General features: G+C 36.8%; 1 protein-coding gene and 1 pseudogene across 1 annotated transcript; one reads left to right on the top strand and one right to left on the bottom strand.

The window, feature by feature from the left end:
- The first annotated feature begins 24,067 nt into the window (after positions 1-24,067).
- Positions 24,068-24,725, top strand: LOC115513087 (annotated as a pseudogene).
- A 42,293-nt stretch (positions 24,726-67,018) lies between these two features.
- ARAP2 (ArfGAP with RhoGAP domain, ankyrin repeat and PH domain 2) lies at positions 67,019-283,431 on the bottom strand. Its single transcript, XM_032593080.1, is given in 49 exon segments — positions 67,019-69,239; positions 75,706-75,840; positions 81,131-81,194; positions 83,138-83,173; positions 84,248-84,330; positions 94,402-94,541; positions 108,384-108,512; positions 117,736-117,853; positions 120,635-120,709; positions 123,246-123,314; positions 124,811-124,958; positions 130,563-130,668; positions 133,933-134,145; positions 138,287-138,450; positions 159,813-159,876; positions 160,065-160,137; positions 160,139-160,240; positions 160,242-160,265; positions 160,924-160,949; positions 160,952-160,978; positions 160,981-161,024; positions 163,062-163,103; positions 163,105-163,200; positions 164,098-164,101; positions 176,046-176,180; positions 176,643-176,823; positions 182,063-182,158; positions 182,161-182,192; positions 182,195-182,240; positions 182,996-183,081; positions 185,206-185,279; positions 186,350-186,533; positions 186,536-186,549; positions 189,607-189,722; positions 201,187-201,216; positions 201,218-201,244; positions 201,246-201,317; positions 201,320-201,369; positions 210,094-210,133; positions 210,135-210,211; positions 217,441-217,474; positions 217,476-217,515; positions 233,705-234,058; positions 235,725-235,816; positions 236,544-236,620; positions 237,730-237,788; positions 246,623-247,682; positions 276,740-276,833; positions 283,306-283,431. Coding segments are annotated over 47 exon segments (5,190 nt in total). The 5' UTR covers positions 247,531-247,682; positions 276,740-276,833; positions 283,306-283,431; the 3' UTR covers positions 67,019-68,855.
- Positions 283,432-288,358: the final 4,927 nt, after the last annotated feature.

Here is a 288,358-nt window from a genome sequence, read left to right as displayed (position 1 = left end):
GACCAGAGTTTTCCAGCTGCCATGAATTGGGGAAAACCAAGGGCAGGAAAAGTAAAATGTCACTTGGGTATCTTTTGAGTGTGATGGAACGGATGAGCCGAATCATTTAGTTGTGAGGCAGCAGTAATTACAGACATTTGTAACAGTGTATAACAATGAGGTTTTCCATCATGTCATATCAACAGTTAGGTCTTGAAAAGGAAGCAAATTATTGCTGATCATCTGCATCTTGTTGATATGCAGCGGGGGGTTAATGCTCAGACTCCCCTTCATATGTTGAGAACATCTGTAGAAAAGGCAGCTGGCAGTATGGCAGACCACAGAGAAGTGCAATAAAGTTTTAGTTTCAACCCAAGCGAAATTAGAGATGTCAACCAAATGTTTGCTATTAATCTATATAGCCTGATTTGCATCTTACTGTACCACATGTTAGTGTTTCTCCCAATTGGCATAGGCTGATGGTGATAATTTGAAATTTACTGAACATCAGCAGTGAACTCAGCAACATGCAGAACATAATGATGGAGAAATTGCATGAGCAGAGACTTTAGACAGTGCTGAAAAGTAAGCATAAAAGTAGGGACAAAAGTTGATACAAAACATTCAACTGGGAACGATTCCTTTTATTATCCTGCAATGAACTTGAAGAAGTAATATTAAAACAAGGAAAAGTGGCTTCAAGAAGACTTTAAAGGTTAAAAAAAAAATAGGATAAAAAGCTTCTCATTCTGTCAAGACAGAAGGCACATTGTCCTGGAGCAGCCACTATGGGCCACAGTGTTGGGCATGACTATAATTATTTTTAGTGAGTGCAGGCACATTGAGACATGTATACGTTTAAAGAATTAACTTGGTACTTAAATGAGAACTCTTATTCATATGAGTTAGAAACTTCAGAAGAATGGAAAATTAATATCATATTAAAATTTCCACTTAAACCAGTCTCATTTTCTCTAGCAACCATGGGGTGAACAGCGTAAAAATCAGATGATCTTTTTGTTTCAAAAAGTGTCTCAAAGATGGGTGAATAAATGATATATTTATTCAAAATTACATTGGATACATATGTAAATCATTCCTCATCGGCACCATGTCATTAGAGCATGAGGTGGACACAATAACTTATTTTTCCACATAACTGAAATGCATTACATGTATGTTGAAAGAAGTACAAGAAAAGCATTTGAATGGGTAATGCATTCCAGAAACAATGATAAGTATTTCATAGAGCTTACAATAATCTGACTGGTTGGATTTTAACGAAGAAAAAATGGAGCCAAAGATGAGTTGGGACACATTAGGTTGGTAAAACGAAGAGCCAGCTTTTGAATCAAGTTCTGCGAGGACTAACACTCACACACTTTCTATTACACCACCACCTCCCAACTCAAATAATAAAAACCCAAAGCAAATATTTTGGTAAATAGTTGGTTTAAGGAATGCAGCTTCGTCCATATGGGAGGTAAGAACATTGTCCTACGTGCATAATCAACTGTAGAGTTTCATGGCATGTTCAGTGTACATGTAGACTGTTCACCTCTAAATAAAATGTTTACAAAACTCTATCTCTGAATGGAACTGTAATTACAAAACCATGGCAAAGTTGGGTCTCCTTTAATTCCAGGCAATATTAACTTCATGTTAATCAGCAAAGACCACTTTCCTGTCATCTGTAAGGTACTGACATTTTCACCAGTGTCATTGTATTTATAAGAGTCCACCACAGGGAGCTTACAAACCCCTTCAACAATGAGGGCTTTGTAAGATTTACTTATCAGTTAGCTACTCAATCCATGAGGATTGGGGATATCAGAGATAATTTCATGGACAGAAAGAATTATTAAATGGCAAGCAGCTATTTTTTTGGCTACTCCATTCTGGGAGTTATTGGGGATTTTCTGTTTACATGAGTTACACTTTTTAAAAAGTGGCATAGGAGTATTTTTAAATTTATTAGTGATAAAGAAGGAAAACAGCTATTGACAAGTGGGGATAAGCACTCACCATATGGATTCTAACATTTTAATTATTTTGTTCTTTTTCTTTTTAAAGCAACTCTTAGTGGTAATAATTTTTCCACTAATTAAAGACCAGCTGCTACTTAGCAAGCTAGACACCCAATTAGGAATCGAAAACCCACTGAACAACCTTTGCTGCCAGCCAGCTAGCTGAATCACCTCCTGTCACTGGCATGGAATTGATTATTTTTTGTTTTGTTAAATGCATGTTGTTGTCACACAAAATGGATCTCCAGAATGTTTTTCTCACAGAAGAGTTGACCAATCTGACACTCCATTCAATCTCATTTTTGAACAAGTTTGAGATCTATAACAAGGTCTTTCATCTATCTTTGTAAATATAATTATGGAATAGCTATGGGGAATTATATTTTGCAGGAAAAAAGAAATATTGAAATACAGAAGGTAACCACTCACCACAGCTCAATATTCCTTAGCGACAATGACATAATGGTATTATATAAAATGGTTTTTATATATTCAGAAAAAAAAATTACCCCCCAAAAAAGATAGTTATATTTCTACGTATAATGAAGAAGCTTGGTTTTAAATATCAATGACTTTTTTTTTGCCTAAGAACGTATTAAATAATGGAATTAATGATGCCATCATTGATTCATAATGGATGAATGATGGTTATATTATAGACAAAATTTCAAAATGCAATTTTACTGTATACATCATGTTTTCCCTGAGGGTTCAAACAGTTTATATTGCAAAACGAAGTCTCCCAAATTGCTGAAAGAAATAATGATATTATTCAAAGTTTTAAAATAAAATATAACACTCAAAAAAATGTTTCTCACTGTTTTAAATAGTTTCTGGTCAAAACTATGAGTATATAAATCAAATTGAAATTCAGATAACTGATCATTCGTGACAAGTTAACATTCTTTGATTCATAAAGAGAGTTCTGAACACATTCTCAGGCTTGTCCAATGCCTAGTGATCCCCCAGCTGTTAGACACCTTAAAATTGGCAGAAGGTAAGTTTATGAGTCACAGGTTGAGTTGTGTTAAATAATTCTTAATGCCTAGAAAAGCTAATGCTATTGACAGGGGTGTCAGACACTACACAAGAGGTGCTACCATCTCCCACTGTTTCTTTGCTGTGGCAGCTTTTTGTAGCCCTATTCCTGTGCTCTAAACACAGTGGGTGCTCAATAAACATTGTTTACTGGCTGCCATTACATCTGCTGTGAATGAAGCATCCAAGGATCCTCTGGCAGCAATAGCAAATGGTGAGGACATCAACCGGGCATCATGGGACTGGAAGTGTTAAAGCTCTCAGCAGGTTCTAGTTCTGACTCCACAAGCCTGGAGTTGATTTGGTAGAGATATCATGAGGAGTGGAAACCTAGAGCATATTCTGACTCTTTCTTGGGTGTAGGGTGTAAGTGGTGTTTAGGATATGAATTATAGTTGAGCCTTCAGCAGGGTGCCTCCCGGGACAGATGCTGTGGCCAGAAGGCACTTTCTTGAGCTAAGAATTTATCTGCTCAATGTTGACTATTGCTTACACTAGAAATTGAAATTGTCTTTGTCAGATTAGCCAGGAGGGAGAGCAATGGTAACTGGAAGTCAACTTTTATTCCACAATTCTTCAGATCTCTATAAAGCTGTTATAGCAATTTTCCAGAAGGCAGGTCAGATCATGTCACAATTGTGCTTAAACACTTTAATTACCTTCCATTACCTTCAAGATCACATTAAGGGTCTTTAGCATGGCAGACTAACCCTCTGAACTGGCCCTTGCCTACTTCTTTGAAATTTCTTGTCTGACCCAGATTTCCTTGGATAATAATATATTACCTATTAAAGCATGTACAATTTGCTAGATGTTCAGCTATGCACTTTGCATACATAAACTCACTAATTCTTAAAATAACCCTACAAATACTATAATTAGAACTTTTTGAAGATAAAGAAAGTAAGACAAAGAGGTGAGGTGATTTGCCCAAGGTCATGAAGCCAGTGGAGGTGAGATTCTTACCCAAATCCATGCTCCTGGACACCATGCTCCCATAAATGCCCCATGATTGCAAACCTCCTTACCTTTTTCATTTGCTATTCACTCCATCTTGTTCATGACGGACTGGGCTCAGCCTTAGCCTTCAAGAATCAGCTAAATAATTCCTTTCCTTATAAAGTATCTCTGATACTTCAAATCAAAGTTGCCTACTCTCTCATTTTTACTGATACTAGACCCTGGTAAGAATGAATGAATGAATGAATGAATGAATGAATGAATGAATAAATAAAAATAGCCACAAAGAATAACTACCACCACCACCAAAACAAGAGCAGCAATAGTTACCAGGCATCTATCTCTTACTATGGCACTTATTATGCACTTACCATTTTCCTATACCACCTTCAATTCCTACCATAGCACAGGACAATAGCACGGTATAGACAGGCTAAGTGGCTTGCCCAAAGATAAGTAGATAATGGGTGACAGAGAACCAGGATCCAAATCCAGATATGCCTATGCCAAATATGGGACCCCTCGTGAAGAAGTTAATTTCAACATGGCCACAGCAGAGCCTGAAACCAAGCATGAGTACCTGTGTGAATGCACTGGAGGTCTACCCAATTAAGTCATCCCTGGCAGGAACCACTGGAAACACCACTAAGAAGTTACACATCAAATTACTGTATGTTACTGATGTTGTGACTGAAGTATACAAATGACTATGCTAATATTGAACTATTCTTGCATTTCCAAAATAAATTTCACTGGTTTATAATGTAATTATTATTTTTAAGATGGTACTGGATTTTACTTGTTAATGTCTCATTTGTAATTTTAAATCTACATACCTACATGCTATTATTATAAATATGGATATTAAATTTATATGCTTCATTAAAAGCATTTAAAAAAAATTTCCCCCTCTGGAAAAAACATAAGTAGCCTTATGATTATGATTATCTAGTTTCCACAAAGTAAGAATCCCTCCATGAAAGGATCTAGATGCGATGGTATGTTGAGTATTCTTTAATAAATGTTCTTTCTTTCATGGTAATAGCTTGAATTAACCATTTTATCTCCACTCTAGCAAAATTTAGTAAATTTTATTTTCAGTGTATATTTTCCCTTTATCTACATTTTCAAGTATATTTGTATGGGTCCATACAGTAATCTCTCATAATTTTTCTAGAATTATCTGTTTCAATGGTTATTTTCCTTTATCATTTATCAGTTTATAAATTTGTACTTTCTCCTTTTCTATTTTTATTAGGTTACCTAGTGTTTTTGTTTATTTTATTTTTTCTTTCCCGTAATTAGTCTATTGACTTACTTACTAATGCAAATTTTTTCCTGTTTTATCTGTCACTAACCCTGTACTTATTTTTTTCCTTAAATCTTTGCATTTACTTTTAATTTATTTTTCTCACACTAGCTTTTAAGTTTGGGTGTATTTAGTGCTTTATTTTATCTCCTTGATTTTTTCATTTTATAAATTTTACAATTTTGATTTCTGGTTTATCTTTACCCCAGATGGAAGGACTACTGTTTTCTTATTAATTCTAGTTTCATTATATTATGATCAAAGGATATTATTTGCATTATTTCTACTTTAAGGAAGTTGATAAGGCATTCTTTATCACTTAATATATAACCAATTTTTGTGACAATTAAATGAGTGCTTTAATAAGATATCACTATTTCATTAAGATATAAATGAGATATATTTTATATTATAAACATGTAAAGTGTCTCCTTTTTTGTTTTTTTTAAGTCTTTATTTTAATTCCAGTCAGTGAACATAATGTCACACTAGATTCAAGTGTACCACATAGTGAGTCAACAATCCCATACATCACCCGGAGTTCATCGCAAGTGCTCTCTTTAATCCCTATCACCTATTTCCCCCATTGCCATCCCCACTGCCTCTCTGGTAACCATCAGTTTGTTCTCTATAATTAAGACACTGTCTCTTGATTTATCTCTCTCTCTTTCCCTTTGTTTTGTTCCATAACTTCCCATATGTGTGAAATCATATGGCATTTGTCTTTCTCTGACTTATTTCTCTCAGATTTATACTCTTTGGTTCTATATATGTCACTGCGAATGGCGAGATTTTATTTTTTATGGCTGAATAATATTCCATTGTATGGATCTTCTTTATCCATCCATCAATCGATGGGCACCTGGGCTGCTTCCATTTCTTGGCTGTTTAAATAATGCTCTTATATACATTTTTTTAATGTTTGTTTATTTTTGAGAGAGAGAGAGAGAGAGCGAGCGCGTGCGCACCAGTGGGGGAAGGGCAGAGACAGAGAGGGAGACACAGAATCTGAAACAGGCTTCAGGCTCTGTAGCTGTCAGCACAGAGCCCGACAAGGGGCTTGAGCTCACAAACCGCGAGATCATGACCTGAGTCAAAGGCACTTAACCAACCAAGCCACCCAGGTGCCCCTTACATTATTTTAACAGTTATTTATTTGTGAGAGACATAGAGATAGAGCATAATGGGGGAGGGGCAGAGAGAGAGGGAAACACAGAATCTGAAGCAGGCTCTAGGCTCTGAGCTGTCAGCACAGAGCCCGAAGTGGAGCTTGAACCCACGAACTTGAGATTATGCCCTGAACCCAAAGTCAGATGGTTAACTGACTGAGCCACCCAGGTACCCCTAAATAATGCTGCCATAAACATAGGGAGTGAATGTATCCCTTTGAATCAGTGTTTTTGTATTCTTTGGGTAAATACCCAGTAGCATACTTGCTGGATCATAGGATGGTTCTATTTTTAACTTTTTGAGGAGTCTCAATACTGTTTTCCAGAGTGGCTGCAGCAGCAGTTTGCATTCCCACAAATAGTGCACAACTGTTCGTTTTACCTCACATCCTCACCAACACCTATTGTTCCTTGTGTTGTTGATTTTAGCCATTTTGATAGGTGTGAGGAGATACTAAACATGAAAAGATTCAGATACAAACACATACTATACTATTGGTCTACTACATCCTTACTTATTTTTGTTTGCTTGGCCTTTTTTGGGCTAAACATAGTGTTAAAGGTTAAAGTCTTTTGTGTGATTCTGTTTATCTCTCCTTGTACCACTTACACCTTCTGCTTTATGTAATTACTATGTTATTTGCTGCATAGATATTCATAATTTATATCAACATACATTTTGTTCTATAATATTTTGAGATGTTCACTGGCTTTATTTTTTTAATATTTATTTTGTGTGTGTGTGTGTGTGAGAGAGAGAGAGAGAGAGAGAGAGCGCATGAGCAGGGGAGGACAGAGAAAAAAGGAGAGAGAATCCCAAGCAGGCTTCCCTCTGTCAGCATGGAGCCCCACATGGGGCTCAAACTCATGAACCATGAGATCATGACCTCAGCCGAAATTGAATCAGATGCCCAACCGGCTGGCCACCCACGTGCCCTCCCATCATTGACATTTTTAGTGCTTTTTGGCCTGAATTCCACCTCATCTTGTATTAGGATTAAAACCCCTGGTTTCTAGTTAGCTTCACTCTGTTGTGTACATTTGTCCCATATATACTTGCCAATCCCTCTATTTTTAGTTTTATTGAATAACTTTATCTTAGTGTGTTGATTTTTGGTTAACAAGACAATTTAAAATGCTGTGTCTTTTAATAGATGAATTGAGTACATTTGATTGATATAGTTGAGATGTTTGTTCTTAACTGGGTATAGTATTTATGTATACTTTAGCTTTCTGAATGTCTTTTCTCTTTTTCAGTTTATTCTGTTATTTATGAAAGTTTGAGGTTTTCTTCCAGATATTACCTTTTAAATAACATCTTGAATAATACCCTTAGTCCTCTACCCCTTACTTAGGTCTCTAGTTCTTGATTTACCAGCTTATAACTATAGCCACTGACTCCGCCTATTATTGAAGTGACCACTGCTGAGTTCATTCTAATTCTTTTTTTATCTTCTCGTTCTCATTTTCATAGCATTATTACTTTTTAATGTCAAGACAAACAACAACTCTATCCCTTCACCTCTTTCTTTCTTAGATATACAATTAGATCTATCCAATGGTACCTCTAATTATTATTTTTTTTTTATTTTTTGGCCAAAAATTTCATAATCCACTCCTGGCCATATGACACCCATTTTCTTTTTTTGTATCTCACTCAGAAAGGGCTTTTGGATATATATTCCCTGAGTTTTGGTGTATTTAAATCTGTGTTTCTATACCGCTAATACTTGAAAAACAGCTTAGCTAGAGTTGCAATACTTGGATCACCTATTTCTTTCCTCGAAGTTTTTTTTTGTTTGTTTAAGTTATTATGGTGCTATCTTCATTTGTATATTATTGTCAACAATTCTGAGGTCAAAATGATTTTACTATGTCAGTGACTTTTGTTTTGTATTTTATTGACGTTCTAGGGAAATTTGTTATCTTTGAAATCAATACTTTTAGTATGTCTTTGAGATGACAAATCTGAATCAACTTTCCCAGGTACCTTAGGTAGTCTTTTATATGTCATTGTGAGTCTTTTATTTACATAGAGTTTCTTGGAGAATAGTTTTAAATATTAATTCTATTGCATTGTGTTTTCTTCTGTGCAGAATTCAAGTGTGTCTATGTTGGATGTTGTTTCCTTTCTTCATTAAAAATCACTATTCTGATTCTTTTTAGCTATTTAAGATTTTGTTTTCTTCTTCTTTATTGTCATTCGTATATTCATACCTTGCCTAAATTCCTTTATTATACTATTATATACAGTTGAATCCATACTACTCTGACTTCTAATTTAGTCTTAATTGCTAAGATTACTTTGTCTCTTCCTTAAATTTTTTCTTGAGGGAGGAGCCAAGATGGCAGAACAGCATGGAAGCTTTTTGTGTCTCACGTCCATAAAATATCGCCAGACCAACACTAAACCATCCTACACCCCTAGAAAACTGCCTGGAGGATTAACACAACAATCTGCACAGGCTGAACCACAGAATTCAGCAGGTACTCGACACGAAGAGCTGAACTTGGGGAGTTAGAAGCCGTGAAAAGTAGGGAACCGCTTTTGCAGGTGGAGCGAGGGCGGAGACTGAGGAGGGGGGAGCATACAGGAAAAGCACCCTTCCCCAAAAGCAGCTGGAGAGAAAGTGGAAAATTGGAAACAGCCGCAGGAACTAAACTAAAAAGGGAGATGGGAGAAAGGAGAGGGTTTAAATTCCATTAAGACTGTAAACAAGGGGAGCGCAAAGGCTGCAACTTCGCAGCTCGATACCTGGCGGAGCTCTGGTGGGAAGGGCGAATCCCCAGGAACAGAGTGGGGTCCGGAAGGTTCTCAGGCCACACAGGGTAAAGCAGTTCCACTGCTGGAAGGACATTCAGTAGAGACTGTTGAAGACACCCGGTCCCAGCAGATCCCAGAAAACGGCCACATTCGCTGGTGCTGGGGCAAGGTCGTTGAGGGTGAAGCCTGGTGCCAGAGGTGTGTGATTTTTCCATAAACGCTGCTGCTACACTGTCTCGTGAACTTTTTCTGGGGCGGGTTGGCACCTGGCCGCAGTCTCGGGGCACCAGCAACAGCAGGGTCCAGCAAGCGTTCCTGGGTGCAGCTGACATTCGGCCATTGTTTGGTGAGACCCTCCCCCAGAGGGGTAGAACAAGTCAAAGCCGCAGTCCTTCGGAAGTAAGGGGCGGGGAAAACAGACGCATCTGAGACAAAACTTGGGAGAGAGGTACTGCCTGGGGCCTGGTCACGGAGAGTGAATAAGCGGAGAGTGGAGGAAAGCTGAAGACAGAGGATGGGTGCGCAATTGCTAATCCGGGAGAACAGACTGGGTGGCTGGGTGACGCCTTTTTTCATTGCTCCCACGCATGCGCATAGGCACATATGAGCCCGGCAACAATCCACCCCAGTAGGCTAGCAGCGCCATCTATTGGAGAGCGGAGCTGTTACACTGAGCCCCACCCAACTGGGCCAACTTCCCTCTTCAAGAACACAAGCCTCACCACCAGCTTAATTTATGGACTATAAAGAGCTACATAGACTGACTTCTAGGGGAAAACGAAGCAATTTCAGTCCTACTTCAATCTGTTAGTAGGTTCATCTATTCAAGTTTTTTTTTCTTTTTTTTCCTTTTTCCTTTTTCTCATTTACATTTCTTTTTCTTGAATACAGAAGGAGAAAAAAATTCATTTGTGTTTTCAATTTTGTTAAAAATATTTTTATTTAATTTTTATTACTATATTTTTTACTTTTGTGTAATTTTTTTCAAATTCTACTTTACTTCCATCATTTCATTTTAGTCTATTTCAGTGTACTCACCTATTCAAATTTTCAAACAATTTCCTTTTTTTCTCTCTTTTTCTTTTTTCTCTTTTTCATTTCTTTTCTGTTTGAAGGTAGAAAGAGAAAAACTTCATTTTTACTTTCAATTTCTTTATAAAATATTTTTATTTAATTTTTATTACTATATTTTTTGCTTTTATGTAAATCTTTTCAAATTCTATCTTACTCCCATTATTTTATTTTAGTCTACTACAGTGTATTCTTTTTTCTTTTCTTTTTTCTTTTTTCTTTTTTTCTCTTTTTAATTTCTTTTTTCTTAAATACAGAAAACGAAAAAATTCATACCTATTTTTAATTTTTCTTAAAAGCATTTTTCTTTATTTTTTTCTACTATATTCTTTACTTTTGTGTATATTTTTTTCAAATTCTGTTTTACCCCGATTATTTCATTTTAGTCTACTTCAGTGTATTCATCTTTTCAAATTCTGAAACAATTTCCTTTTATTTTTCTACCCCCCCCCCTTTTTTTTCCTCTTATCTGTCACACTACTTTCAACACCCAGACCAAAACACACCTAGGATCTAGCATCATCCATTCTATTTGTGTGTGTGTGTGTGTGTGTGTGTGTGTGTGTGTGTGTTTAATTTCCTTTTCTCCCTTCAAAATGAAAAAATGAAGGAAAGCACACCAGAAGAAAGAGCATGAAGAAACGACAGCCTGGGATTTAACCAACACAGATACAAGCAAGATGTCTGAACCAGAATTTAGAATCACAATAATAAGAATACTAGCTGGAGTCAAAAATAGATTACAATCCCTTTCTGCAGATATAAAAGAGTAAAAAAATAGCCAGAATGAAATTTAAAATGCTATAACTGAGCTGCAATCACGGATGGATGCAGCAGCGGCAAGGATGGACAAGGCAGAACAGAGAATCAGCAATAGAGAGGACAAACTTAAGAGAATAACAAAGCAGGAAAAAAGAGGGAGATTAAGGCAAAAGAGCACGATTTAAGAATTAGAGAAATAAGTGACTCATTAAAAAGAAACAACATCAGAATCGTAGGGGTCCCAGAAGAGAAAGAGAGAGAAATAGCCCTAGAAGGGTTATGTGAGCAAATCATAGCAGAAAACTTTCATAACCTGGGGAAAGACACAGACATCAAAATCCAGGAAGCACAGAGGACCCCCGTTAGATTCAACAAAAACCGACCATCAACAAGGCATATCATAGTCAAATTCACAAAATACTCAGGCAAGGAGAGAATCATGAAAGCAGCAAGGGGAAGAAAGTCCCTAACCTATAAGGGAATACAGATCAAGTTTGCAGCAGACCTATCCACAGTAACTTGACAGGCCAGAAAGGGATGGCAGGATATATTCAGTGTGCTGAATAAGAAAAATATGCAGCCAAGAATTCTTTAACCGACAAGGCTGTCATTCAAAATAGAAGGAGAGATCAAATGTTTCCCCCCCCAAAAAAAAAAAAAAAAAAAAAATAAAGCAGTTTGTGACCACTAAACCATCACTGTAAGAATTTTAAGGGGGACTTTCTCATGGGAGAAAAGATGAAAGAAAAAAAAAAAACCCAAATAAATAAAGACCAAAAAAAAAACAAAAAACAAAAAAAAAAAAAAAAAAAAAAAAGTAGAAAGGACCAGAGTACACCACCAGAAACTCCAACTCTACAAGCATCATAATGGCAATAAATTCATATATTTCAGTACTCACTTTAAACATCAATGGACTCAATGCTCCAATCAAAAGACATAGGGTAACAGAATGGATAAGAAAACAAGATCCATCTATATGTTGTTTACAAGAGACCCACTTTAGACCTAAAGACACCTTTATATTGAAAGTAAGAGGATGGAGAACAATATATCATGCTAATGGTCAACAAAAGAAAGCTGGAGTAGTCATACTTATATCAGACAATCTAGACTTTAAAATAGACTGTATCAAGAGATGCAGAAAGGCATTATATCATAACCAAGGTGTCTATAGACCAAGAAGACCTAACAATTGTAAACATTTATGTTCCAAATGTGAAAGCACCCAAATATACAAATCAATTAATCACAAACATAAAGAAACTCATGGATAGTAATACCATAATAGTAGGAGACTTCAACACCCCACTCACAGCAATGGACAGATAATGTAATAAAAAAATCAACAAGGAAACAATGGCTTTGAATGACACATTGGACCAGATGGCCTTAACAGATATATTCAGAACATTTCATCCTAAAGCAGTGGAATATACATTCTTCTCCAGTGCACATGAAACGTTCTCCAGAATAGACCATATATTGGGACACAAATCAGCCCTAAGTACAAAAAGATCGAGATCATACCATGCATATTTTCAGACCACAACACTATAAAACTCAAAATCAACCACAAGAAAAGATTTGGAAAGGTAACAAATACTTGGAGACTGAAGAACATCCTACCAAATAATGAATGGGCTAACCAAACAGTTAAAGAGGAAATTAAAAAGTATATGGAAGTCAATGAAAATGATAACATCACAACCCGAAACCTCTGGGACACAGCAACAGCTGTCATAAGAGGAAAGTATATGGCAATCCAGGCCTTCCTAAAGAAGGAAGAAAGATCTCAGATACACAACCTAACCTTACACCTTAAGGAGGTGGAAAAAGAACAGCAAATAAAACCCCAAAACAACAGAAGATAGGAAATAAGAAAGATTAGAGCAGAAATTAATGCTTTCCAAACAAACAAACAAACAAAAAAAAAACACAGTAGAACAGATCAATAAAACCAGAAGCTGGTTCTTTGAAAGAATTAACAAAATTGATAAACCACTAGTTTGATCAAAAAGAAAAAGGAGGGGCGCCTGGGTGGCGCAGTCTGTTAAGCGTCCGACTTCAGCCAGGTCACGATCTTGCGGTCCGTGAGTTCGAGCCCCGCGTCGGGCTCTGGGCTGATGGCTCAGAGCCTGGAGCCTGTTTCCGATTCTGTGTCTCCCTCTCTCTGCCCCTCCCCCGTTCATGCTCTGTCTCTCTCTGTCCCAAAGATAAATAAACGTTGAAAAAAAAATTTAAAAAAAAAAAAAAAGAAAGAAAAAGGAAAGGACCCAAATAAATAAAATCAAGGATGAAAGAGGAGAGATCACAACCAACACAACAGAAATAAAAAGAACAATAAGAGAATATTATGAGCAATTATATACCAATAAAATGGGCAATCTGGAAGAATGGACAAATTCCTAGAAACATATACACTACCAAAACTGAAACAGGAAGAAATAGAAAATTTGAACAGACCCATAACCAGTAAGGAAATCGAATTAGTAGTCAAAAATCTGCCAAAAAACAAGAGTCCAGGGCCAGATGGCTTTCCAGGGGAATTTTACCAAACATTTAAGGAAGAGTTAACACCTATTTTCTTGAAGTTGTTCCAAAAAATAGAAATGGATGGAAAACTTCCAAACTCTTTCTATGAAGACAGCATTACCTTGATTCCAAAACCGGACAGAGACCCCGCTAAAAAGGAGAACTATAGACCAATTTACCTGATGAACATGGATGCAAAAATCTTCAACAAGATATTAGCTAACCGGATTCAACAATACATTAAAAAAATTATTCACCACAACCAAGTGGGATTTATACCCACGATGCAGGGCTGGTTCAGTATCTCCAAAACAATTAATATGATTCATCATATCAATAAAAGAAGGGACAAGAACCATATCCTCTCAATAGATGCAGAGAAAGTATTTGACAAAATACAGCATCCTTTCTTGATAAAAACCCACAAGAGAGTAGGGATAGAAGGAGCATACCTCGAGATCATAAAAGCCATATACGAGTGACCCAACGCTAATAACATCCTCAATGGGGAAAGACTGAGAGCTTCCCCCTAAGGTCAGGAACAAGACAGGGATGTCCACTGTCACCACTGTTATTCAACATGGTATTGGAAATCTTAGCCTCTGCAATCAGACAACACAAAGAAATAAAAGGCATCCAAATCGGCCCAGGAGGAGGTCAGACTTCCACTCTTCACAGATGACATGATACTCTATATGGAAAACCCTAAAGATTCCACAAAAAAACCTGCTAGAACTGATTCATGAATTCTGCAAAGTTGCAGGATATAAAATCAATGCACAGAAATCGGTTGCATTCTTATACACCAACAATGAAGCAACAGAAAGAGAAATCAAGGAATCGATCCCATTTACAGTTGCACAAAAAGCCATAAAATACCTAGGAATAAATCTAACCAGAGGTGAAAATTCTATAGACTGAAAACTATAGAAAGCTTATAGTTTCTATAAGCTTGTGTGTGTCCAGAAGACACACACACAAAAAATGGAAAAAGATTCCATGCACCTGGATAGGAAGAACAAATATTGTTAAAATGTCAATACTACCCAAAGCAATGTACATATTCAATGCAATCCCTATCAAAATAACACCAGCATTCTTCACAGAGCTAGAACAAATAATCCTAAAATTTGTATGGAACCAGAAAAAACTCCAAATAGCCAAAGTAATCTTGAAAAAGAAAACCAAAGCAGGAGGCATCACAATCCCAGACTTCAAACTCTACTACAAAGCTGTAATCATCAAGACAGTATGGTACTGGCACAAGAACAGACACTCAAATCAATGAAACAGAATAGAGAGACCAGAAACGGACCCACAAACATATGGCCAACTAACTTTGACAAAGCAGGGAAGAATATCCAATGGAATAAAGACAGTCTCTTCAGCAAGTGGTGCTGGGAAAACTCGACAGCAACATGCAAAAGAATGAACCTGGACCACGTTATTACACCATACACAAAACTAAACTCAAAATGGATGAAAGACCTCAATGTAAGACAGGAAGCCATCAAAATCCTCAAGGAGAAAGCAGGCAAAAACCTCTTTGATCTTGCCCACAGCAACTTCTTACTCAACACGTCTCCGGAAGCAAGGGAAACAAAAGCAAAAATGAACTACTGGGACCTCATCAAAATAAAAAGCTTCTGCACAGTGAAGGAAACCATCAGCAAAACTAAAAGGCAACTGACAGAATGGGAGAAGATATTTGCAAACGACATATCAGATAAAGGGTTAGTATCCAAAATTGATAAAGAACTTATCAAACTCAACACCAAAAAACAAATAATCCAGTGAAGAAATGGGCAAAAGACATGACACTTCTCCAAGGAAGACATCCAGGTGGCCAAGCGACACATGAAAAAATGCTCAACCTCATTCATCATCAGGGAAATACATAACAAAACCACAATGAGATACCACCTTACACCTGTCAGAATGGCTAACATTAACAACTCAGGCAACAACAGATGTTGGCGAGGATGTGTAGAGAGAGGATCTCTTTTGCATTGTTTGTGGCAATGCAAGCTGGTGCAGCCACTCTGGAAAACATTATGAAGTTTCCAAAAACTAAAAACTAAAAATAGAACTACCCTATGACCCAGCAATTGCACTACTAGGCATTTATCCACGGGATACAGGTGTGCTGTTTCGAAGGGACACATGCACCCCATGTTTATAGCCGCACTATCAACAATAGCCAAAGTGTGGAAAGAGCCCGAATGTCCATCAATGGATAAATTGGATAAATGGCTAAAGAAGATGTGGCATATATATATATATATATATATATATATATATATATATATATATATATATAAAATGAAGCATTACTCACCAATCAAAAAGAATGAAATCTTGCCATTTGCAACTATGTGGATGGAACTAGAGGGTATTATGCTAAGTGAAATTGGTCAGTCAGAGAAAGACAAAAATCATTTGACCAGCTCATATGAGGACTTTAAGAGACAAAACAGATGAACATAAGGGATGAGAAACAAAAATAATATAAAAACAGGGAGGGGGACAAAACAGAAGAGACTCATAAATATGGAGAACAAACTGAGGGTGGCTGGAGGGGTTGTGGGAGGAGGGATGGGCCAAATGGGTAAGGGGCATTAAGGAATCTACTCCTGAAATCATTGTTTCACTATATGCTAACTAATTTGGATGTACATTTTAAAAAATAAAAGATAAAATTAAAAAAAATTTTTCTTACGTCCATTATACTCTTATTTGTCATTTCCCACTTTGCCATTTCCCAGGTTTTTGTTTTGGTTTGGTTTGCTTCTTTACTTATTTCTATTCTCCACCCCCTTCACCCTACATGCTCTGGATGAGAGCCGTGCACCTTGAACCCTGCCTTTCTTTCTGTAGACTCCATCCCCAGTTGCAGTCACCCACCCTGTCTCTGATCCAGATCCTAAACTGAAAATTTCAACCTGGATCCCAGTTCCACTTGGGAGACAAGGGATTTCATGAGTCCTTCTCTTCACAATACCAATGGAATGAACAAAACATGGAATTGAACTTGAGGACTCCCCGGTTCTGCTATTGGCCAGGGCTTGGATAGGACCCAAATATATATAGAGAGGCCAACAGACAGGAAGGGAGCTCAGCTTCCTGATGACCTAGGATCTGTCACCCTTCTCATACCCTTTCCCCAAAATTATTGTCTGGAGGGTCATTAACCATACGGTAAACTTGTGGATAAAAGAATCAGTAGAGTGAAATCCTGCTGTCAGTATTCTTGGGCTGTGTGAGCAGAGCCCCATTATTTAATGTTCCTGGGCCTTGGTTCACTTCTTGTGAGATTGCAGCTGATGCTTCTTAACCTCAGCAACCACTTGTTGGGTGATGTGAATATATAACATATAAGGTAAACAATTTAGATATATTGTGTCTCTTATACCTGTTTATCTACCTTTCTTAAGTTTATAAAAAGGTATTTTACTTCTGTTTTGTGAAGATCCCAGTTTCACAAATCTTTCTCATGAACAACTTTTATCAGCTACGTACACATGTACAACCTTATTTTCACTTTTCTAACAATGACTGAAATAACTAGTATAACAATAACTAGTATTGCAGGCTCTTGTGTAATATTGCTTACCCATGGAGAATAGAAGCTTTGTGAGAACTTAGGTGTCTGCTGGGTCACTAAAGGGCCCCCATTATCTTTGCTGGGGTAGAAATAAATATTTGCAGCTGGGGACAGGGTTGGTTCAGAACTACCACTTGTGTGTTAAACCCCAGACAGAGGGTCACAGCTAGGACTCACAGGCATGGGGCATCTAACCAACCTTTATCGATGGCCAGGGCTAGAGCACCACCACCCAGGCTCAGAGTCCCTCCATCTATCCCTGGAGCAATGTCCTCTGTCCAGTAAACCCCTATAAAGAGCTTTAGTCTGAACACCAAAAACAGTATATTTGGGGTTGCCCCTGAGGATGCTATTGCTATTGTCCATGGCAAAGACCCTTAATGAAAGAATGGTTTTGATACCAGAGTGAAGAAAACTCAGCTAATTCCACTGTTTTATAGAGACTGGGGTTTCAGCACTTCCTGTTTAACTGGAAGCTCTTAGAAGCTTCCAGTTAAATGCAAAGAAAAGTCAGAAGTCAAGAATGTGCATTTGCACAAATGAGACAATCTTTTATTTAGTTGAGAGTATGGGGCCAAGAATGCTTTGAATTCCTGCACTTCTAGTTGAAGTCAAACACACCCTCTCCCAGTTATCCACTCAAACATTAGTTTAGGAATAGCTGAAGGGATTTGGCATATCCAATCAAAGTCCCAATCCTTGAATTAATCTAAAGGGCTGTTGTCCAGAATTAGTTGGTTTACCCATCCCCCACCCCCTCCCACTTTTCAGTGGAAGATACCAAGATTCAAATAGAAGATAGGATGTGTGTCCAGGATCACAGATCAAGTGAGGATGCTGGGACATAGTACTTATATTAAAAACCAGGGCCTTGATGTCCAGCATCCACTCTGGGTGGTGGCCAGTTCCTAGGCATTAGGGCCAGTTTCTGCTCCTGGAGCCTCCAATTCCCTCTATACCGATATACTCACTGCCAAGAAATGTGTCAATCACTCCTCTGTTCTCCACTCTCCTATCTTACCCTCTCCATCAGTATTTCCTCTCAGTTTGGCTAAGAGTGTCATAAACTGTCCCAATATGGCATTTTCTCTCTACTCCAAACTCATGTTTCCTGAAGCCTTGATGTTCTCCCTAAAATATTGCTACTAAAAAGCCTGTAGTGATTCCCTATTATCTACGGACACAGCACTACTAGTTCTAGGGTTTAGCAGAAATTCCCCCTTGGATCCCATTCATACCCATGATTTTGGACTTTTCCTCAAACCTCTTTTTTGTTGATGGCTATTCCCACCCAGGAACACTGATGTCATTACATACACACAGAAACCTTAATCACTCTTACCCACATTCCTCCATTCCTTCTAGATTCCCTTTCATCCCAAAAATATTGCCTGCGCGCATTTTCCTAAGTTTTATTGCATGTTGGTAACGAAAAAAAAAAAAAAAAAAGCTTTAAAGTTGGTGATTTGCTATCGCTTACAAGTTTCCTTTCACATCTTCAAAAATGCAAGCAGCTCTAAATCATGGTGAAATGCACTTCCCTTTACAAGACTAATATTTTATACCCTTGAGGAGGAAAGTCATAGACAAGGGTGAACAGCTTTGCTCATTTTTAATGGAAAGGCCTCTCTTGAAATCTGATCAGTTAAACACTCTCTTCCTCTCCCCCTCCCCCCCGCCCTCCTGGGAGCATGCACACTGATTGTCTTCAGCCTGGGAAGGTGGCTCCTCTTACAGTGAGAATCACTGTGTGTGTTTGTCTTTACGGCTATGTCTCCCCTGGCTTCTCTGCTTTTCATGATACTTTTTGGTAGAAACTTCCATAGTTTCTCTCCAACGTTTCTCCTTGCTCAGTCTCTCTTATTTCATAATACTTAATTGTCTTTATTTTTTCTTTTGTCACTCAGAAAGCTGGAAAGACTCCATTTTCACCTTGGAAAATAAAATACTTCTTAGTCACTTCCTTGGCACATCAGAAATTACCACCAACCCTTGCAGTCACCCATATTTTTGACCTGTGAATTTCCTTCACACAAGAACATCCAGTATCACTTTACACTTCCATCAACTTCAAAAACTTTTCCTCCCAAGATTCTACCCTATTTCCCTTCTCATTTCAAAATTTATCCAACAGATTTTACAGATTGTTTGACAAAGAAACATTGAACGTTTCCCCTAAATTAGAAGATTTCCCCTAAGATTTAAAACTTAATACTCAATTTCCTCATCTTTAGAAAGACAAACAGCCCTAAAATTGTGTGAAATTACTTTCTTTAAATCCGCATGCCCCTCTTGAATAGAACCCAAATCTCAGGAAGGCTTTCTTAGATCAGGCCCCAGTCGCTTATCCTAGGCCCCAAGAGATTCTTGAGAACTACTATCCTTTTGTCAGGAAGCAAAAGAAAGTCTCCTGCCCATGAGACCTTTTTTAAGAGGAGTGTCTCCACTTTGGTCACGTATTAGAAACATTCAGTACTCCTGATGATTCGTTCCCAAACTATATCCTCAAGTGAAAATCTCTGGAAAACTGCAGGTACCAGGATAGTCAAAACAGTCTTCAGGCAGTTCTAATCTGTAGCCTGGGTGTGGCTCACAGTGACAACAGTCTCCACCTGCCTGGAGCATAGTGAGGTGGCGATGGACAGAGGAGGCCCCTGCAGTCAGGTAGAGCTCATGGCAAAGTACACACTGTTCCTCTAAGGCAGCAGATCTCAACCCAGGCTGCATGTTGGAATCATGGAAGGAGTTTTTCGAAACACAAATGCCTGGGACCCAACCCAAAATTATTAAATCTGAATCACTGGGGTTGGCCTTTGAAATAAATGCCTTCCAGCTGATTCCTTTGTAGAATCAGAGCTGGGAAGCTGTTTTACAGCTGAATTCACTTGTAGGCAAGCTCCGTGATTTTGCTGAGTTTATAAACTAGTGGGGGAGCTACACTTTACTAAGTTATATTGACCTGTAGAAAGTGTTAGTGAAGGTTGAAGACAGAATAACAGGGAGGCACCTCTTTGAGATGTTGCTGTTTGGGAAGGTCTCTATGAATCGGTGACTCCCAGAGACTGGGTGAGGAATATGAGCCAGCCTGATGAGAGTGCTAGTAGGGGGTAGCGGAGGAGCAATCACATCCATTAGCTTTAAGAGTGGCCGCACCTCCCATCAGCTTCAAAGACTGCTAGAAGCACAGAAGTGTGAGCAAATTTCAACACTCCGGGACCTCCTGACTCTTCTGAACTCCTGCAGGCCCTTTGGCTACAGAGAAAACTCAAGAATAAAAATGGAGGTGAGTTGAGAGGGAGCCTGCTTTCTGGGTGTTCATGGGAGGAAAGCTAGGTTATTTGTCTTCATTTTATTTCATAAACATTTTTATAGCCATTAAAGTTTGTGCCTTGCAAAGTCCTCTGTTCTTGACAAATAAGAACTATTTTCACCCTCATAGCAAGCCTGATGGAAAGTGTTATTACTATACTCATTTTACAGAGAAGGAAACTGAGGCATGGCATGTTAATTACCTTGAACAGGGATCCACAAGTGTCATTTCAGAGCTGGTAATAGAAACCCGGCACTGTGGCTCCTGAGTTGATGACTTTAACAGCTATCCTATGTCACTTCTCAACAAATTCCTGATTTTAAGGGAATTATATATCTGCTTTGATATTTAAGTGTGTCTTCCTATTATCTCCTTATGCTACTTCCTTTTATGTTTGACCATAGCGAGTCTGCTTCTCTGGCCTGTTTTTAAGTCCTATACCAATTCTACCCTCATCTAGGGGGCGGGGGAGGGAGATGTCTATTGGTTGATTTCCCTGCTAGTGGTGAATTGCATTTCTGTTCCATTGCGTACCTGGTAACTCTAGGTAGGAGACCAGCACTGTGTATTTTAAATTGTCGACTGCTGAGCATTTTGTGTTCCTTTAAATAAAGTTGGGCTTTGTTCTTTGATGTCATTACTTGGGATATTCATGCTTAGGAAGATTGTTTTGAATATGTGCTAATTGGGACTGGAACAGGCTTCAGTCTGTATAGAATTTGGCCCCATTGCTGAGGCAATACCCTGTGAGGGCTCTATCTCAATCCCTTTGCACATGGGGTCTTTGTAGTCTAACTGCCTGGGACATAGATTCTTTCTGGCCTTGAGTGACCCCAAGGAACCCTTTATATTCTAAGTATTTGAATGTCTGCGTCAAGGTTTTTTTTGTCTGCATGACGGTTGATTTTGAGGACAAATTTTCACCTGAAATAATTTCTCATCTTACAAATTCTTGTATCCTTTGTATAGATGTTGTCTGCCATTTTCTGTTCATTTAAAAATATCCTATATTCAGGGCACCTGCGTGGCTCAGTCAGTTAAGCATCTGACTCCTGACCTAAGCTCAGGTCATGTTCTTGCGGTTTGTGGGTTCAAACCCTGCATCAGGCTCTGTGCTGGCAGTGCAGAGCCTGCTTGGGATTCTGTCTCCCTCTCTTTGTCCCTCTCCTGCTTGCTCTCTTTCTCTTTCTCAAATGAAAATAAACTTAAAAAAAAACAAAAATATCCTATTTTCCTTGCGTACAACCCTTCCAACAATAAATTAGTTACCACAGATAAACGAAATTGCACTTTACTTATACCAGTAGAAGGCTTTCTTGTACTAAAAAGTCCAGTAATCAATCCAAATCCCTCACTCCTCCTATAATTTGAGGAAAGAGGATATTTCTTTTCTTTTCTTTTTTTTTCTTTCAAGGGAAATTTTCAAAGTTTTGAAAATTTGCCCAAGGTCACATAGTTAACATAGCCAGTACCTAAACCAAGTTTCTTAACCAATATGCTAAATGAGCTCTCACATTTGGTAAATAGAAAGGAATGTGACATACATTAAAGATAACGGTTTCTTAACCTGTCTTCAGAGAGATGTAAAACCAAGATTTTGTATGGCTTATTATTATTGTTTTCTTAAAAGTTAAAAACTATTCTGACATTTGTTAACAGTACAGGAGATTTTATTCAAGACTGTTGCAGTAGGAGTAGAAAGATTGAACTCCAAATAAAAGTAAAAGCAGGGGGTGACGATATCAAGAGTAGGGGATAATGAACTTGACTGTATATTAAGGGTAGGTAATTCTTACTAAACTGATTCAGCAGTATTCTTGGTAAAGGCAAGCCAAAGTCAAGGCTCCCTTGAGAAAAAAACTCAAAGGAACCTAATTAAAGTTTGGTTAAGTAGACAAACAAGTAAAAAGATATGGATTCTAAGAATTAATATTGTTCAAATGTCCATACTATACAAAGCCATTTATGGATTCAGTGCACTCTCTGTCAAAATTCCAATGACATTTTTTATATAAGTAGGAAAACAATCATAAATTTTTCATGGAACCACAAAAGACCCCAAATAGCCAAAACAATCTAGAGAGAAGATCAAAGCTAGAGGTGTAACACTTCTTGATTTCAAACCATACTACAAGGCTGTGGTAATGAAAACAGTATGGTATCATCATAAAAATAGACACATAGACCAATGGAATAGAATTGAGAGGCTAGAAATAAACCCTTGCATATGTGATCAAATAATCTTTGAAAAGGGAGCCAAGAATACTTAATGAGGAAAAGATAGTCTTTTCAATAAATGATGTTGAGAAAATTGGATAACCACATGCAGAAGAATTAAATGGGCCATTATCTTATATCACTCACAAAAATTCACTCAAGATGGATTGAAGACCTAAAAATAAAAACTGAAACTGTAAATCTTCTAGAGGACCTAATGAAAAAGGTTCTTGACCTTGGTCTTGGTAATGATTTATTATGATCCCAAAAGCAAAATAAATAAGTGGGATTATATCAATTGAAAAAGCTTCTGCATAGCAAATGAAAGTATCTACACAATGAACCTACAAAGTTCTAAATCATATATCTGATAAGGGGATAATATACCAAATAAATAAAGAAGTCCTATAATTCAACAACAAAGAAAATACCATTAAAAAAAAATAGGCAGAGAAATTTAATACACGTTTTTCCAAAGACCTGCAAATGGGCAACAGGTACACGAAAAGGTACAACATTACTAGTCATCAGAAAAATGCAAATAAAAACCACACTGAGATATCACATCTGTTAGAATTGTATTATCAAAAAGACGAGAGAACAAGTGTTGGCAAGAATGTGAAGAAAAGAGAACCCTTGCGCACTATTTATGGGAATATAAATTGATGCAGCAACTATAGACAATAGTATGGAGTTTTCTCAAAATAATTAGAACTAGAAATACTATATTATTTAGCAATCCTACTTCTCAACACTTACCCAAAGTAAGTGAAAACAGGTTCTTGAAGAGATATCTGCTTTCCCATGGTCATTGCAGTATTATTCACAATACCCAAGATATGGAAATAACCTGAGTGTCCATCAATAGATGAATGGATGGAGATGTGGGGAATGGGTGTGTGTATATATAACATTCCATTGTACATATGTGGACTCACAGGCATGGGCAGATCTAACCCACTTCACCCATGGCCAGGACTGGAGCACCATCACCCAGGCTCAGGGTCCCTCCATCTATCCCCAGAGCAATGTCCTCTGTCCAGTAAACTCCTATAAAGAGCTTTAGTCTGAATACCAAAAACAATATATGTGGGGTTGTGGGGTTAAGACACAAGTGGTAGTTCTGAACAAACCCTGCCCCCATGGGATCAATGGAATGTTATTCAGCCATGAGAAAAAAGGAAATCCTGTCATTTGTAACAACATGGTGAAACTTGAGGGCATGATGTTAAGTGAAATGTCAGAGAAAGACAAATATAGTGTGACGTCACTTACACATGAAATCTAAAAAAGCCAAACCTCTCTTGTGCAATGCCACCAAAATGATGTTCAAGTGTTTTATAGAGGTTGGCCAGGTGGCCTACATTTCCTTTGGCCTTCATGCCGGGAGGATGGTCCAGATTATAGATGCTATTGACCAGAAGGGGGCTTTGGTTGATGGACCTTGCATTCAGGTAAGGAGATATATTATGCCTTTCAAATTCATGGAGCTCACTGACTTCATCCTCAAGTTCCCACACAGTGCCCGCCCAAAGTACGTCGGACAAGCCTGGCAGAAGGCAGACACCAGTAGGAAATGCGCGGCCATGGGATGGGTCAAGAAGATTAAAGCCAGAGAAAGGAAAGCCAAGATGACAGATTTTGATCACTATAAAGTCATGAAGGCAAAGAAAAGGAGGAAAAGAATAATCAAGCTTGAAGTTAGAAAGCTACCAAAAGCAGCTGTCCTGGAATCTTCTCCTAGAAATGTACCCACTGCTAAGGGTGCAGCTGGAGAAGTTGCTGCAAAGTTTCCAGCAAAAAAAGTTTGCCGCCACAGGCAAGAAGGCTGCAGTCCAGAAGATTTCTGCCCCATAAGCTGCAGGCCAGAAGGCAGCGCCTCCAAAAGCTGGGAAGGGTCAGAAATCTCAAGCCCAGAAAGCTCCTGTTCCAAGGCATCTGGCAAGAAAGCAGAAAAGCAGAAGAGGAGATTATAAATAACTAATAAAGGTTCTTTTTGACACATGCACACACAAAGACACACACAAGCCAAACTCCTAAAATGGTATAAACTTCTGGTTATAAAAAGAAATAAGCTTGGGGGAATCTAATGCACAGCATGATGATTATAGTTAATAGTACTGTATTATATACTTGAAAGTTGCTGAGGGAATAGATTGTAAATGGCTGACAGCAAAAAGAAATAGTAGTTACTTGACATGATGGAGGTGTTAGCTAATGCTATGATGGTAATCATTTTGTAATATATGTGTATGAAATCAACATGTACACTTTAAAACTTTTTTTAACATTCATTTTTGAGAGACAGTAACAGGGCATGAATGGGGGGGAGACAGTAACAGAGCAGAGAGAGAGGGAGACACAGAATCAGAAGCAGGCTCCAGGCTCTGAGCTGTCAGCACAGAGCCCGAAGCGGGACTTGAACCCACGAACCATGAAGTCATGACCTGAGCTGAGGTCAGATGCTTAACCAACTGAGCCACCCAGGCGGCCCTCAACATGTACACTTTAAATTTATACAATATTATATGTCAATTATATCTCAAAGCTGAAAAATAAATGTTTGATGGAGGTAGTCTATCAAATCCATCAAAAAACTTAATTTCTATTCTTAATGACAATGTCACTTTTCATTGATGGTAGACAACAAATTGCAGAAAAAAGATGCTGTAGGTAAATGAGATCTTAATGAATGCATATTTAAAGTAAAAATAGAGGGGTGCCTGGGTGGCTCAGTTGGTTGAGCGTCCAACTTCGGCTCAGGTCATGATCTCACAGTTTGTGGGTTTGATCCCTGCATCAGGCTCTGTGGTGACTGCTTGCTCAGAGCCTGGAGCCTGCTTCAGATTCTGTCTCCCTCTCTCTCTGCCCCTCCCCCGCTCACACTCTGTTTCTCTGTGTCTCTCAAAAATAAATAAACGTTAAAAAAAACTAAAATAAATAAATAAAAGTTATGTATTTACTCAGAACACAGATGTAAAGTATTTTATATGACTTAAAAAATGCTTTACTATGCTATCTTTCCCCATAAATGTATACATTTAACTGAATTTGACTAAAATGTTGGCAAATAGTTGTTAGCAGTATTTCCTTGTGTTTTAAATTCCTTTTTATTATTTATCATTTAAAAATTATTATATATCTTTTATTTTCCTAGGTATACCACTAAAAGTGTGCCTTTTTGATATTGTTTCATAAGACAAGTTTTTAGATTTTTTTATTCCTCCATACGGGACATTTATTTTGTCTTTTGTTTACACTCCGATTTTTACTATATATTTCTTTTAATCTCTTTGGATTTATTTTGTTTTTCAAACTTCAGATGGATCCTATGCATTAGTTTTAAACCTTGTCTCTTTCTCTAAATATTTGGTATAAAATAATTTTCTCTAAATATAACTTTTCCTGAAAATATGTAGGGCTGAAAATTTCCATGGAAGCACCACTTCAGTTGAAACCCATAGGTTGTTCATTACCCTTTAGTTCTAAGTGCTTTTAAACTTCTATTATGATTTTTTAAACTGTGAATTATATACCAATGTATTTTTGAATTTTTAATACTTATAGGTTTTTTCTTGGCTGTTTTTTAAAATAACTGTATTTCTTAACTGTACTGTCAAAAAACCATGATGACTGATACCTTCTCTTTCTGATATGTTGAGGATAACTTTCAGCCTAATGCAGGATACATTTTTAAATGATCGTGTGTGCATAAGAAGAATATGTATTTCTTAACTTTGACAAGTGGAATTTAATATACTGCACTAAGTAAAACCTCTTCAGATCTTGCATGTTCTTATACAGAGGTGGAAATCAAGTGCATGTCTATACCCCGACAAACATAGTCAATGTAAATGTAATTTAAAACATAATATTTAAAATAGTGTTAGAAAATAGTAGGTAAATGTAAAATTTTTGTGTAAATGTATTTTTCTTTTTTATAGTTTTGAACTATTGGATTATAATAAACATACAGAAATGTGCACCTATCATAAGTAAACAGTTCAAATATTGAACATTCCTTAGCACACAGATTGAAAAAACCAAAGCAATTATCTTGATTTCTCTTGAACCCCTTCCAGTCACCAACCTCCACGAAGTATAATCAGTCACCTGAATTTTAATAGCATATACAAGTGTGATCTATTTTTTTCATTGTTTGAATGATATCCTACAGTACATATTTTGTCAAGCTGTTGTCACTCCACATTATTTGCAAGATGCACCCATATTGATGCTTATAATTATGGAATGTCCTTTCTCATTAATGTATGTCAATGTAAGAATACATTTATCAGTTCTATTGTTGATGGATAATAGTATATTTTCAGTTTTTAGCTATTACAAACAGTAATGCTATAAATGTTCTAGTACATGTCCTTGCATTTTTATTGAATATATACATAGGAGTAAAATTGTTGGGTCAGTTTTCCAAGGTGCTTGTGGATGTTTACACTCCCACCAGAATCTTGAGAGTTCTTACTTCTTCATAGCCTTACCAGCACTCGGTATTGTTTACCCCAGGATGCTGATGTTATTCTGTCTCGTCCTACTGTTTTTCCTTTCCTGTTCTTACTGGAGTCTACTGTGTGTGTGTGTGTGTGTGTGTGTGTGTGTGTGTGTGTGTGTGTGTGTGTGTGTTGGCAAGGTGGGTGTCTGGTATGAGGCAGGTGTCGAGATTTTTTCCCATATGGATCTCCAATTGAAACAATTATTGAAAAGCCAATTCTTGGGGCACCTGTGTGGATCAGTCCGTTAAGTGTCAGATTTCCACTCAGATCATGGTCTTGGGATTTGTGGGTTCGAGCCCTGCATTGGGCTCAGTGCTGACAGCTCAGAGCCTGGAGCCTGCTTCAGATTCTATGTCTCCCTCTCTCTCTGCCCCTCCTCTGCTCATGCTCTGTCTCTCTCAAAAAATAAATAAAAATTTAAGAAAAAATAAAGAAAAGTCAATTCTTTCCAAACTATTATGCAATATCACCCTTGTCACAGAGTGACAGGTCTGTATGAGACTATTTCTACAATGTCCATTTCTATTTCTGACTGTTATTCTTGTTACAAAACCACACTGTATTAATTACTATTGTTTTAGAATAGTTTTGCTATATTTTAAAGTAAAATTTTCACCTTTTACTTATCTCTAAAATTGTGGCTTTTTCTTTGTATGTTTCCATTAAAAATTATAGAATCAGTTTGTCAACACACACATACACATACACATGCTCACACACAATACACACCTTAGAAATACTGAAATTTATATTGTGATTGGAATGATTCTACAGATTATTTTAAGGAGAACTGACACATTTACTAGTTTGAATATTCCAATCCATGAACATGGCATATTCCTCCATGTATTCAGATAGTCATTAACTTGCCTCCATAACATTTATAGCTGTCACTGTAGAGGTTTTTTTGCATGATTTTCTATAAATTTATTCCTACATATTTGTTGGTTTTTGATGTTGCAATGATGGCTTGCTTGTACTTATTATTCAAAACAAAAAAAAATATTTTGGGGGCATCTGGGTGGCTCAGTCAGTTAAGCATCCCACTTCGGCTTAGGTCATGTTCTCATAGTTCATGAGTTTGAGCCCCGTGTCAGGCTCTGTGCTGGTAGCTCTGTGTTGGCAGCTAAGAGCCTGGGACCTGCTTTGGATTTGGATTCTCTCTCCCTGTCTCCCTCTCTCCCTCCCCCCCTTTCTCTCTGTCCCCCCACTCACATTCTGTCTCTATCTCAAAATAAATAGACATTAAAAATTTTTTTAAAAGAAATATTTTAGTCACTATGTCATGAAGGAAAGATAATGATTAATATAAATCCGTGAAAATAGGCTTAAAAATATTACCTTATAAATAAAATGAATTCTCCCATATACCACACTACAAATATATTTCAATAGTTTACATTCAGACCTTCAATTATATCTCTAAGTGTGAAAAATTTTAGAAAATGAGGTTTTAAAGTGACTAGAAAAAAGTATCTTTTCCCAAGTGTCTCTTCTTCAATTTCCCTCTCAAGTTACTATTGTACAGCTTTTGCTAGAATAGCTACAAAATCAGAAAATTCATTTTCTCTTGAGATAACTCCTTCAAATATTAAAGACTCCTTGAACATCATCCAAAAATATCTCTCCATATAATTTGCACTCTTTGGTTCATATTTTATCCAGTGTCAATATAGAGCTCTACCTTTTTCCGTATGATAACTCTTGAGATCATAAGGGCAGTGTCTGTGCCCTTACTCTCCTCCCCTTCCTTTCTGTGGGCTCAGTGTTTTCCCTAATTCATAAAACATGGTTTCCAACCTTTCCACCACTTTGCTGGTCACTCTTCTCTGAATGCATCCACGATTTTTATGCACTCTTCATACTTTTCAGTGTGTTGCCCATTATTTCAGGTGTGGCCTCAAAAACAAGGATACCTTTTCACTTTGAGTTAAGTTCCCTACTTCTCTCAGTGCACTGAAGTCGTGGTGTCATCAGAGAAGCGGCCTGGCTTGGCATTTAGAAGCCTTCCAAATTGACACTTACATTGATTTCATCATTTTCATACCATAGTTTTGCCTGGCTGGGGACTTTGGTAGAAGTAAGGACTTCTAAGTCAGGGATGTAATCACACTAAGCTTGAAAGGGAAGATTATCCTTCCATGCATTCTAGCTGGCCTTCTGTCCCTGAAAGAAAACCACCTCTTGCAAAACAAAATTACAATCATAAAATTGATTTGTGACCATAAGAATTAGAGCAAGGGGTTTTAGTTCAGCCGTGCAATATTTATGTCAGCGTTCTGATAGTTAGATCCCTCATCAGAATAGAGAGATGCCTCCCACCAGAACCACGCAGGGTGAATCTTTTATCGATGTGCTTTCTCCCCACAGCAAGGCTGGAGGGAGGGAATACTGTCATTGATTGCTGAATGGTCTTGCTTTTCTATATTTTATGCTGATTATTCCCCGTTTCTAATAAATAAATCTTTTTAGATTCCTTAACATCTTTTGTCTTGCTCTATTCAGGAGGCCAACTTGTCTTTTCAAGGTGACTTTGATTTTCTCTTATCATTTTAGGTGGTTTTTATAACTTAATTCTTAGAGATGATTCTTATTTCTATTTACCAAATTCCAAGAAAGGTCCTTACTATCACCCACGTGAGTTTACATGACTAAGTAGTTGTAAAAACTATGGCCACGTAGCCACATACAAAGATAAGACCTTTGTGCTTTTCCTGCCTCCTCCCCCTGTAGCATCTACAGGGAGGAGGAGTGTATCTTGGGCAGTTTGACGATGGCAGTTACTGATTAACATTAGCCCTTTGGATATCAATCGTCCTGGCATATCTCAGAGGGCCACTGATATCTCTGATTAGACACCCCCTTGAGTGCACAGCTTTACAATGAAGGTAAGAGATCTGATCTGCCCAACTTCCCACTTGTTTTCTATTTTTTCTAAGGCATATCCAATTACAGTTAAAATCACGTGGCTTCCTCCAAAGACTATGAAGAATCAGGGAATAATTAAGGTCAGAAAAGCAGCTTTAAAATCCTCCTATTTACCATAAGTATCCAAAGAGAAATTCCTTTGAATATCTTCACGTCTGTGTAAGGTAGTATGTCTATTTCTGGAGTGCCTTCAGATTCTTAGAAGACCTGAACAATACACCTTGACCTCACACCAAAGATGTAACTTTCGTGTCCCAGGCAACAGTTATCAGTATTCTAACGTCTTTACAGAGTTTCTCAACACAGCTACATAAGTAAATGTGGAAGGGGTAATCTTTTTTATACAGCCACTTTGAAGATATGAATACAAATTGAGGAGGAAGGTGAAGATGAGAAGCAATGCCATAAGGAAAATGTGTATCTTTGTAAAAGTTAATTGTAATGATAATTACTTTCTGCTTTGGAAGCACATAGATGATGTTGGCTCTTACAATGGAATTTGTTCAAAGAAATAAAATAGATTGGGCTATTCAACAGTGACTGAATTGTTCATTATGTTAAGAATGGAAAGCAATCTTGTAAAATGTCATCTTTTGCATTTATTTTCATTTTCTGAGGACATTTATGCCAACTAAATGTAAAATTTCCCCAATATCACTCCTACCTCATTAAAGGAGGAAAATAATATGGCTAAATGCCTTTGACAAATAGTTCTATTATTTAAATAATTATCACTGTCTTTGTCACCAAAGATACAGACAAGGAAAAAGCAGGTGAAGGCACAAAAGGGAGATTCAAGATATTTCTCAATAATAGGAAGAGGAGGAAGTAGTTCAGTGAGAAATTCACCTGCTGCTGCAAACAGCAGTCCCTGCAGAGATCTAGCTGTCCTAGAAGCATTGCACACCTTATACCCCTTAGTCACATGCACACTCCCTCTCACACACACTCAGAAAAGTGACTAAAACAATGGCAAAGAATAAACCATTTTCTGTTTTGGAGGTACCAGCTCACAATCCTGCAAATCGGTATTTCTGGTCATCCATTTTAAGTTCAGCTTGAACGCTAGGTAGTGCCTGTGTTATTGGATGGTTTCTGCTTATGCCTTCCTTCCCATCGTGGGCCTCTGGAGATTAACCTCTCTGTGTCTGGGCAACATCGGCCTATACAACCTTCACCAACCTGTGTTTGTGTACCCTGATTGGTTTGCACTTGCAGAAGGAATCCCTGGCCTGAATGTTGAGCCTGAAAATCCTTCTTCTATTTCCAGGCTGGCCTCATACCCATACTCCTTTTTTTTTCCCCCTCATTGAAGTATAACTGACATTACATTATATTAGTTATAGAGTGCATAATGTCCTGATTGGATATTTGTATATATTGCAAAATGAGGACCTCAATAAGTCAATTAACATCCGTCAACATACGTCGTTATAATTTTTTCTTGTGATGAGAATTTTCAAGATCTACTCTCCTAGCTACTTTAACATGCAATACGTGCATGCAATATGTTATTAACAGTAGTCACCATGCTATGCACTATATCCCCATGACTTCCTATGTAACTGGAAATATGTATCTTTTGAACTCCTTCACCCATTTTGCCCAATCCCTACCTCCAGCAACCACCAGTCTGTGCTCTGTATCCAGGACCTCCAGTTTTTTGTTTTGTTTTTGTTTTGAAGTAGTTGAGACATAAGGTTACGTTAGTTTTAAGCGGACAACATAGTGTTTCTATAAGTCTATACATTGTTGCTATGCTCGCCAGAAGTGTAGCTCCCATCTAACAGCATACAATGCTATCACAATACTCTTAACTATACGCCCTATGCTGTACCTTTTTTTTTCATGACTTATTTATTCCATAATTGGAAACCTGTATCTCCCACTCCCCTTTACCAATTTTGCACACTCCCCCATACCCTTCCTCTCTGGCAACCATCATGTGTTCTCTGTGAGTCTGTTTCTGCTTTGTTTTTTCATCTGTTTCATTTTTTTACTCCACATATAAATGAAATCCTGTGGTATTTCCCTTTGTCTCACTGACACAATACCCTCCAGGTTCATCCATGCTGTTGCAAATGGCAAGATCTCATTCTTTTTAATGGCTGATTAGTCGCTGTTGTATTTACAGACAACCCAACTTCTTTATCCACTCATCCATCAATGGACACTTGGGTTGCTTACATGTCTTGCCTATTGAGCATAATGCTGCTAGAAGCATGGTGGTGCATTTGTCTTTTCCAATTAGTATTGTTATTTACTGGGGAAATGCACAGTAGCAGAATTACTGAACCATATTATAGTTCTATTTTTATTTTGGGGAGCAACTCATACTATTTTGGGTAGAAAACATACTGCTTCCACAGTAGCTGCACCAATTGACTTTCTCACCAATAGTGCAGGAGGGTTTCTTTTTCTCCACATTTCCACCAACACTTGATATTTCTTATCTTTTTTTATTTTAGCCATTCTGACAGGTATAAGGTGATACCTAGTGGTTTTGGTTTGCATTTCCCTCATAATGAATGATGTCGAGTATCTTTCCACGTGTCTGTTGGAAATCTGTATGTCTCCTTTGGAAAAAATATTCAGGTCCTCGGCCCATTTTTTAATAGGATTATTTATTAGTATGGAGTTATATATGATCTTTATATATTTTAGATATTAATCTCTTGTTGGATATATCATTTGTAGACATCTTCTCCCATTCAGTGGATCACCTTTTTGTTTTATTGATGGTTTTCTTTGCTATGAAAAAGCTTTTTATTTTGGGGTAGTCCCAATAGTTTATTTTGTTTTTGTTTCCCTTGCCTAAGCAGGCATATCTATAAAAATGCTAGGGTTGATCTCAAAATGATTACTGTCAGTTTTCTTCTAGGGGTTTTATGTGGTTTCAGGTCTCACATGTAGGTCTTTAATCCATTTTGAGTTTATTTTTGTGTATGGTGTTAGAAAGTGGTCCAGTTTCATTCTTCACATAGCTGCCCGGTTTTCCTAGCACCATTTATTGAGGAGACTGTCTTTTCACCATTGTATATTCTTGATTCCTTTGTTGTACATTCATTGACCAAATAAGCATAGTTTTATTCATGAGCTTTGTTCTGTTCCATTGATCTGTATGTCTATTTTTGTGCCAGCACTAGCTGTTTTGATTATTATAGCTTTGGAGTGTATCTTGAAAATCTCAGATTATGATATCTCCAGCTTTGTTCTTTCTTAAGGTTGCACTGGCTATTCAAGCTCTTTTGAGGTTCCATACACATTTTAGGAATGTTTGTTCTAGTTCTGTGGAAAATGCTAATATTTTTTTTAAATGCTGTTGTTATTTTGATAAGAATTGCATTGAATCTGTAGATTGCTTTGGGTAGTATGGACATTTGGACAATATTCTAATTCATAAGCATGGAAAATCTTTCCATTTCTTTGTGTTGTTTTCAGTTTATTTTATCAGTGTTTTATAGTGTTTAGAGTATAGGTCTTTCACCTCCATGGTTAAATTTTTTCTTGGTATTTTATCCTGTTTTGTGCAATTGTAAATGGAATTGTTTTCTTAATTTTTCTTTTTTGCTACTTCATTATTGGTGTATTGAAATGCAGCTGATTTCTGGTATTAATTTTGTATCTTGCAACTTTACTAAGTCTGTTTATTATAAGAGTTTTTTAGTGAAGTTCTTAGGGTTTTCTATGTATAAAACGATGTCTTCAGCAAATAGTGAAACTTTGCTTTCTTACCAATTTGGATGCCTTTTATTTTTTGTCTGATAGCTGTGGTTAGGACTTTCGGTACTATTTTGAATAAAGTGGGAAGAGTGGACATCTTTGTTTTATTCCTGACCTTAGAGGAAAGGCTCTGCTTTTCACCATTGAGTATGATATTAGCTGTGGGCTTCTCATGTACAGTCTTTATTTTGTTGAGGTTTGTTCCAAGTCAACCTTGTGGAGATTTTTTTATCATGAAGAGATACTCTATTTTGTCAAATGATGGTTCTGTATTTATTGAGATAATCTTATGATGTTTATCCTTTTTGTTGTTGATATCATATATATCATATATATGATACACCATATATCAACTTGATTGATTTGTAAAAATATGATGGGGAAAGATAGGATAAAAAAGGCAGGGAGGGCAATGTTAGGACTGGTGGGAAATGTTAGGACCTGAAGAAAAAACACATTTTGGAACAATGCTGGGAGCATCTGACCACAGCAAATCCCCTCAGGCATAAGATTCCTCTAAATAATATAACAGATACCACCTACTCCCCATCACTTCCCCGTCAGGAATTTGAAAAAAGACCTAACTAAAATAAGTAGTAGACCATAAAATGTATGACCCACAAGGAATGGTATGGCTATAGGCCACCCCTCATACAATGGGATCAAGACAATCAGTAATGGGCAAACCAGTACCTAGAGTTATCAAGCCAATAAAGGTAGGACCTGAGAAGGAACCAGGGGTAAGGGAAGTCAGGGCTGACCAGAACCTTATAAACAAGAGCCCTTGCCTGTAGTCATGGGTATTCACCTTCGAATGCCCCCTCCCAGTAAAGAGAGCTTTTACACTTTTCTTACTTTTCTTAACTCATACTCCAATAGACCTTGGCCTGCTGCACATTTTGTGTCCACCTCTTTAGTCTTCAAAATGGTGAGACAACAAACCCCAGGTATTGAGGTAAAAAATCCTGCAACAAAAATCGAACCATTCTTACATCCCCAGAATAAATCCCACTTGACTGTGGTGAATGCTCCTTTTAATGTATTGTTGAATGTGGTTTGCTAATATTTTGCTGAGGAATTTTAAATTTGTTCATCAAGAATGTTGTCTGTAGTTTTCTCTTTTTTTTTATGTAGTGTTTTTGTCTGGTTTTGGTATCAGGGTAATGCTGGATGGTCTAATGTATCAATCAAAGACATTGTTTCCTCATTGATTTTCTGCCTAGATGATTTATCCATTGATGTAAGTGGGGTGTTGGCATTCCCTACTATTATTGTATTGGTCAATTTCTCCTTTTATGTCTGTTAATATTTGCTTTATATATTTAGGTATGTCAGTGATGGATGCAAATATACTTATAATTGTTATATCATCTTGTTGGATTGAGCCTTTTATCCTTCTTTTATCCTTCTTTGTCTCTTGTTACAGTCTTTGTTCATTCTAATGGATGTAAGTAATGCTATTTTGTTTGTTTTCTCTCTCTCTCTCTCTCTCTTTTTTTTCCTTCCATTTGCATGGAATGTCTTTTTCCATGTTTTCACTTTCAGTCTGTATGTGTCTTTAGGTCTGAAGTATGTCTCTTGTAGGGATCATATGAATAGCCTTATTCTTTAATATATCTCATCACCCTATGTCTTTTGACTGGAGCATTTAGACCATGTACATTTAAAGTAATTATTGATGGGTATATACACAGATCTATTCACCATCCCTCAGTACTATCCCTCTCAACTTCAGTTCACAGCAATGGAGGTGTGGATTCCCTTTTACTATGTTTCTGTCTCTCTTGCTGTTTTCTCTGTGGCCTATTCTTTGCTGTGCAAAAGCTGTTCAGACAGCTTTCAGTTCATCTGGAATTGCTCTATATATACAGGTGTAGATTTGGTATGTCTATGGAAGAAGTGAGTTCAGGGTCTATCTATGTTGGCATCTTGGGCCAGAACCTTGCTGGGTTTTTTTGTTGTTTGTTTTTTGTCGTTGCTGTTGTTGTTTTGTTTTGTTTTTTAGATTTCACATATAAAATCATGTGGTATTTCTTTTTCTCTGACTTATTTCACTGAGTATAATGCCTTCAACGTCCATCCATGTTGTTGCATATGGCAAGAATTAAATTTTTATTACTGAATATCGTATAATATACACCGTATCTTTCTGCATTCACTCATTGATAGGCACTTAGGTTGTTTCCATAACTTGGTTTTTATAAATAATGCTGCAGTGAACATAGGGGTGAATATATATTTTCAAATTAGTGTTTTTGTTTTTATTGAGTAGATACCCAGAAGCAAAATGCCAGTTCTAGTTTTAATTTTTTAAGGAACTTCCATAATGTTTCCATAATGGCTACACCATTCTGATCAATTATGCACAGCATTCTCTTTTCTTCACATTATATTTTTGATAATAGAGATTCTAACAGATGTGAGATTATACCTTTTTATGGTTTTGATTTGCATTTCCCTGATGATTAATAGAAAATCAGTAAGGAAACATTGGACTAAAATTATATCCTAGACCAGATGAACTTAAGAGATATACACAGAACATTACATTCAAAGTCAACAGAATACAGTAGACAATATGGTGGTTAAGGCCACTGATCTCCACACTCCAAGCAGTCAAAATTTTATGTAAAACTTTTTACTCTCCAAAAATTTAACTACAAGTAGCCTACTGTTGACTGAAGCTTCACTGATAACAGTCTATTAACACTCATTTTGTGTGTCATGTATTATATAGTGTATTATTAGAAGAAAGTAAGCTAGAGAAAAGAAAATATCAAGAATATCATGAGGAAGATAAAATGTGTTTTTAGCATCATACTGTGTTTATCAGGCAAAAGATAATCACATATCTGTGTACCTGTGTAGTTGAAAGCCATGTTCAAGAGTCAATTATATATTTACTGTTCTTTTGCTGGGTGCGTAAATATTTACAAATGTTATATCTTCTTGTTGGATTGACCCTCTTATCATTATCTAATGCCCTTTTCATCTCCTACTGTCTTTGTATTAAAGACTATTTTGTGTTATAAGTATGGCTACTCGAACTTTCTTTTGGTTTTCCTTTGGAAGGGTTTTTTACCCTTTCACTTTTAGTCTATATGTGTCTTTAGTTCTGAAGTGAGCCTCTTGTAGGCAGCATGGTTTTTAACTTTTTTTTAAGGTTTATTTATTTTTGAGAGAGAGAGAGAGAGACAGAGTGAGTGGGGGAGGGCACAGAGAGAGGGAGACGCAGAATCCAAAGCAGGCTCCAGGTTCTGAGTCATCAACACAGAGCCTGACACAGAGCTCAAACTCACACCATGAGATCATGATCTGAGCCAAAGTCAGACGCTCAACCGCTCAACCAACTGAGCCACCCAGGTGCCCAGGTTCTTAACTTTTTTTTTTTTTAAATCCATTCAGCCACTCTGTCCTTTGGTTAAATAATTTATTCCATTTATATTTAAAGTAATTGCTGATAGGTATGTACTTATTACCATTTTGAAAATTGTTTTCTGACTGTTTTTAAGTTACTCCCTATTCCTTTCTCCTCTTGTTAACTTTTGTGGTTTGATAACTTTCATTACTGATATGCCTAGATTTCTTTATCTTCTGTGTATGTACTATAGGTTTTTGCTTTGTGGTTACCATGAGGCTTATTTATGTACAACAACTTGTTTTTATAGCAGTCTATTTTAGTTGATAACAACTTAAGTTTGAATATTCTAAGGCTCTATATTTTACTTCCCACCTCTAACATTTTATTTTTTATGTCCCATTTTACATATTTGTATATTCTGTATCACTTAACTAATTATTGTAATTGTATTTATTTTTCCTATTTTTGTATCTGACCTTTTATACTAGGTTTATAAATGATTAGCCCACTACCTTTATACATTTATCTTTACCAGTAAGATTTATACTTCCAAATGTTCTCTTGCTACTAATTAGTGTTTTGTTCCTTTATTTTTTGTGTAACTCGTGTTGTTTTGTTTTGTTTTTAGCTTAACAAAGTCCCTTTTAACATTTCTTCTGAGGCTGGTTTGGTGATAACTTCTTTTAACTTTAGCTTATATGGAAAACTCATTACCTCTCTCTCAATTCTGAAATATAATTTTGTTGATAAAATATTTTCGGTTGAAAGTTGTTTTGTTTCAGCACTTTAAATGTATATTGTGGCACTCCCTTGTAGCCTGCAAAATTTCTGCTGAAAACATGCTGATGGTGTCAGAGGGGTTCCTGTACATAATAAGTTTTTCTATTGCTGCTTTTAAGATTCTTTCATTGTCTTTAACTCTTAACATTTTAATTGTAACATGTGTTAATGTGGGTCTTTTTGAGTTAATCTTATTTGGAACTCTCTGTGCTCCTTATCTGGATGTCTGCGTCTTTCCCTACGTTAGAAAGGCTTTCAGCCATTGTTCTTTCAAATAAGTTTTCTGTCCCTTTCTTTTTCTTTTCTCCTTTGGGATTTCTGTAATGTGAGTCTATGTTCAATTTATATTGTCCTATGTATCCTTTAAGCTGTCTTCACTTTTTTTTTTTCTTTTTTTTCTTTTTGCTGCTGTTATTTGGGTGAGTTCCACTTCCATCTCACATTACCTGATCCTTTTATTCTGTTTCATCTAGTCAGCTTTTGAAACCCTGTTGTGTATTTTTTTAGCTTAGTTTTTGTATTCCTCAGCTCAGGGACTTATGTTGGGTACTATCTTATATTTTCTATCCCTTTTTTGAAGTTCTCACTGTGTTTATCCCCGTTCTTCTGAATCCTGTGAGCATCTTTATTACCATTACTTTGAACTCTTTATCAAATAAATTATTTATCTCCATTTCATTAAGGTTTGTTTGTTTGTTTGCTTGCTTGTTTTCCTGATGTTTTCTCTTGTACATTTGTTTGGAACATATTGCTCTGTTCCTTCATTTTGCTTGACTCTTGTGTTGGTTGCTTTTTTATTTAGTTGAGTGTAGTTGACATGCAATGTTATGTTAGTTTCAGGTGTACAACAAATCACATTAGTGATTTGACAAACTTATACATTATGCTATGATCACTACAAGTATAGTTACCATCTGTCCCATTGCAATACTATTAAAATATCATTGACTCTCATGCTGTGCCTTTTAATTTTGTGACTTACTTATTCCATAATTGGAAGCCTGTATCTCCATCTCCCCTTCACTCATTTTGCCCATCCCTCAATCCTCCTTCCCTCTGGAAACCATCAGTTTGTTCTCTGTACCTGTGAGTCTGATTCTGTTTTTTGCTTGTTCATTCATTTTTTATTTTCCTCTTATGAATGGAATTATGGTATCTGCCTTTCTCAGTTCTGACTTTTTTCACTCGGCGTGATAACATCTAGGTCTAGCTTAATGTTGCAAATGGCAATATCTCATCTTTATGGTGGCATAATATTCCATTTTGTGTGTGTGTACTACATTTTCCTTATCCATTTGCCTATTAAGGGATACTTATGTCTACTCCATTTTTTGCATATTGTAAATAATGCAGTAAACATAAGGGTGTATATATATCCTTTTGAATTAGTGTTTTCATTGCATTTGGGTAAATACCCAATAATGAAGTTATTGGATCATATGGTATTTCTGTTTTTAATTTTTTGAGGAATGTCCATACTGTTTTGCACCGTGGCTGTACCAGTTTACATTCCCACCAACAGAGGAATGTGCACAGGGTTTTCTTTTCTCCACAGCCTCACCAATACTTGTTATTTCCTATCTTTTGGATACTAGCAATTTGGACTGGTGTAAGGTGCTGTCTCATTGTGGTTTTGATGGTCATTTCCCTGATAATTTTTGATGCTGAGCATCTTTTCATGTGTCTGTTGGACATCTGTATGTCTTCTTTGGAAAAATATTCAGGTCCTCTGGCCATTTTTTAATCATTATTTTGGTCTTGAGTAATAGAAGTTTGTGAGGAATAAGTTTAGGAATTCCCTGAGATTGCACCAGTGGGTTAAGGGTTTAGGACTATAGCGTCCAAGATTAGGTAAACAGGGTGAAAGTGCCCCCAGCATAGAACAAAAGCATAGGAATGGGAAGCCATGGGGCAAAAGCACCATCAGCATAGGACCAAAGTAGAAAGCTGCTTTCACAGGACTGAAGCACCCAGAATAGGTAAACAGGTAAACAGGGTGATAGAGTGGGAAAGCAGGGTGAATTTACCTGGAGTGGAGCTAATTAGCAAAATAAAGGTGTCTTGTTGACCCTGAGGTAGCATGCTCTATCTGTCTTATCCCCTAGGCAAGTGAAGATAAACAGACAGGGCACCTGGTGACTGCCATAAACAGCCATCTGCTCAGGTGCTACGATTTTGTTTTGTATTGACCCAAACCCACATATCTTCGAAACCCCCTTTCTCTCACATAAATGAATTAATGTTCACTGTTTCATTGTCTCTTTCTGCATGTCCATCGTGTTTGTAAGCCTTCTGATCCTAATAAATATGGAGCAAGGATCCTTACTGAGGGCTCTTGTCTCCTCCTGGTCATAAGCCTCTCTCACATTTAATTCTGCATCTGCTCTCTTGCTGAACAAAAGAGGACTCCAGACATATGTATGGAACCACAGAGTACCCTGGATAACCAAAGCATTCTTGAGAAAGGAGAACAAAACTGGAGGTAACACAGATTTCAAAATATACTCCAAATTTGTAGTAATCAAAACATTATAGTGCCTGCACAAAAATAGACACAGAGATCAATGGAATAAGATAGAGAGCCCAGAAATAAACCTGCAATTATATGGTTAATTAATCTATAAGAAAAGACGCAAGAATATACAATGGGGAAAAGACAGTATTTGTTTTAGTTCTTTAAGAATTTCTGTTTGTGTTGTGATAGGGACTGCATTAAATCTGTACATTGCTTTGGGTAGTATGGACAATTTAATATTCTTCCAATCTATGAGCATGACATGACTTTACATGTGTTTGTGTCCTCTTCAATTTCTTTCATTAGTGTTTTATAGTTTTTAGAGTACAGGTCTTTTACCTCCTTGGTTAAGTTTATTCCTAGGTATTTTATTATTTCTTGGTGCAATGGTATATATTTTTTTAAATTTCTCTTTCTTCCATTTCATTATTAGTGTATAGAAACACTAGTGATTTCCAAGTATTAATTTTGTGTCCTGCCAATTTACTGAACTTGATTATTACTTCTAGTAGTTTTTTGGTGGAGTCTTTAGGATTTTCTATGTATAGTATAATGTCATACATAAATAGTGACAGTTTAACTTCTTCTTTACCAATACAAATGCCTCTTATTTCCTTTTTTTCCAATTGCTGTGGCAAGGATTTCCAGTACTATGTTGAATAAAAGTGGTGAGAGTGGACATCCTTATCTTTTTCCTGAATTTAGAGGGAAATCTCTGTTTTTCACCATTGCATATTATATTAGCTGTAGGTTTTTCACATATGGCCTTTATTATGTTGAGTTATGTTTCCTTTAACCCCAATTTGTTGATTTTTTATCATGAATAGATGTTGAATCTTGTTAAATGCTTTTCTATATCTATTGAGATCATATAACTTTTATCCTTCATTTTGTTGATATGGTGTATGACATTGATTGATTTGTAAATATTGAACCATCCTTGCATCCCCAGAATAAATCCAATCTGATCATGGTGAATGGCCTTTTAAATGTATTATTGGATTCAGTTTGTGAATATTTCATTGAGGATTTTTACATCTATGTTCATCAGGGATATTGATCTGTTCTTTTCTTCTTTTGTCTTATCCATATCTGATTTTAGTATTGGAGTAATGCTAGACTTGTATGATGTATTTGGAAGCTTTCATTTGTCTTCTATTTTTTTGGAATAGTTTGAGAAGAATAGGTATTAACTTTCTTAAATGTCTAGTAGGATGTGCCTGTGGATTCATCTGGTCCTAGACTTTTATTTTTGGTAGTTTTTTTAATTCCTAATTTTGTCATTACTTGTAATCCATGTACTCAGATTTTCTCTTTCTTCCTTGTTCAGTTTTTTTTTATTTTTTTTTATTTATTTATTTTTTTAATTTTTTTTTTCAACGTTTATTTACTTTTGGGACAGACAGAGACAGAGCATGAACGGGGGAGGGGCAGAGAGAGAGGGAGACACAGAATCGGAAACAGGCTCCAGGCTCTGAGCCATCAGCCCAGAGCCCGACGCGGGGCTCGAACTCACGGAGCGCGAGATCGTGACCTGGCTGAAGTCCGACGCTTAACCGACTGCGCCACCCAGGCGCCCCTTCCTTGTTCAGTTTTAAAAGACTGTATGTTTCTAGGAATTTATTCTAGGTTGTACAGTTTGTTGGCATATAATTTTTCATAGTATTCTCTTATAATCCTTGGTATTTCTGTCATGTCTGTTGCTACTTCTCTCTTCTTTCTAATTTTTTCTCTCTTTTTCTTGATGAGTCTGGCTAAGTGTTTGCCAATTATGTCAAATATTTTTCAAAGAATCTGCTCTTGGTTTCATTTATTTTTCTCTATGATTTTTTTTAGTGTCTATGTCATTTATTTCTGTTCTCATCCTTTGTATTTCCTTTCTTCTACTCATTTTGATATGTTTTCCTTCTTTAGTTCCTTTAAGTGTAAAGTTATTTTTTTTTTTAATTTTAGCCTTTTCTTGTTTTCTGAGGTAGGCTTGTAGTACTATGTACTTCCCTCTTAGAACTGCTTTTGCTATGTCCCAAAGACGTTAGACCATTGTGTTTACATTTTTATTTGTTTACATTTTTTTTAATTTTTCCTTTGCTTCTTTGTTGAACCATTGGTTGTTTAGTATCATGTTGTTTAGTGTTTACATGTTTGTGTTTTTTCCAGTTTTTTGTGTGAGTTATTTCTAGTTTTATACTATTGTGATTGGAAAATATGCATGGTATGATTTCAATCCTCTCAAATTTATTGAGGCTTGTTTCTATGGACTAATATGTGATCTATTCTGGAGAATGTTCCATGTGCACTTGGAAAGAATGTGTATTCTGTTTTGGATGGATGGAATGTTCTGTATATATTGGTTATGTCAACCTGGTCCAATGTGTCACTCAAAGACTTTGTTTCCTCATTGATTTTTCTGTCTGGATAATCTGCTGATATAAAGGTGTTAAAGACCCCTGTTATTGTATTGCCATCAATTTCTCTCTTTATGTCTGTTAATATCAGCTTTATGTGTTTAAGCATTCCAGTGTTAGGTGCATAAATCTTTACAATTATTATATGTTCTGTTGAATGGACAGCTTTATCATAATGTAATGCCCATTTTTGTCTCTTCTTACAGCCTTTGTTTTAAAGTCTATTTTGTCTAATATAAGTATTGCTCCTCTGTTTTTTGTTTGTTTTTTTTTTTTGTTTTTGTTTTTTTTTACTTCCATTAGCATGGTGAACATTTTTCCACCTCTTCACTACCAGACTGTATGTGTCTTCAGGTCTGAGGTGAATCTCTTGCAGGCAGCATATATATGGGTTATTGAGGTTTTTTTTTTTGTTTTTTTAATCCATTCTGCCATGCCATGTCTTTCAATTAGAGCATTTAGACCATTTATGTTTAAAGGGATTACTAATAAGTATACGCTAATTGCCATTGAAAAAAATATATTCTCTGGGCTTTTTTGTTGTTATTCTTTGTTCCTTTTTTACTCTCTTGCTCTGTTTCTTTGTGAGTGATGAGTTTCTATAGTGTTATATTTGGCTTTCTGTCTATTTTTTTTCTGTATCTATAATAGGTTTTGGGTTTGTGGTTAGGAGGTCCATATATAACATCCTAAGAAAGTAGTAGTCTGTATTAATTTGATGATCATTTAAGTTCAAACACATTCTTTAAATAAAAAGAAAGAAAGAAAAAGTTATTCCCTCTTTACTTCCTTCTCCATGTTTTATGTATATGTTATCATATTTTTCATCTTTTTATTCATAATTTTGTTATATCTAATTATGGCCATGTTTTTTCCCTTCAACATTTCTTTTATTTAGTGGTGATAAATTCCCTTAATTTTTATTTGTCCAGGAATCTCTTTATCTCTCTTTCAAATCTGAACAATAACCTTGCCAGTTAGTGTATTCTTGGTTGTAGTTTTTCTTGTTTGTTTGTTTGCTTGTTTGTTTAATATATCATGCCACTCCCTCTGACCTGCAACGTTTCTGCTGAAAACTCAGCTCATAATTTATAGGCTTTCTTCATATGTAACTTTTTGTTTCTCTCTTGTTGCTTTTAAGATTCCCCCTTTATCTTTAACCTTTGGTATTTTGATATGATATGCCTTGCTGTGGACCTCCTTGGGGTTCATCTCATTTGGAACTCTCTGTGATTCTTGGACTGAGATGTCTATTTCCTTCCCTAGGTTAGGGAAGTTTCAGTAATTATTTCTTCAAATAAATTTTCTACACCTTTCTTTTCTTCTTCTCTGGGACCTCTGTGATGTGAATGTTTATTCACTTGGTGTCCAAGATATCTCTTAAAATACCTCATTTTTAAAATTCTTTTCTCTTTTTGCTGTTCAGCTAGTGTGCCTTCCATTTCCTGTCTTCCAGATCACCTATACATTGTTCCGCATCCTTTGAACTACGTTGATTCCTTTCAGTGTGTTTATTTCAGTTATTTTAGTCTTCAACTCTCATTTGGTTCTTTTTCGTATTTTATATCTTTTTATTGAAGGTCTCCCTGAAATCTTCTTCTCTTTCCTCCAGCCCAGTGAGTATCTTTATGATCATTATTTAATTTTTTTTTAAATCAGGCATATTGCTTATTTATGTTTCATTTAGTTTTTTTCTGACTTTTTCTCTTGTTCCTTCTTTTGGAGCATATTCATCTATCTCCTCATTTTGCTTTATTTTTTCGTGTTTGTTTCTATGGATTAGGCAGAAAGCCTACTTTTCCTAAACTTGAAGGAGCAGTCTTTGGTATGGTGTCCCTTATGTAGACTATGTGTGCTTGGTGACTTTTGCTGGCTTCCTGGAACTGTGGCTGTACTTGCTAGGTATTCTTTTAAACCATAGATTTTTACAAAAAAAGAAGAAAATAATAAATAAAAGAAAAAGAAAAAAATAGAATTAAAAAAGAATAAAGATAAAAAGGAAAAAGAATTTTAAAAAGAACAAAAATTAAGAAAAGACAAAGCAGAAAAACAAAAAATAAAATAAATAAAAATGAAATTTAAAAATTACCCGCCGACCTAAGAAAATATTTAAAAAATCCTGTGTCTTATAATCCGTGCTCCACCACCACAGAGGCTGGTGTGGGTTTGCGAGCCCTGGGCTCACGGAGGTCACAAACTCTCTGTGACGACCTGACCTACCTATTATGGTATCCAGACCTGTCCTGGTCTGGGCTTTTAAGATGGAGCAGAAAAGAGCATTCCCGCAGCTCCCTCCTTTTTTCCCTAATTTTTTAAAGTTTATTGAAGTAACTTACACACCCAACGTGGGGCTCAAACTCATGACCCGAAGATCAAGAACCACTAGCTCTTCCATCTAGGCCAGTCAGGTGCCCCTCTGCTTGGCCCATTTAAACCTCAGCCTTTTTTTCTGTGTCCCAGCATGACCAGGGCCAGTATAGGCTTCTGGACCTTGGACTCACTGAGGTCGAAAGCTTGCTGTGATGATGAGACTTGACCATTATGATATCAAGACCCTGCTCTCATCTAGGCTTTCTAGATGTGGTGGGAATGTAAACTGTGTTGTTTTCCAGTTAGCTCTTTTATATATTAGTTGCTGTTTTAAACTGTGGCCTTTTTTCTGTGCTCAAGGAAAGATGGATCTATTCCCAGTTCCTTGATGCTATCCCTCCCCATTGCCATTTGCAGTGTGGGGTTTGGGCGTTTTCTTTGTGACCATGTCTCCATCTCTCTTGTTCTCTTATCATTATACCTTGGTTGTTCAGGTTGTTCATAAGCCCCTAGTTCTTCTTCGGGAAGAATTGTTCTATTAATAGGTATAATTTGGTGTGTTCTGTGGAGGAGGTGAATTCAGTCTTTCAACATTGCCATCTTAGACTGGAATATTCTCTGTTGGTTTCTTTGCGTTAGATAAAACAACCATCTTTTCCCGTCTCGAATGAGGGGCCTCATGTAGGAAATGAGCCTTATTTTTCAACCTTGCTCTAGTCATTCATTGTTATTCTCCCAAAACTTTGTGATTGTCCAAGCAGCCTGTTTTGTTTTTAATGGCTCCCTGCAGTTGAGGACATGCCAGAACCTACCAATGTCCCAAAGGGAAGGATTTCCATCAGCACCTAGGCCCAACCTGATTGGAATCCAGATCCTCAGGCAGAAGCTTTTAAAGAATGCAGATGTGTACAGTCTTATAGGGCCACGAGCATAAGCCCTTCTGGCCACCAGTGGCAGGTATTCTGGAGGTGTCCCCTGGATAGCAGTCACACAACTTGAGGCACTAGGCAAGAGTATAAGCTCATCTCTGGGAGATAGCCACGAGCAGAGTAGATTGTGTCTGCTGGCCTCTGTTCCCTGAGAGTACTTCCTGAGGGCCTCTAGTTATATGTGAAACCAGAAGACTGGCCCTAAAGTAAAAGCTCATGGGCAAATAAGCCTCTTTCACAGAAAGTATGTTTCAGTCTGCTGTAGTTGCAGAGCCCTGGGGGTAGTAGCCTGACAAGAACTCTCTCTCCAATTGTTGTTACACTGTCTTGGGACCCAGGAACACAAGCCCCCCTGGCTACCAGATCCAGTTGATCAAGAGGCACACCTGGGTGATAAGCACAAAAACTGGGACAGCAGAAAAAAAAAAAGCAAAACTGGTGCGCCAGGTGTGTGTAAAACTTCCCCTCCAGGTAACACTGGTGCTCTGGAGCATGGCCAGCAAAGAGCCTGAAGATAATACCTGCCCTCCAAGGTCTCTTGAAAGAATTAAAATCAGCCTTCTGATGTGTGTATAAGTAGAAGCTGCCCCTTGGGCTTCCGGCTATGATGACAAGCTACTAGTCCACTTTCAGAGAAAGACTGAGCTCCTGGGTCTGTTGCCTCTTGCTGTGACGAAGAGGTCAGAGAGTATATCCCCTGGGCAGCAGGGTCAAACATGTGTAAAAGCTCCCCTCCGGGAAATGCTGGTGCTCTGGAGCTGGCAGAGGGAGAGCACAAAGATGGTACCCACTAACTGGAACAAGCCAGAGAGAGAACACATGGATGGAACCATAGAAACGAGATAGATGGATAGATAGATAAGAAACCTACTGGCTAGACTGAGTCAGAGGGAGAACAGAAAGGGGCCAGCAGACCCCTAGATGTGTGTGAAATTAGATGCCTGACCCTCAGGCCAATGCTTTAAATTAGTAAATCTTTATTCACAAAGTCTGGCACTTCTCAATCAGTTGTTTCTTTGCTGGTCCCTAGGGCAAGTGAGTCCAAAAGTGTGAGGCCTTTAAGAGCCATTTCTCAGGCCGCTTTAGCCTGTGGGTCTCATGGATGTGGGCCCCATTGGTTTTCAGAGCCAGATGTGGTTCATTTTTCAGGTGGAAGTCTTGAAAGTTGGAGTGTCCAGTGTGGGGTTCAAACCCTTCTCTCCTCACTAAGCCTGGGATGGTGTTTATGGCAAGCTCGTCCTTCCTATTTTGATGTGAACTTTTACTTGTTTGCTGACTGTTGATGAGTTGCTGAGCAATTTTTAGGTTTCTGTTGTTGTTGTTTTCAGACAAAGGTACTCTATAAGTAGTTGCAGATTCAGTGTGTCTGTGGGAGGTGGTGAGCCCAGGAGCCTCCTATGTTGCCATTCTGAGCCAGAACCCTCTCCCCCATACTCTTAACCTTCATTTCCACACTTTGTGACCACTCTTTGCCCTCTTGCCCTTCAAACAAGTTCCTTTTACAACATGAGTTCCATGTCTGAGGCCTTTGGAATTAAATTATTCTGAGTCTTCCCAAAAGCTCTTGACTCAGCAAGTGTCTGTGTTAAAAAGGATCAGCACACCTTGAGAGAGGTGCCTTAGGGAATGGCATGAAGACCGTGTAGGTGATAAGGATGAAACTGTTGTGAGGACAAGCTTTATAGCCTAAAACTAGTAACTCAGGAGAAGTTTGTGTGGGAGGCAAACTAGGCTACCAACAGATGAACACCAAGGAAGAAAACTGTGAGTTGTGAAGGAGGTAATAGACTTTCTCAGTTTAGGGAAAGTTGTGTAAGAAAATGCTATTTTAGCAGAAGTTGTAAACTTGTAAGAGAAAGATTTGTTAAGAAAAAGCAGATAAGGCAAAATGTACAAATGTACTTCTATGATTACCCTCAAAGAAAGTTTTTAGCTAATATTGGTGAGTAATTTTAGCATTTGTAAGTTGAATCATATAATATAATATAATATAATATAATATAATATAATATAACTATATATATAACTAATATATATAATATATTAGTTTATATATATTAGGGACATGTAAAGAGGTGTCCATCAGAGTAGGGGAGATGAGAGAATGAACAGAAGAACATATTGTGTCTGCATTGATACAATACCCATACCCTGCCAATATCTGTGCAACAATGCTGACCAAGATCTTGGGAGATTCCAAAGTAAGAACGTAGTACTAGGTAGTTTATATTTTTCCAACATGTAGCATATGACAGTAAAACATTTGCAAGGCTCTTTTACATGTACATTAATTATATAAAATTAGCAGCTCTAAGAGGGGGCCATTAAGTGTTGGTTAGACAATGACATTATGAGTTCTGGCAACATCAGTAATAGGGAACTAAGTTTACTTCCAAAGGGAGGAGAGATCATTAAAATTTTAATTTCTTTCTCAACAGTTCAATTATAACATGCCTAATGTGCCAGACATGAACCTTAAGGGACTTAACACAATTATGGGACTGCTCCAATGCACCTTGCTCTCTTGCATTTATTTTCTCAAAAGATTAGGTGTTTGTAAGTGTTTTAGATCATTCTTGCCTCTCATATACTCCATAATGTCTCTCTTCTACTTCCTACACTCTTTCTATTTCTTAGATGCTTGGGTAGATTACTTCAAATGCAATGAGAATTGGTTATCTTGCTAGGGACAGGGAGGGAAAAGCAGTTTAAGTATGCCTTTTAAATATAGTTTAGTAGATGTCTCCTTTGTGGATATCATGCTAATGGTTCCCTGTGATCAACAGTCCATTGACCGTTCACTTACTCAATAATAAATACATTGTCTTCAGTGCATCCTTTTTTCCAAAATATTTTTATGGACTGCCATGTGCTGACATCGTCCCTTCCTGATGTTGCAGTCTTGTCATACTCATAACTGAAACCCACTGAAGGACAGAGGAGCCCTGTCACACCTTTAAGTTTTAGGTCTCTGCATTCAATAAAATCATGAATTTTAACAAATAATTCTTGCTCATATGAAAAAAGCTACAGGAAACTTTGAGAATTCCATAAGTTTTAACCAGAGTCTTTTGCTGAAAAGTTCAGTATATAGGAACTTTATTTTGGATATCAGGGCCAACATTCCCAGAAGGCTAATTAGGCAACTGTATTTGGACTTTGGAGTGCAAGTAACAAAAACCATTTTAGAAATTTATAATAAGAACACATATACACATCCCAGAACCTAAAGGCATGTAATTCAAAGAGGAAAAGAAATTGTCTGAGATACAAATTTGTAATAATTGGTGAATGCATGGTATTTAAGGCCATGATACTAGATAAAATAACTCAGGAAAGGAGTACCAATATAAAAGAGAAGAGGTAAAAGGACTAAGCCCTTTAGCACTTTGAGTTTTCTATGTTTGTTCATTTAGAATGTGGTATCCCATTTACGGAGTGAGGAAGGCTTTGAAAAGGGAATGATGAACTGTGTCAAAAGCCACTGATTAAGTGAGTTATCTACAGTGTAAGAAACAAGTTACTTGGCAAATGTATAGGTCATTCATCATCTTGACTAGTAGTAGGTTTGGAGGTTTGTTTTTTGTCAGAAAGTAGTAGGGAGTGTTGGTGGGGAGAAGAGCCTGATTAGAGAGATTTCAAGAGAGAATGGTAGTAAACAGATCACCTGTAAAGAGGATCTTTTAAGATGGCTATCTATCAGGTTATTTGGAGAGAGCAGAAAAAGACAAAGACAAAACATTTCTTTTTCCTATTAAAAAGTTAAAATGGAAGCTCTTATAAGATATGTGTATGCTGGTGGCAATAGCAGTGCGGAGACAGGAAACTCAGGAAGCAGGAAAGAGCAATTCACCAGTGAGGAAATTGACACATGAAGCATTGAGAAGTTTGCCCAGGTTCTACTGTTAGCAAGTTGGAGACCTGGAACAACATCTCTGATGTCTCACTCCAGAGACTGTATTCTTCAATTCTATTCTGTGCTCCTTCTGAGTAGAGGAGGGGAATAATTAATCAGCTCACTGTGAACTGGGTGTGTGGCCCCAAATATATTCATTCTAGCAGCCTAAAGGTAAGAGAGTTTCTATAATTCCCTGCTCCAGGTTAACCCTGGTGAGTACAGAATTCCTGTGTGGGTGTTAGAAAACATTCTCATGCAACCCACAGAAAGAATCTCTTTTGAAGATTTGTGGAAAAGTATAGGTCATGATTTCCCAAAGATGGACCGCAGACCAGGCCCGCAGGCATAAGAAAAAACACTCATTAACCACAGTAATACACAAAAAGAAAATTGAGAAGTTTGTTTCTCTCTTCTTTATAGGCCAAAGCAAAACTAATCCACCAAGATCGGTAAAAATCTACAAACAGTGATACCACGGCACGTAGTTAACAATCTCGTTAGGTCAAGAAGATGATTTCGTGAGACAGAAATATTTGAACATCTGTTCTGACTTTATTAACCTGAATAACTCTACTCAATACAATTTTTCACTCGTACCTGAATAGCCTAGAAGAAGATCATTTAGGAGGCCCCTTCTCTAGGGATCCTGTCCAAGCTGGCAGCACTTTGAGTCCCAGATGACTTCAGAGATGAGTGCTGGGGATCTCATGCCTTATAGTAAAGTGCATCTATAGGATTTGAGTTCCTTGTGCTAAGTCTTCATCTCCTCTACACCAGGTTTCCTTCCACCAGAGTGTCTGCCCACCAGATCAGGTAGAGAGCAAGTCTTTAGCTGTTTTCCTGCAAGGTGTGCAAAGCGCCCCAGGGTCTAGACAACCAATGCAGGGTTCCACCAGGAGGCAAGATGTCTGCCACCCAAGAGAATCTGAGGCTTCTGAGAAGATGCAGTCTCTTCTGCCATAGCTTCCACTTTATAAACCTCAACTCAATCTAGGGGCCAAACTAAAGCCAATAAAGCTGAGAAGTTTTCCATCCTCCTAGCTTTTGGTTATCTAGTGTCCTCAATACAAACATCCTTCTGGGTGCCAGTGTGAGGTTTATCTTTTCTCCTCTTGTCCATGTGCTTATTGAATTTTCCACTGTTCTGTCAGAGACTTCAGTTCTATAATTAACTCTTTTCCTTAATGTACATTGACTCTTTCTTTCCCCATTGGCACAACTAAAATCCATCTCATTCTTAAAGATACTACTTTCTCTCCATCCTCCTCAGGTGAACACTGCTCATTTTCTCATTAAAATGTATCTTAAAATCCAAATAATAACAAAAATTACTGCTTTTTAAACAAATTTAATATTCATGTTTAAAAATTTTTTTAATAAATGTAAACATTTATTTTTGAGAGGGAGGGAGAGAGAGACAGAGACAGACAGACAGACAGAAAGGGAGACATAGAATCCAAAGCAGGCTCCAGGCTCTGAGCTGTCAGCACAGAGCCCAATGCGGGGCTTGAACCCACAAACTGTGAGATCATCACCTGAGTCAAAGTCACACGCTTAACTGGCTGAGCCACCCAGATGCCCCAAAAATTGATGTTTAATGAATACTTAAGATTATGACCTTTATGTGTATTTCTTCATGTGATCGTTATTATTACATAGCATTTTTCAGGTGAGATCATGGAAGCACTGAGATCAAGTAAATTCATGAAATCCACACATTTAGTCAGATATAGCACCAAAGTCTCAAAGAGCCCAACCAAGTCCAATCATGGTGTGCAGTCACAATCTTCTTCTTGCCAACGTGACCTTCCGTTAATAGACAGACAATGTTGGGATATGCATTGCAGAAGAGATGGCACTGAGAATCCTCAGTGCAAAGAGAATCAAATGGTGGATTCTTCTGGACAGTGCTGCATCTCTTTGATACACATAACATATATGACAGCAGATTGTAATCAATGGTTACTAGATGAAAATGAATTAAGGACAAGGCTTATGTATCTATTAAAAGCTTAAAAATATCGGGGTGTCTGGGTGGCTCAGTTGGTTAGGTGACTGACTTCGGATCAGGTCATGATCTCCCAGTTTGTGAGTTCGAGCTCTGTCACGTCAGGCTCTGTGCTGACAGCTCAGAGCCGGGAGCCTGCTTCAGATTCTGTGTCTCCCCCTCTCTCTACTCCTCCCCTGCTCATGCTCTGTGTCTCTGTGTCTCTATTTCTCAATAATAAATAAATGTTAAGAAAGATTTTAAGCTTAAAAATATCATACTAGTAAAGCATCCATTTTTCAAAATAGGAGTTAGATTCTTGAGCCAGGTACTGCCTCTCCTCTTTTCTCTACTTCCATGACAGGCTAATCCCTACTTGGACTCACACATTATTTGTTAGACATATGATACAGTTTTCTCGTATCACAAAGCCAGCCAAATCTACTTCTAAAATATATCTCTAATCGCATTAATTTTTCCGGCTCCACGGCTATCAGTCTAATCCAAGTCTGCATCATGTCTTTCCTGATTCCCATGTTCCTTTTACTTTGCTCTTGTCTCTATCCTATCCTGTCTGCATCTAGTAGCTTCAGGATGTTCAGAAATGGGGTGCTCTAAATCCTTCATTGTTGTCTGTTTGAAAAAGGGAAAAAAATTCAAGAGCTTTAATTCTGTATATCAGGACACTGCATTATCTAGACACTGTCTACCTGACCCTCAACTTTTACCCCATCATTATTGTTTACCATTCATCAGACACCTTGATCTTTTAGGTTCTCTAATGAAATAATTTTGATTTCAGGATGCATTAATCTTTGGGATGTGCCACCTAATATATTGTATGTGAAAAGAAAACATTAGAATCATAGTTTTATGTCCTCCTTGATTGCTATTTTTGTTGAAATGTAATCCTATGTTTCATAATATAGATAATACGTATATAGGAAACAAACATAATAGTTGGTTAGATTTTGGCACAGCATGTTCAAAGTTTTTACTAATAAAGAAAATTTTCTTGAAAGGCACTATCCTAATGCTGCAAACTATTTCCTACTGTGAGATTTCAAATATGTTACTCTATGCCTGAAACATTTTTGCCCAAATTTTCATCAGGTCACCTAATTGCTCATGATTTATGTAGTGTCATTCACAGAAAATGGAAGTGACTCCCCAATAAGGTTCGGTTCCCTTGTTACATGCTTTTTGTACCTTTTCTTGAAAGTATTAGAGAATGCAAATCAATATATTTATTAGGCAGTAGTATTTAATATGATTCTTACTAAGCAGTACATTTCTTGAGAATTAAAATAATCTATGTTGCTTGCCACTGAATTGCAACCACCTAAATAGAACCTTGTTTCGTCAGTTATTTGACCCAGGTGCTGTGAATGATTCTCTGTCCCTTTAAGATTCATTTATCTTTTCTCTGATTATGTATTAATTTCATAATTTAACTCTTGAAAGTTCTATCTCAATCCTATCCAGGTTCCCGTGAGCTATCTCATTGACTCTCCAAACATTGAAAAAGTTGCAGAATAAACTATCTACACTGTAAGATTATAGTGCTTTATAGTTTCAGAGTATAGGTATTTTATGTCCTTAAGTTTATTCCTAAGTATTTTATTATTTTTGGTGCAATTGTAAATGGGGTTGCTTTCTTAATTTCTCTTTCTGTTGCTTCATTATTAGTATATACAAATGCAACAGATTGCTGTGTATTAACTTTTTATCCTGTGACTTTCCTGAATTTATTTATGAGTTTTAGTAGTTTTTTGGTGGAGTCTTTAGAGTTTTCTATATGTAATATTATGTTACCTGCAAATAGTGAAAGTTTGACTTCTTCCTTACCAATCTGGATGTCTTTTATTTCTTTTTATTGTCTGATTGCTGTGGCTACGACTTCCAGTACTATGTTGAGTAAAAGTGGTGAGACTAGACATCCTTGTCTTGTTCTTGATCTTAGAGGAAAAGCTTTTGGTCTTTCACAGTTGAGTATCATGGTAGCTATGGGTTTTTCATAAACAGTCTTTATATTGAGGTATGTTCCCTCTAAACCTACTTTGTTGAGGGTTTTATCATGAGTGGATGTTGTGCTTCATGAAATGCTTTCTCTTTATATACTGAGATGGTCATATGGTTATTATCCTTTCTCTTATGAATGTAATGGATCATATTGATTTGCAAATATTGAACCACCCTTGCATCCCTGGAAAAAATCCCACTTGATCATTTTTGCATTGAAATTCATCAGAAATATTCGCCTTTTTTTTTTTTTTTTTTTGTAGTGTCTTTGGTGTTTTGGTATCCGTTAATGCTAGCCTTTGGTATCCGTTAATGCTAGAATGAATTTGGAAATTTTCCTTCCTCTTCTATTTTTGGAAAGTTTGAGAAGAATAGGTATTAGCTCTTTAAATTCATCTGTGAAATTATATGGCCTTGGAATTTGGTTTGTTGGGAATTATTTTTATGACTGATTCAATTTTATTGCTCATAATTCCTCTGTTCAAATTTTCTATTTCTTCCTGCTTCAAATTTGAATGGTTATATGTTTTAGGAATTTGTCCTTTTCTCTTGGCTGTCTCATTTGTTGGCATTTAATTTTTCATAATATTCTTTTCATATCCTTTGCATTTCTGTGGTGTCAGTGTTCTTTCTTTTTCTGATTTTGAGTTCTCTTTTCTTGATGTATCTCACTAAAGTTTTAGCAATTTTGTTTATTTTTTCATAAAATAGCTACTGATTTCATTAATGTTTTTCTTCTATTCTTTTATTTATTTCTGCTCTTATTATTTCTTTCCTTCTTCTGGCTTTTGGCTGTTTTCTTTTTTCTTCTCCTTTAGGTATAAGGTTATAAGCAGTTATATTTAAGTAGGTATTTTAAGAAAATATTTATTTTATTGAAGATATTATTGAAAATCTTTTTTTTCCTCCTATACATTTCTTTAGAGGATCATCAAAAAGTAGTTCTTTATGTATTTCATTACTGATGTGAAATCTAGAAAGTATCATAAGTTTGGATATACTTGAGATATGGATATTTTCATCCAGTTGAATTCCATACCTTCCACAATGCACTTGTTTATATCTTCTGGCAATTTAGGGTTTTTGTTTTTAATTAAATGCAGTATGTTTGTTTTTCACATGGTACTCCATGTGATATGACAGGAAGAACAATTCTTTGTTACATTCTTTTTGGCTATTATGTCTTCCACTCAAAAAGACTTCTAAACATTTGTTTATGTTAATAAAATTTTGTAAAGTTGAATATTGAGCATCAAATTACTTTACCCACCCCAAAAATTTGCAGAGACTTGTTTAGAAAAATCCTCCTTGTTTAGAAAAATCTCACTCATGAAGCCTTCATGCCATCATTATTAGTTAACATTTTAAGAAATGAACATTTCTAGGTTCATAAATTGCTTTCTTAATTTCTCTTTCTGTTGCTTCATTATCAGTGTATAGAAATGCAACAATTTCTTTAGTGGGTATAATTTTCAAATATTTTTGATAACTATAATTTTAGGTGACTTTTGGTCATATTACCTTAGAGCATCTATGTTTGCTCCAAGAGGATGCTGTGAAGTGCTTCGGTTATTTATGTGATCAAGAAGGTAAGAGAAAAGGACAAAACCAACTTAAGTTCACATCAATATGACTTCCATTCCACAGTTTGTTTTCTCCTTCTTTGCCTACCCTTCTAGAAATCTTTTAAACAAAGTGTCCTTTTCTAAGGAACTTGGAAACTTTCTTAGAAACTTTTCTAAGTTTATTTAGTGAAAATAAGTAAATATTATAAATCCACTTAAATAGTCATGTATGAACTATAATATAATGCAATGAGCTTAACTGTTAACTCTCCCCTACTGCAAAACTCACTCTTTCTTCAGGAAATTCAGATACTGCTTGTGATATGTGACAGAGGGAAACCAAGTGAACATGTCCTTGGTCAATCTATATATTCAATATTAATAAAGTTTTTAACAGAAATAAATTCAGATAGCTTTCTGCACTCTTTTTATACCTTCAGTGAATCTAGCCATTTTCTGGACCCCTACCCTAGTGCTTTCTAAAAATTCATACTGAAAAATAGGGCATGTTATATTTATAAATTCTAAAATTTTCTTTGAGTTAAATGTTGAACATCCAAATAGAGCCATTAAACTCTTAAATAGAAATAACAAACAATAAAATCTGACATTTATTAGGAAAAATATACATTTCAGTGAATGCAATTTGAATGTGAATATAAAAATAAAATCTCCAGGAAACAGAATCATTAATAGCTTTTAATTTGTACACATTGGAAAGGAAGTTGGAATGAAAGCAGCAAGTTATTGAACTTATTCATAAGGAGCAAACACTAATTTATTCTAGTTGTTAGTGTTAATATAGTCTGCAGCAGTGGACAAATCAATGTTAATTGAGTTCTAAAAGGAACACATGCAGGAAATAGCTTTCACTATTATGAATAGTGGGTACATATGAAAAGACAGCATTGATATTAAATACAGTTTAATTAAGTTCTGAATACTTTTATTAACATCAGAAATGCTAGACAGAGTGAATAAATTATATACACACTTAAGGTTGTATTCTTTTTTCCCCAACACTTTATTATGCAAACATTTGAACATGCAGCAAAACTGGAAAAACTTTTTAGTGAATAACCTAAACTCCATCACCTAGATTCTACCATTAACATTTTACTATAGTTCTCATTCATACTATCTATCTTTCTGTCTATTCATCCATGAATTCATCTTATTTTTTAATCATTTAAATTGCAAACATCTCACCAACTTCCTCAAATACTTTAGCATACAGTTCTTTACTAAAATTTATGTAAAATAAAGCACATATATTTTTAGTGTACATTCTCTGAGTTTTGATGAATGCATATATCTGTATAGCCCAAACCTCTATCAAGATACAGAACATAATTCTCCACTCTAGAGTTACCTCCTTATCATTCCAGTCAGCCCCCATTTCCAACCAAGACCATTATTGTAATATTGTGACTTATAATATATATATATATATATATATATATATATATATATATATATATAGTCTTTATCCCTATATCTGGCAAAGAGCTCCTAAAACCCTTGGCATTTCCTCTAATGGCAGTGATAAGGCTTGCCTTTTCTTATGTGAATGAGGTGGCTTTTGGACACCACCTAAGAATGGTGTCTGGTCATCAGTATAGCCAACCAGGTGATGAGACAGTTGGAACTTTCAGTCTTCCCTCCTGACATCCAGGGCAGGGAGAGGGGCCAAAGAATTGATTTCAGTCACAAATGTCCAATGATTTAATCAAACATACCTATGTGGGACACATGGGTAGCTCAGTCAGTTAAGCATCCGACTCAGTTTCGGCACAGGTCGTGATCTTATGGTTCATGGTTTTGAGCTCTGCATTGGACCTCTCCCACTTGCTCTCCTCTCTCTCTCTCAAAGTAAATGAGTAAGCTTAAATAAAAGCATACCTATGTAATAAAGCTTCCATGAAAACATGAAAGGAGAGCTTCCAGGTTGGTGATCATGTGGAGATTTGAGGAGAGTGGAAGTTCCTGCATCTCTTCTTTCTGGTTCTTCCTGAGTGTTATCCTTTTGTAATAAACCATAATCTAGTAAGTAAAATGTTTCTGAGTTCTGAGCCACTCTAGCAAATTAGTTGAACTCAGGGAAGGGGGTTGTTGGGACCTCCAATTGTCATCCGATAGGCCAGAAGCACATGAAAAACCTGGAGCTTTGGTATCTGAAAGAGGGAGAGCAGCCCAGAAGTACTGAAACTTTAACTTGTGCAATCTGATACTGTCTTTAGGTAGATAATGTTGTAATTAGGTTGAATTACAGGATACCCAGCTGGTGTTGGAACATTGCTTGGTGGTGTGGGAAAACTCCCCCGCCGCCCAACACATACACTGAAAATTGGTGCTTAGGTTCAACTTGTTGAACTACTATGATTTTCCACTACAATGCTGCATGTTTCTAAAAGTGATCAACTAAAGAAATTACCACCTATTCAACTGCTGGGCTTTGATTTTCCAAAGACATTGGTAATACTTTCTCTCATTAAAAGAAAAATATTTCAAAGTGTACTTGTGAAATACTTCTGTGAGTAAAGACTGGAGTTGTTAAAGTAAATATTTATTTAAAGGGATGTTATGTTTACTTGAAGATAGGAGCATTAGGCCACCTCCATCAAATCTCAGCTAGTTATCTTCATTATGGATGAACCATGGTCATCTACTTGATTATCTCACAAATTTAGATTCTGTTTTGAAATTTCTGGCTAACTCAATACCAACCATACAGTAGGTACACAATAAATATCTGTTAAATGGAATAAAAGAGTGACTAAAACAACAGAAAGAATGAGGAGGGAACTAACATTTACTAAGGGTTTAGAAATGTGACTAGCATTATGCTACATGTTTTTTTTTTTTTTAATTTTTTTTTTCAACGTTTATTTATTTTTGGGACAGAGAGAGACAGAGCATGAATGGGGGAGGGGCAGAGAGAGAGGGAGACACAGAATCGGAAACAGGCTCCAGGTTCTGAGCCATCAGCCCAGAGCCCGACGCGGGGCTCGAACTCCCGGACCGCGAGATCGTGACCTGGCTGAAGTCGGACGCTTAACCGACTGCGCCACCCAGGCGCCCCCATTATGCTACATGTTTTTAAAATATCATCTTGCTTTTCTTTAAAGAAAAATCCTGCAAGTTAGGTACACTTTGTGAATGCTTTGTACATGATAAATGCTCAATATATCACAATAACCTAACTAAATGAATCACTATAACTGCTGAACTGTGCAGGCTGTAATTTACTCAAAGGTTTTAACCCCCAAGAACATCAGAGAAGCAATTGGATTACTCATGTGCAATAGGCTTAACACTAACCTTTTTATATCCGCAAATTTTGACTGGACTAGAAAAGAGTAGTTCTAGAAACTTTTTAAAAACATATAAACCATCGGCATTTGATGATACTGCTCTCTCCTAAAAAACAAAAAATAGCAACTTTATTTCAGGGTCAGAATTTTTCCTACTATAATTGGTAAGTTAAAAGAGCTACACAATTTCCGATGAGCATACATTTCTAGTATTCCATACCAAAAGCAATTCAATTTTAATATAACTATTTCAGAACTGCAATGGGAATTTATAAGGACATGCATTTTCAAGACCAAGCTGGAAAATTAATTTTAATCAGAATTGAGGGAGACCAGAACTGGACATCCACGATAAAATGATGTTTTTATACAACAAGTGAAAGAATCTCAATTTTCTATTTAAATGCTATTAACAAAGAGGGAAAAAAGCAAATTAAAAGGGCAAAATGAACAAATGAGTATACAAGATAACACTAAACAAAAAAAATACTACACCATTACCACAAACTGCCAGATAAATATTTATCAAAATCTGGAAATAATTTTCACTGAGTGTAAGGCTGATGTCTGCTCATATTCATGCAGTCATCCAAGAAATATTTATTAAGCACCTTGTCCTGTGGCATAATAGGAAATTCCTTAAGGGCCTTTCGGTTACTTATAATACATTTTATAATGATTGTTGATTACAAATGAGGCCAGGAATTTGTTTTGCAGTAATAATTTAAAATGTGTATTGCCAGAAATTTATTGTCCAAGCTTAATGACTGATTGGCAAATTATATCTTTAAAAATATGTAACAACTCCTGGTGTTGATTTTGTCAGTTGAATAGTCAACTGTTAGAAATGATTTAAATGTTTCTAGTGTTTGAGTTGTACTGGTTGTTTAAGAGCACGTTTACAATATTTAAAAAGTGATTGAATCCATTTACAGATGTGAGTACATCTGTCACTAAATTAGGTTTGTTATTCTAAAATTCTATAAAGAAGCCTCAATTATAGTAATTTTATAAGATGATTAAAAGTCTTAGACAAAGTTTGATTTATCTGGAATGAGTGTAAGGTATTCTTTGCCTATTTGCGCACACTATTCTTCTTCATGAGATGTTTCCCACAGTGGCTGCACCATTTTGCATTCGCACCAACAATGCACAAGACTTCCCTTTTCTCCAAGTCCTCGCCAACACTTGTCATTTGGATACCAGCCATTCTGACAGGTATAAGGTATTATCTCATTGTAGTTATGATTTGCAATTTTATGATGATTAGAGATGTTCAGCATCTTTTCATGTGTCTTTCTGATATCTGCAGGACTTCGTTGGAAAAAGTGTCTATTCAGGTCTCTGCCCATTTTGTAATTGTGATCATTTGTTTCTTTGATGTTGAGTTGTAGAAGTTCTTTATATATTTTGGATATTAACTCCTTATTGGATATGTAATTTGTGAATATCTTCTCCCATTCAGTAGGTTGCCTTTTCATTTTATTTCTTTAATTGTGCAGAACTTTTACTTTGGTATAGTCCCACTAGTTTAATTTTACTTTTGTTTCCCTTCCCTTGGGAGACAAATCCAGAAAAATACTAAGGCTTATCTCAAAGAGATTACTATCTATATTTTCTTCTAGGAGTTTCATGGTTTCAGTTCTCACATTTAGGTCTTTAATTCATTTTGAGTTTATGTTTGTGTATGGTATAAGAAAGTCATCCAGTTTCATTGTTTTGCATGTAGATGTCCAGTGCTCCCAGCAACACTTATTGAGTAGATTTTTTCCCCCACTGTATATTCTTGCCTCCTGTGTCATAGATTAATTGACCATATAAGCATGTTTATAAATTATTTTTATATTATACGTTTTGTAGTATATCTTTAAATCCGGAATTGTGATACTATCAGTTTTTGTTCTTTCTCAAGATCGTTGTGGCTCTTCAAGCTCTTTGGTGGTTCCAGACAAATTTTGGTATTATTTGTTCTAGTTCTATAAAAAATGCTATTGGTATTTTGATAGGAATTGTACTGAATATCTTTTATGTAGTATGGATATTTTAACGATATTAGTCTTATATAAGCATGCTATAATTTTCCACTTGTGTCATCATCATTTTTTTTTTAATCAATGTCTTACGGCTTTCAGAGTACTTGGTTAAATTTATTCCTAGGTATTTTATCACTTTGGTATAATTGGAAATAGGGTTTTTTCCTTGGTTTTCTTTCTGCTACTTTATTATTTCTGTATAGAATTGCAACAGATTTCTATACATTAGTTTTATATCTTTCTAACATTACTGAATTAATTTATCAGGTGTAATAGTTTTTTTGGTGGTATTTAGGATTTTCTGCAATATAGAATTTCAGGTCTCTAGTCAAAATTTTACCTTTCTCACCAATTTGTAAGTCTTTTATTTCTTGTCTGATTGCTGTGGCTAGGACTTCTAGTACTATGTTGAGTAAAAGTGCTAAGAGTGGACATCCTTGTCTTGTTCCTGATTTTAAAGGAAAAGCTCTCAGTTTTTCACCATTGAGCATCATGGTAGGTGTGGGTTTCTTATATATGGTTTTGTTATGTTGAGATATGTTCTCCTTAAACCTTTGTTGAAAGCTTTTATTATGAATGGATTTGTATTTTGTCAGATGTGTTTTCTGCATCTATTGATAGGGTCATGTGGTTTTATTCTTTCTTTTATGAATGTGATGTACTACATTGATTAATTTGGGTATATCGAACCACCCTGGTATTTCTCCAATAAATACCCCTTGATCATGATGAATGATTTTTTAAATGTATTGTTAAATTTGGTTTGCAGTGGATTTCTGTACATTGTTTTTGTATCCTGCAACTTAATTCATTTCTCAATTGCCAAATTTTTTTTTGGTAGAGTCTTGAGGTTTTTTATGTACAGTATCATGTCATCTGCAAATAGTAAACGTTTTACTTCTTTGTTACCAATTTGAATGACTTTTATTCTTTTTTCTTTTTTGATTCCTGTGGCTAGGACTTCCAGTACTGTGTTCAATAAAAGTGCTGAATGGATATTATTGCCTTGTTCCTGATCTTAGGAGAAAGTTCTCAGTTTTTTACAAGTGCATATAATGTCAGCTGTGGGTTTTTCTTATATTGCTTTTATTATGTTGAGTATGTTCCCTCTAAACCTATTTTGTTGAGGGTTTTTAGCATGAATGGATATTTTACTTTGTCAAATGCTTTTTCTTCATCTGTTGAAATGATCATATGGTTTTGATCCTTTGTCTTACTGATATGATGTATCATGTTGATTGATTTGTGAATATAGAACCATCCTTACTTCCTAGAAATAAATCCCACTTAATCATAGTGAATGATTCTTTAATGTATTGTTGGATTCAGTTTGCTATTTTGTTGAGGGTTTCTTCATCTGTGTTCATCAGGGATATTGGCCTGTAGTTTGTTTTTTTTTTTTGTTTTTTTTTTTTTTGGAGTGTCTTTATCTGGTTTTAGTATCAGAAGGGTGGATGCCTTTTATTTTATGCCAGATAGTGAAAAGATTTTTTGAAGCTCTACATAATATTATATTTCTTCAGAGAGCATTTATGTTTTCCTCTTTTAGTAGAGGAAGATGGTAATCTTGACCCAATCAGGGTCTAAACTGAATTGAGTTCATGAGGCAGTTTTGACCATGTTCTGTTAAGATTCCAATTCATACCTGCTCTGACCATATGGATCTCTCAGGATTCCAACTGGAGCTTGTATGTTCACAAGGGAACCTCTCCATGATAGTAAATAAACTTGAATCTTTGACTTCTTAGTACTAGAAGCCTACAAAAAACTCAACTCTGCTATAGAAGACTTCCCACTGAGCTTATTAGCCTACTGCCATAGGCATCATTATTTCAGTAAGTTGTCTTAAAAGCGGAAACCAGCTATAGTCAGTTTTTATTTTTCCCTTCCTGGGATTTTTGTCCCTTGAGTCTCCAAATTTGTCTCCTTAGCTATACAAGAGTCCAAAATCTCTGCTGATTTATCTCTCTGTGAAAAGCATCTCTCAACTTGATCAAAGACCAGATTATTTTCAACTTATTTCCTTATGCATAGATTCTGTGAATAGCCCCAGAAAAAGAGAAGCTGTACAATATCAGCTCACATCTTGAATGTTCCTACTTCCTGAGAATATTGGCACATTTATTCCTACTGCTTTCAGCAATAGACTTTATAAAATTTTTTTAATCCATTGTTCCTAGCTCTTGGTGGGATGACTTTTCTTCTTCAAACTATTTCCTTATGCCATGACTTCATTTATTTACTGTATATTTCACTAGTGACTATAGACTATGGTACAGGCACTGTTTTGGGTGCTGGGAATATAGTGATGACCTAAGATTCTACACTGACAGATTCTAGTGTAAATAATTAGACACTTAAAATATATACTAATAAATATGTACATTGTTAGATGGTGATGAATTCCTATGTTAAGAAGATACAGGGATAGAAAGTGATGATGCCATTTTATATGGGATGTTTAGAGAAGGTCTGTCTGGTAAGGAGCTATTTGATGACATAAATGAATGTAAGACGTGTATGTCTGGACTGTGTGCTACTGACAGGGAATAGTTCCTGCAAAGCTAAAGCATTTTCATGTTTGGTGATTTTGAGGAACAAGTATGCTTGTAGCAAAGTGAGGGAGGTGAGGATTGGTGAGATGACAGAAGTAGCAGTTGCCACATTGAAACCAATTATTCCAGGGCTTCCATTTATAGATTACATTCCATTTAACAGAAATAGAAACCTATTCAGGGGTTGGTAGGAGAGACTATTTTATATTTAAGAAGATTAATTTGGCTTTTCTTATATTTAAAAAGATTAGTCTGTGATTTGTTCCACATAGTACAAGTAAGAAAAGTTGAATCTTTTGTAATCTTTCAGGTGAGATAGGTCAGTGGCCTGAACAATCTAATGCAGAGTGGAGAAGTGTGGACTTTTGAGCTAGACTGACTGCATTCAAATGCCAACTTTGCTTATCATTACCTGAATAATCTGCTTAATCTGTCTGTACCTGAGTCCTGGGAAGGGCAGACGAGGGTAGAATGGAAAGGATAAAGAGATTTAGATATAGTGTATTTGAGATGACAGCTGGACACTCAGTGGAAATGTAAATTACAGTCAGAAGCTCAGTGGGTAGGTCCAGGCTGGAACTAAATGTATGGGATAGACACGAATATGTACTATATTTGAAGCTATGAGATTATATGGGTTCCTGTAGGAATTCATTTATATAGAGATGAGTATCCATTAGGGGATCCAAGACTGACTATTGAAGAAGAAGAAAAACACATGACAGAAATATCATGGGGACCAATGCTAGAATATGTTTCACAAAGGTGGGATGACCAACTGTGTCAAATGCTACAGATGGTGAAAGGTCAGGTACGATGACTGAAATGACTGAAAAGTGACCATTTGAATTAGCAGTGAGGTTGTTTTGACCTTACCGGGAGCAGTTATGGTAAATGGCAGGGAACAGAAGCCTGAATGAAGAGGGTTCAGAGAGAAAATGGGAGGGGATGAAAAAGGTGGTAAGTGAGACAGTTTGCTGGAAGGGAAGATGAGATCCCCTCTAATGATATACACATGTCACTTTGATTTGATGAAGGTTAATTTTGATCCAGTCTCAGGCAGGATTATGGTTTGGCTTATCTGTGTTGATTGACATGACTTTATGTCTCTACCTAGTCTAGTGAATACTCCCGTTATTGAACTCAAGATCTGAGTTGTTCGTTGAAAGGATTCACAGTATTCTTTCAAGTATGTGAAGGGTTGGCATCTTCTCTGCAGGAAGAGTGTTCTTGATGTCATAGAATTTGAATCTTTACAAGCAGGCCCAAGCTATAAATTTGCTGGGCAAAATTTCAATGGTTTATGCTGTATTACTTCAGCATTTAAGTTACCTTGCTAGCTGACTTCTAAGCAGTTACATCTCCACATGGTCTCTCATCCTCCATTAATCATTATGATAGCTATAATATTACATTGTATTGATTACACTGATGTCATGTTACCAAGATATTCTGAGATGTGGGGGAACAAGAGTGTAAGAACCAATACTTGTAAGTATTCTGTTTATCTGACATCTTTATTTAACATAAAAGTGTGCTAGGGCTTTCACTAACAAAATATGACAGACTGGGTAGCTTAAACAATAGGACTTTTTCTTACAGTGCTAGAGGCTAGAAGTCTAAGACCAAGATGTTAAAGAGTTTGGTTTTGTCTGAGGCCTCTCTCCTTGGCTTGCGGAAAGCCGGCCTCTTGTCGTGTCTTCACCCAGTCTTTCTTCTGTGCACATACATCCCCTGGTGTTTCTTCATGTGTCCAAATTTCCTTTTTTAAGGACACCAGTCAGATTTGATCAGGGCCCATACTAATAATCAACTCTTTAAAGGCCTCATCTCTAAATACTCCATATTCTGGGGTACTGGGGATTAGGGATTCAATATATGGAGTTTGGAGGAACACAATTCAGCCCACGACCTATGGTAATCTGTTGTATTAGTGCATATTTTAAAAGAGAAGGGAAAAAAAAAAAAACATTGATAGAGGCAATTTGAAACCAGTAGGAAGCCTCAGAACTTGAACCAAATGACAGCTAGAAAAACTAATACGTTAATAAGTAATATTTATTAAACCTCTATGCAATAGATGTGTGTATGTCTATACACACATACACATATAAATATATAAATATATATATATATATACATATATATATATATATATATTTATAAAATTAGTCATCACAAAATGCCTACCAGATAGGTATTATTCCCAGTTCTCAGATAAGGACATTTAGATTCTGAACACGAATCCTATAATTCATAAAAGGTCTTAAATCTATAGAGTTATCTGAATTATTGTTTACATTCAACATATGATACCATAGCAGAGAGGATAGGAACACACAATACTAGCTTAGAACATTTGCAATAAAAATAACTGAGATATAAAACAGATAAACTTTCGTTACCTGTAATATTCATTTCTGTGCTTTGCATTTCCAAGTGATTAGAGATAAACGTACACATGACAGAAAACTGTTCGCGTTATAAACTTAATTCTTCTTGTTTTAATGTTTGTGGGGGGGGGGAGGAGGGGAGGGGAGGGGAGGGGAGGGGCAGAGTGAGGTGGAGACATAGAATCTGAAGCAGGCTCCAGGCTCTGAGCTGTCAACACAGAACCCGACACGGTGCTTGGACTCATGAAACACAAGATCATGACCTGAGCTGAAGTCAGATGCTTAACTGACTTAGCCACCCAGGTGCCCCTAATTCTATCTTTTGACGAGTGAATGATAATTATCAAAGTTTTGGTGCAGTTTTAAGATAGTAAAGTTTTTTTTTTTTTTTGGTTTGTTTTTTTTTGTTTTTTTTTTTACTGTAATCTCTATACACAATGTGGGGCTCACACTTCACAACCCTGAGATCAAGAGTAGTATGCTCTACCAGGGTGTCTCATAAGATGGTAAAAGTTTAATCATCTTTTCTCCAGAGGAATTATCAAAAGTTTGAGCAAACATGAAAATATCTGAACAGTACAATCTCTTCAAATAAATTTGATGCATTTTCAAAAATATTTCCTTTTGCAGTATATAGTTATGTGTATTTTAGAATTATAAATTGTCCTCTAAACAACACAAACTGGCAGCTATTAATGTACACAAGTCATATTTTGCTTCAATTACTTGTGCTTAGTTCTGAATTCTCAATGCCATCTGGATAAATCATCAGGTAGTGATTTGTTTAGAGGTCAAATATTTAAAATCCATGCCTCGTAATTAATCTTAGGGCTATAGAAATGAAAGAGGACCATCAATATGTTTGTGTCACATCTGTGTATATTAATCATTTAAAATAATAGAATATTCATAATGATGTTTGGAAAAAATGAAAGCTTGTTTGAAGTATATATAATAAATTCAAATGATTAAAAAAGAGAAAAGGTAAGATAATCAGATTTATTTCTAAATAACCTTTAACTTCAGAAAATAATCACATTCAAGTGAACTTGTAAAACAACTGAATTTTTATTCAAAATATGAGATGTCATCGTTAGCCCTTATCTTACTCTTGAAAAATGGAGACAAACATACAGGAAAGGAAGGGAAACAGAACTATTTGATTCTAAGCTCAAGTTTCAAAAATCTTCAGAGAAGGCAGGTAAAAAACTCCAGATACTTTCCCATGGTCAATTATAGTCCATATGCCTCATCCCATAAATATTATAATTTATTAGGGATAATAGTTTTAGGTTTTTTTCCTAAGTACCATCATTTCTTGCTTTACATGAAGGCTCCCCAGCGCTGCCACCTATTTCATAAACTGACCTGCAGTTTCTTTAAAAAAAAAAAAAATTCTAATCAGTACAGATTTAAAGAATAAATATCACACCTCCATGGTAAACTATTTTATCACCACCAAATAGAAGTGATCAGTATTTTACAAGGAAGAAATTCAGAGTATTTAAGAGTACATTCCTATACAATGACCGGACTCACAAAAGTATGGGCTTTCGTATAACAGATTCTGAAGAAGACCCTGAAAAGGGGGGGTAAAATAAGTGGCTGAAATAAGACCTAGCTATATAAGATAATTTTAATCAAAACTCATCAGACCTAATAAAATTCTTAGGAAATGGATGAAAAGCGCTGTCCCTAAAGTGAACTATACTTAGACAGTATCGTCTGTTGGAGGAAAACCACCAACTCAGTAGCTGACCCTAATGTGGAGGCAAAAAACAGAGGGCTTTATCATTTATTAGGCACAGGAGGAGACTACTTTTTTTTTTTTTAAAGAGACCTGATTAAATGTGAACTGGTAGCTGCCAAAAGTGGGGTAAACTATCCCCCACTCTAAAATGGCCATATGTTGTATACTTCCAGTTAATTACGACGTTGTGGAGAAAGAGATCACAACCTTACTTAAAATAACAAGAAATGAAATACAAGGTAAAGCAATGACAAAAAAATTAAAACACAGTAACAAAACCCTGTGATAATGAATTTGTACAAAATCCATAGTAAGGAATTTTAAAAAAATGTACACAGCAACAGTCAGTGCAAATGGCAACCATGCCAGGTCTTCAATGCAGTGTTAAGTTTCTTCTCAGCAGCCACCTGCGAAGAACTGGAGAGTAGTGAATGCACACCGTGGATGGTTCCCTAACACCATAAGTAAGTGTGGCCAGTGCCATGATTCGTGTTTGTTGGCTGAACATTACCTTGGGAAGCAGTCACTAGACTTTTTTTCTTAACAGGCAGTTCCTCATTAATAAGTTCTGGTCCATAGTGAACTAGAATGAATCTTAATGGACCTCCTTGGTTTTTTGTTAACTCTTGCTTCATCTGAAAACTCCAATGTTTGACAGGCAGCCACTAAAATAAATCCTTCCTCTTTACAACTTCCCTTTCTTTTCCATATGGTGGACCCTATGTAAACCTAAAAACATATGGTAACTTAATATACAAGGTTTCTCAAAGTGCAAAATGTGATACATATAATTTCATAGGCTTCAGTTAAAACATTTTATACAATATAGTACAGTTTGAGATTTCTGCTCATAAATTACACCATTCAACAGACAACTACTGTAAAAGCCTGGCTGACTCACAGTAACCCAATGCCTTCTTACACAAGGTTAATACACTTAAACGGTACAAATTTTGTTCAGGCCAAAAAAACCATAATCTTACACTTATCACATATGTACATATACATTTTAAAATGCTATTTAAATGCTTATGTATAGCTAGACAAATCTCACAAACCATGAATTACTGTTTGGTTTCTGGTTTGCACGCAAACACTGTATACAATATTACAAAAAATTAATCTGCAAAACTACTTTATCTCTTTCTGCAAGACCTGCTCATCCTGTAAGTCTTTTGGAAGGGCTCTTGTCCGTTGCAGAACCAGGCTAAGTTCTTCAATAACCTTTGATGGTAACTTACTATCAGAGTCTAAAACAGCTTTGCCATTGCTGTCCTCGGGTTTCCTCCATGTCTTGAGGGCTTTCTGGCTTTTCTGTTGCCCGTGAAGGACCTCAGCCTCTGTGTCCTCCAGACAGTTGAAACTCCGATGTTTTCTGGTTCTAGTTCGAAGTTTCTCGTCCTTGTGCTCCAGGCACTGGGCCACCATGGAGGCTCTCTCCCTTAAGCTCCCATCCCCAAGCTCTTGGTCACGCTTTTCACTGAGCCTCAGCCGTTCCAGCTCTGCTCTCGCACTCTGAAAATAAAATACAACATCTCAGGAGAAAGCAGGATTCGGTACAATTTACATTGAAAACACATTCCACAGAAATGTGCATGCTTCTTATTTTGAGCTTATTTCTGTGACTTAGGTTCTAACTTTGACACAAGTGGCATGTCAGAATTCACTGACCAAGAGATCAATACAGTCATCTTACAGGTATAAAATCAAATGAAAGGCAGACCATGGAAATTCATTTTAACATACACTTAAATTACAGCTTCAAAGAGGTCTCTCAGGTTATTCAGATTGACTCTCATCGCCTTTTTAAAAAAATTTATTTAAATCCAAGTTAGTTAAATAGTGTAACAATGGTTTCAGAAATAGCAGTTAGTGACTCATCACTTACATAAAACACCCGGTGCTCATCCCAACAAGTGCCCTCCTTAATGCCAACTGCCTATTTAACCCATCCCCCGACCCAACACCCCTCCAGCAACTCTGTTTGGCCTCTGTATTTAAGTCTCTTATGGTTTGCCTCCCTAGTTTCACCTTATTTTTCCTTCCCTCCCCCTATGTTCATCTGTCTTGTTTCTTAAATTCCACATATGAGTGAAATCATGTAATATTTATCTTTCTCTGACATTTTGCTTAGTATAATACATTCTAGTTCCATCCACATTGTTGTAAATGGCAAGATTTCATTCTTTTTGTTGGCCAATATTCCATTGTATATATGTATGTATGGGTATATACCACCTCTTCTTTATTCATCAGTCAATGGACATTTGGGCTCTTTCCGTAATTTGGCTATTGTCAATAGTGCTGCTATAAACATTGGGGTGCATGTGCCCCTCTGAGTCAGCATTTTTGTATCCTTTGGATAAATACCTAGTAAAGCAATTACTGGGTTGCAGGGTAGTTGTATTTTTAATTTTTTGAGAAACCTCCATACCGTTCTCCAGAGTGGCTGTACCAGTTTGTATTCCCACCAGCAGTGCAAAAGAATTCTTTCTCCGCATCCTTGCCAACATTTGTTGTTTCCTGATTTGTTAATGTTAGCCATTCTGACAGGTGTGAGGTGGTATCTCATTATGGTTTTGATTTGTATTTCCTGATGATGAGTGATGCTGAGCAACTGTTCCTGTGTCTGTTAGCCATCTGGATGTCTTCTTTGGAAAAGTGTCCATATCTTTTGCCCATTTCTTCACTAGACTGTTTTTTGGGTGCTGAGTTTAAGTTCTTTATAAATTTTGGATAGGAACCCTTTTTCTGATATGTCATTTGCAAGTATCTTCTCCCATTCTGTCAGTTGCCTTTTAGTTTTGTTGTTTCCTTCGTTGTGCAGAACCCTTTTATTTTCATGAGGTCCCAATAGTTCATTTTTGGTTTTGTTTCCCTGGCCTCTGGAGACAAGTCTAGTAAGAATTGCTGTGGCCGAGGTATTGACTTTCATTTCAAACTTGCCTCTTACAATTCATTTCTGCTTAAATGTGTCATATGTTGGTATATGTGTAATTCCTACAGTGTCATATACGTGGCTATAGGATTTGGGGATACACCCTATACTTGTACTACAGCCCCCTCTTTGAGACTCACAGTACATATTAGTATATTAAAGATGTTGAGAAGGTCTATCGCAGAGAAATATGTTTGACTTCTTTTTCTGCTCTTTTCCTCCTCCTCTAATACCCGACCAGTGAAATCCTTCCTCCCACACAATATCTTTTAGAATCCTGCAGATCCAGTATTTCTGAAAATACTGAAATTAATGTGTATTAATATATAACTTAAATATATTCCTATTAAATATAAATATTTTTTTTCAACGCTTTTTATTTATTTTTGGGACAAAGAGAGACAGAGCATGAATGGGGGAGGGGCAGAGAGAGAGGGAGACACAGAATCGGAAACAGGCTCCAGGCTCCGAGCCATCAGCCCAGAGCCTGACGCGGGGCTCGAACTCCCGGACCGCGAGATCATGACCTGGCTGAAGTCGGACGCTTAACCGACTGCGCCACCCAGGCGCCCCATAAATATAAATATTATTAAATATAAATTGATATTATTAAATAAATATATATTTATGTATTAAAACTCACTTTTGGATCCGAGAATTAGAGCACACATAGAGGCGTGCTTTCTTAACTAGTGTTCAGGATGTCTTGTGACTGGGCAATTTCTGGCATACAGAACTCTCATCAGATCATCAAAGAGTTGGGGGATATAGCTCAGGGGTAGAGCATCTGACTTTAGATTATCAGAGCACAACAACTGAATAAAGTGTAAGACAGAGGAACAAACAACAGACAATCAAGCATATGGCAGTGTGGAGCCACTGAACAAGGAAGGATACCCAACAAACTGGATCAGAGTGTAGGTGGAGTAGAAAAAAAGTTATTTTTCTTTTCACAAGAAGAATTGAAGAAATGTCTTTGAAAGTTCCCTGGTAAAAGGTGCAAAACCTAGAAAGCAAATATCTGAAGGAGAATTTGAGTTATGAATGTTGAAACAAGATGAAATTTTAATCTGGTATTATGTGTGACACTGAGTAGCATAAATGGAAGAGACACTCAATATAATTATGTTTAAAAGTTTTCTCTGCAGTGCTTACTCGTGTGATTATCCGAATGCCCTGCTACCAAGTTGACTCAATGCAAGCAGGGGGTTTTGATTTGTTCACTGAATGTGAACCCAGTATAGTCCTATACTTAGGATATGATTGCTAACTTTTCGAATATTGAATAAAGGTTTAAAATTTTTCAAATATATAACACAGTTTTTTATTTTCTTAAATTCCATTCAATCCAGACATGAAATTAAAACATACAAAGTCAGGCTGAATATAAATATTTTCACAAATATATTTTATAACTTGGAATTTTGTGAAAAAAAATTATGCTTATATATCTCAGGGAAATACATTTCATCTGCTCTAAAAACTGATGAAATATTTAGTACCTAGCTTAATTCCAAAGTTTCATTAGACCACGTTAAAATATGGAGACAGCTGTGAAGTTTGCACCATGTGAATGTAATTAATGCCACTGAACTACACTTAAATAGGATTAAAATGAACAGTTTTATGTTACGTACATTTTACCAAAACAAAATACCCCTTCCCCAAGATGAAAGATGAATGAGAATGATGGCTAACCAGCATAGGGATACAACTGGGAGTTTATAAATAAATATTAACCACGGTAAGACTTACTTGGCATCTATTACCCAGGGAAAATTAAGGAGCAATATAGACTTTTTTCTTATTGAAGTATAGTTGACACACAATGTTACATTAGTTTCAGGTGTACAACATAGTGATCTGACAAGTCTATGTTATGCTGTGCTCACCCCAAGTGTAGCTACTATCTGTCATCCTACAACACTATTACACTATCACTGACTATATTCCCTGTGCTGTGCTTTTACTCCCATGATCTATTAATTCCATAACTGGAAGCCTGTATCTCCCTCTCCCCTTTATCCATTTTGCTCATTCCCAACCCTCCTCCTTTCTGGAAACCATCAGTTTGTTCTCTGTATTTATGGATAGGTTTCCGTGTTTTGTTTTTTAGACTCCACATAGAAGTGAAATCACATGGCATTTGTCTTTCTCTGACTTGTTTCATTTAGCACCATATCTTCTATGTCTATCCATGTTGTTGCAAATGGAAGATTTCATTTTTTTATGGCTGAATAATATTCCACTGTATACATACATAACACTTCATCTATTTATGGACACTTGGGCTGCTTCCATAATTTGGCTATTATAAACAATGCTTCAATAAACACGGGGGCATTTATCTTTTTGAATTAATGTTTTCATTTTCTTTGGATAAATACACATTAGAATTACTAGATAGTATGGAAGTTCCTCAGAAAATTAGACATACTGTTTTCCATGGTGGCTGCACCAATTTACATTCCCACCAACAGGGGAGTGTGCACCAGGGTTCTTTTGTTTCCACAGTCTCACCAACACTTGTTATTTGGGTACTAGCCATTCTGACTGGTGTAAGGGGTTATTTTATTGTGGCTCTGATTGGCCTTTCTCTGAAAGTTAGTGATGCTGAGCATCTTTTCATGTGTCTGTTAGCAATCTGCAAGTCTTCCCTGGAAAAATATCTATATAGAAGTGTTTAATGGGTAAGATTCTAGATCACCATTTCCTGCTTGAACTGCTCATCATTCTTCATTGCTCATTATTTTACAAATATTCTTAAAAAAATTTTTTTTGAAACAATTATCCCATATTGTCTTCCAAGTTCCTTATTCTTTTGATTCAAATGTTAACTATGTAGTGGGCATTATTCTAATAAATTCTCAACTATGATATCATTGAATCCTCACAATAGCCATATGAGGTAGAGCCTTTTATTATCCCTACATGCTTGCAGATAAAGAGGCTGAGTACAATGAACTCTGGAGGTAGCCAAATCACAGGTAGGATCTAGTATGTGCATTTTTTTTTAATGTTTATTTCTGAGAGAGAGAGAATCCAAAGCAGGCTCCAGGCTCTGAGCTGTGAACACAGAGCCATGAGATCATGACCTGAGCAGAAGTAGGATGCTCAACTGACTGAGTCACCCAGGGGCCCCTCTGGTATGTGCATTCTTAAGTACCATGTTTGGCACTCGTGTGTGATCTCCTTTGGCCCATTTCTTTCTCTGGCTTATTCAGCTAGCTCACTACTAATTCACTCAATTAATTTTGGAAGTGGATTTTTCCAGGATGACTGCCTGCCTGAGTGAGGTATTCTCCTACAACTTTCAATAGAACCTCATGAAACCAAGACATGGAATGGGGCATTACCAAATGGCCAAAGCACCAAATTTGCCAATCTGCCAACACCTTGTTTGAAAAACAATTCTTGAATACATCCATGGATGTGACTATGAATATATCCTATTTAGCAGTATTTTAAGCCATTTTCCATTTTTAAAACAAAGGACCAAAAGTGATTATTTTATAAATGTATTTTCTTAAATATTTACATAAATCTAATTCTGTAACAAACATTTTAATGGTTCATATGCAATTTTCAATTTCTATTAATAGTGTTTTAATGCTTTTTAAACTTCCAATGTTTTCCCAACACTAGAGCATTTAAAATCTTTCTCTGCCAAATTTGTTGAATCACCCCATGTGCAAAATTTATAAAAAGGTTAATTTAGCTTAATTGTTCATAAATTTTCTAGCAGTTAATATTTCATGGAATTATTTTAAGAGCTTATCACAAGGTCTTTATAGTTTGGAGTTTATCAGTTTTCTGATCTCAAGTATGATGAAAAAGAAAAAAAAATTGTCTCTGAAATTCTGGATTTGAGAATAGTTAACAAATTATTATACTATATATTTAGTCATCATCCTAATCCTATACTGGATACTGGTTAATGTCTTTTGATTTGCTTTGCTCCATAACTCATCCCAAGGCAATGTCAGAAGAAGCTGGGGTAACAGGTTTGTCTTGTTTGTTTAAACTGTTTCCTAATGTGAGTTCCTGGGAAATGGGACTCTTAGAAGTTTGAAATTCTAGATTATTTTGGGAACCCATAATTGTGCAGAACGCTTAAAAAAATTTTTTTAATGTAAGTGCAGAAGGAAATAAACCGTTATTTCAAAGCTTTTATCTTTTAGTGAAGAGGAATATTACATTGGGATAAATGTTCAAGGAAAGATATACATAGAAAAAAATTTTAAATCTGATCACTAAGTTAAAATAGCTTTAGTCTTTTAAAATTTAAGAGAGAGATTCAAACCACTCAGTCCCAAACCTAGGCTTGAAGAATTTTTTTTTTTTTTTTTTGCTTGGAGGGGCTCAACTAAAGCACTGAAACATGCATTATTCCCAAAGCATCTAATGAGGTTTAAGTGCAAACAGCTCATGTCCTTTCCTGAAGAGACTAAACTTCAAGTGAAGATTGATGCTACTTATGTTCTCCCTTCCCCTGCCCCTCAAGGTGAGAAGGAGAACAAAGCCGCTGTCCTGAAAGATGCCACATCATTTTTACTGATGCTCAGGGGTCATCTTGCAGTTCCTTAAATTAACTGCGACACCGCATCAGTTCCCAAACCACTGGGATTTGACTGTGTTAGTAGAAAGTATAGTTACTATGGATCCAGACATAATTGGCCCTGGGCTCATCCTAAACGTGTTAGAAGTGAACTTGTATGACTAATTTGAGACTGTAATTTTACCATGTGGACCTCTGAATACATATTTAAAGTTGCCTATGTTACAGATAATAAGTGGTATTATGCATATTTAATTGCCCTGCCAATGACATTATTAAAACTCTTTAACTTAAGATCTAAAACTTAAAGAGGAGCATAGGGTTATTCATACATAATGTTTTCTTGCAGGATATGATTTGTATACCATGCTTTCCAAAGATTACTGTTGAGTTTTTGAAGCCAAAGAAATAATGTACTTAATCATTTTACGACATAAGAAAACCAAAGTTATAATTAATATAAAACAAATAAAATCTGAACCTACCTCAATATTTTTCCTGGCTTGGGTTGCACTTCTCTCATGCTGGATTGGAATTAGAGGCAAACCTCCGATTTTGGGATTTTTGGTTATAGAACGTTTTCGTTCCTTTCCAGCTGGTGGCAATATGTCGTTTTCATGCTGTGGAAACACAATTTCTCGCTGTTGGTGTGTTATTTTATTATGTAGTAGATCATGTTACAGTTACTTGGCTCCTTTTCCATATTTCCAAATCAAATGATCTGCTTTCCATGAGAATGCCATTTGTAACTATGATGTTGACTCTGGTAGCAGCATCGCTTGAGGATGTAAAACTCTTAAGTGAACAGAACTTTGAGGTCTCCATTCAAAGTTTCAAATACATGGCTTATGTACTACTTATCAAATCAAAAGGAGGAAGATATTTGATGAAATTGGCAAATCTCTTTGTGGGAGAAAAATAACACACTTGTCTATTTTTCTAGGCCCTGTAATCAAAGTAACTACGCACATATTTTCTCCCTCTACTAAAGACAATTTTAGTGTAAAAACAATTTGACCTTATAGACCTCAAATCAACCTAAGGCATGGCCATCAGAAACATCAGCCTCATTTTATGACCTTTTGAAAAATGTTACTTTTTCATCTGATTGAATTCCAAAGAAATTACCTTGCACACAGACATTTATACTGAAAATCATTGTACAACCGAGTATGGCACATTTGTTTTCAAATTATTGACTACATATTCTGGCCAACTGAGCAATTATAGATATGACTGGAGAAAATTTAACTTTGCATTGGGGAGAAATATCCACAGGTAAAAATATAAGCTCTTGAGTGATAAATCCATCAGATATGCATATAAAAGAAAAATATTTAAAGAATTTTTCTACTCCTCAGGGTAGATTAACTTTCCAGAAGTTGGCAAAAGGAAATTGATTTTCAGACAACAATCTATGAAAGAACTACAGAATACCAATTATAAAATGATAAGCTTTAAGGATGTTCTGTTGAAATGAAAGCCTTTTGGTAAACTGTCTAGCTAAAACCTATTCTTTTTTTCTCTCTCTATTAAGATTCAGCACATTCCTGCCTTTTATTTCAATTAGTATTTTAATGTATTTTATAGCAAAGGATTCAACAAGTATTTGCTGTGTACCCATATATAATGGCAAGATTATATTGAGGGACATACACCAGACTTTGTGATTATCAGTGTATATAATCTCACAACATATATACTACATATAAATAAAATCTCATTTAATCTTCAATGATCCTACAGTGCAGATCTTTATTATGAGACTGAGCGTATATGCATCAGATCTACCCTTGAGTTTTAGTGAAGTGTTTATTTTGGCTCAGCAAATCTATAATGGTAGATTATAAAATATTTCAGAAAGAAAGTTACAAGCTTCATAATGCTATTTTTATGTCAAAGCCCTAAACTTGGTAAAAATAATTTTGATATTATATAATTGGGATGTTCCCAACATGTAAAGCTAAAAGAAAACTGGCTGGAAAGGAATTCACTAACCCTATGGATTATGCTTACACTTTATATAGTACATGTGTTAAATGATAGAGAAATCAAAGAGCAAACACAGTCTTGCTTTTTCTGACGTGATATACACAGTGTTCTGTGTACTGGCTAACTAGTTCTTATCAGATGGATCCAAGAGGTATTTTCCCCAACAGTACAAAACACTGTATCTGAGTAATATATTATGACATTCATAGTTTTCTATAAATGCTCTTAAAGGTCCTACACTTTATGGATCACATGGCTGAGGATCATACTTTCATTATTATAACCAGTGATCACACCCCAAAATCTTCAGTTCTGTCTCCCGCTATTTTTTCCCCATCCTTCCAGCCTTGAGGTATAACTGACAAAACTGTGAGATATTGAAAATGTACAATGTGACAATTTGATATATGTATACATTGTGAAAGAATTCCCCCCAATTAAGTTAATTAATACATCTATCACCTCACTTTTTTTTTTTTTTGGTGAAAACATTCAAGTTCTATTCTTAGCAAATTTCATTTATACAATACAGTATTAACTGTATCAACAGTGACCATTTTTTCTATTTGATCTTCAAACCTTATTCATCTTATAGCTGAAAGTGTGTAAACCTTCACCTATTCTCCCTACCCACCCAGCAACCACTTTGTTGTGTCTATGAGTTAAACTTTCATTTTTAAATTCCACACGTAAGTGATACTTGCAGTCTCTGTCTGGCTTATTTCACTCAGCATAATGTCCTCCAAATTCATCCATGTTGTCAAAAATGACAAGACTTCTTTCTTGTTTGAGGGTGAATAATATCTGAATGTGTGTGGGGGAGCATATACATACACACACGGATCCATTCGTCCTTAGACACGTAGGTCATTTACGTACCTTGGCAACTGTGAGTAATGCTGCAATGAACGTGAGGTGAGCCTGCCTCTCTCTCTTTCTGACCCTGACCTCTTACAACTTAATTCAGCTTCATTCACCCCTTTAGACTCCTTAAGACATCCAAATCCATTCTCTTACTTCTCTACTGTCTCTACCATCATTCTACTTTCCACATTACCCTCCACTTCCTTCAGAGTCCGTCTTAGATTTCACAGTCTATAAGGATACTCACCTCCTTATAAATATCTCCACATCCTGTGCTGCTTCCTTTCATCATTCCTGCCTGGCAAGGCCCCCAAACTGGTTAAACCGAATTCTACTTGCTTTATGAGAGAGCCTACCAACTCTTATAGATTCATCTCACTTCAGATTTAACCTTAAATTTCAAGTAAGCACTCAGCATTAAGTTGAAGTTCTACTTTGGGCAATTGGCTTCCTCACTCTCTGAAGATTATTTCTCACCTTTCCTCTATATTGACCATATAGTATGGCACACTGAGTACTTATGACTAAAGAAAAGTTCTTAGTAATCAGAAGAAATAGTTGGAAGAGAAGGGAGCCTCACTTATGTGGCTGTAAGATGCAGGGAGGGTGGTAGATTTCCTAGTAGAAAAATGAAATTCTTTAATGATTACTAGTAATTTTTAAAATCAGTGAACTGATCATCAGTGAGTTAGGGAGGGGATATTGGAAGTGTAGTGGTAGAGGAAATTCATAAACTGGGACTATATGATCTGCTTATTACCTTCCTCATCTTTTATATCTTTCTTCACACAGCCCTTCATGATGTTCATGGAACAAAGATTAAGACCACATCTCAGGACCTTGCACCTGCTGGCCCCTATACTAGAACACTCTCCCCACTCCTGCATACCTGCATTACCTGCTCCCTAATTTCAGACAGGTGTCAGCATACCTGTCACCTGTTTAGAAAGGCATTTTCCTGAGAACATTTCCTAGTTAGTGCCCTTCTTTAACCCAGTCACATCCTCTCCTTTCTGTTGATTATTTTATTATTGTATCACACTAATATCTATTTGAAATTTTGTCAAATTATGTTCTCTCCCTGTCTTATTTTAGAAATACTACCTAAGCATGTATTTTGTAAATAGGATTGGGTTCTATGGTGCAAGTATACATCTAGGTCTAATAAGACTGACAGAGCCTTTCTTGTCATCAAGTGTACATTTTAGTCGGAGAGGCAGACATGAAAAATCTAATTACACAGTACTTTCTAATTAGTGCTACCACTGAAGTAAAGAATGCTAAGGGTTCCTCTAGCCTGAGATCTGACTGGTCTGAAGATCAGGGAGAGTTTCTCTGAGAATGACACATCAGGTGAAATCTAAAGGACTTTTGAAGCAAGAGTGAAAATGGGAATGGATATTATAAAAGTATTCTGCACACCAGTAAGAATTCATTGTAAGAAGCACTTAACTGTTGGTGTGTGTGTTAACATATATGTGTGTACACACACACACACACACACACACACACACACACACACATATAAAACAACATTTGCTAGTTTTCTGCCTCCCTGTGGAGGTGAGCCATTAAATCTTTAAATCCAAGAAGGCCTTTTTGTTTACCTTAATCCTAAGCACTGAAAAGAACAGAGGAAAAGTAATTGGGCTGAATCCCTAAGGCCAGGAAAAGGAAGGATAGCTGAGGCAGGGGGGAATAAGCTGTCCATGAGAGCAACCTCTGCTTTCTGGCTATTTATACCTTGATTTTCAACCACAGAGTCTAGTGACTTCAATCATAAAAACAAATCAGAGTAGTTGTACCACAGACACTGTAATACTTTTGACTCTATGGTTCCAATTTTACTAAAACACTTCAAATCTAGTTTACATTTTTTTTTAAGGATTTAATATCTGAATTTCTAAAAAGGCACAAAAAAGAGGAAAAATCTCTAAAAAGTTAAGTCTTTTCCTGCCTATGTGTTTTCAGGTAGTAACCTCAGCGTCAGACTGAGAAGAGCAGTGTTTATTAACCACTGGTAAGGTTAATAAATTAAATGAACACAGAAAATGGTTTTCAAAACAACTAAGGGCCAGATTTGGGGGTGAATTAACTTCCCACTTATAAGAGAAACAGAGAAGTGCGTCCTCAGTAATAAAGAGTGGCAACTTAATCGTTACCAGTGAATTTCAATGCTCTTATGGGAAGCACTGCTGGGAATTCAGCCAGACAAGGTAGTGGGGAGAAAACCAATCCTATTAATGAGACTATTAACCCTTCTCACAAAGACGGAGTCCTCCTCTAGAGAGGAGACTAAATGGGGAACTGAGTATAGGTATTAGCTTCTGGCACTCCTGGGTCTGAACTACTAAACTGTATGGTGCTAAGCAAACATCTATAAGCAACGTCATGCATGGTTTGTTACAAAGAATACAAGAGTTAGCTCTTCTGCAGTATCCAGCACAGAGTAAGTATTAAAGAAATGTGGGCTCCTGTCCTTGTTTCTGGAAAGGCTAGAGTGGGGGGAGTAGGTGGGCCATGGGGAGAACAAGAAGAAAGAGGCACGCTTTTCTAAATGAAGATGAATGTGGGACTCTGGAAAACAGGTCTCTCTTTCTTACACTACCATCTTGAAGCAATACACCTCTCCAAAGGTAAGGAGTTGCTGGAGCGCCAAAAAAGCCTCTAGAAAGAGAGTAACTCTCTTTCAAAGGGTAATGGATCAATTTGGATTCTCATATGTTTGAAAAACCATATGAGGGCCGCCCGGGTGGTTCGCTTGGTTATGCATCTGACTGCGGCTCAGGTCACGATCTCATGGCTCCTTAAGTTCAAACACCACATCAGGCTCTGTGCTGACAGCTCAGAGCCTGGAGCCTGCTTCGGATTCTGTGTCTCCCTCTCTGTCTCTGCCCCTCCCCTTCAAAATAAGCATTAAAAAAAATAAACCATATGAATGAGAAAATAAAAGTATACATATAAGACTCTTATTAAAAATGCTTTGGAAATCCCACTAACATTTCCTACAAGCAGTCGTTCTACTTGGCTGGAGAGCTGAGATAGATTTCGTACCTGGGCGATAAAGACACTGGCCATCCACTCCGTCTGAGTTTGTAAGTTATCACAACAAATGTGCCTGTAAAACAAGGTTTATAAAATACATAATTCATAAAGCCAGAAGACTGTTCTCCAGTGTGTTTGTTTGGTTATTAAATGATCAGAAGCCTCTGTGGGTTTCTCCTGATTCATGACTTAATACAATCAAAATGGGAGTATTTCAGTATAAGTTGCTTCAGGCTTCTGTTAAATGTGCAATATCAAAATAATAGTATAAATATGCTAGTTTAAACAAAATACAGCTACAGGCTTTGGTAACTGCTGAAGAATGATCGGCAATATTTCTGGAAAGGCAGAAAGGTCACTGTCATTTACTTTTTCATGTACATGATGTTAAACACATCTTTTCCCCCAGAAACTCTGAGTGTAAGACAAAAAATATGTGCACTTTTTCTTAAGAGCATACTTTGTAAAAAGGCTTAGACTGTCTCCATCATTAGGATTATAAACATTTAATACCCGCAAGACTCGTGAAAAATGAACCAAATGAAAAACTACTACTGCATGTCCAATAACACTGACTCAGTAACCTTTTATTGAAAACCTGTATAAAACAGAGATCTTGCCCTCAAGGTTCACACATTCTATTAGAGGAGCTAGGCACGTAAACAAATAAATTACAGCAGAGTGAGAAAAAGAGAAAGTATTGTTGACACAAATACAGAAAGAGCACACCTGGGGATGCGATAAAGTTTTCTTAGAAAATTTTCTTTTTATAAGCGTTGTTAAAATGACCTGGATATTTCAATGTAATTACATACTCTTTATATTCCTGTCTGAAAAACAATTTGGGAAAAAACGTCAACATGAAATTTGTAAAAATTTCATGCTTCCTTCATTAGATTCTCATATAAAGACATTGTCCCTTTCCATTACCATGTCCAAAAAACGGTCCTCTCTATAATTCTGCACCCATGTGTGCAAAATACTATTGATGCCAAGAAGAAATAAGTAATGATTAGAGGGGAGAGTTATCAGACTTTTGGGGCATCTGAGCTGTAATCTGAAAGAATGGCGGTTGTGTCTACCACATTAGCAGGAAGGGGATGGGAGTGGGAGGTATGGGAGCAGCATATAGTGTGAAGAAGGCTCAGTAAGGGGGCTATCTACACTGAACATGTAGAGATGAAGGACGAAGGGATGTATGGTGAATCACAGATTACTGCTTTATCAGTAAGTAAAAAAGGGAAAGCCTTGGGAGATGAAGCTCATGGAACGCTGTGCCAACAATCCTGCACGCTATCCTTTAGCTATAGGATTCATTGAAGAGCTTTAATGCAGGAAAGAAACACAACACATTTAGAAAGCCTCTTTGGTGGTTGGGTAGAGAATATTCTAGAAAACAAAAATAAAATTAGAGGTATGAAGAACACTTAGGATGACTAGAATAAAACCATGCAGATGAATGAAGGTGTGGCCTGATAAGGGAGATAATTAGGAGGCAGATCCAGTTTGGCTTAGGGATTGATCAGACACAGCTAGGGCTGAAGAAAGAGACATCCAGTACAGTCTCTAGGGAGACTGGCTAGATCCTATGAGATCAATGGAAAAATGTACATATATGGAAAGAAATGGTTTGAGGCCAAGATTTTTTTTTTATACTCAGTTTTGGCTAGTTCTTTTCCTTCATATGAAACTGAATTCCGCCTGCTTATCCCATAAAAGCTGGGATTCCACACTCATAAAAGAACTAGGAAGAAATCAGATATATTTTCTCTTAAGAGGCACTGGCAGGTAGGACACATAGGATTGAAATGGACCTAAAGCTTGAAGCAAATCTATTTTCTTCTTCTCAGACTAAAAATACTTAAAACAAAAACAAAACAAATAAAACAAACAAAAAAAAAACAACCTAATTTCACTTAGGTGAAACATTTCCTATCTGTAGATCTACCTGCCAATAACATTGTTTAGTAAAGTTATCAATATCTCAAATCCCAAAACTGCCAGCAGTTAACTTACCAGTGATGTTTTTCGGAATATGCTGTCAATCCCCAACTAAATCACATGGGAAAAAACACAGAAACATACATATTAAAAAAGATCAACTGTACAAAACTAAAAGAAGGATTAGATGTTAAGGAGGTGATATTTAATGGTGGCAATGTGTAATACAGAACAGATACCCACGAGGGATGATTCAGTGGGTATGACTGACGTAGAGGTGAATGATCAATGAGGGGTTCAGCTACAAATTTAAATATGCTGAAGGGAGACAGAGGGAAGGAGTCTTATATGATGTTCTGGGAAGGTGGGGAAATCTCTCAGAAGACACTCTTGGCTGAGGAAGGACAGATGTCTAGGAAAATGGCCAAAATAAGAGGATCTATACATTGTCTTATTGATATTGCGAGAAATTAAGAAAATGTCAACTGAAATACAGGTGTATGTTCTGGGTTTAGAATTAAGCATGTAGGCAAAAGTGAGAAAATTTTCAGAAACAGAATCCCAAACTAAGCACATAACAGTTCATTAAAATGTTTCATAAGAAAAGTATTCTTGCAAATGTAATTAGCAATTCAAATTAAACTATGATAGGAAGTATTGGAATAAACCAAATGCTGGCATGATTCAAATGTTGAAGAGGGGGACACTGTATAAGTGGGGTCCACTCGCTCTCAGCTACCTATGTGCTGTGGGTTTACTACCAAATTTGGCAAAATGAAAAGGGCAAACTACATAGCGAGGCATCAAGAGGCTGTTTTCCTGAGTGTAGAATTTCCTGGAACATTCCTTATGTCCCCAGGTTGGGAGACTGATCAAGAAACAGAATGTGGAGAAAAACTGATGTGTTTTTCAGTAGACAGGACCTTCTGGGGATTTCCTGCTTTATGTAGCAGAGATGCAATCACCAAGGGGTTTGACTGCAGTGGAAACAGGCTTTTTTTATCTGCCCACATAATTTCCCTTGATCTGCAACAGGCCCCCTGCCATGTCTGTGACAGCTCAAAGATTTTGTCTAAAGCTTAACTTATAAAAAGCTTGATTAACACCTCTGATCTCCAAATCCTTAAATAGACAAATAGTCCTATAGCTTTTACTCTTCAAAAACCTTTCCCTTTCAAACTTTACCTTGTTGGAGGCTTCATTTTCTTTTTCACTCCAAGATAAAACTTCATTGAACTGAGGGAAAACATTTTCTCATATTTACTACTCTGTAAGGAAAACAAAGTAAGTTGTAATTAAATGGATTTTCAAAACACCTTTATATTTTCCTGGAGTATTAATGACTGGATTTAGAACTGTTTAGTTTCTCCAATGTTTTACGGATGTAATACCAAGTTTTTACTGAATGAAGATTGTTCTGATTACAATGTTATAGATTTAAATAGAAAACTTTGGATATACATGTACATTTACAGAAGTGTATATATGCATACACAAAAACAATTTTTGATTCAAAATATCTGGGACCAGATATATATCAGAATTGATTACTTTTCAATTTTTTTTTTTTTTAATTTTAAAACAACAACATGCATTATATGGTATAATTCCATCAGTGTTACCTGGGGCAGTGTCCTGTATTCATATAACTAAGGCAACTACTTTCATGTTAGGTTTTGCCACCAAATGCATTATGACCTTCTGTACTTTTTGGATTTAAGAATGAAGGAAAACATACTGTGAACCCTGATGGGTACATATTGATCAAGTATCCATATTAATAGAATTTTTCACAATTCAAGAAAGCAGACTATTAAAATAATTTGCATCCACCCAATCAATTATTCTCCACATACATCCTAACATACTTATTATCTGTAACCACCATTTTTCAAAAATCCTGAACACAGACCATCGTAACTTCTATCAAACCACACCCACTTTATTACTCATCCTTGGATAACCTGAAATAGCTTTCATAAAGGTAACAGCCACAGGAATAATTATTAACACATGCTTTCCCCATATCCTAAAAATTCTGAAGGCAATCTCTTATTTTAAACTGTTAGGCATATAGCATTTATAGCTAAGAGCAAGGGGTTTGAGATCATAGAAACCTGGGTGCAAATCTGGCTTGCTACTTAGTTTGTGACCTCACATTACTTTTCTCTACTCTTTTGTTTGTAAAGAGGGACAATAAAAATAGTGAGTATTTCATAGGGTTATTATTGACTAAGGAAAGGGTTATTGTGAAGGATAATTCTACAGATTAAATAAGACAAATGCCTATAAACTGTTTAGTCCAGTAATCATCATTAAAAAAAAGTGTGCAATAAATTATAGCTGCTGTTATTATGGACATAGAACATATTGCCTCAGAAACACAGCAATATATGGCACAAAAACAGACACACAGACCAATGGAATACACAATGGAATACTATGTGGCAATGAGAAAAAATGAAATATGGCCCTTTGTAGCAACGTGGATGGAACTGGAGAGTGTAATGCTAAGTGAAATAAGCCATACAGAGAAAGACAGATACCATATGGTTTCACTCTTATGTGGATCCTGAGAAACTTAACAGGAACCCATGGGGGAGGGGAAGGAAAAAAAAAAAAAAAAAAAGAGGTTAGAGTGGGAGAGAGCCAAAGCATAAGAGACTGTTAAAAACTGAGAACAAACTGAGGGTTGATGGGGGGTGGGAGGGAGGGGAGGGTGGGTGATGGGTATTGAGGAGGGCACCTTTTGGGATGAGCACTGGGTGTTGTATGGAAACCAATTTGTCAATAAATTTCATAAAAAATAAATAAATAAATAAATAAATAAACAAACAAAAAAAAAACAGTTCCAATTAAAAAAAAAAAAGAATAGAAACCCCAGAACTAGACCCACAAACGTACGGCCAACTCATCTTTGACAAAGCAGGAAAGAACATCCAATGGAAAAAAGACAGCCTCTTTAACAAATGGTGCTGGGAGAACTGGACAGCAACATGCAGAAAGTTGAAACTAGACCACTTTCTCACACCATTTACAAAAATAAACTCAAAATGGATAAAGGACCTAAATGTGAGACAGGAAACCATCAGAACCTTAGAGGAGAAAGCAGGAAAAGACCTCTCTGACCTCAGCTGTAGCAATCTCTTACTCGACACATCCCCAAAGGCAAGGGAATTAAAAGCAAAAGTGAATTACTGGGACCTTATGAAGATAAAAAGCTTCTGCACAGCAAAGGAAACAACCAACAAAACTAAAAGGCAACCAACGGAATGGGAAAAGATATTTGCAAATGACATATCGGACAAAGGGCTAGTATCTAAAATCTATAAAGAGCTCACCAAACTCCACACCCGAAAAACAAATAACCCAGTGAAGAAATGGGCAGAAAACATGAATAGACACTTCTCTAAAGAAGACATCCAGATGGCCAACAGGCACATGAAAAGATGTTCAGCGTCGCTCCTTATCAGGGAAATACAAATCAAAACCACACTCAGGTATCACCTCACGCCAGTCAGAGTGGCCAAAATGAACGAATCAGGAGACTATAGATGCTGGAGAGGATGTGGAGAAACGGGAACCCTCTTGCACTGTTGGTGGGAATGCAAATTGGTGCAGCCGCTCTGGAAAGCAGTGTGGAGGTTCCTCAGAAAATTAAAAATAGACCTACCCTATGACCCAGCAATAGCACTGCTAGGAATTTATCCAAGGGATACAGGAGTACTGATGCATAGGGGCACTTGTACCCCAATGTTCATAGCAGCACTCTCAACAATAGCCAAATTATGGAAAGAGCCTAAATGTCCATCAACTGATGAATGGATAAAGAAATTGTGGTATATATACACAATGGAATACTACGTGGCAATGAGAAAAAATGAAATATGGCCTTTTGTAGCAACGTGGATGGAACTGGAGAGTGTAATGCTAAGTGAAATAAGCCATACAGAGAAAGACAGATACCATATGGTTTCACTGTTATGTGGATCCTGAGAAACTTAACAGGAACCCATGGGGGAGGGGAAGGAAAAAAAAAAAAAGAAGTTAGAGTGGGAGAGAGCCAAAGCATAAGAGACTGTTAAAAACTGAGAACAAACTGAGGGTTGATGGGGGGGTGGGAGGGAGGGGAGGGTGGGTGATGGGTATTGAGGAGGGCACCTTTTGGGATGAGCACTGGGTGTTGTATGGAAACCAATTTGTCAATAAATTTCATATATATATATATATATATATATATATATAAAAAAATAAAACATTTTTTTTTTAAATTTTTTTTTTTCAACGTTTATTTATTTTTGGGACAGAGAGAGACAGAGCATGAACGGGGGAGGGGCAGAGAGAGAGGGAGACACAGAATCGGAAACAGGCTCCAGGCTCTGAGCCATCAGCCCAGAGCCTGACGCGGGGCTCGAACTCACGGACCGCGAGATCGTGACCTGGCTGAAGTCGGACGCTTAACCGACTGCGCCACCCAGGCGCCCCAAAAAAATAAAACATTTTAAGCGACATTAAAAAAAAAAAAGAAACACAGCAATATAGACAAACTGTAAGAATTCTAAGACAGTACACAAAAGCCCATTTAGCAAATATTGGCTGAAATTTAGTACAAAGTACATTTAGCTGAAATTAGTACTAGGTTCTATACAAGTTAACATATTACTATGAAGTCTTCATGAAAGCAGTCGAATCTGAAAAGTAAAGGATGGAAAATATGTTTATAAAATTACAAACCACCTTCCCTAGAGACAACAGGACAGGAGAATACAGAAAAAGCATAAAGGAAAAACAAGCAAGAAGATTATCAGGAAGAATGCTTGGGTGGCTAGTGGTCTGGTAGTGATAAGGCCATGATGAATTTACTCCTAGTCACTATGATCAATGTTTGCTATTATCATCATGGTAGATAATTTAAAAAACTATATATTTGTGGATATATAGATATATATATATATTTTTTTTTAATTTTTTTTTTCAACATTTATTTATTTTTGGGACAGAGAGAGAGAGACAGAGCATGAACGGGGGAGGGGCAGAGAGAGGGAGACACAGAATCGGAAACAGGCTCCAGGCTCCGAGCCATCAGCCCAGAGCCTGACGCGGGGCTCGAACCCACGGACCGCGAGATCGTGACCTGGCTGAAGTCGGACGCTTAACCGACTGCGCCACCCAGGCGCCCCTATATATATATTTTTATGGCGCAGTTTCTAAAAATGAAATCACTGGGTCAAAGGCTAAGAACAGGAGTAAGATTCTGGTCAAACTGATAGGGTACATTTACTTCAAATTAAACACACACTCGTATGTACATTCATTAGCAATTTTTACTTTTGATTTGGTCAACAATTTATCTATCTTTACATATTTGTTTGAATTACTTCTCTATATGTGAAAGAAAAAAAACTGCCTTATCTTTTTAAATGGAATATTCTACACAAATTGTTTTCAATAATTTTGCTTGATGTTTACGGTTATTATTATGAGTCAAGTATACGGTTTTTTCCTTTTGAACTTTCTTAACTATATCTCAACTTGAAAGCTGACAAATACTAACTTGCATGGCCATGTAATGAGAAGCACTGCTATTTTTAAAGTTAATTCTTTTGTTAATCTAGAATATATATTTTATATACAGTATAGACAAGAATTTAAATTAAAAAAATTTAACAATTATCCCAGCCCTACTTATTTAAACAAACCAATCTGTAGATATGCATTTATGATGGTGTATTTAAAAAAAATAATATTTAATTTTTTTTTAAGGTTTAGTTATTTGAGAGAGAGAGACAGACAGAGAGAGAGGTGAGAGGGAAGGGACCGAGAGAGGGAGACACAGAATCCGAGGCAGGCTCCAGGCTCTGAGCTGTCAGCACAGAGCCCAACGTGGGGCTAGAACTTATGAACCGCAAGATCATGACCTGAGTTGAAGCTGGACGCTTAACCGACTGAGCCATCCAGGCGCCCCCCAAAACTAATTCTTAATTACCCGACTTTATGATACTACTGCTATCTCTGTTCATTTTTATGCCAGGATCATATTATCTAAGTTATTTTAGTTTTATTGTAGACCATGACAGTTGGATGCAAAATACTACACTATTTTGTTTCTTATCAACAAAATGTTTACAAATATTCTTATCTGTTTACACTTTGAGGTGATTATTGTATCATTTTAGTCAAGTTTCTAAAAATAATTCCTTTGAGACTTTGAAAACAAGTACATTAAACCTATAGATAAAGATCAGACTTTACACACATTTTATTTCTATCAGTGAAGTTCTGTAGTTTCCTTCATAAAAACCTGACTTCTTGTTGAGGTCATTTTCTAGTAGTTTATGTATTTTGTCTTTTAATTCTGACTGAGGACTGGTTTTGGGGTACTTTTTTGTAGTGTGCTACTTTACTGAACGCTAAGGTGTAACACTGAAGTCTAATAAAGAGCAGTGAGGTAGCTTTCTAAAGCAGTAACTGTTTCATGTCGGAAAGAGTCAAAGCAAAGAGAATTTAGGAATTATATATAGTAGTGGAGCTTCCTGGCCACCTCTGTCAGAGACTACATTAGATTGCAACTGAGCTGAATGTCCCTCGTCATAGTTGAGAGACTCCTGTTCCCTTGGACTCTGTCTCAACGGAAGCGGCCAGGTAGGGTGAGAGGCAGTAATTCCAGGAGTATGGGGAAAATGGGAGTTGCACAGTTGAGATCAATGTTCGCTATTATCATCTGATGAAGCAGGTAGTCTTAGTTTATACAGGACATCAGTAGGGCCAGGACTGCCTACATTTTGAAGTATTTTTGGCAATAGAGAGTCTGAAGTCATACAACTGATTCTCAAGCCACTCCTGACATGCAAGCTCATTACTTTATGCCACTAATGACAGAATTTGTGTGGAAGTCAGCAATGGTGGAAAGAAGTTTTAGTTTCAGTCTTTAAACTAAATATACATAAAGTGGAACTGCAAGGATACTAACGGAAAGTTCTATAAAAAGAAATCTCAGTTGGCAATGTAACTTTACTGTTGGTTTATTACAATTCTCTTTTTTGGTATGTGGATTTTCTGGAGAATTTCTTCAAAAAGCTCAATATACTAGGCTGTAAGGAAGTCTCTAATGTGTTACTCAGGCACTATAATTCAAAACAAAGTTTTTAACTAAGCCAATTAAATTAGTGTGTTTAAGAAATTATTCTTGCACTAAAAGGAGTTTGCTTATTAGTGCATGAAACTTTTAATGGCCCCCTCCCCCACTTGTTTTTTTTTTCACACCATTAACAGTATAATGGTAATATTCTTTGAAACTTATCACCTTTTATGTAAATCAAGTCTGAAAACATTTTAATTAACATTTTCTGTGCAGAGCAAACTCTCAAAACAAAATATATCTTCCCCTGTGTATTACCCTAATTTGTTGTTAATGAGCATTCATAAATTATCTCTAATTAACACATAGTCTTTTTAAATACACTTTTCAATTTGTAACTTCTACCTCCTTCTCAGTAAATCATTTTCTAAGTATATACAAGCATACACATATTAATGGTAAAACTGTCAAAACCAGAGCCAAATGTTTATTCAAATAAGTTAGGAGATTTGCACTATTGCTTATTTACTGTAAAATAACTTGAAATGTTAACATTGCCAATGACTCTACCATCAATATTAAAAGGGACAGACCAGCAACATGAAAAAATAACCAGCCACACAAAATCATGTGTTGAAAACAATGATAGTTTAAGGAAAACTGTAAGTCGGGTCCCCTCTACTTGCCTGAATGTGCAAATTAAAAGTATCAGCTGCATTAATTTATTCCAACAGATGTACAAACACATCTTTTAAGCACAGTAATTATAATTCCATAACCCAAGGTCACTGTTATAAAAACAAAATGTGTTCAGTGTCCTTAAAGTTCAGTGTCTTTCTGACAAATAGTGTGTCTCACTATAGGTAGAATCTAAAAAAGTCAAAATCGTAGCATAAAGTAGAATGGTTGTTTCCAGGGGCTGGGGGAAATGCAGAGACAGTGGTCAAAGGGTATAAAGTTTCAGTTATGCAAAATGAACATTCTGGAGATCTAATATATGTGTGGTGACCATAGTTAATACTCCTGTACCACATACTTGAAATTTGATAAAAGAGTACATCTTAAAATGTTCTCAACACACATATACACATACACACACACACACACACACACACACACACACACACACACAGCAGCAGATAACTATGTGAGGTAATGGATATGTTAATTAGCTTGATTACAGTAATCACTGTATCAAAACATCACCGTGTACAAGATAAATATACACAATTTTTGTCAATTTATAAAAGCTTGAAAAATGAGAAATATCTCAAAATTATGTCAACCCCCCCTCACTCTTTTAGACAAACTTGATACTGTCACTCTCTACCAATTTATATGAATTATCTTAGACTGAGAAGGTTGATCCTTTCAAAAAGATATAAATTCTTCTTTTTTTTTTTTTAATTTTTTTTTTTTCAACGTGTATATATTTTTGGGACAGAGAGAGACAGAGCATGAACAGGGGAGGGGCAGAGAGAGAGGGAGACACAGTATCAGAAACAGGCTCCAGGCTCTGAGCCATCAGCCCAGAGCCCGACGCGGGGCTCGAACTCACAGACCGCGAGATCGTGACCTGGCTGAAGTCGGACGCTTAACCGACTGCGCCACCCAGGCGCCCCAATATATAAATTCTTAAAACGCATTCTGTTAAACAATAGGAGATTATCTCACAAAACCAATGTCTGGAAAAAAAAAAAATCACTTGTCCACGAACAAGCTTCCTGTGGCAGGTTTTTAAATTGATATCAGCTTGGGGGAAAACGCTATAAAAAGCCAAACTGTATTGATTGTCATACTTAGGAATATTTGGTACTGTAAAATGAAAGAGACTTATCCTCTTTAAATAAAAGTCTGTCAGCAAAACCACCGAGCTAAAATAATGGAAAATTTGTATTTGTTTGGTAAGTCCCCTTACACGGAGGCTTTGGAGTCAGACAGTTGGGAATGCATTCTGAGTCTGTTGCTTACTGGTTACGTGATGTTGGGCAAGTTATGTAATACCTTAGTAGGATCCATTTCTTTATCTGTAAAGTGGGAATAATTACAGTACTAATTTCACAGGGTTATTATAAAGATAAAATTAGATAATGAAAGTGAAATGTATAGAACTCTGCTTTTTATAAAGTAACCACCTGAATGTTAGTCACTGCCATTATGATTGCACTGCTGTTACTATTAACAACTACTAGCTGTTTCTAGCAATGTCCCATTGCTACACAATGGAACTGTTGGTTCCTTAATGGGACTAAAACGTTCAGGTTCATTTTTAAATACCCTAAGCAGGACACTTAAGAGTGACACTTAACCAACATATGTACATAGAAGGGCAAAGATTAAGAAAGTCAGTCTAATGAAGATCAAAGTGGGTGACCCACTGAAGAAAACCAAAGAAAATTTAATCAGAATCAGTTCTAGACAGCTAGAATAATCAGCTGTGAAGTCCTGAATTTACTTTCACGAACATAAATCTAAAGTTCATGAACCTTGAAATCTGATGTCTTCAGTTCACATAACCCCAAATTCTTCTGTGCCTTACTTCTGCAGACTCCACTCTTCCTCTACTAGAAAAACCGAAGGATGATAATAGATAATAACCATTTGATACCCACACAGGCTCCCTGCTGGGTCTATGAGATGGCATAATAAGGTGGGAGAGTTCAAGTACAGTATGTATTACAGCTCTCTGAATAGAGAGGGGTGAGGGAAGCCCCCCCCCCCCCCGCCTGGACAATCCACTGTCCTAATCAAAGGAGGAATGCTACTCAGATTTATTTTGCCCACATGGAGCCCTCCCTGCTGGAGGAACATGCAGGGAAAGTGGTCAAAGCATGTGGGGAGCTCAACAGAAGCCATAATAAAATGAGATCACAGAGGTTTGGAAAGCTGCCTAAGAATCCTTTCTTCGTAACTATTAACAGATGTTACTCGTCTGGTCTGTCTTTATACATCTCTACAACACATCACAGGGAATCACCAAACTCCTAAAGCATGCAAGCGATATGAACCCAAGGGAATTTGATAATTCAATATAAAAAAGTGCCTTTAGATCCTGCTGTCATTCTACATTTAAAAGAATTGCATAGGTGTGTTACCTGAATCTCAAGGAAGTAGAGATGTTACTATATACATTCTTATAACCGCCCACATTGGATAGAGAATATTTATTTATATCACCCTAGAAAGATCCCTCCTGTCTCCATCATCTTGCTTCTGCAACAACCTTTCTCCACACCTCAGGTAGACACTTTCTGACTTCTATCATCATGAATGATTTTGCCTGTTCTTAGACTTCTTGTGTACAGACTCATATGGTACGATTTTGTATCAAGCTGCTTTTGCTAAACAAGGATTTAAAGATTCATCTGTGTTGTTATATTCATTACTTTTCATTAATTTTTACTGCCAAATAATATTCTATTGTATGAATGTATCATTCTTTTATTGATGATGAAACATTTGGAATGTTTCCAGGTTTTGGTTTTATGAGTAAAGCTGCTTATGAACATTCTTGAACAAATGCTTTTGTGAACATAATGCCTAGGAATAGAGTGGCTGGATCGTGGGTAGCTGTATGAATATTTTTAAAAAAATTCCAAACAGTTTTATATAGTAACTGTGTGATCTTACCCTTCCACTAGCAATTTATGAGGGATTTAATTAATCAACATCCTCAGTCATACCAATCGGTGAAAAAAATGTTGCACGGTTTTAATTTGCATGCCCCCGGTGACTATTATGTTGAGCACTTTCATTACAATGGTTTATTGACCATTCCTACATGTTCTTTCACATAGTATCTATTCACCACTTCACTCCACTTTTTATTGGGTAGTCTTTTTATTGTTGATTTGGAGTTCTTCATATTCGGAAAATGAGCTCTTTCTCAGATGTATGTACTATGAATATATTTTTCTCTATCTGGGACTTGCCTATTAATATTCTTAGTGAAGTCTTTGATGAGCATGCTGCTATATATATATAATATTACATATGATATATATTATATATAATATATATATTCAGGACTCCTCTGCACTAAAATAATGGGAAGTGCTCAGAAAGGTCATATGAAGTTCTTCACAGTGTTACTCAGTGTATTAATACCATATCCCAGAGGCTGCAAGAAATCATCAGCTTACTATGTGTTCTGTTTCCCACAGGGCTTGACTGCCAAGAGAGGACTGAGAGAGACATAAAATGAGAATGTTAATACCCACACAAAAACACACATGGGTTCAAATACTAAATATACAACTACCTTTGAATCCTTGTAGAGAAAGAGATACCCATCTCGTAAAACAAAATACCGGTCTTGAAACTTATTTCCAGACAGTATTTTAGATGGTTCTTCTTTAATTTTCAAGACTCCTTCTTTGATACTTTCCAGGGCCCTCCTCTCTGTAAAGTACAACATTACTTTTGTAAGTTAGGTATATTTTCATTTATTTGGAGTATAATACAAAACAATCTGTATTTTCAGTTTTGATAATACAAACTAACAATTTGTTTCTGACCATTAAGAAACCTACAGTTAATTTCTGGGAACACGATGTTTCAGGGTATTTACATCTATTTATAATATACAGGCCTGCCTATGCTGTTCAATTGGCTACTGGCTAATAAGCACTTGAAATGTGGTTAATCTCAACTGAAATGTGCTATAAGTATAAAATACAGGCCATATTTTAAAGTTTTAGTACCAAAAAAGGTAAAAATATCATAATTTTATAATACTGATGACATGATAAAATATTTTAGATAATGTGAGTTTAAATAAACTGTATTAGTAAAAATTAATTTCACCTGGTTTTTTTTATTTTTTTAATTATTTAATTATTTACTTATTTATTAACATTTATTCATTTTTGAGAGTGAGAGAGACAGAGCATGAGCAGGGGAGGAGCAGAGAGAGAGAGAGGGAGACACAGAATCCGAAGCAGGCTCCGGGCTCTGAGCTGTCAGCGCAGGGCCCAACACGGGGCTTGAACTCACGAACTGTGAGATCATGACCTGAGCTGAAGTCAGACGCTTAACTGACAGCCACCCAGGCGCCCCACACCTGTTTTTTTATATCTTTTAATGTGGCTACTAGATAATTTAAAATTACACAATTGGCTTGCATTGTATTTCTTCTGAACAGCTCTCGAAAAACCATGCAATACATAGGTTAAAATGGAAGCCTCTCCCAGGATTCTGATTCAGGAACCCAAGAATTCTCAGGGCACTAAAGAAAATTCTGTACTTATGAACCAAGTAAGTGGGGGAAAAAAAGCGCTAAGGCAGAACATTTATCAACAACTATGTTTCACATGCAATACTGCCAGAGTCCCACATTTGAAAATCATTTCAACTAATTCTATAAATTTTTTTTTCTGGTAAGAATACCAAATTTGTATTTGGATAAATTTATCATGTATACATGTATCAATACATCTCCAGTCTAAGACTTTCTCCTTGAATTCTAGACAATATTCAACTGCCTACTTGAGAACTAAAGAGCAGTGGGAAAAAAAAAAACAAAAAAAACCCTTAAGCCAAACACCATATGGTCATTATGGTGTCAACTTCTGCTTTTCCTGGAAAATAAGAGTAATGACACATATCCTGCAGATTACTGTGGGCCTTGTATTAGATAAAGACCCGCAAAAAAATGTTGGGTGGGACGTATCAGACTAGGACCTTTAGCAATTTTCTGCTAGTCAGGTGATACAATTTTTAAATAATCATGCATGGTTCCTAAAACGTACAAAATAAACTGAATGGTTTTAGAAAACAGAACTCTTGGTCTTAAATCGAACAATTCCTTGGTTTAAAGAAAACGTGTACTTACAGAGCAAATAATACACAGTGGCTCACAACTATAATTGGCATAAGAAAACAGAAGTAAAAAAACCAGAAATAGGTCCTTGTAATTATACTCAAACATAAGTATGGCATGCATATCTGGAAGTAGAAATCCCCAAGACTAATCACATCACTGATGCTGCAAACAAATGTAATTAACAAACCCCAACAGTTTTCATGACACATTTACTGGCCACATAGAACATTCTTTGAATCATACTATCATACTAAAACAGGTTCTTTTTTGGTAGTTTGAGACTTTAAGGTAATTTCTGAACAACACTGCTAAATTTTGTTTTTTCACACAATCAATATTCACTTCCATAAAAATATTTCAAATGATAGAACTTTTCCAATTAAAAGACTTGAAAGAACATCTATTATAATACAACTGGAAGGTCAAGAAAAAAGTAAACATATAAAATAAATATTCAGTGAAATTCATATTATATCAAAGCATTCATTTCTTCATGAAGTATTAAGGGTCTGGTATGCACTTGGTCCTAGTAATATACAACCTTGGAAACAAATGAATTAAATATGGGCTAGCAAATAACGCTGTGTCTACTGACAGAAGTGAGCAATTCAAAAAACATTCAGTAGGCTTAGTGATTCAGCTCATTTAGAACAGGAAAGTTGAGAATGGTATTCATAATACTGTTAGTTTAGAAATAGGTAAATCTTTTTAAAAGTTTAAATTATAATCAAGTTGTGAGATATAGATATTATATATTGCTTAAGCCAAACAAATTCCATTTATACTTTTTTTTTTTTTTTTTTTCCCTCCATGGAGAGAGAAAATCTTAAGCAGACTCCACACTCAGTGGGAAGCCCGACCCAGGGCTCGATCCCATGACCCTGGGATCATGACCTGAGCCAAAATCAAGAGTCATACGTTCGACTGAGCCACCCAGTGGCCCCTCCATTTACACCTTCTAATTGTACTTTTTCATTTAGATTTTTGTCCAAATGAATAAGCCTTTCAAGTTTTACCAGTGACCATATGTCCAGTGCCTAAGTAAACCATTTGCAGGTCCAAGAGAAAACAAGCTTAGGGAAAAAATATTGTTGCTATGTTTGGGTTCATACTTGTTAAAATTTATTTTAATAATAATTACATAATTGAGTATATTAGTTATATCTTGCAACATACTTTAAGGGACTCAGGAGGAGGGCTTTGAGAGAAATAAATGTGAAAGATGAGGAAAGAATGAAAGACTCTGAAATAAAGAAGTTCGGTAACTATCAAGGACTTTAAAGAATTTTTAAAGGCTCTCACAACAAAATTCTGGATGCTCTCAAAACGTTAAAACGGAGAAAAATTACCCACTATGTAAATGACAAAATGAAACTACAGACTTTGGGGGCCATCGTGTGTGACTCAGCACATAGTAAAACTCAGGTTACGAATTAAATGGCTTCCAATCCTTCACTTTTCCAAACCTTTCCAGTACTGCTTGGTCCCGTAACAGTGGGGTACTTCACTCTCAGGTTTTCACTGCCCCCCTCTTCACCCCAGGCAGAAAGCTTACTAGGGTCCTCTGCTTCAGAGGAGTCTCATTCAGTACAAAGTTCATGCCAGCTGTATCCACTGTACCTGCTTCCCAGACCCCATCCAGGTTTGAATTCAACTCTAGTTTGTCAGAAATGTAAGTTTTATGCTCTGCATGTCTCTCCTGAGCTAGAGTTCAAACTTCTGCTATTCAGATCTTTGCAGTGGGCTTTCTGCTTCATAATTCTTGAGATTCTGGCCAGTACTCCTGTCTCCCTGCTATAGTTTGCCTTCATAATTCTGTGAGATCTTGCTATCTCCATCGTCCCTCACAGCACAGTGATTTTTCTAGATGTCATTTTTTTTTTTAGCTTCAAACTTCAGAGCACTAGTATTTCTAAAGCCACATAGGCAGTCTTTCTGGCTATACCCCCTCCTATACTTATTCAATATACACTGAATCCCTCTGATCCAATCAAAACAATGATTTCACACGTCATATGGTCCACAATATCAATCTTAGCCATGCTGTAAGTTAATAAGCACAGAATATTTCTATGTAATATGAATTTAAAAAAGAAAAAAGGAAAGAAAAACATAGGACACACCATGTAAATCTGCTTTCAATGGAAAAAGAAACCAGCTAAAGCAAATGAATCATGCACTAAAAGATTTGGGAAAATCATCTAATGTATTTGCAAATATAACACATGTGAAGATTTAATGCACTCCTCTAAGCACCTAATTCCTTCAGAGAAACATTCTGGGATGTACCCTAATGGGTACAATTTCCTTTACTACCTTTGTCTTTCATTCCAACAGAATTCCGGCATTCTGTTATATCTAGAGAATCATAAATGCCTTTCCCCTTCTTGTTGATTACTAGGACATGGAAGGAACAAGTGAAGTTAAACAATGGGTCTTTCGAGTTAACACTGGAGATAAGGAAAATAAGAGCCAGTATTCTTGATTGTGCTATAATTTTGTTATTAGTTATAAAGGCCCTTAAAAGTCTCATGTATGAAACAAAACAGAACAGCCAAATTTATTTAAATAGACTATCATATTACTGGGACGATGAAACTGATAACAATAAAAAAAGTTTTTCCAAACCATTTGAAAACCACAAGTTCTTACACAAATGAACAATCCCTAACTAGTGGTCCCTAATCCCCAAAAAAGAACAGACTGTAGAGGAGGTGGAAGGATCCTGGGAAGGAGAGGTAGAGACAGAGAGAGAGGGAGGGAAAAACATAAATCCAGGAATGGTACTTCCAAATTATATACTCCTCCTTTTTCCTTCATGTCCAGTCAGCTAGCAAGTCAGCCATTGTTCTTTGAGAATTTCTCTTTGGGGTTCAATTCTATTTTATTCCCAATGCCATTACTCTAACCCCTGCCTTTTCTACCTACTACCTGGGGATTCCAGGATTTTATAACTCCATGCCCTTTGTTCTAATGGCTCCAGCAAATAATTCCAGATTTGTGTTATGCAAATGCTATTTTAACATGTTAATCCCCCCCATCCCACCCCATCTAAAGCCTTGTTTTTCTATTTAATGCTTTACTTTTTTATCATTAAAAAAAAAGTCTAAACTCCTTTTCCTGACATTTAAAGGGCTAAATTAACAAATTTCTCCTACCCATCTCTATAAAATATTAAATAAAAATATATTTATAGTTCACTTGATCATAATATACTGTTTGGAAAACTAATCATCTCTACACCATGTCTCAAGTTGATTACCTGAATAAACTTGAGAGAAATTCCATTCTTCTTGCTTCTATACAAATTCTATCCCACTTCTGTACCCACTTCTGTACTTATCCGCAGAGATTTTTCTAACAATTCTAGTTCGTATTTATTATTTATATCCCTACACTCTAAGATATAATCCAGTTCCTTCCTGGGTGTATAAATCCTATTTGCTTAATAATTTACCTCTTAGGTACATGATAATTTCATATTTGCTTTTTAAAACAATGTGTGCTTTGGACTTTCCTCCCCAACCTACGAGAGCTGACATAGCAACAGTGACTAAGGGCACACTCTGATGCTGGGTTTAAATGACAGCCACATCGACAGGGGCACCTGGGTGGCTCAGTTGGTTCAGCGTCAGACTTTGGCTCAGGTCATGATCTCACTGTTCTGGAGTTCAAGCCGTGTTGAGCCCTGGGTCAGGTTCTGTGCTGACATCTCAGGGCCTGGAGCCTGCTTCAGATTCTGTGTCTTCCTCTCTCTCTGTCCCTCCTCCCCCCCTAGCAAAAGTAAATAAACATAAGAAAAAATGACAACCACATCCTCCACTCACTCTCAGGTAGTCATCTCTGAATCTCAGTTTCTTCACCTGAAAAATGGGGATACATATAATACTCACCCCATGTATTTGGTGGGTGAAGTGCTTAGAACAGTACTTGGCACAGAGCAAGCAGGGTGTACTTTTCTCTGTACTACAAAGAAAAGAAAAAAGAGAAAGAACTACACTTCCAAGGGCCTGATGATTTATAGATTGAGTTTATAAGAATTAAAAAACTACTGATTTATCCTTGATATCAGTCTAGTTGGTAGGTTAGGACAGACTATATGGACTGGATTTGGAGACATCTTTATTCAAATGCTTGCTCTGCACTTACAAGCAAGTGGCCCTGATGGAGTTATGTATTGTCTCCATGCCCTCATTTCTCCATGTGTAGAGGCCTGGTTAAGACTAACTAGGCAGAAGAAATGAGATGGTGAATGGAAAAGCATTCAACCCAGCATGTGGCACAGAGTAAAATGCACAGTAACTAAAATGAACTGTTATTTTTTATATTTCTTATATATGTTCTGAGCTAGACAAGAGAATATGAAAAAAAAAAAGCCCATTTTTTTCATGGTCTCTATGTGTCTCCCTTCTTTGGATGGCAAAGATTATTTCTTCAGGGCTGTCCATTATTCTTCAGGGCTGAAAAATTCCTTGTTATTCCACCTCTGCCGTGAACTTTGTAAAAGAGACAAATGGGCAGTTTCCAGGAGAGATACCCTCTTTAAAATATGCCATGACCAAGTAATAGTTGGCAGTATTCGCTGCCTAACGATTTCTTACAAATTAAAAATTAGGCAAGTTTTCCTTTGATGCTGATTATATAGAATCATGTATATTCCCTTGTTTGTTTTTTAGTATGGTTGACACACAATGTTCCATTAGTTTCAGGCATACAACTTAGTGATTTGACAAGTTTATGCTATGTTCACCACAAGTATAGCTACCATCTACCCCATTATACTATTACAGTATCACTGACTATATTCCCTATGCTGTGCCTTTTATTCCCATGTCTGTTCTTTCTGTAATTAGAAGCCTGTATCTCTATCTCCCCTCCCCCCATTTTGCTCAATCCCCCATCCTCTTCCCTCCCCTCAGGCAAACACCAGTTCTCTGTATTTATAGGTCTGATTCTGTCTATTTATTCGTCTTTTTTTTTTAATTTTTGAAGGACCTTGAGGGTATTATGCTAAGTGAAATAAGTCAGACTGAGAAAGACAAATAACCAGAAAAACGTGTGTATTCTTTTCAACTGGAAGGAAGCAGAATTTCTGATATATTGCAATCATTGTATGACATTCCCTCAAAATTCATTTTAGTAAAATTTAGTTCTACAACTGAGTAGAAACCAAACTGGATAATAGCTACTTAAAAGTAATCTAATGTTTTTTTTTTTGTTTTGTTTTGTTTTTAATGTGTCAGGCACAGGCCTATCATTCTTTTTTTTTTTTTTTTGTAAATTTTTATTTACTTTTGAGAGAGAGAGAGAGAGAGAGAGAGAGTGTGTGTGTGTGTAAAGGGGAGAGGCAGAGAGAGAGGGAGATACAGAATCTCAAGTAGGTTCCAGGCTCTGAGTTGTTAGCACAGAGCCTGATGTGGGGCTCGACCTCACAAACCGTTAAGAGAATGACCTGGGCTGAAGTCAGACACTTAACCGACTGAGCCACCCAGTCTCCCCAAATGGTACATTGAAAGTAATCTATTTTTTAGGAAAACCCAAATATGTCCCCTGACTCATTCCTAGTCTATTTTCCTCTGTGTTACTTGTACTGAAGAAGTAATGCTTAATAGAACTAGTAGCATGTTGACATCTTCCTACAATTAGAGTCCCCATAAATAAGAAAACTGTAGATATAATTACCATTGAAGGACTGACTAGAAAAGTGCCAGAAATTCCATGCCATTTTACTGACAATGCAGCAAATTACAGATAGTAGAAAACACTTTTCTATTCTATTTTTATCCTGAATTATAATAAAATTTTAGAAATAAAATTTAGCATCATAGTGTTGTATTTAGGATACTCTTAACACATAGATAGTATTTTAGACTTTCCAAAGTGTTCATGTATTTTATCTTATTGCTCCTCATGCAATTTTTAAAAAAATACTTTATTTATTTTTTAATAATTTCTACACACAATGTGGGGTTTGAAGTTAGAATCCCAAGATCAAGAGTCACATGTTCTACCGACTGGGCCAGCCAGGTGCCCCTCATGCAACTTTCTATTCTAAAGTAGGAAGTAGAGGTATTATGATCTCATCTTGTAAGGGAGAAGACTATGGTTCACAAAGGTTTTGTTACAGAACTAGGGAGCAAATGTCCTAGAATTACAATTCAGGTCTCTTAACATCTAACAAAGAATTCTTTTTATACTGAGATGCTTGTAAGTAATGGTCATTGTTCATCATGATCACTACAATACTAATAAATGTTTGGGGGCCTTTCTTGACCTTGCGTACCATACTGCATTGTTAAACACACTGTTCCCTGAAGGGCAATCCTTTGATGATTCCACACATTGCTCTTTGTTTTCTGACAGCCTTTCCGATTGTTCCTTCACAAGCAGGGCTCCCTTAATAGACCTGGGCCTCACGTGCTGGTAATTCTACGCTCAGTTCTTTAATGTTCTTATTTTAACATTACAACTGCATGATCTTGCACTCTCCAAAGGCTAAAATCATGCCCCACATAACGTGCTCCCTAGTGATGAGTACTCAGATCCCTTCCAGACATACACCATTGGACACCTGACAGAAAACTAAAAACTACAGACATCCAAAGCCGAATTCAGTGACCCCAACCCTATTTCATCCCGAATAGTGGCCTCTTCTATTCTCCCCATCTTAATGTCTCACAAAGTATTCAAATCAAGAAACTGAGGACCATATGCCATTTTCTCAACACTAATACAATGCTAATTTCCTAGGGAAAGCATTCCCTCACTATCTAGATAAAAGCTTAAGAATTTGCACTGCTATGAAATTCTGCCAGTACCTGCTCAGTTACAAAGTGTTACTCGTTTATATTTTAAAAAGTTTACTTAACATGTACTTTTAGTGAGTAAAAGAATAAGATAGTCTTGTTAGGACAACAGATGTAAGAAAAACTAAACAAGCAATGATATTTTGTTGAATGAGATACATTCAGTGTTAGAAGAGATGTCAGTGATCAACTAACTGAACGATTTTTCTGTGCTTGAAAGCTCTCCATAAACTTCCTGGCTAATAGCAGTCATGTACTGCATGCTGTATTTGTAGCCTTATAATTTAAATAGATGTAATACATTTAAATTTTCTCTTCCTGTGGGTAAAGATAATGCTTAACAATCCTTTAATTTTCCATAGTAGATTCCTAATAGAAACTTACCAGTTGGTTTTCTCACTATAGAATTTTAACATTAAAAGAAGCCGGGACATTCATGCTTCATGGTGAATATCAAAGACTATCATCAGTTTTCAAGAAGATACTTATATTTGAAGTGGACGAGGCGTACCTTCAACTGTTACACACATTTGGATTTAAAAAGATTTGATGGGGAGTGGAAAGTAAATTCTTGCAGTGAGACTATGATTTATGGCCTCATACTATTTTTGCTGGAATTTTCTTGTATTTTCTTAAGTTAGTTGATAGTGGATGGTTCAGCTTTCCAGGTCTGTATTTGCCAGAAGCAGTTGCATTTTTAACTATTCTATTCTAATGCAAATTTAATTCCAAAGCATCTGTCATATGTAGCAATCTAAATTTAGAAACCCACAGGGATCTGCATTTGAGTTACATCTTATATCTTAAAAGTATTTCTTCCCCATTTAGATCATTAAAACTTGATGCCAATGTATCACATTCGATTGGGGTTAACTTTAAAGATCTTTAACGCTTAAAATAAGACTTCAGCAACATAAAATTATTTACTCTGGAACCTTACAGAAGGTATACATTTATGGTTTACTTGTGATAGAGATGCTGAAGCTTAACTCAATACAAGAGATAATGATAAAAGACAGTCTAATGAGATTAGCTATGACAAAGTCTAAAATGGCAATTTAAATGAAGTTTTATTCCTCCTATCATAATGTCTCAGTCATAATCTATGGGGTAGAAAAGAAATTTGAGGACTATTATCTTTCTTTTCAAGTTAGTTAACTCCTCATTACAATAATGGCAATGACACAAAATGTTTCCAAGAAATAAAATGCTGCTTTTGAAGAACACGGAATTGATTTCTAAGTAGAGGCAACAAAATTTATTTACTGTCATAGACTTCTATAAAAGTAAAGTATGCTACCTCATTACCTTAAATGAATGAGCACAAATTAAGTGTCGGATGATTCTAAATCTATTCCTGCTTGTGTTGTCGACATTTTAAGTTGTTCAGGTAAAGTGAGAAAATTAAGGAAATGAAAACCCCTAAACTACCCTAAACCCTTAAACCTGTTATTTAATAAAATTCTTGATTTAGCAAGTAGGTGTTGAAAACCTAATGTCAAGCAAAAGTATATGCTTATAATTTGTTACATAAATCAGAAAAATTATCACACAATTTATGAAATGGAAGTCATGTAATAGACACACACATATACATGTATATTTGTACGTGTAGATCCAGAAATAGAAACAGTGATAGGTAGGGAGATGGTAAAATCTGTGGCCAGGAGGCATGGAGTATGGAAGAACAGAGTGCAAAGGATGAGGCAATGCTACTTTATATGTTAACAAAATATTAAATTAGCTATTTGTTAGTGAGAAAAAATGTGGTTGCTACCAACTACCCTTGTTTCAAATTCTGCTAATTTCCACATGGCTCCCAGGGTAGAATAAGAAAATCTCGAGAAAGGAAAAGAAATCCTTCACAGTGTTCCCTTTCTGCCATAAAGAGCAATGTCTTTCTGAGATGATTCCAGTTTTTCTGCTAACAAATTGACAGGGAAATCACATTTGATTTACTTTCGTTACTTTCCTTTTAGATCCCAATTTTAAGTAGTAGATGTAATGAACAGAGCAATAATTCTGGAGTAGGTGGTCACTGTGATTGATTTAAGAGACATTTTCCAAGACAGAGACAAGGTAGATTGAATGTCTAACCAACCTAAAATCTATCACAAAATATATCCCCCTAAGAAGTATTTACAAGCTCTAGGTTGCTACAAGACACAATTATAGGAAAAAATCATGACTTAAGAAATTGATTTAAAAAATGAACAACAGGCCAGAGTTGTTTTAAAATGACAATCCTAAATTCACACAGATGTAGAACCAACCATAATGAAAGAGATTATTCTGCTTTGACAATCTTAATATAAATCAAGCTCTAATTAAAAACATTTATAAAAATTTTATTGGATAGAAAACAACACAAAACAAACTTTTTAAAATATTTACTGCATAGATACTATTTATGACCAAAAATACATAACTACTAATATGAAACGGTCCAATTAATGTATTTGCTAATGCTGTTACTCTAAAACCTTTTTTTTTTTTTTTTTCCCATGCAGAGAGAAATCATTTCCTGGTAGAAGGAACTATAGATATTATAATAACAAGCTGTATACTGGTTTGGAAACCAGAGGTAGGGATAGTGCAGGGGACAGGCATGTGTTTTATGGCTCCCACTCCATTACAGGCATGAAGGAGATGTGAGAGTCACAAAAACATTTGCTGACGTTTTACCCTAGAGAATGTTTCATGCTTGGGTTCTCCAGTTCTTATGCAGATGTTTTGTCTAGACCTTATAGAAGCTTGATGCTTTCACACCACAAGGACACACTCACAACACCATACAGAGCACACACAGGAGTGTATGAAGCATCGTTATAACACAGAATCTCCTGGCCCAGTTGTGGATACAGCCAGTGCACAGTATGCTACTCTACCATTTCTTTGTGTCCTTAAACAACTTTAAAGATTTCTACTCAGATGTCATTGCTCTCAACCAGCTCAATATGATGCTGTTTTCTTTTTTTCTTTAAACATCAACAGCACTTAAGGGTATACTTGTGTTGGTTATCCCTCATCTCCACCTGCACAAAACTTTCTTTTTTATCACAGCCTTTAATGGGGCGCCTGGGTGGCGCAGTTGGTTAAGCGTCCGACTTCAGCCAGGTCACGATCTCGCGGTCTGTGAGTTCGAGCCCCGCGTCGGGCTCTGGGCTGATGGCTCAGAGCCTGGAGCCTGCTTCCGATTCTGTGTCTCCCTCTCTCTCTGCCCCTCCCCCGTTCATGCTCTGTCTCTCTCTGTCCCAAAAATAAATAAACGTTGAAAAAAAAAATTATCACAGCCTTTAAGACCTTATTCTTGTCTGTTCTTATTCACCTAACCAATCCACTAGCATTCAAACAAGACTGAAGGTATCATGTCTAGGTACGGATTTCAAGTTTTTGTTTTGTTTTGTTTGTTTGTTTGTTTGACAATACAGTGAACTAGAGACATTTTGGAGGGATACTGGAAAAAGGAAAAGGAAATTCTCACCAGAAAAATAAAAAAAAAATTGCCTGAAAAGATGATTTTCTAAAAGGAAAGAAGCCATGAGGACTTATTATATATATATTTCATAATGCTGACAGGACTTGGTTTATAAGCTCAATGTTTTTTCTTTATCTCAGTGTCAAAATGAAAGAATAACAGAATTTAAGAGCCAGAACAGATTTTACAGATTATCTAAATCAGATATTCTCAACACAGGCACCACTGACATTTTGAGCCAAATACTTCCTTGTGAAGAGCTGTCCTGTGTTTTATAGGAAGATTACCAGCATCTCCCATCTCTACTCACTAAATACCAGAAACACCACCCCATCTAGTTGAGTCAGAAGTGCCTGCAGACATTGCCAATGTCCCCTGGGGAACAAAACTGCATCCACCTGAGAACCACTGCCCTACAACATCATAGAGTCATGTTTGTATGAGAAAATTTCTGTTGCAATCCTTAAGAGGTGTAGGTATGTAGTCAAAAACATATGCAGTTATGATAAAGGGATTTAAAATAAGATAAAGGTTTCTAAAAGGTTAAATGTCTACAGCAAGAAGAATAACACCTGTTTGGTTTTTTGAGATGCCCGTAAGATGAGAATGACATAGAAGTAAAGTAGTTCAACTGTTTGCCTTTTGGAAAAATGCTTTCATGTAAATATAACACACAAAGGACAGACACATAAGACGTAAAAGACATGTTATGGTCAATGTCTGTGCCCCCCGAAATTCAAACCCTACCTCCTGATGTGATGGTACTAGGAGGTAGGGTCTTTGGGCAGTAATTAAGATTAGATGAATTCAGAGGGTGAGCCCTCGTGATAGAACGTGTCCTAATAGATCACAACAGAGCTTGCTTCCTCTCTTACTCTCCACTCTGTGAAGACATGAGAAGAACAAAGTCTGCAACCTGGAAGGAAGTTCTCACCAGAACTGGACCATGCTGCAACCTTCATCTCAGACTTCCAGTCTCCAGACTGTGAAAAATAAATTTCTGCTGTTTATAAGCCACCAGTCTATCATAGTTACAGCTGCCACAATAGACTAGGACATTATCATGAAATCAGAAATTTATCAGATTAGCTGTGGTACAATTAAGCACTTACAGATCTATGGCCATTAGCTGAAAATCCTGAAATCCTTCTAAGAAGGTTTCCAGCATGTAAGAGCTGTACATATATATAAAATTAGACCACAGACCAATCTGTTCTCAAATCCAATATTTAGTAACTGTCTGATCTGGGGCAAATTACTTCATTTTTCTGTACTTCTGTTTCCCCATTTGGAAAATTCAAATCACAATTTGGAAAGTTTAAAGAAATTTAAATGAGCTTCAGTAGGTACGGAGCTTGATTAATAATATGTGATTAATAAATAGTAACAGCTACTATTAATATCAATCATAAAAGTTGTAGTAAAGTTTATCTTCTAAAACTTAAATGATTTCAGAGTTGGTTTATGTACAGTGCCGGCAGTAAATCTTTTTCTAATTTGTCAGCTGATGACAATATAACAGATGAATCAGTTTCAAAATAAAAGTTTTCTGATACCTCACAAAGGTTCAGAGACTGTCCTGCATGTTTGCCTTGTGCTAACTTTTTCTACCTCACGTGCGTACGTGTCTTCTCCCAGATGGATGGCAAGTATCCTTATTAGGAGCATATCATTTTGTACTTCCTTTTCTTTCCCCCAGTACCACCCCCAAAATAAGTGAGAATTACAAATACTCAGTCTCAGAGTTTCTATAACTTGCACTTGAATGCCCAGAGAACTTTCAAATGGGAACATAATTCAGGAAGAAGAGTCACCATCTATTTAAAAATTAGAAAGACACAAAAGTGTTGCAAAAAAAAAGTCCTTTTAAAAAAATATAAACCACTCCTTCCCAAAACCTTAACCTGGGACATCAAATTAGCCAGTATTAGCAGTGTGCTACTTTCCAGGAAAATTTGACTTGGGCATGTGGTATTCTGTCTCTATATTCTTCTTCCTATTCTACAATACTGTGTCAAGTAGATTTGTATGCAGCTTCTCATTTTTTTACATTATCAAATAATCCTTGAGCCATAATAATTATCCTTTAGCCACTTGAATTTTCTATTGTAGTTGCAAGGTGAAATAACACCTACCATTATAGTGATTGACTGTGTCAATGGTTAAGAATCTCTTCACCACAAGATAAGCAGAACCAGGTTCAGCTAGTGAACTCCACCGAAGCACCTGTTCCAACACATTTTCTGTGTAGTGAAGTGGGCGTTCTACAAAAAAAAAAAAAAATATTGAGTCAAACTGAAAAAAATAGTAAGTTATCAGCTTTTATACATTAAAAAAAAATCCTTTAAGAAAGATGTATATGCAACAAAAAATATGACCATATCTTATGTTACACAATAATAATGCTAGGGCTACATATAAGAGACCCTAACACCTAGAACACCATTAAACATATGATGACATTTACTGTATAAATGAATCAATGTGGGGACATTTGTTACCCAGCTATTAAAAAAAAAAATTCAGAGGTGCTATCCTCTAGATAAAATCTCAGAAATAATGCTATCCTTTTCTAAGAGAAATCAGTTTCTTCCTCTGTTTTTAATTCAGATAATATTCTGGCTTGCTTTTGGAAAGCTATATGAATATGCATGTAATTAATTGTAAAAGGACTAGCAAAGTTAATTTTGCTCAGTAGTAAGTAATAACCTTTGTTTATCCTGACATTAGCATGTTATAATATCGGATCAATACCAGTGAACAATTTTTAGCTGATACTATCATAGTCAATTAATATGAAATTATAAAATATGCCTAAGAGGGGCGCCTGGGTGGCGCAGTCGGTTAAGCGTCCGACTTCAGCCAGGTCACGATCTCGCGGTCCGTGAGTTCGAGCCCCGCGTCAGGCTCTGGGCTGATGGCTCAGAGCCTGGAGCCTGTTTCCGATTCTGTGTCTCCCTCTCTCTCTGCCCCTCTCCCGTTCATGCTCTGTCTCTCTCTCTGTCCCAAAAATAAATAAACGTTGAAAAAAAAAAAATTTAAAATATGCCTAAGAGGCACCTGGATGGCTCAGTCAGTTAGGCGTCTGACTTTGGCTCAAGTCATGATCTCACGGTTCATGGGTTCGAGCCATGCATCTGGCTCTCTGCTGTCAGCACAGAGCCCACTGGGGAGAATCCTCTGTCCCCCTCTCTCTCTGCCCCTCCCCTGCTCTTGCTCTATCAAAAGTAAATAAACATTTTTAAAAAAAATATGCCTTCAACAGAGAACAGATGAAAATAATCAAAATACTACTACGTCATTTATATCTATTAGTGAGATACTATGTGGCAATATTATGTATTAACTGTTGATACAATAGGCCAAAAGCAAGAAGTTAATGACATCTTAAACATTTCTCCTTGATAAATACTCATTCATATGTTTTGTTTTAGGCAATCATACTTTTAAATGTGTTACAAATTCTTAGCACAGAATTAAAAAACAACAACAACAACAACAAACTGGTCTTAGACTCACAATCAAAGCTTTATAGTAAATTTTTTTTCCAGATCAAAATATGACAATCAGTTAATAAAATGTTAGAACCGAACATAGGCTGGAATAAAAGAAATTCAAACCTTTTCACAGTACCCTGAAAATGGCACAATTGAAGTAGCAAGAGCATCAGCTCTAGCGTAAACATGCTGATGCAGCTTTCTCAGGGTCACAGTCGAATATAAGTCAATTCAACCCTTTCATCCCCTCCTAAATACAAAGAGCACAGCATTCTGGCTTTTCACCTTCAAGTAAAGTAAAAACACTAATGACAAATAAAGAGCATGTCAAAAGCATCATACATAGGAACCATGATATTTTAATTGGTGACACAATCATAAGTAAAAAGAACAAATGTATTACATCTCCTTAATACTCCTCTCCCCCTGCTGTGACCTCAGCATTCCAGAATGTATCAATAATCCCCAGTCCACAGAAGAAAAAAAAACAAATTTTTCTGCTGCCATTGTAAAGAACCAGATTTTTGCTTTACTATTCAGTATTTATTAGAGCAAGCCTACTCATTATGACAATGGCAATTAAAAAATAAAAAAAAAAAGCAACTAGGCCATACATTTTAAAGACAAATCTACCTCTTGTGTACATATATATACCCCTTAGTACACAGCAGACTGCTAAGTACTTAACAGGTTTTTTTTTTAATGTTTATTTATTTTTGAGAGAGAGAGAGAGAGAGAGAGAGAGAGAGAGAGAGAGAGAGAGAGAGAGAGAGAGAGAGCGTATGAGTGGGGGGCGGGCAGTGAGAGGTAAGACACAGGATCCACAGCAGGCTCCAGGCTCAGCTGTCAGAACAGAGCCCGATGCGGGACTTGAATGCACCAACCATGAGATCATGACCTGAGCTGAAGTCGGACGCTAAACTGAACCACCCAGGCGCCCCCTTACTAGACGTTTCTATGGTGGACTATAATTAACAGAAAATATTTGGTAATGAATCAGCAGACAAAATTCTGCCAAATTTCAAAGTCAGCCAAAATCTTCTATGCTCTGTCACTCCCATTTTTCTTCAAGTAATTTTCTAAAAGTTTTGACAAAGGTCATAACTTCCTATAAATTGTCAAAGTTATAAATTCAATTGTTGATTAATCCATTAATTAATCCTTCTATTAATGGAGGTTATAATTAGAATTAACTATATTTCTTAAAAAACTAATTATAGAATAAGTACTCTCTTTACATTTGGCATAATGTTTGTAATTATTGGTTCCACTACTTGCAATGGTACTGATACCATTAACAGTTGTCATTTCTGGAATAACCATGTATCAGAATTGTCTGTACCAGATACACAGGTTATCACTTTTAATCCTCACGGCACTCTTCATTAGGTATCATTCATATTTTACATATAAAGAAAAACAAGGATTAGAGGGATGACTTGCCTAAGGCCAAAGAGCTGGTTCGAGAGAAGAACAAAGATGTGAACCTCATATCCACCTGACTTTAAAACCCAGTATTTTTAAACACCAACTTAAGTTTTATTTTGGGCAAGTATGTGAACTCTCACATAATTATTTTCTTACATGTAATTTGGAGAAAAAAGTATCAACTCACCAAGATTTTTCTGAGGACCAAACATAAGTAAAAAAACAATGTCAATTCATACTTCCCTCTTCACTTTCCTATCCTTGGTGACAAGATGGTAAGGAAATAATACCAAGAGACTTTCAACATCCTGCACTTAAGGAAACTGATGAGCCCACAGTCGGCTTAGAGGTAAGAATTATATTCCCAACTGGAAAACAGTATCTGGATTAAAATAAAATCTCACTTTTCTTTATTATCAAATTAAATTGGTAATGAAACTTCCAAGTATTAGAACATTTGCATTAAAGAGGGTCCCTATTGTAAGTAGATAGATACTACAGTGGTAGCTCTTAACCGTTCTTAGTGATATTACAATCACAGTATAACTGACACCACAGATACAGAAATACAGATTTGCAAAAAAATTTGCTAAGTATGTTTTTCACATCAGTATCATATTATGACATGCTTTAGGACAGTGAAAATCCTGAATATCCAAGTTCCTGCATAAAAACAGAGCTGAAACATGGGATGAAAAGGTTACATATTTATTAGACTACCAATGCTATGTTTATAAAATGGCATTAAAATCCACCTTAAGAGATAATAGGCAGGGGAAATTGAGACATCAAACGTTGCTAGAATATAAATTCCTACCAATAAACAAGTTCTTATTTACAGTTCCATTTGCAGCCATCTGTCATGATAGATTATATGGTATGTACATCATCTGGCATTAGGGCATTACTAGAAATAAATAACTCAGTTGCTATCTATAGCATAAAAATTGCTGAGAATTCAGTATAGTTATTTGAGAAGAAAAGGTTATGGAGGAGGTTATTTAGTTACATAAATCACATTATCATTATCTTTTTTTAATTTTTTTTTTTTTTTTTTTGAGAAAGAGAAAGAGTTGAGAGCACGAGTGGGGGGAGGAACAGAGAGAGGTGGAGACAGAGAGAATCTCAAGCAGGCTCCACACTGTCAGCACAATGCCCCAGTGTGGGGCTCGAACTAACAAATTGTGAAATATTGACCTGAGCCAACATCAAGAGTCAGATACTTAACCGACCGAACACCTCATAACCAGGCACCCCTCATTTTCCATATCTTAAAATCATGTCCACAGAATAAACCTGGTCTGCCTTGTTAAAAAGAGAGAGAGCTATCCAATTTCCACTGTAGTTAACAGGTGTTGTCCTTAAATTTTTGGCAGTAATGACACAGGATTTCCTCAATCAATCATGATTACCCCAATAGTTAAATTCTTAGCGCCAAACTAAGAGCTATGCAAGTTTTCTCAGTCCTGTCCACACAATCAGAGGGTGAAATAATTTCTGTGTCATCAGAAGAAGGGCTGGAAAGAATCCTGATGAAAAAATGAACAGCTCTTCCATATCACAGTAACTATGAGGAAGAAACAAGAAAATGTTCTGATACTCCTTCAGAGAAAGCAACTGCTTCAAAAAACTTGAACCGCTCAGTGAAGAAGCCCACTTAAATGAGGCCCCTTGGGTGTTTTTCTTTTTTTTTTTTTTTCTTCTTCCTCCTCTTCCAGCATGTGAAGGCCTTTCCGTTTGAAGTTGAAGCATTAAGATAAGAGCACACTTCAGAAGATTAGCTCTGGATGAAGGTGGTACCCTCTCCCAGGGTAGGTTTCAGCTTGTCTTAATGACTGGCAGCAGTGGGTGAAGGTTACTTAGCATCTTTCAATGAATAAGACAAGAATGACTGTTTCTCTACCCAGTACAAATTTCAAATGTCCCACCAGACCTTCACTTAGAGGGGAAACCAACTCAGAAATTAGCTGAGCCTAGAATTTAACTCAGCTTTACATACACATTCTCAAAGTATTTATATGGTTTTAATAGGTCATATTTTTCCATCAATCTGACTACCATATAAGCAAAATAAAAGTTGCCCACCATTTGCTATGGTCTGAATGTTTGTCCTCCTCAAATTCATATGGTGATACCTAATCCCCAATGTGATGGTATTAGGGGGTAGGGCCTTTCAGAGAGGTCTTGAATGCAGAGCACTCATGCATGTGATTAGTGCCCTTGTAAGAGAGACCCCAAAGAGCTCCCTTCCATCATGTGGGAACACAGGGAAAAGACAGCCCTCTATGAAGCTGAAAACAGGCCATCACCAGACACTGAATCTGCTGGCACCCTGATCTTGTGAAACTTCCCAGCCTCCAGAACTGTGAAAAATAATTTCTACTATTTATAAGCTCCCATCTATGGAATTCCACTATGGCAGCCTGAATGGACTAGGACACAATTTCACCAATGACAGCAGTGATGCTAATGATATATGAGTCACAAATTGACATGCTTCTATCAGTCTGCTTTGGTACTTGTCATACCCATGGCAATTCCATTTATAGGTTTAAGAATCTATTTTCATTATCCTCAACCATATAGGGGTTTCTGGGCATTTATATAACATATTTTCCTCTTATTTTTATATAACTAGGGTATTATTTTTTAAAAAAACTAAATATAATAGAGTATCTCAGAAGAGTAAAGGAAACGTTACAAAATACTTATTATAAAAAGGGCATTGGATATGATAGGGTAGAAAATTTAGTGACACCTAAAACAAAATCCAGCACTTCTGGTTCACTTACTTACCCCTCTACCTCTCTATCTCTCAGACTATTTTTGGTTACTTGGGGGATTTATAATTGCATTTGAAAAAGCAGCAATTCTCTACTGACATTCTTCCTATCAACTACAATCTTGTGACTACCAACGCCTTCACTTTTAGCTTCTTTTTATATTTTACTTTATCTTCCCTGCATGCTACTAGAAATAAAGCTTTTAACATTTCAGCAGGTCAGGTGGAACACACAGGTTCCATCTGCTTCAGTAAAGCACAATCACTGGCCCCTCTGCTGCTCTCCTAGCACTGCTCCCTTAGAGGCAGTAAAAATGATCTTAGCTTTCTCTTCTGGAGAATTCTACTTAAAGGGTTGACCAGATATTAAAACCATGCCAAATGTGAATTCTTAACTCCATCAAATGTATTCTTTCTTGGTGTACACGGGGTGTTCCTTTGATTATCTCATAAGTGTTTTTATATTTTCATCAAGGTAACTTTTTTATTATTAAATTTTTTTAATGTTTATTTATTTTTGAGAGAGACAGAATGCAAGTGGGTTAGGGGCAGAGAGAGAGGGAGACACAGAATCCGAAGCAGGCTCCAGGCTCTGAGCTGTCAGCACAGAGCCTGACGCAGGGCTCGAACTCATGAGCTGTGAGATCATGACCTGAGCCGAAGTCGGACGCTCATCAGACTGAGCCACCCAGGCACCTCTTTTTATTATTATTTTAAAGTTTATTTATTTGAAAGAGACAGAGACAGCATGAGTGGGGGAGGAGCAGAGAAAGAGGAAGAGAAAGAATCCTAAGCAGACTCTGCACTGTCAGGACAGAGCCAGATGTGGGGCTTGAACTCACGAAACCATGAGATTGTGACCTGAACTGAAACCTAGGGTTGGACGTTTAACCGAGTCACCCAGGAACCCCAAGATAACTTTTTTGTTTTTGAGTTAGAAAGAAACCAAAAGACAACAACAACAAAACAAAAACAAAACAAAAAACCCAACTCACTCTAATCTTACAATTTGTGAAGTACTAATTGTCATATGCAAGTTAATAACCAGCCATTTTCAGAGTAAGCAGCCTTTCATTTTCCAAGATGAAATCTAGTAACAGTGTTGCCAGATATACTGCAACCTCTCTTCTAGCTATAAATAATTACTTCCTGTCTTCACTCATTCCGCTTGTTCTTCTCAGTCAGGAGGACCAATGCCCAAAGGCATAGAGCTCCAATGATGTGACACTGGGATATGCTTTAAATCAGTCCTTGAGAGAATAAGGGCAGTGGGAGAGAATGTCTATCCCCAAATCCATGATTCATTATTTTGCTGTGGATGTCCTCATAAATTCAACAGAAATAGAAGCACATGGGAAACAATCAGCTGTCTAAGAGCTAAGCAGGGCCTTGAAATCTCCTAGTGATTCCTAATCTGTAAACAGGAATTACTTTTCATGTACCTTCTACTTGGATACATCTAATCCAAAGAGCAACAGAATGCATGTATTTTTTATTCCACTTCAGTTAGTAAGATATTTTTAGGGTCTATTCTATATCACTGCACTACACTAGAGGTAGTGACAGATAGCAAGGTCTAAAAAATAATGGCAAATGTCCTGAAAAACTAATATTCTGGGGCAGAGGCAGATACACGATACTATTCTACAAGTCAGATAATATGCAGTATTATGGATCTATAATCAAATAATCAGAAAAGCTCAGTGGGAACTATGTTTGTCTAAACATCATCATGGAAGAAGGACCATCTAAACTGGATCTTGAAGGACAGGCAATAAGCACCTAACGAAAGGGTTTTAAACAGTGGAACAATATGATCCTATTTGTGAGTTAGAAAGATAACTTTGGCAGTAATACTGAGAGTTACCTTCACTTACAATTACAATGAAGCTAGTAACCTAACCCTTTCCTTAAAATTAAACAACAAAAAAAATCAAAAGACTGTACCACCTATATACCATATAGTAATGAAAAACTGTGCTTTACTTATTTAGATTTTAACTGTATGGCAACTATGTGTAAGGCATTATGCCAGACACTAGAGACAGAAAAAAGAAAGTTCCTCCTTCCTTCCAAGGAGCTCTCCTCAAGAGACACAAAGTTCAATGGAACCCTTAGTATGGGTTTTAAAGGAGGTAAACTGGTGGGCCAGATGCGGGAGAGTAAAGATGCATTTGGGAAATACCAGCCTACCCTGGTTAGGCAAAGACCAAGAATGGAAGGGATTATCTATCAAGAACATATATGATGAAAAAAGATGGCAAAGGAGATTGGGTCAGCAAAAAGCTACCACTTAGTGGATAGACAAAGGAAAAACTGACAAATGAAATAAAAGGAGTAGAGAGCAAGAAGGACAATCCAGGTAGTATCAAATACAGAGTGAAAGACCTTCAAAAGGAATGGGAATAGTCCTTAGTAATAAACCCTATGGAGAGGACAGGTAAAGCCTGAAGCAAATTAACTGGGCTTAGAAGCTGGGGGTCACAGTGGTCATCTGCTAAACCACTTTCTGTAAATGGGAGAGACCAAATATGGGGAGACACAGCGTGAGCCAACACCAAAGCATGGGAGTCACCAAATCTTGACAATTAATATCTAAAAATTACTTTTTTGTTACCTTTTCAGGAGTTAGATTTTTAAAGAATTATGCATGATAAAAACAACGATATGAAAATATGTAGACTAATGAGAGACAAAATAGTTGACATCCCATTTTATTCGAACATTGATTACAACACTCCTACTAATACACGATAGGGTATTTCAATGTTGAATTTTAATTTTTATCTTGAGCTTGCAGGTGGCAAGATTTTACTTTTGGCAGTTTGACAGCTATACTTGAAAGGGTCCCAACACCTTAGTAGGTAGCAGCTAGACAGATGGTCAAGGGACAAAGACATTCTGCATCTTTTTTTTTTTTTTTTTTTTTTTTTTCCTAGAGGTCTTTAAAACCAAATGGTGTCATTAGAATGTAAAGCTTATTCAGCATCTGACTACTGGGATAGTCAAGGTGTTTTAAAATCTCTACCCTTCCATGTCTGAGATAAAAGATGATAAAATATCTGATCTACTCCACTAAGATGAAAAGAAGAAACAAAAAACAAAAAATAAGCTGCTACTAGCTTAAAAAAGTTTTTTCTTTAATAATAAATAATCTTTTAAATCAACATTGTTTTTGTTAAAAGAGCAGCGTATAGGAAATGAGATGGATAGTGATAGTGCCATTCAGAATAGTTATAAATCAGGGGTGCCTGGGTGGCTCAGCCGATTAAGTGCTGGACTTCGGCTCAGGTCATGATCTCACAGTTCATGGGTTCAAGCCCTGTGCCGGGCTCTGTGCTGGCAGCTCAGAGCCTGGAGCCTGCTTCCCTTTCTGTGTCTCCCTCTCTCTTTGCCCTCCTCTGCTTGCCCTCTCTCTCTCTCTCTCTCTCTCTCAAAACTTATTTATTTTATTTATATTTATTTAATATTAAAAAAATTAGAAGTTACAAATAAAATTGCTTGTCTTTACAAACAAAGGCCTATTTATTAAAGTAGCAACATGGATGTCTAATGCTTTGCATTATATTTCCATAGTCAATAAAATAATCATTTAGATGAGTAAAATCATCGGAGGGCAAACTCAAGTGGCAATGACATAGAACACATGCACGGAGGTAGAAGGGAATGAAAAATGAGAAGTTAATCTTTAAAAAACACAAAATGTTCATAATTGCTTGGCACAAAAATAGTACTTCATACTATAAGGAATTTAAGAATCTTATCATGAAAATCACTTACCTAGCTCTTCATTTTCAATGACTTCAAATGTGGCCCAGATATCACCTTTCACAGGAATTATATTTTTTATTGCTAATATATCATTAGTTAATTCCTCTGCTTCCATCACAGGAGAGATCTGTAAGAGAAGCAAAATTTCTTCAGAATGTACATCAGACACAGAAATAGCTATATGACAGAGCCAATAGTGGTCACCCCATCCACCAACTTACGACACTCTTAAGTTTCTCCCTTAGTATGTTTACTTAGCTTCTCTAAGCACACAGAAGAAAACAAACAAGCAAGCAAACAAACAAAAACAGCATATTCAGATCTTCTCCATAAAATAGAATACATTACAATGTGAGCGCATGAACATCTTACAATATAGACATAATCTGGGAAAATATGTTTTTTCTCAGTGAGCAATTAGGGAAAAAGAAAATGTACCTAATCATACACAGAAGATCTTTCACTAGACAGTGAATCCAACAGCATTCTAGGAGTAAAAAATTTCACTCATCAGTTTTATATTCATGAGTTCAAAGTGGTTTGGTTGATTCAGTCTGGGCCCCGAATCATACACAATCGACTGCTGTCTACCATGCCAAAAAGCCCCAGGGTCTTAGTGGTTTGTGGTGGGCCCCACCATGCCAAGTGACAGATGGTGGGGTCCCAAAGCACGCTAGAGCCAGGACTGCAGGGCAGAGGCCAGCTCTACGAGAGTCCCAAAGCCTGAGGCCATGGCATAAGCATGCTGTCTTCTTCAGGGACTTTTGGGATTTTTGATTTGTTTCTTCGTGTTTTTGTTTTTGCCAATCTTAAATGCACACTGGACAAAAGCAAGCTGGCTTTCTTCAATTTGAATTTAGTTGTAACCGTAAACAAAGAGAAGATGTTTTAAACATTAGGATACTGCGACTGCAACCTCGTTTGCACATTTTCAGTCGAAGTATGCACCTATTTTAAAAGTTCTTCCAACAGGAACGTGCTCGTTACCATTTCTCCTGTCCATGACCCATCATGAGCATATCGCACATATGTAAGTAGCACAGAACACCTTCCATTACAGGTAACTCATACAGTCTATTTTCTGGGCTTTGTGGAATTTAGTACTTTCTTTGGAATGTATTAATGATACAATGAAGTCCACTATCTTTTATTTTAAACAGCCCAATGAAATATAATCTTGAAAGAAAAAAAAAAATCTCACTATCTGGGCAAAGTGGAAAACTATAGTAGAAACATCAGATGAATCATTTCAATAATGCTGCTCATCTGAATGACTCTGACATTTTTTTAAGAAGCATAACCCTCTCTTAAAATAATAAATTACTGAGAAACTAAACCGCAAGAGAGGCAAGGAGTGCCTCAGGTAGACATGGGAGTGGAAAACTGAACTCCATTCCTTGTTTCAGAGGGCTCCCAAGGACAGGGAGCTCCTAGAACTGCACACGGTACACTTTGCAAATTATTACTCTAAGGAACATAGAAATCAGTATGATGAGCATCAGGTTAGGAATCTGATGACCAAGGTATGTATTCTGGCCTTAACACTTTTAACTTCCAGTTTGCATTCATGTAAACTTGAGACATTTCCTGTTTCACCTGCTTCCTGGGACTTAGGTAACAACCAACTGAAATAAATATAACTGAATAGTCTTCTAAAGTCTTAAGCATGAAACATATGTTAATGATTATTTTTACATAGTTTTTGCTATGTTTTTAAAGAGAATTTGGAGTTCTTATAGGTGAAACTATATAGTCCTTTACGTGCATTTACTTAAAATAAGAATTTTGCTCAATTATAATAACTTCTGTTAAAATGAGCTACTAAACAGTGCGTGTGTAAGTGGAGCTAAGTCATGTGCTCTGAACACCTCCTCTAGCATGAGTGATGGACTCGTGCTGATTCTCTGTATTTCTTCCTCGTGTCCCCTATGATCAACATGCCACGATCAACATAGGAAATCTGATGTGGCCAAGGAGTGGCCTGCCTCTTTGGAACAAAACTTATTACTGTAGCAGTTCACTCCATGTTCTAAGTGAGTTAACCAGTGCCACAGAGACACAATATGTAATCATTAAAAAATATAAATTAATAATTACAATGCATCTAACAAAACTGAAGCCCAGAAATACATAACATTGTGTTTAAATATTGGACTTTAGATGGCAAAATGTCTTCTTCAAACATAGAATGTAGTCTTACTAAGTAGGAATCTGAATTATCACTGTTACCCTCCCCCTAAGGCAGACTAAGTACTGAATTATGGCAACACGAGAGGGATACTTTTAATTCAGGAAAAAAAAAAAAAAAAGAAAGAAAGAAAAATGATTCATATTCTCATAAAAGAGTTATCCAATATTCAAGTAAATTGGAGACAGAAAGTCTAGGATACAAGAGTAGAAGACTATTAATAAATAATAAAATAATATAGGACTAGTAGTAATTATTAAGTGCCAATAGTAGTATTATTTGTGCCAGGCAATTCACCAAGTGTTTTACACCCAGTATCTTACTGAGGACTCACATCAATGATACTATGTAAATACTCTAATTTTTCCTCATTTTATACGTGAGATGATTGGGGCTCAGACAGAGTAAGTTAATTTGCCTGATGTTAAGAAGCTAGGAAAGGGAGGGGCAGCTATTTGAGCTCAAGTTATTTTTTAGAACCTATAGAATATCGTAACCATAACCTAAAGTGCATTAAGATGTTCTCTTTCCAAATAACTAAGTTATGGAATTCCTGGAGAATATTGGAATAAAAAGTCAATCCTGTCAATCAATCATGGTTTGAATTGGACAGGCGAAATAAAATACAAGAGACGATGGAAAATTCAAGGTACATAAATTAATGTGTATTAATACTTGCGATTTCCAGAAGTATCCTTTAAATCCATCTTTAGGACTCACCCGAATTATAATGCTGCAGTCGGGTTCTTTCTTTTCCACATACACTTCAATTAACAAATCTCCAGCCTGGGAAACCTAGGAAAGGGCAGATGTGAAGAGAGTAAATATAGGTATGTTCTGAGAACATACTTATGACACTTAAGACAGAAAGTCCTAGTCCTTTTTCTAAATATTTCATAATAATGAAATGAGCCTGTTAATAGTACAATAATTCTCATCTTCCAGATGTGGTTGACTAAGAAAAAGGAATCTACACAAAGGATGTAATCACAGGGCAATTTCTTCATCTCTTAATTAAGAATTTAGTGTCCTGAAATACTCTTATATTCTTACTAAAATAACAAACCTGTCTGTAAGGGGAATATGTGGACTTTCAACAACATAAGCTATAAGAGCCATCACCATGTATGTTAATAGGAGAAACAAAATGAGGAATGAAAAGGATCCATATGTAATTGTGCTCTAATCTACAGGGTGGGTAAACACCCATAATTAAAAGAGAAAATAGGCATTGCTAGATTTTCAAAGCAATAATGCACAAAAATTGAAATTTTAGGATAAATTAGGTTGGAGCTATATTACAACTACAAAAAGAGTAAGTATAGTTAGCAAAGAAAAAAAAAATTTGAAGTGAAAGAATAAGATAGATGATAAGGAGAGGTTTTTATTTTAATTACTTTCAGCCAAGCATTAAGTGTTACATTATTTGGGTCACTATTATAGACCAGGAGACATATTAAGTGAAGAAGAGACACTCCTTAACAAAATAAAAACCGTAAGATACCACCATGTAGATCATCAGTATAATGAGGAAAAGTATAATTAACACAGAATTTAAACCAATCTATGAAAAATATTTTGAATAGCTTTTTTCAGAAATTGCCTTAAGTTATATAACCACTTAGAAATAATATCTCACAATTTAAAAAAAATGGTCATAATGGAGAAACTATCATTCTGAAGTTAAATTTGCCTAAGAATAAAATCTGATGAAAAAAATAGGAAAACATCTAAAAAATGTACTTTGAAGAAGTGTTTTTAATTACTCTGGCATTACAGACTTAGAAAAGCTTATTTCCAATTTTTCTTACTCATTTTTGATGATACACAAAAATTCTAGGAAAGAAAAGATACAGTTGACATTTCTACTTTTCACTGTGTTTGCATAAACAACTCTCCAGGAAGGACACATTTTAAAAATTAAAAACGCAAACACAAAGAACTCATAGAGTGAAGCTAAAACAAGAATAGCTAAGAAATTCAAACAGGGATAAGACATGGAGCCTGTCAGAAAAACACACCAGAGCAGAGTTTTGAATGGATTAGAGAAAAACACAAGCAAAAGAACAGGTTTTTCCGAAGTATTCTACTTCTCCTGTCCAATTACTACTATTTTATAGACAATTCTTTTCTTCTACTTACGTATACTTAATTAAAAAGCAGCCAAGACTCATTTCATTATTGCAATATGAATATAAAAGATAAAAATGCAGAAGGACACTCATATTTTATCTTATTACAACATAGGTAATGCTGCCAAAGATTATACCTTGGGCTCACACAACCCTTTATTTCATGACTGAGACTATCCCCCTTGCCACCCCCCCCCCCAAAAAAAAAACAGTCATTCAGGAGAACTAACTGATGATGAGCCAGATTTCTTAGTTTTACAGGCTACATTAATACTTAGGGTCAAAATGGAAGCGATGCTTTCGTAGGTAAGTACTGTCATAGTGCTAGCACTCAGGGATCTCGGGCACTGGGATGGCAGCCCTTTCTCCTCTCCTTCTTATGGAATAGTAGCTACTAATAAGCTCCTAATAGTAGTTCCTAGTAAGGAAGCATTTGCTTCATTCTCTGAGTATATCTATAAACAGAAGATACTCGACCCATTTATATTATTTACATTTGTATCCAGAATCCACTACAACTCCTAGTGATTAGAAGAAGATTAAATACCAATTTTAAGAAAGTTCAGTGAATGCTCATCAAACAAGGAAAGGTACCCTGGAAAACGGCAGTGCACCCTGAACACACAAATCCAATATAATGCAACTGAGGAAAGCAAAAGAAGATTTAGAAAATAGTCAATTTCAGACATAAATCAGCGTATGTTACAAAGATGACATTAGAAAAATTCCCACTAATATAATCATCTGAGAGCATGCAGAGCAAAAGCATAGAAGAGATAATTTATATTTTCAAAATCATAATGGAAAAAAGAATCATTACGGAGCTGAATTTTCAATTTAGTCTTGTATTTCTTTGGCTTTAAATGCTTCCTTTGAAATCCACTCATATTTTTAATAGTGCATTTGTAACTAGAAATTGATTTCATAAAGGGCATTTGATAAGATTAATAATGATTTTTCCTTCTGTATTTTGAAAAATTTGCATTAACATACTTTGGCATTTCACATATGAACGTCATGCTGCAGAATTAGGCAACTATTTTATCTAGGTTCTTTTTTCCCCATTACTTTTACTTTGCTTCAAATAGGAACTTGAAAATAAATACAACAAACAGCTTTACTTACAACAGAAGCTTTTAGTTTTTGTTATTTTTGAAATTATTTTTTTATTCTTTGGAGATCTAACTATTACTACTCACTTGAGTGTCTTTCCACTTGGTAATAAAGCTATTTTCTATGTCCATTTGTTTGACTTGGTCTTCTTTAACCTGTTTAAAATATAATTTGGGACATTCTAATAAAATACAAGGAGTGATGGTACTCATCCTCACATAACTCTTCAGGAATTTAAAGACCAACAATTTAAAAATAAATGAGAATGACCATCTTAATCAGCATGGGCCCACATAGCCAGGGCAGAAATAAAGCCAACATGATAGAGCCTCATAAAGTTCAGAGAATTTTATGATGACATCACTTCAAGCTGCAGACTCCATCAATGGAAGCTGTACTGCTAACTGACTTAATAAGCAAAGGGGCTAATGAGTGATTTGTTAGAGTTGATGTAGGTTACAAGACAAGACTAATTTCTCAAACTGAAATGCTTGTTAAATGCTTACAAAATTCCTATGATTTAAAGCTGGGGTTAGCAAAACTACGAAAATAATCATTTATTTTTTTGTTAATGTAACAGTACAAACATAGAAAATAAAGAGAGCATGTAAAGCCACACATTATTTTTTTTCCTAATTCTTTCATTTCTCAGCATCAGAATTACTGCAAAGAAGCTGCTGTTGATCAAAAACAGTGGACACATATAGAAAGAAAGAGATCAAAGAGCAAAGAGAATCCAACAATCTTGGTGTCCATTCCTATATAAATGAAGATACAAATGGTGTGTTTTTATTTTATTAAAGTAGAGCTTCTTTCCCTTGGCTAAGGAATCCTGCAATCACTTACTATAAGAATGTAAGAACTCTACATAGAATAACCTATTACATTAACTCATTTAATTTCAACTGACATACCCATAATCCTGGAAAACAAGAAGTCTTATACAACACCACTTAATAGAGTGCCCCAAGAGGTTAAATGCAACCATGCTAGTGGTAATCAAGAGGTCAGTGTTCATGAAGCAATGGAGTTGGACCTTTGACCCAAATACCCTATATACCCCCCATGTTCAAACCCTGGGCTTATTTCCTCGATTTTTACTTCTTTCAACTAAGAAATTATCCTTATTCCAACAGTTTTCTGATGAAACATGAATATATTAACTTCATAAAATAGCAAACTGAAAGTCAAATAATTAGAACAGACTTAGTAAAAACCACAGAACATTATTTCGGGATTTTCTTCATTTCCAATTCAGACACAATTAAAATAAAACACTAAAATGCATTCAATTACAGACTTTATCAGCCTGGTATTTATTACCAAATTTGTAAAATTCACAATTTCACACCTCTAAGTAGACACACTTAATGCATACACACACTGACAAGGAAAAAAAAAAAGCCACAGAAACACTATAAATAGGAATATTCTGTCCAACAGACACCAGATGGCTTCAAAGCAGTCAAATTTAAATGAATGGCTACAGCTAAAAAGGCTACTTGTATCTAAAATATTAAAGATCATGTAACTATTCTTTATTTTTAGATATTCATAAAGACGTGATTATAAAAATCCTAAAATATAAATTTTTATTTGCCAACAGTAACATCGAAACTATTTTAACAAAGGCAGGATATGAAATATTTACCTCAAATATCTCAACATAATTATTAATTAAGTCCTCGATTACATTCACTTCTTCACTAGTTTGTCCTTTAGTTTGAAACAAACAGGATGAAAAGACCAAGGCCAAATTATGGGCATTCATGTGATTGATTTCTGAGCATTTCTGAACCCTGTTAGAGAAAAGCATAGCTCATTACGACACACTTCATAGAACTTTAGTCATAATACCCATTTATCATTATTTAACACACACACACACACACACACACACACACACACACACACACACACATCAAAAGTCTCTGATAGAAGATGTACGGTGGTGATTTAAAGAACAATGCACAGTTTGTTCTTCTGAGTACTTACAGTCAAGAATATAAGAAAACACTACTGTTAAAGAAGATACGACTACAAGTTACAAAGCAGTCCTTGCCTGTGGACTGGATGAGATGCACCGAGACAATGGTACAACCTGAGGCTAAGGCATAAAGATGGGCTTAAACAATGGTGTAAAATGACCAGCGGGGCTGAAGCATAAATGAAACAGGGGAAAGGAGGCAGTAGGTAAGTAGGAAAAATAGCAAGGAAGGTGAATTGAGAGGCATACAGTAGACAGTTCCAAATTCAAGGTTCAAGGCTGAGCTGAATTTTCCAGGAAGTGCAAATCAGGTGAGAAAATACTTGGCAGCATGTGTTTGTACGGTTAGCCAAAATAGGATATTCTCTCTCAAAAAGCAAACAATGAAAAAATATAATTATTGGATATGACTTGGATATAACTATGAAGGTCTTTTTACAGTGAAAAAACATGAAAAGAGGAGTCAACTCTCCCTATGATTAGGCTACAAAATTTGGGCCTTACAAAGAGCATTTAAAGTACAGTTCACCCTTGAACAACAGAATTTGAACTGTGTGGGTCCACTTACATGTGGATTTTTTTGATAAATACAATACAGTTATATATTTTCTTTTATGATTTTCTTAATATTTTCTTTTCTCTAGCTTAATTGTAAGAATACAGTACATAATACATATACCATACACAATAGGTGTTAATTGACTGTATATGTTACTAGTAAGGATTCCAGTCAACAGTAGGCTATCAGTAGTTAAGTATTGGGGGGAGTCAAAGTATATGTGGATTTTGATGTGCAGGGGAGCACTGCCCCTAAATCCTGAATTTCAAGGGTCAACTGTATTCACAAATGTTAAATGCAAAGTGATTTTAAAAAACCTACAGGCATCACCCCAATAAAAGGAAATATACATCAATAAAAATGCACAGGTAAGAACTATAAGTGATATACATGTGGGTATCTGTTAATGCTGTTTGCCACTGACTATATATAATAACACCCTGCTCAACTGCCTAATTACATTTTTAAATTTTAAAATACATACTAAAAAGGAAAGACTGCATCAAAGGAATAAAACAAGATGAAGCTAGGTACACCTGTCTTTAAAAGGAGATTCTAGTAGTTACAAAAGAGAGTAAAGATGACAGGAATATATATATATACACACACACACACACACACACACACACACACACACACTCACAAAATGCCACATTGCATGGCAGAGACTGAGCAAGTGCAATCATTGTATGTGATTTATAAGATGCAAAGGGAATCGCAAGTTAATAGAGGAGGGTGTGATAATTGTAGACATCCCTCTCAAAACTATGTCTGTACTCTTATCACACTAAATTATAAACATCAGGAAAATTGATCTGCAGGTCTGCCTGTGTTACCAGAATCAGAGCATCTCCCAGTCAGGAACTGTTGCTTTAATCACACTGGAGTGCATAATAAATATCTGGTGAATGGAATTAAGTAAATGTTAGTCACGGAAGAAGTGATCTGTTATCTGGGGCAGGGATGGAATTAAATACTAAATCAACCTGACCTAACCAAATGGACCTCTCAAACTTCTGAGGACTCTATTAAACATTCTCACCTTCTTGAGACTTCCTTTTGCAATAGTATCCTCCTTGCTACTCTTCACCTCTCTTCTCTTCCATTTCTGCAGCTGCCTTAATTTATGACATAACGTCCAAGGAATACAGTATTTTCCTTTCCTTCCTTTGTTTCTCTGCCCCACAAGCTATCATTCCCAAGTGTTTCTATTAAACCCATGGAGTCTCTTCTCACTCAGGCCTTCTCATTAGAAGCCCAAGAAAACGGTTTCCTGGTTAGTTTCTCTGTGTCTATTCCAATCTCTTTTCAATCAATCCCATCCATGGGTTATTGTCCTAAAACAGACTTGATCAGTCACCTTTATTGTGTGAAAATCTGAATGTTTTCACATGACCACTTGAGCCTTTCACAACCTCCTGCCAGCCAACTACACACCAGCTCATCTCCCAGCACATCTGTTTCCTAGAAATATCCACCACTCATTTCTTGTTACTTATCTTTCCTTCACATACCCCTTTCAATGTGAAGCATTCCCTGGATGTCAACACACAACAAATGATTCAATCTTTCCTCCCATGTTAAAATTCTCTATATTAAGATCTGTTCCAGTGATGCTGTTTCCCCTAAAAATTATAAAATGCCCTGCAGCACTCCTGTGCATTCACTCTGACATCCAGAGGTCCCTGATGCAAAGGTTGGGAACTGTGGACTTAAGACGTTTTGTCATTCATGTATTATTATCTTCAAAGGTTTCTGTTCACATGGAATCTTAATAGGCGCTGTTTAGTATACAGTAGGAACTAAAATATATGCCAGATGAAGAAACGGAGGGAGAGGGGAAGGATGGGAAGGAACTCGTGATCTCAAACTCAAATCTGAATAAAAAATCTTAAAACAATTATGTGTAACTCAATGTTCAAAATATTAACTTAATAACCTGTAGCAGCCCGGTCATATATTAAATTTTTCTGAAGTTTATTTATGTATTTTGAGAGAGAAAGAGAGAGAGAGAGCGTACGCACATGAACATGAGTGGGACAGGGGCAAAGAGAGAGGGAGGGAGAGAATCCTAAGCAGGCTCCAAGCCGTCAGCACAGAGCCTGATGCAGGGCTAGATCTTATGCACCATGCGATCATGACCTGAGCCGAAACCAAGAGTTGGACACTTAACCAACTGAGCCACCCAGGCGCCCCTAAAATTTCTGAAGAATCTGTCCCAATGTCTCATAAGAATTTCTTAGACTGCAAATAAGATAGTTTCAGAATTCAGCTACACAAAAATTCGGTGTACTGCATCTATGCAGGAAGCGACAATGATATACTCCCTAAGCCATATTTACACTTATTAAAGTTTTTGTAGTAGTTCTAACAGCAAAACCAACCAACCAACACACCTTTCATTTTAACTGAAAGGGTTATTTTCAAACATTCCTCCTCCTTCAGAGATCTTATTTCTCAAGCTACTACTATATTCTTCCTATCCTCCCAAATGAAGGAAACTACATACCCTGATGTAGAAAATATTTTAGACTTCTAAAATTTTCTCGTATGTTCAACAGTATGATGCTAAAATATTAGAATTAGGTTAGACACAAATTGATAAGGGAGAAATAAAAGTTTATGAAGAGTTCATCATGAGAAAATACTGTGCTCACAGACAGACTCCTGCTAGAGAATTCTGGTCTTTGTACTTTCTTCTCTTCTCTAGCTTTCCTCTTACATGAGTTTTAAAGTTTGTGTTTATATACTGGATTCACTTGGGGATGCTGTACATGATTATTTCTAATTCATTTAAGAAATTTTCCAGTATGCTATTTATCTGAAATGGGTCTTAATTACAGAAAGAAACACTCAAGTGATAGTTTGCTGGGGATTTTATTTTAAAACCATTTTCTTCCCCCCTTCCACTCATCACCCACCTCCTTTCTGGCAACCCCTAGTTCTTCTCTGTATTTAAGAATCTGCTTTTTTGTCTCCTTTTTTCCTTCTTTATTCATGTTTTTCTTAAATTTCATATATAAATGAAATCATATGGTATTTGTCTTTCTCAGTCTGACTTACTACACTTGGTATAATACCCTCTAGGTCTATCCATGTTGTTAAAAATGACAAAAACCTCATTCTTTTTTATGGCTGAGTAATAGTCCTATGTGTGTGTGTGTGTGTGTGTGTGTGTGTGTGTGTGTATACACACTACTGCTTCTTTATCCATCCATCTGTTGATGGACACTTAATGTTGCTTCTATAACTAGGCTATTGTAAATAATGCTGCAATAAGCACAGGGGTGCATATATCTTTTAGAATTATTGCTTTTATTTTTCTTGGGTAAATACCTAGTAGTGGAATTACTAAATTATATGATAGTTCTATTTTTAATGTTCTGAAGAACATCCATACTCCTTCCACAGCGGCTACACTAGTTTATATTCCCATGAATAGAGCAGGAGGGTTCCCTTTTCTCCACATCCTTGCCAACACTTGTTATTTTCTGTCTTTTGGACACTAGCCATTCTAGCTGGCAGAAGGTGATATCTCATTATAGTTTTGACTTATATTTTCCTGATGATGAGTGATATTGAACATCTTTTTATGTGTCTGTTGGCCATATGTGTGTCTTTGGAGAAATGTCTATTCAGGTTCTCCGCCCATTTTTAATCAGATTATTTGTTTCTCTATTGTTGACATCTATAAGTTCTTTATATACTTTGAATATAAACCCCTTATCAGATATATCATTTGCAAATATCTTCCCCCATTCAGCAAACTGCCTTGTTTTATTGATGGTTTCCTCTGCTCTGCAAAATCATTTTATTTTGGTGCAGCCCCAATAGTTTATTTTTGCTTTTGTTTCCTCTGCCTGAGTAGACATATCCAGAAAGAGGTTTCTAAGGCCAATGTCAAAGAAATTACTGTGTATGTCTTCTTCTGGGATTTTTACTGTTTCAGGTCTCACATTTAGGTATTTAATCCATTCTTCAGTTTCTGGTTTTCTTTGTTTTTGTTTTTGTATCTGGTGCTGGAAAGTGGTCTAGTTCCACTCTTTCACATGTGGCTCTCAAGTTTTTCCAGTCCCACTTAAAGAGACGGCTTTCTTTTCCCCATTGTATTCTTTCCTCCTTTATTGTAGATCAAGTAACCATGTAAGTGTGAGTTTATTTCTGAACTCTATGTTCTCTCCCATTGATTGATCTCTGTGTCTATTTTTGTGCCAGGACCACAAGGTTTCTATCACTACAGATTTGTGGTATATCTTAAGATCTGGGACTGGGGTACCTCCAGCTTTGTTGCTCTTTCTCAAGACTGGTTTGGCTATTTGGGATCTTTTGTAGGTCCACACACATTTTAGGATTATTTGTTCTAATTCTTTAAAAACTTATGTTGGTATTTTGATATGGATTGTGTTAAAATTGTAGACTGCTAACAATTTAATTTTTCCAATCTTTGTGCATGGTATACCTTTCCATTTGTTTGTGTCATCTTTAGTTTCTTTCATCAGCATTTTATAGTTTTTTGAGTACAAGTCTTCCACTTCACTGGTTAAGTTTATTCCTAAGTATTTTGTTATTTTTAATGCAGTTGTAAAGGAGACTGTTTTCTTAATTTCTTTCTGCTACTTCATTATTAGTCTATAAAAATGCAACAGATTTCTGTATGTTAATTTTGGATCCTTTTATCTTACTGAATTCACGTTATTGGTTCTAGCAGTTTTTCAGTGGATTGAAGCCATTTTTAAGGTATGTTGGATAATTCACAGTCACATATAGAAAGTTAGCCATAGTACTTTAAATTTAAGAAATAATGACTTATAGAGTGCCAAGTTTGAAATGTCTGGAAAAGCTCATGAAACTACTCACCTGTAAAGATGTTCGATTACAGCTGCCAACGTTGCTCGGTTGACCCCTGGAAGAGAACGTATAAATGCCCCATACTTTTTAATTCTTTCCTTGTCATCTTGAGTATCTAGAGGTTAAAAACAAACAATTTTAGGCCAAAACTAATAGTCTGTAACACAAATTTGCCTTTTAACAGTATTTTAAACCAATATTCATTACTGTAGCTCACTAAGTGATCTAATCAAGTTTTAACAGAATAAATATTCAGGCTTCTATAACTCTGGAAAGGCATTTACACAGACATTCCATGGTAGGAAGACAGAGTTCTTATGCTTTCTAATTAAAAACGAAGCACTCTCAAAACCCAAGGTTGCACTTTATCCTCTACTTTATGAACTACTGAACTTCATCTAATAGGAATATATTCAATCGATAACTCAAATTCGAGTACAAATTGAGAGATAAACTGAAAGTCTTTTAACTTTGGCTATGGGAAGATTTCAGTCTGTTATTTGCAAATGACATTTCTGATTTTTTCCCCTTGTGAAATCATAAAAATCTTACCAAAACTAATGAACCATCTTGGAGCCATGAACTGTGTTACCCTGCAGATCCATGTATAGGGGCCTTTGACCAGCCCTAGCATCTCCAAGTCATTGTAAAAGGTAAGGGGGCAATGGAGGAAGTCATGTGCAGGCCCTGATAACTATGACACAGACTTAGAGAAGGATGGTCCCTCTGTCACTGTCATTGACAGAACTTGGTTAGCTATACACAGGAGGATGAGAGGCAATTATGTTCCACTCTCCTAACCCCAGAAGTCAAATACTTAGAGAAACTAGATCCAGGAACCCCCAAAGTTCTAGACTCTAGAAGACATGCAGCAGTGGTTTGCTCTAACCTGCTAGCTTACAGGGGAAATAAAAGGCCATTCTTCAAATAAATAACTTGTGGTGACTTTGTAACTCAAGGGGATTGCACGTATATAGTCCCTCACAATTCCCAACTACCTGTGGAAACAATACTTTTTCATTTTCTGTTCAGCCCAACCTATTCTATTCACAGAAAGCCAGCAGCACATTAATGATTTTTCAAGAGTACACGGTCACTTGCGAAGGGCATTAGGATCCCTGGGGAGGTAAGAAACTCTGTGGCACATTTTTGAAGTACACTCCTAATCAAAACTGTAACCATAGCTCCTTTGTAGTGCTGTAGCCTACGTATAAGACCTGTAGAGGTAAACATGATCATATTGACTTAACTCTGCTAATTGATGACTAAAAGCGAGAGGGGAAAACACCAAAATTATATTCAAATACTACACTGGAAGTGAATGAAGAATTATCTATCATCTCTAGTACAATCCAAACACCCTCTTGTCATCCAGTTTCTAACTATAATGGTATTAATTTAATAAGATGTTATTAATATTACTACCTTTATAACAAGAAGTCATGCTAGTACAGCATATCTTCACAAATCTTATAAGGATAAAATAGATGAAATTTTCAAAATAAAGCTTAAGCAATTTGAAAGTAAAACTTAAGATAGATTTCAGGTCATATAGAAAATACAATGAACTAGTCAGCTAGCCGCAGACTTCAGACAACTTAATGTGTTCTTAGAAGAATAGATCATCGATCATATAAATAGGTGGTATGACACTGTAAGGCATTCTTTGCCTCAGTGCACAGGACCCAAGAGAGCTCTTCTATGAGGTCATCCAGAGAGTTGCGGTTTATCCTTGTCAGATCCAACATAGAGCACCTCTGACAAGTTAGGGTGAGCTATGTTAGATCTGAAAGCAAACGACTTTAAGGCTATTTGACCTAGCATCTAAAACCTTCTCCAAGTAAATTCTCAAAGAATTCTCATCCAAGTAAAAGGTGAACACATTGCTCTTTGACACTTGCTACTATTTACCAACTACCTACTCCTGGTAGACTGACAACAGTAAAGACATCTTTGTCTTAGAACTTGACAATTGAGCAAAAGTATACTTGCCTCAAATTTTTGATAACCGATTTTATAATAAAGACAAATTGTTAGTCCTTATAAAATAGAGATGCTATAAATAACTTCATAGTTATAAAATTATAATAAATCATGAAATAAAAATGAGAGTGGCAAAGTAATTGGGCTTAAAGTGATACATTATCTAATTCCATATTTTATATCCCAGATAATTATGCAATCAATTCTCTTTGTGATTAGAGTTGAACCTATTGATTTGAGAAATACCAGGAGGCAAATAAAAGTCTTCTGAATTGGTAGTTAAATTAGGAAAAGCTTTATTTTAGCAACAGTACAACTCCCTTCTTGCTGACACTAATAAGGGTCATTCTTGGGAGAATTTTTCAAACTGTGGATGTTTTATGACATCACTTCAACATTAATCCCTTAATAATATATCATATTTATGTGTGAGATTAAACAAATACTTTCACTGAAAAAGTCTATTTCTCAACAGAGGCATATCATATAGTCAAATTCAAAGGTCACTTTCCCAAAAAATCTTGAAACGCATTAAATGTACAGTAGAAATATATTAGTAAATTATGGTCAAAATTTCAATGATAATTTTTAAATTTTTTTAATTGAAAAAAATGATCGAAAATCATTTTGAAAGTATTGTAGATATACATGAAATGTTTGTGGTTTGATATAAAGGATTATATATAAATTATAGGTATGGGGGACAAAGACTACAAAATAAGATATAAAAATGAAAATAGTTCTATTAGAAAGATGGGATGAAAGGTAATGTTTACATTTAAAAGCCTTCATTGTTGTAATGTTTTTGTAAAAGGAGTTATTTTGAATTAATAGATGTAAATGTAGGTTTTACTGAATCAATTTGACCCAAGTGATTTAATAAACTACTTTTCTAGAGTCATTTCTTAAATAGGTTCTTACAGTATAGCAAAGGCTTTTCTTCTTCTTTTTTTCTATTTTATTGAAGGGGAAATGAAGAAAGAGTTTAAAAGCTATTGTTATGTACCCTACAGAGGTAGAATGAATGATAAAGGGAAGCCAAAGAGCCATATAGGGAAATCATATAAAACCAATCTTATATTAAACCGTTCATTTTAATCTTAATGAGAAATTAATAGCATACACGGACTTAACCGTAACACTTTCAAAGTTAAAGCAAAGCAAACACTAAGAAATCTGCAAACGAAGAATTACTTTAACATACTACTTAGCAATTATTACTATAAATTTCTTTTGAGGTAGATATAAACAACTATGGATATCTACACAATATCTGTTCTAAGCCCTTAGGTACACTGTTCCTTTCAATTAAATTTGCAGATTAGCAAAGATTTCAAAAATATAATTATTAGTTTAGAAGGCAAGCATTTATTATGTTCCATATTATATGTATTACCTAAAGCAGAGATCCAATATGGATAGAGCTCCTTAGTAAGAAGTGCATCATCAATGTCGGAGAGAAAATTTTTCAACACGCCTGTCACATCTTCAAGCTGATGTTTTCCAGCCCTCAATTTAAAGCTCCTTGCGTCCTTTTTGAAACTCTCCAGGAGTTCGCTTATATGCAAAGGATCACCATTCTTTTGATAGATATATTTGCATCCTAAACCTTTGGTTAAAAAAAAAAAAAAGTTACATATATGAAGTCTAAAATCAAAATCTACTTTTATGGCTTAGAAATATAGACTTTTGTGTTGGGACATTGAGCCAGACAAAGTCATTATCCAAGAGTTGATATAAACATGCATGAGGGGAAAAAGGTCCCCCACCCCCTAATTTTAGTACTTAAAATGATGAACAAACTTCTCAGCTTTTAGCAAGCTTTTAACAAGCCCCTGTCCAGCCCTTCCCCCTTCATGGTATCTTCAAATGTTCTTTTACCACAGGTGTCCGATCTTTACTTTACCTCCCAGAATTCAAGCCTGTCCCCAGTTTCACTGATAAAAGTGAGGCGCTCTAGTATAAATTTTCTTAGCCCTTTGCACTCATATTTGTATATTAATTTCTGTCTGTTCCCACTTTCACCTTCTTCTGGATGAGGAGTTGAATCATCTCCTTTTCAAAGTTACTGATTCACCAGGTGTCCCATATAAAATAAGAGGATGAGGAGCAGAGAGGAGTGAGGATAATGATGATGATACAAACAAAATTTTAAAGTGCTCCCTTGCCCCTCCCAGGTCTCTGGATCTCTCTTCCTTCCAAACCCCAGCTGACTTTCCTATATTTATTCTTCCTACCATCTCATGCCCCTGTTCATCCTTCAACCATAATCTTGCTTCTGTGCAGCTGTTGGGACCACCTTCATCAAGAATATCAACAACATCCTATTTTTAGGTGCTTTTCTGTTTTTATCTAATGAGAATCCCCTGCAGTGTATGACACTCCAAATGAATCCCTGCTAAAATTCTTTTAATGTTATAGCTTTCATGACATTATAATCTCCTAGCTCTCCCCCCATTCCTCTATGACTACTCGTCCAGTCCTCTATTTATTCTACCATCTAGTATTTACTAAGGATTCCATAAATCCAGCCTCAATTCTCTTCTCTTTTCTACTCCCCTACAAAATTCTGTGGGTGAACCCACCCAACTTCATCAGTTTAACTACCACATACACATTTTCACCCAGGTTTTCATTTCTAGGATTTCAAACACACACACATACACTTTATATACAGATACTTTATAAATATACCTGCAACACACACCATTTTGATGAATAAGTCAAAATAATCTGAAGAATGAAGTCTCCTGCCCCATTCACTACTTCACCTGTTAATCTCACTATGGTCTTTATCTTGTCTCTGGCATCTCAATACATGGCACTTCCTTCTCCTCAGTCCTTTATAAGTCAGAATTTTTCTTTTTCGCTTACAATATTAAAAAGTCACATATATTTTTCATCACAGCCTTGCTCTCAAACTGTCCCCTTCTTTCTATCCCATGTCCTGTTATTTTTTTGCACTCAGTTCCTCACTACATTGTCACAGCTCCCTGCCCCTATTCTTGTGTAGTCCTCCAGTCCATCTCAACACTGATAATACCTGATCTGAGATACAGGTCTGTTGGTGTCACCAACATGCTTAAAAATCTAGATATTGCCCTCTCACTGCCTAGAGGACAAGTTTGAGGATTTATTATAATATTTAAGACTACATGAATAGGCTTAACCCTCCTGCCTCTCATCTACTGTTTTCTCATGCTAAGCTCTGGTCACAATACAAAGTTCCCTCAATAGACAACTTCTCTCATGACTCCATACGTGAGCATACACTGATCCTCCTCATAGAATCCCGATTCCCTTCTTGTCCTAACTAGCTCCTATTTTCTGTTAAGACTTATGGTAAGCACATCTCACCCATGAAGCTCTCCTTGTACCAACTCCTGAAGCTCTCTACCACAGAATTTTGTATACTTGAGATATAACTGCCTAGTTGTTTAAACGTCTTTGATTCACAAATCTGTAAAAAGCTAGAGGGTAAGGTTCATGTCTTACTCTCTGTGTACAGTAACTCTACCATGACTGGAACTTAGGAAGCATTCAATAAATGATCATTTAATGTAAGAGTAAGCAACATCTACAAAAACAAAAACCTGTGACTAAGTTTTTGACCTTAAGTTATATCCCTCGTTGAATGAATTTCTAAAAGCTAGTACTCAAATATATTAACTGCACGCATAATTTTGTTTACATAAATTAAAATAATTCCCAAGAACTACTATAACTCATTAAAAAAAAATTAAACTCTAAAAATTTGACTGTGAACCGGTTCTGTTCAAAATCTTGACACCATGAACACAAAAAAACTGGCCTTCAGATTTTAATACAAAGGTCAGGAAGTTCAAAATAATTGTGACTTGTAAAGTCTTTGAGTCAACCATCTTCATTCTATTAATCACTGGGCATTTTCTAAGTGTGTATCATATCTTCCCTACTATACATGCTGGTAACATCAGGGTTTCCCCCATATTCTGCTCATTAAAACAAAACAAAACACAGTGTTTCATCGGCTTTATACTTTAATATGCAAGTTAATGTACCTTGTGCCAGAGTTACAAAGTAGTTTTAATGTATAAAATTTAGTTGAAAACAATCTAATGCTTAATGATTTTAAATTCAAAGAAACACCACAAAGAAACTTCTGATTTCCCAAGAGAAACCTTAAATTGGATACACTGGAGCTAGAATTATTTTAATCATTTCACAGCTTAAGAAAGACCTTATGCCATTATGAAACTAACATGATGTGAAAATTCCCAATGAGGTTTTGCTCTTGCTAAAACATAGTACGTGTGCAATTCATTTATACCAATGAAATTCAAGTGTGCTAATACTGAATGACTAACGAATGAAGATGATAACCTTCTTCCTCCCCCATTTTCAAATAAACAGATGACTACCACTGATAAGGAAAATACGGACACAGTATCACAGGAAGGGATTTCATAGAGTAACAGCCACATAATGTGACTGCATACATATTTACAGTAGGTATATAATTCAAAGATACGGAATTCAAACACAGTGAATCTGATTAATGATACTTGAATTATATATGAAATAAGCAAAATACTTAAAATGGCACTCTCTCCAGAAGAAGATAGATTAATATACACATATTATAAATTTAATTTCTAAAAATTATTTTCTTCATAGCCTTGGTTATTTCTAACGTTTTACTCATAGCAGTTTGTTGTCAGTTCTCATTACTGAAACCTATGATTCACGGCTTTGTCTTTAACTTTTTACTCCCACTGCTGTACTTCCAGTACCAAGATCAATGGCTGGCACACAACAGACAATAAATAAGTAACAAACTAATAACACAATGTTTTACTGCAGCTCTGTCACTGATTACACCTTCTTTTCAAATTAAAAACACCCAAGGACACTTCTAATATTAAGAGAACAAAAAAAAAAAAGTTAATTACCTTCCCAAATACAAGATCAATCATTTTACTCTTTTCCAAACTTGTAATCTAAATCAATGGCACTTACCTACAGATTAAAAGGTAGAAAACATTTTTATATTTAAAATATAGTTCACAATCTTCTACCTTTTAGAGTACTGATGAAATATGTAACAAAGAAGGAATCTGAGGAATTCATATTTGAAAATAAACATGAAGAATCAAGGAATACTTTACTATCATAACATATTATTTTAAAATGAAGTTAGCCCATGTGTATGTCAACCAATTGTTTTTACTTGCAAACTATTCATAAAACTCTGTTAAGATCAAGTCAAAACTATTAGAATAACCATGATTCTTAATATAAACATGTGACTAATAGCACGCTGAATGAAATAAATACATACACATACTTTGAATGCTTGTCAACAGCAACAAAAAATTCCTTCACGTATTTTCCCACAGTTTACCACTTCCAAAAACATGTTTAGGCGACCCACTGCATTCCCTTAGACTTTACAGTAACCCTTGTAACCTCTGAAAAATAAAGTCTTCAATCTATTTTTAATATACATTTTATAATATAGATTCTTTCAGTATGGCATTTAAATTTTTTACGCATGTAAAAGAAGAAAATGGTAAAAGTACATTGTGTAATTTAAATTTTACTGGGAGAAGGAATGGCATTTGGCTGAATGGTGATGATGTTTTTATTTTTCACTGATGTACTTTCAAATATAAAGAGCTCTAATGCAGTCCAGTGGCGGAACCACTTAAAAAACTCTAAGAATGATACCATGAGTTCTGGGGATTGAATAAAAACTTTGCAATACTTACCATACTGTGTAACAAATGCTATACAGCTGTTCACAATAATGGGAACGTCATTTTTGCTGAGCTGCTGATCTTGTAATGCATTACCATCTGTACCTGCTGCTTTTTCAATTGCAGTATGCCAGACTGTGAAATCCAACTTGGTATGCCCATGGATGTATAATGTTCTGTAAAGTTTAAAGCATTTCAAATTACAATTTTTTCTAAAATTTTGACTTCTAGACAGAGTATCTTTAAATCCATATAAATGTGATCTTGCCTCATCCATGAGAAGAAAACTCTCCATCTACAATTAGCTTCCATTTGATCTCTTTATCTGTACAGTGATATCTCTCCATGAAGTGCAGGAAAGTTCTCTCAATACATGGTCTCACCTCCCTTCATTTTCTGACCCGCTTTATTTTGTTTCTGAATAAGTGGATTGAAACTACTCTGGCAAGCATCATGGGTGACTAGATTTTATGGCTACTTTTTTTAAGATTTTAGAACTGTTGATGATTTCACTTCTTAAAAAAGAAAAAAAAATACATTATGTTTTTTATAATATAATTCTTTCCAGATTTTCCTCCTATCTTTCTGGTTACTCAATTTCTACACAAGCTCATTTCCTCTTTTGAACCTCAGTGCACTCACAAGAACTCTAAGGACTCTGCAGAGACTCATCATTCAGGCCAATGGTTTCACCCCTCGCTTAGAGACAGTAACTCCCAAATCCCTATCAACAGATTATAACTTTATCTCACAGATCATATCTCCATGTGACTGAAAAGAGCATGAAGTAGTCAAGAGAGTAGAAAATGTAATCACTACCCAACCTCAAATTTTCACTCTGCACTTATTTCCTTTGTGACCTTGGACAAGTTATCAACCTTCTTTGGGCCTCAGTTTCATTAGTGACAAAATGAGGATAATAATAGTACCTACCTCAAGACTCAGCGAATGTAATATTAATAACTAAGTAAACAATAATACTAATTAATATTAATTTTTGGACACCCTCATCTTACTATGTCACAATTATCTTGAACCTTTTTCCTTCCTCATATCAGACTGGTACTATAATCCTCCACTTATCCCACTAGAAATATGGGATTAATTAATGTTAGATTGGTTCTGCCTCCCCCCAAACCACATTACTGCCACATGAATTCTGTTGATTTCCATTCCTGGATATATTTACTCTACCTTCTCTTCATTCTGACATTGTCTGATTTCAAGTTTTTACAATGCTTCTTAAGGTCACTAAAATGCTTCCTAATAAGTTTCCTTTCCTACTTCTCCATGTCTCTAATACTCACTCCTCAGGGCTTCCAGGACAATCTAATATGCAAAACTAATCTCCCTCAAGACTGGGAGGTGTAACTGATCCACCTAATACACAGACACAGGAAGTTAGGCAAAATAAGAAGACAAAGGAATATGTTCCTAACAAAAGAACAAAGCAAAATCTCAGAAAAAGAACTAAATGAAAGAGAGATAAGCAGTCCACCAGATAAGAGTTCAAAGTAGTGGTCACATCACTAAACCAGCTTTTTGCACGCCATATTAACAGGGGCTCTTTGAGTGGAAAGGCAAAGACCAAAAGTGACAAAGACAGGAAAGGATCTGGGAAAATCTCCAGAAACACAACAACACAGGTAATACAATGGAAATAATACATATCCATCAATAATCACCGTCAGTGTAAATGGACTAAACCCTCCAATCCAAAGACATAGGGTATCAGAACAGATAAAAAAAAAAAATACCCCATCTTATACTGCCTAGAAGAGACTCACTTTGGACTTAAAGACACCAGCATATGGAAAGTAAGGGGATGGAGAAACATTTATCACACAAACAGATGTCAAAAGAAAGCTGGAGTAGCAATAGTTACTTACACTGGACAAACTAGACTTTAAAACAAAGACTGTAACAAGAGATAAAGAGGGGCACTACATCATAATAAAGGGGACAATCCAACAAGAAGATCTAACAATTGTAAATATTGTGTCCCCAATGTGGAGTACCCAAATATATAAAACAATAACTAACATAAAGGAAGTGACAGTAATATAACAATATAGGGACTTTAATACCTCACTTACAACAACTGACAGATAATCTAAACAGAAAATAAACAAGGAAACAATGGCTTTGAATTACACTGGACCTAGAGGACTCAAAATGATGCTCATAAAGATGTTCACTAAAAATCAAAGGAAGACTGAATGAACACAGTTAGAACTTCAATGAAGAGATGGAAAATATAAAAAAAAAAAATTGATCAGAGCTGAATAATAAGTGAAATAAAAAGTACTAGAAGGAATCAACACACTAAATGATGCAGAAAGAATGGATCAATGCAGGAGAGTGGAAGACCAGGGAATGAAAAGCATGCAATCAGAACAGCAAAAAGAAAAAGTAATTTGATAAATGAGCAGAGCTTAAGGGACCGCTGGGACAACATCAAGTACACAATCACTTGAATCAAAGGGGTCCCAGAAGTAGGGGGAAAAAAAAAAAAAAAAAAAAAAAAAAAAAAGAGCCAAAGGGACAGGAAACCTATTTGAAGAAATAATGCCTGAAAACTTTCCCAACCTGGTAAAGGAAAAAGACATCCAAGGCCAGGAACAGAAATTCCAAAATAACATGAACTCAAAGAGACCCATGGCAAGATACATTATAACTAGTGTCAAGAATTAAAGAGAGGAGGGGCGCCTGGGTGGCGCAGTCGGTTAAGCGTCCGACTTCAGCCAGGTCACCATCTCGCGGTCCGTGAGTTCGAGCCCCGCGTCAGGCTCTGGGCTGATGGCTCAGAGCCTGGAGCTGTTTCCGATTCTGTGTCTCCCTCTCTCTCTGCCCCTCCCCCCGTCATGCTCTGTCTCTCTCTGTCCCAAAAATAAATAAACGCTGAAAAAAAAATTTAAAAAAAGAATTAAAGAGAGGATCTTAAAAGCAGCAAGAGAAAACAACATTTTACATGCCATGGGAATCTCCCTCCAGGACTATCAGCTATTTTTATTATTTTTTTTAATTTATGTTTTTTATTTGAGAGAGAGCAAGCATGAGCTGGGAGCAGCGGGGGATGAGGAGAGAAAGAGGGAGGGAGGAGGAGGGGGGCAAGGGGGAGGGGGAGAGGGAAGGAGGGGGAAAGGGGGGAGAGGGGGGAGGGGAGGAGGGAGGAGGAGAGCGAGGGAGGAGAGGGGGAGGAGGGAGACAGGGGGAGGATGGGGAGGAGAGGGGGAGAGAGAGAGAATCATAAGCAGGTTCCATGGCTCCATGTTTAGCTCAGAGCCCAAGCAGGGCTGGATCCCACAACCCTGGGATCATGACCTAAGCCAAAATCAAGTCAGACAATCAACTGAGCCACCCAGGCGCCCCATCAGCTAATTTATAACAGAAATTTACATAAGGGAGTCATGAGGGAATAACATGATACATCAAAGGCTGAAAGGAAAAAAAAAAATACAACCAGAATACTCTACACCCAGCAATATTATCATCTGAATTAAAGGAGAGGTAAGTTCCCAGATAAGCAAAAGCCTAAAGGAGTTCATCAAAACCAATCAGCCTTATAAGAAATGTTATAGGGGCTTCTTTAAATAAAAGAAAAGGCCATAACTAGATACTAAACACTATGAAAGAAAAAAAAATCAATGGTAATGGTAAACATAGAATAAAGTAGATCAACAACCTACATAGCTAGAACGTATCTATGTAGGTTGTTGAATGTAGGTTAAAGGACAAAAGTAGTAAATTATCTAGGACTACACACTTAGTCAAAGGATACACAAAATAATTACGTGGCAAATGTAATTTGCACATTTACGTGCAAATGTGATGTCAAAAACATAAAATGTATCAGGAGGGGGCAGTTAAAATGCAGTGCTTTAGAACATCCTTGAACTTAAATGACTATTAACTTAAACCAAACTACTATACACTAAAGATATTCTATATGAACCTCAAGGAAACCACAAACTAAATATCTGTAACGATGTACAAAAATTAAGGAAAAAGGAATACAAACTGAACACTAAGGAATGTCATCTCATCATAAGGGAAGAGAGCAAAAGAAGAAGGAACACAGAAAACTACAAAAACCCACAAAACAACAAAAAACCCAGGAAAACAATCAACAAAATGGCCATTTAGGTACATATCTATCAATAATTACTTCAAATGTAAAAGAACTAAATATTCCCTATCAACAGACAAAGAGGGACAGTGAGTGGATTATTAAAAGACCTATAGATACTGTTGCCTATAAGAGACTCACTTCAGATCTAAAGGACACACAAAGTGAAGGATGGAAAAAGACATTCCATGCAAATGGAAATAAAAAGAAAGCTGGAGTAGCAATACTTACATTAGACAAACAGACCTTAAAACAAACAAAAAAGTAATAGGGGATAGAGAAAAAACATCACATAATGATAATAGTTCAATTCAACAAAAGGATGTACACTTTTAAAGATCCGTGCACCCACATATGGACATCTAAGTGTAAAAAGCAAATATTAAGACATAAAGGAGAAACTGACAGTAATAAATTGACAGTACTACATTGACAGTTATAATAATAGTAAGGGACTTTAACACTCCCACATACCTCAATGGATATATCATCCAGAGTAAGATCAATAAGATACATAGGCCTTACACAACATATTACAGAAGATGTACCTAACAGATATACACATGAGGATTAAGAAGGGTACTTGTGATGAGCACTGGCTATGGTCTGGAAGTGCTGAATCACTGAATTCTACTTCTGACAATCAATACTGAACTGTATATTAATTAAAATCTAAATAATAAAAACATAAATATATACAGGAATTCCACTCAAAAACAGAATAAATATTCTTTTCAAGTGCACATGGGACATTCTTTCGAACAGATCCATGTTAGGCTATAAAACAAGTCTCAATAAATTTAAGAAGACAACTCATTTCAGACACTTTTCCAACCACAGTGGTATTAAAAACTAGAAGTCAATTACAACATGCGAAGTGGCTAAACAACACACAGAGGCTAAACAACATGCTACCTAAACAACCAGGAGTAATGATGAAATCAAAGAGGAAACTAAAAAAAATACATGGAGACAAATAAAAATATAAACACCAACAGTAAAAAATCTGTAACCTGCACCAAAAGCCGTTATAAGAGGGTAGTTTCTAGCAATACAGGCCTACCTCAAGAAATAAGAAAAAAATCTCAAGTAAGCAATCTAACTTTACACCTAAAGGAACTAGAAACACGAGAATAAACAAAGCCCACTATTAGTAAAAAGAAGGAAATGATAAAGATCAGAATGGAAATAAATGATATAAAAACTAAAAAGACAAAAAAAATCAATAAAACTAAGAGTCAGTTCTTTGAAAAGATAAACATTAATAAACCTTTAGCCAGACTCATCAAGAAAAAAAAAGCAGGAGGACCCAAATAAATACAATCAGAAATGAAAGAGAAGTTACAACAGATAACATAGAAATACAAAGGTTTATAAGAGGACTACTACGCAAATGATATGCCAACAAATTGGAAAACCTAGAAAAAGGATAAATTCCCAGAAATGTACAATCTCCAAGACTAAAGAAGAAACAGAAATTTGAACAGGACCCATTAGTAGTAACAAAACTTAACCTCAGTAATCAAAAAACTCCCAACAAAAAAAGTCCAAGACCAAATGGTTTCACAGGTGAATTCTACCAACATTTAAAAAAAAAAGAGTTATATACATATCCTTTGCAAATTATTCCAAAAAAGGAAAAACAAAAATTAAGAGGAATACTTCCAATTCATTCCACAAGGCCCGAATATCGTTATCAACTTTGATGACGAAACTGATGCAAAATCCTCAACAAAATATTATAAAACTGAATTTAAATATAATTCAAAGGATCATTCACCATGATCAAATAGGACTTTATTCCAGGTATGCACGGACAGTTTGATATCTGCAAATCAATCAATGGGACACACATTAACAAATGGTAAGAATGCAAAAAATAACAATCATCTCTATAAATGCAGAAAAAAGCAATTGACAAAATTCAACATGCATTAAAGATAATACCTCAATATAAGGCTATATTAACAAACCAAGCTAGCATCCTACTCAATGGTGAAAAGATAAAACCTTTTCCTCTAATACAAGGAACAAGAATTCTGCACCACTTTTATTCAAATCGTATTAGAAGCCATTGCCATAGCAATCAGATGAGAAAAAGAAAGAAAAAGCATCTAAATCAAAGAAAAGAAGTAAAACTGTCACCATCTATAGAGACATGATTCTATGGAAGAAACCCTAAGACTCCACCAAAAAAAAAAAAAATAGAATAAATTAGTAAAATTGAGAGATCTGGAATTTCTATACAGAAATCTGTGCATTCTATACACTAATAATGAACCATGAGGAAAAGAATGAAGAAAACAATACCATTTACAATTGCATCATAAAATAATAAAATACCTAAGAATAATTTAAGCAAGTGAAAGACCTGTATTTTTAAAACTCTAAGACACTGATGAAAGAAACCAAATATGAAATGAATAAAGGAAAAGATACTATGCTCAAAGATTGAAAGCATACTATTACAATGTTCATTACTATACACATCAATCTACAGATTTAATGCAATCCTTATCATAATACCAACAAGCATTTTTCACAGATTTAGAAAAAAAACCCTAAAATTTATATGGGCCCCAAAAGACCTTGAATAGCAAAAGCAATCTTGAGAAGAACAAAACTAGAAGTATCACACTCCTTACATTCTAACTATTCTAAAGCTACAGTAATCAAAATAGTAAGATACAGGCATTAAAAATACACACGGATCGGGGCGCCTGGGTGGCGCAGTCGGTTGAGCGTCCGACTTCAGCCAGGTCACGATCTCGCGGTCCGTGAGTGCAAGCCCCGCATCGGGCTCTGGGCTGATGCTCAGAGCCTGGAGCCTGTTTCCGATTCTGTGTCTCCCTCTCTCTCTGCCCCTTCCCCGTTCATGCTCTGTCTCTCCTCTGTCCCAAAAAAATAAATAAATGTGAAAAAAAAAATTTAAAAAAAAAAAAAAAATACACACGGATCAATGAAACAGATAGAGAGTCCAGAAATAAACCCATGTTTATATAATTAATAATCTTCAATAAAGAAGGCAAAAACATGCAACAGAGCTCTTTGATAAATGGTATGGGAAAACTAATGCAGAAGCATGACACTGGAGTTCACTTTCTCTACACCATAAACAAAACACAAAAAAAGCTCAAAATAGACTTAAGGATTAAATCTAAGACCAGAAAGCAGAAAACTAATACCAAAAGAAAAAAAGTAAGCTTTTGGATAATGGTCATAGTAGTATATCTTTGGATCTGTCTCCTCAGGCAAGCTGCAAAAAAGCAAAAATAAACAGGAATACTTCAAACTAAAAAGTTTTGTACAGCAAAGGAAACCATCAGAAAATGAAGATAACCTGCAAATTATATAACCAACAGGGGTTAATATCCACACAACTCAAGTGGTGGAAAAACAAAAATGCAAACAATCCAATTAAAAACCTGGCATGGACCTGAATAGACATTTCTTTAAAAAAAAAAAAAAATTAACGTTTATTATGAGACACAGAGAGAGACAAAGCATGAGCATGGAGGGGCAGAGAGAGGAGACACAGAATCTGAAGCAGGCTCCAGGCTCTGAGCTGTCAGCACAGAGCCCGACGTGGGCTCGAACCCACAAAGCACGAGATCACGACCTGAGCCGAAGTCGGGACACTCAAGCCGACTAAGCCACCCAGGCGCCCCAATGAGTAGACATTTCTACAAAGAAATTAGTCAGATACGCCAACAGACACATGAAAGATGTTCAAACATCACTCATCATCAGGGAAATGCAAATCAAAACCACAATGAGATACCACCTCACGTGTGTCAGAATGGAAAAGTATCAAAGAAAGAGAGAATAGCAAGTGCTGATGAGGATACAAAAAAAAAAGGAACCTCATGTACATCTGATAGGAATGTAAAACAGTGCAGCCACTATGGAAAACAGTATGGAGATTCCTCACAAATAAAAAACAGAAATGCCACACAAGTCCAGCAATTTCACTTCTGGGCATTTATCTGAAAGACAAAAAAAGAAAAAAAAAAGAAAAAAACACAAGAAAGAAAACACTAATTCAAACAGACATACGCATTTCTATGTTCACTGCAGCATTGTTTAGAAGAGCAAGTTATGGAAGCAACCCAAGTGCCATCAACAGATGAAGGGATAAAGAAGCAGTGTATATATATATGCAATGAAACATTACTCAGCCATAAAGAAAGAATTTGTGACAACATTGAGTGGATCTAGATGGTATTGGCTAAGTGAAACATGTCAGAGAAACGACAAATTATCGTATGATTTCACTTATATGGGGGATCTAAGAAACAAAACAAACAGAAACTGACTTCCTAGATATAATGATACAATGCATAATCTAGTGGTTGCCAGAGAGAAGGGTGAAGGGATGGGCACAACAGTGGAAGGGTACAAACTAAGTACAAGTAAGAGGTATGAAACTTTCAGTTAAAGTAAATAAGAACATGGGGATACCATGTACAGCACAGGGACTATACTGAAATGTAATAATCTTAGAAGGTGACAAATGGTAGACTGAAGGTGGTGATCACTTCACAATATATAAAATTTGAATTACTATGGTATACCTGAAACTAACATTACCTATCATTTACACTTCAATTAAAAAATCTAAAATAAATTGACAAATGCAAAGCCAATAGCATCATTTCCTCATCATTTCCCTTTCTACAGCTCTGGAATTTTTCATGACTAAGGGGTCTTCATATCTGGCCCATATGTTTCCCCTCCAACTCTTCCATTCCTCCTACACTAAAAGACACACTTTAAAAACTTCATATCGTATTACAATAAATATTTCCTGCTCTTGGCTGGCTACTCCCATCCTCCCTGAACTGTACTCCAGGAAACCCTCCCTGACACTCTATGCTTAATGTCCCCAATACTTAGTACATGTGTCCCTTCCTAATTCTGAATAGCTGTATTTGCCCTCTATTATACTATCTGTTCTGTGTGTAAATGTTTTTGCTGTTAGATCCAAACTTTGCACAGGCAAGCAAGGAAGAAAGCATTTTGGATTTCTGGTCATAGCATAGTGCACAGCATTTAGTGGTACATAATAGTTTTAAATCCTATTGCTAGATATAAAATTTGAATTGAAACACAAGTTAAAGTAATCACTGATGTATTTAAAACTATTTAATCTCGATTTCAACTCTGATGGGGCTCCTTTGGACTCAACCTAAAGAGAAAGAAATGAGGTGCATAAACACTAGGTTATTCTTTTCTTTTATTGGGGGTGGGAGGTCATCTTTTACATTCCTGATAATTCACTGGTCCTAATTTAAAAAGCAAATAAAAGTCCTTTCTTTCCTCCAGTTTCTTTTCTATAAACGTTTCTCTAAGAAGATAAAGTTACCAGTACCTTATACATACTTCTCACATCTTCTGAACTTGCTATAACTACTATTTCTTCCCTGACATCTGTGTCTATTGTTTCTATGTTCCACAGCACCACAGCAGCCACGACCTCCTATTTCTATAATTTTCTTTTTGAAGAAACCAGACACTTGCTGTTATATTGCTGACATGCTTTATTTAGCCTTTTCGTTTACCTTACATCATCTTTAGCTCAATAGTATTCTATTGCTGGGTGTATTTGTCTAACTGAAACTATCTAAAATTGGGTAAATTCCCTGAGAATATCAAGCCAATACATTATGTAGACAATTGAAATTATGATTTGCTAACTTCAAGAGTTTAGGTCAGGGCACCTGGGTAGCTCATTTGTTGAGCGTCCAACTTTGGCTCAGGTCATGATCTCGAGGTCCGTGAGTTTGAGCCCTGTGTCGGGCCCTGTGCAGACAGCTCAGAGCCTGGAGCCTGCTTTGGATTCTGTGTCTCCCTCTCTCTCTGCCCCTCCCCCGCTCATGCTCTGTCTCTCTCACTTTCAAAAATGAATAAATGTTAAAAAAAAATTAAAAAGAGTTTAGGTAAGAGAGAACTTTAACTTTCGTGATTCATATTTAACTTTTTTTTTTTTTACTGATAATCAAACTCAAAATATTTACAAAATATTTGGTACTGTTTGCTTATAAACAAACAAAGTGCTGTGGGTGAGTTATTGCAAGCATCAAGGAAAGAAATCCAAAATGCAAACAACCCTCCTTCAATACAGTGTAATTCTGCCATCAACTGGTGCACATTTCAAACTTTAAATTTTCTTTCTAGTCAGAAGAAATCCCATGATGACGAGTTTTAGCCTGTCTCCTTGTGAACTAGTGAGGGTTAGAACAAGTAATGACAAGTTAGCTCCCAAGTCAACTTGTCAAAGACTGAATCCTAAAATACAGCATCTCGTGAAGTAGATGTGTGACATTTAATAGCATCAGTTCAACAACTTTTCTCTGTGATGCTAGCTAGACTCTGTGTACATGGAATGAAGCATCAAAGACATTTTCAACACAAATCCCGGCCGACTCTGTAATCCCAACTAATATCAAACATGTTTTACATTTCTAGGGATCCCAGAGGAATATTTCATTTACATCTTGAAAATCTGAAAAAGTTACTTTGAAGAACTCTATAATAGAGTTCTAACTGTCCATTCCTCAAACATAAATTTAATTTTTTTTTCAACGTTTTTTATTATTTTTGGGACAGAGAGAGACAGAGCATGAACGGGGGAGGGGCAGAGAGAGAGGGAGACACAGAATCGGAAACAGGCTCCAGGCTCCGAGCCATCAGCCCAGAGCCCGACGCGGGGCTCGAACTCACGGACCGCGAGATCGTTGACCTGGCTGAAGTCGGACGCTTAACCGACTGCGCCACCCAGGCGCCCCTCAAACATAAATTTAAGGGCATTTCAAGGTCATATAAAGAAACATTCCTATATCCTATAATGAATCAAGACAGTTCAGTAAGACCTATAAACCAAGTCCCAGGACTAATAAAAACAATTTTCTCAAAACCGCAATACAAAAGCCACAAAGTGTAGACTATCACATATGAGCCTGGTCTACTGCTAAAAACCAGACTGTCTTCACAAATAAAATCAATAAACTTAACTGTATAAAAAATAAATTCATTTACATAAATAATTTTAAACACAACTAAAAGGCAAACATGCCACACAGATATGACTGAACAATAGGGTATCTTACACATATACACTCTAATAAAAATAGTTAAGTCTTGTAGAATACATCAGCATTTTGTTTGGTCAAAACTAGTTTATTTTAGGGCGCCCAGGTGGCTAAGCATCCAACTCTCGATTTCAGCTCAGGTCATGATCTCACAATCCTGGGATCCAGCCCCATGTTGGGTTCCATGCTGGGCATTGAACCTGCTTAGTATTCTCTCTCTCCCTCTCCCCCTTCCCTTACTCACATTCTCTCTCTTTAAAAACAAAACAAACAACAACAAAAACTATATAGTTGTCATTTCTGAAAGATATTTTTTGCTAATTTAGTATTTAGGTTACCAGCTGCTGGTTTGCTAATTTTGTCAGGTTTTTTTTAAATGCTGTTTTTGTTTTTTCCCCAAAACACTTGAAAATATTTCGATATATTGTCTTCTGGCTTGCACTGTTTCTGATGAGACACCCCTCATTTTTGTCACCTATACTTTCTTTGAAGCCTCTCGGACCTCTCAGCACTGATTTTTTTTCCTGACAATGGTTTTCAGAAATTTAATTATGCTGTATCTCTTGATGTGGTTGGATCGTCTCTATCATGCTTGAGGTATGCTGGTCGTAGGACATATATGGCTCATAGTTTTTATCAATTCATATATTTGCCCCTAATTCTACAAAGATTTTTTAACTTCTTTCCCTTCTCTAGTTTTGGGATTCTAAGTACATTTACATGAGACTGCTTGATATTGCCCCACTGGTCATGAGATTCTGTTGATTTTATTTAGTCTTTTTCCTCTCTGTGCTTAAGTTTTGATAGTTTCTACTGTCATGCTTTCAAGGTCATCAATCTTTTTTTTATGTAGAACCTACTCGTGCATTAAGCTGATCCAGTGAAATTTTCTTTTCAGATAGCATATCCTTCAGCTTAGAAGGATAATCCATTTGCTTCTTTTTAATTACCCATTTTTCTTCATTATGTTTGTTTTCCTTTGCATCTCTGAATATATTTATAATATTTAATAATCACTATCTACAAGTCTTGCTAATTCCATTATCTTTCTCACTTCTGGGTCTGTTCCTATCAATTGATTTGCAGCTTTTTGGCAACACAAGCAATTTTAATCATACACTAGATATTATGAGTGCTGAGTATCAGGACTGTAGTCTTCTTTTACAGAATGTTGATGTTATTTTGGTATCATTTGCCTGTTGACCCCTGGCGACTAAATTACTTGTGGAGAACCTGATGCTTTGCAGATCTATTTTTAATCTTAGTAATAAGGTAAAAAATAAATCTAACTTTAACCTATTAACCTTAATTCTATGGTGTTACCTTTTTGAGGTCTTTGCCAATGCCATGTGTGTTTAATGAGGTCTAACCTAGCTGGACAGAATGTGAACATACTCCACTGTGGTCTAAGTTCTGGGAGTTGTTCAATTCATAGTACCACAGGAGCAGTTTTCTGCCTAGCCTCTGGGAACCTCACCGTACAAATACCCAGATTAGTACTGAGCCAAACGTGGAAGGAAACTTCTATGAGGATTTCCAAAACTTTTTTTTTTTTTTTCATATGTTCTCTGTTCTGATACTATCTCTGGAAAATTTTAGCTACTACAGATTTCCTAAACTCCCCTCCCTCTCTACCTTTCTAATGTAGCAAAACACCACATTCTGTTTTGGTCTGCCATTCCTGGGCAGAGTGAATAGACTGAAAAAGTGCCTACAGGTTAAAAAAAAAAAAAAAAAAAAAAAAAGACAAGGGTGACCTTAAATCTTACTTTGTTTGTTTCCCTTCTCTCCATAATCACAATCCGGAATGCTTATTGTCCCATACATTTGAAAATAGTTTCATATATGTCACCCAGTTTTCTGGTTGTTTGAAATGGGAGGGCATGTCCATTCCATATTTCCTCGTAGACAGAAAGGGGAGTCTGGCAATTTTATTTAGTCATTGCGTCCATAAATCTCTCTCATTTTAATTTGTGGAGATACAGTATTTTTCCCCCAACCTTCAAATAGGAGTTTGCTGCATTAAGGACAGAAGTTTAGTGAGAAGCAAGCAAACAATTGCTAAGAAAATCTGCAGATAAAGAGACTGTCACAAAAATAATGCAGGAAGAAACAATATTCTAAATATCTTGTTTCTTTTGAAGCCAACAGTTCAGTAAAATGTGTCAAAGCATCTAATTCCCCAGGACAAGCAAAAGCTCCAGTTTTTCAATCTCATCTCTGTACACTATAAGGCATCACCTAAAGGGATGGGAGAAACAGCCTTGTTTCAAGTCTGCTTAAAACTTTTAATGGTGTTCCACTGGCTGCAGAATAAATCAAAATTCACACTTTTAACAATAGTATTTTTTTAAGTTTTAAAGTATCTTAAAAAAAAAATACATCTTCGTATCCTTGTAAAGAACATGCAATCCTTTCCAGAACAAGCCAAGTTATTAATCACATTTAGCTGATAATACTAGATGGTATCAATCTATCTTTCTGAGTTTATGGTTCACATTTCCTCCTCAGGAACTCAAGGTCAAGGCCAACTTGCACTGAAATTCTTCCCTAGCCATATTCCTCTGAACTTATTGTTTCCACCACTTAGAATACCTTAGTGTCTTAGCCCCCTCATTTTTTTCCTACTGAAGTCCTACATAGTAGTCTAAATCTAGTTAAATATACTTCTCTTAAAAAAAAAAATTATTACCATGCCCACATTTCTTGAGCAGGCAATCTTCTCATTCTTTGGTACCTTTTCAGATATTACCACATTTTACTTGTTCATTAACCTTATCTAGTATATGGAAGGTGCTTTAAACTGTGTAAAAGAACTTTTGAAGCAAATAATATATACTTTAAAATCTAGCTTGTGTTAAATAGTCATGCATTCCCTTTATTGTAATTCTATTTAAAAAAATAACTTTATAATACAAATTTGAATAGTTTCTTTCTTTTTGCAAAACCTGTGGGGGCGGTGAGGGAATAGAATCTCTTGTTGTCTTGGCAACATTCAGATTAAACTATCTGTAGGAATTAAATCCTCAGTAAGTTACAAAAGCAGTCAAGCTGATATTGTGGGCAATCGGCTACTATTTTAATTTGCAATTACATGCACAATTTAGAAACCACTTTAAGATAATTCACGCTCCAGAGTATTGCTAACACATCAGCTGCTGCAAAATACAATTCAAGGAGGGAAAAAAACATCATATGTAATAAATTGATATGAAATAAGAATCTAAAACTCAGAGTGTTAATCTCTGAAAATTGAGAAAAGTAATCTGTTCCATAATTGTGGAATGTATTGATGAAGGGTTTATTCTCCCAGGGTTACCTTCTTTATGTCAGGAATTTGCATTAAAAACCGAATGCAGTCAGGCTTGGGAGCCATCAAGTGCATTAGCTTTACTATAGGTCAACCAAGAAATCTAAACAAACAAACTAAACCAAAAACAAAGAAACATGTCAGCCTTTTGTTTCTGATAACATATCTGAGTTATTCATAAGGTATTCATTATAACCAACACCTTTCAGTAAAAGCTTAATAATAGGTGTCTTTGACAAATGGGCATGTAGCTATATAAAGTGAAAATCGTCAACAGAATGGCTTATTCATCAGAAAACATACGCAAAAGTGCAGGCTAATGTGCAGAAACAGTTTTCACATTTTAAGAAAAGGATGTTTTGAACATTCCAGTTAAAGTGGATATATAACCTACTGTCCAGGAAATGCCTTCTGACCTCATGGTCCAGAACACTCACTAACAATAGACATTCAAAAACATAATTTTTTTTTCACAAAAAGAAATTCTGACTAAGGCATAAAAGAAAAGCAGAGTCTAAGTCCCATAATATCACCAAATAGCAGGCCAGAAACCCTTAAGTGTAATCAAGAAAGCTTATTTTCCAAAATAACAATTTTTAAAGTATACAAAGAATACACATTAAAGTGACACCATCTGGAACACCTTCTGTTTAGAGATTTTTAGAGCAAAAATGCTGTGTGTGTGTGCAAATTATTATTGCAATATTTTTCTGTATAAAGACAATCACGCTATGTACATAAATCACCGTGAAGATTAAAATATATCTAAATATTGATTATATTCAGTAGATGATTATCAATTTATGAACTTTTCCAATTCAGGGGGCTTTCTCCTCCTCTCTTTAAGAAATATTAATATATTTTGGCACTTTAATCAAGGTAGACAAGGATAGGGGAAAGATGTGAAATTTATTTATTAAATTTATTTACGACTTTCAAGATATTACTAGCAAAAAAACAAACAAAAGTTAAACTTAGAGTTGGTTTCTCTCTCTTTCAATTATTCACCCTAGCTCTATATGCCATCATATGAATAATTGAGGAGTTGTTTTACTTCCTAAAGCCACAATTTTATCTGTCATTGACAAGTTTAACAATCTACTTTAGCTTACAGTCATTATTTCCCAACAGACTAATAGATCAAAAAAGAGATGAAAAAGAGGGCAGTGCAATGAAATCCCCTTCTTTTGACATGGTATTAAAACAGCTCTTAAGCAATCACATCTATAATTAACTAGCCCCTGTTTGAATACTGGGAGAGGAGCACATATTCTCTATCTTGGTAATGATACAACCATTCCTAAAGCCACCCAGGCCAAAAGCTCAGGAGTCATCCTTATCTACAGGTCAAAAAGCAATGAAAACCATCAGATGGATACCTTTCTCAAACATTCTACCCAAAAGATCTAGAAAGTTACTGGCATCCAAAACCATCCATCAGTTTCTCTTTTCTTCCTGTTACAATCAAGGGACCTTGCTTTCTTCTTGTCCTTTCTATCTTCAATATCTCCATTGTTGCATCTCTTTCCCATCAGAATTTAAACTTGCACAAGTTCAAACCATCTAAAAAACAAACTGCACACATATTCCCTTTCTGAGACAAATCCCTTCTACCTCGATAATCCTATTAACCTGCAGACATCCTCACCAAACTCCTCACCAGCTGTTCCAAGTTACTCAATTCCCAAAGTTAACCTAATCCAGTTTCTGCTTTATCACTTTTGCTCTCTTCAAAGTCACCAGATGGACTCCACATCAATTATCCAGTGAAGTATCTGCCCTCCTCAGGCAACACCTAACAGTTTTGACTATTTCTGCCTTTTTGAAATACTGTCTCTTCCTGGGTTTTATGACACCTCTCTTGGTTTCTTGCCTCACCCTCTGGATAAACTAGATTAAAATCCCAAGGCGGCTACTCCACCCTGACAATCAACCAGCCACTAAAATCATGTGCATTCATCATGGCTCTAACACACTACTTCTCTAAAGACTCACTCTATAGACTCTAACTAAGTGACTTCCTCTTCTTCCTTCTATATATAGGTAACTTCAAAAATCTATTTTCTCCATTAACCTGTATATGAATATCAGATCCATAAATACAACTTCCTCCTAGCACTTTGTCCTTAGAATGTTTACAGGCAACTCATGTTCAAACGTCTAAAATCAAACTCATTATTCCCAAGCTCCCTCTCAAACCTGCTCTTTTGCCATTATTCCCTATTTGAAGTCAATTTTATTTACACAACATATACAAAGGTAAATACGCACACATATATACATACACATATGTGTACATGTACATATAAATAAACAGATATATAAATATGACAGCCTACTTTGCCCTACGCAAGGTGCACGGCCTGGTGCATCTGCATTCTCCATGTTCTGTCAGAGTTTCTTAATCTAGTGCACTCACAATCTCCCAGGCTGATTCTTTTTTTTTTTTTTTTTAAGTTTGCTTATTTATTTTTTTGAGAGAAACAGAGAGAGAGCGTGTGCACATGCAAATGTGCATGGGAGAGGGACAGAAAGGGGGAAAGGGAGAATCCCAAGCAGGCTCTAAGCTATCAACACAGAGCCCAACATGGGGCTCAATCCCACAAACCATAAGATCATGATGTGAGACATCAAGAGTCAGATGCTTAACCCACTGATCCACCCAGGTACTCTACCCAGGCTGATTCTTCACGACTCAAACTTTTGACCTCCCTTCTTGCAGCTCTCTAATTAGGTAAGAATTACATGGAGCTATATATACACACACATATACACACACACACACACACACACACACACACACACCTACACACACATATTTTCCTAACAAAATATTTTTTTTTATGTTTTATTTATTTTTGACTGAGAGAGACAGAGCATGAGTGGGGGAGGGGCAGAGACAGAGGGAGACAGAATCCGAAGCAGGCTCCAGGCTCTAGGCTGTCGGCGCAGAGCCTGATGCGGGGCTCGAACTCACAGACCGCAAGATCATGACCTGAGCCGAAGTCGGACACACAACGGACTGAGCCACCCAGGCGCCCCTTAACAAAATATTTTTCTAACAAAGTAATTTAATTTTTCTAATGAAATGCTGAAATTTTAAATTCTGGTAACTTATATTGTTTATCCAGGCTCTTGTTACATTTGTTGACTTAATTCTTGAGAACAATTTGGTGTGGTAAATTAAACAATACTTGTTTTAAAAACAAAACAAAACAAAACAAAACAAAACAAAACAAAAAATCTTTACGTTGTTAAGCTACAAACTGACCTCAACTCGATTTCAAAATGGATTTGTGAAAATAAAAGAAAACCCTGTTTAGAATGGAGTCAGGAAGGAAAAAAGGAGAACTCTCATTTACAGACACTAGTCAGTCAATTAATTGCAGACCCAACAGGAAAGGAATCTTGCGAGTCCATTCTACTTCAATCTTTACTACTCCAGCAGGAGGAAGAAAGGTTTTCTCCTCCACAGCAACTGCCCAGCCAACGAGAGACCGTCAAACCTCAGCCAATGAAAAGTCACTATAAACTACCAGTTTAGTCTAAAGGGCTTTTCGTTTATAAAAGCCCCCCAAGTCCCCATTTGCCTCTATAAAAGATTACTCCTTTTCTTTTTTTCTCTGGACTTCCAATGCTTTCACTGTAGCTCACTTGTCCCTACTTGCAATTCTTTATTCCTAAATAAATCCATTTTTGCTGGTGAAATAACTGGCAGCTTTATTTTTGAACTCAGAGATTATTCTCCTCAATATCATATAGGCACTGTAAGGCTGTTACAAGTGCTTAAATAGTGCCTGTTACACAGTGAGTTCTATACATTCTCATCATTGTGTTCTGGTTCTTGTCAGAATATTATTGATTTAGAGAAAACAGGAAAAGCAAGAAAAAGCAGGATGTAAGCATGTGATAAATATAGTTGTTTCCAAATGGTACATTTTGTATGGCAGTTGTTCAAAGAGACTTAAGGAAAATAAGTTGGTTACAGATTTGTCCCTGTATTTCTCCTACTCTTGTCATACTCTTTGTTCTCCGCTTTAGTAAAAATGCTTGCAATGTACTTTGTTAATAACTCACGTAGATAAAATTTTGAAATCATTATCAGAAACACAATTAAGCAGCTTTGACCATTATTTTGCAATTCCATTAGTTTTCAACTATTCTAGGAACTCAGAGCGTATCTGAGTTCGCTTCCTGATTCATGGAGTCCAGTGGAAAGGTCAAGATGTTACAAAATAACAAAACGTTCAGTCTTCTGGCTCCCCTATTTTGTGTTCATAAGGGAATGCACTGCATGTAATAAGCACTAAATAAAAATTCATCAAATTGAACAAGTCTAAAACCTTTTTGCTACATTTTAATCCATGTTTGCAACATTTTAATTAAAACCTCTGTGTCTGGTCAAATCCCCCTTAGCCTGAAAATGGTAAAAAAAAAAAAAAAAAAAAAAAAAAAAAAAAAAAAAAAGAACCTTGGCTTTAGTAACCTAATAATGTAAATGATAAATACAATAAATTCACTATAAGTTGCTGTTTATTTGTTTTAAAAACATAAGTTCTGGGAGTTCAGACTCCAAATCTGTATTGCTGACCACTTTTTTCCTTTGCCACAAAGGTAAGAGGCAGTTGGCATTCCATAAATATGAATAGATGATTGTAAAAACTGCATTATGCCAATGCTTCAATGATATCATACCACTATACATAATACTACCTCATTATTATTGGTGAATACATAGTTAACAGTACTCTGTTAATATAGCAAAACCTATCATCTGGTACCAAAAATCAGAATCTTAAGTATCATGAACACTTATAATACCAGAAAGAAACAAGTAAAAACACAAAATACTAATTATGCCTATAAACTAAAAAAACACCTTCTGACATTAATATCTAATCAGCAATATGCTTGTTGTCTAAAGCTGTAATGTCCTCACATGAAACTGAAGACAGGTTCAGACAACTGTTGAAAGTCATTATTCATGTCACCAACAAAGAAAATTAACTGGAGGGAAGGCTAATTCAGCTATATTTTACATTATGGATGTTTCTGCAAATATCTTGTACTCTGGTAGAGCTAAAAATACCAGCATCAGTGTAATTAGGGATTTAATTTTTTTTTAATATTTATTCATTTCTGAGAGAGGAGAGAGAGAGAGAGACAGAGACAGAGAGACAGAGATGGAACACAAGTGGGGGAAGAGAGGAGCAAAAAGAGAGAGGGAGACACAGAATGTAAGCAGGCTCCAGGCTCTGAGCTGTCAGCACACAGCCTGATGTGGGGCTCGAACTCACAAACCGTGAGATCGTGACCTGAGCAGAAGTCAGAAGCTTACCCGACTGAGTCACCCAGATGCCCCAGTATAACTAAGGGATTTTAGAGCAAATGGTTAGAAAAAAAAAAAAAGTTTGTTCAAGAGACTATACCTAATTGTGATATGACCCTACCTGTTCCTTCCTAGGCTCTTTTTCTGGATCATCCTCCTCTTCCTACCCTCTAATTATTGGAGTCCTTGGGCTTCATCCTCAAATCTCTCCTGTCTCTACTCTTTGTCTAGGTGAATCCATCCAATTCCTTTGCCAATGACTCTTCAAACTTCTACCTCCAGCTGCAACCTCTACGCTTAATTCCAGACTTATATATCCACATGCCCACTCACCAGCCCCACTTTGCTATTAAAGTCAATGTCACCATTTTCAAAACCAAATTCTCAACCTACTACCCTAAACTGACATAATATCCTAACTCTAATCTCCTATATCTGTTATCTGAAAAAAACATCATCATCATTCAGGTACTTGCTCAGGCCAAAAACTTGGGGTCATCCTTGACCCCACTCACCTGATCCATGAACAAACCCTCTGTCCTCTGCCTTCCCAATGGCTCCAACCACTCCTCAACACTGTCTTATTATGTCAGTCATCTCTTGTCTGGCCTCTGTAGCAGCACCTAAATGGATAATCACTTCTACTTTTGTCCCCCAGAAGCATTGTTCCCCCGGAGTCAGAGAAGACCTTTAAACATCTGCATCAGATCATTCTACATCCCGGCTCTCCAAATGAGCAGCTTCCCATCATGCTCAGAATGAAATTCAAATTTTTACACATATTATGACCTGTGAGGCCCTCTATGATCCAGCCCAGGGAGATCTCTGAAGTAACTCTTTTTCTCTTTTGAAATACTTTCTTTCTACCATCTCATTCATTCAAATCTCCCAGCCAACAGCAGCTTGCTTGCAGACCATGAACATGCTAAGACATGTAGGCTCTTCAAAACATCCCGGAACACTCTCTTCTGGCTGCTGAATGGTCTGCTTCTTTGCTTCATGCACATCTCTCACCACCTTATCTAAAACAGAATACTGTCCTGTCAGGCTCTCTCCTTACCTTATTTTTCTTCAAGCGTTTAAAATTGATGCACGTGATACTATGTAATTATTTTTTTGTCTGCTCACATTCTGTTTCCTACCACTAGTATACATGCTCCGTGAGGGCATAAAATCATTTTACTCAGCACTGTAACCCCAGTACTTAGAACAGTACCTGATACACAGTAGGTGCTTAGTATTGTTGTTGAAGTGAATACATTCAAGAAATCGAGTTTTATTTGTGCATGACTCACATGCATAGATAATCAGGATAGTATACATATTCATCATATACCTATACTGAAAACATATTTACAACTTCCAAGATGCTTCCCAATATTTAAATGTGAATGTCCCAAAAGAATCTAAGTCTATAAAAAACTAAAATGATTGATCACTACTTATTTTGTCATAATACCAAAAATACGCAAGCTTTATTAGTATATTCTTTCTACTCAAGAGTGCATGTATGAGCACACACGCACGCGCGCGCGCACACACACACACACACACCACAGACATACACATACTTCAGACAGCTTCAAAAGGCTATAAAATATGGGTTCTCCTTCAAAGAAGATAACCAAAACATCCTGAAAAACTGTAATAAGAGGTAAAAAGCAAAAAAATGCACTTACCTCCCTTTTTCTACCAAGAGCAAGACATCTATTTTTTCCCCATTTTGAACCACTGTGCTGATTGCTGTAGGGAGAGAGAAAAGCATGAATATATGATTTAGAACAAGACGCTAAGTACCCATAAAGACAACAATTATAATCATAGTACTTAGTTATGTTTGGAAGTAAGGCATAATTTTATGATGCTACTATTATCATATGCAATAAGAATTGCAATCCAAAATATAAGATGAGAGAGGAAAAAAATCTTACTTAGCTCTTGCAGTCTTCTTAAGTGCATTCTATATTCCTGAACTTCTTGCATTGGAAGGCCAAAAAACGCAAACTAGATTGTCCATAGAAAACCAGCCCTTTCTCCACTGATCCAGGGTATGGCAGTCTTTGTAGTAGAGTTGACCAATCAAATCATAGTCAGCTTCTGTTAAGTTATTCAGCAACAAAGGGAACAAAATGCTGTTAAAACAAATACAGAAAAGTAATAAAGACAGTGAAAATAGGAACTACCTTCCCTACGACAGATTGAGGAAGGTAGGAAAACAAAATAGTTTTTCTACCTAAAAATTTAGAAGTAATCCAAATTTCGAAACAATTATTTAACTTTCTATCAGTCTTACAACTGAACAGCGTATAATGCATTTGTCAAATGGCAGCATCTTAAACCACTTTTTTTTTTATATAGTACAGACTGAAATAGGAAGACATTCTCTATACTGATTTGTGGCATTTTTCAAAACATCAACCTTCAACAATGTTGTCTCCATTTTGTATCTTTGGCTGGATCTGTTCCTTTCCCCTTTGTGTATACCATGAATAACATATTTACCTATAAAGAGACATACACAGAGATGACTTTATAATAGTGAAAAGATCTTAATCATAACAATATGGCTTTAATTCAAAGAATGATTTCTCCAAGGTCTTACATTATTTTTTTCTCTGCTTAAGGCTCTAGGAAGGAAGCTCTTAATCTCTTTTGACCATAACCTTTGAAAAATTAATGAAATATGGTCATTTTTCCCAGAATCTTGTATAAAATTTTACTGGACCCTCTGAAGCTCAACCAGAACTCCAAATTAAGAATCTTCCCGGACTTAGGATAAATATGCAATACCTTGGCTATTGCCTCTGTCCATTTCTTTGAGCTTGAGATGTTTCTGCTCCAAATAAAATGCACGTTCTGAGGGTAAATAGATCTCAAAGGTAAAGATGGGCCTATAGCACACACCGAATAAAAAGATATCACTGTATCACTGTTTACTTTTGGTTCTTATGGAAACAACACAAAAGTCAAGGTTTTAATTAAATTCCCTTTGAAAATCGGATAATGCTTTGAAATATATCATCTTTTCCCAATGATTTACACTTTAATTCATTCAAATAATGGAATACACTGGATCAGACAAAAGGAACAGTCTTCCAATTAATCACCCTACTGCAAGGCTTTGTTATGCCCTATATATCACTTATAAGTTCTGACCCAATGTGGCAAAGGGCTCTGGCTCTCTTGGTTTCCTCTTCCCTCTCAGACCAGGCCATCTTGGTTATTCTATTTAAAGCAAACATTGTCCAAACAGTTCTCTAATTAGTCCTCTTCTTGTCTTAACAAATTTTCCTCCCATCATCTCATCTTATCACAAAACTGTATCTCCCTACTGTAGCTAAAATTACAGTAACATCCCAGGTCCTGAATTCTCCCTGGAATCCGTCCATAACTCCAACTATTTCCTGGAACATGGTTAGGTACATCGTTGCTGTTACCTAAGAAAACTTCAAAATACCGTATATCAAAGTTCTCTTCCTTCTTCCTCTTTTTCTACCCCCAAACGGTTGTGTTTTCCCTCATGTTTCAATTTCGAGGCCATCTATTTTATCAACAAATTCAAAATCTTGGGGTTTAATTTCTTCCTAACAGCAGCTCTTCACCAAGAGAGACAGTGAATCTCATTAGTTCCATCATAAGATTCTCTCAAACCCGTTTTTTTTTTTCTTTTTAATGCTCTCTTTCTCTATGTAAACTCTCAGTAATTGTCATCTACCTCCCATCTCTCCCTTACCATTTCAGCCAGCTTTCTTCCTCAAATGCAAAATTATGTAGCTCCTCCCCATCTAAATTAGAGTTCAAACTCTAGAAATGCTGTTCAAGGACACTCAGAATATGACTGCAATAATTATTTTTAACCTTATCTCATTGTAGATAGTTTCTGCTGCATGTCTGCTTGTACCAAGAACATTCTATCAAGCCCGTTTCATTTGAATATGATTATATGCTGACATGAAGTAATATATTTTAAATTATGTTTTATTTACTACTTAGGTATCTGAATACTAGAATGCATTTAATATTTATAGTAAGCCACACTAAGTTATTTATTCATTTAGAAAGAAGCAATGTGAAGGTTAAAACAAAATCACTAATAATCAGTTTTCTTTACAAAAATCTAATTAGATTTACTATAAAACAATAGTCACCTCAACTAGTATATACTGGTCATCACATGATGATACTATCTTATGTGTAATTTATGTAAATAACAAAGCTTTACAAATCTCTTCCCATTCTCATAAAATTTATATTAAAATACTATGTTTCTATATAACTAGCTAGCCAGATTTTAGTATTTACAGTTTTTCACTAAGTACATCAAAAAATTAAATTTCACACTAAGTATCTTAGATGGCTTGTTTTTAAAAGTCCTTACAAAAAAATCTATTAAACCATTCATTGAGTCAAATACATTAAATAAACAATGCTTACTGTTTTAATCGCTATGTTTTTGAAACCATTAAAAGCTAAAGTAAATCTTCAAGGAATCTGGCATTTCAATATGGTCTTAAATAAATTTAGTTTTTTTTATTTTAATGTGAATAAGTCATCACTATTTTCCTTTGTCACCTATTTGAATGATAATACACTAAATGAATGCATAAATTATGCCATTAGTCCTTGATTTTAAATAATGAGTAAATGATAAACATTTAGGACTACATGTTCTAGAATGGAATGCCATAAATTATTTAAGGTTAGATGCAAATACATTAGCCTTTCATAGTACCTAGTATAATATTCAATTTTTCTACTTTTTAGCAAATTCCCTAGGAACTTTGGAAGCTGTAAAATGATTAAGCTTCAAGAAACCATTAAAACCTTTTACAAGAAGCAAAGGAATCAAATAACAAAACTCTTATTATCTGGTATGATGACTATCAGAAACTACTCTTCATCTCCTACCTGTTTAATAGTAAACCTACCCGGTATTTAAATAGAAGTCCTCTTTGTGGACAGCCAGCAGATAACTTCACTGAGTTAATGGTGCCATTAGGTGTGGTAGACTTATCATTTTCATAGTAACTCAAGAAGCCTCCTTCCAAAACACACCACTTTTATTGTCTCTAGGAATTTAAATGATAAATTGAGTTATGCCATAATCCTAGTTTTTATAAAACACATGGTTTAAATAACAATTGGATTCAAATACATTTACTGATTTCCTATTTGTGTAAAGAGTATGCTAGTGCTGCATGGGATATACAGTTGTCACTTTCTCTGCTCTCAGAAAATTTACCATCTAGTAACAAGGAATGTACAAGACAAAAATAACTGTGACATTGATGACCAGAAAAGCAGACAGATCCATAAAGAGATTGCTGCAAACAACTCGGAAACAGCAAGGACTGATGTCTACACAGAGTATCAGAGGAAAAAATGCAGTGTAAAAAGTAAGACTGTGGTTGATGTTAGGTAGGTATGCAAAAGAATAAAGGAACCATAACCTGCAGTATCTGGTTAGGGAATTTAAAAATCAAATTGTAAGGGGTCTTCACATTTGGCCTGTGGGCCAAATCACACCATCACATGTTTTTAATAAATAAAGTTTTATTAAATACAGCCACATCTACTCACTTATAGATTGTCTGTGGGCTGTTTTCCCCCTACAAGGGCAGAGCTGAGTTGCAGCAAAGAGCATCTGGCTTGCAAAGCTTAAATAATTTACTATCTGATTCTTTTCGGAGAAGTTTGCTGAGCTTTGATTGTGTAGCTCATGGTGTGCCACTGAAATGGTTTCAGCACAGGGAATGTGATCAGAGATAAATGTTACACACTGCTTACTGCGGAATACAGATTTATGAAGGTGAGGCCAGAGGCAGGGGACCATTTAGGACACTGTCAACAGAAGTCTAGTGAGAAATGAAGACAGCCAAACGTAGGGCAGTCGTAGTAGGGATGGGGGGGAAAGGGTGAAAGGAGGGAGATGGAGAAGAGAAGAGGGAGAGAGAAAGTATGCACGTCTCTATATGGTTTAAGGAGATAAAACATATAATGTTAAACTCGGGGAATAAGGAAGAGCTTATAAATGGTCATACCATTATTTTTAGCTTTGATTACAAGGTTGGCCATAAGGTCCACTTTTATTTAAAAGAAATAAAGTACAAACTGTTTTTAGTGAGTGCAGTGAGTTTTCTTTTAGACTGACTGGGAGATATCTGTTGGAAATCAAAGTCAAGACACTATGAGACAGATCACTCTATAGATTTGCATCTTGGAGCAAGGAAAGGGCTCAACAACTTGAAAGTCTTTAGAGTACAAGCAAGCAGTTGTAAATTTAAACCAACCAAGGATAAAATCTCAGGAAACTAAATTATAAGCAGCAGTAGGAGGGGACAAAAAGCAATGAAGCAAATGAGAAGAGACAGTGTAAAAAACAGAAAGGCTCAAAGCTTTCCAAAAAGGAATGATTAGCACTATTAAGTATAGCAAAGAAATCTAATAAAAGATGGGCTGAAAACGGTATCTGTTGGTATTCCTTGTAAGAAGGCAACTGCCTAGTTTACTTAGTGTCTATGAAAGAAGCCAAGTTGGGAAGAAATGAAACCAGTCAGGATAGATCAACAGCCTATGCCATTAATAAAAAAGGATATCATAAACTCAAATGAAGGCACGAGATATGGTAAGGCAAATGGCAGACCATCCAAAATGTTTCCCAAGCTGAATGGAAGATGAATGCTTGCTTTCTTCAAAAAGGTAAGAGAATAAAGAGAAGAACTGGAAAGACAGATCTTGAGCTAAGAAGATTATTTAACTAAAATGGTACTCCACCCAGTTAGCCCAATTTCTCCAAGACTGGGCTTAGGCACAATCTCTCTTGGGACTCGTCTCCAAACTTTATTGTCATCAGGCTGAATTAAGTATCCGTCGGTGGCATCCTTAGCACCATGCATCCCTGAGAAGGTGGAACTGGAAGTCAAAGACTCTGGATTCTAACAAGCCTTCATCACTAACTGGGTACTCCTGAAATCAACTTCGCCATTCTCTCAGGTTCCTAATCTCAAAATGAGGATAAGAAAACCATCGAACTCACAGGATTGCTGTGGTGATCGAAAGATGCAATACATGTGAAGCATGTAGAAGTGACTTTATAGATGGCTGTTTAAACATATACTGACAATTTTAAAATAATATTTTAAATATAACTGCAATTTGAACAATGTAGCAAATTAAAATGTGTTTATACAGAAATGCTATAAGCTATTTGATAACGAGGACTGTTTTTTTTCTATTTTCAAGAATCACCACACTGTAGGGGCGCCTGAGTGGCTTAGTCAGTTAAGCATCTGACTCTTGATTTCAGCTCAGGTCATGATCTCCCAGTTGATGAGATCGGACCCCGCATGGGGCTCTGCACTAACAGCATGGAACCTGCTTGGGATTCTCTCTCTCTCTCTCTCTCTCTCTCTCTCTCTCTCTCTCTCTTGCCCTCCCTGCTCATGCTCACTCTCTCTCTCTCAAAATAAATAAACAAAACAAAATTTAAAAAAGAATCATCGGGGGCGCCATGGGTGGCGCAGTCGGTATAAGCGTCCGACTTCAGCCAGGTCACGATCTCGCGGTCCGTGAGTTCGAGCCCCGCGTCGGGCTCTGGGCTGATGCTCAGAGCCTGGAGCCTGTTTCCGATTCTGTGTCTCCCTCTCTCTCTGCCCCTCCCTGTTCATGCTCTGTCTCTCTCTGTCCCAAAAATAAATAAACGTTGAAAAAAAAAAATTTAAAAAAGAATCATCACACTGCATGGCCTAGAGAAAGTTTGTTAAAATTATTATTTTCATAAACTGGAAAGTAAAGTTATTAGTTATGGAGAGGATTCAGATGAGGTTGCTAACTCTGTATAAAAATCAAATCAAAAATAAGCAATGGTTAAAGAGCCAACAGGAAAATCATAAATGGAATTACTTTTAAGCCATAGCCGGATGGGTCCAGTATGTACCTCCATTCCCACCAACCCCACACCAGACATGGACAGCGAAGAGACAGTACAACTCAAAAGGACAAAGAACCAAAAGAGATCCACAGTACATAGCAAATGACTCTGACTTGTCTCAGAGGCAAAAGCTTGTACATTCAGACATGCAGAGGAAGGTAACAGGCAGCAAGAATGTTCCACAAGTTCCGTAAATTACGGGAGAGGCTAATACCTAAGGAAGTGTAGGGTGAGAAGTAGATCGGAAACAAGTTTATTATATAAAGGGAATAAGTCCATTCATTTTCTCCCCTGTGCTAAAGCAGCTAAGCAACAAGGCCTCCTCACTCATGTGGAAGTTGGGTCCTTTACTCTGGAGAAACTGGACCAGACAGATTCTAACCTGGGGGCCTCTAGGCATTGTCTTGAGGCAGAGATAAGGTACCACCTGGAAAAAAAAAGTGGTTACGTGTCATTCTACAGACTCCTAGTTATCTGCCCACATTTTCATACAAAATGTTGAAGCCAGTGATAACCAATACCCCAATCCCAACATTCCCAGCAAGAGACTCATGGAGTCTTCTCACACCTGATCCCAAACATGTAAAAGAAACCTTCCAACATAAAAGACAGAGAACGAAATCAAAATATTAAATTTTTAAAATTATAAACATCAGACTGTCAAGGAAAGATAGTGTAGCTTTAAAACAAGTACAGCATGTTCTAAAAAGAAAAAATAAGAACACAAAAAGTTTTGATAATTAAAATAGAATCACGAATTTTAATTTTTTTAAATAAAAAAAGAGAGAAAGCCTAGAAAGAAACTTTCCCCAAACAAGAGGGAGAAAAAACATAGTACAAGATGATGGAGCTGGAAGATCCTAATATTACTTCCAAAAAAAGAGAAAAAGATCAGAGGAAAAGAATTTATCAACGACAAAGAATAATGTCCAAGAATGAAAAAACGAGGAACAAATATCTGTTTTCCATTGAAACCATTTTATCTTTCCTTTGGTACAATAAAAGTTAGAAAAAAAAAAAAAGTTGCTTATAAAGATCACCAATTAGCATGCTGCAACCAGATTAGGTTAAAACCAAACTAAAAAAACAGACCCGCATGAATTTGTGGCCAACTGAAAAGGCATGGTTCCCTAACTGGCAATTCTCAGCAATCTCAACAGTCTGAAAGCAGAAGCAAGAAAAATAGATGGAAAACACTGGCCAAGCTATTCTCTAATAAGAGAAACAAGCAATTCTAGAGGGTAGCAAGAATGAGTCTGAAATCACACAGGGATCCAAATAAAGGTGGAAGAGAGCTGATGAACCAGAACTGGAAATGGTTCAGGGCTGACGAACAAGAATAACGGAGAGGGTCAAAGAACTACATACAGAAGACCTGACTACAAAAATGTCACCATGGAACACACTTTAAAGGTACAGAATGAGCCAAATTCTGCTAATGCATCAACTATGAGAATTTCATTTGTGAAAGTAAATTGTACAGGTTAACAGAATATCTGAGACAATGCAGCCATGAATATAAATAATGGTCCATACACATGAAGCAATATTGGTATAAACAAAACTTAAGCTAAGGATGATTGTTATTGACCACTAAAATGGTAAAGGGGGGAGGAGAAGTTTTTAAGTGCTACAACCAAATTGAGTAACATAATAATGGAAGTCAGAAACTACTTCCTAAAGACTGTATATGTTTTATCTCTTTTAGTTTTGGGTCCTTTTTTTAAAAAAAAAAAGGGGGGGGGGCAAGGCTTATTAGCTAGAGTGGAGTCTAATGGAAGATAGTGGGGCTGGAAAGAAAGTGTCATTTTGGAAATGGGTCTATCCAGGCTCATTCTACTGCCACTGAATTCTAAAAATTATGTGCAAATATAAAGTATTTATTATTTCACTCTTCTAGTGGGTTTTACATTATTATACATTCTAAAGTACCCATGTCACTCCTTGTTTACTTCTCAACTGAAACTTAAACAATGAAAATATAAATAAATCCAAGAGTTCAAATGAAAGGGATGAACACCAACCAAATATAGTGATTTTATATAATCTGTCTTTGCATTGCCAAAATTGGTTATTAAGCTTCATCACTCCCTCTTAACTCCCACTTTAAAGAACTTAAACAATGAGCTTTGCTCATTGAGCAAAAAACCCATTAGTCATCCTATATATATCCTAGTGAAAGACACTAGCATGAAAATTAAATGCTGAAAGATATTATTTTCTATAGGCTTTAGTGATGTAATTCAAAGTCTGTAGTTTGCCAAATGACTCTCTGAATAAGTGAGGTAAAATATTAAATTTGAACATTTTTAAAAAAGAAATGCTAGTAGGGTATCTGGGTGGCTATGTCGATTAAGTGTCTGACTCTGGATTTCGGCTCAGGTCATGATCTAATGGTTTGTGAGTTCAAGCACCATGTCTGGCTCTGTACACACATGACAGTGTGTAGCCTGCTTAACATTCTCTCTCTCTCTCTCTCTGCCCCTCCCGTTTATGCTCTCTCTCTCAAAATAAATAAATTCAAAAAAAGAATTCTAGGAAGAAAAAAATATTTGAAATTTTCAGTCTCTGGGAGTTAAAACTAATTATATTTTAATTATCATCTCACTACCCCATTTCTGGACTCTAGAGATTGTACAAACTCTTAAACTATAGTTATTGCCAAGAATCAAATTATATAAGCAACCCCTAATGTTGCATTTCAAATATACATTAGATCTACAGACATTAAAGCTACTAAATAAGGTTTATACACATAGCTGTAATGAATAAAATCTGTAGATCAGATAATTTCCAGATTTTGATCACTATAGCACGGTTATTTCAGGGCATGTCTTTCTTTTTAAGAAATAACATTGAGATACTTAGGGATACAAGGGCATAATGTCTGCAACCTACTTTTAAGTAACTCTAAACATATGCATACACACACATACACATGTATGTACATATATACATGCATACACAGAAAGAAAAATGACAAAGTAAGACATTAATATTTGGGAAGTCTGGGCAAAGGGTATATGAGAACTCTCTGTACCATGCTTGTAACTTTTCTAAGTGGGAAATTATGTTAACATAACTAAAAAGTTAAAAGAAAATAGTTATCATCCTCCTCTTTAAATTTCCCTTTATCATATGTAGAGTGGGGAGAGAAGTAGAAGAAAGAGATAATGTGTTTAGTCTCAAAAACCATCACAAGGAGAAACACTTAAAAGGTGGAAATCCTGAGAGCTTGAGATCACTGTATTCTGAGATACTGCCAAATGAAAAGTTGAATCATGACTGGAAGAAGAAAACAGCATAAAGAATTTCTCCACGGGCACTAGAAAGGAATGCTCACAGACACCAATCGAAGCCTCTTGGAAGGTGATATACTGAGTTTCCAGGAGCCTCGGATCCTGAGTCACAGTGTGTATTCTGCAGAGTTGTATGAAAATCATGATAGGCCATAATTGTTAAATGAATATTGATGGCAGATTTCTAAAATACATGACAAGGAAAAGTCAAAGTACTAATCAACTGGAGTTATAACTTCAAAACAATGCACTCCGATGATGAGAATAATCTTCATGAAGAATAATGCAAAACCATGCACATTTACTGAGTACTCAGATAATTACTGGCACAGATTAGGAATCTCGCCCCCTGTCCTCATACGGTTTGAAATCCAATCTAAGGGGAAATGTGGTTAGAATAAGAACTATGGTTGGGGGGGGGGTCCCTTTAGGGATTAGAAGCATTCATGGAGGAAGCCACCCTCAGACTAGAATGATAAAAATTTCACAAAAAAACAGCTTTTGAAATTGTTATCCATGACTAAAAAGACAGGTTTCTAAAGTAGTCAAAAATACATTTGGAGGTACAATGAATCACTCCATAACTCTGGGAAAGAACACTATGAGAAAAGTCAAGGAAAGGGGAAACTTCCAAAAATCTATTTGGCCAGAGAACCGGATTACACGTGAAGTTAGCAAATAGGAAAGACAAAGACAGACACAGCAGAGACAGCAGAGGCCAGGCCCCAGCAGTCTCACAGTACAGGTGTTCAGGACTTTGCTCCTTTCTCAGCAGACAAGTGGGAGTCACTGGAAGGTCTTAAAAAAGAAGTGCCAAATGCACAATGCATAAAATAAATGTAAATGCAGAGTCTAATTATGTAAATTCTAATGGGAAAGAAACGACAGATCCTTTAAAAAGGTGAGTGTGAACTCATTTTAAGTTAGAAATATGGACTTGAGGGGATTTCTATAGGATTATCATCACTACAACTCTTGATTTGTCTTTTTCTTTTTAAGTGGAAATGGGCCAGAGGTCAGACAAGGCAGGCACAGATGTTACCTTTGAGGATTTATAATAACAAAGCTGTGATAGGAAATCTTTGCATTCTTACTCATTTGGGAAGCAATGAAAAGCTCACGTTGGGTTGCACCTGTCTGCTTAGCCCAATTCAGATATGCTCTCCTAACTCTGACTTTGAGAATACCCTCTCTGCTACAGAAGAAGTCTTACCGTTAACCAGTTAACCAGATGATGTCCACGAGAAATAAAATTGGGGCCACAGAGAGGGTGACTCTCAAGATACAAGCTGTTTGACAAAAGCTGGTGTGTATGGTAGTTGGACTGGCTGGAGAGGTTGCTCATTCCATTCAATGTTCATATTCAGAACAGGGAAGAAAAACATGATTGGAATTTACTCAAACACACATAAAGGGGCTCCAGAGGTGACCTACTGAAACACTACTGTGAAGCGATGTGACTACTGTGGTTGGGTACACTGGCTGTCGGCTACCACCTGCAGAATATGTATAAACTCCGATGCTACCCGGAAATCAGAAGCAGCTGTGTATACAGACAGCCCCCTGTTGCTGCTTCTGCTGTTCCTCATCCTATCATCACATGTGCCATGCACTCTGCTGCACATTTTATTTCCATTAACTCGCTGAACCCTCAGAAAACCCCTATTAGGGTTAGTTCTATTACACATCCCTTCCTGTCCACAGGCACAAAATGGTTACCTGACTTCGCCAAGATCACACAAGTACTTAGCATCAGAGCTGAGAGCAGAACTCAGGCAGCCAGGCTCTGGGAACCTACTTTACATACTGCTTCTCTGTGCCTGTTATACATGTGAAGCATGTAAGCCCATTTTTAAAACATACTGGAGAGAGGAGAGGTCATGGCTTGGAATACATATGCAGAGTAATTCTAAGATAGTTAAAACAAAACTATTATTTTTTGAAACCATGAAGCTGGTTCCTGATGAAGAATTTCATAAAATGATGGTATTCAGCATTCACTGAAAATAGGAATACACACTAGGAATTCTTTTCATTTGAAATAAATGCGTCTTAGCCTTGAAGAAACATTGTTAGACTATACAAGCCAGGCATTATAGAACAAAAGATCCTCAAAATTCCTCAATGCTAATCTATGAAATTAAATATAAACAGATGATATAGAGTTTCTAGTAAACCGTATCAACCACTCGCTTTTTAAAAAATCAAACACGTGTCAACAAATGACAGTAATACACTAAAGGGGAAAAATACAGTTGAGAGGAGAAAACACAAAACAAAACCAGGATGCTACTGTTCAGCTCTATACTTAGGTTTAATATGAGCTATCAATCTTTCTTTTCATGAACACTAAATTGAGAAGAGAAAAAAAAAGAAAAAACTACAGATCAGTCTTCATAACTTGAGACTAGAAGAACTTCGAATCCTGAAAACCTGAACTGACAATTTGAAGTCTCTCGTAACTCTCCGAAGGACTGCATGCATTTTATCCTGTTTTCTTCCTGTTTAATCATGCTGCTCTATGGCTGTCCTGACAAGCACTGGCAGAGGGGTGCAGTCCAGATGCTTGCCAGCCAGGGCCAAAGGTGACAAACACACTTTCATCTCCAAATCTTTCCAAATAATTCATTTTTTCCCCATAAAGATGGTTCCTGATAGGAGTAACAGCGCTGCAGCATCTTGAGAGAGCAAAGAAGGAAAAAAAAAAAAAAAAAAAAAAACAAAACAAATGGAACTTTGTTTCTTGATAGTTCCATATTTTCTTCATTTTTAAAAATTTTTTCCGTTTATTTATTTTTGAGACAGAGAGAGACAGAGCCTGAATGGGGGAGGGTCAGAGAGAGAGGGAGACACAGAATCCGAAGCAGGCTCCAGGCTCTGAGCTGTCAGCACAGAGCCCAACGCGGGGCTCGAACCCACGAACCATGAGATCATGACCTGAGCTGAAGTCGGAAGCTTAACCAACTGAGCCACCCAGGCGCCCCTTTCTTCATTTTTAAGTAGACACTTATTGAAAAAAATGTTTTGTGTCAGTAATTATATATATAAAATATATGGAGTCTGGTTGACATACAACGTTATATGAGTTGCAGTTGTACAACATACCTCTCAGGTACACAACAGTGATTTGACAATTCTATACGTTATGCATGCTCACTGTGATAAGCACGTTGCCATCTGTCACTATTTGTCAACATTATTATATCACTATGTTCCTGATGCTGTACTTTTCATCCCCATGACTTAATTATTTCATAACTGGAAATCTGTACCTCTTAATCCCCTTCACCATTTTGCCCCTCCTCTCCAACCCCCTCCCCTCTGGTAACCACTAATTTGTTCTCTGTATTTATGATTGTTTTTCTGGGGGTTTTTTTTCTTCGTTTATTTGTTCATTTGTTTTGCTTTTTAGATTACACATGTAAGTGAATTTATATATAGTATTTGATTTGACTCATTTCACTTAGCACAATAACCTCCGGGTCCATCCATATTGTCCCAAATGCCAAGATACCATTCTCTTTTATAGCTGAGTAATAATCCATTGTATGTATGTATGTATGTGTGAGTGTGTGTGTGTGTGTATATATATATATATATATACACACACACACACACCACATCGCCTTTATCTATTCTTCTATGGATAGACATTTATGTTGCTTCCGTAATTTGGCTATTGTAAATAATGCTGCATATATCTTTTTGAATTACTGTTTTCGCTACCAGGTCATATGGTACTTCTATTTTTAATTTTTTGAGGAATCGCCATCCTGTGTTTCACAGTGGCTTCACTGATTTATATCCCTACCGGCAGCACATGAGGGTTGTCCACATCCTTGCCAACATCTATGTCTTGTCTTTTAGATCCTAACCACACTGACAGGTGTAAGATGGTTTGGAGATGCACTTCCCTAATGATTATTAGTGGTTCAGCATCTTTTCGTATGTCTGTTGACCAGCAATTATATATTTTAGGCACAAGTCAAAGACAAAATATTAACAAGTCTCTTGCACTTTTACACTGGTAATAACTTGATTAGAGAAATGGACATTTATTCAATATGTATTTACACGTGACTACTATGTGTTGACACTATTTCAGGCACCAAAGATTTGATAAGCTTGAATAAGCCAGCAAATGCCAATGCCCCAATGAGTTCTCACTCCAGAGAGTGGGAGAAACAAATCCATAAAGGAGGGATCATCTTCATGCCATAGATGCTATGATGGAAGCAAGCAGCACCCTATGAAAGGAAAGAGCTGCCAGCGACAGCATTCTCTAGTAGCACTAAACTGTTGCCTGAAAAATAAGAAAAAGCCAGACTGGGGGAAGTGACCTCCTTGAAAATGAACAGCAACTACAAAAGTCCAGAAGGTCAGAAAAGAACATTACGTGTTGTAGAAACAGAGGACAACCGTGTGGCCAGGCATGTGAGGGTAGGGAGGAGCGATATGAGATGAAGCAGGGAAGGGACAGGAAGGTCTTTTAGGTTATAATAAGGAATAGGGCTACATTCTGGAATGGGAAGCTGCTAAATATATTCAAACAATGAAAATATAAGACCTGTGAATTGACAAATCATAAAAATTATCATTAAATCTGCTTTTGTAGAATAATTTGGAAGGAAACTAGGGTAGTTACTGGGAGACAAGTAAGGGAGGCATTGCAACCCAGAGTACATGATGGGCCAACTGATTCAAGATCTATTTTCAGTTTGAAATGATAGAACTTGCTGACAAACTGGATGGAAAAAATGAAGATCATCGAAGAGTGCATTACCAGGAGATTATTCTCCAATAAAATAGTATCTGTTGTGATACACAGCCAAAGTACAAAAGCTTAATTTCATAGTTCTTAAAACAGGATGTTCCAAAGTGAGAAAACATCCCTAATTAAATTACATATACAAAGAATGCACCAGTTTCTAAATCCATAGTCAATTTAAAAGATAAAAGGAAAGAATGATTTAGTCACAAATTTAAAATATTAATTTATTCCTCAAGTGATTAAGAAAAGCAATCTATTTCAAGGAAATATTAAAACAAACCATTAAGTCTATAAATATTATAAGCTCAATGTTTTTTATTTTGTATTTTATTTTTGCCAAAAAAATAAATGAAAGCTTATTTTTAACTGCTGAGTGCTTATGATACACTGAAGTTTTAGAAAGAAAATCTCATGTTTCAATTTCCCTATTTCATCTTTTTATAAGTGATTGAAGGGTGGATATAAGGTGTCCCACTATTCAGAAGAAATAGTCTAGAATATCTGTAAATTTATTTACAAGTACATTAACTGCTTACTATCTGATTATTTTAATAATTACTACAGTCAATTCATAGATTATTCAGGTACTCCCCTCCCCATTTCTGACCAACTTCTGACTACGTAAGGGTAAATACTAAAGAGCACTAGAAAATGAAAAAATCTCTATAAAATCTTCATTTATTATTGGTTATATTGAGTAAGCGGAGATATTTAAAAATCAATTGCTGAAGGAACCAAAAACATCTAAATTCAAAATGTCACCAGCCATCACACTTGGACCAGGTCAAAGCATTACAATAACATAACACAAATCAGATGTAAAATTCTGTTTCATGCTGAGCATCTCCATTTTTCATTATGAAGATTACAGTCAATGTACATAAAGTCCCTAAAGCAATGCTTTACACATAGTACCTGCTCACTAAAGGATAGCTACTGTTTTCTGGAAAATCTAATAAAAAAATATAATTCTACTTAGGGATATCATTTCTTTGGACATAAAGCATTTATACTGAAATAATCACTTTAAATGCACAAGAATCAGGATTAACACCCTAAAGTGAGTTTTTTATCCTATTGTTCCTTTGATAGAGTAGTACAGCTGGATTATACCACCTAGGGAATTAATACTAGGCTCCTGAGCCTCTAAACACCCAACACCAATTGGCCTGTACAGCTTAATCTCTCTTAAATTCTCTTTGTTCCAGTAAGATCTCATTACATTTTTCTGCCTACATTTCTCAAGTTAGTTCATATGTATTCAACAAAGAGCATGAGACCTGTGTCTTTTTCATTTTGTAATTCCTAATGCTTAGCACATGCTTGACACAGGGGCTGGATGCAGAGATGGATAAATGCCCACATGACTGCTCTGATAATTCCCCAAACCTACTATAGGTTGTTAAATTAAATTACTTCCAATCATTTTTTGAAACCATGCTTAAGCTTGATTCTACTTACACATGCATACACTTATAATCAGAACTGAACTACTTCATATCACTTAGTATGCCAATAGAATAGGTACTGAAAGCTTGTCAGTTCTGCCTATGTGTTGAGATTTATCTAATAATCTCACCAGTTAGGGTGTCTGTCCCCAAGGAAAAGGGCTGAGTTTCACATTTCTTTGGAATAACCCTTAAATCCTGAAACAGAGTTAGCTGGCCCTCAAGTAGACATCAGTGAATTCTGTTGAGAATTCACACAGCATTCCAACCCACTGGTAAATCCCTGCTGCTGAGCATGAAATACTATCTGTGCCTTGAAGCATTTAGAAACCCTCAAAAAAACTTCTCTATTGCAAGATCAAATATAACATCTTAAGGGGAAAAATCATAATTTAAACATAATTGTTTTGATAATGAAATAAAGTTTTACAGATAACAAAATCTAAAAGCAGCAGAAAAGATACCTTCAAGCAGTTTTTTCTCTGTAGAAAGTTTAGAAGCAGCGGCAGAAGCCTGATACAAAAAGTCACAGAGGAACATGGATTGGGAAGGCTCTTGACCTAATCCACCTTCAGAGTGAATGTCATGTTGAGGGAAATCTGGAAAAATTACAGAAATTATACATGTGAAATCTAAAATGTACATAATTTATTTCCCTTTGCTTATGAATATATAGGTGAGTCTTGAGCTAGAAGAAAAGTTACTTCAAATTCACTACAGAATAAATATACAGAGATATTTCACTTTGCACAGAATTTGCAAATAAGCAGTTATATTTATTATTCACATATGGAAATTAAATTTGGTGACAACAATTACATGGCATTAACTATTTTAATTTTTAATTTGTAAGATTAAAGAAATAAATATACGAGATTTACTTCCTAAACATTTTCCTTGAAATGAAACAAATATGATCCTCAACATCCCCCATCTTTTTAACAATCACACTTGTCTTCATTCTGATGGTTCTTCTTATTTGAGAAATAAACAGATTTGTGCTTCGGTCATTTCAGGGATACGTGAGAAAAGACCAGGCTAATGCAGGGACAGGGACTAACCTGAGAATTTGTTATGGTAGAGAAACTCCATCTGCAGGCTCTGCCCCGCCTTCTTGGCCAGCAGATAGGGGGTGCTATGCACAGGGTCTCCAGTTGCACACATGACATCGGCTCCACTGAAGAGCAAAGCCATTGTTTCCAAAACATCTGGTTTCACTACAGCAGCACACAGAGCCTGGTTGTTAAAAGAAAAAAAGACCTATTAAGGGAAGAAAACACAATTCTAGCTACTAAAATGAGTGTAAGCCTACCAAACCATTTATAAGATGAACTTTGTATTCCTTTTTTAACCAGGAAAACTAACAATAAGTATGCCCTGAATTAAGCAATAGGCTCAAAAGGCCTTTGTATGAATGTAAATTACAACCTAAGACCTCCAAGTTTTAATTCATTGTTCTGTTGCTGGGATGTTCCAAACCTTCCAATCCATTGTAGTTGCTTAGGAAGACATTTTTTATGCTTACGTACTATAATAATGGCTAGTGCTCAGAAATTGCAAAACATTTAAAATGTAATAATCAAGTACCTGTTAAATCTTTTGTCATATGAATGCTGAATGTATGTATTTTCAGCCTAATCAAGATCTATATAATTTTGGGGCGCCTGGGTGGCGCAGTCGGTTAAGCGTCCGACTTCAGCCAGGTCACGATCTCGCGGTCCGTGAGTTCGAGCCCCGCGTCGGGCTCTGGGCTGATGGCTCGGAGCCTGGAGCCTGGAGCCTGCTTCGGATTCTGTGTCTCCCTCTCTCTCTGCCCCTCCCCTGTTCATGCTCTGTCTCTCTCTGTCCCAAAAATAATTAAAAAAAAAAAAAAAAAAAAAAAAGATCTATATAATTTTTTAAACCATTGTTGTGATTTGGGAATCTGAAAGATGAGTGCAAAGCAAACACAGAATCTTTTCTTTTGTGTGGAGTTATGTGTAGGGAGGAGGAAGAGCAAGCAGGAGGTAATAATTAACAACATGAAATACTTACGTTATACATTATTGTACAAATGGATAGGAACTGCTGGAACCTAACTGTGTTGTTTTTTTGTTGTTACCTTGAGTAAGCTGCCTTCACTTATCCTTCATTTATGCCTTCACTTATCCTTCACTTCTTCTCATCCCTTCTTTCTGCTTCCTTACTTTTCTGGCTTCCAAACCCTGTGATTTCAGCACCTGATTCCATCTAACTCTTTAGCCCAGGACTCACCATTTCACCTCCTTCTTGACAGGGTGCTCCTGGACAGATCACTGGTTAGTTTACCCTCTATAATGCAACTTCCAAATAATTGCTCATTTACCATCCCATTTGCAGCTCTGGGGTATACAGCCAAGAGGTCTCAGGATGCATTCACAGTTCCAGCCCTGGATGATCAACTACTAAAAAATGTACTTACCTTTCCTACCATAGTCTCACCAACCAACATAATTTCCTTTGCATCAGAATCAAACAGCCTGACTTGTATCTGACTTTGTACTTATTTGCTAGGTGATCTTAGGCAATCCCTTCTCCTCCCTGGGTCTTAGCTGACCTCATCTGCAAAATGAGGGTGTTAGAAAAAATACCAGCTAACATCCCATCTTCTGCAATAGCCTTTGCCCTCTCATTTAAATCATGTGTATTTTTACTCTTATTCTTTCATCCCCCCACTGTTTTCCTTCACAGAAGACTGTATTTGCTATGGTGTATTTACTGAACTCTGGCTGTTCATGGACAGTCTCTTTTACCTGACTACCACTCTCATGAATAAAAGAAACACATTTACGTTTTACCACAATTGTATTCCCAGAACCTAAAAAAGAACTCAGAACTTGTTAAGCGTGCAATAAATATCCACCACAAACACTCAATGGGAAAAAATGGTCTCTTCAACAAATAGTACTGGAAACTGGATAAACACATACAGAAAAAAATGAAACTGGAGCCCTACCTCATACCACTCACAAAAATGCACTCAAAAAAGATTAAAGACTTAAACGTAAGACCTGATACCTTAAAACTCCTACATGAAAACACAAGAAAAATCTCCTTGAAATTGGTCTTGACAGTGACTTTTTGGAGATGATACCAAAAGCACAAGCAACAAAAGAAAAATCAACAAGTGGGACTACATCAAACTAAGAAGCTGCTTTACATCAGAAAAAAAAAAAAAATCAACACAATGAAAAGGCAACCTACAGAATGGGAAGGAGTATTTGCAAACCATACCTCAGATAAGGAGTACGTATGAAAATTATATAAAGAACACACAAGCTCAACAACAAAAACACATAATTGAAAAATTGGCAGAGAAACTGAATACACATTTTTCCAAAGAACACATTCAAATGGTCAACAGTTACATGCAAATATGTTCAACATTATTAATCATCAGGGCAATGCAAATCAAAACCACAATGAGATGTATCTCACACCTATTAGAATGGCTGTCTTCAAGAGAACGAGAGATAAATGTTGAGGACGTAGAAGAAAAAAGAACCATTATACACTATTGGTGGAACTGTAAATTGGTGCAGGCACTAAAGAAAGCAGTATAGAGGTTCTTTAAAAATTAAAAGTACAAACTCCATATAATCCAGCAACCTTACTTCTGGTATATATATATATATATATATATATATCCAAAGGAAATAAAAACAGAATATTAAAAAGATATCTGCAATCTGTTATTAAAGAATTATTCACAATAGCCAATATATGGAAACAACCTAAGTATCCATCAACAGATGAATGAATAAAGACAATATAGCATACACATACTGCACACACACACAATGGAATATTATTCAGCCGAGGAAGAAGGAAATCCTGCCATTTGGGACATGGATGGAAGCTGAAGGCATTATGCTTAATGAGATTAGCCAGATGGAGAAAGATATGTATTATTTATCATTTAAATGTAGAATCTAAAAAAGCCACCTCATAGGAACACAGATTAGATTGTGGCTACCAAGGGGCATCTGGATGGCTCAATCAGTTAAGCATCCGACTCTTGATTCTGGCTCATCATGATCTTGTGGTTTGTGAGTTCAAGCCCGAGTCAGGCTCCACGCGGTCAGCATGGAGCCTGCTTGGGATTCTCTCTCCCTTTCTCTGCCTCTCCTCAGCTCACACGCACATGCAGCTTGCTCTCCCTGTCTCAAAATAAACTTAAGAAAAAAAAGAGACTGTGGTTACCAAAGGGTGTGGGGGTGGGGGAAAGAGGTGTTGGGGAGATGTTGTTTAAGGTATAAACTTGCAACTAGAAAATAAGTTCTGGATATATAATGCACAATGCAGTGACTATAATCAATAATGTTGTATTACTTACCTCAAGATTGTTAAAAGATCTTAAATGGTCTCAAAAAAAGAAGAAATGATAATTATGTGATGTAAGAGAGGTGTTAGCTACAACTACAATGGTAATCATATTGCAACTGTACAAATGTATCAAATCAATAGGTTGAATAAACTTACACAATGTTGTAGGTAAATTATATCCCAATTAAAATATATATTCAATAAATTTTTTGTACAAATTATTTACTGATATTAAGAGTACCATTTTTAAGAACCCCATTGTAGAAATAAATCCCAATGGGTATACTTCTCTATAATATTCTTAGGAAGAAGGCAATTGCTAGTAATTAATGTAAGATTTATCTAACGTCTGAACTCATGGAACTGTGTGGTGTAGCAGAGAGGACTTTATTTGGGGACATCAGTATACCCACTAAAAAGACACCAATCACCATCAGAAAGCAAGAAACCATTGGATGAAGATACGCCCTGGTTCTGTAACTTTATCACAATTACTTCCTCATATCCACCATTTACTATTTATATGCTTATTTATTACAGACCTCTGGTGCACAGAATTAATCGTAATCCTTCGTTAATGATACCCTGTTAGTATTCCACGCATGTCTGGTCAATTATTTTGATAATATAATTAACACCAATGAAACTACCACCCAAAATAAAATTGTGTCTTAGTAATAACGTATATAAATAATAGTTCCCGAGCCCCTCCCCCTCGCCATCTCCCTCACTCTCCTCTACCTCAGGTGCCCATTCAATCCTTCATTTTTCGTGTGCCGTTCACTGCCTTAAAATCAATTGATAGCCTCACTCTGTTATTACCAAAGATGTACAAAGACTAAAAACTTACTTTAGGGGAACTAATCTGATATGTAAATCAATTTTATAATCTTATAATCTCTAGAGAAGTATGAAAAAGGCCTTTATGTGTTTATTTTCCAAGATGTTTAGCATAATGTTACTTATTTGAGCATTTTTACCCATAAACACTGCCACTAAAAGCATACCAGAAAACTGATAACCATGAAAGACTGTATTCTCTAAGAATAAAACAACAGGCATATAAAAAGCACATGTATTAAATATCTCTACATAGACAAGCTTCCTAACACACAAAAAGTCAAAGCAGCAATGTAAAAAAGGAAAGGAGGCAGGATGCTTAACAACTTCTTTGCCAAAAGGGTAAAGAACAAGTGGGCAACATAAAACAGGCACAAGTAGATCTGGAATCACTCAGCCAAAGGCAAATAACACTTCAGGTCAACAGCACAAAGCAAACCATTGCTTCTAACAATACACTGAATAAATGATGTAGATTTTGGTGACACAATGTCAGCAGTATATGAGCTGAAGTTCTGTTTAGAGTCCTGTCCCTAAAATAAGGGAAGTTGTCACAGTTTTAAGAATAATGGACTAGGTTTGATGATGCCAGGGTGGCTCAGTCAGTTAAGCACCTGATTCTTGATTTTGGCTCAGGTCATGACCTCATGGTTCCAGGGATCAAGTCCTGCATCAGATTCTGCGTCATCAGTGTAAGAGCCTGCTTGAGATTCTCTCTCTCTCTCCCTGTATCTCTACCGCCCCCTGCTTGTTTGTGTGCATTCATACATCAGCTCTCCCTCTCAAAAATAAATAAATAAATATGGGATAAAAAGAATAATGGACCTAAGTTAGCTAGAAACTCAAGTGATGAACAAAGAATTTATCTACTATTCATAATGAATTCTTAAGTAAAATAATGGTAAAATCAATAAATAGTACAATCTCACAAATGGAAATAAAATTACATTAAGCAATACTTTTATCAGACAGTAAGGGACGTTTAAAACTCTTCAAAATCCTTGACACATATTTTTAAATTTTTTTAATGTTTATTTCTGAGAGAGAGAGAGTGAGTGAGCAAGGGAGCGAGCACAAGTCGTGGAGGGCAGAGAGAGGGAGACACAGAATCTGAAGCAGGCTCCAGGCTCTGAGCTGTGAGCACAGAGGCCAACGCAGTCTCGAACTCATGAGCCTGAGATCATGACCTGGGCCAAAGGTTGGACAATTAACCGAACTGAGCCACCCAAGTGCCCCTTTGACACGTTTTTAAAGACATCAAGATATACATCTATTGTAAATATTGTTGATACCTTATTTAATTTTCTTTGGTGAGAGACGCTAGTAGAGTCTTCCTGAATCTTCCTTCTTTGTACTTCTGAGTGATTAAGGTTTTTCTCTTTTCTACGGGTGAGGATCCATGTGTAATTCTTCATCTTTTTGAAGATACCAGCCCAAAAGTCATTTGCTCTTTTGTTTCCAATGACAATAAAGAGCTGAATTGTTAAAAAGTTATAAAACAGTATCAGTTCATAAATGTATTTGAATCTGTAAAAACCTGACTCACAAATTAAAATACAACTTAGTATAAAATATGCAAAAACACATGAAAAACCCAAATCTTTCAGGAAGATGGAATGTGAAAGCAGAATTATTTCTATTTTAAATACAGCCTCATTGCTTTTAATAACAGTACAAGATAGCTAGGAAAAGAAAACTGCAAGCAACCAAATTGCAGCAAAAGCATTATTATTTTTGAAGCTCACATAGAGACAGATTCATTTAAATGGCTGAGTAGGTGGGTTAATTGTGGTTCGAGAGTGGTACTAAAATCCAAGAAGAAAATGGCAATGGGAGACCAGAAAGTCAGATGAGCGCAGTAATTGACAGAGCATGGCCAAGAGAAAGAAAAGAAAATTCTGCCAAATGTTTCATTCACTTTTCTAATATTTTATCCATGCTGGGTTAAAAAGAAAGAAAGAAAATTTGGCTTAGAAATAAAAAAGCCTGTCAAGCCTTTAAAAGTAGGTGTTACTATTAGATTCCTTGTACTTTTTATTTTAATAAAGTAACATCTCATTTAAGAAGCATTCTAAAAGTTGGAGTCGAAAGTTACCACTATCAGACTATAAGCCATTGTTTACAGTGTGGTGAGAACATTCTCGCAGAGCTCCTAAAGTAACTCATGCCACTCCACTGCTAGATACTACCGGACCCCTGCTAACTACCACCACAGTTAAGTCAGACTTACCTCAATGAGTTCATTGCTCCAAATGCTGGCATCCATTTTCAGACTTCTAACCTTAGAATCTTTTGGTCCTAAAGATCTATGTTGTCCTGAAGTCAAAACACAATGTACTTCTATTTTAATTTGTATGTAAATGTATTTTATTTTTTTCAAAATGTCTATGTGTACACATATGTGTATATGTATATATCCTTTCAACTGAAAACACACCAATATCTACTTTCTTTCATGCCAACAGCATTAAGAGTAGTGGTGATAATTATACAGAAATCCCAACCACGATAAGGATAAAAGTAATCATCTTTATCACTACCTTGTGGTGGTATAAAACTACAGTTTTAAAACTATGTATATATCTGTATGCCTATATATGTGTGCATGTTTATGACGTGGCAATTCACTATCAATTACAGGTTACCAAAACCTTTTATGACAGGTGTGTTTAAATCACTTGTATGTGAACACAGACATCCTAAAAACAACAACAACAACAACAACAACAACAACTAGGTGTGTGGTCATAAAGGTCTTGGAGAAAACATCCTAACTTTAGTTTCCAGCTCTACCAGGTACTGTGCTGGTCCTCGGAATTCAAAAGATGTATAAGAGTTGATATGTTCTCTACAGACCTATAAATAGTAATTACAGTAGAGTATAAGGGCAAGACCAGAGTTGAGTACAGGTTTCACCGAGAGAATATGGAGGAAGAGCACTACCTTAGCTCAAGCAAAGACTGAGACAGTTGCTGCAAGCCCTTAGTACTTTTTGTATATTACATATTACAACTCTAATAAACGTATGTCTAAAAATCTTCAATGGATTCTTTATTCTATACTTATGCCTGACAGAGAATAAGAACTCAGCATTCTACTCTCATCGACTCAATTATCCTGTATAAATCATCATTACTGGGCACCTAGGAATGTGTCAGATGCTTTATAGGCTGAGAAGGAACAAAGGTATTCAAGACACTGTCTTTATCTTAAGGATTGTTTGCCTCTGAGCATGAAAGCTCACACCTCTCTCTACATTAGGGAAGAGGTTCCTTTCCTCCTTTTGTTAAAATGGAAACTACTCAGAGCACAAGCTTCTAAAATCCCAAGGGTAGAAAGATGCATAGGTTTGCATTTATGAAGATGATCTAAAGGTAACACAGAAAAAAGTCAAGCTCAGAAAACATGCAGAAGAACTGGCAGGAACCCCTGGAGTAGTGAAGGCAAGAGATGACACAAACTGAGTTGAGGCAGCAGGAGGAGAAACAAAAGGGAGCACACATGTAGAGATCCTTAGATGATAAAAATGGATGGAACTTGGTGGGCTTTAAGGAAAGGGGAAGGGTCAGGAGGCTCTCACAGGTTTTAGGCTTGACTGCAGGGTAGACAGTATTGCCTCTGACCAAGATGTGGAATATATGAGCATGCTCAGTATTATGTAATGAGTTGGGCAGCAATGACAGCTCCATTTTTTTAAATGTTTATTATTTATTTTTGAGAGAGAGCAAGCATGAGGGAGGGAGGGGCAGAGCCAGAGGGAGACAGAGGATCCGAAGCAGGCTCCGCGCTGAGAGTGAGATCATGACTGGGCCATCCACGTGCCCTAAGAGATCCATTTTTAATGTGCTGTTTTCAGCTATCCTGAGCAAATCCAAGAAGAGACTCCAGTAGGTAGACCTAAGGGTATGGTGTTCAACAGAGTGAGAATCGCCCACTTACGAGTGAGTGCTGAATTTAAATGATAAATAACATCTTCAGGAACATCAGAGTGAAAGATAATTGAAGATGTAACTGAAAGGAACACCTTTATCTTCGGAGGAGGCAAAGGAAAAGTAACGTGAAAAAAGGATAACCAGAGAATTAAGAACACACTAAGAGAAGATGGTATTTTGGAACTTAAAGGAGGAGGGAAAGTCAGAGAGACAGTGGTCAAATACCGCAGTGTCTAACACTGCCAAGGTGACAATAAATAGAGGAACTGACCACACACAAACTGAGAGAGAAAATGCATTAATAAACATGGTGAGAATATTTTTACTGGACTACAGAGAAAAGAAAACTGATTACAGGATGAATAAAAAGCAGAAGTGAAAGAAATGAAGAAATCTGTGCAGAATTCTACTCTTGAAAGTTACCCTGTCTATGAAGGGGAAATGAGACAGAAATGATACAAAGGAATGGAATGTTTTCCGGAAGCCAGCGTCAACAGGACAGACTTGCCTAACTCTATATGCCGAAACAAAAGAACCCATGGTTGCATCATTACAGAGGGAATAAGCGATGAGGTGAGGATCCTAAGGAGAGAAGAAGCAGCGGACATAAGTAGAAAGAATATCCTTGAACAAGACAGAAGCTCTCTTCCAATGAGCCTAGAGAACAAAAAAGGTTGGGAAAAAAAATACAAAGTAGAGGGGGGATAGCTGATGCTTCTTCTTATTGCTATTGATGTTAATTACATCCTGACAAAATCTTAGCGTGCTAAGAAATGTGGAAGCACAGAGCTCTCAAAAAGTACTAAGGGCTTGCAGCAACTGTCCCAGTCTTTGCTTGAGCTAAGGTAGCACTCTTCCTACATTTTCTTTCACTGAAACCTGTACTCAACTCTGATCGTGCCCTATCATACTCTACTGAAATTACTATTTATAGATCTGTGGAGAACATAACAACTCTTACACATCTTTTGAATTCCCAGAACCAGAACAGTACCTGGTAGAGCTGGAAAGTAAAGTTTTAGGATGTGGCTGACTTTCCAAGACCTATATGACCACATGCCTAAGCTGTGTGTTAGGTGTTCACAACTGTGAACCCCCAAATACACTGAGCTCTCAGACTGTCTGTAAGTTATCATGTCACAATAGGATAACCAGTCATAGTACCGTTTCCTCTCATAAACCTCAATACTCTTTGGAAATGCTTCTATATAAAAACTCTCATTAAAAGAGACACCAGATGTGGTATACCAAGTTTAGAGCTCAGAATGACCTTGATGTGAAATATACATCCTAAAAAATATAACTGAGGGAAAGATGGCAAATCACACAAAGATGCACGTGTCTTCAGGGTACATTCTGAAACACACTCACCTTAAAATCTAAAAATGTCAACACTGTCTTTATACATTCCACACATGGTCCAGTAGGCGCACAAAATGATTACATGCTTAAAAATCAATTTCTACATCTAAGTCATGCATAAGAGAAGTTTGGAATGAGAAGATATTTCTAAATTTAATTTAAATGTAATAAGCTTTCTCTGTTTTTCTTTTTCCACAACTGTTAGCTGAAACACATTACGTAGGACAATAAAGAGCATTCGGTGCCAATCTGCCACCCAACAGTGATGAGCATAACTTATCACTAATTACCTGCAACACTTCTTACAGATGACAACACAGAGATTGATGGATGCCCAGTCAGGATCCGGGGCTTTGCAATCTGCACAGCTCCTGTTGGACTCATTGAACCAAATCTTCTCAGCTACTTCATAATCAGAGAGAGTTTCTGCTATCGATTGCTGCACAGCTTCAATCCACTCTTGTTTCTCTTTTCAGACTCGGCTGTAAAGCTGCAACAATTAATGTTTCTGCATTATCGATCTCCCTTGTAAAGGCCAATTAAGCAGTATGTTCACTTTGCATATTCATTTCACTCACAAATTAAACAGCAGCTGAAAAATATGCCTTCCAGGCAGCTGAATAGTCTTTTCTGTTAAAATCATCTAATTTAAAAATCTACTTTTTTCCTTTAACATCCCACATTGCTTATGAATCTGTTTACATATCTCAAACCAAAATGAACATGCACATTTTCTGACCAGGATGTAAAATTACCTTGTTAGGTCAAGAGCTTAACTTAAGGAGGCCATGTTTCCTAAGCAGTGGTTATATAATAATCAATGAGAAACTGGCAGAGTTTCAGTGTTTCAGGACTATTGGATTATTTTGCCAGGAAACTGTTCCATGATAGTCTGAAACTAAATTATCAAAACACCCACCAGAAATTTTGATTTTTTTCAGTCTTAAAAATAGATTTTCTTTTTTAATTAGAAGAACATCCAGATGGCTTTAAGAAACTGAGAAATCAAAAAAGTTTAAGTGATTACTATTCTAACAGAATTCTAACTCATTTTTAGTCATGTTCTGATTTATCCTAATTCTTAGTGTTTATTGGATACCTGAGTAAAAGGACAAAACAGTAAACACAGGCCTCACTTTAAGAAATATTTGCTGAGTACCTACGACGTGCCACAAAACGTGCTACAGGGCTCCAAACTCAGTCAATGACCTGCAAAATGTTCCACGTTAAATTTTCTGTTCTGAATGAAAACGTTTTGAAATATAATGAAAACAACAGACTACTAACACAGTGCAAATAATCCATAAGGAAACTCAGTAGACTACATGGATATTTTTTTGAAGCACTTTCTGTTTCCATCATCAGTGTAATAGTCATAAACTTCTTAGGTGGTTTCTACTTTATTACATAGAGGTTGGTCACAGCCAATAGTTGCTGGTACAGGATTCTAAAATCCTTGGAATGTCCTGAGTAATAAGTGCCTTTTGTAGGCTTGTGAGATCATTTGTCGTTGGAGGCGTAAATAGCTTCAGGATGGGAGCTGGTCAGGAGAAAGACCAACGCAAGACTAAGAAGTGAGTAGGGACTTGGACCTTTCAGCCCAAACCAACTGAGAGAGGTGCTCGCAATTAAGTTAATCACCAAAGACGAAGGATTCAATCAATCATTCCTACAGAATGAAACCCCAATAATAACCCCTGAACAACAGAGTTCAGATGGGCTGGTGAACACAGTGAAGTGCTGAGAGGGTGGTGTGCCCAGGAAGGATGGAAGCTGTGCCATACTAACCCCCTGTACCCTGCCCTGTGCAGCTCTCCCATTTGGAAGTCCCTGAGGTGCACTGTTTATAAGCAACTAGTAATAATTACACTGCCTCTTGAGTTCTGTGAGCCATCCTAGCAAATTACTGAATCTGGCGCAGCAGGGGTCATGGGAGTCCAGATTAGGCCAAGATGGAAAGAAGTGTGGCTTAGTGGAGGGGCCCATCTCTTGTGACGAGTGTGAAGTGAGGGCAGCTCTGTGGGATTGAGCCCTCAACGCGTGGGGTCTAATGTTCAATCCTAGTAGCTGCTGTTGAGAACAGTACTGAATTGTAGGACAACCACTTAGTATTTGGAGAAGTGGTTGGTGTGAGGAAAAACCCCACCACATATTTTGTGTCTTCTAGAAGTACTATGAGTAAAAACAGTTCACCGCAATGTCTACATTTTCAGTTGAGGCTTGAATCTGCATATGTGAGAATGAAGTTTGTATTCTTTAGGTGATTACTTTTTCCTCAAAATTTGAGCCAGTAGACAAATTCTGACAGATAAAATGAGTACCCGACATGGGAGTATTTTGAAGTTGCTAAGTAATCGCTAGTCTTTCAAAGGCCTCTGACAACTGCTTCTGACCTGCAAACTACCCTGTGATATGCTGATTATTTGTGACAAATGAATTAATGTGGTTGAGCTCACAGACACTGACTTATGCCTTTTCTGTATACTAAAGCTATGGAATCATTATAGATTATTAAAACATATTAGGAACTTTTTATTCTTGTCTTATGAAGCAATTACAGGAATACCATAAAACAAATATATAATGAAATGTTAAAATATCTGATCAATAAGGGGTGCCTTGGTGGCTCAGTTAAGCATCTGACTCTTGATTTCGGCTCAGGTAATGGTCTAAGTGTTTGTGGGACTGAGCCCCATTTTGGGCTCTGCACTGAGTGTGGAGCCTGTTGGGGAGTCTCTCCCTCCCTCCTTCTGCTTTTCCCCGATGCACGCTCGCTCGTGCACTCTCTCTCAAATAAACATTATGTATATATATTTGATCAATAAGTGTTATGAGATCCACCACCATCATTTTAAGCAAGAGTTCCTTTTAGGAAATCATTATGGAGCAAATTGTAATCAGAGATTGATTTTAAAAGAGGATTGCATTTGAGTAGGCTAAAAGAGGTAAATAAAAATACAGCTTAAAAGCAATGTAATATTCTTTCTTTATTCCTTCAAAATGTGAAGGAATTTTTCATATATTGTTGATAAAATTAATATACTTATCAAGCCTACTAAGAAAAAAGGTATTCAGAAAAGACTCAAATCTCATGAAATTAGTATCTTTGTAGGTTGTGTGATAATTCAGGTCACTTTTACAAGGTGTTTTTGTTTTTTTTTTTTTTTAATTTTTTTTTTCAACGTTTATTTATTTTTGGGACAGAGAGAGACAGAGCATGAACGGGGGAGGGGCAGAGAGAGAGGGAGACACAGAATCGGAAACAGGCTCCCGGCTCTGAGCCATCAGCCCAGAGCCCGACGCGGGGCTCGAACTCACGGACCGTGAGATCGTGACCTGGCTGAAGTCGGACGCTTAACCGACTGCGCCACCCAGGCGCTCCACAAGGTGTTTTTATATACTGGCTAACAAATTAGACAATAATGGAAAAGAACCAACATGATTTTATTAAGTGATCTATAAGGAATAAAACCACCACTAGCCATGTAAAATAGATCACCCAAGCTTTCTTGGGCTAATACAAACAAAACGTTTAAGTATAACTTACCTAAAACTCCTGTAGGGAGTGATTATTTCAAAAGACTGTTTTACAGTTCGGACCACTTGCTTTACATTTGCAACGTTCATAGGAATTATGGTAATACCAAGTCCACTCCTAAAATCCTAGTTGGGAGAAAAACACTAACACATTATAAAGGAACAAAATTATGGATTTGGAAAGTACCACTATATTCCTTAAAATCCAATAAATCCTACTAAATTTTACTACACATATATATGTGGAATTAAATAAATCATTAAAAATGGAATGACAGTGGTTTTAAGTAGGCACTCTAAATACATGATAACCCAGTCCCATTCTAAGCTGGATAGTTGGGCTACGGATCAAAGATGGGCTTCTTTCACATAAAACGTTAAGCTGACCAGGACACAGATCTTGAACTACACATGCTTGCTTTCAAAAGTTAGCCACTTTTTCATCTTTATCCTTTCAGAAAGGAAACTAAGAGTTAACTAGTCCTTACCACATGCCTAGCAATTTTCTACTAGGGGAGTCAAATGGCACTCTGTGGTTGATATAATTACTATTTATAAAAAAGAAGGGGAAGCCAAGGCCCAAAGAGATTAATGTCACATGTAGGGTGCAGCTAGCTGGACATGGTAGAAAGAGACTGAAACTCAAGCTGCCTGATTGGTCTTTCTTTGCTTTACTATGCGATGTTACCTGTCCTCTGTCACATTTTCTCCTCTACTCTCACACAAAAGCATTACTTATTTTACAATTTTATCTCATTTCCAATATTTTGTTATTTTCCTCCTCCTTCAATTAAATTCTTAAGCTCCTTTAATACTATTTTGGTATGAAAACTCTCATCTGTTCAATACCTACAGCTACTGTGTTCACTTTGTCTCACCAAAACTAGAAACTGTGCAAAAGGTTACAAAGTCTTCCTTCTAAAAGCATTAAAGTTTGAAATATTATCAAATCATAGGGTTTTGGAATTCGACTTATCACATTATCTCAACACTTTAAAAATATAATTATTCTCTACCTCAAAAGATTAGTTATCTATGTGAACAGGTTCAGATTAAATGTGCTCTGAATTCCTAAATTAAACCTGACTAGAAAAAGTAGCCATACTAAAGAAAAACTAATACTATATATATATATATATATGTATGTTTGTGTGTGTATATATATATAAATATATATCTTATATATAAAATATATACATCTAATATATATATCTAATATCCAATATTAGATATATACATCTGTATATATAACCTATACAGAGAAGGCCTGTGATATATTTTTTTTCTATTATTTTGCAACAGTGTGTCTGTGCATCTGTGAGATATATATATATATATATGATGTATATATGTATGAGATATATAGATATAGATATATAGATATAGATATAGATACATCTCACAGGCCTTCTCTGTATAGGTTAAAGTAAAAATACTATTTTCCCATCTTCCTTGCAAGCTAGGAGGGTAATATGTCTTAGTTTGGGTCAACAAAATATAAACAATTCCTGAGGTGGGGCTGGGGGGACAAATCTTGGAAGAAGAAAGACTTTTACCCACACCATTCCATCTTTCGTTGAAAACACATCTAGAAGCACAGAAGCCATTTTAGAACATTAGAATCCTTGAGAGGAAAAGCCTGAGGACAAATTCCTGTACCTGAGGATGCCAGGGTGAGAAAAAAGTAGGAAGACCTTGTTTCTTGGGGGCATCAGCTCTCTGCTGCCTATACCAAGAGATTTGTTAAAACAAACAAATCCCTATCTTGGCAATCCTTGGGGTTTTTGCCATCCTGACTGATAAGATAAGGGAAATAAAATAATGTTATAACAAATTGCCCCCACTTGTAAAAGTATCCAGAGTTTTCATTCATCAATTGCAGAAAAGCCTCTCTACATTTTTTTTAAATGTGCAAGTGTTTAGTTAGAATAAGGAAATGACTCATTCATAAAACATACCATCAATTTGATTTTTTTTCTGATTAAAATACAAATAGCTTATTCTATTAGGAAAAAACAAGTCAGAAATCGAATCAGTGATATAAAAGAAGATGCACAGACACGCTAAGTGTTGCAAAATAATTACAAAAATATACTTCTACTTCGTAAACTCATTTAAAAATCAGTACCTAATGTGATCTATATGGACAAGGGGAATCCAACTTTTCCAATCTGCTCTATTTTAAGAAGTTTCAGCATATAGGTTCAAGGTTATACTTATAATTTAAAAAAAAAAATTCTCAATTGTCCATACCAATTCTCCGGCTAGATAATGTAACTGCTGAAGAAACTCCCAAGGCAAGTGACTGAAAATTCAATTCTCTTTTATAAATGAAGAAATAAAGTATGGGTAACAAGGTAAGATTTTTTTCATTACTGAAGTATAGTGGACGTACAACGTTACATTAGTTCCAGGCACGCACACACAGTGATTCCACCTCTCTGTAAGTTGTGTTCTGCTCACCACAAGCGTAGCTACCATCTTTCAGGCAAGGTAGGATATTTTTAAAACAGCTTTCTGGTGGCCCAACTTGATATAGGAGTTGATATATAGACTCTAGAACAGACTGCATGTCCTTCAAACAATTCTCCATAATGAAGAACTGACAAGAGCTGGATATGCCAAGTTATATTCTCTGATGAGGGCCTGGCTTGCAGGTACTGTGTGTTACTAAGGGCAGATATACATACTCAAACCTTCCGACCAGCAGATGGAAAAACTGACCATGTTTTATGGAAACTGATGAGCCTCATCTAGGCTCCAGCTTGGATTGGTGGCCCCTCATTTCTACAAGCAAGGTGTGAAATGTCTATATCCATAAAACTGCAATTTCTGTTAAAATAAGAGAGGGTCAGCTCTAGACCCCAAATTTCTCCCAAGCAAGGCAAAGATGAGTTTTTAGGCTGGATAAAAATTGTAACCCATTTATCAGCTGCTGGCCATGGCCATATGGTTTTGAGTAATTAGAGTGTCCACTGAACTCACCGACACAAATGGACTGTAAAATGTACAGCAGAGTAACAAAATAAATGTCAGTGCTCTTGAGAGCTATTAAATATGAAACAACTGTTTTTCTTATTAAAAATATTTGTAAACTATAAGCCCCTTTTTCAGTCTATATTTAGAACGTATCTAATCCCTCAACACTCGTCAAAACTACCCATGTTGATCTCTCCCTATGACCCTGAGATTCTGACCCACTGAATTAGAAAGCAGAGCTTAAGAATCTTCAGTTAAAAAAGCAAAACTACAGCCTATGATTCTCATATGCAGCCAATGTTGAGAAAACTGAATTAGACAGCAGAACCAGCTGTAGAATCTAGACAGGATAAGTCTGCAATATGTAAATATCAGGATATCAACAGTTCCCTCTGCCTTCCGTAGAGAAGAGGAAAAAAAATGCAATGATTATACAAAAATCATTTGAAATCATTATGACTACTGGTTAAAAATACCAGAACACAGTGACACATTGGTTTTTCAAGATCCTAGGTGTCCTGGGTAACCACCCCTGTGCTAATGTCTAGGGGATTCAGATTAATGTCTGAAGAATCAGACTTGATTAAGCATATACAGTACACTCCATAATTGGTTTAACATCTATTTGTGTAGTGCTCTGCAGCTTACTGAAAGTCATGAACCCTCATTTGATCTTGTAAATTACTCTGTGAAAAAGGCAGAGCAGATACAGCCATTTTTAAAATGGGAAAATTCGTCCTGGCAAAACAGCATTGAGGAAGTACTCAGTGAATGCCAGAAATCATGCTAAGTCCTGAGTCTGCACAAGAGCATAAGACAGGGTACCTACCTTTTGGAAGCTTATAGTCTAAGGAGGAAATGAGAAAGAACTGTAACAAGTGCATGACTATAAACACTGAATCCAGCCAATCTCTGGAAAGAGAGTTATGTTCATATGAGACTTTCCAAAGGAGGTGAACCTTGATGAAATAAATGACAAAACCTAGACCAGCTTGATCATGTATACCTCTCCTGCTTCAGTTCACTCATTTGCAAAATGTAGCAGTACTACACTTCATCAGTATGGTGAGGATAAAATCAATATGCTGAAAATGCTTAAAAGAACCCCAGGCACGGAGTAAGTGCTACACAGTCTGGTAAGCTACTGTTATGTTATATTTCTACCTCTTGAATTTGAAACCAACTGACCATATTACCTATGAAAAAGTTAATTACAGTAAAATACACAAATTACTAGCAAACATATATAAATTTTTAAAAATGGGGTAGTGGCTGAGTGGCTCAGTCGATTAAGCATCTAACTTCGGCTCAGGTCACGGTCTCACAGTTCATGAGTTCAAGCCCCCCATCGGGCTCTGTACTGAAGCTCAGAGCCTGAAGCCTGCTTCAGATTCTGTCTCCTTCTCACTCTCTGACCCTCCCCAGCTTGTGCTCTGTCTCTCTGTCTGTCTCTCTCTCTCTCTCTCTCAAAAATAAATAAACATTAAAAAAAGCGCTAAGGGTTGGGTGGAAGGCAGATGTTAAAAAATAAATTACCTATTAGCTACAATTGTCAGCCATATTCTCATGTTGAAAATTAGGCACAAGTCAGGGATAAGTCACACTTTTAACACTTAAAATGCTATAAACTGGATGGAAAAAAACAGGAGCATGAAAATTCAGAAGGAAATATTACTACAGAAAGCATAAAGCTAAAACAGATTCTGGAGTAAACAATACCTTACGTTTAATTTGTGGTCATAGAATGTGGGATCTCAAAAAGCATGAATCCCACCACCATAATGATCCTACCATAATGATGGCCATGTTTGGCAAAACAGATCTGGATACCTGCAAAGGTGGTCATGACCATGTAGGAGCCATGTGGGTCATGACCACTGGGAGTCAGACCTGGAGGAGAATCCTGGATAAGCCATTTACGGGCCATATGACTACTACCGAGTAATTTACCTACACTCCAATTTCCTTATTTATAAGGACACAGTAATATCTACCTTATACAGCATTATAATAAAAACTGAGTGAAATATAAATTTAGGGTCTAATACATCCAGACAATTTGTGAGTTCTAAATACAGAATTTGTCTTCAATTAAAGTATTTATTTACAGTGACTGAAAGTATTCACACTAATGATTCTATCCTATATACTCAGATTAGAATTAATGGTAAATAAGTTACCAAGATACTGAACTGGGTTATATGTGTGAATCTGTAGCACAAATGTGGTTAAAACTACATTTTAAAACTACACAGTGAAAGAGCAAACTACCAGTTTGATTCCTAAACAGAAAATTAAAGAAGGGTTTGTTAACCCCGAACTTGCTGAAACCTCAAACCTATATTTGGAGATACTGGATGCCAGGTTTCCATGCCAGAAATTTAAGAACTTGGTGCTTAAACATTTGTTGAAAACAGATGTGGCATTGTATGACACTGGCACCAAATTTCCGGGGAAACACCAGATGCAGAGTTTGGCCAGATACAAAACCCAGAGAATTTGAGGCCACCACCTACACCCTGCTGCTTCTTTCTGTGCCACTCAACCCACAGCCCTATGAGGTCGATTTAAATTCTATTACAGTTTCATTCCCGTGCCAGACACCAGGAACATTATGTAGGCGGACGAGGGGGAATGGGTCTCTTGTTATACCCTGATTTGAGAATGTTTAATCAAGTGAATTTATATAGTTAGAACTTCAATGCCACAATTATCATTAAATGGATACACAAACCCACCAAGCAAGACATCTGGTTGTAATGAACTCACTAATACTAACATGATGCTCAAAAAAAACTCATCACACACACACACACACAAAACACACACACACACACACACACGTGTGTATATATATATATATATATATATATATATATATATATGTATTTATATGGAAGTGGCTGTTAGGACAACCTGATAAATGGAAACCAAAACCAACTATCTTAAATTTGCCTGACATCCATTTGCGGAAAATTTCATTCAAACAGCAATACCATGTATATAACTCTACATATGCTTCAGTGTATGTTCATATTTTATTATCTCATTTAAAATTTTAAATACTGGCCTACATACTATGTCACATCATTTCAAGATAAATTCACGAAATATTTTCCAGAATACAGAAAACTCTATCAGCTTTGAAATAAAAAGCAGTTTAATTATATAACAAAATTCCTACACAATAAAAAAGAATGTAAGGTAAGCCATAGCTCAGAAAAGTGGTTCCAGAAAATGACAGATGATTAATGTACTTTTCATATGAAGAGCTTAATAAATTATCAGAAAAGACAAAAAAATCCCAATTAAAAAATGGAGAAAGAAAATCAAGAGACAATTCACAGAAAATAACTTAAAAACAAATTTAAAAAGAATGATAAGCTCTGGAGTCAAGAAAACAGCTTAAAGAACCACGAATTCAACAAGCTTATTCTGCAAAATGTTTCCTGGGTATCAGCTACTGGCCTGAAACTCCTGAAGACACAGCAGTGAATAAACAATCACACAATTAATTGAGAATATAAAAATTATAACATGTTTAAGGTTTAAAATGAAACTGTTACCTAATTCATGGCAGCTAATAGCATTTTAAATGCGAACAATTCTTTAGAAAAAGGTCATAAAAAAGAAAATGCTACATACAGAAAGCTACCAGAAATCTCATTTATTTTTTTACAACTCTGTGTGTGCTACCCACACTGGAAGGTCAGATCCTAAACAGTAAGGCATCCTCTGGTTTCCTACTGTACCCCTACAGCCTAGAGCGGCACCCAGAGATGAGGTGTCCAATAAAAACCCATTTTGTAAAATGGATGAATATAGAAACACGGGGAAGTGTGGTATAACCTACACAATCTGAAACACCCAACTCATTTTATACAAAGTTGAAGTAACACTGCAAAAAAATTATCATTAATTATAATACATTGCAGGCATGTAAAACATAAGCAGAGACAAGGAAGAGAATATTTGTAAAAATTAAACACTGCGTTTGTGAGATGATGTTAAATAAGAAATGAAAGACATGTAATTTATGTGATAACAGCGCCACAGTGTTTTGCAACTGAGTAATTAGGTAGAGAATTTGTGTCTGGTTCTACTTTGCCAAACTCCTCTCTAACAAATGTTTTTACATATCTCTTCATAGTTCTTTCTACTTTTTACAACCCTGGGGGGGGAAGGGGGTGGGGGGTTGTCTCAGAAATAAGGACCCCCTAAGGCATTTATCCTACTCAGTCCAAAGCTACTGCAAGTTCCAGCTCCTACAATCTGCTAATGAATGAAAGGGAGAGACAGAGTAACAGAAAATAATGAACCTCTGAAGGGAGCAACCGGGAAAATGAAAAGTCCATGTTAATTCCATGGAGCTGAGACATGCCAGTGAAGGGTCCATGAGGGGATGGACCCTTGCCACCATCACACCACGTCTCTTAAAAAGGCAATAATTATGATAGCCTGTTCTAATAGCTATTTTTAACTTAGAAAATTTAAGGTACTGATTCCACAGATTAAGAAAAAGCAAGAGGAATTACTGAAAATATATTTGTAGGGATGTTTGACATGGACTCTTAAGGACATGCTTTGGACGTAGAGAGAAAGCTCTGGAAAGGGTTAAAATAATCCACAAAATGAGAATACATTTCCAGACAGAGTTCAAGGAACTTATGGGAAATAACAATTTCAAACTGTTTTCCAAACACTGTCTCTTTATGCTGACTTTGCAAATGGAGTTTACTCCACTAGATCATACTCTGGCAATAAAAGTCTACGTTAAGAAAAAGGAATTAAATGATATTGTAGGATTCATAAGATGAAAATTGTAATTTCATTTAAAATTTAGATTTTAGCAAAAATAAATACCAGTGCCTACAGTTCAAAACTATGCACAATTAATAACAGTTCTTCAAATTTTCAAAATTCATTACCACTAATATGATTATCTTAACATTCCACTTAAATGTTGACACATTTCAAATGTTCAATGAGAAAGAGATATACTTCCAAATTAAAGTTAGTAACAAAAAGAAGTATAACAATACCAAGTTGAAGGATGATGAAGTACCCAATGTTGGTTGCAAGCTGTTTTTACACATTTTCCAATTCTAAAATATCTCGTTCTCTTTACTTAGATGCTTATAACTTTTTTAAAGGAAAAAAAAAAAAAAAAACCTCAGAAAGTGTTCACTGTGTGTAGTTTTGGATCACATGTCACTGAACCACATGGGATGCCTTATACAACGTGGATTCCAACATCCATCCCCAGAAATTCTAACTCTACAGTCTGGAATGAGAACCAGATAGCTGGAATTTTAACACTCACTTAAATAATGGCCTTAGAGATAGCAAGCCATCTCTCTTCTTTACATGACACCATTTAAACATAAAGACATTAACTTAATTATCTGAACCAATTAGTAGCAGAGAAAGAATGAAAACCCAGAACTGCTACTCTATCTCCTTTGCTCTAAATGAACGTTTCAGCTTCCTTTTAAATAATTCTTCAACATATTCTACCTTTCCACCTCTATCCACTGTTTACTCTCTCTGGAATGGCCTCCTGAGTAAATATGATAACTATGTATAAATAGAGGCAAGAAAAATAAAAATAGTTCATATGTTAGGGTAGTGTAGGTCAATTTTCCTTGTTTTTTTTATTCTATTCATACTGTAAGTTATGTGGGCAATAAATTCACTATTTTAAAGTTTAAAATGAAAATAATTTAGCTTTGATGCATGTAATCAAATTAGATCCAATGCAAATTTAGATACATAAGTTCAAAGCTAACACGTCTTACTTTTTTATTTTTTATTTTTAATATAGAATTAAAATTGACATGTATTAGGTTCAGGTGTAACACTTGTACATTTTTATAAGATTTTTTTTCCATATTTAAAAAAAAAACAAGATTACTTAATGTGTTGTATACTTAAAACTTTCAGAAGGTGCGTTGAAACAATTAACTTTTAGCACTTTTCCTAAATGCAAGCTTTAGTAAAGCCCTCTGCATTCAGGAGAAAGCCTCCCCATTTAGCACATCACCCAAGTTCTTCACACAATCTATTCAACCATGTGAAAAAACCAATGGGCAACTTTCTCCAAGAGAGAAAAGGATACACCAGGATGTAAACGCAGATAAAATTGGAATGGTAAGTGAGGGCCTAAACATAGAAGGCCTTCCTTGATTTGTCCATCCAGTCTTGAGCCACTTAGTTCTTTAAGACTTGACTCAAGATCAGGTCCCTTAATACCCAGCTCTATACATCATGATGCAACTTTTTAAAAATAACATATACACAAGCAACAGTATGCACTTTTTAAAGGTACATATAAAGACACGTTAATGCATAGAAAAGGAACTGAAATATACATAACTGAAAATAGGTGTATGTCTCAAAAGATGAGGAGAGGGTCCAGCATTAATGCTTTCATTTTTAATTTTTTTTTTCAACGTTTATTTATTTTTGGGAAAGAGAGAGACAGAGCATGAACGGGGGAGGCGCAGAGAGAGAGGGAGACACAGAATCGGAAGCAGGCTCCAGGCTCTGAGCCATCAGCCCAGAGCCCGACGCGGGGTTCGAACTCACCGACCGTGAGATCGTGACCTGGCTGAAGTCGGACGCTTAACCGACTGCGCCACCCAGGCGCCCCTTTCATTTTTAAGAATATACTCATTACTTGTGTATGTGGAAGTGTTTCTAATCTTGAGACTTCATTAGATGCCTTTTTTGCACTTCTCTGTAACTTCTGCATGAGACTAATAAAGCACTGGGCTCCCTATCCATCAAAAACGCTGGTACTGTCTAACTTTTCCTCCTGGAAGACAGGACATGTGTCCTCAGCAAGTGCACGCCTTGCAGACTACCTCACCTGGTAGAATGTGTACTGAATGCACACTCTGAACCTTCTAAGCAACTAAGTTTTTCAAAGAAAAAAGCTTAGACTATTTCTAAAAGGTCATAGGCCAGAAATGGTCTTTTCTACATACACTTTAAAAAAGTTTGGTATAACGGCTAAGACGCTAGACTTAGAGTCATACAGTTCTGGTTTTGTTATGCATGAAGATCTGCAATCCTTACTCAATCCTCATTTTCCTCATCTATAAAACACGGAAGAGAATATCTTCCTCCTATATTTGTAGGCAAGATTAAAAGGAAATGTTTATAAATTAATTAGCACAATCACTGGTACTCACCAGAGGGCAGTCATTATTGTGTTTTCTATGCTCAATTGCTAATATTAAAGCAACAATTTCATACAACTTCTTTCTAATAGAGAAAGTTAATAAAACTTTTAAAAAACATCTACTTTAGGAGAATAACATATACCCACACAATCTAGCTAATGGAAGTGATGAAACTAATATCTGAAGTCCATCAACTCTGTGCAAGTAAAAATGAATACCTCAATTAATCTGGCAGAGGAACTTCCATACCAATAAATGCAAATTATGCATTTTTAAACTCGATTCCAATGAGAAAAGTTTTAATCATCTTACTTCACAGACAGAAATGTTCATATTAAGTTCATACACATTATAAGCTGTACATCACTATTCTTGAGGAAGATGCTAACTATCCAAGTATTAATATGCCAACAGTTCTCAATAATGCCTTCCACAGTTAACTGGCTAAGAATCTTATCCAAAACATATAATGAATAAGACCGTGCTGAAGTTCAGAAGATGCCTTAAAGATCTATAGTTAATTCTTAAAACTACCATTTGTTTGAGTTTCTATCTCTATTTTTTATGAAAACAACATTTAGATCCCAGCTTTCATAACCATTATGATGTATCACAAAATGAGTTCGTCTTAGATCAGATATACAAAGCACACTGTGTAATTCCACAAATTACTAAGCTAATATATTTTGGGCTAAAAGAGTAAGAATTCATTCCACAAAAGGAGTATTTTCCTATACATATTGAACACCAGATATGTCAGAGAAGGGAAGTCTACCGAATCAAAGTTAACTGAATTTGTTAGAACTATAACATCAGTCTCCTCAAAACAGTTAACTTCTCTATTAAGTCCTTCTATATTACCTAAACTCAGTAAGTCAACGACTCAAGCCTATTTTATATGTGGCATGTGTGTGTATGTATGTGCATATATGAACCATTTCCTACAGTAAAGTATCTCCTCTGCAAGCAACATATCAGCTCAAAAAAACAAACAAAAATGCTGGAAACTCAAGAAATATATCACCTGTGCCTACTCTTAAAGTTTCTATCATAAAAGAAACAACAGGTGCAGAACTGAGCCTATTTCATCAACAGCTGAATGGTTAATTGGTTCTTAATTATTATCTCACGTAGTTTTATAACATTACTTCAGGTAAGGAATACTCTTCAAAAATTATTTTCAATGATTTTGTCAGTCTCTTAAAAACATGATGCCTGGCCTCAAATTTGATGTAGATACGTTCCTGCCACTAGAGGAACTGAGTAAATTCAACAAAATAAACACTTTCTTTGTTACATTTAGTGCAGTACTCAAGGCAAAAGCAAGACGCTATAAAGTAAAAACTCTAATAAGTCTAATGAAGCATAGTTGTTAATGTAATCAAGGAACAGCAAATTACAATAGTTGTAACATAGCTCCTCACCTGTTCATTTTTGCAAAGCCACACGCTGTTTTCCACTTAACACAGTAAAAATTTTGGCTCTTATACCCTCTCAATTCAAGATATCCACATTTCTCAGGTGCAGCAGCTGCTTGAGACCTGCAAGGCAGGGGACCTGTGATTTCAGTGCATTTAACAGTATGCTGATCCAGTCATTTCTCTCCTCTGAAAATGAAGACAGGAGAAAATACATCCGTACTCATATACATTATACAGACACAGAAGCACGGCAAAGGATCTATTCTCTCTGTAACACATCATTTACAGATTCTTTCCCACAACCGCAATCTAAATGCCCCCTGCAGTCTGAGCCAATGGCCCTATTCCTAAGAGAAAAGAAGTAACACTAGCCAGGTGTTCTGTAACTAATACTGATGGCCTCACCTGGGAGCTTATTGGAATGCAACATCTCAGGGCCATTCAGGACCTGATGAATCAGAATCTTCAGTTTAAGAAGATTCCCAGGTGATCTTGAGTCTATGTTAATATTTAAGAAGCACTCGTATAGATCATTCATGAGACTGGATTTTTTCTTTTATCAGAAGTAATACTGAGACCAGTTAACACATTTTACCTGGCAACTAAGTTACTCAATGCCCAGAAAATCTTACTTCTGTTACTTAGAGCCTACTCTACTTAAGAGTACGCAAACTTGATAGTCACTCATCCAATCTATTCTCACCAAACAATAACATCTCATTTTGTAAATTAAATTTAGTCTTCTCCCTCCATAAAAGCGGAGGGACCTTCAACTATGCATAACACACTGCATTATGGGCACAGGAAATTTGATCCAGTCCCCAAAGAGCAATCAAGTTGTAAGTCAAGTTAGATATGAACATAGAACACAGAATACTAGAACTGTCATACAATGATATCAAATAATACACGAGTCAATTCAATGGAGGTACATGATTTGCTGAAGGTCATACAGCAAGTGTAACATTAACAGAATCAAATGTTTTAACTCTCAATTGTTCCACAGCACTAAGGGGGTTGAAAAAGGACTGTGTTAGGTCTTGGAATGAGGAGCATTTGAAAAGACAAAACATGGGGTCCGGTGAGGGAAGAGCAGAACTTTATAACTCTAAACAAAGAAGAACACAAGAACAAAGGCAGGAAGAACCAACATCTGCTCAGGGACTGATAGAGAAGCATAGTGATAATTTTGTACTCACAAAGAAATAATAGGAAATACGGCTACAGCTTCTGCAGTACCTGTAAGGAATTTGCCTCCAAACTTTATTACAGAGGCAAAAAATAAAAGTCAAGATTCTTAGCAAGGAAGTGACATGATTAGCAAGAGATAGGCAGACCAAACTGAAACTTGGAGATCAGGAATAAGGCAAGAGAGGCTTGAAGTACAATGAAAATGGAAACAAAAGAACACTTGAAAAGTCAAGGACATTAAGGGATAGAAAAAATATCTGAAGGTATTCACAAAAATTTAAATTAACGATAGCTTAGTACCCTGACTTGACCAAAGAATGTAAAAGGTTTCATTTTGTTAAGATAACCACCCCAGGTTTTTAGTGCCCTGGCAAGCACCTAGGTGGACTGATAATAATGTGTGAATGAAGGTGGCCTACACAAAAGACGATCCACGGAAGTGGATAAATGTTTAAGGTAAAAGGAGAAGAAAGGACAAATCTTGAGGTATGACTATATCTATGAGGCTGGAAAACGGGCTAGCAAAAAACAGAGAAGTGGTTATCAAGGCAAAAGGAAAAAAACAAAAGAAAACAAAAAACACACAACAGAATTCTACGTAGGAAAAATGATCAAAAAGGAAGAGGAAGGAAAGAATAAGCTGGCCCAAACTTGGAAAATTGGATAGTGTCTCAGATCTAAGACCTGTCTGGAAAGAATAACTCCATTGTGGATTGATGTAAGTCTCCATATTAGACTTGCTTACATTCCAAATGAACCCTAAGTTATGTTATAACAGACTTAATTTTTAATTATCTTTATTCCTGCTCACCTTCAACACTACTAAAAACAGTTGTGCCTTAAATGATGAAGGCCAAAGTATGTATTAAATCTCATTCAACAATGCTTTACTTCAGGTATTCACAATCCCCAGGTAATAGTGCCCACGTATCAGGAGGAAATAATTTATCCAAATTCCTCACCATCATTAGAAACTAAAGCACATGAAAATATTCAAGTAACGAAGTCAATGTGAATATGCAAGCACTGACTATACAAGTTTTTTTAAGTTTATTTATTTGACAAAGAGACAGAGAGAGAGAGAGAGAGCGAGCGAGCGAGCAGGGAAGGTGCATTGAGAGAGGAAGAGAAATCCCTGACATGGGCTTGACCCCACAAACCGTGAGATCATGACCTGAGCCAAAATCAAGAGTCAGATGCTCAAATGACTGAGTCACCTGACCACCCCTAGTCTACATTTTAGACCTACATGAACAGACCCAGACTGCACTATGATATTTTTTTACATTTTCAGTAACAACAAACAACCTTCCATTGGTTATTACTTGTGATTAGTTTCACACAAAATATTCTTGCCAAGTAAACAGCACAGAATGTTTTTTATTTGTATTAATCTGCATAAATCATTTAGTTTGAATGTGATTTTTTTATTGAAAAGAACCTACCTTAGGTTTTTATTTTCTTTTAATTTTTATTGAAATATAAACATACAATGGCCCTATTAGTTTCAGGTGTACAACAGGATTCAACCATTCTATCCATTACTCAGTGCTCATCAAGATAAGTGTACTCTTAACCCCCTTTATCTATCTCATGCATCCGACTGCACCTTGCCTCTAGGCAACCTCCAGTTAGTTCTCCATATGTAAGAGCCTGTTTTTCTCTTTTTTTTCTTTATTTTGTTTTAAATTCTTAAAATTTAAATTTAAGATCTAAATTCCACATGAGTGAAATCATATGGTATTTGTCTTTCTCTAACTTATTCATTTGTAGGTCATAACTTTATGAACTAGGCCAAACTGTTTATGGTTTCTATTGCTATTATGTATCTCAGTTTCTCAGGAAAATAATTTGAAACTGGCATTTGTGGCTGTTAGACTTAAACATATTATGGTTACATCTCAACAAATGGTTCTTTTATAGCCTAGAACTATTACCTAGCTCCGGAGCGCCTCATTTACTAATAGGAAGTTAACAGTCATGAATAAATACAAGAATTAATAGTAACATTCAGTTTATTCTTAATTACCCATGCCAATGGAGATAAACAGTGATACAGATAATTCTAACATAATAAAACAGATTACAAGCATCATTGGTATTTGGCTGTGTAATGTGTGTATCCTCAGACATGGGGAATATGCTTTGGCAAGTCATAATATTCCAAGTCAAATATTGATTTTTCCCTTGGGCTAAATGTATTGGGCAAAGCAAGATACTATGCTAGCTTCTGCCTACTCTTCACACCAAGGTTCTTTTATTCTTTCTAATAACAAATATTTACTGAGTGTCTAACTTGATCTTAGCACTGTGCTAATAAGCACTATTCCTTAGAGAATATGCTCTGACCTAAACATGGCTTTGCTCCAAAGTAGAGCACTCCGGGTTGGAAAAAGGGAAAACAACAAAATCACCACTTTCTTCTAATTATTCTAGAATGTAAATAAAAGACAATGATCCCCTCAAACTAGTTTTTGAGGTTTTCAGGAATGAATGCCAACTACTGTAAGAAACAAAAAGTAAAGGGGCACCTGGGTAGCTCAGTCGGTTTAAGTGTCCTACTCTTGATTTTGGCTCAGGTCATGATCTCATGGGTTCATGGGATCATGCCCCACATTGGGCTCTGCACTGACAGCACTAAGCTTGTCCAGGATTCTGTCTCCCCACCCTCTCTGCCCCTCCTCCGCTGTTCGTGTTCACTCTCTCAAATAAGTAAACATTTAAAAAAAAAAAGTTAAGAAACAATAACAACAAAACCAACAGGAGAGACAATATTCTCTGACCACTGCATTTAGGAGTAGGCATATTCATTAGCAGCATAAAGGATTGATTATACTAGGGATAATTATACTTGGGCAACATGAGGGCTGTGTATAAGATTAGTGACAGAAGCTAATGCTTCAGATGGACCTTTACTTTTGATATGCTAATATAACTGAACCAAAAAGTCCTCAATGTAACCATGGTCAATTTTAGGGAAGAAAGTACCTGCACACACCATGGCTGTTCATAAATCAATAACCATTCATTCACACAAATATTTCCTGAGTGCCTACTAGGTTCCAACACCTATTCTGAATACCAGGAATGGTAGCGTGAACAAAACAGACCACAGTCTTACTCTCCTGGAGTTTGCCCTCTGGTCAAAGGAGGAAGGCAATAAAACACAGATATGTAATCTATTACACATTGACAAGTGCAAGGGGACAAAGAAAAAGCAAGGGATGGAGCACATAAGAAATATAAACTCTTAAGCTGGGTACTAGAAAAAGCCTCAGAAAGAAGGCAAGGGTTAGGCCGAAGCCTAAAGAAAGAGGAAGTGATGGAGCAAGTCAGGAGGATGGCTGGTGGAAGAGCATTCCAGGTTAAAGAAAGCAGCAGTCAGTGTCAATGCCCTGGAGCAACAGAAGAATTGTTGAAATGCAGTGAGTGAGGGAGAGCCCAGAAGGAGATAAGGACAAACAAGACCAGAACCAGAGCACGTAGGGGCTCTTGGACAGAAGTACTTTACTCTCAGTGAGATGGAGAGACAACACAGCATCTGAAGTGGATGGACGTGATCTGACTTCTTTGATGAATGATCCCTGACAGCTGTGTAGAAAAATAGGCCTGCAGTCGATCAAAGGAGGTTATTACAAAACCCAGATAGAGGCAGTGGCTTGCATTAGAGTCGTAATGACAGAGGTTTGAGAATTAAGAATGCAAGCATATTTCCAAAGTCGAAATGATCAGATGTGCTGATGGACTGGATGCGAGACATTGAAAGGAAAAGATTCAAGAATGACTCCACAGTTTGCGACCTAGTATGATAATCCACCAACGTATACAATGGAGAACTTTTTTTTAAAGTTTATTTTTTTATTTTGAAAGAGAAAGAGAGAGCAGGGAGGGACAGAGAGGCAGAGATAGAGAATCCCAAACAGGCTTCATAGTGTCAGAGCAGAGCCGATGTGGGGCTGGATCCCATGAAGTGTCAGACTATGACTTGAGTCAAAATCAAGAGTAGGACACTTAACCGACTGAGCCATTCCAGCTCCCCTGACAGTGAAGAACTTATAATTCCCTGGCTCTCACTCCAGCCAGTTAATGCTCCATGACTCACTTCTAAAAACATTGACTATTTCAAGGCAGGTAAGTCTACTTGTCCAAAATAACTGAGGGAAACATATGTTTCTTACCCAAATGTTCGTTAAAAAATAAATAAAAATTTAAAAAATAATAATAAATAAGCTTTGCAGTATCATTGCTGCCACTGGAGGGCTGTAAAATGCTGTCTGGAAACAGAGTCGAAAGGAAAAACAGCTGCCTGCCTCCAGGGGTTTAGAATTAGCTTAGGTGGACAGGAACATGAGCCTACGGCTGATCGCTAGTACTGAAAATGGCCCCAGGAACACAAATGACGACCACTCAGAATTCTTAAGCCCTTTTCTAAGGATGCAAACTGCCGAATCAAAACATCACCTTCTTTTTGAAGTACCGCATCTGTATGTGTGGCCACAGGTGCCAGGGAATACAGACTGGAAAGATCATCAGCGGTTATGACCCTCTGGCCAATTCCAATGGTTCTGCTCCAGGACAAAGGAATCCGACTAAATTTTTATTTTAGGAAGAGTATTTACAAAATGCTATTACCTCAATATAATTCACTTTCAACTAAGAGCATAACAATACCGCACTAAGAAACATGGGGGAATTGAAGCCTTTGAAACTTTGTGGGAAAAAGTTGCCAAACTGTAACCCTATCTAAGCAATGCCAGTGGGCAATGCAGCAGTTTAGAAATAGTGACACTGGTTACAGGGAAGACAGAGGGTAGCTGTTGTACATAGGATTTTCAGAACCTTCTCATCAAAAATGCAGAATTCATTTCTGCTATGATGTCGAACCATTTTCCCTTTGCGTTCTCAACTTTCATCTTGCTTCTTGATTAGACTGAAGTAAAGTTTCATCTGGCTTAAAGTTCATTAAGTCAAATATTTCATAAGACACTAAGGTTGATTTCTCAATTCCCAGAAAGTAAAAAATAATCAGCCATTTGTATTCAGGAAAGGAGAAAAAAAACAAGAAAACATACTTAGCATCTTGTTGAAGGTTCCATTCTAATACATAGACACACATACACCATTTACACATATATACATACACACACACACATCTATGTATATCTAGCTTTTAAAAATGTTAGTTACTATGTAAAAATGACTTTCAATGAAATAACTTACTCAGTAATTCCATTTGGATAGTCTCAGTTTTTACTGAAGCAGTATTTTCATGCTTTTAAACTTAGAGACCTAAGACTTATTAACAAATAATAATTTATACCAAAGTTTTGCTGCAATTATTATACTATTTATGTATCAATTATGTGATATATGAACTACACATGAACTACATATCACAGAAGGACATTGGTCGATTGTAAACATATAACTTTGAAACGTGTGGGTTGATATATTCTACTTAAATGTGTCTGTTTAACTTTTAACTACAGTAAGTAAATATGGCTAAACAGATTTCCACACAGGTTGGAAGCTTTATTTAGTATGGTCTGTCTTAACACGCAAGTTATGTGGCATATGTGAAATTCGTTTTGAGAAGCCAAGGGGAAAGTGATAAGCACCTGAAAGAAACAGACAGTCACCTTCTGGGCAGAGGAAACCAAAGCATAAGGAAAGATCCTCAGGATATCCAGTCGGGAAGAGAGTATCTTAGGCTTTCCTGGCCATACACTCTGCAACTACTCAGTGCTGTCTGAGGCACAAGGGCAGCCACAGACAATATGTAATGAATGACAGTGGCTCTGATCTAAAAGGTTTTATTTACAAAAACAAGCAGAGGTCAGATTTAGGTTATAAGCCATGTTTTGCCAACCCCTTCCCTAGACTATAGCTCTCAATTCCTTTTTATTTTTTATTTTATTTATTTTTTTTAAACTTTTTAACGTTTATTTATTTTTTTTTCAACGTTTATTTATTTTTTGGGACAGAGAGAGACAGAGCATGAACACGGGAGGGGCAGAGAGAGAGGGAGACACAGAATCGGAAACAGGCTCCAGGCTCTGAGCCATCAGCCCAGAGCCCGACGCGGGGCTCGAACTCCCGGACCGCGAGATCGTGACCGGCTGAAGTCGGACGCTTAACCGACTGCGCCACCCAGGTGCCCCTATTTATTTTGAGACAGAGAGAGACAGAGCATGAACGGGGGAGGGTCAGAGAGAGGGAGACACAGAATCTGAACAGGCTCCAGGCTCTGAGCTGTCAGCACAGAGCCCGACGCGGGCTCGAACTCACGGACCACAAGATCATGACCTGAGCCGAAGTCGGCTGCTTAACCGACTGAGCCACCCAGGCGCCCCTCAATTCCTTTTAAATAGCAAGTCAAGTAAGAAACACTCTTTCCATTATGTATGTACAATAGATACCTAGGTAGCTCTCACAATACAATGCTAACTACAAGCGAGGCACTTTGATAGTTCTTATTCTATTCCATGTTCGTTTTTCTGTTTTGGGGGGATTTTTTAAAATACCATCAGAAACCACTGAGTTGATCTCACAAATGGCTAGTGATTCACAGTGAAAAAAAGCTGCTTCAGTGTGAACAGCAGCTGGAATTTATGAGTTACTGATTATCCCAAGGAATAATGAAAGCTTTCTAGGTATATATAAGATTCGTTGAATGTTTTCATTCATTCATTGAATGAATGATTCACTCATTCATTGCCATGCACTGGTATATGTTCTAGGAATCTAGCAGTATAAAAAAGACAAATACTGCCCCCAATATAGCTAATATGTTATAGTTTATAAAGATGTAAATTGTGATATGTGTAAAATTGAGTAATTGTAAAACCTACATCTCTCACAAGATCATTGTGAAAAATGAAGCACAAGTATTTAGTAAGTTCCTCCATATCATCATATTCAATTAAGTACTAAGAAGTACTTTCAAAATCAAGCTGAGCTATAATCTATACTAAATAAAACCTTTACACTAAATTAAAATTATAATTCTTTAATTAATTGAAGATGGCTTTACTATATTATTTAAAAGCAGTGAGTATGTTACAATATATAGTAATGCTATATGATAGTCAAAGTATACAACAGAGAATCTTAGCTCTCCCGGCTCTCCCTCCTTCCCACCTCCAAAAGTCAGAAAAAGATCTAAGGATTTAAAATGACTCCATCCACAACCCAACTACATGCCATCTAATTTTCACCATCAACTGACCTACAGCAGATGATGAAGGTAAAAGAATTTTAAAAATATAAAAGATGTTCCAAAATCTGTGTTAGTATGACATGGTTCAGTTAAACCTGCCTAAGGAAACTTCCATAAAACCAACTTTTAATAGTTAGAAAAATGTTTTTGCATATCAAATAACTACTCTGCATTATCAAAACAACAGCTAAAACATGGGACTCTAGGAGCAGAGATTTTTGCCTACTTTTTTTTTTTTCCACTGCCATATTATCCAGAATTTAGCGGAATTCTTGTCACTTAGTAGATCCTAAGTATTGCTGCATGCAAGAATAGTAAAAAAACAGATGACTTGTCAACTTGTTTATTAGGGCATTCAAAAGAACATAAAATGTAAATTATTTAAAAGTAACATATTTAAAGATTTCTTGACATTTGCAGCTTAATTGGTTTATCAATCTTCTGATTGGTCAGAAATTAATGTCTGAGTGTTTTTACAAAGATAAAAAAAATAATCTTACCTTCTTTTTCTACTCTAAAAACAAAAGTTCTTTGTGTTGTAAACAACTTCAAATTTGTTGTCTCCTTGAACTCGTACCGTAGATATAGCAGAAAGAGGAATTATTCCTTTGAATACGTCTCCTGTGTTCGTTAGAGAAAAAAATAAATAAGACAAATTAAAATGCAATGCTCATTACCTTATCAGAATAGAATGGTAGCATATTTACAGGTGCTTCTCTTTCATAATTTAATCTAAATTTTTTAGATGACATACAATAGTATATATATCCTCATTCACACCTAACACCTCAGAAAGGAAAATATTAAATGGCCCTTTCAAGTAAGATATCTTTTCAATTTTCTTATCTGGAATTAAAAATAAAGGCAAAGAATCAAACACAATTGTAGTAGACCAGCAATATACAGTTCCAAAAACCAACCCTATGTTTTTTTAAAACAATCTGATCAAAATGATCTTATGGTGTTTGCAGGCATCTGCTGGCCATAATGGGTACTGTAACTAAACTATTTCAAAACTACTGCTATTACACATTGTGAACAAAATGTATCTCAAACCCCAGATTGCTGGATCATATTAATATATTACTCAAAGGTTCTAATCATTATCTTAATATCACAACTGCATCACTTTACCTGTATTCCCCAATAAAAAAGACGAAAGAATTAAAAAGATGGATAGGACTGTTTGCAACTGGCACATACGTATTACAACTGGGGCTGTATGCAACTGGCATTTACATTTTATCATCTTGCTCAAGAAGATCATCCTGAGACTCTTGGTAGCTTTCTCTGTCTTCATTTTCTGGATCCACCAACACCATTCATCACAATGCCACCCCGCCATTTCAGCTATTTAGCTATTAAGTGGTGTAATATTTACTGGGCCTCGTGTTGGAAAGAAAATTCCAGGGCAGCTGGGCATCTCAGTCAGTCAAGCAGCTGACTTTGGCTCAGGTCATGGTCTCATGGTTCGTGAGGTCGAGCCAAGCATTGGGCTCTGTGCTGACAGCTCGGAGCCTGGAGCCTGCTTCGGATTCTGTGTCTCTCTCTCTGCCCCTCCCCTGCTGGCGCTCATGTGTGCGCACGAGGATGTGTGTCTCAAAATAAATAAATGTTAAAAAATTAAAAAAAAAAAAAGAAATTCCAATAGTATTTATACATTCAAGGAGTCTCAAACTGAAAGCCCAGCTAATGTAATGAAGAAAAGTTTAAAACTGAGCACAAACCATGGAATATACAGGTCCAAAGATGGGAACTCTCAGTTCTGCTTAAAAGAGATCAGATGTGTTTTCACAGACATAATGATATTAGAGCCTGACTTGAAGAAACCTTAAGTTTACCAGATAACCGGTTAGACAGCATTAATAATAGAGGTGTAAGGAGAGAAATAAGAAGATCCACAGTGTAGGGGCGCCTGGGTGGCGCAGTCGGTTAAGCGTCCGACTTCAGCCAGGTCACGATCTCGCGGTCCGTGAGTTCGAGCCCCGCGTCAGGCTCTGGGCTGATGGCTCGGAGCCTGGAGCCTGTTTCCAATTCTGTGTCTCCCTCTCTCTGCCCCTCCCCCGTTCATGCTCTGTCTCTCTCTGTCCCAAAAATAAATAAACGTTGAAAAAAAAAAAAATTTAAAAAAAAAAAAAAGAGGATCCACAGTGTAGAGTCAAAAGAGGTGAATCTGGAAACATACATCAAAGGACACATTCGAAAGATCTAAATATCAGAAGAATTTGAACACATCTTTATGGGGCTTCTTCCACTATTTACACCATTATTCATGGAACCCTCATTTTTGAGCAGACCCCAAAGTATCTGAAGCAACTTGTTAGGAAAAAAAAAAAAATCATTAAACCATTCCATGCAGATTTCGCCTCGGGTCATGATCTTGTGGTTCGTGAGTTCCAGCTCCGTGTCAGACTCTTGCACTGACAGCTCAGAGCCTGGAACCTACTTCAGATTCTGTGTCTCCCTCTCTCTCTGCCCCTCCCCTGCTCATGCACTGTCTCTCTTTCTCTCTCAAAAATAAATAAACATTAAAATTTTTTTTAAAGGGGCACCTTGGTGCTCAGTTGGATAAGCGTCCAACTTTGGCTCAGGTCATGATCCAGCTCCAGTTCGTGAGTTCAAGCACCACGTGAGGCTCTTGTACTGACAGCTCAGAGCCTGGAGTCTGCTTAGGATTCTGTGTGTGTCTCTCTCTCTGCTGCCCCTCCCCTGATTGGGCTCTGTCTCTCTCTCACAAAATTAAATTTTTTTTTTTTTTTAATTTAAACCATTCCATGCAGAGAACAAGTGCCAAGGTCATATTCCTCTCAGTGGCAACTTCTGCCATGCATACCAGAGAGGTAAGGAACAGTCACCGTCAGCAACATGGTGTTCTACTGGGAGGTTATCCTCTGCAGTTGACAAGATACACTATACTATCCTATTTCCTCTACTCCTTTGTTGGCTTCTTCTCTTCCAATGCCTCTGCTCCAATCTGCCATCCCTGACTACTATATGTACACATCAAAACTCTATGCATTCAACACCATTTAAAATGCCAATGCCACAAAAGCTTTCCCACATCCCCTCACACAGCCAAAACTGGTAAGATATCTGAACTGTAACTGAAGATGTTGAGTGGGCAACCTCACAGAAAAAGAAGGATGTCAAGAAGTAAGTACAAGGCAGCTTTTCTTCTCCTGGTTTTCCTTTTTGTTTGTTTGGGGGGTTTTTTGTGTATATTTTTTTGTTTTTATTTTTTATATTTTCTAAAAAATCCCTTCTTACCAACTTTCAGCTACCAACTTTCTGAGGAAAATTCTCAAATCTGTTCGGTCAACTCCAGCCCCATATTTCAAGTCGTCAATTGTATATATAACTATCCCATAAGTACCTCACACTTTAAATCATCTCCTGAAAACATACTCTTCCCCTCTGTAACCTGTTCATTAAATCTCAGTCTTCTAGTCAGTGTTAAATAGTCTTTGATTCCTGTCAATCCTTTGCACCCGCATAATTCAGGACTCTCTCTATAGCGACATACCAACTTCCTCCCTTCTACTCTCGGACTCTCTCCAGTCACGTGAGCCTTCTTTGCGGTTCTAATACACCATGTTCTGCCAATACAGTGCTTTTTCTTACTCTGTTCTTCAAGGAATGTGTCCAAATCCAGCTTCACATAGTTACTCCCTCTACATCCTTCACATTTCAGCATAAATAGATGCTCCAGAAGAAATGTTTTCTGACCAGCCTCTTTTCACCTGGTCAGATAACCTTAATTTAAGCTAAGAGCAACCTGCATTTGTCCTTAATAGCAATTACTAACTACAATTCAAATGGTGATTTTTATATTTACTGTGTGATCATTTGATTATAGTCTCCCCAAAGACACTGTTGGGTCATATGTCTATTTTCCTCATACCTTTCACATAATCAGCACTGTAGAAGTATTTTCTCAATGAATGAATTCTATGACCAATCAATCACAATCATATCAAACTCTGACAGCTCATTTTTCATATTTTTCTAAATTCATTTTAACACTTCCACTGGCCTACACAGCCTACACCCAGATAAATTAATGTCTGATTTACTGCATACTCCCCTGATTTGCCTCCCTACTTTCAGCTTCTTTTACTTCTAATCTTCCTTGCATGTTATTGTGCAAATGTCATAGTTGGAATAAATTTTAAAAGGCTTCATTGAGGGGGATAAAAAATGGATCTTGAAGTTTACACAGGATTCTGATGGATGGCAACGGTTCAGAACGTTCAGATGAAAGCGCAAAAACATGCAGGTGAAAATACAGGAAGAAAGATATGCTCACGTTCCCCACAGTGTGTACCCAGACACCACTGAACAAAGTCATGCAAAGAAATACGTGACTGGCTGGCTTAAAGGAACCCCAATGAATGCAGGTGGGTGATGATGGCAATACTAGGCAAGACTAGACCACTTGGTGCTACAGGAATAAGAAAAGGGGGAAAGTGTCTCCCCAGTGTCAGGAACCTCAGATGTGGGAAAGAGCATAGTACCTTTGGGGACAGCTCGAGGACCTCTCTGGCTATACATCTATAGTGGCAGAGAGCAGACTGAGAAATCTACAAAGTCCAAAAACATTTACACTTCATCTCTGAGGTGATCCATCCTCAAATCTTACTTGCTTAAAAGTTACAGGAGCTTATAAAAACATCCAGTGAGATGATTAAGCATTTGTTGAGTTAAAATGTTATCATTAACAAGGAAATTTCCTTCCTCTAGATCTGCTTAACGAGATTAAAAAACAGTTCCTTCAAAAAAAGTAACCTGCCCACATGCTCATAATAGTAGCATATTTAACAGGTAAGTACGCTGTAAGAGAAACAGAAAAATAAATTCCCCTGGAGTGATAAAAATGTACTTAACAAGCTAATTATCATGTCTCTTTAACCTCAGGAAGTTATAGTTTCTCTAATGGCTCATTTATCATCTGAGATCCCAAGAAATCTCATAATGTTAATACTACATAAGTTGATTTTACATTCACTTCTAACAACACATGATAAAGACAATGTAGAGGAGAAAAAAGACAACAGGCTCAGAATGATTGTGTTTTTCAGAGTGCAAAATTTTCCTTAAGGACAGAAATTGTGAAGCATCCCTTGAGCCCGTAACAGACAGATATCAAGGTCAAGTCTGTCACTTATCTCCTACCACTTCCAGACAATGAAACGACCACAGGGCAGTTCTGCCCACAGCTGAGTGAGAATAGGGGTGAGTTAGATTTCTTGGCAGGTGACAAGATATCAGGGCTGTTGGGATAATGCCATTTTCAGCAATACAATGAAAACGTTTCTTGCAGAGATGTGACGAGCAGCACTGACAAAAGGGAAAGAAAACCAGGGAAAATGCACAGGTGTACCCAACCACACACTCCTCGGTTGCACCTTTAAAACACTGAAAGCCTAACTACCGGGTGCACGTGCCCAGTTAAAACTACACACTCATCTGAGACAGCAGCAATTGCCACACCTGCGCCTTCTGGACACTGGCCTTAAAACGCCCTCTTCCCAATCCTCCAACCCAATCCACTCTTCTGCAAGAGGGTCACAACGGAAACTGTATCTCCTTTTAGGCAACATTCCAATGTTTTTATTTTTTGCCAAGATGAACCAATCATCTGGATAGTAAAGGAATGAATGCCACACAAAATGATTCAAATTTTTAAAAAATTGTTAAGTTAGAGAATTTATACACGTTATTTTTAACATGAACTTTTTATCCACTTCAAACCAAGGCTGCATTATTTCATTGTATCAATATATAAAAATGTGACAGGCATCATCCACTGCAGCTGAAATGAGCTTAAATTTTTTTTTTTAATGTTTATTTTTTGAGAGAGAGCACACGCAAGCAGGGGAGGGGCAGAGAGAGAGACACACACAGAATCCAAAGCAGGGTCCAGGCTCCGAGATGTCAGCACAGAGCCCAACACGCAGCTCAAACTCAACGAACTGTGAGATCACGGCCTGACCAAAGTCTGGCGCTTAACCAACTGACCCACACAGGAACCCTGAGATGAGCTTTTAAAGGACAAACAGAAATGAGTCCAGTTGGACACAGATACCAGAAATTCTCTTTCCCAAATGGAGATAATGAGACCACTGCCAATAGAGCCTCATGGCATGGAAGCCTGTCTCCTCCTGAATAGACTTCCCCTCATTTCGATCAAACCAGAGAATGGCACGGCTGCTGAAAAAAACTAGAGGTCAGATTCAGCCACAGAGACCACATCATACCCACCACTGGCACAGAAACTCTCAACGTTCAAATGTACAAGCAAACTAAAAACAATAGCTGAGAAAAAAAAAAACAGCTTTCAAAAAATATTTATCCCACCATCCTGCAAACCTCCAAGAGGTGTGTTTAGGGGCACCTGAGTGGTTCAATCGGCTCGTGAGATCGAGCCCCACGTCGGGCTCTACATTAGCATCATGGAACCTGCTTGGAATTCTCTCTCCCTCTCTCTGCTCGTACCCTGCTTGTGCATACATACTCTCTTACTCTCAAAATAAATAAATAAACATTTTTTAGAAAATGTGTTCAAATTTATTTGATGCTTTATTTGGATCTCTGCAAATTGAAACCAAATAATTAAATACTTCTCTAAGCTTTCTTATTGTTCTTAATATTGTAGCATGTAAGTGTATGCTACTTTCTATCTAAAAGCAAATTCTCTTCTGCCCTGTAGCACTGAAGAATAAATATATACAAGGGAGTTTAAGTTTCTATTCAAGCCATAAATATCACAATAGGAAGTGAAAATCTCCTTATGAGAAAATAATGTTAAGTTATAAGCTATAAATAAGAAAATGTGCTTCTGTGTTAAATGAGTATGTTAAGGGATGTACATAGTTAAGACTATAAAACTACCTGATTTTAATTAACCAAAAATATGATATATTTATATATTCCAGCTTTTCATTAAGGAAACCATCAAACACAGAGAAGTTGAAAGATTTCTACAATGGACATCCATATATCCTCCACCCAGATTTGACAACTGTTAATGTCTTCAGTTTCTGTCTTACCTAACTATATGTGTGTGTGCAAATATACGTATTTGTAAATATAAATATGTAGATAAGTAACCTGTGGCAAACACGTGCAGATATAACATGTCAAATATTTCAGCCCACATCTAAAAATACAGACTGTCTCATACCTAATGAAGACATGATCAAAACAGTATCATGTGGGTAAGACTCACTTGCCTAAAAACTAAACTGGGACCACTTTCACATCAAGATATTCAATGAGCTCTAACCCAAAGAACCTTCTCAGCTTCATCTCCCGCAATTCTCCTTCATATACTCTATTTTCTAATCAGAAAATTGATTTCCCACCTGGACATGTTATTGTTCTCTAAATAGGCATGTTCTGTTCTCTCTAGTCTCAATGTACAAACGTTCCTCTTTTGTCAAGACTCATAGCAAAAGAAATCTCATGCAAGAAGCCTTCTTTGTTTCTTCTATACCCTTCCAGAGTACAAAGCAACCTCTCTTTGTTGCCATTTCCTAGTTGTAGTATCCTCTGGTAAACATTCTTTAGTGTTCTCTAGGAGAAAGACCATTTCTTATCCATCCTTAGGTCATTCACAATTCCTATAGTTTGTAGCAGTTACTCCATAAATAATTGCTGCATGTATAATTTTTTAATCAAATTGTATATGTCAAGGAAAAGTTAAACTATGAAAGAATGTTTCACCCTGCATAAACTCTTTTCACGTTGATAATCCAACTCCTGTTCTTAAAAATCGAATTGCTTGCTTAGCATACTGAAATACATCTTATATGTGTAAGACAATCTTTGAGAACCATAAAATGTACTCACCTTCTCATTATTGTAGTAAGAAATGCCTAAGGCCATCAAATTTCACCCATCTCTTCTGAAACATGCGTTTTCTGTAAGACATATGAAATTGTTATTGGACATTCAAGTATCATGAACTTGGCTTTTAAATACATTTGTAATGTAACTGTGTTTAGTGCATTCCTATTTGTTGTTAATCAGTGTAGAAAACACTAGGCTATGACAATGTACAGTTTTGGTAATGGTATGTAGCTAATAATACATAAATGATACTTCCTAATCAGTTAAAATAGGTATTTAAAACAATGATACTGTCGATACTGGCACAAAAATAGACATAGATCAAAAGAACAGAATAGAGGTCCCAGAAATAAACCCACATTTATACGGTCAATTAACCTACCACAAAGAAGGCAAGAATATACAATGGGATAAAGACAGTCTCTTTCAATAAATGGTGCTGGGAAAAATGGACAGCTATATGCAAAGGGATGAAAGTGGACCACTTTCTAGCACCATATGTAAATATAAGCTCAAAATGGATTAAATACCTAAATATGAGACCTGAAACCATCAAAATCCTAGAAGAGGACATAGGTAGTATTTTCTCTAACATCAGCTATAGGAACGTTTTTCTAGATACGTCTCCTAAGGCAAGGGAAACAATTACAAAAGTAAACTATTGGGACTACATCAAAATAAAAAGCTTTTGCACAGTGAAGGAAACTATCAACAAAACAGACAATCTACTGAATGAGAGAAGATATCTGAAATTCACACATCTGATAAAGGCTGAATATTCAAAATATATAAACAACTTACACAACTCAACACCAAAAAAGCAAAGAATTCAATTAAAAAATGGGAAGAGGACCTGAATAGACATTTGTCCAAACAAGATATTCAGATGGCCAACAGACACAAGAAAAAACATTCACATCACTAATCATCAGGAAAATGTGAATCAAAACTGCAAAGAGATACTGCCTTACAGCAGAATGGCTAGAATCAAATGACAAGAAATAACAAGTGTTGAAGATGTGGAGAAAAAGGGACCCTCGCGCACTGTTGGTGTAAATGTAAACTGGTAAACCACTGTGTAAAACAGCATGGAGTTTCTTCAAAAATTAAAGATACCATATGATTGAATAATTCCACTACAGAGCATTTACCAACAACAACCAAAAAAAACCCAAAAACAACAACAAAAAAACCCCACAGGATTCTGGGAAAATATATGCACCCCACGTTTACTGCAGCAATATTTACAACAGCCGAGATATGGAAGCAACCCAAGTGCCCATTCATAGATGAATGGATAAAGATGTGGTGTGTGCACATGTGTATACATATACATGTATACATATACATATATATACAACAGAATATAATGCAGCCATAAAAAAGGAGATCTCGCCATTTGTGACAACATGGACGGACCTAGAGAACATTACGCTAAGTGAAGTAAGTCAAACTGAGAAAGACAAATACCTTATGATTTTACTCATATGTGGAATCTAAAAACAAAACAAATGAACAAAAAGCAGAATCAAACATAACAGACAACTGATGGTTGCCAGAGGGGAGAGGGGTAGGAGGATGGGTAAAATGGGTGAAGGAGAGTGAAAGATACAGGCTTCCAGTTATGGAATGAATAGGTCATGGGAATAAAATATACAGCAGAGGGAATATAGTCAATGATACTGTAATAGTACTGTGTGGTGACAGATGGTAGCTACACTTGTGGTGAGCACAGCATGACTTATAGAGATGTTGAATCACTATATTGTACATCTAGAACCAATGTAACATTGTAGATCAAATACAAAATTTAAATAAATAAAGCCATGATACTGTTAACAGTATTAGTATCCTCATTCATAAGGCTGAGTGCAAAACAAAGTGTAGTCAGAAACACTATCATTGCACCCATTTCCCTGACGGAAATAACCCTTTAATAAGGACAATACAGGGGCACCCGGCTGGCTCAGTTGGTAGAGCATGTGACTCTTATTCTCATGCTGGGGGTAGAGTTTACTTAAAAATGAATTAATATTTTAAAAAAGAGAATATAAACTTTCATCCTTCATTAAGCTTATAGCATTTATTTTATTTACCTTAACTTTTGCTTTGGAGCATTTAGCAATATTTTGCTAAAATAACAAAGCTTTGTCAACTGAATAAAAATTATTTAATTTTCATCAAATGAGCTGAAAAAAGCCCCGTATACAAAATCCTTTACAATCATCCAAAATTCGCTAAAATATTAACATTTTTCAAAAAGAATCAGATGAAAGGCAAATACAGTTTAAAATGACTACTAAAAATAAGAAACAAAGCAAAAAATGTAATCACATGTTTCCTATTTAGGTTGGAAAGAAAAAAACTTTTTCTGACTATTTAAGAGAAAAATGAAGAACCAATTTCCACTTGGGCTTCATTTTGTTTTGTTTTGTTTTGTTTTGTTTTGTTTTGTTTTGTTTTCAGAACCCTTCCCTGAAGTGAAATAATCCTATTCTCTAAGTGACTTTTCTCTACTTGACACAATATAGATACTTTTAGCTTTTAACACAGATCATCTATAAGAGCTAACTTCCTGTCTAAATAAAGTCATTTGTAAACAAATATGTAAATAACAACCATTTTGTAGTTTTCTGACACACTTCAAAAAAGGGATTGGTATAATATTCTGTGGTTTTTATAAGATTTAAAGATAGAAAAAGAACTTCTAGAAGTATGGAGACCTTGTCTTCCCAGCTGTTTTCTGAGCTGCAGAAAGGGAGCTCAAGCTTGTATTTCACTCAAGTGAAATACAGTGAGCCTCCCACACTGATCTATTCTGCTTCACATAAAATTAGAGCAAACCTGATCAAATTGAGAGAAAAGTTTCAAAGTTGATCAGTGCAGACATTTCCACATAGAAGCATTCGAATTACTTATGAAGTAAAATAAAGACTTTGAAATCATAAGCAAAACTAACCAGTCAGCTCTTTTTTCATCATCTTTCTGCTTCTTTTTAACTTCTCTTGGTCTGTGTTTTCTTACAGAAACACCCAATGTTTCTGTAAGAAGGTATTATGCTAAGTGAAATAAGTCAGTCAGAGAAGGACAGATAGCATGTTTTTTACTCATATATGGAACTTGAGAAACTTAACAGGAAACCATGGGGAAAGGGAAGGGGGAAAAATAGTTATAAAAAGAGAGGGAGGGAGGCAAACCATAAGAGACTCTTAAATACAGAGAACAAACTGAGGGTTGATGGGGGTGGGGTGGGGGAGAGGGGAAAATGGGTGATGGGCATTGAGGAGGACACTTGTTGGGATAAGCACTGGGTGTTGTATGTAAGCGATAAACCATGGGAATCTACCCCCAAAACCAAAAGCACACTGTATACACTGTATGTTAGCCAATTTGACAATAAATTATATTGAAAAAAGCAGTAACATGTAAGTATTTTAATAATCTTACATTAATGTAAGATGTAAATAATATGAGAAAATGTGTACAGTGGGGTATGTACAAGGGGCTATTTGGAAACTGTACTTTCTGCTTAATTTTCCTGTAAACCAATGCTGCTCTAAAAAAAAAGTCTATTATTAAAAAAAATTAATTCCCAGCATTAAACATTAAACATAATGAATAATACTTATAAACATAAGAAATATTAAGCACACAATAATAATACATTGAACAAATTAATCACTTTGTACTCATGTCATGTTGATCTCTGTCATACTTGAAGTCAGGTAAATACAGATCTTCCCACACAATGTCAGCAATAATTCTGTAAATCAAGATTTTGTTGTGGATTCTACGTACCTTACATTATGAATGGTGGTAAGATGAGCTCAACAGTATATATAACCTTCCATTTCAGAATAAAAATAATCACCATCTGTAGGGAGATCTTAGAACCTTCCATTACCCCTCTATTCCTTTTGCTAACTACTTCTCTTTCAGAGATCCCCCATACTACCTACACAATTATTCCTTCCCTGATGAGCTCATTCAAAGCAGATGACAAAGTTATCCTCTCTCAAAGCACTCTCTCCTTTTTCTCCTAACAAAGAGCACAATCTCTAACTGTACGTACATACATTTGTTTACTTGCCCAAATTCTGCCACCAACAACGTATCTTATGCTTTCCAAGGACAAAGTCCAAGAGTGTTTCATCCCTTACTACATGATCAGCAACTGACACAGAGACAAGTATGGCACCAAAAAAAAAAAAAAAAAAAAATCTGTCGAATGAATGAGTGACATGATCAAGCATAGTTCCTTTAGCAAGATGACAAACCTCAGTGACTAGAACTCAAATAATCGGTACCTTAAAAAAAAAAAAAAAAAAAAAAGGTTGGCACAAGACAGGAAAACTTCTGAAAACTCAAAATTAAATTCCAAGTTTCAAAACCTGCCAAAGCATAGAGTGAAGAAAGTTTAGAGCCTACTTTAATATGTTTTACTTAAGATTGTTAACTGCAGCCATTTGGACTCCCAAAGCTTTCTTAGAATTCCGTCACCAACCTGATACACAGTTTGGGGTCTGAGGCATCATCCAGGAGTGTAACACTTGTATCCACAGAAAAATGAGAAGAGAAAGAGACAGGACAGACAGTTTAGGGGTCAAAGATACCACCATCTGACCACATCTCTCGGGCACTAAAGACCAAAGACACACTCTATTCTTGGCTCTCTGAGCAAGGCCTCAACCAAAACCTCAGCTGATAAGAGACTTATTAGTCTCTGAGGTATTTTCCCAACCATTGAATTTTCACAACTACCTGGTAATTTCTAGATGTGTTCAGCCATTTTAGCTCAACATTTTTAAATATTATTAAATCCTTCTAATAATCCTATGGAGGGACAGGTAAACAGGACAAGTCCCAGCCCACAGGGGAATGGAATGAAAAGCCACAGGGTGTAGCAACTGAAGAAACAACCATTCTGTAGTTCGAGAGAGCCACTGGGCAATTCTACTAATGGTCCTTTCCTTCTGCTGCCATTCATTCATGCAGGCAGCCATCAAATCTGTTGGTACCTACCCAGTGGACACAATCCTACAGCCATATTGCTTCCTATCTCTACACTGGTTCTTGCTCGCGCCTTCTCAGAGGCTATTTTCTCCACTTAGAATGATTCCGGCCTATTCTTGACATGGTTAGCTCCTTATCCTTGAAACATCAGCTTGAAAGTATCCCCTCCAAGTAGCCACCTGACTGCCACCTAAATCCTACAGAGCTCCTTGGTCTCTTGATCCATTTCTTCACTTAATGACACCTAGCAGATTTTGGAATTCCATATTTGCTTTGCTTTACCCATCTCCCATGCTAGAAATTGAGATACCTGAGTGCAGGAAGTATTTGTTTATCAATATAAAACCAGCAACTGCCACAGTTTCTAGCAATAAAATGTGCTTAATAAATATTTAATGAACACAGGAACATATTTTTCACTGAAAAATGCTTACTCAAATCTGCATTATTTATATATTCAGAAGACAAACACCACTAAAACATTTTACCCTTAATTTCATGTTTTGCTTTTTTCAAATACTAAAGATCAGGGTTTTTTTTTTTTAATATGACAAAATAAAAGCCTCGTAAAATATTTTGTTATTAAAGAAAAATTAGAGCCTACAGAAAGCTTGGAAAATTCATCATTAAGCTTGGAAAATTCATCACTAATATCCATGTAATTTAAAAATACATTTTTTATGTTAAATACTTAAAATATACTTTGTAAAAAAGTATGCATTTGACATGTTATTAAAAATACAAATCAATACAAAATGTTTCCAAACTAAATTTATATAAATATTGTTTAATCTATTTTTTTCATAAAACACATCAACATTCAACTAACTGTTTTCTGCATGTAAGTTCAATACTGGATTATAATAACTGGTAATTAAATATAAGAACTTATATTTATATCCTTTCTCACATTATTCTCCTTTCTAGCAAATGAAAACTCAAATTTAACGTTGGTAAACCCTACATATTAATTAAAATTTCAATGAAATAACAGGGAGAACTTAAGGTGTTTCAAATTTTAAAATAAATATCAATGAATACTAAATTTTTAAGAACTATCTTTTCTGTGCAACGGTTATATAGTTCCCTCACATTTTTAAAAAAAGACTATTAGATATCAGTCAGCTAATTCCACTGGAATTACGTAAAATCAATCTACTACACACAATTAGAGGATACAAGAGTAAACATTTACTCTGATGTAACTTATGCTTTTCCCTAAAATTTTGCTTTACAGCTTAATTTGCTTAGTAAATGTTAAAAAAAATAAGACAGGGTATAAAATACAGTGTCATCCAATACTGTGTTTCTACTGTCACAGGACACAAATTAGATATGAAATAACAATGAATTACTACACAGGAAAGAGATTTTTAACACATCAATTAAGAATTTATTTGCCATAATAATCCTCATAATAAAAACAGCAAACGGTTTGTTGTGCTTTGTTCTAGGCCCTGCTGCAAGGCAAAAACAAATACTAATTCATCTAATCCTCCAAGCAACCACATGAGGTAATATTACTATTCCCATTTTACAGATGAAGGCACACAGGCACTGGTTAAGTTGAAAAACCTTGTCACACAACCAGTAAAGAACGTATCTGTGAGTCAGATCCATGCAATCGGATCCCAAAGTCCATGCTCTCAACTGCTACACAAAATAGATTCTAGTACGTTTTATAGCAAGGCATCCTGGACATCCCTTTCGGCAGTGGTAACATTTGACCTCTACCCATTTTATATGTGAGTTCAATTTTGCAAAGTGCTTCAGAATTACTTCAGGAAAAAAGGTGGAGCAGACACGAAACATATTAGCCTAGGTTTTATCCTATTTTGTTTTTAGGGTTCTGAAGGGAAACGTTTCTTTAAGAAGCTTTTTTAGAATAATTTATAAGTCTTGTGCCCACGTTACTGAACGAATTTCTATAAACTCTTCCCTTGAGCTCTAGTAGGGCAGCTGGTGTGAAGTTTCAACTGCGATCATAAATACAGCCTTACCACCTGGTGTCAGTTTTTGTTGTCTCAAAACTGTGTTATCTTAAAAATTCTTTTTTTTAACAACAGTGCATATACAAACAAATCTGGATTTATCAAGTACTCACACAGAGGTATTCCTGTTTTAATTTCATTCTTAAGTGCCAACAGGGTTGTAGAGATTTTTGTTTGCTTTTAAAAAGATGTAATATTTTAGCTTAAAAAAAATCCCCAAATCAAATAGGTATGGTAACCAATATTAATGTAAGGTGGCAAAGGCTACCAAATTGTCATTAAATATGACACAAACGAAAAAAGCCTCAAAGGCACTAAGTCAAATTTATGGCTTTTATTAATCATGGAGTTTAAATCATCACAAACATACTTCTCAGTTATTCTAAGCAGTATCTAATGAAAAGGACAGCAACATGGTGTTCCAGATTTGTCTGCCTTGTTTACATAATCCTGAAGAATTACATGCAAATTTTATCTTATTTGCTACTCTAACCCTCACTAGCCTCAATGTTTTAGAACTACTACAATTTCCAAAAGTGTAGATTTTTGTTTATCTAATTACTCATGTTTTGATTTAGCTAAGTTTTTATTTTATCTACTCTTTTAAGTATGAGGCTTTTAAATGATTCCGTATTAGTTATGAAGTATTTTATAAATACAGATGCAAGAAATTATTTATTTCTATAAAATGCCAGCACTATCACTTCTTGCCCTTTTGGCTAAGATCAAGTGTAAAATGCTGTCACTCTTCTATTCTACAACACAATTCCTCACTTTTAAGCAAAGCAAAATGATAGTTACCAAGATTATGTGAACAAAAAGGAATTGGGGCCAAAAAATCAAAAACAAAGCAAAATTTTCTGACATCCCAGCTTCTATCTCTGCTATACCTAATTCTTTCAATGAGAAAAAATGAATGTTATTTTAATGTAGAATTCTAGGTGCTAAAAAAGCTTTCGGAAATCAATAATAAAGCATTAATTTTAATATGTCACTACCAATTTTTAAATATTCACAAAGAGCTAAGTGCTTATTTGACATGGTATATGAAGAGCTATATTAAATGATTCACAACTATTTCATGGAGTCATATTCTGTAAACACAAACACACACACACACACACACACACACACACACACACACACACACACATACACAAACCGGAAACCAAATTCTAGTTAAGATGATCAGTTAAAAGCTTTCATTTACCTCTACTTCTCCCAAAGTTGTTTCAAAGGGTTAAAAAAAAAAACATAAACAAATACCTATAAACCAACAATGATCAGAGAAGTAGACAAAGGAACAGTATTCAGAAACCTTAAGAAGGAAAAGGGCTGACTTAGGAAGTTTCAGAGAGCTGATGGCTAAGCCTGCAACACATCAATCTGGGAGGAAAACCAATGTACCCACAAAATCTCAGGAAGTCTCAGGCAATGGAAGACATTAAGTAACTCTGGAAGTGACTATGAAGGTGAGGTGGGGGGGAGGGGGTGCCAAAAACAAGATTTGTTGAAGAGCAATTTAAGAGATAAACTTGTACCCCTCATCACTCCATCCTCCCTCTCTTCACACCGCTGGAAAAAATGCCCCTCCTCTTGCTCAACAGAAACCAGAGTTTCATTCACTGCATATCACACACATGGGAGAGGGTCTCTGGACTGGGAAACTCACACATGACTGACGGTAGGGGGCGGTATTCAAAACAGAAGAATCAAACAAAAGTCTGTGTCATAGATATTTACACTCAAAGTCCACTTTCCCTAAGCTCCCAAAAAGCTGTTTACCAGGATTCATTTAAAAGATAATGGCATGAGGCGTCACCAGGGAAACATATTAAGAGAAGTCCAGCAAGATCATCTCATCTTACAAGAAATGAGTAACAGGACTCATCAGAACCTGTTCTAAGCAGCTTTGCAAGATCTCACTTTAAAAATGAAACATTTGAGGGGCACCGGGGTGGCTCAGGTCATGATCTCGCAGTTCGCGTGTTCAAGCTCCATGTTGGGCTCTGTGCTGACAGCTCAGGGCCTGGAGCCTGCTTTGGATTCTGTGTCTCCCTCTGTCTCTGCCCCTCCCCCGCTCATTCATTTTCTCTAATAAATAAACATTAATTTGTTTTTTAAATGAAACTTTTGAGGGAAACATCTCTAAGGTAAAATATGGGGAATGACCCCCCCCAAAAAAAATAGAAATAAAATTAAAAGAAACAGACCAAACAGGAAAAGAGAGCCTCAAAAAACATGAACATCTTCAGAAAGGTATTCTGTCCGTGAAGAGTAACAATAAGCTATAAAACAAAGAAAGTGCTTTTTATATTAAATATAGGATAACAAAAAACAAAAGTAGGTTAGAAAATACAATTGAATAAACTTCACAGAAATGAAACACGGAAAAGCTACATTGTTTTCAACATTTTGGTGTGGGAGGTCCAACGCCAAATTACCAAAAAGTTTAGAAAGAAAAAACAGACTAATTAACAAAGAAAACAAGAAAATCTCCCAGAACTAAAAAAGAGTCTACATATAAAGGGTCAAGAATCAGATTTCTCAATACCAGTTCTATAATACCAATGATCTAAAAGACTATGGATTGCTAATCTGAAGGGAGTATTCTTTCTCATCAAGACTTCTGAGCCAAATTATCAGTAAGCATGTTTAGGAAAAAAAGCAACACTTTGAAAAATGCAAAGTCTCAGAAACTGTCTCCCCTACCCATTGTTTCTGAGGAAGCTCCAAGGAGCATGGGTGGGTATGCTGGTGGTGAGACCATGACAACTGGATATTGAGGAAAGACAAAAACACGGCGCATAGAGAATCCCTAGGACAATAATCAAAAGGATCACAGAATGCTAACCAGCTAATTGTGTAGCAGGACTGGAGAACCACCAGCCCAAACTAAACAGAATTCCTTAGGAGACTGTGAGATGATGAAATTGATATGTATTTTGGTTACTTCACAGATTTATAGTTCTTAGGAAGAAATTTGAGATGAATGAGATTAAAAAAAAAAAAAAAAAGCCCAAGTTAAAAAATCAAAAGTTTTAAATTCCAAGGAAAACTAAAGATCACAAATGAAAGAAAAATTAATCCTATGTTACAGAGCCTCCCATATGAGCATTTATAGTCACAAGAGTATAAAACTAAATACAGAAATAATCTAAATATTTTATACAACTGCATTAAATGGATGATAGACAAGAACTGTGTCTTTGCCAGAAGAAGGGGTGGGGGACAGAGATAAAAATGGATAAACATTAAGGGCGCCTGGATGGCTCAGTCAGTTAACCATCTGACCTCAGCTCAGGTCATGATCTTGCAATTTGTGAGTTCAAGCCCCACATCAGTCTCTGTGCCCCCGCTTTGCTCCTCCCCTCACCACACATAAGTGTGTATATGTGTGCTCACTCTCTCTCCCCCCTTCTCTCTCAAAAATAAACATTAAAAAATATTGAATAAACATTATACTCTATGGTAGTACCTCAAGAGATAATCCCTAACACTGAAAAGTGAGGGGGGAAAAAATAGCATAAAAATATTATTAAGATAGGGGCACCTGGCTGGCTCAGTCTGTAGAGCATGCAACCCTTGATCTCACGGTTGTGAGTTCAAGGCCCACACTGGGCATGGAGACTACTCAAAAAAAATTTTGTAAAAAAAAAAAATTTCTTTTTAAACATTATTAATAAATACAAAGTAAATACCAAAAGAAACTACAAAAAGAGTTCAAAGTGGCAGTCTCTTGTGATGATGTGGGAGGGGAGGAAAATTGCTATGTGTTTTTTAACAAGCCACATAGAACTTTCTGACACTTTAAACCACATGCTTTTATAATCACCAGAAACCTTTATTTAAAAGTTTAATGTGGGGGCGCCTGGGTGGCTCAATTGGTTAAGGGTCCAACTTCTTTCAGCTCAGGTCATGATCTTGTGGTTCGTGGGTTCGAGCCCTGCCATCCGGGTCTGTGCTGACAGCTCAGAGCCTGGAGACTGCTTCGGATTCTGTGTCTCCCTCTCTCTCTGCCCCTCCCAAGGCTCACACTCTCTCTCTCTCTCTCAAAAATAAATAAATATTAAGAAAAAAATGTTAATGTTTTGTAAGTTTAATGTGAACACATGGTTTCCTTACATCCTATTTTCCAAGGTAAGAACTGACTAGAACTCACTTTCACTAACATTATCAGAGGTCTGAAATAAAGTGATACTCTTCTAAAGAGAAAGGAAACTGTGGTTTATTGAGCCCCAGTTGTCAGGCCCAATGTTACCTACTTTTCCAACTGAGCCCACAGAGGGAGTCTTGACCTTACACTTTTATGTGGGAAATGGAGATCCTGAGACATTGAGTCACATAGCAAATGAACAACAGATAGCTTACAACTCTAATTTCTTTCTGATTCCAACACCCTCACTCATTTGTCTGCCACTAGATGGATTAAAAGAAATTAGTCATGTTATTTAATAAATACTAAAACTCAGAAATTGTTTCCTTAAACTACAAATAAAACATTGAGGCTTTTTATTTGCTTGAGACAGTCTTTACAAACAAAGTATGATTTGAGAAATGGCTAACTAGATACTTTTTATCAAAGATCTAAGATTCAACTTTAAGTTCAACACAGTGATTGGTACATAACATCTTGGTCAGATAGAGACTTGTCAACTTTGCACTACATTTGCTTTCACTGAAAGGCCAGAGGTCAGCATTCCCAGGAAATGTGAGGCACACCCACACTTGTGTACCAGGGTGAGGAATCGCTTCACTAAGGTAGCCTTGGACACGCTGGGCACATACTGCGACATCAGTCACTGACAAAGGCACCAAGAGTAGTAAGCTCTCATCTCCCACCAAGTCCTGGATTACTGGCTTCTGGGTGGTCTGACTCCCAACTACTGTCTGGGGTTTGATCTCTTCTTGGTATTTGACCATTGGCTTTTTCATTTTCCTCAGTTCTCTACTCAACCTGAACATGCAATCCACTGGCAATTTCTACCTCCTTGTTCTAGAAGCTTACTCACATCTTCCATAAAATAACCCAGCTAATCACAGCTATCCATCCCACAGACTTCAGTACCCCAGGTATCATCTATGTTGGTGCCTTTTCACTCCCTCTATACAGAAAAGTATTTCTTCTAAAAACGCTAGTTAAAATCTCATCTATTTTCCAAAGGCCAACTGAACTGCCACTTCTCATTCCTAGATCTTTGAAGAAATGTTTTCTCAACCCCCCTGTAACCTCACAATTCTGTACTCTGAGGACCTTTCTGTACCAACTATACTCGGCACTTAGGTTTTATTTTTATTTACTTCCTTTTTTTCTGCCCTAATGAAAGACATAAAGAAGACAAGGAACACATACATCATGGGCGTTTTTGTATTCCTCCACAAATTATCTTTTTAGTTTATTAATTAATTTAGTTATTTATTGAGAGGGAGAGGGAGAAAACCCGACTGGGGGGAGAGTCAAAAAGAGAATCCCAAGCAGACTCCACACTGTCAATGCAGAGCCCGACGTGACTCAACCCCACAAACCATGAGAGATCATGACTTGAGCTGAAACCAAGAGTCGGGCACTCAATCAGCTGAGCCACCCAGGTACCCCTGTATTCCTCCACAAATTCATAAGCATATTATATGTTCGATTTGCTGAGTTAGCCTCACATGTTCTGCTTCTGCTGTCCTAGGCTCAGATTCCCACACCATGCCTCTCAAAGGTTAAAAAGTTAACAATTTTTTTAAAGAGGAATTTAGCTGAGTAAGAAAGAAAGTCATAAAACATATTTCCTAGTAAAATATGAATTGAAGATCCACTGCAATTTTTATAAAAATGTTGGTGCATTATACTGAACATACAAATATCTTTAGAAAACAGCAAGTTAAAAATGTCAAAAAGGTTTCGTTGTTGCAGATAATGCTTAGATCTTTCACTATGTGTACCTCCTAGCAAGGGTACAGCACATTCACCATGTTGTCTTTTCCTTAAAGCAACTGGCAGGATTCTTCCTCTGAGTCACATACTTGGGAAATGCTGCAATAAACCGTATCCAGTCTTCCATATTTACATCAACTCAGACTGAGGGAAGAGCTTGAGCTTATCATGGGTGCCTGGGTGGCTCAGTCAGTTAAGCATGACTTTGGTTCAGGTCATGATCTCACAGGTCATGATCTCGTAGCTCGGGAGTTCAAGCCCCACATCCAGCTCTGTGCAGACACCTCAGAGCCTGGAGCCTGCTTGGGATTCTATGTCTCCCTCTCTCTCTGCCCCTCCCCCACTCACGCTCTGCCTCACTCTCTGAAAAATAAACATTAAAAAAAATTTTTTTGATTTAAAAAACTTAAAAAAAAAAAGAGCTTGAGCTTATTAGTTACAGTTAAGAAAGGGGAGTGAGACTTTTTTTTATCCTCAAAACCCAGTGAGTTTTTTTAAAAACAAGTACCATTTAATTAAGTTTTTCATCTGCTTGACTTGTTTGAAACACAAATAATACACCCACATTCTACATTTTATTAAGTTTTTTTCCATATAATTTTTGAAATTGATACTATCAGTCTATAGTATAATTAGATCATTCAAAGAGTTAGTGAACGTTCATATTTTAAGCTCAACTGTGAATGTTTTACTATTTCTTTAGTTGCATGATGGTACACACTTACTTTCTTCCTAAATACTAGGCAGCTTTCACATACCGTGCACTGATGCAGAACTGGCATTTCCATTGCAAAAACAGATACTCAATCATGTGAAATAAATCCAGATTATAAATTTGATAATTTTGTTTAACGTCCCTCATGACTGAGAACAGTTTCAAACACTGTTTGGAGAAGGACAACTGAGTGTAGCTATTTGTTTTTAATAAAGTAACGAAGGGAGTGATGGGGTGTTGGGGAAGAGGGCCTCAATGCAAAGGAGACATGACAGCAAGAACTTGAAGAAGGGTACACAAGTCACGATGCTCTGTGGAAAAGGACATTCCAGTCATAAAGAACAGTAAGTGTCAAGGTCGCCAAAGTGAGTTCTTGCTTCTTATGACTTCTATATTGATTAAAGTAACAGAAAGTATCAGGTTATAATTTTCTACTTGGGGCCTAGGAGAGACAGAAGAAGCTGGTATAAGATTTTAGCCAAATATCTAATCTGCTTTATGCTTCTATGGCCCACAGGCCAAATTTGTGTTTATAAATAAAGTCTTTATTGAAACACAGCCTCAATCACTGGTCTGCATATTCTCTGTGCCTGCTGTCATGCTACAACTGTTGAGTTGCTGATTCTTCTCGGAGACCCCACAGAGGCTATAAAGATTAAAATATTTATTATTTGACCGTTTACAGAAAAAGTTTGCTGATCCCTCCTCTCTGGAATCAGAATGCCATCTACAGCAGTGCTAACTGCTCCAAAGAGACATGTGGCCACGAGTTAAAGCTCATAACCTTTGCATAAGGAGTGGGTAGGCATCACTTTGTCTAATTAATGAGCATTTTAAACACTCTCACAACAGAATACAGAATCCAATTATGAAAAGGAGAAATTAAGAGATTCTACTTCTGATCTAATAAATAATACATGCTTCTAAGCCAGTAACATATACTTCTTTTCAAGTCATAACAATAAAATCATATAAAAGAGTTTAATCTCTTGGTGATATAGCAAGTTCTTTGTTTAATTTCCCATCTCTATTCATCCTGGTATCCAGGAGAAAAACTGTTAAGCCAGAAAACTCAATTATTTCCCCTAAAATGGAAAAACATAAATCTAGACAACTTACAGCATCTGACCTTAGGCGGATTCAGAATAGAAAGGATGGAAAGCCAGAGTTCTGATAGAGTGAGAGGAAAAATGTTCTAACTGTCCCAGGGGTGGACAATAATGGGGAAGCTTTCTCAGTGTGCCCGGAGCATAAACATAACAACCCTGCAGAGAGCAAGGTACCACCAGAGAGTAGGCAGGAAAAGGAAACCACAGCTGCTGGGGGCTCTGTACCCAGAGTCCGCTAACTCTTCTGGTGGTATTTGTTTGGAGAGAGCACTAGAATCTCCCTAAACACCTTAATTTTACAGAAATGAAAGATTCGAGAATATTCAAACTCACTGTTTCATTCCACCAATGTGTACTTTTGAATGCTTACTCCTACCTTTGCTATTAGACTATCAATAGTACTGATGACTGATGAAAAGTAGGCACAGTTGATTACTTTGTTACCTTAAATAACCAGAAAGGAAACAGGATAACTGATACTAAGAAGTACTCTAATTTGCTAAATTAGGTTATTCAACATCTAATTTGCTAAAAGGATGCAATGATAGAAAGCATTAAATATATAATTACTAACCATAAAAGTGTTGGTTTTTTTTTTTCACTTTCTTAAGAAATTAAAACCTGCTCCTGCTAATCAACTAATGTTTCTTCTAGCAACTTTTTGCTAATAAAATTTATTTTAGGTCCAAGGCTTTCTAGAAATGATGCTCATTTTGGGGGGAATAGTAAAGAAAACCAGCATATTGCAAGGACTCACCACATTCACTACTTAAACATGAGAGATTTAATCCCAAAATAATTTAATAATTCATGAGGAACATTTCAAGTAAATATTTCAAAAGGACATTAAAAAATCAGGATGCCAGAAAACAATTCTAATTAAACGCAATCCCTCCCCAAATATTTCTGAGTACTGTATAACCCTTAAGGGACAGAAGTCTCTTTGTAAACATCTAAAATGATAAATCTGTTTTAAAAGTATAATATTCAAGGGACTCTGACCTTCTGTGCAACATACAAAAATCAAAACAATGTATCTATACCAGTGAAGCCTGAAATCTAACAATGACATACTTTCTCTAACCACAATTAAGACTTGTATTCCCAAACAGAACACTGTTATAATATGAGCAAAAGCCAAACAGTGTGGGCCTAGTAATACCAACTCAATCTGTATTGTTTTTCTTTGCGATAAATTGGGACACAGTGCATTTTAGTGTAAAGTTAGAAACTAACATTAAGGATCTAGATGTGAAATTGCAACTTTCGATTTCAATCTGCTATTCAGAATCTTAACCCAGCATTCCACATAATACACTGCACATGTTCCTCCTTATGTCTAAAGAACAGCATTTGCAAAAGTGTACTGAAAACCCCTAAAAACTGTATCTGTGTGCGTAGGGGTAGAGGAGGGGTGGAGAGTAGCAACAATCTAGCAGGTTTAGAAATGGATAAACTTGAACTGCTGAAAATATGCTACTTATGGGAAAAAAATGAAAAACTACATACCCTTGAGGGGAGAGTTTGTCTAGCCATCCGGATTTAACCTTCCTTGCAGAGGACCCATAAAAACAGGCATAGGGAGATATTGCATTTGAGGAAACGATTGAGGACTCAGCATTTCCACTTGTTGAGCTTAACGGATAACTGTGCCTATTAACAGGGTCCAAATTCAATGCTTTTTGAGTCCTAGATTTAGATGCCTTTGAATTTTTTCTTCTTAAACTCTGAAAGCATTCTTCTACTGTTGAATATTCTGATTCTGAAGCAGAGTCTACTGGAAAATTAACTTTGTCCTCTCGAGGTATCCAAATATCTTCTGCTTTGTCTTCGCTTATATTCTCCTTCCTGTTATCATATATGCTAAATGGAAACAAACTGTGTTAACATTTCAAAATACCATATGTATTTGAGCCACTGATTACTTTTGAAATTTATAAACAACAAACTGCACAGAAATTTAAAGTCAGAAATCTCTTAAGAGCTCCATTAACCCATCTGATAAGTTCTAAAACTCTTCCAGAAAAACAGAAATCTCTTATTACCCTAAGATATATTTGAACACTGCTGAAAGTAGTACAATTTTTCTTGTGTCATTAATCTGATCTGTTTATTTGGGTGGGGGTGGGTGCAGACTGGTACTAAGGGTAAAGACTGACCACATTCCCTGCCTCGTAATTTAACGTCATCACCAACAGCATTAAATAGCCATTCCAACTTGTAGTCCCTGAGTAACATTCATGAACCACTAACTCATCTATTTGGAGATCTCACTTCGAAACTTGTTGCTCCTCTCTGGCTCTCCACGATTCAATTCCAAGAGCTTTAGTATTATTTTGTAACACTAATGAGGGAAAACTTCACCACACTGTTAGCTAGGAAATGAGAAAGAGTCAGGATACAATCAGAAGGTAAAAGCTGTGTAACCTATAACATTCACCACAACACATTCATAATAGCTAAGCATATTTCTACAGATTTAAGGAATGACAAAATAGGTTCACTCAGCCATTAATGTATAATAAAACTCATTACAAAGAAGTTTTTGCTAATCAATGAAATAGATATGTGTAGGAGTCAAATTACATCCTTTTGGACACAGTGTCCTAAAAACTCACTTCCTTAAAGAATGATTTAACCTGGCCCCTTCCACATTTTGCATTATAATACATACATATCAAATGCTAACTGAAGATCCTCAATTATTTAGTTTCAACTTAAGAAAACCCACATTATCAGACTTGGAAAGGAAAGGATAAAATTGAAGATATAAAATGAACATTAGGTAATGATGCAGGACACTAAGTCCTAATAAAGTTGAGAAAACTAAAATTTAAGTTGGTGCCTCACAAACTGCTTAATTTCATGAGTGATCCAAATAACTGGGTAAACTGTCAAGCCACTTGTCAATGATGAACTTCCAGTAAAAAAAGGATGTATTACATTTGTAAAAATTCTGCACCTTAGATAGTATTTTTTTTTTTTTGCGCTTCCTCTTTCTCCTTCATATTAACATAACTTCCCATCTTTAACACACAATTGTGGGCACCACATATTTTCCACTTTAGGATGGGAAGAGCGATTTCAATTAGGAAAAGACTAACATAATCTGCTGCAAAATATCACTATACACCGGATTTACAGACTCTAAGTTCAATTATTAAAATAAGTGCCATTATTCAGGGTTCCTGGGTGGTGTAGTCGGTTAAGCGTCCGACTCTTGATCTCAGCTCAGATCATGATCTCACGTTCGTGAGTTCGAGCCCCACGCTGGGCTCTGCGTGATGGCACAGAACCTGCTTGGGATTCTGTCTCTCCTTCTCTCTGCCCCTGCCCCGCTTGTGCTCTAAACAAACTAAAAAAAAATTTTTTTTAATAAAGTAAGTGCCATTACTGAAACATCTAGAATGAGAAAGATTTGAACTTACTAATGTAAACTATTTTCTTAGAAACATAATATGAGCAAGAAGTCAACACTGCATAACATTATATTCAAAAGAATTAATCATCATCAATCATGACCTCATACCTTGATTTCACAAGAAAAGAGTTTTTTTCAGTAGTTGTTTCCCCTTTGAGTGTTTCTTCATGGGTCCAAAATTCATTCTTTATAGATCTCTTCTATTAAAAAAAATATACACATATATTATATACATACATTTTTTAGGACAGCAATATTTTCCAAATATCCACAATGTGAGCTTAGTTTTATTACACAAATATCTAACTGCTTAGATCAATTTTCAGTAAAAACTTAGAGAGACTATACTAAAAATAGCCTCTCGATGCCTTTTTCAAGATATTTAAATCATTAATAATGCATCATTTCATCCAGGAAAAACAGAAGATGCCAATCAAGAACAAAATTTATTTACTTTTAATTTCCCACTTTTTGTCTTCCAACTTCTGTTTTATCCTGACCAAGAAATAAAATAACCAAAAGAGCACAAGTACTTGAGAAGAAAGAAAGACTAAGTGATAAATTAAATAATGAAGATATGAAGATATGTTAGAAGTAGATATTTGGGTATAAGGCAAAAAGCAAAATCTAGGGGGGTTCTGTTTGCCTGCTTTTGCTTTCTTTGGGGGTTTGTCTTTAAAGTAACTTATTTTTTGGAAAATTCAGAAATCCCCCCTCCTGTATTCCTGAAATTGAATGTATTTTTGTGATATATATTTAAAGATACACATTCAACATGATTTTACTTAAAAGAATTTTACTGACTACCAATGTCCTGCTTCAATATAACTCATTCTCCAAACACTTTAAAGGAAACGAAGAGGGAAATATAGGCAGAAGAGCAAAGACTTGAAAATGGAAAAAAAAATAAAAATGTATGGGACTAACCTTGGAATTTTCTAGTCTCTGGAAGAGAAAGGTCTCTCCATAAGGAAAAATGGAAGATGAATTTTCCTCCTTTGAATCTTTTGGGGAAATTATAGGATGAGAATGAAAAGATATAAATAATGTGAAACATTTTTTAAAAAGGTATGCACTTAATAATTTTATAGTAATATCACAACTTAAGCTTTATTCTCTGAGAGTCCAAAATTATGCTTATAATATTCACCTCCAAAGCAACTCGTCCCATGGCTTCTTGGTGTAGCACTCACTGTATATGCCTCTCACTTCCCAACCAAGGCATATTACTCACTGTTTCTGAAAGTGTGATGTGTCATATATGGCCTTGCTACCCTCTAAGATCCACATTAATATAACTAAGCACATTTCCCACATATGATGCCATTTATAATGTTAATTCCTAAATAAGAATACAGTATTAATGGCATAAAGTTAGTGTTAGATCTATTGTAATTTCCAATGAATAATTAAAAGTTCACTAACATAACAACTAGACGCTGTATCACTCAAAACACCAGAATCTACTTAATATAATCCAACACCACAGCCACTAATACACTTGTAAATAAGTTATTTCAAGAGATTTTCCACTGTCCTTGTGTTACACCCATCCACAAGAAAGAATTCCTAACACTTTCATTCTCTGTTATGGCAAAAAAAAACTTTTAAAGGGTCAGTAACCAAGTGTTTTCCACCTTATTGTTAAGAAGAATGTTCCTGAACATATATAAGCAGAATTTTCAAAAAGAAAGAAAAGCCTCTGTCAATGATCAATTTACCAAAGTAATGTCAGCCCTTTCCCGTTACCATAGCAAAATTACTTTCCATAAATCCAGGTCCTATAGCTCAGAATGTCAGAAACCACTTAATTTAGTTAAATGCCTTCGACTGTGGCTACTGATAAATGAAGCCCGGTGCAAAAAAAAAAAAAAAAAAAAGAAAAAAAATTCTTTTTACATTAGTATCTGAAGATTTCCAAGAGTCTGAGTACATATGACTGTCTTTTATTCACTCATCTTTAAATGCATCTGAAGTATTATGAACCCTAGCAGATAGTTATTCCCATTATTCCCTATTACACAGGGGGCCTACTTTCTCGATCACAATTTTCACACATTTAAGACTGTCATATGAGTGCTAATTTACAAAGACTTTACATGCTGAAACTCACTTTCCTGTGTCACAGACTTTCCAGTTGAGGTAGCAGTGTTTCTTCTCTCACGGAAATAGCTTAAAGCAAAGGGGAAAAATAGATAAATTAAAACAGATAAACAAAAATTGGTAAACTATGAGACTGAGTAAAGGATACAGACATACATTCCATTCTTCTGGGTAGAAAAACCAATATTCAAAAATAAATTTGATTCTAATTAAACAGAATGGCTAAATTCCACAGATGTGTTTTTCTAAATAGTCTTAAGGAGATTTCACTAGATTTTACAAGCATTTGCTTCTCACATTTATACCTTACAAAAGTAAATGAATATATTTGCCCAATGCTAGTATGTACGTTGGATTTTCAAAACTGCTAGACATACCCCTGTGAGACACTAATTTTCTAATTAGAATTCATTATTTATTAGGGGTTTTTGTCATTAAACTTTACAATCACAAAATTGAGTCAAAAATTTGTCGGCTCTATAAGCGTAGTATGAAAATTTATGACCTTTCCTTAAAAATATTTGCTGCCTTGGGAGAGAAAGATTACAGGTAATTAATTAGAATACAGCCTAATAGCAATGAGAGAAGAAAACACTGTGTAAACAGATGTAATGAATACCCATTACTATATAAATGAGTTCTATTTTTCCATCTAAGTGTAAGAATCAGGACAGTGTCTTTAGGGTCTCTGAAATTTGTATCTGCCCAAATAACTACAAACAAGGATAAAAAAAAAAAAAAAAAAAAAAAAAAAAAAAAAACCGCCAGAAACTAATGAAATAAAATATGGATAAAGTTTAAAATCATTTTAACTAAAGCTGGTTATTCAAAATGATCAATCAAATTGATAAACCTCAGGGAAGGAAAATAAAAGACAAGAGAGACAAACTACCGATATCAGCATGAAAGAGAAGACACTACAATTCCTACAAACATTAAAGTGATAATTATAGATTATTGAGAAAAACTTTATTTCAATAAATCCAACAACTTAGATGAAATGGAAAGATTTTTTGAGACATAAATTACCAAATATGATACAGAATAGAAAAATCTTAATATCCCTAGATCTATTAGAGAAATTGAATTTAGTAGTCACCTACCTGCAAAACACTCTAGGCCAAGCCATTTCACTGATGAATTACACCAAACATTTCAGAATGAAATAATACCAATTCTACATGAATTTTTTCAGAAAACAGGGAAGGAGAGACTACTTCCCAATTCATTCTATAAGGTCAGTATTACAGACACAAAGCCAGTCAAAAACAAAACTACAGATAACTATTAAATAAATTGTCCTCATGAATTTAGATGCAAAACTAATTAGCAATATATTAGCAAATCAAATCCAACAACCCATTAAATATATATATATATATATATATATATATATGACCAGATGAGATTTATTCCAGGAGAGCAAAGTTGGTTTAACATGAGAAAAATCAATGTAATTCACCAAATTAGGAAAATAAAAGAGAAAAATCACAGTCTCATGACAACAGATCCAGGAAAACCAACTGACAAAATCCAACATCTATTAATGACAAAGATTCTCAGTAAACTAGGAACAGAAGAAAACTTCCTCAACCTAATGAAAGGCATTTATGAAAAACCTACATCCTAAATAATGTGGAAGGCTGACTGATTTTAAGATTGAGAGTAAGACACGGAGGTCTGCTCTCACTACTTATAATCACATTATTTCAGAGGTCCCATCCAGGACAATATGATATATAAAAGAAATAAAGGGCATGCAGATTGGAAAATAAGAACTCTTACAAGCAGAAGGTATCCATTAAGTAGAAAATCCTAAGGAATCTGCCAGAAAGATTCTCAAACTAGTAAGCCTAGCAAGGTCCCAGGATAAGGGGAAGATATTAACAAATTCAATAGTATTTCTAAATGCTAGCATTGAGCAACTGGAAAAATAGTTTGAAATACAAATTTTATAATAATATCAATAACATGAAATATCAATAACATGAAATAATATCAATAATATCAATAACATGAAATAGGGGTAAATTTACCAAACATGGGCATGATCTGCACACTGAAAACCACGTAACACTGAAAAATTTAAAAAGACCAAAATAGATAGATATACCATGTTATTGGATTGGAAAACTCAGTGTTGTTAAGATGTTAATTCTCTACATGTTGATATACAGGGTCAACATAATACCAAACAAAATTCCAATGAGCTTTTATATAGAAATTGACAAGATGACTCTAAAATGTACATGCACATACAAATAACCTACTATGGTCAAATATTTAAAAGAAGAACAAGTTGGAAGATTTATACTGTACAGTTTCAATATTTACTCTTAAATCTATAGCAATCAAATCAGTGTATAATTGGTGAAAGGATAAACACATAAATTAATGGAACAAAATAACAATTCCACCTAACTCCCACACATCTACGGTCCACTGATTTCTGAAAAAATGTGAAAGCAATTGAATGGGGAAAGGATAGTCTTTTCAACAAGTGTTGCTGGAACAACTGGATATCTTCATGAAAAAAGGAATGAAAAACAACCATTATTTCATACCATATACAAAAGTGAACTTGAAATGGAGTTTAGACCTACATGTTAATGCTAATGTTCTAAAACTTCTGGAAATACACGCAAGAAATCTTTGCAACCTTGGAGTATACAAAGATTTCTTAAATTAAAAAAAAAACCAAAAAAGAAAATTATGTATGTATTTAATATATAAGTATTTAATAAAATTAGTAAATATTAACATACATTATAAATATACTGAAAACATGTTTAAAGACAAATTAGAAGAATTTTAAATATATTAGTGGTGCTTTAAAGCATATTTTGCTGGTTTTACTATTAGTCATATGAAATGTAAAGAAAAATGTTTGTGGTTTTAATTATGATACTCAGTATCCAACTGCAAGAAATTACTGAATCTATCAACCAACTTCATTTGATCTAGTGTTGATGAAAGATTAGCTCAACACAGGAGAAAAAGTTACTTTGAAAACCAGCCATCAGTAATTTATATTCTCATTTACCTATGAATAAGTTATCACAAGCTATTTTATATTCTAATATCTATTATGCCCAAAACATTATGTTAGGAATTTATATATATCTGCATCTCATATTTCATCCTCATAACAGCTCTGACATAAAACCAGTTGTCCTAAAGGAGGCTCTCCCAGCCCAAGTCCACAGCTAGCAAGAGGCAAAGCCCCCATTCTTTCCTTTCTGCCTCTTTCTGCCCTATTATCTTCCCACCAGTTATCCTAAAAACTGTAGGTTGCTTTTTAAATTGAACCAATTATCATTTTTATTAGAGGAGAAAATGGTCCTTCTGGTAAACTTTATGTGCACATTTGTTTCTTAAAGTCCTTAAAAGTATTCACACTCTTCTTTGTGATAGAGAAAACATGTCATCAACCTAGTAGAGGAATAACCGTGTGTTGTTTTTGTTTTTTTTTTTTTTTTAGTAAAATACTACACAGCAATTATTACATAAAGTATGTGCATCAATGTGGATAAATCTCAAATATAATATTAAAACACCAAGTTGCAAAAAAAAAAAGGCCTCTGGTTACCAAAGTGAATCTTTAGCATAATACAGATATTATTTTTTAATATATTTTAAACCACTAAAATAACCAAGAAAAGCAGTGCTATGAAGGTTAATTAATGTTAAAGATCTCCCTTTATGATCCACACTTACCTGTTACTTAGACAAGGCAGCCACACCAAAAAATAATTATACACCATAAATGGACCATCATTTCACAGAATGTTTTTAAAAAATGCAATTCTTGCAATTCATAACAAACTAACTACAACGGACTAACTACGGATCATTACAGAATTGAATTCAAAAGAAATTCACGATCATTAGGCAGCAGTTTAAAACTGCCTTGAGGTTACATATATCTAACTAAACACACAAATCTGATTTCAGAAAACATGAGTCTATTAACTACAGCACAGACTAAGAATGTGAAATTTATAATGCACAGATATTTAAGTCTCAATCCAAGACGTTCCCAAAAAGATGTCCTCAGGAAAAGAATAAATGATAACTACAGATGGATTACAACACGAAAGTCTACATTATTACCCTCAAACAGTTCTTTAAACTAGCAAAAATTGCATCTCAAAATGTATTTTTTTATGGGCAGAAGTCATGAATAGACATATTTCCAAAGAAGGTATCTAGATGGCCAAGAGACACATGAAAAGATGCTCAACATCACTGATCATCAGGGAAATACAAATCAAAACTACAAAGAGATATCACCTCACACAAGTCAGAATAGCTAAAATCAACTACATAAGAGACAATAGATATTGGTGAGGATGTAGAGAAAGGGGAACCCTCTTCCACTGTTGGTGGGGATGTGAACTTGTACAGCAACTCTAGAAAACAGTAGGGAGGTTCCTCAGAATGTTAAAAATAGAATTACCCTCTGATCCATCAATTGCACTACTAGGTATTTACCCAAAGATACAAAAATACGAAATCAAACGGATAAATGTACCCTGATGTTTACTGCAGCATTATCTATAATAGCCAAATTATGGAAACAGCCCAAGTGTCCAGTGCCTGATGAATGGATAAAGAAGATGTGGTACTTATATATAAAATGGAATATTATTCAGCCATCAAAAAGAATGAAATCTTGCTATTTGCAATGATATGGAGGAACTAAACAGTATGATACTAAATAAGTCAGAAAAAGACAAATACTCTATTATTTCAGTCATATAACAAATTTAAGAAAACAAAACAAACAAGCAGGGAGGGGTAAAAGAAAGAGGGAGTTAAACCAAGAAACAGACTCTTAACTACAGAGAACAAAGTGATGGTTATCAGAAAGGAGGTGGGTGGAGGGATGGGTAAAATAGGTGATAGAGATTAAGGAGTGCACTTGTTGTGATGACCACTGGGTGTCATGTGGAATTATTGAATCACTATACTCTACACCTGAAACTAATATTACACTGTATGTTAAATAACTGGAATTTAAGAACACATATTTTTCAAAGTGGTGCTTTTTATATTATGAAATAAAAAGTATAAACCTAATGTCTTTTTACTTATAAAAAATCTGAAGCAGACAGATATCATTATCCTCTAAGAATAAATCAAACTATTAACTACTTACATTTTGATTTGTCAAAATTTAGGTGAAGTCCAAATTTTGAAAATATTAAAATAATCAGCCTATTTTTTCACAGAATTTAAAAAGAAGACATTTTAAAGGCATATAAAGAATTTTGGATTGCTAAGCATTTTTCTGCTATAACATGAAATGTGAAGTTTTTCTTGAACATGGAAAAGATGGGATGAGTTTCTGTATTTTTCTTATTCAATGCACCCAACCACTGCTTAAGACTTTTCTGTACATTTTCTGCTTAAATATCTTTCAACATTAAAGTCTAAAATAGGGCTATCCATTTCTAATGTCTGTATCACGTCTATGTATATCTAGAGAAAAATATCGAAGATTGTTATTTTTAATAAAAAGTTCAAAGAAGCCTGGAGACCTCAGGTTTAGATTTCAAACTTTCAAAGACCCTTCAGTCAATATGGTACACCAGTCTTAACAATAAATTATAACAGATGTCCTCCAATCACTGTGCAGCCCCGCCTTTCATCTTCCTGCACCCCATCTCTGCTTCCTTATTTCCCCTTCCCTAAAAACATTTAGAGGCACAATACCTAAAAGAGAAGGACTTTGTGACTTGTGCCAAGGATAAAACAGTTGCATGCGAGACGTATGAAAATCTTTAAACTGGGAAGGAGGGTAAGAAAGGTACCTCTTTAGTAGCTAAAAGATCTTGTTCTTTCCTGTCTTGAGCACAGAAGAGGAGGCTCCCGGAAGGATCACAGGACACACCCATGACTCCCAGGGAAATGGTAAGATGCTGGACCTCACTTCCTGCTTGGAGGCCTCCATGGGAAACCTCCAGGTGAAAGTGATAAGGGAAGAGCCAGCTCTTTAAGCCTAGTTCTGCCCTGGCCCTCAAGAAAGGTTAAAAAGAGATCCTGAGGTTCATTGCTCAATAGCCCCACCTAGCCCAGCCTTTCCAAGAAAAGAAGCAGGCAGGAATTCAGGAAAAACTGAAGGCAAGGACAAAGATAATCCATTTGACCAGAGTGTCCATTTTGTCAGATAAATAAGGAGGGAAGAGGCAGCTGGGGAGGAACTGATGTCCAGGGAGACAAAAACAGAAGGCTTCACACAAGGAACGCATCCAACATCATATATACCTTTTAACAGATACATGAAATGTTTAGTAAAGAAATTATGTTAAAAGCATTGGCCACAAAGAAATATTTTTATTTGGTATATCCAGAAATGTACTAAAATATCATTTAGATGTAATCTGATTACAGAGAATCTCAGGTTATATAATCCACAGTTTTATTTTAAAACTCATATTATGACATTTTAAAATCTTGCAAAATTCCTATTTGCAATTCAGGCCAGGACCGCAAGGAAAAATACAAGTGAAGTCTGAAAATAATTTAGTTTCTCATTGTATGATTTGAGTACCACAGATGCAGGGTTACCATTTACCACCATAATCAAAGAAGAAAGGTTATGAGGGGTAACCTGGCAGGGCTATGATGCAACTAGGACTAACTTATTTACTAATTTTGACATTATTTCAATTCTCATTTTCAAAGACTCATACTCACAAACAATGTGAATTACAAGTCTTTCATATGATATAAAGCTTACGCTTACAAATGAAGAAACATCAAGTTTCTCAAGAACTTATGAAAAAATAGCACCTTTTAAAACTTAAGCCAAATGTTTCTTGTGTGAAGTTATCCTTACAACTCCCCAAAGGATTCTGTTCTGGCAAAGACACAATTTTAATGTGTATACTCATGGCAAACCGCCCTCAGTTACTTTGTTTAAAATTAGCAAAATATTTTAAAACTACAGTGTCATACAAAAATTGGTAACCTTTTACATTCCTAAGTAATACTTTCTCATATATGCAGTGAATATTTTTAAGAATATTTCCTAAATGAGTGGTTAAGAAAGTGTGTGGGTTCTAGAGTCTGATGTACTGGAATGAAACTCCAGTTTACCACTCATGTGATCCTGTCAAAATCAGCCTAGGGCTCAATTACCTAAGAAAATGTAGGAATAATACCTCCAGTGCCACTGAGAGATTTAGATAACCCACAGGAAATTATAAAACAAACTGGCTCCTAGGATGTTTAATAAAGGACACTATTACTACTGATTCCCAAGGAAAGACTAGACTTTGCTGTTGGCGCAAGGGATGCCAAGAGACAAAGACAAAGTACACAGGATCTCTTCCCTCAAAGAGTTTATGCTCTAATGAGAGGTTCTTAAATCAACAGTCCTGTAAATTGCCACATTTTCTTTGGCAAATACTAAACTTCTGCATTTTCTCCTGCAAATACAACCAGGATTTTGCACTGTAATTACCAAAGATGCCCACAGGCAACAGTACCAGCAGTAGGGGTAGAGTGGAAATAAGCAGGGAAGGAGGGTATGGCAGAAATGCCAGCCTAGAGCCTGTGCAGGAAATCCATAATTACATCTAGTACCACAGCAGTTAACAGTCGAACAACCTCATGACTCCCAGCAAAGAGACAAGTGTTAGCTTTTAATGAAGAAAAAAAAAAAGAAAGAAAAAGAAAAAAAAAGAAAACATCCCACCACAACCCTGGAGAAAACCACAACTATTTTAGGTGTAACCCTGAGAAAGGGACGAAAGTTCTCTCTGCTGTTAAGTCAGCACTTAGCCTCCGCAGTTACCTCAAAGTACTAACAACCCAACATGCAATGCTGGTGGGCCCCTCTTTAGAATTCCGGTTCCAGTGAACCGGATTTCACACTGTACTGTTACCATCTGTCTCCTACGCTACACTTCAAGCACCTTCGTTCCTCTCTACCTCCCCACCGAGCACAGTGACCAGAACCAAGCTGGTGCTCCCTACATGTATCTTGAATTACTAATTCATGCCAATGCATTGTGTCAAGCAGTAGAGATACAAACGTTAGAAACATGGCCCCTGGGGCGACTGAGTGGCTCAGTCAGTTAAGCATCTGATTTCAGCTCATGTCATGATCTCGCGGTTCGTGGGTTCCAGCCCCAAGGTGGGCTCTGTGCTGACAGCTCAGAACCTGGAGCCTGCTTTGGATTCTGTGTCTCCCTCTCTCTCTGCCCCTCCCCCCCCTCAAAAAAATGAATAAATGTTTAAAAAAACAAAAAAACAAAAAAAGAAACATGGCTGCCGCTGAAGGACAAATAATCCAGTCAGGAGACAGAGTCAACAATTCAAATAGAAGAATTGCCCTCATGGAAGAATTTAAAACCAGGTGTGAAGGCAGGCATGGGAAGGAACTGCCAGGTAAAATTAGAGGAAGGGACTTTCCCCCATTTAAATGGAAGAAAACTAACGAGTCCCAGGCAGTTATAAGTTAGAAATAGACTCTGGGGGGCACCTGAGTGGCGCAGTCGGTTAAGCGTCCGACTTCAGCCAGGTCACGATCTCGCGGTCCGTGAGTTCGAGCCCCGCGTCGGGCTCTGGGCTGATGGCTCAGAGCCTGGAGCCTGTCTCCGATTCTGTGTCTCCCTCTCTCTCTCTGCCCCTCCCTCGTTCATGCTCTGTCTCTCTCTGTCCCAAAAATAAATAAACGTTGAAAAAAAAAAAATTAAAAAAAAAAAAGAAAAGAAATAGACTCTGGGAAACAGTGTACAAAAGAAATGACACGTTCTCATTTTAGAAGAAAAAAAAGGTTCATTGAATAGGCAAATTAATAGACGTCAAATTTACCAATCCTAAAAATATTCATTACAAGCAACTAAATTCACTCAAATTGAATACTTAGGGCTCATCATAAAAACTCTTACCTCCCTGAAATTCCTTTTGTAGACCCTGGAATCTCTGGTACAGGACGATGTCTTAGCAGAAAAGATCTAGATGGTCTTGAAACCAGCTTGCTACGGCTTCTCATGGGTGCTAGGATTGGTGACGATGGAACATACAAATCATTTACAACCATCTCTCCTTGAAATTGAAAGAATGGGGACGGCAGTGATCTTTCTAATAAACCATTAGTTCCACTTCCAGAATTTGCCTCTGATACTGATGGGCGGAGGGAAGAAAGGCATTCAGAGTCTACATCAGGAAGCTGGCTCACATTTTCTGAGATCAAATCAGCTCTGTTTGTTTGTTGCTCTTCAATTGTGCAATCCATAGTTATCTCTGTAATCAAAGATTCTCCTTTAATATTTTCACTACCAAATAAAGTATGCTGAAAAGAATTCAAACTCGGGTGTGGTTCTTCTTCTGGAAGGGGAAAGTTGTGTTTAGGAAGAGACAGCTTATCATCTGATTTAAGAGACTGGCTATTTTCTACACTAACATCATTTTGATCAAGAGTTTTGGTAACAGTCTCCCACTGCGTTGGGCTAGGTGCTTGAATACCACCTGCATCTGAAAGATCTACGGAGTTACTCCCATCAGAGAATGGAGCATGGGGAACCTTTGAAGTCTCATCATCCTTCTTTGTTTTATGAACATTTGCATATATTGGGATATCTTGCATTTTTGACAAGATTATCTGCAACTGTTTCAGTATCCTCCTCCGGTGTCCTGTAGGTGATATTCCAATTTTGTGCAGCACGCTGTCATTGACTGCCGCACAGTCCTTCACAGTATCAAAACCAAACTCGCGGAAGCGTAGGAGATACTGCTCCAAATTAATGCTCATTAGGAAATCTCTGATATCAACATTTACTTCACTGACTGAGGACATAATGGTGGCTTCATTCCTGAGTTATCAAAAGCAGTACAAGGAGATACACACAGGAAAGTCCACTTCTGTATTGGTTTTTCCTCTATCACTCGCAACAGAGAAATGTCTCAAAATGTTATTTTCTTCACAGTGAATGTTTTATGTGCTTAAGCCTGAAAAAGAAAAGAATATTAATGGATTAGGATATTTTAGTTATGAAAACCTAGTCTGACATGATAAACTTTCTCTGGAGAAACACAATAGAAACGAGGATAATTACTTTCACTCACTCAGAGTTTAGAATCTTTGCCATTACTCTGCATGCCCCAGAGAGTCAATTCCTAGGTAAAGTGTGAGGATACAAGGCAGAAATGCCATGGTGGGATCAAATGATGATTTTCAAAAAGTAAAAAACAACTTTCCCACAAATATAAAATGAACATGTGTCAAATAATTTATTCAACCCATTAATGAAGGAACCAGTAAGATGGTAAGACTGTTTCCAGGAACATTTGTGCAATAGGTTTAGACAGAAAAGACTTTTTTTTTTTTCATGTTAAGACTAAGATTAGTAGGTTAGATTTAAAAAACTGGTTAATGTCCTACAGGGCAATAAAACCATAACCTTTGGGGTTATCTCTCTACCCGACAAAAATCTATAAGCTAACAGATAACTTCCCAGTTCAGGGCTCTAATCAAACAGCACATAGAAAGTAGAGCACAAAATTAGAAATAAATACCCCTAGGGTGGGCCTGTTAAACAATACCCCCACACAATGCATTGAAAGAACATGCTATACATGTCCTTTTTGATTTCCAAATTTTAGAAAATTTTTCTTAACAGTAACTAGATATGAACAACCCTACCCTTTAATACATTTCTGCAAAGACACTCTTAAAAAGCACAGTTAGAATACATTTCTCAGGTTAATAATTTTCATTCGAAAAATGCAGTAGCATTGTATGCACAATATTGATATACAAGATAAAACTGCCTGAATAATATGTAAATACATTTGGTAACAGGAAATAATATGAAAGGGGGGGAAGAAAGTCTAAAGGTCACATTTTCCTTTCTACATAGCAGATGTACATAGGTTCATTTTACTCCCAAACAACATCATTAAATTTTTTTAAGTCCATTTATCTAGGTGCTGTTTCTGTGACTGTGTTCAGTTTGTGAAAATGTAGGATATGTGCACACTCCTGTATATTATGCTTCCACAAAAAGAAAAAAAAGTAGAGAACATGCATAACATATGCTGAAATAGTAAAATGAGACTCACCCAATCTAGGTCAATTTATCTGAACAAGTGTTAATGCGCTGTCTCTGAAAATCACATTTCAAAATAACTCTCCAAGAGACACCACTCAGACACTGCATGTCTTATCTGCCAAAAGGCCAAAAGCTATTGTCTCCACTATTTAAAAATATCGGCAAACACTGACACACACGTACACACAAAAAAGGGAAAGCACGTATTATCCTCAGACAGCACTGTGGATGCAGAGAAAGAAAAATACAAACAAGAGATACGAGGCAGGAAATGACTTTGACAATAAGGTATCCCTCTGCCACATTCAAAATGACAAAATGTCAGGGGAAAAAAAACAGTAGAAACCTAAACTTCAACACTTTATACAAAACTAAGTCTCAGATACACTACTCTTGCTCTACACAATTATTTTGTAAATAAATACATTCTCTCTCTTTTTTTTTTTTTTTTTTTTTTTTTTTTTGCACATCACAAATGGAAATGATTATTGCCAAACTGGGTAAACACCTTGATCTTGGACTTCCCCGACTCCTGAGCTGCGAAAATATAAACGTCTGTTTCTGTTAAGCCAAACAGTCTGTGGTATTTTGTTGCAGCAGCCCAAACTGACTAATACTCTCCTCTGTCCTCACTGCCCTTACCATGGTTCACACACTCATATCTCTTGCCTGGATTATGACAGTCTCTAAACAAATCCCTCAGCTCGGTCTTCATGTATCAGTGATCTACTGAAAACTCCAAATTTAGCATGTCCCTCCACATCCTCAACAGGATGAAGTCTAAGCTTATTCCCGTGTCCTACCACAGTCTGGTCTCAGTCTAATAATAACAATAATAGCAGCTACTATTGATGTAAACATCAATTATGTGCCAGATACCATGCCTCCTATTATTTACTGCAAGGTAGGTGTTCCTATGTACTAGCTCCAGCAATTTCAACCATGCCAAACATTCTACCAGCATCCCTTGCTCACTTTAGCTCATTATTGTTAATTATCATTCTTAAGGCAACAAACTGTTTAATAGCCCCATACCTTTGGCATATGCACCATCTGCTTGCAAATCTGAACATTTTGCACAATCCTATGCATGATTTAGAAGAATCTGAATAGGCAGGCAGGTATTATCTTCTCTGTGAAGGCTTCCTATCAACCTCTTAACCTCTTAAATGAATCCCTCCTTCCTTTATATACATCTATAACTAGGATCCTAGAACTTTGCAAAGCGCTTGGAACTTGTTTAAGTGATAGGAGAAGATAGTAGGCATAGAAGAAGTACTTGAGAGGCCCATTTTGTTAGTTTCATGGTATGTTTGCATGTACGTTTTCTACACAAAGCCCTTGCCTTTCCTTGGAGTATACACAAACAGTTCCTGGGCGGCTGAATCGAGGATGAATACACCAAAAGTTCTACTCAAAACTACCTCCCTGCCATCATTCAACATGCTGAACATGAACTCAATTCCTTTTCAAGATGTGAAAGAGGCTCCCTCCCACAGGCCCTACCATCCTTTCTACACTTTGACAGCTCCATCCCTCAGTCACCAGGCTTTTTAACTGTCTGACTACTCAAGGGTGTTCCAGATCCTTCTTTCTTCTAGCCCATACACTTATCGGATGCAAAGAGATGGATGTGCACACCCTTAAACTGAGATCAAAGCTCTCCGCACTTTGACCTCCCCTTGGGCACACTGGCATGCATGCTGTGTTCTGGGTCAGTGGCTCTCCAAGGAACTGGTCTGTGGATCTTCTGTGCAGCAATGATGGCTGATAACAGGCTCAGAAATTTGTACTTGGGATGAGAGGGATGTGCAACAAAATTTTACAGTTTTAAATTCTTCACATTCCCCAAATACACTTTACACCATCACACCTGAGCCTAAGCTCATCACTTTCCTCCCCTAAGGACAGATTATCCCTCCCAACCCCTTGCCCATCCATCTGGTGTCAAACTCAAACCCAACCTCCTCCACTTCCTAGCAGTGTAAATACGGCGCATGTCTGTGTGTTTGTTTCTTTACCCGGAAAATGGAAACACTCAAAGCTATGTCAGTGCTGGTCAAGATTAAGTGGTCAAACAGTGCTTAGTACAAGTTAAGTGCTTAGTAGACATATACTTCCATCACTATATTTATTTCCATGCCTGTCATCACTATCTCCCCACAGCTAAAACCTTTCCCATTATTTAAAGTCTAACTCAAATGTTGTCACAAGGTCTCTACTGAACAAGAAATAAACTCTCTTCTCTGTATTCCTACAGCATTTACTTCTTAGAGCATTAAATCATATTCCACTTATTCCATAGTAACCTACAGAAGTGGGATAGTTTAGCAGTGCAAAACGAAGATTTGGGAGCTGAACAGCCTTGGTCAAATCCCAATTCTTCCACTTACTAGTTCTATAAGCTTGGACAAGCATTTAACCTTACTGGGCCTCAGTTCACCCTCATCAGGAAAACAGGAGTAACAAGACCTTATTTCACAGGGCTGTTGTGAAGCACTTAGAATACTAACTGCACACAAGGAATGTTAAGTGTTTGCCATTATAATTATTTTTTATTATCCCATAATAAACTAATAACTTTGCCAAAATGATGACCAGTCCATATAAGTTGCCCAATAAATGCCAGTCAAATTATTTATTTAGAAACACAGTGCATGATGTATATGTGCTACATGTCTAGAGAATGCAAAATTGCTGGCACTACACATGTGCTTGTACATTTTTCCATCCTATCCTGACCAATTTTCAAGAAGTAAAAGGGGAATAACATTTACAAGTACCCGTCCCATGCCTGGCTTGGAGATCACTTAATAATGCATTATGTTATCATCTTATTGAGCTCAACCTTAAAACTCTGTCCTGCATAAACTACTTCTCACCGCCTCTGCTCACAGCCTAGTCCAGGCCACTATCTTGTCCATCTCAGACCACTACAATCGCTTCCTGATTCATAGACCTGATTCTGTCCTGCCCCCCCCACCTCCCGTACACACACAGTATAGTCTCATACAGCAGTCAGAAAGATTCATTTTATAACAAAAGTCATAACACATCACTCCCTGTGAGACTCTCCAACTTCATATCCCCTGGCTGTCCATTCCATCATTCATTTGCCACCAAGTTGGCCTCAGTTTTATCCCCACGTCATGAGCTCACTTCTCACCCTTGTATCTCTTTCAAATCTGCTTCCCCAACTCATGGCTCCCTCCATCACTTTGGTTGGTCTCTGCTCAAATGTGGCCACTTCAGAGAAGCCTTCCCTACTCTCCCTCTGCTACTCCCTACTTTTACTCTGTTTGATGGCTTTGTTACTACCTGGTATCTGTGGACAGAGAAGGCAGAGATCTTGTGTACTGTTCACTGCTCTAGCCTTTGAACACCATCTGGCACATAGCATGTATTCAATAAAAAGACTTTTTCACAGCTTTGAGAGTATTTAATATGGAAAGCATAGGGGTGCCTGGGTGGCTCAGGCTGTTAAGCTTCCTACTTTGGCTCAGGTCATGATCTCATGGTCTGTGAGTTCAAGCCCCACATCGGGCTCTCTGATGTCAGCACAGAGCCTACTTTGGATCCTCTATTCCCCCTCTCTCTCTGCCTCTCCTCTGCTCATTGTTTCGCCTTCTCTCTCTCTCAAAAACAAATAAATAAAATTAAAAAATAAATAAAATGGAAAGTGTAAAATACATACAGTTTTAACGTTTGTCTATATAGGTCAGCAAACTTGTCAGAAACAGAGACAAGATTCAAATACAGAATCCTCCAATCCATAGGAATGGGGGGGGGGGTGGGTAGAAAGTTAGCTGGAAGCATTCTAAACCACCTGTGGAATAGCCTTCCCTCTCCTGAAGCCTCAAGTAAGGTAAACCCCCCAGTGAGCTCTTCCCCATCACCCACCACCAGGGGAGCTTTGTCATACCCTCCCCCCAACTGAGCAAAGAAAGAAAAAAATTGAAAACCATGGGTCACTTCATGAATCCATGAAGTCATTAAAGTATTCAGTGCTGGTACTTGCCTGATTCTAATATCTTATGGGAGAAAAAAAGTACCATACAAATGAATGTTGTCATAACTTTAAAGTTCACCTTCTTAAAATCAGAAACATAACATTAGAATGTTTAGAAAGTGCAACTGTGTCAAAACAGGCTTAATAATCACAGAATCACAAGACTGAAAATATCTACCAAATAAAGAGAAACTAGGTTACCACACGAATAATGAAACTTTTCAAAGTTATCAATACGAATCTTACTGATTTGAAGAACAATGAGAGTTTACTGTATCCCAGAACAGTGGTTCCCAATGGAGTGAAACTATCCCACAGGGGGAAACCCAGAAATGTGTGAAAAAAGATTCTTTTGCCTGTCATGATGTTTGAGTGGCACCAGTTGATAGTAAAGTTGATTTATGACACCCTGAAATGATACCCAAGGTAGAAACCTCCTGTACACTTTTTGCTCTTCTAAATCTCTACCACTAATCAGTTACCCCCATAGGATGCCTGGCACTACAGATGATAAGAGAACTGTCCCTGACTTCAAGTTGAGAATAAACGTATTGCGGAGAAACAGCTAATCCCTTAAGGGAGTTCCACATGGGTATCATGCTGAACAAGTTAGTGTGGGACACAGGTCTTAACTGAATTCTACCTGTGCCTCAGTACACACTACAATCACAAGAAATATGTACCATGGTGTTTGCATATCAAGGAAACTCTTGTTTAATACTGAGATATTCACTCCAAGGATTCATAAAGATGATATATTCCACTTTGGTCCCCACAATCATGCAGAAGAGGAAGTACTTTAGAGAAAATCTGCTTGTTGTCACATTACTCCATCCCATGGTACAGAAGAGACTGCAAAGGGTCAGGAGTCAAGAATCCTAACTTGTTTTTCCAGCCTGAGTGCTTAGCTGCCAAAATACTATCAAATCGGTCATTCAGCACCCCACTCCCCTACCACCCGTTCACATATCTTAGCTTGTGGCAACACTACCCCCATTAAATCCCACACAGGAAGCCTAGCTCCGTCAACCTGGCCATCTCTCTGGATTGTGGTCACCCGCAGGCCCTGACCTTCACTGACACGTTCTCTGCCTTGAAGGCTACTACTCCCCACACATCAAACACAGCCATTGTCTTTCATTCTCCCTCAGGCTTATACTGCTAATAATAATGGCCAATATTTGCGGATGTTTACACACCATCTACTTAGGATCTACAACTAACCCTCACAACTGCCTTGGAAGGAAAGCCCCACACCCAAAGCCACAGCACGGATAAAGAGTGAATAAATTCCAGAATTCTCAGGGTCTGACTCTACAACCTGTGCTCTTAACCATGATGCCCCCTAAGAGCTAGAAAATGGATTTAACAAAAGAGTGGTATCAAGCACTTCAGATTTTTTCCCCTCCTTTGACTCTCCTATGCATAAGCACCTATGGTCACTACGGAAATTCTGTTTCAAAACACCATGTCTTGCAAGCTCAAGTCTTATATACCTTTTCAGTTTGATTGTGGGTATATGTGTCCATGAAAGTAGCTAAAAAAGAAAGCCTACATTCATTCACTTCTACTTGTGTGGGATTTAAGACAAAGTGACAAATTAGGGGAAAAGATCTTTGAAATTACTATGTGAAGCAAAAGTAACATAAAATTGCTTATTAAAACTTATTTTGCATCTATCATTGCAGAAAGACAGCCACTGTGGCGCTATATAATAAAACAGTAGGAAGCCAAAATCAGATAATCAAATATAGCCAAAGTAAGTAGTCACCACCCACGAGAACAGTCAATGGTGGACAAAAACAAAAATGCAGCTTGACTAGAATAGAAAGTACTGAAGTACTGTCCCAGAAGTTTTAAAGGTTTAACTTTAAATGTGATGCCAAAGGAGGTAAGGAGTGGAAGCAACCCAAATGTTCCCTGATGGATAACCACATGTAGAGTACACATACAACTGAATACTATGAAGCCTTCAAAAGGAAGGAAATTCTGCAATGTGCTATAATATGGACAAACCTTGAGGACTTTTTGCTGAGTGAAATAAGGCAGTCACAAAAAGATAGATACTGCATGATTCCACCTCTGTGAGGTATCTAAAGTACTCCAATTCGTAGAAAGGGCCGGCGGAGGGGGGGCGGGTGTCTCGTGGGTGTGCAGTTTCAGTTCTACAAGATGAAAAAGTTCTGGAAGTCTACTTCACAACAACGTAGATCTACTTACTACCCAACTATACCCCGTGAAATAGTAAAGATGGCAAATTTTATGCTGCATGTTTTATTTTGTTTTTACCACAATAAGGAGCTAGGGAGACAGACTAGAAGGTTTGGGCCAGCTTCCTTTTATTCAAACTGAATTCCCTGTACACATTTAGAGCTCTTTTCTTTCCTTTAGAGGCCAGTTCAGGTCTTACACTATCTACCACCACATCCGTGAGCTTTCCCTACCTATTCCATCCCCTCTTCCACCAGGCAGTGGTACAGAGAGGACAGTGAACAGAGGACACAGCACAGGGATTACCGGTGATCCCAGCTCCGCCATGCGCTAGCTGCAAGACCTTAGGGAAGTTCCTTTATTTTTCTGAGCCTCACCACCGTCAGGACAATAGTGCCTACCTCACAGAGCTGTTTTGAGGATGAAATGAGTAACTATGCATAAAGATCTTGTAACAGTCCCTGGCAAGCAATAAACATTTAATTAGTGTCTGCTGGATGGAAAGTAACTGAGGTTTGAGCTGAAAATAGCCAGAGCTTGGGCAAAAGCATTCTGCAGCTTGGATCAAGGAGAAAGAATTGTGTAAGTTGCATTTTGATTATTTTATTTACTGTGCAATCTCAAAAGTACAACTCTTTCAAAATCTAGAACTTAGGATTCATTTCCACATTCAGCGAAGGCTAGAAGTGATAGTTCACTTCCTTATCACAAGAAGTTACCAATAGGTTCCATAATACCTAGGTTTAGGTGTTTTCGGTAATAATCTCAATAGTTATGTACTTGATAATGTTCTTGGCTTCAGTCTTTCTCTTTCAAGCTATCCACCTAGATTTTAACTGGCTAATGTCTGAAACTTGTTGTCAGTTCTAATTCACAGATCTTTAAAGGAGAGCCATAATTCTTCAACAACCAGAAAGGTTTCATCGTGCTGAGTTCGTACAAGAGCAGAAGTGGGGACAGTGAAAAGCAGTAAGCCAAAGCCTGCATCATGGCGGAGGAGCCCTACCTGTGTGCCCCTAGCTGGGCACCTGCTTCTGCCCAGTGCCAGCTCCCTGCTACCCCTCTACAACCAGCGACATTTAGCTGAAAGAAGAATGAGACCACTTCGATCTCTTGATAAGAACATGGGCACATATTCTTCAGGATTCTGTTCCATTTCATGCTGCCCTGAGCATTGTTTTAATTTAGTCAGGTCAAAACTAGTAGGATATTACAGATCAATAGAAAGATTTTTAAAAATTTACCCTTATGCTATGTGTACTTTATCATACATATGTTTAATTCTAAATTTTTAGTATAAACTTAAACCCCACCATTGCTCTGAATTTGAGTTGCATTGTTAAACTAACAACCAGATGTTTCAAAATAGCCTACTGTGAACGTCTCTTCTCTCTGCATTTATAAATAGTCCCCTGACCTCTTTTCCAGCTGAATTTGGGAGCTCACTCCTATTGGTTCTCTTACTGTCAAAGTCTCTTTTTCTTAAGAAGAGAGGATATCTCGGGGCGCTTGGGTGGCGCAGTCGGTTAAGCGTCCGACTTCAGCCAGGTCACGATCTCGCGGTCCGTGAGTTCGAGCCCCGCGTCAGGCTCTGGGCTGATGGCTCAGAGCCTGGAGCCTGTTTCCGATTCTGTGTCTCCCTCTCTCTCTGCCCCTCCCCCGTTCATGCTCTGTCTCTCTCTGTCCCAAAAAAAATAAATAAACGTTGAAAAAAAAAAAATTTTAAAAAAAAAAAAAGAAGAGAGGATATCTCAGCAAATGTCTTCCAACTTACTGACTCATTTATTTACATTTATTCATTCAATAAATATTTGAGGAAAACTAACTACTCTCTCCAAGAGTAATAACAGTGGGAAATATTTGCAGTTCAAGATTACAGCAACCATTCTCCCATTTGCGAGCAGCATTAAGTGCCATAAAGAAAGTGAAGATGCAATGTCTTCTCTCAAAGAGTTTAAAAGTCTTATGATTAGACAGAACTAAACAAAATAAAATAGCACACATACAATCATTACTTTACCACTCTGGTAAGTGCCAGTAAAGAAGAAATATCGAAAATGGAATGCTGAGGTACCCCCCCGAAAAGTGCATAAATAATAATAAAAAAATCTAATTTTGTGACTTTGACTTTCACATGGTTTACATTTTAAATATTGCTTTACTATTAATTACATAGAGAAGTAGAACCATCATCTTTCATGAGTGCTAGGGAACTCTAAAAATCTCAAATTAATTCCAGGAAGGCAAGTGAAATATGCAGCCATTCACAGCTCTGAGGAAGGAGTGATCAGTGAAGGGGCTAAGAGGGGAATCTCAAGTAGGAAGAAATGGGGATGGCAACAGCCTATCTGAAGCAGAAGATATGCCATAAAGGGGGCACGGAGGGAGAGGTCTTCAGGTTATAACAGCAAGGAGATGAGAACAGCTGGACCTAAGGTTCAAGAAGTAATAAAAGGTGATGCCAGAAAAGGAAGCTGGAGTTGGCTATGACCTTGAATAGCAGGCTAAGCATTCTGAACTTTATCAAGATACTAGGAAAGAGACTCAGCAATGACTGTTACCATCCCCGCCCCCCAGGAGCCCAAGACACTTTATAATCAGCACACAGATCCCACTTCTCTTCTGCTCTTCCCTGATCATCTCTCCAACTTCAAATTGATTAACGATGTTTCCGTTTCCTAAAGCTATGTAATATAACCTGTATAGTCCTTTTATGCGTCCCATTTTTGTAAGAACCATGAGGGCATATTCACCATCTTATTAGTCCTTCCCTGAGTATCCCCTCACCTACACATCTACTCTGCATACAAATGGAATAAGATAGGAAAATAATTCTTCCCACCTCTTCACTGGTAGTTTTTACCGCTGAAACTGCTCAAAATGACTACTCCAACCCAGATCAGGATTCCTTTGTTTCCTCATAGTATGGGTAAAGACATATGTTTATTCTTATACTAGGAATGACCTTATAAATAGAATACAATTGACTTCAACAAAGTAAGTGAGTAAAATGGCTTAGCCATCACCATTGGCTTAATCTGGCCAATTAAAAAAAAAAAAAAAAAAAACCCTAAAATAACAAACTAGAGGGATCCAAGACTTCACAGAAAGGATTAAAAGGACATCTCATAGCCTCTAATCTCTCATCAATTCACGTTTGGTCAAAGCTAAGAAATATTTACAACATTAATAAAAAGTTCCCTACATAATTAATATTTTACAGAGAATTCCAAAAAGCCCTCAACTTAGCAAGTGCCAACACTGGATCCAATAAATGAGTCTATAAGTAAATGAGAAAAAAAAAAAACATATTAAAAGAAAGCTATGATAGCAACGACCATCATAATACTTGGCAATTTCATAACATCTTTCAGCAAACTTTCTCAAAGTTACAGGAAGGCGGGGTATTAAAAAAAAAAAAAAAAAAGTCTTGGATATCATGAAATCTATAACCCTGAGTCCTAGGGTTTTTAAAACTTCATAGTTTCATAGTATTAATGTAAACATTTCCAAGAAAATTGCAATTCATTGTAATCTGATTCCTGTACTTAGAGTAACTATCTATAGTTGAGTTGAAAAGGATTAATTGAATATTGGGGTCTTAAACTGCTAGAAACGTGTAGTAATATCAGATGATTAAGAATTTATCTTTAAATACACCAACAGCAAAATACATATTTTACACACACACTATCAGGTTTCCTTTCTTGGCAACCACTATAAAATCTGACAGGTTTACAGAAGACAGAAAAAATACAAACACATACACGCCCATGTAAATAAGTTTTAACAAGTCAACTGACTTACCCCCTAGGTGCATTTTAATTTAAATAAATCTCTGAGTACTAACAAACCAAATCTATATAAAATACTCTTGGTGTTAAGACCCACTTTGAATGAGTATCTGTTAAAAAATGCGTTTAAAAAGGGGCCAGGGAAACAAACACTTCCACTCTAGGTTCCAGCTTAGTTCCATGACCCATTTTACTTTTCTTTCTTTTTTAAACATTGTTAAACAGTGTAATGTCATGAGAATTTTCCCTCAACATTTCTCTTGTAAGTGCATGAAAGTCCTAACTACAAGTTTACAGGATTCTTTTTCCCTTAAAAAAGTTAGCTTCCTTTTTTAAAACAGCCCTAACTTCATCTTCCAATTACTTATGGGCAAAGTTCCACAAACTCATGTGGGTGTAGAGTGCTTAAGTGCGGGGGAAATCAATACTGAGCTTGTAAGTACAATACTATTATTGGTAATCACAGTGACATCCGATTAAATGTACTTTTAAAAATAGTTTCCTTCTCGATACGTTTTTTTTTTCTTTTTCTTTTTTTTTTTTTTTTTTTAACCAGAAGGCTCTATTCCACTGAGCGGCCTATTTCAAGGGCAACCTTGAAAAAAAAAAAAAAATTGTTCCTATCACTACACAAACCCGCAAAAGCCAAAAAATGTCATGATTCTACACAAACTTGCTTCTATTTTTCCTCTAATCATCAAAGGATAAAGTTCACAACATCATTTCACAAAGCATTCCCTCAAATCAAAAGAACTCCAGATCGCCAAAAGGAGGTGAGGAAAGTGTTTAAGAAAACAAGCCCGGGCGAACTTACTTTTTACTAAATGAGATGGCTCACCCATTCTCCCAAGAGACTTGTCTCCAAACTAAAATGAAAGATCAATCTAGTAAACTGACTGCCGACAGGTCCCGGTGTACGGTGTTGGGTTCAGGCAGGTGGAGGCCAAATGACTGTGATTAAAGTTAATTAACAAGCCGGTCGTCTCAAAGTGTATAACCAGCAGGGTGCGGGGGAAGCGCAGAGATCCGCGCAAACTCATTATCTCTGCCGAGTAAATAACTCGGTGCCTGAAACTCGCTAAAGGACAGCTTCTTTTTATCTCGGGGTGCGGGGTGCCGAAGGAGGAGTCTAGTTGTCGGTGCAGATTCTCACCCACCCGGACCAAATCACGTTAGCAAGGAGTTTTTGTATCACTTACCCGCTTCTGGTTTCCTTTTAGACGCCCACACGCGGGAGCGAAATCCAAGGGGCAGAAACCAGAGCCGAACACTTTGCGCTCTGGGAATTTACCCGGAAAGTGCCGAAAAGCCGCAGCCCAGCCTGAGACGGTCCCCCCCTGCCCCCCGCCCCGCCCAGCCCACCCGCGGCCCCCGGTACTCGCCTCGCGCGCGGGCAGCCCAGCTGGGAAAGCGAGGCGGACGGTGAAGCCTCGGCGCCGGCGTCTCTGCCCGCCCGGTTCGCTCGGTCCTCAGCCGTCGGTCCCAGGAGCGGGGCCTCCTCCGCCTCCCCGGTCCCCGCCGGCTGCCCGCACCGCGTCTGCTGCCGGGCGGCGGCCGCGCGGGCGGCGCTGTCACACGGGCTGGCGCGCCGCGGCCGCCGCACCTGGAGGCGGGGAGCGCGGGGAACGCGAGCCCGCGCGCAGCTCCGGAAGCGCTGCGGCCGCCGCCCGGCGCCCGCCCAGGTGCTCTCGCGCGCCGCGCCTCTGCCGCTTCCTCTCGGCCCGCGGGGGCGGGGAGCCGGCGCCCCGCGCGGGGGCAGCCGGCGCTCAGCGGCGGGGGCGGTCGAGCCGGCAGCCCTGGTTCCGCAGCATAGCTGGGCGGCTGACTCAGTTCGCCGAAGCCAGGCCGCGCCTGGCACCCTCGCCACCTGGCGCACCTTGGCCGCGAGGCTCCCGGGCCGGCGGGGCTGGGAAAGCTGCGAGGGCGCGTCCGGGAGCGGAGATCGGCGAGGGCAGTACCCTCCCCGGGGGCTGGGGGGGGGAGACGCGGGTGACCCTTCCCGGCCCCTGCTGACCCTTCTGGCCCCTGCTGGCCAGTGGGTTTCTCCGCGCGCTGATCGAGGGGTTCCTGTCAAATGGGCGGAACCTCTCCACCACTGATTGTTAGTCTTACTCTAAGTACTTTCCGTGTCACCTCAGCGTTTCCCAAACTGAAGACTCATCTAGGGCGCTGGTTTTCCCAGGCTGCTGCTTGGCAAAGTTGCATTCAGTGGGCCCGGGAATCTGTCTACCGAGCTCCGTTGCAGATTCGGCTGAGCCCATTCTATAGGCTTCTCCTTCAAATGGTGTCTGTGAGGAAGGGATTGGTGTCTTCGTTTAATAGTTGAGGAGTCGGAGAGGCAGAGCACCTTGGCCAAGACGACACAACTTTAAGGGGTGGAGGTGATTTTCAATTTAGACCCGAACTCTTAACCCTGAGGAATACAGCCCATTCCCTGATTTTCCAATTTCCCCCTTTCTTGTCTTTTTTCACTTGGGAGGGAGGGATGATCATGCCCCAGTCCTTCTGGTACCTGAGCTTGTTAGATCCTGGAAAGACACTGCCCCTTCGACTTGGGCCTTGGCACTCTCTTCTCGGAACTGACAATGTGGAGTCAGCAAAAGAAAAGGGGCTCTTCTGAAAAGAAATTTTAAAAATACCACCCAGTGTGCCTGTGCGTCCCCTAATACCGCAGAGTCAGTAAAATCCACTTGTTTGCCAGGGAGTTCAAAGGCCAAATCCTTTTTTTTTTTTTTTTTTTTTTTAATAAACATCTCTTCGCAGACTGTACCTGAAATGTTCTCCCTTGAAAGATGAAATGTCCTTATCTTTCCACTGTACCTGTTGATAGAAGTAAAGCAATTAGGGAAAGTGGTGAGCTTATTATCCAAACGAGATAATTGGTGAGGGCCAGCATGTAGGTGGCTTCCCAGGAGCTGGGGCTGGTGGCAGGCGTCATCCTCACCAAAATACCTCCCACCCAAAAGCACCTTCCTGCCTGGGAAGACTCTGTAACAGGCTCCAGAGACGCCAAATCTCCATGTCTTTTGAACTAAACACTTCATAGCAAGCCCTGTTTCCACCAGGAGAGTTTTCCCATTTTCTAAACCTCAAGCATGGTCTTTCTTTTGGATTCCTGTAGAAATATATACTATGTGGTTTTCCTGGCTTCATTTTAGGTCCTTAATCTGTTGAGGTGTTTTGTTGTTGTTTGTTTTTTTCACTTTTTGCTTTTTACCTAAGAATTCTCACATACTTGTCATGTATTTTTATCTGTGTAAGCCACCTTAAGTCCTTTTCTGAACAAGGTGGCTTATAAACAAAGTTTCCCACCTGAATAGGGACATGTGTCAGAACACCAAACATTGTTTTGGCCTCAAGTTACTTCTCTTGGTAGGTTTTATAAACCTAATTGGGACTTTGTGTCTCTTTGCAACAATGTCATAGTCCCTTGATTGTTTATTCAGTAATTTATTGTTTAAGAAATTTATTGAACACTTACTTTTTGATAACTTGAGAATACAGTCGTAGCAAATACAATACAACCTCTGGATTTACAGACTTCTCTGAGGGGAAATAAAGTTAAAAGCTGTAAGGAACACCAATGATTTAATAATAGCCCTGGGAAGTGAAAGAAAAACAATGTTCCCCCATTGAATACATACATTAGTTTTAAGATGTATTCTGGTTTTAAGAACCTTCATATATGGAGGGAAATAAAAGGTATCTGAGGAAATATGTCAAAAGTACTCTTTTATTAACTGTTTACCAATAACTCAGATTTCAGCCAAACATCTAACATATATGTTGTAGATATAAAACAACTCTACAAGTTAGAACTCTTTTTCTAATTTTATAAATACAGGCTTAATTGAGACTTAGGTTAAGTAGTCAATAGTGTATAAATTAAACACATCTAGGCTGGATTCATATACTATAAATTACTTAGCCCTCACAGTGAGGCATTCAGGAAGCAAAGTATACAAGAAAACTAACTTCATAAAAAGTGAGGTCTGATATCTGTTTACTGCCAGGACCGTTGGACTATATATTCCCAGGAATTTCCATCTAGGTTGGATTTATTCCAAAATGACCTAGTCCCGTCCTTATTTCCTCAATATTTAGTCAGAGAGCAGGTGTAGCTATGTACTTTGCCAGACTTTGTGTCTTTGCTCCGCCTATCCCTCTTACCCAGAATGCACTTTGCTTCTGAAAGAGGTAATGTGACAGAGTGGTAATCTTCCTCCTCTCCTCCCCTTCTCCCTCCTGTCCCTCCTCCCCCTTTTCCTTGCATCTTCCAGGGTAACACCTAGAGAGCATTTAGGTGTCAGTTGCTATTCCCAGCACTTTGATTGCAAAAGCTCCCTGAATTGTCTCAACACCTTGAAGAGACTGTGTTATTAGCCCCATGATAAGAAAACTTAAGAAAGAGAGGTCAAGTAATTTGCACCAGTTAAGAAATAAAGAAAAGAATTCCAAGCCACTCTCCTTCAGCATCCGCCCTCTGCACCGGATTGGCTTTCAGGGAAATCACGGTGCTGGAATTGAAAAAGCCTGTGCTGAAAATGAAGGCTGATCATGTAGTTTGTGGCATTTTGAAAAGATGCATTAAATTTTCTGAGTCTCAATTTCCCCATCTGTAAACTGGGAATAATAATACCTATGAGAATTTAATGTGATTACTTATCTAAGGTCCCTAGAAAATAGTAGTCCCTTAATACATTTAGTTCTATTCTCTTTACTCCAATTATTCTTCAAAACAATGTTCAAACCTCATCTTCCTCTTAAGCAGATCTCTGCTACCCAGAATTGTATACACAACAGAATTTAAAGCAATCATTTTTTCTCTAAAGGAAAATCCCATATTGTTTTTGCCAAATAGAAAACTTTAGGGATGTAGATAAAATAGGCATGTGTCTAGTTAACAGTATTTAATTCAATTCCTTTTTGATAAGCAAACATTTATAAAAATAAAATTATATATTAATGTATAGACACTGCCTATTCCATTCATGTTTTATAAACTAATTTTATTTACATTTTCGCATGCAACTTTAATATCAGTAACTGCATCAGGAGAGCCACATTTTGAATCATCAGTGTTTTGTTTTGGGTTTTTTGTATTTTGTTTTTTGTTTTGTTTTTGGGTTTTTTTTTTAGAGCATATGAGTTTCACTTCTGTCTAAATTTTTGAAGACACTTAACTTTCTGAATTCTTTTATGATTCTGTCACCGGGAATGTTTACAAACCACAAGTTCCCACCAGCGTTATATTAAGAAGTTGTATTTTCTCATTCATCCTAGATATGTACATTTGTAATCTCCACCAGTCTTTTTAATGCTTTTGAAAAGGATGCTTGCACTAACATAGAGCATGTACAACTAACTGTGAGTTCATACTTCCATAAGTAATTACTTCATCTGTTTTAAGTATCTTCTTCTTGGGGCGCCTGGGTGGCGCAGTCGGTTGAGCGTCCGACTTCAGCCAGGTCACGATCTCGCGGTCCGGGAGTTCGAGCCCCGTGTCAGGCTGATGGCTCGGAGCCTGGAGCCTGTTTCCGATTCTGTGTCTCCCTCTGTCTCTGCCCCTCCCCCGTTCATGCTCTGTCTCTCTCTGTCCCAAAAATAAATAAAAAACGTTGAAAAAAAAATTTTTAAAAAGTATCTTCTTCTTGATTTTTAAGACAATTCCATCAGATGACCTCTGTATGTATCCTGAACCAAGACTGATTGAAGATATTCAGGCCACATGCCTTACATTCAACTCCAGTAGTTCAAGTACTTCGCAGTTTGGATTAATGTACAATAATTCTGGAAGGGTAGTGATCCTCGAATATATAGATTCCAGGTACCAGGCACTATTACACATTTTTAACACTTCTAATCCTCTCAGCAGGTTTGGAAAGTAGGTACTACCATTAGCTCCTTTCTTAACCAGTGAAGAAATGGAGACACAGAGTTTATTTCACCTAAGAACAGTAAGGGAGAAAGGATTTGAACCCAGATAATGTGGATTCAAATCCCATATATGTCTTAAGCACTGTGCCTCAGAGAAAACTTTTAAAGTTTTGGCTGGAAAGATATCTTTTCTAAGGCCAATTTTTGGGGGGAAATGATGTGCCTAATTTTCAGGCTCTCTCTTGGATTTCCCCAATGACATTTGTTTTCGCCACTATTGGAGTATAGCTATGTTAGGGGATTTTGCATTACAGATATTAAGAAACTTTTCTTATTACTTTTGTTATTCCCTGAAGTTCCACTACCTCTCTGGAGGTATGAATTCCCTGAAGAGCCCATTATAGGGCCTTGGATACATTTTTGTTTCATTAAATTAAAGTACTCATTTTCATTAGGTTAAACACTTGGTACTTTGTTAAAAGTTTTAAGAGTTGCTTTGAAAGCTTTACTAACTTTCTCACTACAAGTGAGCAGCCTGGTGGATGCCTACTGTAAGGCAGAGAAATGAGGAGTGTCAAATACTCAGTCAGTTAAATTTTACCAAAAAATTATAAGATTGTGGAAATAATTTATTTTGAAATATAAGTTTTCCAGGAGCGCCTGTGTCGCTCAGTCGGTTAATTGTCTAACTTAGCTCAGGTCATGATCTTGCAGTTCATGACTTCATCAGGCTCTGTGCTGACAGCTCAGAGCCTGGAGCCTGCTTCATATTCTGGATCTCCCTCTCTCTCTGCCTCTCCCCTGCTCGTGCTCTGTCTCTCTCCCTTAAAAATAAATAAACATAAAAAAAAAAAGATGAGTCCTATAGGGGACACCTCGGTGGGTCAGTCAGCTAAATGACCTTGATTCAGGTCCTGATCTCACAGTTCATGAGTTTGAGCCACTATGCTGACGGCTCAGAGCCTGGAGCCTGCTTCAGATTCTGAGTCTCCCTCTCTCTCTGCCCCTCCCCTTCTCACACTCTGGCTCTCTCTCAAAAATAAATAAACATTTATATATATATTTTTTCCAGAACTTATTAAATATTTTAAAACATGGTATGAATTGTCAAAAGGATAGAATTAGGCTGGTGGCAGCAGGGGAAAAAAAAGATGAATGAAGGAAGCAAATTTTGGGGCCAGTTTTAAAATCAGTGGGCCCTATGAACCTCGAAATTCTGATCTCAAAGCCTTCATCATTCTCTTGTGGTCTAAAAGAGTACATAATCTCTAGGGGTTTGCATCTCCCAGGAGAGAACACAGATACCCAAATCTAACTAAAGATATCAATTGTGTGAAAAAAAAACTTCACTCATACAACTTGAGAATGTACCATTCCATGAGAATTTTGTCTCTCCTGCTGCCCTGTACATCGCTTATTTTTTAGACTGGAAAATTTCAAAGATACAAAAGATGAGATGTAAAAAAAAAATAGGAAGTTTTTCTATAAAACTAGTATTTCAGAAACTTATTTAGGTACTAGAGATTAGAGTATTTCTTTGACACTGATACATATTTTACACTTTACTACTTCTGAAATGGGGATTTATCTTAAGATGGATTGCTGCTGGCCAGGCAGTAGTCATAGTATAATTTGTCATTGCCTGTATATTCGTGAACCTGACCACACATGTTTATATCGTCGTCATTTCAGTTACTTGCACTGGCAATCCAACAGTCCAACACATGTTGAGTTGTCATTTACAATGTCTTTAGAAAGATTACACTAGGTTTCTGCAAAAAGTCAAGGAAACAGAACAATGTAATATTAGATGAAAATCTACATCTAATTCTCAAAGAGAATTTTTTATACATATATAATAAAAATTCTAAGTGATTTGTGTTATGTCATAGTTTGGGTCACAGTGATTTTTTTTCTCATGGTTTAAAAAATATTCATGTATTCTAAAATACATTGCATTTTTTGGGTTCTTGACATCCAGTAGTTTCACCACTGCTGACATAAATATCTAATTTTATTTTTCTATAGAAAGAAGTTCATTAAGGAAAAACAATTATTAAAAGAAGTTCCAGAGAACCTAATTATTGTCAAATGGATTTGCAGATGAAATACATTCACAGGGTGTAAAATTATTACTTCCACTTTGTTGTGTCAATTGTTCTCACATATATTTCCAAAATTGAGTTTACTAAACACACCAAAAATTATATTTGTACTACAGTTTGAAAATGCTCTATACCTCAATTTTTTTTCTTTTTGCTAAAAATGCTACCCTCGTAGTAGATAATTAACCTTGACAGTTCTTCTGACATCAAGAAACAAAAGGGGGGAGGGATTTAAAGAAGCAAAAGATAGAAAGGTTAGAAATACAAAAACAACAGCTAGAACTAGATCCCCTATAAAGCATTGAAATTAAACTATTAAAAAACTAATTTGAAAAGCATAGAATAATACCCATGTACAAGATGAAAACAAGGAGTGCCTGGATGGCTCAGTCAGTTGAGCAACAGACTCTTGGTTTTGGCTCAAGTCATGATCTCAAGGTTCCTTTTAAGACCCACACTGACAGTACAGAGTCTTCTTGGGATTCTCTCTCTCCTTTCTCTCTTCCCCTCCTCCACTCAGGCATTCTCTCTCTCTCTCTCTCTCTCTCTCTCTCTCTCTCTCTCAAAAATAAATAAAATTTTAAAAAAATTTTAAAAAGATACATGAAAAACAAGGAAAGGATTGATAAAACCTCCTACCACAAGACAACTGTCATAAAAGCAGAGGTCACAAACTAGCTGTGGGCAGCATGAAGTCCAAGTATCTTTCAGAAGCACATAGAGCTTAGTACTTTTTAATTAATTTCCCAGATATAGAAGATTTTATATTAAAATACGGATTTTCAGCTTCTCTTCAAAAATCAGAATGTCTGATAACACTGAACTCCTATTCCCACAAAGCAAGTCTGAACCAACTGGAAGAATGGCTGCCCTTTCTGGATAAGACATATGTTCTCTAATCTGCTATAGTCCTATTCACCCTGTTTCTCCTTAAAGTTATAACTTCGGAGCTGTGGAGGTTGCAACTATGGGACATGGCCCGAAATTATGAGCTGTGGAAGACAGACTGTATGAGTGACAAACTTATGGATTTCTGAAATGGAAGTCTTAGAAATATACGGCCAAGGTCAAAAGTTAGTATATTAAGAATGTTTCATCAGCAGAAGCAGCAGCAGTGTGATCGTCAAAATAGCTAGTATCTATTGAGTTCTTAAAGTAAGTCAAATAACATGTTAAATGTGCTGTAGCTATTATTCATTCAACTAATTTTTGTAGATGCTGTAAGATATGATGAGTCACAGATGCCGAGACAAACATAGACATACTTCACTATCTTTTGGGAACTCTCAGTATGATAGCAGAGGCAGAAACTACACAAATTATTACACAAATATATATGTATGTATATGGCACATGTAAATGCTATTACACACACATAGATATATATAACACATAGTATACATATGGTACATATACTACTTAGTATATCTATGCATGCATACATACACATTTACATGTTTACATGTATATATAACATATACATGTATGATTATGTGTGAACCATATGAATCTGCTGATATTTGTCTATATTTAACCTCAGAAATGGTCACTGCATGGGGTTTATATTAATACATTTAAATTGAAACTGGAAGAAATGTTTTTCTCCTATTCCCAATCTTTCCTTCATGCAGAGGGAATTTCTAACCCTCCCAGCCTCTCTTAACTCCCATTTTCACATCTCTACACGCTGCCCTATGATAGTGGAGTACCCTATTTATTGGGTGTCTTTGGAAGAAGGGCCTGGCCACATGAGCCCTGCTTCTTTATCCCCTTTCTTGTAGCATGGGCTGTCGTCAGGGAGCCAGAATTCTGTGTTGCTCTTTCAAGCTGTAAGACCTATAGGAGGTTTAAATATATTCAGAGCTTCCAGAAACTGACATGTTGTCTCAAAGTAATATTTGACTCCTTGTCTGCCTGATTCCTGTATATCTTCCCATTTATTTCAAACAAAGCACCCCGACATTTGTGGTATTAGGAATGAACAAGGTTATATGCAAGCATGCAAGCAAATAAAAAGGAGAAGGAATGATTTTTGATCAGTTTATCAGAAGAATCCTCTTTAAACAAGTGACGTTTACACTGAAAAGCAAAGACTGGGTGGGAGTGAGCTATGTGTGCTCAGCTTGTGTGTGGGAGAGTACAGAGATAGGCTCCAGGCAGAGAAGAGCATTTGTAAAACCTCAGATGCACCAAAAGCAGGAACTTTGGAGGAACTGAAATAAGTTCTTTCAGCTAGATAGTGAGCAAATTAGACAGGATGATGTTGGAGGGACAGGCACACGCATTGTATATGGCCTTTTACGCCATGTCTAAGTTTGGGGATCTTATCAGAAGTCATTGGGATGGCCATCTATCGGCTGAATACAATGAGATGCAGAAAGGTTAAACTGCAAGAAACTGCAGAAAGTTAAACTGCAGAAAGGTTATACTGTTTGATAGCACACACGTATGATTCCAGGGACCACTCTTTTAATTGCCCTTCTGTTCCTTCTGTCCAAAAGAAGTACACAGTCTAATCGGCAGAAATTTCAGGGTGTATGTGCATTTGTAGACTTTAACCTACCTATAACAGATATGACTAATGAATTCACCAGCCTGTTGAGGGATTTATAAAGAATGTTTTGTATTTATAATTTCATACCTCTAAGTTTGGGGAAACAAAATGGACAAATGAGTCAATTCATCCTTCCAGTTTCTACAGAATTCTAACGTTAGGGAAGATTTAATCTTTTTAACTGCAAGGCGCCCCTTTTGTGTTACATAAGCAAGTTCAATCATTTCCCCCCAAAACAGGTAATTCAACATAGATTGGAGGAAGGGGAACAGAGGATAAGAATGTCTGAGCACTTCATGAAGGAGTGTTGGTAGGTAGATTTGACAATGAAGACACTGAGTTACTCTCTCTACATCTAAGAGTGTCACAAATGGACATGTGATTTAAAGCTTCATTCATCACTGACCTCATGTACAGTTTGTACACTGGTTGCTAGCAACTTCTATGCTATCAGTGTCTGCTGTTCTTACTCTGCAAAAAAAACACACAAAAATCCGTATATCCTGTTTCTCTGTCTGAAAAGGTAGTATTCTCAGTTTCTTTAAAACACATTTTTTAGAAAAGATATCTATCTGCCATTTGATCATTTTCTCTGTGTGAAATATGACATACCATCTCAGTTATACCAAACAGCAGGTGCGCAGACCTTCAAAGACCTAACTCTCAACTTTGCATTTCCTTCACTCCACATGGCTTCTGCAGCATCCTGTGTAATGGTTTTGTATTTTTTCCTGTGGAAACTCTCCAACCCGCACTACTTCAGCTTCAATCTGGTTTAGCGATCAGAATACAGGGTGTCTGCTCAGTACATTTTGCAAGCATATTAAGGAGACCATGGCAGTCATGCTTGGTTGAACTTCTCTTCTTTCACTTGCAAAGGAACTACTACTCATGCATTCATTCAGCCATGAATGCTTGGCTTTTTTATTATAGTTACTAGGACACTGAAAAAGGAGTTTTTTGTTTTTATTTTTCATTCATCTCCACAAGAAAGAAAGAAAGAAAGAAAGAGAAAATAACACAGTACTGGATGGAATCAGTCACTTGTCTTTATGCCCCAACTAGGGACGATTTCTACTAAACCTATAATTTTTAAAAAGACACCGATTTAATGCATTAGAATATCTTCATAAAGTGCCAAGTGCATTTTCAAATAAAAAGCACATTTATACAACTATCAAATGGGTAAATATTTTTATTGAACGGGCTGAATTCAATAGGCAATAATTAAACATAGAGAACTTTAGTTTCTCTTTCATTGTCCCTTCCAAACTGTGCTTTCAGATTTACTCTACTCATGAATGAAATACAGGGTGGATTCCTTAGATTTTCTGATCTGTGTCGTTGAAAAGAACAGTCTAATTTATGTGCTCTAGCACGACAGACTAACTCCAATCTATTTCATTCAATATAAAACATACTGTTCTCCATTACCACCCTCTTTCCCACAAGCCTGCTTCAGTTCTATCATGCTTCCTTGGGGTGGTGGGGAGGGAAGGATTAGAGGACTAGACGTATTTCTCTCAGTTGCTCACCTCTTCCCTCATCTGCTAACTGCTGCATCAGACCCCTCAAGGATCAGGTGGATAGGAAAAGGAGATTGAGAGGAAAGGTTGTCTCTTAAGTGGTGGGTGCAGCTGTAATTTTCTGGCTTTTCCTCTCCTAGTTTTTCCTAACTCTCTCCCACTCCGCCACCACCCCCACCCCATAACCACTGCTGGAGTCAGGGTTCTAATGGATGCTCCAGAGATGCTGGAAATATTTCCTCTCAGCCAGCAGCTTTTGACACCTCTCCTCAGGCCCTTCCTGGTACATTAAGTTTCTTCCACTAGACTGAGTGCCTACTTCAGACCTTTCATACAGTCCACAGTCTTCAGCAAATTTTAAGATACACAGATGGCATTTACTACAGATATGTGAACTCTTGTCCTTTTTTCAAAGCTGAAGCTCAAACTGCTGCCCATACTATATTAAACATGGCTAAGAATAGTAGGGAAGAGTCAGTGGACAAGTGTATCATTTGAGAGAGACAAGTTGTAAGAACACGTCACTACATCCACAAGGCTGGAGTCTTTCATTTTTTACAGGAGCCCAGGCATCTGTGCATGTGTGGGTGGTCATACTTATTAAATACTACCCATATTTATTAGTGCTGGGGTCATCTTTATTAACTATCCACATGCAAGTTCAGTGCATAAACTGTCTCTCATAATCCTCATACCAGCTCTATGAATTGGATTCTATTATTAGCCTCATTTGATAGATGAGGGTACTTAAAGGTTTAAGAGTTTAACTTGCCCAAGGTCACATACCTTATAAATTGTAGAGCTGGAACTCAGCTTAGTACCATTGTCAGATGCATAGGTCTTGCTCACCACAATTACCACATCAGGCCACCTACCCTTGGGACCGGACTGTGATTAGTTTAAGTAGTGACTAGAGCTGGGATATTTAAATGGATTCTTGTATCCATTGCCAAAGGTTTGCCCAGATAACAGACTTTGACAGCAGTTGTCATCTCTGTGTTATGGATAGAAATCTTTCACTGAGTGAGGTGTTTCCTGGGTACAGGCCTATACATGACTGTAATCTTCCAATTAAACAATGCAAAACAATAACAAGACCCAAGACTTCAGAGTCATCCATCTACCCCCTCACACAACTTCTTGCATATAGCATCAATAATCTACTCAACAGTGTTCTGATTAAAATTTCTTCTCATAGTTAATGAAATTTATAGTTTACTTAGTTATGATTTCTAGGAATCTAGCTATGCATTTTAAATTCCAGTTTATAGGTTCTTTGTGGCATCTCTGAACATTGGAGATAATCATATTATTCACAGTAGCTTGTGAGAAAAAATGGGTTCAAGTCATAACATTATTAGGCAGGTCATCCACAAGAACATGAATATCATGGTGAGTTCAGAGCACATAGATTTGCTTCATAGGCAGGAGAGCATACCAAGACTTTGAAAACATTAAGGTTCTTGGCTATTAGGCCTACAGGGGTCTCAGTGGCAAGATTCAATGGAAAAAGAGAAAACCAGAATTTGGCCTGAGGACAGACCCAGGGAATGGTCATTATTTTAACATATAATGTCTAAAAGGGTGAAAGGAGTAAAGATAGATCCCAGAAAGCATTTGACTATTGACTTAATCTGATGGGATGGTTATGCCAGCAGAGAACCCATGCAGCTCTCCAAAGGCCCTGCTTAAGTCAGTCATAAAATTAGCAAATCCAAACTAAGGTTTTGTATTAGGTCTACATAATGCTTTATGAAAACTAGAGTATTTGTTCAAGTTTGAAAAATGGTTTCATCAATACTCTCTCCTAGAGATTTATGACATACATTATCATAGTAAAGTCTTTATGGGAATCCTGCAACACACACACACACACACACACACACACACGCACACACACACACACAAGACCAAACCTGTTTAATCTTGCCTAATTTATCATTTCCCAGGTCTGTCAGATCAAGAGACCATCTTTTTTGTATAACACCTTTAGTTTGCTGAACCACACTTTCAGTAAAGCTGGTACAGTTAATTAAGGGAACCCCACATCTTATAGGTAAACCTCGAAGAACATTATTGACTGTTGCTTCTTACAGCAAAACTATTGAGAATTTTTTGGTCAAAATGAGTTAAAGGAAATGATCTTTAAAATATTTCCAGTGTACAGCTATTCTAGATGTCTGCTTAAGATCTGAGGACCTCAAGCTGGAAACAAGGGTGACAAACTCAAATGAAAATCATAGGGCCTCCAGGATATGGGCCTCAGTTGAAGGTCTGTCTACCTCTTCATGGAAATGAAATAAGATATCCTTATGACTAAAAATCAATTCTGGAATCCAATTCTACTCACAGCTGAGGGTAAAGATCACAAAGTTTATACCACAGAAAAATTTAACCTAGAAAATTTGTGAGTGGATGGTAGCAAATGCTGATATAAGCCCTAAAAGAGCTAGTAAAGTACCTTATGACCTATAACCAATTTAACTAGGTTAATTAGTGACATAACTTATAGAGAAATTCTTGAAATAGTTATTTGCCAAAAATAACCAATATAATTGAATGGGTTGACATACAGGTCTAACAATCAGACTAGATAATATTTTTGAAGGCTTAATTTGAGTCAATTACAGAGGTGAGCACTTCCATGGATTAAGTATGTTGATCCTCATAGAAGCCCACATTTTATAGAAGGGAAGGGAACCTGAGGATAAGAGACATTAAGGAATTTGCTCAAATTCATAGTGGCGATAAGTAGTTGAGTCAGAATTACGCACTCTATTCAAAAGCCCAGTATAGGATTTTTACGTGTTTGGGTTTTATGCTTCTTTGGATGTAACAACAAGAGACAAAATAACAGTTCCCTAAATAATACAGAAGCTTCTTCCTCTCTTAGTTCACATAAAAGTATTTCAGAACTGGATCAAGCTCTTGATCAACATTTGGAATTTATCTCATAGCCAATTATGGCTGCTCTAGTTCTCATCATCACATCCACATCCCAGCTGGTGAGAAGGGGAGAAGAAAATGCACAGTGTCCTTTTTTATAGGCCAGACCTAGAAACTGTATGTTATTTCTACCCATAACCTATGGCCTAAAACTTAATGAAATAGTCATGTCTAGCTTATGGGAGGCAAAGAAATGAAATCCTTATGCTGGGTATCCATGTGCTCAATTAAAATTGCATCATTCTTTTTACTAAATGAATAAGGGGAGAATGACTATTTGGGGAAAACTAGCACTTTTTGTCACAATCATTAGCTACAAGCTATTTAATTATGGATCCCTACCCAAAACTGTATTTTAGGTTTAGAATAGTTTATGTTAGGCAATCTTTTCTGCTAGAAATTGAATAGCAGAGCCAGTTGGCTGGAATGGTGTGAAGTCTGAGTCAACAAAAATTCTTTCTTCATATGGATGGGAGAGGGTGGATCTTTCTGGCATGATGGAAGATACATCAAACATCTTCAAAAGTATTATAAAGTTGTTAGAAATTATTGTTGGATCCACCTAGAGATAAAAAATACTTGCTATGTCTCTATAGTGTTATTAAGATACAGATTGTGTTAAAGCATAAAAGATCAACATTAAGCTCATGCAGATGAGTCCATGAATGATACATGTTTATAAGGGTCAAGGAATAGTCATTTAAACTACTGACAGTCTCATTTATTCCTACTGGATTAAATGCATCATAAAGAAGAAAATGAAATACAAGTGATACTAAATACTAAATAGAGGTGACATCATAGGCAATAAAGAATACTTATTCTAGCTAAACACACATATGAAAACCATCAGGCTTTCTATGAGATTACCTATGGACAATGTGTGAGAGATAAATCTATATTACAGCAATCCATTCTAAAATCTGTGAGGATAGAACGCATCAAAAAAATCTCACAGAGAGGTGCCTTCCTGGCTCAGTTGGTGGAGCATGTGACTCTGGATCTCAGGGTTGTAAGTTCGAGCCCCACATTGGGTGTAGAGATTACTTAAAAATAAAATCTTAAAAAAAAAAAAACTCATAGAAATTTCTATAAATGATCATTTTCCTTTGGAAAAAAAGTATTTAAAAAAAAAATCTCTGGAACCACACAGAAATTATTGCAACTATCACAAGTAAATGGCTCAATGTTTAAATACCAAAATTTTCCCACATTTTGCTTATTAGAACTAATAAACACTAATGCATAGTGAATTTACCACTTTGAACAAATTAAGTCACTTTTTAAAATCTTGTCTTTATATAGCTCTCACCTATACAGAGTTCTGATATCTTTTAAATTTCTGTATTTTCATTTACCTTTCTTTTCTTTTTTTATCTTTTCAAATATTTTCCCAGGCATTCACTTTTATTGAGAAGAGCACTGCAAATAGCTACGTGTCATTTTTTGTTAGAAATTCACAGCTTTCAAATTCCTTTCATATGCAATTTTCATTTACTTTTGGAACTAATGCATATTAATGCAAAGTACAATATCTTATTAGAGATATCTGAAGCTCAATATATTTCTTAATCTTCTCTTATTTAACTAGTGAAATCCAGAGGTTCTGATTTATGATCATTTTAATTGTATGGAAGTTCTTCATGTACTCTGGAGCCTCCAAAGCATTAAATGTCACTCCACACCTTTTCTAAGTTCTTCGGTGCCATAAATATCATTTCAAGGAAAGTAGGTTTTGTGTTTCCTGGGAGACCAGGTACCCACAGCAATATTCTTCAACAAATAAAGGGCACATTTATTCTTCTTTCAATATTATAAAACTTGGGAGAAATTTTTGTATTAAATCCTAAGAATCATAGACCATGTAAATATATACATTTTTTACATTTATAGTGGTGGCCTCTGCTTGGAACCTAGGTATTTTTATCTTTGTATTTGGATAAGTTTGGGTGCCTCTGGAGGTTCTATGCCAGTTTTGAAAATCTTTTTGTAGCAGAAGACTCCTTTGTCCAAATGAAATCTTCAGAGGAAATGAAAATGAAACAAATAAAATTGATGATAATCTGGTTGAAGGAGGGAAGGCATGGGGGTGGGACCTCTTCCTCTCCGTGGAAGCGTGGGTAATTCTAAGTACTTCACTCTACCAGTGACACAGATTGCCCTTCAGCTCAGCCCATGACTCAGACCTCTGCCATACGGTAGGACTTGTCATAAAATAGACGCTAAAAGTGAAAGCTGTGCTGTACAATCTAAAAGATACTGAGAACCCAACACAAAAATAACATGTAAAGTACATTAAAGAAAGCAGCCCTGGAGAGTGAAGGTTGTATTATGCCGGAAATTTCTGGAGCAAAGAATGGCCACAGTCTACTGAGCAGTAAAATAAGTAGGATGGATCACCATTTGGACCTTCGAGGAAGACCTCACCTTTGACGCTTATCAGCAGGACCAAAGTTTCATCACAGCTTTCAAGGCTTGGGCAATAGACATCACAAAAAACCCGAGAAGTAGAGGAAACTGCAGGTGCCCCATAGTAGCTGACAGGGTGTTTCTTGAGGACATGTAAGGCAACCCTTTAAAACACTCTTAAATAGGGGAGGGGAAGAAGGAGGTAAGGAAGGCCATCTAAACCCCTTTTATTTGCTAGAAGCTGTATAAAAATGAAGGTATCAGACAGGGTCCAGTCAGGAAAACAGAATTCACATTCAGGGCTTCAATAAGGAAGATTGAATAATAAGGAACAGTGACGCAGGTATTGGAGCTTTCAGAGCAAGAGGGAGACACGAGGGTAAACTCAGAGCTAATAAGAAGTAGCAGGTATTGCCCCAAGAGCTATGGGAACAAAAGGCAAAAGATGGAAGTTACCAGAGCAGCAGCTTAGAGGAGGAACCTCATAGAGCTCAGACTCAGACCTCTGATCAGGGGCACCCACCTGGCTGGTGCTGGTTTCTCTAAGGCAAATGATGAATCTTGTCCTAGAAGTGCCAAACGGAGTGAGAATAAACAGTCACTTTTGCTGGGCAGTGCTGAAAGATAAAATAAGAAAGAAGAGGAAGGTTCTTTCTGCCCTTCCCCTCCCCCTCCCTTGTTTCTAAACTCCCTCTAGTGACTCCTTTTGGCAGAATGTAATAGGACATTAGCTAGCAAAGCTGTACCAACCTCAGGCTTGCAGAAAGACATATTTGGGGCAGACACAATAGATAAATACAGGAAGCACAGAAAAGAACTGTGTGCAACTCTTACTACAGCCCCATATTTTTTTCTCCCAGGTTGGTGTGATAGTACCTTTGGTGATATATATATTGTTAAAATTTTGATTCTGTATTGTTCAAACATTAGAGTGGAAAAGCATAAAAGAGATAAATGTACTGTAAAATTACTCTCAGAAAAAAAATAGTTTTATAGAAATTATGGCAAAGCCCTTATTTTTGCAAGATATTTTTCAACACTCAATTTTATATATTGACATAGTATTATTAAACTAACTCCATTCAGTGTCTTGGGGATATATTTTGCAGACAATTGTAGACACGTTAGACATTTTTAATATTAGAGGCCTGACTGATAATGCCTGCTCTTAAAAATTTTATTTTTTGTATTTTTAAAAATTTGTTTAATGTTTTACTTATTTTTGAGAGAGAGAGAAAGAGTACGAGCAGGGGAGGGGCAGAGAGAGAGAGAGACACAGAATGCATGAAGGAGGCTCCAGGCTCTGAGCTGTTACCACAGGGCCCACCACAGGGCTTGAACCTATGAATCACGAGATCATGACCTAAACCGAAGTCAGAGGCTTAACCAACTGAGCCACCCAGGCACCCCTAAAATTTTCTTGGCTAGAACGTTATCCTCTGCTTTTTAGGACACAAAAGTCTAGAGTCTCAGGTAGGTACATTTATAGGTTTTCGTACTTATTTGATTTGAGAGGGGCAAAAATTTGGCCCTGCACATCACACTTTGTGAGATTATAGGATGAACTTCTATATGGGACACTGCCAGTGACAGACTTCGACTTCAGTAATTTATGGTCACACTTTCTTCTTGCATATTTGGTATTTTAAACAAATGAATTGTTCTTACTTTAATCTAAAACAAAGGATACTGGACTCTGAAGACTGACTACATACATCTTAATCCCTGGGCTAGGCCGAAATCGCCCATTCATTCAACAGATGTTTGCACGGTTACTCTATCAGTCAGGGTTCTGGCAAGGGAGGAGAGTAACTCTGTGTTCTGGGAAAAAGGATTTATTATAGGAATTAGACTTTACAATTGAGGGAGGAGCTGGGGAAGTGAAAGTCTAGAAGGCAGAGTTTAGATCAGAGTAGTTAGCAAGCAGCCCATCTGAGAAGCCAAGAACAGCTGGTTGCTAAATTGGAACCATAAAAGGGGTTCCCATGGAGGGCTTTATGGAGAGTTGCTCTTTCTGTGGAGACCAACTCTATGGGTCCACAGTCAAGTGCTTTGAGGCATACCTGAGGTCACTGTTGATCGTCAGGGCTAGTTGGCTGCAAGAAAACCTACTGGCAAAGCAGAGGAGGAAGAAAAGCACTCGAAACCTACTGATCACAGCCTCCTCTGTCCATCATTTCATCTGGCTGCAAAACAACCTTCAGAGAATAATGTTTGCTGCATCACTTCCAATTTTCAAATCTCTTGCAAGTTCTTCTTTTGGCAAACTATCAGCAGGGGGACCATATAGATGAGGGGTTTCTGGGAAATAGTTCTCCACTTAATGAAGATGACATAATAGTTCATCACAGCCTGTCCGTGCAAGAAACTTATTAAGTAATCTTCTGTAAAATGGGAATAATAACAGGGTGGTTGTGAGGATGAAATGACATAAGGCACATAAAAGTTTTAACAGTGTCTGCCACATGGTGAACGCTCAGAAAGTGATTATTATTGTATATTAAATAAACAAAAATGGAAAGTAGTATAAACAACTCTGCTTAAGGTAAACTAGGGCTGCTATGGCAGCCCTGGGAGTGTGTCTCTTGGATCTCTGCTGCGAGTAAAAGCAATGCTGGCCCTGGCCAAGTGCTGGCCACGCCTCCCCGCTGGCCTGCAGCCAATGACTGGGTGTGGCGGTGATCCTAAGGCAGGTCTGTTCCTGGGAGACTGGGGATTCCTCTGGCCATAGAACCTTTAGCTCAAGACCTCCCAGACTGCCATGCTCAACTTTCTTTAGAACTGCAAGTCCCATCTAGAATCCTTCCTTCCTTCCTTCCTTCCTTCCTTCCTTCCTTCTCTCTTTCCTTCACCCAAGTTTAGGATGAGGCCTCTTCCAGCTCCCTACACTTGTCTCTCACTGGCAATTCCCCTAATAAATTTCTAGCATGTTTAATCTGGTACTGGTGTTTGCTTCTTGGAGGACATAGACTAACATGAGTGCAAAAGAAAAATAACATCACCCTAAGAAAGTAAGGTCTAGCAGCAAAAAGGGGAAATTAAAAAAGTGATGATTAATATCGAAAAACTGACCTTCATGGTTGGATTATATCACCAATAAAAACTGCCTGGATATTGATTCTAGAGTGCCCACCTTTCTTTTCTTTCCTTTTCTTTCTTTCTTTCTTTCTTTCTTTCTTTCTTTCTTTCTTTCTTCTTCTCTTCAACACATATATGTATTTTTTTTAATGTAGAATTTATGTGGTTTACATAACCTGCCCTCCCTGACAACAGCCACACTATGACTAGACAGTCCTATAGTTAGAAGGAGAAAATCCTGTTTTCTTGAGACCACACTGATGAAAACCCATGGAAGCCACTCCCTTTTCATGTCTCCATACCAGGACTTTGGCTGGAATGAAGCCAACATTGGAAGAATATCCTGGGAAGAGTATCAAGTTTCCCTACACAGTCCCAGGTAATCCAAGCAGGTGGATATATATTTCCTTCTTCTGTTTACAATGCAACATTGATCGAGCTGGCATCTATTCTACCCAAAACATAGTTGATATCATATTTGAACAAGACTGTAAGGGATGTTAAAAGATAAACGGAGGCCCATATTAACAATTTTTAAGGACTGGGGTGCCTGGGTGGCTCACTAGGTTAAGTGTCCGACTTCGACTCAGGTCATGGCTTCACAGTTTGTGGGTTGGAGCCCTGCGTCCAACTCTGTGCTGACAGCTCAGAGCCTGGAGCCTACTTTGAATTGTGTGTCTCCTTCTCTCTCTGCCCCTCCCCCACTCACGCTCTGTCTCTGTCTCTCTCTCTCTCTCAAAAATAAAATAAACATCAAAAAAAATTTAATAAAAACAATTTAAGGATTTCTTTGAGCAAAAAAACAAAACAAAACAAAACATTCAAATCAGGCAGCACCTAAACCACAGTGGTCCAGAACACAACCCAGTCAGGAGCTGGGGAAGAATCTTATATGAAGTGCAGAAATAAAGAAAGGAGATTATTTGATTAGCTAGAGCTTGAAGCTTAGTTGGCTATTTGTGATTGGTTGTCCATAGCATTTCCATTTCATAATCTTGAGGCATTTACAAGCTTAGATTTTGGTTTGTTTATATAGGCCACTATAGCATTACAGTCATATCGATCTAATGGCCTCCTTGTTTAAGTAATTGAATGGGGTAAGCTAATCATTTCTTCAATTGCTTTAAACTCCATTCCTGCTTCAGTTGAGGTTATCAGCAATACACATATCTAAGTTAAAACTCTTTTGTGCTAAAGAAAATTGTTTCCCAGTAATGCAATTTAATGTTCAAATGCCTTCACTGAACTCAATGCAAGAACCACGAAGAAAGTTCGATGATTTTGCAAAGCTTCTTGCAGAGGCCTCTTTCATTATTTTAGTGTTCTCTACATAAAGATATGTATGCCAAAATGACCTAGAATTCAGTGCCAGAAATGTTTCCTACCTCTCTTCATCTAAAAATAAGACCAAAAAGGGGCACCTGGGTGGCTGAGTCGGTTAATAAGCCTCCCATTCTTAATTTCAGCTCAGGTCATGATCTCGCTAGTTCATGAGATCAAGACCCACGTTAGGGATTTGTGTTGCACATGGAGCCTGCTTGGGATTCTGTCTTTCCCTGTCTCTCTGTCCGCCCCCCCCCCCAAGAAATACATAAACTTAAAAAAAAGAATCAATTTGCCTCTTTTCCAGTAATTTCCCCCCCTTTTTCTTTGTATGATTTCTGATCTCTCTGTTTTTATTTGTAACAATCATAATCTTTTCTAGTAATTTTCCCCCTTTCTCTTTGTATGATTTCTGATCTTTCTGGTTTTATTGGTAACAATCATAATGTTTATGAGTTTATTTTAAGAACCATAAAATATTTATATTTGTTTTGGATGGGAGAGGAATAAAAAAGCTATAACATTTTAAATTATATATAATATACATATTATATATAAATGCTTACTCTATTCAAACCATGATTACAAATTACTGACCAAATTTTAGAAATAAATGATACTTAAAATTTTTTGTCATGTTTGTTTATTTTTGGGAGAGAGTGGGAGATGGAGCGAGATCAGGGGAGGGGCAGAGAGAGAGGGAGACACAGAATCCAAAGCAGGCTCCAGGCTCTGAGCTGTCAGTGCAGAGACCCACATGGGACTTGAACTCCCAAGCTGTGAGATCATGACCTGAGCCAAGAAATAAATGACACTTAGAGGAGTTATGAATAATTTAATAATTCTAATTCAAGGAAGTGCGTGAAGTTTATAATTCATGTTTGTTTGTTCAAAGGACAAATCTTTTTCACCTGAGCCAGGTACCAGAACTGGAAAATGTAGCTAACCGGCAGCAGACAAGCTCTGTGGCAAAACTTCACCCACTGCAGATAGTTCTTTCCTGAGTGTCCTCATCATAAAAGCAGAAGGTAGAACTAGGGGCACCTAAGAGATTACTTCCAGCTCGGGAAGTGTAGAATTCCTTTCAAGTTTAAGCTCTATGGATTTCAACATTCAAATGTCTAATTATCCTAAGAGAACACGTACAGGAATGACAAGAAGAGGTGGCGTTAGCAAGAGGAAGTGTCCAAACGTGCATCTACTTACAAGACACACTCAGGAAGTGGACTCTAGTGAAGTGTTTCCTTTCATATTAGATTTGAATGTTATATTACATAATGAGCCTTTTGAAGTTCCGAGAACTCAAAATTCCATTCAGTGATCTGACATCGTGAAAATGGACATTTCACCAGTCAAAAGAATAAGTTCATGATGGGGAAAACAATGATACTAAATATATTTACAATTTCTTAGTCATTATAGTAGTTTTGTGAAACGATAACCAGGATAAAAACACACTTTTTGGTACATATCACGTAAATCAGAGACTATGCTTGACAACAAAGGAGAACACTCTATAATTATTTTGAAATAGTGATTTGTTTTGTTTCAAGCACAACTGTGCACAATTACTTTATTCTAGCATTCAAGATAAACAAAACAGTCAGATCTGAAAGAATTTGGTATTAACTTTATTGTGAAGTAATCAGATAATTTTTACAGGCTGCAACAGGTTGAGAACTGTCCTTTTACCTGTAGCACTAAGATAAACTCTAAACAAAAATACATGAGAGGCAGAATACACAGCATTAGCAATTGTTTCTTTAAGTCTACCTTAAATAGTCAGCTAGTTAGCCTCTCCTGGTAGGCTGAACTACACAACAGGATGCAAGTCTTTCTAGGTTCCTTTCAGTTCCATAAGGAATGGGACTTGTATCCCCAGCGCCTAACAGAATATTTGACACATAGTAGATGCTTAGTAAACATTTGTAGTGAGTGAACATATCTGTAGGTTATCTTGCTCATGGGTTATCTTGCTTGAGGGTTTAAAACTGAAGTTACTGATATTCAGCAAAATGGCTGGATTTTATTTCTCCATAGCACATGGAACACATTTTAGAATGTGTGTGTAAATATATATGTATATTTAGATGCTAGTTGTATTTCTGGCATCGTATACAGTTGTTTGAAGGTGGGTGCTGTTTTCTTGTAAAAAATTGAAAAGGAACTCCCTATTTGTAGGAAATCCCTTGAATCTGAGCTTAAAAAGTGCTATAAAGCTCTATTTTATCTTGGTATTGAGGCTCCCCCAAAGGATGTATCATTCAAAACCTCAAAGGAAACTATTTTATGCAACAGATGCAATCAGCCACAGCACAAAAACAGCACTTTTTGGAAGGCTTATGAGAGATCCAAATGCTGTGAATCTCAAGATTCAACTCAAAGGGGCTGGAATGAATTACCTTATATTATATACTTCCATAGGTTTACCAGTTTTGTATCCTAGAAAATCATTTGAGAGCAAACATAGGGGGAAAAGTCATGTTGGCAATTACCATAGAGGAGTAGTAGAAATCCCAGGATCCTCTGGAGAAGGTGTGAGTAAAATTGTTTCTTCCAGTGCCTTACCTATTGTAGGTCAACAAACAAACAAACAAAACCAAAAAAACCACAAAAAACAAAAACAAACAAACCCAAAACAAAACAAAAAACAAAAAACAAAACAAAACAAAACAAAAACCCACATACCAATGCTTACGTTTTCATTCAAACTCACATCCACAGAGTTGTTTTCTCTGGACCAACCAAATTCATTCATCCACCAGCCTGAGAGACTCGAGGACTGAGCAGAAGACTGTCATCACTGAAAAACGTTGGTATGTAAGTTAGAAGAAGTTGTTTTCACGTTCAGAATGCTAGCTGTGTCACACTTCTTGTCCCCACGGAAACAGGATGTGCTTGGTCTATCTAGGTGATGAGTGGGGCAACAGCGTTGTTGCTGGGCTGCATCCCTGGGGACGGTTTCACCATGAAGTTCTCCTGATTGCTGCACTCTTGGTTCATCTGTGGGTCCACTGTTCAGTCTAAAGTCATTTGTATGTAGCATCCTCTACTTCACTGGCCTGCCCGTGCTGTTTGTCATTTCTTCCCCTTCCTCTCCTGGGTCTAGTCTATAGCATTCATTCTTCTAAATCCCTGTTTAACACATGGCTTATTTGTTCTTTTGATGTAAATTTTTGGTTTTCTTTGATTCTTGTTAAATGCAATGTTTGGCCATTTTTGCTAGACTTTTAAAAAAAATGTTGATTTATTTTTGAAAGAGACAGAGTGCAAACGGGGGAAGGGCAGGCAGAGAGGGAGACACATAATCTGAAGCAGGCTCCAGGCTCTGAGCTGTCAGCACAGAGCCCAACACAGGGCTCGAACCCACGGACCGCAAGATCAGGACTTGAGCCGAAGTCGGACACTTAACCAACTGAGCCACCCAGGCACCCCATTTTTGCTAGATTTTTAAGATCCACTAGGACAAGAACTGTTTTTTTTAAACCACATACAGGATGAGGAGAATGCTCGGCACACGATATACCCACAATATATTTTGACTGATAGGCAAATATCTCACTGCCAGGCTCCTAGTCTCTGTAATATGTAGATGTACAGGTTAATTGTCCTCATTTTTACCAGCAGAGGTTTGTTGATAAACACCTAGCTTCTCTCAAGTGGATTATTCTGATTAGCTTGTCTTGCTCTTTGTGCAAGTCATGGCTCGAGGGTGATGATTAAAGTCGTCCCCAAATAGGTTGCAATGTCTATGACTGGACCGAATCTCACAACTAAGCTGTAAGGAGGAGATCACCATTCTCACATTGAAACAGTCCACACTGTATAGAAGCTGAAGCTGTATGCACATGGTCGACTTGCTCAAGAATTCACTTGCCTTATTATATTCTGCTTCTTTGTTTATTTTGTATCATACAAAAGGGCATTGCCACAGCTGCTGGATTAAGTAATGGCTCAAAATATCAGTCTACAAGGTCACGCAAACACACTGCTATTTCTTCCTTTGAACAAGGATTTCAACTGCTGCAAAAATCCTCAAAATGCACTTACATACTCACATGAATAGTCCTCCTATGGATCATCTCTTCCTCTCAAAAGGCATATTGAAAGTATTTCCTTGTTCTTTGTGGGTTTTTTTTTTTTTTTTTCTAGTTCCTAACATGTTCTGTGCTATCTTTCCTTGAAGTGCTCTACTTTCTGGGTTCTTAAGAATGTTGAGATTGTTTTTCAGGTATTAAGCTTTGAGCATGTTGCTGAGGTGAGAACAAATAAAGTACAATAAAATATTTGGGAGTCTGGTGCTTTTTAAAAACATAGAATTTCTTTATGAGCATACTTTGAATATATTGAAAATGTATATTTAAAATCTCATAACTTATCCCACAGGGTAAAGCTGAAGGTTCCTTGCATTTCCAGTAATTGAATTAGTAATTGTCAGTTCTTTAGAAATTGCTCCTTTTTGCTATTCTAAGCTATCGTTAAACTTTTGAAGATTTAATTAATAAAATTGTGGTTTTCAAAAGTACCCAAACAGAGGAGTCTGCTCTTCCCGTGGATGAATACATTATTTCTCTTGTACTTCTGAAATAAGAAACGTCCTCTAGTGTTGAACATACTGATATATTTCTCCTGGTATCATCAGTCCCTCTTAGGACATAAATGAGGCACAGAGGGGTTAACTCTTTCAGAACATAAGGAAGCTTCCCATACAGAGGCATTGACTTACTATGCCCTCCTGTAAAATCAAATGAATTCATATGGCACCTTTACTAAAATGCAGTTAAATAATTAATGCCTAACCACCTAGTTTATTTTTTTTTTCCAGGAATGATCTTAGACTTTAGAAAATTACAAACCAGCTTAAGATTAAAGAGGATGGGGACACCTGGGTGGCTCAGTCAGTTAAGCGTCTGACTTCGGCTCAGGTCATGATCTCACGGTCAGGGAGTTGGAACCTCACGTCCAGCTCAGTGCTGACAGCTCAGAGCCTGGAGCCTGCTTTGGATTCTGTGTCTCCCTCCCTCTCTCTCTTGGCCCCCTCACCCCGCCCCCCGCCAACTCATACTCTGTCTCAAAAATAAAATAAAACATTAAAAACATTTGTTTTAAGATTAAGGTGGGATTACAACAATGTATTTGCAGCAAAAGGAGTATGAAGACAAATTGAACTGTGCTATTTAAACTACAATTTTCTCACTCCCACCCCCACCCGACAAGGATGGCTTATAGCAATCACTACCTATTGCGTTTAAAACAACACTAATATTGCTTAAGCAATAATAGCATATTTTAAAAAGCGTAGGCCTGATTTTCAGACCTGATTTTCAAATAATGCTCTTAGTTTCTTTGTAAGTAGCAGCCAGAGTTAAAAACGCCCCTCATCTTGGTGTTAGATAATACCACAGAGAGTACTTCTAACTTCAGCCTTAGCTTCTGTCTACTGGCTAGACCTATTTAAATTTCCTTAACCTGTTTAATGAGGTCCAAAAATAAATGTATATTATAGAGAAAACTGAAGCACACTCACTATTTACAGAGAAATGACACAGAGAGGGCGTTTATGCAGTATGTGACCTAAATAACCCAAAGCAGATTTAATTCAATATGGGAACCTGGGATTACAGTGGAGCTGTTATCTGGGTCTATCAATAATTGTAAAAGCATCTTTACAAGGTGGCATGATCTTGGATCGCCGGTGTCCTGTCCTAACAAAAAATGAGTCCTCAGGAGAACAGAAATTAATTTACTCCTTTTTAAAAAACGTTTGTTTGTTTATTCATTTATTTATTTTGAGAGAGAGCAAGCGCATGAGCGGGGGAGGGGCAGAAAGAGATGGAGAGAGAAAATCTGCTGTGCTGACAGCAGAGGCTCAGAGGGGTGCCACAAACCGTGAGACCACGACCTGAGCTAAAATCAAGAGTCAGACATTTAACTGACTGAGCCACCCAGGTATCCCAGAAATTAATTTACTCTGGTTCTTAGTATTTAAAAAAATTTTTAAAGCTTATTTTGAGAGAGACAAAGACAGTGCGAGTGGGGGAGGAGAAGAGAGGGAGAGGGAGAGGGAGACAGAGAATCCCAAGCAGGCTCCACGCTGCTAGCACAGGGCCCGGCGTGCGTCTTGAACACACAAAACCGCAAGATCATGACCTGAGCCGAAATCCAGTCAGCGCTTAACCTACTGAGCCACCCAGGCACCACCTTAGTATTTACAGTTGAATAAAGTTCCCTTAAAATTTTATAGCCTAATTCTGAATTAAGAAATAAAACAGTAGAAAAATCATGCATTGCTAACAGTGCTCAAAATGACAGAAAAAAAATGTTCTTGATGTGCAGACCTAATGCAGAGGCTGAGAGGTACTATTGCAGATCCACACACACACACACACACAAAAATTAGGTAATGCTGGTGAGGAAACTCACAGACCTGCCAAGACTCTAGTGCAAATGCGTTTATCCAAGTGATTTTTGGCAGTTGATTCAAGGCAGCAAGAGAGAAAGAACAGGGAAGATACGCTGAAAGGGAGAGGTAGGTGGGACGCCATTCCAGAAAGGAGATGCCTGTGATAATTTCATAATACAAATGCTTGCCGAGGGCTGGTTATGGCTGTCCTCCTCCCACCTATTGCCATTCACTGAGATCTTAGAGTGACCCAGAACCTGGAGATCAGAACAATAAGGAGGAAAGTGACACAAAAGGAAAAGATTGATGACATTTTCTTTTCTGATATTGGACACGGTTAGTATCTGTAGTGGATGGACATAAACTGAAGACAGCAGCTGAATGCATCCGATCAATGCGTCAAGATAACAACGGTCAAAGAGGGGAGAAAGTTGTGGTGCTGAGGAGCTTAGTACTTTCTATTTATATAGTGGATTTTATTTCTGAGCAGCAAAGATACTTGAGGACTGAACGTGTGTAATATTGTTCTCCTGGCAATGACAATACTGTGGTGTCCTGAGGTGGTCTTAGCCCATCCACATCCAACTGGAAGAGTCGTAGTATTTCTGAAAAGCAGCACATCACACATCCCTCAGTATCCTGTCCTCACTTTAAAAACGAGTTTCCATGATACTGAGGGTGTGGCTCATGCTGAAGAATTTGTTTCTTGCAAATTTATTTTTTCAGTGTGAGGAACAAGGTGTCAATTCCACTTTCAAAGACATGAGTCCTTGTATGACATGACTAGGAATAGGTCTCTCAGAGATATCATAGAGTATAGGTGAAAGGTCACTTTGTGGAGCTGAGATCTAGGATACCACAGTCATTTTCCATTGGCACATTATGTTATGATTGTCCACAGGAAAGGAGGGAAACTGGAAGCAAACTTGGAGAAATATGTAGTTTATATCAGACTCTTCCTTTTTCTCCTTTCTAGACTTTTCCTTCGTTATTTCTTCTTTCTCTTTGCCAGAACTACCTTCCAAACTTTAATCACACCCTGGAAGAAGTCAAGTCATGAGGAAGCTATAGAAACACGTTCTAAATACTAGGATACCATGAAGTACACAGTAGCAATGCATCTGGCACACCCTCATTTGAAACTGTCTCCTAAAACTTTGGCAGAGAGGAAACTATCCAGTTTTTATTTCACAAAATTTTGCTTCATTGGTTTCATGTCATAGGCCCATGACTGTATAAAGAGTCATAATCTTGACAAACACATCAGTGACTCAACAGGGAAGTGTTGCAAAGCTGTAGTCCAAACACTGGTATTAATTTCAGAGGCCATTAATGCTA

Source organism: Lynx canadensis, chromosome B1 (assembly GCF_007474595.2).
Source record: "Lynx canadensis isolate LIC74 chromosome B1, mLynCan4.pri.v2, whole genome shotgun sequence".
Taxonomy (NCBI): domain Eukaryota; kingdom Metazoa; phylum Chordata; class Mammalia; order Carnivora; family Felidae; genus Lynx; species Lynx canadensis.
This window is presented reverse-complemented; position numbering and strand designations above follow the sequence as displayed.